This window comes from Lygodium microphyllum, chromosome 28 (genome assembly GCF_053477565.2).
Source record: "Lygodium microphyllum isolate KBCC chromosome 28, Lygodium_microphyllum_v1.1.10, whole genome shotgun sequence".
NCBI lineage: Eukaryota > Viridiplantae > Streptophyta > Polypodiopsida > Schizaeales > Lygodiaceae > Lygodium > Lygodium microphyllum.
The window spans coordinates 51987757-52276114 of NC_141162.1; the positions used below are offsets into that span (position 1 = coordinate 51987757).

The 288358-nt window shown below is 41.8% G+C and overlaps 1 protein-coding gene and 1 pseudogene across 7 annotated transcripts; one reads left to right on the forward strand and one right to left on the reverse strand.

Annotated features, from left to right (window-relative positions):
* The first annotated feature begins 123891 nt into the window (after positions 1-123891).
* Positions 123892-241685, forward strand: LOC148011436 (ATP-dependent DNA helicase Q-like SIM). 7 transcript variants are annotated; one of them, XM_087670504.1, is made up of 19 exons: positions 123978-124040; positions 124336-124412; positions 131763-132038; positions 132270-132512; positions 132632-132851; positions 132944-133054; positions 133477-133666; positions 134088-134411; positions 134507-134615; positions 135321-135511; positions 190062-190118; positions 202987-203067; positions 203277-203340; positions 203510-203609; positions 203697-203780; positions 211588-211675; positions 211808-211924; positions 212139-212231; positions 240794-241685. In XM_087670504.1, exons 3-19 carry the CDS (start codon positions 131768-131770, stop codon positions 241160-241162), a joined length of 2712 nt encoding a protein of 903 aa, XP_087526630.1. In that variant the 5' UTR covers positions 123978-124040; positions 124336-124412; positions 131763-131767; the 3' UTR covers positions 241163-241685. The 7 variants fall into 7 exon arrangements, with proteins under 7 accessions (XP_087526629.1, XP_087526631.1, XP_087526632.1 ...); XM_087670503.1 differs by lacking the exon at positions 124336-124412 and having other exon boundaries at positions 123892-124040; XM_087670505.1 differs by lacking the exon at positions 124336-124412 and having other exon boundaries at positions 123892-124040; positions 135324-135511.
* On the reverse strand, positions 218797-219737 carry LOC148011437 (uncharacterized; annotated as a pseudogene).
* Positions 241686-288358: the final 46673 nt, after the last annotated feature.

Below are 288358 nucleotides of genomic sequence, written 5' to 3' on the forward strand. Positions count from 1 at the left end.
AGGCACATCACAGATTCATCACTGGGCTAAAATTTAGAGCACGTAGTTCAAAAACGGTCCTCCAAATTGTGCATGGCTTTTACCGTAACGGCCCTACGGGCCGGGGGGGACTGCCCCCCCTCGGACCCCCGCAGAGGGGGCTCTGCCCCTCCGCACCTCCCCCAAGTAGGTTGGAGAGAAAACACGCACCGTGACAAGTCCTCCAAATTGGACCCAAGTGTAGTAATGGCTCTACATGAGCATGGATTTTCACTTGCAAAAGAGAACCAAAAGCCCATACCCGAATAGAGAGAAACAGAGACCCTAGAACCTCAACGGGCCAATCTAGCCATCAAGGGCAAAAAGGCCACACCACGAGAACACAAAGACATTGTGTTCAGACCATGTCTAATCAGAGCGGAAGGCAACATCAACAAGCTACAAATGCCAGGATGACTAGACATGACACTCTTGACGAGAGATGTACCTTGAGCAACACTACACAGACAACCCAAGACATTGGTGGAGAATCCACATCTGGTCATGCAAGTAGGGACTCAAGAGCATTTGTCAGAAGGCTTAAGTTTACGAGCCAAGACCCGAAAGATGAAGACATAGTACCACCTGCTTATCTTAGGGTCAAACTCACTGCGAAAAGAGAGCATACTATTGATGCTCTGATTGATGAAGGAGCAGATTTTAACATCTTGACCTATGAATCATGGACCCTACTAGGCCAACCAGAGCTCACTCCGACTAGTGCAACTCTTAGCCCTTATGGGGGACACCCACAAGCACTCATAGGGAAGTGCAAAATCCTTGTGACAATTGAAACGGAAAGCTTGCCTATCCTATTTCATGTTTCTCCAAATAGTGCTAGCTACGGGAAAGAAACCCTCCTAGGAAGACCCTTCAAAAGGGCGACCAAGTGTGAGGCTGACTATGTGGCACAGAGGATACACCTGACACTACCGGGTGTGAGGATAGTCACAACCTTTAGCAAGGGTGACCTCATCAAACCTCAAGGGAAAGGCAAGGAAGGTGCTGACGTAATAGTCAAGCCTACTAACGAGAGCAAGGACTTGTTGGAAAAACTGATACAAGCACAGGTCGAACAACAAGAACCAGTGTGAGTGAGGCCATGCTTGAAACAAAAAGTTCAGGAGACAAGGCCAAGGATGGAGTTGGGACTTACAGATATCATAGAAGACCACGAAAGAAGTCCAACCCTTATAGATGCAGGCATCGATGGAGGGTCAGCACAACACCGCGATGGATATCCAAAGCGTTGCTACGTGCTCAAGGGTACTACGCAGGCAACCACTAGATTTGGGTACCAAAACCCCCTCTTAAACCTTCTTTGTCGATTGAAGGCCAGGACGTATCAAGAGCAAAGAAGCGTAGGAGGAGATTGAAACGAAAAACCAAGTCCCAAGTCAAAAACAGTGGAGTGACCAAGCCCCTCATGGTCGAAATCAAGAAACCCAACGGGACCAATTGGAGGGTAGATCCTCAGCCTAGTGTGCTTGACAAGCAGACATCAGATGTAATCGTTGAGGATACGCAGAAGCCACTAGTGCCCAAGGAGCCTTTGATTCCCCAAAAGGATAACAGGAATCATAGGCACAACATTACTCATGACAAGGTTAAATGCTCAATAAAGCAAATAGCAAAATCATTTAGCAGCCATGAGCAAATCTCCAAGCCAGTGTCAAAGCCACTTAGGAGTTCCAAGTCTCCTACACCCTCTTTCCCTAAACGGACTCAGGAAGCACAACACCCGTCAAGTGCGGCTACTCAATCCCAATCTCGACCTACATCAAAGCTTCCAAATGTCCAAGAGGCAAGACACGACACCACCCTTAGCTCTCAACCTAAGGATGTGCCTGTGCAATCCACGGTGGCTAGATCAACGGATACTCGATCTACACAAGTGAATGCTCTAAGGGAAACAAAAGACACGACCACTTCCAATTGCTCTAAGGACTTGACACCGCAATCCACCAATAGTAGCAAGTCCATTGAACTAGCTGCTACTACTTCAAATCAGGGATCACAGCAGTCACAGCCCTTGGCCGTGACAAGACCCCTTGCGGAACGTGTCCTTAGTAGTTTACCTATGGAGGAGGTGTCGCAACCAACTTTCTCGGAAACTCTAGCACTCTCAAAGTGCCTAAAGCCTAGGTTGGAGGAGTTAAACACAAGGGAGTTGGCTGAAGAGCTAGACTCTCCGAAAAGGGAGGTAGTTGTGCTCTCACAACCTAGCGAGGCTATTCAGCAGGCCACGGCTAGGTCCCAAAAGGACCCTCTAGAGAAGGAAAATACTTAGGCCCGACCAAGCACATCAATGGTCGATGTAGCCCAGGGTCCTGAGACGTTAGATGCACCTGCATTGACCAAGAAAAAGAGGAGAAAACATCGAAAACAACGGTAGCTACAGGTGGTTGTGGACCCCAAGAGCATTGAGACCAAAAGCGAGGGAGAGCGGGGGAATAAAGCATCAAGTCCATCCACTAATGAACCCATTGACATCTCTCTTGATAGCAGTGAAACCTCAGACACATCCGTGTGCTCTGAAAAGTCAAAGCAGTCGTTGCCATCAACTGTTGCTTTCAAAACCCAATCCATCGACAATAGAACTCGCATCGACCAATCAAGAGGGTATCCAACGCTGTCACAACAGGGTGACAAACCTATACCAGCCACATCCAAGGAGAACCATGACGAAATAGCAGCAAAACCTCAGGAAAAACGCACAAACCCCAAGGGCATGAGCACTTCCAACGTTGACCAATCTTGCTCATTGAGGCCTGGGCCCCCAGCTATGCTAAAGCCCAGGCAAACTCCTAGAACCTTGCATGAGATGGCAACCGAGCAAGCCCTCGCTGAACATAGAAGTGTCGTGGAATGCTTAACTGAGTTGGATGCTAAGCTCAAAGTGTTCGCACGTATCTACGTCCTTGCAGACATGGGCGCATGCCCTAAGGAGCAGCTTGAAGAATACTTGCCATTCCCCTTATCTTGGGAAGAGCAAGAACATCTTGACGAGCACTATAACAGGCTTTTACATGAATGCATGCAACTCATCCCTGACGAGGAGGCTAACAAACTGCGCTTAACCGTCACGTTCACTGAAGTGCTCTGCTGACCGAATCTCATAGACATAGAGCAACTAAAGTGACTAACAAAGGGCCGAAGTCAATTTGAACAGCGTTGGTGTGAACGCCGCGTTGCAATGGCCGAACTAGGGGCACAGATCATGACAATCTCTGAGGAGCGATTGGCCACATGGCGATCCCAAAGGGACCCAACATATGTGGCACCAACTTCCCTTCGAGTGTGCTGACTGCCATTCAGGGTACGGACTTAGTTGGAACTAGCCAAGAGAATGCTCTGTTTGATAAGGTTCCCATTGAGGAGGAGTTACATATTGCCAGTAGACTCGGACAAAGTTCCATGCTACTCGATGTGGCAAAATATCTATTGGTACTAAGTAAGCTACCACGAGTGCTGGATGCGTGTGCCACGCTTCAGTACAACTCCGAGTTCTACAATTGGTTCTTATCCTCGTGAAGTGACATTATGTATATAAATAAACACTGATTCTTGTGTCACCTTGTATAAACAATATCAACACACACAAGTAATGATAGTCAAGCGCAGGGAGAAGAGTTGGGTCTGACAGGCTAAGCTCCTCAAGTCCTCCTCTCATCACACATTTAAAAGCCGTGTGACCATCCCACCTCCAAGTGAAGGGCATGCAACTCACATTACCGCCATAGGAAGCCTTGACCAACAACATTGATGGTGTAGACAGGGTGCAGCCCCTTTCTATACACCTTCTTCCCTTTTTGGTCTATCCTTCCGAGGATGTGCCCTATCCCACTCCATGACAACCAGTCCACACAACTTAGCATAAGCCAATATCGGCTAATGGCTGGAGGCAAAACGAACATCATCATGGGGGCCATCCCTTTACGACAAACACTGCATGCCTCACCCCTTCCCTTCTTGTCATATGCGCTTGATAAACCACACTAAAATCCCTTCCATGCGAACAGTTGTATCCTGTATCAAGGTCTAACCCTTGGATTGCATCTTGCAGGCTTCTAGATGGAACACATGGAGCACCATGGACATCTGGCATGCAAAGACGCTCTTCACAGACGACGGGAGCATGTGGCATGTGCCCCTCCACCGGAGAGCTATGTGCCCTGGACGAAGGCCGAAGAATCCTGGAGTCAAGAAAGTTGAGACTCAAAGAAACGCGCAGCAGGTGGCAACGCTAATGGCACAAACCCCCAACGTACGCTCGGGCACCAGATGCTCAAGGGCAGAAAAGGTGGCCCGGGACAGGGAAGAATTTAATGAACTGTTTAAGGACATTTTGGAAACAGTCGCGGCCCAGGACTACACCATTCATGTCCTGGCCGACATGTTCCCTGCCCAGCCTCAGGGGAGCCCCGCACTAGCACCACCCTGGTCGCTTAGCCAACCGGACTCACCCCGCCTTGTACCTATCGACTAAATCCCTATGATGTACAAGTAGCTCGACAAGTCAGCATGCCATAACATTTTGTTTTTTGATGAGTAAAGGGGCAAGATCCCCACTTGTACACATTCCCGTTACCTCTTGTTAATGTATGTGACCTTAACAAGCAATGAAATAGGCACCCCAATATACATCATAGCATTCTGAAAAATTATGTCTTAACATGATTGCATTGGTCCGATGTACTTAACGCAAGCGAGCATGTACTCTCACGAAGTGACAAGTTGGTGCAGAATAACACAGGTCAACGTCTAGAAGCGTTTAATATCCAAGTCACCACAAGACCACCAACTCCACAAAGAACCATTATGGAGGAAGTGACATGAATACCAAGAAACAAGAGCCATGACAGAAACGCCACTAGATGAGAACCCAAAGACACCTCTGTAGAAAAGCACATATTGCAACTGAGCATGGCCAAAGCATAATCATCGATTACCTCCTCCTTCTTGGCCAAACTCTATGTTCGGGTAGGTGCCATGCTCTCAACAAGGCAAACGTCTCTTCATCATCCAGAATTCAATTCGCAAGATGCTCTGTCCTTGTCCATGCACAGCTCACTCCAAGTGCTACCTCAATTGTTCGATGTCTCACATGTTACAAAGAGGTTTGCAAAATCTCAAGTGTATCTCTTCATCTCAACAACAGTTCCTCTAGCATCAAGGCTGGTGACACAATCATCTCTGTAATATCCATTCTTCATAGCCTTTGGATCCCAACATTTCTCAAATCCAAATGAAAGGCTAACAGCCTCAAAGTATGGCATTGATTGTATTCATTTTTTCCACCACAAAAAAAAAAGAAGAAGAAGGAAGGGAAAAAGAAAAAGAAAAAGAAAGAAAAAGAAAAAAGAGAAAAGAAAAAGAAAAAGAAAAAGAAAAACAACACACACACACACAATCACAACACTGCGCCTAAGGGTCCTCAAATTAGGTACGTCCAGTGACCTTGGTCGACTAGCTCCGTCCCTAATCCCCTAGCCCTTTGTACATCCCCTACAATTGTTCAGGGCACATTAAGGGCAGGACATACCTAGGGAGCTTGCCTCGCCTATGGTTAGACCTGTCACCCTGAACCACTTGCACAATTCTTTTGCACTCATCTCAATGCCATTACAATCCACAGTGGTAAGCAAGGCATGAAAGACAATGGAAAGTACACCATACTTTTCAAGCACTACAAGTAGTCACTAGCTACCAAGAGCTAGACATCAAGGAGCTCAATTATGCTACGTGGCCTTGACAAGACCATAATGATGTCTCAAGCAATCTTCAAGTGTACTTTTCCCATCTTCATCGACAAATTTTTCCATCAACTTAGCCCCTTGCTACACTAACCCATTGCTATACAAGGAACCGGGTCGACCGTATTCTAACTAAGTAATACCTAAATATTCATGAGCACTCACATACTATTTGCACCGAAGTATATACACGGTTTGGGTCCTCAAGTGCAGGACAATACTCCAAGATTACTTAGAGTTCGACCTGTCTCCCAAACTAATCAAAATATGTCTTGTGCACGATAAGAAGACTAGCACTACCCTTAGGAAGAGATCACAGGAGAGGTTTTCAATTGCAGTGTTGAAGACTCCAACGAAAGTGTCGTTCGCTCTTCATCAACACCCAACTCTGAATGCTTATCCCTTACCATCCGACAAGCCCGCAAAGAATCGTCATGTGCAGAATCCCCAACAAACCAACACTTGTGTTGGCCATTAATGCAATACCCAACACAGAATAGCCCTACCACCAACTCCAACAACCTTCCACCAGCCACCTTGGCCACCAACAGGCCCCTAGGACCTTCTTCCACACCACCACCAACACTCCTCCACGGAAACCACAGGCGTCCTCGTCACCCACGTCTTTGATGCATGCTACAGCCTGCTACCTACGACGGTGAGTGCCATGGGACTGGCACTCATCTAGGAGGGGGGTAATGTTAACCCCAACACGAAGAAAGCAAAAGGAAATAAAAAAGACGCAGGGCAAAGGCGGAAAAAAGGTAGCCCGACTGAAGAAAGAATAGGAGAAAATGCCAAAAGCGCAAGGGCAACCTTAAAAGTCCAAGGCAAAGGCAAAAGGGGAAAGGCACATTTTAAAATAAAAAGGCGCACCCTGAAATCTTGTAAAAGAGCGCCGGGCTCTTACCAGTGCAATTTGTAAATATAGACGGGCGGTGGAAAGGAATCTAGGAAGATAGAAGGACAATGGGAAAAAGGGCCTAGGCTACGGCCGGCCATGTAAAAAGGGGATGACCGCCCAACAGGGATTTAGGGTTTTGTATATAAAGTTGAAAAGTGAATGAGAAGCTCATTCTTGTGTGTGGCCAAAAGTAGCTCTCCTCTTCTTCTTCTTCTTCTTGTTCTTGCTTGCTTGAGCTTGTGCTTGAGAGAGGGAGTGTGAGAGTGTGAGGGAGTGAGTGTGTGAGGGTGAGGGACCAAGGAGGAGAAGCTCTCCATCTTCTCCTCTCTTCTTCTCTTCTCTTCTCTTCTCTTGTCTTGCTCGTGGACATGGAGCTTGGAGTGTGGAGCTTGAGGATGGAGTTTGCTTGAAGCTTGCACTTGGATCGTGGAGCTACCGGAGTGCGCAGGAGAGGAGGTAACTTGAACGGCATCAAGGTAAGCTCACTACACCCATAAGATAGGCATTACACGTCGGCTATGTGAGAGGTATCCATTAGTGCTCGGCTTGGAACGCTTGAAACAATAAGCGGTCCGAGGGTCTCGGCGGTTGAGTGAAAGCCCCCTACAAGGGCCGCTCACTTGTGGTTATTATTCACTTGGCACTGACAGCTTAGATAGTGAGTTTGGTATTCCATCGGTTGTGACTCTTGGTGTGAGACATAGATATGTACCACCTCATGAGAGAGGAGAGTCTCATACTGCACCTTTGTTGAGGAGATCGGAAAGAGTTAGAAAGCCTATGGATAGGCTTATACTATAATGGCTACACAGTGAGGCACTATGCAAATATGGCAAAAGTCACTAGCTTCAAGGAACCCACAAAGTTTTCTGAAGCTATTTTCAATTATCATTGATATAACGCAATGGATGAGGAATATTCAGCATTGGCTAAAAACGACATTTGGGATTTGGTTGATTTTCCTGAAGGAAAAATGCCTATTGGTTGCAAATGGGTATACAAGGTGAAGTGTACATTAGATGGCACATTGGGAAGATACAAGGCAAGACTTGTGGCAAAAGGGTATGCACAACCATTTGGTCTTGATTATGAGGAGACATTCAGCACCGTTGCTAAAATGGAAACTGTGAGAATAATGATTGCATTGGCATCATCTAGAGGATGGAGCATGTATTTAATGGATGTGAAGAATGCTTTTCTCAATGGCGATTTGGTTGAGGAATTATACATGGATCAGCCCAAGGGGATGATGACTTGAGCCCTTTCATAATCTTCTACATCAAGAGGACTAGATGGGTCAATAACTTTGGTCCCTTTTATGAAGGGCCGGTAGCCTCGTTCCATCATTTTATATTTTACCAAGACTTGCCAAGGATGGAAATGTTTTCCATTGAACTTGCAAATTTGAGGCCTTACATCTGCATAGGTCATGGCCATTATAGGAAGGTCTTACCTATTGCCTTGAGCAATGGTAGTGTCTAATCCTTTACAGGTGGCCAAGTACAAACCAAATAGCAGAACTGATAGCCCTACAAATGATAACCAACTTTAAAGCTGTAGAGATAAAAAAGGTTGGAAATCATACATATGTAATATCTTAAGTTATGATTTTGGAGGTCCTCTTCTTTGAACAACCCTTGATTAAAGCTTTATAATTTTTCTAGGTTTCAATGAGGTGAGCTTTGACTAGACTTCAAGCTTCTCTTGATAATGTGGCCTATTAGAGGAGTTCTTGGTGGAGCACGGCTTATCAATCGACTCTATGCTGTGGGATGAATAAGAGGAGAGCACGATAACACTCATTTCTCTAATTTACTAGCAGCAATCAGTAAGGAGCATCAGTTGAATGCATTAGTAGTGCTAAGAAGCACTCTTACCAATATCCATTCTAGTACTCATAATGTAGGTTGATCTTTACACGCTTAGTATTGTGCATGGAATGAGAAGTACTTTGTATTTAAGCTCCGTAGGGCAGGAACAAATCTTGACAAGTGTTTTTCAGTGATTAAAATCACTATTGATAATGCCCATGTTGAGAAAAAATGAAAATGAGTGAGCTTGAAGCTCCTTGACTATGGCTGCCAGAAACCCATAGTTAGGGTTTGACTAATTGCAACCACCATAGGAGGAATTTCTCCAAACCCTCTTAGAGGGAGATAGCTCACTGGGGGGGCTTTGAAATCCCTATGGTGGCCCCCATGATTGTGCCTTCCACAGGAGGATATTCATAGGTCATTGTCAGAAACTACGTTGAATTTGCACTTTCTGCAATGTCGTCCTTCTGCGTGGCCAATGTGGGTGTTTGAGGTGCTGGGATGCTGTGCCTTAAGTTGGGGAAGAGTTCCTTAGAAGAACCCTTGAGCTAAAACCTCCTCCTTTGTTCTCCCCAAGTCCTCCATCAGAGGTGGATCTGGCTGTAGATATGGTGGCCAAGAGGTACAAAATGAAGGCTCATGTGCACTTAATGATGTAGGGAAGCCGAGGGAAGTTGAAGGATCAGAGATGGCTTTGATACCATGTTGCAAATCAGAGTTGGAAGCATGAGAGAGTGTGCACAAGAGGGGGAGAGAGAGCTCAAGTACAAGAACAAGATCTTTTTTAGTCAGTTGTTCAAGGTATTAGTACACTCTCCTCAATTGTGAGTGCGTATTTTGGGCTGTTTATATAGCCTCTGGAGAAGTTAGGGTTAGGGTTTCCCATTGCTCCCCTATCCTCCAGTCCATTTACACCTAGCTACCCTTATCCTCTCCAATGTAAGGATATTTCCCATGCTTACTTCTCAACAAGCATCCCCCAGCTTATTGTTGTGGCCCCATTATTATAGCTCTCTTACAACCTAGGGATTAGCCCTAAGACACATCCTTTCAATATAAAGCAAATACATAACATAGTCCTCTCTTTTAATGAAGCATTCTAGGAGATAATTTAATCCTTACCCCATTAGTCCATAACACTAAACCTACGGTTTAGGGAACCTTGCACTCAACATGGGTCAATCGTTCAAAAACAAGTGTTATGCATCCAAGAGATAAGTCTCTTGATACCACATATGAAAATGGGATGTAAAGTGGATGACATAGAGTGCACAGACAAGTAAATTTACAGATCAAATAGTATAGATGTGCACAAACAATTATTTTCATGACCACTCTAACGCAATGCATCGTTGTTAAAGCAACATTGAAATAATTCGTGTCGTTGCCCTTTACTTAAAGACTTAAAATAATCAAATCCTATACATCAAAATATGCACAAAATCAGCATTCCAATTATATTTAACTCCACAATCCCTTTCCCCCTATTGTATATGATTTTGCCTTCGATGATATAAGTATTTTTATTATGTGAAAAGCAATAAATATGCACTATAACATAAAGAATAGACATAAGCTAGGGCTAAAACTCATGCCCTAACCTCACTTTATATTCACAAAGATATTCATATTTTTTTGTAAAATTTTCATACATAAAAGCTATTTTTCTTTTACAAAAACGGTAAATTTCGAGCATTTTTCTTTATTTTGTATGTTTATTACTGTATTTTTTGATTTTTTGTTGAGTCAAGAAATTGATTTACACTCTAATCTATCTTCACATTTAACTTTATCCCACATGAACAAGATTTGATTGCTTGAAATAACGAAAAATGTAATTTTCCCTTTAAAAACACATTTTTCGAGTTTTTGGAAATTAATAACTCATAATTACAATCATGGGTTCTAAATTTTATGAGACAAAGCCCTCAAACATATTGCAAGCAAGCCTCAAACAAAATTTTATCACATATAAACAAGATTTGCATCATGAAATGTCAAAAAAGATTTGAATTTCCATTAAAAAGAGGCTTACTACAATTTTTTGGGTTTGGGATTTCAAGATTCAAATTTTTGGACTACCACCGAACCTTCCATTGATCTTCAAACTAATCTAATCATCATCACTCCTCAATGTTGACATAATTCCATAGCAATCCTATTCAAGTTAGACAACCGGTCTTCATTTCAATCTATTTCCATTCACTTGCACATGAATCACCTTCAAGAGGAGAGAGAGAGGAGAGAGAAAGACTGATTTTGGTTCTCTCTCTTTAGGCCACCATTTTCTAATCAGAGACCAATGAAATAGAGCAAAAAATTATTGGGTAGTTTGGCATCTTCGAACCATGGTAGTCTCTGTTAGCCCCATAGGCCCTCCATAGCCCAAAATCACGTCGCATGCAGTAGGCAGCCCTCCATTTTTTCTCATTGGAAAAAAAAATGGCCCCCCATCTCATTGACTTTGACTTTGGTCCTCCTCTTTCTTGGCTTTAGCTTCTTTTGCATTGAGTGCACCCGATTCAACTTCTTCTTGCCTGAAGTTACCTTTACACTCAATTTGGTCCTCCTCTTGCCCAGCTTCGGCTTCTTCTGCATCCAACACCCGATTCATAGTCTGAAATTTTTTTACTATCTATCTCACAGTCTCAAACTGCCTAGAACTCATTCCACTTCATTTTTACATTCAAAAAAAGTATGAAAATTTTGCAACCATTTTGCAAAGTCTGTCATTAGAGGTGATTTGAATTCTTGTATTCCATAGCCACTTAAAATTGTCAAATCCATATTTATCGCTTCCTTCAAAATTTAATTTCTACATTAAATCAACATCATTTGGCACTTTTCTATCATTTTCTTAATCGTAAAATTTGCTCTCATTGGCAACCAACGGTATAGGGCACCTCAACCCATCGAATCCACAAAGTGACCCGCACATTCAAAAACCATAAAGAGCATCAAGTTGCTTTAAAGAATATACATAGCAAAATAAAAATATAGCTCTCATCCTACCCCTTGATAAAATCAAGGCATGAAGATCCATAAGGGATAGGCCAAGTATAGTCTGATAGAGATCCAGAGCTAGTTGTTAATAACCAATTGCTCCAACACATACCACTAAAAAGAACTATCAAAGAAGTCATCCTAAAAGTGGTAGTCTAACCTACCTACTACTAAACCTAGGACAACTAGACCAAGAACTCCTACTAGGCAAGGTCATGTTTTATACTTCAAGACTTGATACTCAATCATGTAAAAAGAAGAGAGCTGAGCATATTGTGACCTAAGGAGAATAGGGCATCAGTCTCCAGTCCAGTCTCGGCACCCAAAAACCTACCAAGCTTTCACAAGGCAACACTAAATCCTTTTCTTGTACTCACTTTTATTTTTGCTCTAACCATCCTTATTGATTTTGCTAGCTAAATGTCACCCCTAGGAAGACAAGGCATCAGGACTTGTCCCTAGGAACCTACTAGGCCTTCGCAAGGCAATGATAATTTTATTTTAGTATTTTTCTTTCTTGATTTTTTATATTCGAGGTTAGAACCCCTTTTTGCACAACTCTATATACTAGATTCTTTTCCTTGTTCGGAACAGATACTCTTTCCTAACGAACTCTTACAAACCAGAAATTTTGTGACTTTTGCCATTTTTTAAGATATATTTATCATTTTTTGTCTTTATTTTTGGTAGGCTTCTCTATTTGCCTCACAACTAATAGAAGCTCCCAGAAATAGCTACTTAGTAGGCCAGCAAGATAGGGTCAATAAGGAGTACTCACAAAATAGATCTTTAAATGCCTGACAATGCCTTTACACGAGGCAAACAACTACTCACAACTCCCCCAAATATACCTACCCAAATCCTGGGACTTCATGCCTTGACTTGCCCATGCCAAAAAGGAGACAATTTTTCACATACACATACACATATATAGCACAAAGGGAAATAATGCATAAAGGAAGAATAACACCTAGACTTGTCCACAAGAAGCTTTTGTGTAGCAAGAGGCCTACTCCATGTACTCTGTTGAATCTGTTTAGAACAGCACTAAGACAAGAAAACATTAGCCATACCCGCACCAAACAAATACATGGCCCTCTTGGCCTTATGAAATCAATCAATACAGTGCAAAAGAAATGGCCCTCTTCACCTAACAAAAACAAAACAAAAAGCACACCATACAACATTCAACTTTTGCTGAAAACAAACCCCTTGTCCCCACATAAATCATACTGAAATATACCATTAGACCAAGGGATGGGCCACTCATGCCCTACACTAAATACATTAAATTATTAGCTACCCCCTATTTAAATGGCAAGGGGTGCTCAGTGAATATATCATTTAACGATCCTATGCATCCATGAGAGAATAAGAAGATGGTTAGTCAATCACTACCCTGGCTCATCACCCACGCTAAACACTAGTGGCCATAACAAGACATGTTAGCAAAAGTAGTCTCCATAATAGTCATGGGCTAATAAGATCGAGCAATTCTAATAATAACCCCTTAGGACCACAATTGAGAAATACATCCTCATCAAAGGCATAATTTTCCAACAAATCCGCAAAGTGATTCCACAGAGCTGACAAGTCACCATCTCAAAAATCTGAAGTATGTCCAAAGCTGCACAATGATATATCTATGTAGAATGGGATCCCTCACACTATAGGTCCCATTCAATTGATTGATCACTAATTGCAAGTTGTCTTTCACTAATGATAAACAATGGATACTACCATGTCGGGCTATATTCAGTCCCATGATTAAGGCTTTGTATTCTGCCATGTTATTAGTAAAATTGGTGCCTAAATAAACTCCCATTTCATAATGACTCTATGTCGTCGAGGGTCTTTAATAACCATACTAGCAGTCACATGCTTAGCAGACCCTTGAGAAGCTCCATCAAAATACAAATTAGACCCATTCTTCATTGATAGGCCATGCCATGCCAATTAGCCTACTCATGATAGTCAATGTTGAGTTGAGAGAGAGTATGTATAACACGTACAATCCCTCCTTCCTCACTAAACTTAATAGGGACACTAGTAAGAACCATATGACAATAGTGGCAGTAGAGCTTAGTATCCCAAGTAAAAGAACCATCTTGCCACTCAGTAATATGATAGCCCTTACTCCATCAGATCACTCAATCTTGGTGGTAATGCTCTATTTCGAACAACTCATGATTATTAAACCCTTTTTGGCTACCTTTCAAAATATGCAAATTACCCGATGCGAGGTATGATTTTCTCCCTAATGATGCTTATGCTTAAATATTCAATTTCAATTTTGTAGACACGGTAGCAATACCTGGTTTTGGAGAGTCGAGTTAGTGTTTTCGCTTGATAAACCGTTCGTGTTGATAATGGCATCTTTGCCTGATCCTTCTCCCATAGTCGCAGCTTTTCTAATTACTTGGGAGAGCTTACGCTTTGGGCCTATTTCGAAGCTGGAAAGTGACCTTCACCTCTCTCGATAGACTCATTGGTACCAGAGTCCCCTATGCTTTGTCTTGAATTTTGCGATCTCTTGTCCACTTTAAAGGCAATCAATGGAGTGGTTACGGGACTCACGATGGGAAGAGAGGGTACCTGAGCCTTCGCCCTCAAGAGGAGTTTTCCTTGTCCTCTTCTCTCTCTCTCTCTCTCTCTCTCTCTCTCCCTCTCTTACTCTAGGTTCTCCTTCCCTCTCTTTCCTTCTCTCTTCCTCTCCTTTGCTACCTCTCCCTCTCCTTCTCTCTTTCTCAAATTGGCAGCAAGGGGAAAATAAGAATAATGTTTCTACTTGTTGCAAGGAAAAAGGGAGTGGGGGATTAAGGGGAAGGGTGACAAAAGCAAGGGAAAAGAAGAGGGTTTCCTCCCACCCATTTAAGGGGGGGGTTATAAGGGTGAGGTGGTAATAATTGGGGGGGAGAGAAGGCATCATAGTAAGGAGGTCTGAACTCCTCTCTATGGTCCTTGTGCTTGTCGCCATGCAGTGCTACAAAAGGTTTAGTTGTCATTATCTTGACCTATGTCCGCATTCTGTTTAACTTCAGTTTATCTGTTGTGTTCTCCTCCTCCACTCCCATTGAAGGCCCATCATCATTTCCCTTTCCTATGTCTTCTCCTAGTTCAACTCCCCCTCCCTCCGCCATTCGATGATGTCAATAGGGGGGAGGAGAGGCATAATTAGCAAAAATAATAATTCATTTTTATTTTTTCGGAGTTAAAAAAGGGGGAAAGTTGATGACGACAATGGCCGGATAAAAAGGGGGGACGATGTTATACGGTGGTGGCATGTTACATCCTTCCTCGCTTAAGGAATCGAGATGTCCTCATCTCGAAAGGAATTGGGGGTATTGTTGGTTGAGAGTACTCTCGTCAACCCATGTGGCATCTTCTTCCAGATAGTCCTTCCACTAGATGAGGTACTCTTTGAGGGTTCTACTCCTCAGTCTCTTTTCCTGAGTGTCTAGGACTCTATGTGGCTAGAGCTCAAGGACTCCATGGCTTGGCATTACAACTTGTTGATCATTGAGTACCTTGCTAGGATTGGTTACATATTTCTTTAGTAGGCTAACATGGAATACATTGTGAACCTTTATGTTCTCAGGGAGTTGGATTTTGTAAGCATTGGGCCCTAGACACTTTAGGATCTTGTAGGGTCCGCAATACCTTGGACTTAGTTTCTTGAATTCTCCCAACGATAAGAAACTCTTCTTGGGTCGTACACGAATAAAAACCATATCTCCTTCTTTGAAGATTCGCTCTTGTCTATTTAGATCCGCATAGACTTTCTGCCTATCCTTGGCAGCTCTAATATCTTGTTTGATGGCCTTGACCTGCTCATCCATCTCCTCAAGCATTTTCTTGGAAGCTTCTACCCTCAATGTAGGATTTGAAAAATTCAATGGAATACGGAAATCATACCCATATAATGCTTGAAAAGGTGTCATTTGAATGCTTTGTTGGTAAGAAGCATTGTAGGCGAACTCTACCAATGGTAGATATTGGATCCATTTCTTGGGTTTGCGATATCAATATGCCCTAAGAATGTCTTCAATGACTTGGTTGACTCTCTTCGTTTGCCCATTAGTTTGAGGGTGATAGGCTATACTGAAGTAAAGTTGAGTCCCATTGGCCTCGAATATCCCTCTCCAAAAGTGAGATGTGAAGAGGGAATCATGGTCACTAACGATCCTTTTAGGTAACCCATGGAGTCTGAATATCTCCTTGTTGAATAATCTGGCAATATCTGAAGCTTTGTAGTTTGTCTTGACTTGAATGAGGTGTGCAACCTTAGTGAGCATGTCAACTATGACCGGACTAATGGTAATCCAACAACAAAGTCCATGCTGATAAATTCCCACTTCATCCGCGGAAGGTCGAGGTTGCAACTTTCTAGGCATTTTGATATGTTTCGCCTTAATGCGCTTGCAAGACAAACATTCCATGACATATTTGAGCACATCTCCCTTAAGCCTTTCCCAATGGTAGCTTTTCCTGACCGTGTTGAGGGTCTTGACATATCCAGGATGGCGTGAAAAGGGGGAATCATGTGCTTAACAAAGTATTCTTTGTTTGAGTTTCTTGCTTGAGGGTATGCACAATCTTGTCCTAAAGTAGACAAGCCTCTCATTGACAAAAAAATCTTGTTACTTGACCTTAAGTTTGGGGTTTCGGTCCTTTTTCAAAATCTCCTCCATCGTCTTCAAATATTTTGGGTCATGTCTAGCTTCCTCCTTTGCTAATTCAAGGATAGGGTTGCTAGGCATTGACAACATAGTTGCCAATGATTCTACCATCGAGGGTTCCTCCATAATAAGAGAGTTGAGGAACGCCTTGCGACTTAAGGAATCAGTGACTACATTCTCTTTGCCATGCCGATACCTAATTTCAAAGTAATATTCTTGCAAAACCTCAATCCAACGATGTTGCCTCATATTGAGCTCGGTCTGGGTGAAGATCCATTTAAGGATCTTATAGTCTGTGACCAAAGAGAATTTGTTGCCAAGCAAATAGTGTCACCAAAGCTTGAGAGCATGAATAACTGCTAATAGCTCTAGGTCATGGGTAGTATAATTCCTTTCATGGGTCTTTAACTTCCTTGAAGAATATGCTATAGGATGACCTCCTTGCATTAGTACACAGCCTAGTGCAAGTGAACTAGCATCCGTGACAACTTCAAATTCCTTACTCAAGTCAAGGAGCTTTAGAATCGGTGATGTCACTAGGCTATGCTTGAACTGATCAAAACTTGATTGTTCAGTGAGCGTCCATGCTATGGCAACCTGCTTCTTCAACAAATTTGTAAGGGCTGTTGCGATTAAGGCATAGTCCTTAATGAAGATCATGTACCAACCTGTTAATCCAAGAAAGCTACGTACTTCTTTAACAGTAGTTGGTGGAGGCCACTCTTGGACATCCTTGATCTTTGTAGGATCTACAGAGATCCCCTCATTTGACACAATAAATCCAAGGTGTTCAATCTGCCTCTTGAGGAAGGCACACTTTTTCTTCTTAGTATAGAGCTTATGAATTCTCATGGTCTCAAGGATGATGCGAACTTGGGATTCATGATCCTCCTCTTCCTTGGAATAAACCAAGGTATCATCAAAGAAGACAAGCACAAAATCGTCAAGATATGGTCTAAATATGTCTTGAATTAGCCTATTAAAGGTGGCAGGGGCATTAGATCCGAAAGACATTACTGTGAATTTGAAATGACCATATCTTGTGTTGAATGCCGTCTTAGGAATATCTTCTTCTTTGACGTGGATTTGGTAGTATCTTGACCTTAAATCGATCTTGGAGAAGATTTTTGCTTCCTGCAATCGATCAAGTAACTTGTCTATCCTTGGGATAGGATATTTATTTTTGATGGTTACTTAATTCGGGTCTCTATAATTGATACAAAGGCAAAGTGTACCATCCTTCTGTTGAGATATCGAGCTCCACTCGTGATACGCCAGGGTGACCGTTGTGTATTTATGTCACCGACTTGTCAGTTGCAGATGCGGTTGGTACACCGCCCATGAATAATAGCTACATGATAGCTATCCTTATCTACTCTAGTTCGTGGCTCAGTTAGTATGCCACCTTAGTTAGTTGAGTTTGGTTTGAGACCCATATATAGGGTTCTTCTATTTCTTTGTATGAGAGTTCTTTTGGCTTCCACAACTAAGAAGAGGAAAACTGTTTTCAGCCTCCACCCTTGTGTGTATTCTCCCATTGTGCAAGCAAGAAAGATACAAGTGAGACTCCTTCCTTCTCTCCCACAATCTTGACATGGTATCAGAGCCTTGTTCGTGGTAAGGAGCTCAAGAAAGCAAGCCAAGCTCACGGTGTTCTGGTAAGAGGAGCAGTGTTGCTTTCATTTTCTGTTTTGGGAGCAGATCTCTGCAGGTAGCACAGCCGGAAAGTGCAGGAGTGCATTGTCTCAGGTTGAGACGCCCTTTGCGGTGAAGCAAGAGGGCAGTATATGCTACGGGCTAGGGCTTTAGCCCTTGGCGACCTTGTTTTTTTTATTTGAGGCCATTTCGGGGCCTGTTTTGGAGGCGGAATTTTTCTGCACGCACTCAGGAAAAGGCCCAGTTTTATGCTGTGCAGCCACTGTTCTACAGGTCGGTGAATAGTTACTGTAAAAATTGCATTGTATGCTTGTGCGCAGAGACATTGGGAGTTAGAGAATCATCCCTGTTGCCTGTTGATGCAAAATCGTCACTAGGAAGTGACTGTGTGGTCAAATACCACTTTCGCCAGTTTTGCAGATTTTCCCTTGTGAGGGTGAAACTGTGTTTTCTGCAGTGACAGAATTTTTTGCAGTGTCCTGTAATGGCATCTGATTCTCTTTCACAGATTGTAATTGAAAAGCTTGACAAGAACAACTTCCAGGCATGGAAGTTTAGAATGACAAATTTCCTTATGGGAAAAGGATATTGGGAATTTGTTGCAGGAAATGAAGAAGAACCAGTTCTTCCTGATGTTCCCAATCAACAGCAAATGCAGGCATTCAAAACATGGCATGAGACAGCCAGGAAAGTTATGTATTGGCTGTCTATCAGTATTTCAGACTCTATGATTGTGCATATTCAGGATGCAAGTACGCCAAAGGAGGCATGGGATACTTTGTCAAAAATGTACAGCACAAATACGCAAGCCAGGAAAATGCAGCTCAAGCAAGAGTTGCATAATGTGCAAAGAGAAACTATGAGCATCAACGACTACCACATGAAGGTGAAGAAGATTGCAGATGCACTTGCTTCCATTGGGTCGCCAGTGGAAGATGATGATTTAGTTTCCGTGACCTTGAATGGTCTAGGAAAGGATTATGCACAGTTTCGGACATCCATTTCAGTTCGTGAAAGATTTCCTGATTTTGAGGAGTTGATTGCTCTTCTAATTTCTGAGGAACAGAGAAATGGTGGTGCATCTTCTTCAGGAGGAACTTCAAAAGAAGCTGTCTTCTACTCAAATGCTGGAAGAGGTAGAGGCAGAGGTAGAGGAGGCCGATTTGGAGGCCGTGGTAGAAATCAGAATATGCAGCAAACTCAAGAAAATCAGTCCTATGGAGGAGGACGTGGTAACTCTAGAGGCAGGGGGAGCCAAAGAGGTCGTGGTGGATGGCAAAGAGGCCAAAATGCAAATAGCAATGTTGAATGCTATTACTGTGGTAAAATGGGTCATATGGCTAAAGACTGCTATAAAAAGCAGAATGACATCATGAATGGAAAACTGCAACAAGGAAATTATGCATCCTCTAGTAGACAGGGTGATGACAGAAATGAGCATCTGTTTATGGTGCAGCACATGAACAATTCTGTGACAAGTGCAGAAGAAAGCAACAATGTATGGTATGTTGACTCAGGTGCATCAAACCACATGACAGGTCATGCAGAATGGATGGAGGATGCAAGGAAAATGGAAAAACCAGGATTTGTGGAGACTGGTGATGATACTGCACATCCTATTGTGCAGATTGGAAAAATTCCCTTGTCTATGCAGGATGGGAAAAAGAAATACCTGTCTGATGTATTTCATGTCCCGAATATCACCAAGAATCTGGTTTCTGTTGGTCAAATGGTTGAACAGGGCTTGCAGGTCAGATTTAATCCTCATGGATGCTTTGTTGAGGATATGAAAAATAAAGGTCGCTTGATAGCAAAAGGAAAGAAGAAGGGCAGAATGTTTACATTGGATGCAGACATGTCTGAATTGAGTGCAGCAATGTTTGCACATGGGACCGGTGTAGTTGCAGATATTGATATCTGGCATAAACGCATTGGTCATGTTAATGTACAGCGACTTAAATCAATGCAGGCCCAAAATATTGTTGCAGGATTGCCCAAATTCAAGGTTGCAGAAATGCATAAGGTATGTGAAGCCTGTCAGTTTGGAAAACAAGCAAGGAAACCATTTCCTAGACATGTTCAAGAGAGTGAGAAGCCATTGGAATTAATCCACTCTGATGTGTGGACTACTAAAGCTGCATCTCTTGGAGGCTGTCATTATTTTGTCACTTTTATTGATGACTATAGCAGAAAAGTTTGGGTGTATTTTATGAAAAAGAAAAGTGAAGTTTTTGGGCATTTCAAAACCCTTAAAGCTATGGCTGAAAAAGAAACAGGTCTACAAATAAAATGCCTAAGGTCAGATGGAGGGGGAGAGTACCTCTCAAATGAGTTTGCAAAGTTCTTGCAGGAGCATGGCATAAAGCAGCAATATTCATGCAGTTATACCCCACAACAAAATGGAATTGCAGAAAGGAAAAACATGCATATTGGAGAGGTATCTCGTGCCATGCTCAATGAAAAAGACTTGCCAGATTTTTATTGGGCTGAAGCAGTTGCTACAGCAGTCTACATAATGAACAGGACTCCCACTGCAGCAATACATGGAATGACTCCAAAGGAGAGGTATACTGGTAGGAAACCAGATATTTCTCATTTGAAAATTTTTGGTTGCATTGCCTATGTACATGTGCCAGATGAGCTGAGATCCAAGTTGGATCCAAAAGCTGAGAAGTGCATCTTTATTGGTTACTCTCTGCAGCAAAAAGGGTATAGATGCTATAACCCTTCTACTCGTAAGTTTACAGTGAGCAGAGATGTTGTTTTTGATGAGATGAGTAGCTGGTATAAACCAGTAAATGTGATTGATGATGTAGATGCACAAAATGGTAATGCTGCACAGAATTCACAGCAACAGTCACAAAATATTAGTGGACCTGGAGCGTCCTCTAGCAGTGGTTCACATTCTTCGCCATGGACAGGCAGATTGAGATCAGGAGAATCTTCTCAAAGTAATGCAGATAGTGGTATGCAGGTATAATGAAAAGGAAAAGAGAAGGTTGATCAGCCCATGTTTGATGTGAATGCAGGTCACTCTTATGTGGATGGTGAATCCAGTGGCTTAGAACAGAGCATTGATGATGAGTTGGGTATTCCTTCTATTGTTACACCTGGAGTAAGGAAGACCAGGGATGTTTTGAGAGCACTTGGGAGTGAACCTACTTTGCGCAGGTCTACGAGAGCTAGGTATCCTGTGGATAGGCTGAAATATGATGGATTTACAGCCATTCACTATGCATATATGGTTAAAGTGATACATGAACCAGAACCCACTTCTTTTGAGGAAGCCATGGGAAAAGAAAAATGGGAGAAAGCCATGGATGAAGAAATGGATGCCTTGGAAGCAAATGCTACATGGGAATTGGTACCTTTGCCTAAAGGTAAAAATGCAATTGGTTGTAAGTGGGTTTATAAGGTGAAGCACAATGCAGATGGTTCTGTGAATAGATACAAGGCAAGATTAGTAGTCAAGGGGTATGCACAAACATATGGCATTGAATATGAAGAAACATTCAGTTCGGTTGCAAGGATGGCAACCGTAAGAGCAGTCATTGCTATGGCTGCATCAAAGGGATGGTCTTTACATCAGATGGATGTAAAGAATGCCTTCTTGCATGGTGATTTGCAAGAAGAGGTCTATATGGAGCAGCCACCAGGTTATGTGCATGCTGTTCATCCTGAGTTTGTTTGCAGGTTGAAGAAAACCTTGTATGGCTTGAAGCAAGCACCTAGAGCATGGTCTGACAAGATAGGGCAGTATCTTGTCACTATTGGCTTTCAAATTTCCAAGGCAGATTTCTCACTTTATGTGAGAAAGACAGAGAAAGGTATTATGCTGCTTGTCATTTATGTTGATGATTTGATTATGACAGGTGACAGTGATGAAGATATCCTTCATGTGAAAATGCTATTGAAGCAAAAGTTTGAGATGAAGGATTTGGGAGAGCTGCGTTATTTCTTGGGCATTGAGGTGATTAGATCACCAAGTGGGATACAACTCTTGCAGAGGCAGTATGGATTGGACATGCTGTCCAAATATGGGATGACAGGCTGTAAGCCTATTTCGGTTCCTTTGGAGCAGAATGTGAAGCTGAGCACAGATGCAGGTGAGCTTCTGGAAGACCCTACTATGTACAGACGCATAGTAGGAAGTTTGATTTATATGACTATTACCAGGCCAGATTTGAGCTATGCTGTTGGATTGGTAAGTCAGTTTGTGCAGGCTCCAAGGAAACCGCATTTAGATGCGGTTAGACGCATACTCAGGTATGTGAAGTCCACATTGCAGTATGGACTATTTTATGAGACTGGGTTCCAGATACAGTTGCATGGATACACTGATGCTCATTGGGCTGGTAGCATTTCTGATAGATGATCTACCAGTGGATATGTGTTCTCTTTTGGGAGTGCTGCAGTCACTTGGAGCAGCAAGAAACAGCCTACAGTTGCCTTGTCGAGCACAGAGGCCGAGTACAGGGGTGCAGCAATGGCTGCATGTGAGGTAGCTTGGTTGCATAAGCTACTTTATGATATGCATCAGTCTACAGATGGGCCAATTGTCATTTATTGTGACAACATGAGTAGTATACACTTGGCAAATAACCCAGTCTATCATGCTAGAACAAAGCACATTGAGGTGCATTATCACTATGTGCGGGAGAGGGTTTTACTAGGTCTTATTGATCTAGTTTATGTCAGCACAGAGGATCAGGTAGCTGACATATTCACGAAGGCATTGGGCGCAGAGAAGCTGCGCAAGTTCAGAGACCTGCTTGGTGTGCAGGAATTGGGATTGAGCTCGAGGGGGAGTGTTGAGATATCGAGCTCCACTCGTGATACGCCAGGGTGACCGTTGTGTATTTATGTCACCGACTTGTCAGTTGCAGATGCGGTTGGTACACCGCCCATGAATAATAGCTACATGATAGCTATCCTTATCTACTCTAGTTCGTGGCTCAGTTAGTATGCCACCTTAGTTAGTTGAGTTTGGTTTGAGACCCATATATAGGGTTCTTCTATTTCTTTGTATGAGAGTTCTTTTGGCTTCCACAACTAAGAAGAGGAAAACTGTTTTCAGCCTCCACCCTTGTGTGTATTCTCCCATTGTGCAAGCAAGAAAGATACAAGTGAGACTCCTTCCTTCTCTCCCACAATCTTGACACCTTCTTCTTTTGGAACAAGACTGGAGCTCCCCAAGGAGAACTGCTGGGCCATATGTACCCTTGGTTCAATAGCTATTTGAGTTGTTCCTTTAACTCAATAGCTTTAGGAATGGACATTTTGTAAGGCCTTTTTGAGATTGATGCAACTCCTGGTGTTAGCTTAATCTCATGATCCATTTCCCTAGGTGGTGGTAATTCAATCAACTCTTCTAGGAACACATCCACATACTCTTTTAGCCAAGATGATTCTTCATTGGTGTCCTCTACCTATTCTAGTTTGTTTAGCTTGATCAGGTAGATGGGAAATCCCTTTCTTATCCCTTGAACTATTCGCATTGCCTTAGCTAGCTGGCTTTTTGGTTTACTTGCTTCTCCTTCTATTGTCACTTGCTCACCTTTAGGATTACAAAAGGAGACTTGTCCTTTCTCACAATGAATGTGAGTATCATTGGGGATTAGCCAATCCATCCCGAGTAGGCACTCATGGACTCCTGGACTCATTACCCTAAATTTAATACATGTGGGCTCGTTTCTGAGTAGGAATTCCACCTTAGCAGTTTGTCTAGTGCAAGTGATTTCTCGCCCATTTGCTGGTTCAACAAGCAAGGTAGGTGCAGCTACAGTGGCTATTCCTAACCTTCTTACACAAGTTGGTGAAATGAAGGAATGAGTGCTGCCATAGTCAATCAGGGTTTTGAATTTCTTACTTGGTAATTTGATGGTGTTTGGATTACTGAGAACTGGCGGTTTGGTCCCTTTTTATGGAGAGCGGCATGAATGGATGCCCTCTCAATCTCAACTTCCATGGATGGGTCTTCTTCTTCGTTGATTCCCTTAGTGGAGATATTGAAAGTTTTTGCCCTTCCCATTGCTGCACGACCACGGCCACTAGTAGCTCTGGCTTGGCCACTAAATTTTCCTTGGTGACGCTCTTCGCCAAGTTTGGGACATTCCCTTTTGAAGTGTCCAGGTTCATTACAGTGGAAATATCGCATGCTTTGATCACTTCTTTGAGTGGGAACAAAGTCACTGATTGCATTTACCCTTGGCTTCTTCTGTTGACCTAGACTTTGTCCTTGAGGCCTCTTGAATTGAGCTTTCAACATTTCTGGATTTTGGTTCTTGTAAGACCATGGTCTATTATTCCCGGGCTTTGGTTGGTGGGCTTTAGTTGGACTTCTTGGGCAATAGGTCCCGCTCTTATCAATGCGTCTTGCAAATCTGAAGGACACATTGATTCCAACCGAATGTTCAATGGTGGGTTCAGCCCATCACAAAACTTCAAAACTTGTTGGGGAATGCTCATGGTTGGGGTGTATTTCAACAAGGAGACAAATCTCGAGTGGTACGCCTCTAGTGACAAGCCCAATTGTTTCAATTTGAGGAACTCATTCATCTTCTGAGTTTTGTATGCAGGTGGCATGTATCTTCCATGCACGACTTCCTTTAGCTTGTCCCAAGTTATTGTGCTTTTAGAGACTACTTGGTCCTTACACCATTGCTTCCACCAGAGCCTAACTTCTCTGGTAAGTTTGAGCTTGGCAATCATGGCCTGGTTCACAGGTGCTGTTCTTGCTGCACTGAAGTAATCTTGTTTAACAGTCTTCCCCTTTCCATCAAATTCTGGTGGTTTAATTTGTTTGAGAAGAAACTTCTTCTATTGTGCCTCCACTGGGACACAAGACTATGGTTCTGCGCTTGGGGTTGTATCTGGTTTTACATTAAAACCTTTGTGTTAAGATAGCATTTACATTTCTCTACACCTCTTGAACCAATGCGCAAAATTATTTTTTCATCGATACTATACAACAATTCAAATGAACATAAAATTCTTATTTATTCATAAAGAAGCATAAGCCTCGAGTACAATTATTCGGGAATAGATAGACATTGGCTAGGATGATTTTTCTTTTCAATAGATACATCAACGCCAAGTTAATAATTCCCTATTGGATTCAGCTACAAGGACAAAATAGTAATATGGGTTGGGATAATGGATTCTTAGAAAGGGGTAAGTCATGGGAAGCTCGGGAAGTCCCCATTTTTGATAGCCATGATGTTCGTTTCATCCCATTACTTTAATTCTATCAGCTAGCAAGACTTTGACGACCTTGTCATAAATATAGTGATTTTGTTCTATTTGCCGACATTCAATGTGTAGGATCAAATTTACATGAGCCTCATGGAACATGAACAACTTGATGACCTTCAAGTTCTCCAACAATTTTAGCCTCTTCAGATTGTTTTGAAGATAGGTGAGTCGGTTGGCATCTATATAGCAGTATCCTGTGCTCCAAGTCCAACACCTTTCCACATACAGCGGTGAAGGGTTGTAGAGTCAATCTAGGAGCCCCATCATGTCAGATCTTAAATGATAACTTGAAGAGTTCATAGCAATCTTGAACATGATGTGGAATACGAGAAACCTGCTCCATGCCTCGTATCGAATGTAGCTTGACGAATAGTCATTTTCCTTGTAGGCACTACATTCAAGCTTCCTTGTGTTAGCTTTGGGATGTTTCACATTCTGAAAATGATATACCTAAGCATGTTTTGGGTTCATCATGGTTGACTATTGGGGTAGAGACCAAAGAGAGTGTTGATTCCAAGTCAAAATATGGTCATAAGGACAAACGATTTATTTGTAACTAAGGTCCTAGCTAGGTCGAATCTTGGCTTTGCTTATCGGCTAGGACTTCATTTACCAAACCATTCCTTTCAAATAAGCTCAACATTTCACATGTGCATCTTCATCTACCTTTTTAGATGCATATCCCATAATGTGGTTGCTTTGTCTCAGCCATCGATTCGAGATAAGGGTGCAATTAAGGCTATTCATGATGCCATGCAAGTCCCAATGCAAGTCTTCCCTAAGTTGTCGATGCGATGCGAGGTCCCTATTCATAGAAATCCCTTCTAGTATGTTTATGCAACTCAAAAGGCATGACCTAATTACTCAAATGCGAGTGTACATGCATTCATTGTAAATGCAAGTTAATTCTCTATGATGGTCTATGGAGTACAATTGACCTATACGAAATATTTATGTACTCGACAATCTATGATGCATCTAGTGAAGTTAGATCCTAATACTTGACTTGTTTCTGCTATAATTGTAGATACTCAATCTATTTCCAACAATTGATGATTATTAAACTCTTTTTGGATACCTTTCAAAATATGCAAATTACCTGATGTGAGGTATGATTTTTCCCTAATGATGCCTATGCTTAAATATTCGATTTTAGTTTTGTAGACATGGTAGCAATACCTGGTTTTGGAGAGTCGAGTTAGTCTTTCCACCTGATAAACCATTCGTGTTAATAGTGGTGTCTTTGCCTGATCCTTCTCCCGTAGTTGCAGCTTTTGTAGTTACTTGGGAGAGCTTATGCTTTGGGCCCATTTCGGATCTGGAAAGCGACCTTCACCTCTCTCGACAGACTCCTTGGTACCAGAGTCCCCTATGATTTGTCTTGAATTTTACGATCTCTTGTCTACTTTAAAGGCAATGGAGGGTACCCAAGCCTTTGCCCTCAAGAGGAGTCGTCATTGGCCTCTTTTATATATCTCTCTCTCTCTCCCTCTCTTACTCTAGGTTCTCCTTCCCTCTCTTTCCTTCTCTCTTCCTCTCCTTCGCTACCTCTCCCTCTCCTTCTCTCTTTCTCAAATTGGCAGCAAGGAGAAAAGAAGAATAACATTTCTGCTTGCTACAAGGAAAAAGAGGGGGGGGGGGAAGAGAAGGCATTGTAGTAAGGAGGTCTTAACTCCTCTCTATGGTCCTCGTGCTCCTCACCATGGAGCATTACAGAAGGTTTAGTTGTCGTTATGTTGACCTACATCCGCATTCCGTTTAACTCCAGTTTATTTGTCGCGTTCTCCTCCTCCACTCCCGTCGAATGCCCATCATCATTTCCCTTTTCTCTTTCTTCTACTAGTTCAATTCCCCCTCCCTCTGCCATCCGTCTGTGTTGACAAGGGGGAGGAGAGGCATAATTAGCAAAAATAATAAATTGTTTTTCTTTTTTTAGAGTTAAAAAAGGGGAAAAGTTGACAGCGATAGCGGTAGGATAAAGGGGGGGACGACTTTATACGGCGGCAGCCTGTTACAGGAGTGGTTTTATTATGCTTAATTTTCAAAGCTTTAGTCAAGGATTCAACAATCTTTTTCAGAAAATGTATCCCATGATCGGACACCAATTCTTTAGATGAACTGAAACATCAAACTATTTGTTTCATAATAAAACTAGATATTTCTTTGGCATTGTGTTTCATCGTAGCTCGAGCTTTAGACCATTTTGTAAATAGTCCATAACCACAATGATATAATGCTTCCATGTAGTAGACAAAGGATGCACACCTCCAACAAATTTGATGCCCCACTTCTCAAAGGGCAAAGTCACAAGAATATAATTTTCCCTAGCATCATGTCTCTAACAAACATCACAATGCTTAACATTTGCAAAAGCATCTTGGAAAACCATCAGCCACTAATAGCCAGCACGTAAATCTTTCTAAGTGATGAGCCATCCAACAAAATAACCTCCACATGCTGACTCATGACATTCCTCTAGAATAAAGGGCACCTCATCATGCACCACACAATGACGATAAATCTCATCCACACCTTTTCTATATAAGACGCCAATTATTATTGAAAAGTGAAGTGCTTGCTACTTAATCTTCCTCTTCTCCAATTTAAAAAGAGTTTATGTTGGGTTCCTTGTGATACCATGATGGAATAGAGGCTGCATCAATTTTACATAAATTCTCACAATCACTTATATCAGCCCACTCTTCCTTAGGCTCACCAAAATCTACAAGGCACTCTACAATACATTGTAGCTTTGGTGGCTTGCTCCTAATCTCATAATCAAACTCATGTAAAGAAATCAATCACTTGGCTAGGCAATTAAGGGGTTGAATCTTTTTTAGTAAAATAAGTGCAATCCCTCCGCCCTAGTGAAAAACGCCACATTCTCATGAAGAATATAATGATTAAACTTCTTTGTGGTGAATACTATAGCCAAGGAAACCTTCTCCAAACAGCTATAACAAAGCTCTAAAATTCCCAACTTTTAGCTTGCAAATGCAATATGATGATAAAGATGTGCATTCCAGATTTGGGATAGGCAATAACTAATACTACACCTTATTGTTGCAACCATGGATATATAGAAAACCTCACCCCTTTTTGGAGCTTTTCTTGTGTGATGGTTTGGTCTTGTAGCTTAGTTGATGTACTGCTTTCTACTTGTGGAGTAGTTGGAACAGTATAAATGTCAAGTTGAGTCAGTTATGATGCATTAGGGCTGCGATTTTAGTCGATAGACCTATTGAGGCTCAATGGGTTTGGTCCCTTTTAGGTCAAATTTTCTCTTATACCGAGCTAGCTTATAGTCTCTTGGAGATGGACTAGAAGGCAATAGCAGCAGCTGAGGGACATGTGTGTCACCCGTGGTCTTGGGAAACCAAATCCAATTGTTACCCTTGTAGTAGCCTTAAGTGTGTAATAGGGCTTTGGGCACCCATCCCAGCTTGACCATTTGTCAATTTCTGTATTGCCAACTTGGTCTCCTAGGCCTAGGGTGTGAGGTTTTGGGATTATGAGTTTGTGGGGATTGACTTCTTCTAGGTGATTGTCATTACTGTTTGGGTACTCATTTGAGCTACTGCTCAGTGGCCTTGGGTGCATTTGCTGGTGGTTGTGGTTAGTTTGTTGTGGTGGGTCGGGATAAGTCACGACCCCCTTTTGATAGGATTGACACTAACTTGCTCTATTGGTGGTGCTATGGCCTTAAATGGAGCCACACTACCCTTGTTGAAAGCTGTTACTATCCAAACATTGCCGATGGTAAGATGAATACATTGTGAGGCATAGTCAATATTGCAATGTGCATATTTCTTAAATGCACATCCTAGCAGTGATTTCCTACTAGCGGTCTTGGTGCTAGGCAACACATAGAAAATCATTGGTAGGCTTTTAGTCTCAATAGAGATTGCTACCTTGCAATTTTCCGGCAGTGAATAAGACTGTTCCCCAAACAGGCTGAGTTTATTAGCATTAGTAGGTTGCTACTAGCGGTCTTGGTGCTAGGCAACACATAGAAAATCATTGGTAGGCTTTTAGTCTCAATAGAGACCACTACCTTGCAATTTTTTGGCAGTGAATAAGATTGTTCCCAAAACAGGCTAAGTTTATTATCATTAGTAGGTTGCAACTAAGGTTGACCAATGAGGGTCTAATGATCATGTGTAGGGATATTAAAGTTGGATCCCTCATAATGAGTGCATCAAAGGCATGTGTTATGTGGCCAGTGATCGATACCCACAAGTATGTAGGTGCCAGTGCTTCCTCATCCTTGTCCTCTATCTTAGTGATGGTGGCTACTCTTACATTCATAGGCAAGTCCAGTGTTAGAGGCTCATGTATTCGGTGCATTGGAGGGTAGTTCTTCTTGAGGCGATTGCCTTTTAAGAGGCCTATGCTCTCTCCCTCTAGTATCCTGAGCTCTATGTTGCCAGTTTGACTAATGTTGCAAACCTTGAAACGTCCCAATCCCTTTAACTTCATCTTTTGCTTATGGCCTTTCATAGAGTATAGGAGCACGTGGTCACCTTGCTCGAAGTTGCATTGCTTAACATGTTTGTCAAACCAGCTCTTGCATCTTGCCTTTTTGTAGATTAGTGCATGTATTGCTAGGAGTCAAGCTTCAGAGAGGCATTCTAACTCTACCACCAGGAATTCTCACGTGCTTCCTTTCCATCCCATCTCTCTTGTACAACCACTCTCAAGCTTGGAATGAAAACTCCACTGCCAGGATTGCTTCGGTCCCATAGGTTAGCTTGAATGGTGTCTACCCTATGGCCATCTTATAGACCCATAACACTGCCATGAGCTTATTGTCCCAGTCAATGTGCAAGAAGGTGGAGACTACCTTAGTCAAGACATTTACTAGGATCTTATTTGTAGATTTTGCTTGACTATTAGCTTGAGGGTAATATGGTGAAGATATTCTATGGATGATCAAGAAAGTGGATAGCGAACGGGCAATCACTTCATTAATAAAGTGTCTGCGTTGATCACTAACTAGTTCAATGGGGCAACCAAATCGTGAGATCACTTACTCCAAAGGGAACTTAGTTGTGGTTCTAGCATCATTCTTTCTAGTGGCTTGAGCTTTAGCCCATTTCATGAAATAATCCATCACCACAATTATGTACTTTGCTCGAGAGTACTACATTGCGGGACTGATCAACCCAATGAAGTTGATTCTCCACTTTTCAAAGGGTTGTCATACTATTACCGAGGTCAACTCCATACTGTCCTTACATATGGGGACTTTGGTTCTTTGGAACTCATTGCAATGCTTCACAAACTTAGGTACATCACAGAATAGGGTGGGCCACCACATTTGAGATTGCAACACCTTGTGTGTATAGTGTCTCCACTGAAGTGTCCTCTAGCAAATCCACAATGCGCTTCAGCAAGTACATCATGCATCTCGTGCTCACACATGCATCTTCGTAATAACCCATCCTATCCTAGTCTATAGAGTTGGTTGTCTATTAAATTGCTAATAGGGCTGAAGCTTGAGGATAAGGAACTTTAGGTTAGCCTTCTCTATAGGTCTCTCAAGAAATCCATGCTCTAGAATTTTGATTATGTCATCTGACCAACACATTATATCAACCCTAAGCAGGTCTCTCTCATTGGACATGCTAAAAGGTGTGCCTCACGGGGGATTCACTAGTAGTAATAAGGAGACGTTACCTGTGTGCAAGAAATATATGAAAATACCCCTTATCTACCCCTTATTTATGGGACCTTGCCTTATAAAATGTACCTTCCTTCCCTTAAACAACCCCCTCCCTTACACTCACGTGGTACCATATGATAAACCCTAGTGGACCCCCCCCGAGGTGTGCATTTGGCAAGTCATCTACGATGCCTTGGTCAACATCTTCTCCTATGGGTATGAGAGACATATGGTTTGCCATGTTAGCGCTTCTTACCCTTGCTACAACAATAGAAGAAGTTAAACTCTAGAAGCAAAAGTAACCATCTAGCTATGCATGTAGCGCAAGGTCTATTTACTAAATAAAGCAAAGCCTAATGGTCGATGAAGAAGGTGAAGGGTGTAGCTAAAATATAATCACTAAACTTTTTCACAACAAACACCATAGCTAGGCCTTCCCTCTCCATTGTGGAGTAATTCATCTCCGTATCTGTGAGCCATCTACTAGCAAAGCTCACAGGATAATCAAGATTATGTTTTCTAGGTTGGCACAAAATAGCTCCCACGATGAACTTTGATGCATCAATATGCACGTGGAAGGTTATGTTCCAATCTGGGGCTTGTAAGATCGGTGCAGTCGAAGAGCCTTATTTAGTTCCTTGTAAGCACACTAGTGTTCCTTAGTCCACTCAAATACAATCAGCAATTTGTAAGAGGGGTCTAGCAATCAATGCATAATTTATATTGAATCACCAATAGTACCATGTCTGCCTCAAGAAGCATTTAACTCCCTTATAGTTTGTGGGTGGTGGTAAATCGACAATGACCCTAACTTTGGAGAAGTCAGTTGCAATGCCATTCTTAGGGACCACATACCCTAGGACACATCCATGTTTTACCCAAAACTGGCAGTTCAAGGGGTTAAAGGAGAGATTATATAACCTACACTACTCAAAGACTGCATGAAGTTTATCTTGGTATTCCCAACTGGAGTGGGCACATAGATTGTCAACGAATACCTCCAATTCTCACCTAAGCATGTCTTTGAAGATGGCATACATGAGGCACTGGAAGGTAGCTAGTGTGCTCATAAGTCAAAATGACATGTCTATGTAGGAAAATACGCCCCATTCGATTGCAAATGATGTCCTATGTCTATCTCAGGGTGTATTTGCACCTGGTTGTAGCCTAAGAAGTCGTCCAAGAAACTGTCAGCTTCCTTCCCTGCTACTCTTTTGAGCATGTGCTTTGTGTAGGATAGTGGATATTTGTCCCTCTTAGTTGCAGCATTGACCTTTTTATAATTCACACACACTCGAATCTTCCCGCTCTTCTTTAGCACAATCACTATAGGTGACACCCATTCTGTATGCTCAATTTTGTAGATGAATGCGGCCTTCAACAACTTATTTATCTCTTCCTTAACGACGTGTGTATGCTTTGGATTTATCAGGTATGGTCGCTACTTAATTAGCATTGCATCAGGAGTCATAGGGATGTTATGAGTCACAACCCTAGGATCTACTCCTTTTAGTTCAATCAAACACATCTATGTGCTCTTGTAAGAGAGCGATGGAATCAATCTCCTCTTTTTTAGTTAGGTCATTGGCTATGAATATGGATTGAGGCTTTTCACCTTCCCTTTCTAAGTTGACCTCCTTGACCTTAGTGGGTCTTTCTATCGGTTTTCTTGCTTGTCCTTGCCTCTTAACTCCCACAAGAAACCTTCTCACCCTTTTTGAACTTTGTGAAGTGCTTTGGTAGATCTTAGGGCTTCCTTTGCTTTTCAGCTTCTGATCCCTTTGACTGCCTCCTCTTTTCCTCCTTCAACCGCATACACCTTAGGTGGACTAGTAGGTCCCCTTTGGTGTGTTTGGTCTTAGGTGATCAAGGTATATGTGGATCACTCTCCAAGATCACTTACAATTCAGAGTTAAACTCACAACCCTCGCTAGAAGAAGGAGTTTATATTCTAAGGTCCATAGCCTTTATAGCTTGTTAGGCCAAGTACAAATGAGATTTACATGTCCAAAAGACCCTATAGTCTACACTACATTTGACAATACATAGCATTGATTTTTAACAAATTTTGCACTTAAATAAGGGTTCATCATTCTCCCACACTAGAGAGGTGAGCTCCTGCGAACCAAGCTTGGTGAAGACCCCGCAACTCTTCAACATCACTTTATCAAAAGGCCTCTTTGACCTTGAGACGCTCCCACACTTATTCTTCAAACTCCCACTTGAACACTGCAAGGATCTCCCATCCACCTTTGGTCCACAAAATAACAACTCTCAACATGGTAAGAATAACTTTTCCACAATGAAGCTTTGTGCAAGAAAGGCCCCATATAATAATTTTTCACTCCAGCATACCCTCACTGATGATGTTGTCACTGTAGTTCTCCTTGCATGGCCTATTTGTTTTGGACATTGCCTTTAGTGTAGTTTTGACTCAGTTTTGACTTATGATTAGTTTATGTGAAGTACAAGAGGTTAAAGACTACGTGTGAAATAAACTTTAGAGTAGCGTTTCCTTGATAGATTTTTTAATGAAGGAGAGAAAGAAGAAATTTGTCACTCTGAATCCATCTTTTGAAGAACAACAAATCTGCCGTTGTGAATCCTCGTTCCTCTTCTTCCACTAACAAGTGATCTTGATGGAGGCTCTATTCCAACTATTATGATAGCTTTGATCCAGGACTCATCATTTTTATTCTCCATGGCAATCTTGATGACAAATTGATCTAAATGCATTGTTCTTATTGATTTGCTGCTGCTGCAAGAGTTGTCTCAATTGCTAATCTTGATGTTGTGTCTTCATGTCATGCTGCACCTAAATTTAATCTTCACTCATCTTTCTTTCCCCAATTCATGCACTGCTATAATTCTGCACTGGTCTTTATGGTGTGCAAATTGGATGTTGTATGTGTATGTAGTGTGCCGGAAGGTCCCCAAGAATAAAAAACTCTACTTTAAGCTCAAAACTCAATAGAATAGACTTGCACGACATGAGGAAAAAAGATCAATTGGGTACAATCTCCCCCATGCCTTGTGTGAGCACTCCACAAAGCATGTATTTAATATTTTATTCATCTCCAAGCTAAAAAATAGCCCAATTTTACAATTAGCATGCTTTAGCTTTTGTGTTTGCTTTTGTCCAAATAAAGAATAAAGCGGTTGGGTGGCCAAAGAGTCAGGTAGTGCCCAAATACAATTTCCAATAATGAATATTTAAATTGTGCATCCATGCGCATACAAAATAATAAATATATGTCAAGCGCTTCGATAAATAAGCACGCCTAAATAAATATTAGTGCCACGCCTAAGACACGCGCCCATCAAAAATGATAATTTCTTCTAAATAACTTGAATACATGCTATCACCCAGTGCTTCCCAGTGCCACCGCCGCCTACTCTACACATCAACTAAAGCATTCACAATTGTTAGAAAATAATAAAATTAAACCAACAAAAGTAAGTACCTAGTAGTCTTCAGCTACAAAATAAATAAATAGGTTGGAACTTTGTCCTAACCTTAATTTAATACGAGTGCGCACTCTAAACTCATAAACGTCCATTAATTTAAATATGTATTTTGCAGAATCACCCGCTATGGAATCACCCACTTGCACATTAAATTAATGTGATGCCTGAAAAGGATAGGCGTCCCCGTCAACTTTTCGCACAAGGAATCCACCTTGTGTATGAGCCCCTGAAAATAAATATAATTTTATGGAATCCACCACAAAACCTCACGGAATCCTCCATGGAATATGCCTCCTGGCATCATACCCCCGGGGTGGGATAACAGTTTTCCTCAATTGCTATTAGCTCAATGTGGAGTGAACAATGAGGGGTAAGCACTTAGGTCACAAGCGTGCATCCATTGGGCCTCTTCAACAGGATGATTTTTAGACTTAGAATATCTACGACCAATTCTAGTGGTCATATAATCAGTGTCTAAAATAGTTTCGGGTTCAAGGATTTCAGTTTCTTCTTTTAATAAAGGAGGATTTTCATAGACAGGGTGGATAGGTAGTTGGCCTTTGAAAGGCCGTAACAAACTGATCTGAAAAGTATTGTGGATTTTCCAGAGTTGGTGTAGTTCTAATTTAAAGGCATTGTCATTGATTTTGTGAATGCTTTTGAAAGGTCCATAAAATCTAGGAGCTAACTTTACAACAGGGTGTTTCTCTACACTTTGTAGTCTTCACTTTTCAATGAGTAAGCAAACATAATCATCACCTATGAAATTCATAGCTTTACTTTTCTTGTTAGCTTGTTTTGTGTATGATTGCTAGGCTTTCGCAATCATGTCTTTGACTTCAGCAAAAATAGTAGCATCCATATTGACAATATCATCAGCAACTTTAACTTTGTTTGACAATGAAGTAATAGATGTAGGCAATCTATATCCATAAATGAATTCAAAAGGTGTTTTTCATGTAGCTGTATGTGGGGTATTATTGTATGCAAACTAAAGTAGATGCAAGTGTGTATCCCATGTTTGTGGTTTTGAAATTGTGTATGTACGTAAAAGATCCAAGATTGTACTGTTTGTAGCTTCTATTTGCCCATTTGTTTCAGGATGAAATGCATATAAAAATTTAATCATTGTCCCTAAATTAGCAAACAAAGTTGTCTAAAAATTATTGCAAAATCTAGAATCACGATTAGAAATAATAACTTTTGGCAAACCATGGTTAGTGAAAACAATTATCACAAACAATTGAGCATCTTGAGATGCAGTTAACGTTTTCTTGCATGGAATGAAATATGCTTGTTTGCTAAACCAATCTACAATAGTCCAAATCATATCGTGATTAGCTTAAGTGTTAAGCAAACCAGTAATAAAATCCATTGAAATATGTTCCCATGATCGTTCTGGAATTGGTAAAGGCATTAACAAACCATATTGCTTACCATGGTGTCGCTTAACTCTTTGACAAATTAAACATTCAGATACAAGTTAGAAAAATCAGATTCCATTTGTGGCCAGTAAAAATCTTCGACCAATGTACATAAAGTGAAAATAATACCTCTATGGCCTTGATATGGGGGTTAATGAATTTTGTGCAATACAAATGATCTAAATGGAACAGTTACAGGTAACCTTTTCTCATAAAACATAGATTCATCAGCATAAGACAATGAGTCAATTGGAATCCAATTATTTGCAATTAATTTATTCCAATCAACTTGAAAACTAGGGTCTTGATCATAGGTACTTTCATAGGAATAAGGGAATCAAAAGCTATCACAGAAATATTATGAATAGTTGGTCTTCTACTCAAGGCATCGACAATAACATTTTCTTTTCCGGGTTGATATTGGATAAGTGGATGAAAACTTTGAATAAAAGCAGTCCATTTAATATGATGGTCAGAGATTTGTGGCTGGCTAAGGAGATGCTTGATACTTTGTTTGCCAGTTTTGATCATGAATTCAGATCCTATTAAATAACATTTTCATTGTTGTAAAGCTTGTACTACTACTAGCAATTCCTTATCATAGGTAAAATACTTAAGTTTAGAGGGTCTAAGTTCGTAACTAGAGTAGGCTATGGGATGTGAATCTTACATAAGGACAGCTCCTATTCTAGATCCACTAGTGTCAGTGACTACTAGGAAGAATGGTCTATTAAAGTTAGGGAGTTGCAATATAGGAGCATGTGTTAGGATATGTTTCAGTAAATCAAAAGACTTTTGCTGATTTTCAGACCAATGATACACAATGCATTTCTTTAATAATTTTGTCAAAGGTAATGCAAGCAATGAAAAATTTCTCACAATTTTTTTGTAAAAGCTAGCAAGAACTAAGAAAGAACGTAATTCATGCACATTTTTAGGTATCGACCAATTCAAAATTGCTTCTATCTTTTTAGGATCAACTTTAATACCTTTAGATGAAACAATATGTCCTAAGTATTCAATTTGGGTTTGGAAAAATTCACTCTTTTCAAGATTAGCATATAATTGATTTTCTTTTAATAATTTGAAAACCAAGGATAAATGTTCATAATGCTCGTTCTCATTTTTACTGAAAACCAAGATGTCATCAAAGAAAACAATGGCACAATGCTGATGCTTCAAAAATATGCGATTCATCATATGACTAAATGTGGCTGGTGCATTAGTTAAACCAAAAGGCATAATAAGGAATTCATAATGTCCAAATTGAGTCCTAAATGTAGTTTTGAAAATATCGAATGTGTCCAGTTGTACTTGATGGTATCCATATTTCGATTTTGCTAAATATTGCAGCCCCTTGTAGTTTATCCATGAGGTCGCCTACCCTAGGGATCAGATATCTATTCTTGACAGTGATCTTATTTAGGGCATGATAATCAATGCACATCCTATAGGTGTTATTTTTCTGTTTAACTAATAGGGCATGTGCACTAAAAGGAAAACTACTGGGTCTAATGAGTCCTCGGGTTAGCAATTCTTCAACTAGATTTTGAATTTCTTTCTGTTCAATTTGATTATGTTGATAAGGTGCTTTTCATGGTGGTTGAGAACCTGGAATTAAGTCTATTTTATGATCTTCAGGACGTGTAGGTGGTAAGTCAGGTGCTAAGTCAGCAGCAAAAAAATCTTTAAATTGCAAAAGAAATTATGCCTACCTAGGATACATATGATCTTCTTTAACTTCAATTTCATTCACCCATATTAAGTAGGATTTGCTACATTTTCTTAATGCGCGTTTAGCCTGTGTATGACTAAGCAATGGAAAATTATCGAAAGTGTGTGCATATCATGCAATGTGATTTGTTTTTCATTAAAAGGAATCTTCATCGAATGCGTAGAATAATCTATATCGAGATTATATTGATGATGCCAAGACATTCCTAAGATCATGTCACTAGATTGCAAAGGCACAACTAAGAAATTTCTGTGCTCGACATAATCACAAATTTTAATTTCTAAGTCATGCACTTCTTGTGTTCCATTGTATCTAGCACCTAAGAATGCAGCCTTGATGCGATAATGAGTGAAAACAGAATGTAAATTCAATTCTTTGACCAATTTTACAGAAATAAAATCGTGTGTGCTTCCATCATCATGTAAAACAGTCATTTCTTTACCATGCACAAGGCATTTCATTATTAATAAAGAATGGGGATTTGGCATACTTGGTAAAGTATCTAAAGTAGTACTGATATCGTCATCGTCTTCTGTGAAATCTGGCATTTCTTTATGGTCTTCATCTTCAATCGCTCCCAAGTAGTTGATGTGAACAGTTGACTTTTTGGATTGACAATTCACCGCTAGATATACAAGTTGATGGCACTTATAGCAGACTATGGATTTGGCTTTAGAAACATTATTGGTAATAGCGAAAAGTTTAGGAATGTTGGATTTGGCTGGAAAGATGGCTTAGAATTTGGATTTGTTTGATGGTAAAGCAGGGGGTTGTGTCCAAGATTTACGGAATGAATATGGAACAAAGCGGTTTTGATTGAATCTTCGAAAGTTAGAATTGAATTGCTTTGTACCGAAGTTATCGTTATTTGAGAATTGTTATGGTTGCTTCTCTCGTCCTCGAATTTTGTCTTCAATATCATGGACCAAGGAAATCGCATCCTCGAGAGTCGTTGGCTTGAACATCATTCACTTCCGCATAGAGGTGACCAAGCAAATCAAACATAAACTTGCACTTATGAGTCACCTGAGGTACATCTTCGAGCATTCAAAGTTGCAATAAGGCATTCCAAAAATGCTCGGTATATTGTGAAATAGGCTCGCGATCTCTTTGTTGCAGAAGATCCCACTATTTGATTGCTTTTTCGTGGAATTGAGGTGGAAGAAAATTCTACAAAATTTTCTTTTGAAAGTCTCCCAAGTAGTAGGACAATCAATGCTTTTGTGGACAACAGTCCACCATAGCAATGCTCTGTCCACTAAATGATTAGTGACACACTTGAGTTTGTCTTTTTTGGCATACTGTTCTTCATGGAAATAGTCATCAAACTGATTGATAAAAGTGAGAACATTCTTTCCATCGCGTAACCCATTAAAAGTACGAAATTAAAAATTTCTTTTACTTATCTTGGCTTCTTTCCGGATAGATTGTGCTTCAAGTGTTGCATCGATTGTGCATTGTATAACATCTTCAAGTTGCGATCCATCTTAATCAGCAGTAGATCATTGAAGAGTGGCCAATTGGGCTTGCAAAGTTTGACGTGCTCTTCGTTCCTCTTGAAGCTGCATCATAATTAGGTCCAATTTTTGCTCCATTGTTGGTTCCGGTAAATCACCTTCGGCCATAAAATCTTCCATATTTCGATCAAACATCTGCAAAATTTCAAACAATCTCACACACTCGAAATCTTGTTAGTGGGATAAGCGTAGCTTAAAGTTGGGTTTACAAGGCTTGCTCTTTTTTTTTTAAATGGCTTTTAGCAATCTTTCTTCTTGGCGGATACAGAAGTTGTTGAAATCCTTCTTTGACGAATTCTTTGCCAGTGAAGACTACATATAGCAATCTACTCACTGGAAATTATCTCTGTCACAGCACGGGTGTGAACAGAGGCTTACAAGAAGGAGGTCAAAAACTGGTTCGAAATTGGTTGTGTGTGAACTGCTACTATGGAAGAGATTAAGAATTAAATTTTAAGCCTTAGTAAGACTTAAAGGCTTTAGGCTTTAAGTTTTAAAGCTTAAAGTCAATCATTTTCTATCGCCAGGATGTTAGGACGTCGTTGCCTGAATTGGCACCGTCAAAGACATCCTGATGCCGCAAATCATTGAAATTTAAAACTTAAGATTTGTTATAAAACTTATTAAGCTTTTAACTCCAGGCTTAATCTTCTCTATTCTCTGTTAACCAAAGAGAATTACAAAGAATCTTCAGAAGTGGTCCTCTGCTTCTTGGGAGAGATCCTTCGCAATATGATAGCACAGTAGGGGGTTCTTCATCGCCAGGAACACACTTGTATTGATGGATTGTTGCGAGACTGACTGTGGAGCCCATTCGTTCCAAGAGCTTTGCCTTTGCACGAGATGGTAAGCGATTGGAAGCCCTTAATCTCAACTTCGCTCTGATATCACTGATGTGCAAATTGGATGCCGTATGCGTACATAGTGAGCGTCGAAAGGTCCCCAAGAACAAATAACTCTACTTTAAGCTCAAAATTCAAGAGAATAGACTTGCACGACATGAGGCAAAAAGACCAATTGGGTACAATGTCCCCCTAAACCTTGTGTGAGCGCTCCACAAAGCATGTATTTAATATTTTATTCATCTCCAAGCTCAAAAATAGTCCAATTTTACAATTAGCATGCTTTAGCTTTTGTGTTTGCTTTTTTCCAAATAAAGAATAAAGTGGTTGGGCGACCCAAGAGTCAGGCAGTACCCAAATATAGTGTCCAATAATGAATATTTAAACCATGTGCCCATGCACATACAAAATAATAAGTATATGTCAAGTGCTTCAATAAATAAGCACGCCTAAATAAATATTTGCGTCACGCCTAAGATGCGTGCCCATAAAAAATGATAATTTCTTCTAAATAACTTGAATAAACACTATCGCTCAGTGCTTCTCAACACCATCGCCGGCTGCTCTACACATCAATTAAAGCATTCATAATTGTTAGAAAATAATAAAATTAAACTGACAAAAGTAAATACCTAACAGTCTTCAACTACAAAATAAATAAATAGGTTGGAACTCTGTCCTAACCTTAATTTAATAAGAGTGCACACTGTAAACTCATAAACTTTCATTAATTTAAATATATATTTTGCAGAATCACCCACTTGCACATTAAATTAACGTGACACCCAAAAAAAATAGGCGTCCATGTCAACTTTTTGCACAAGGAATCCATGTGTACGAGCCCCGGAAAATAAATATAATCTTACGAAATCCACCACAAAACCTCACGAAATCCATCGTGGAATATGTCTCTTTAATCTTATGATGCTGCTAACCATGTGTATTGATTCCCCTTTCTTTCGGTTTTGGTGGCAATGCAAGTAAGGCACATCACTAGAATTGAAAGGACTACATCCTCCATTATTTCTTGAAGTCGGCTTCTTTGTTGATGTCTTTTCTTACCTCCCTCCCTGCAAATACACCAATGAGTCTCGCCCCCTCCAAGCATAGAGAATCCCAAGAAAGGGAGGATGCGAGTACTCTCACAGACCCCTAGAAACCATCAAAGAAGCATTTCAAACCTCTCTTATTACACACAAAAACCATGAACTACTATGCACAAGAGAGTTTATTAGAAATTCCTTCCTCACTCCCTCTCTCAAGAGATCGGACATGAAGCAGAAGAGAAGGAAACGAGAGTTGTGCAAAATGTGTGTGTGTGTGTGTGTGTGTGTGTGTGTGTGTGTGTGTGTGTGTGTGTGTGTGTGTGTGAGAGAGAGAGAGAGAGAGAGAGAGAGAGAGAGAGAGAGAGAGAGAGAGAGAGAGAGAGAGAGAGAGGGAGGGAGGGAGGGAGGGAGGGAGGGAGGGAGGGAGGGAATCGTGAGATTAGAAGATAAAGAAAATCACATTTTCCAACCTCCTCTCCCACGACCTTTGAAACCTCCTTTTTTTAAAATTCATTTTATGGAAGCATAAAATATAAAATTATTCTAAGGTTCATAGTATTTTATAGTTTGTTAGGCCAAGTACAAATGAGATTTACATGTCCAAAAGACCCTGTAGTCTACACTACATTTGACAATACGTAGCATTGATTTTTGACAAATTTTGTAATGAAATAAGGGTTCATCACTCCAACCAAGTATGATTGCATTTCATCCTGATGACTTCTCTTTCAATTCTCAAGATGTTGGCTTTTCGTGTGGCTTGGAGTCTACTCGTATCTGTTCAATCACTCGGTTGTACATATCATACTCTATTGTATCAACCTTTTCCTCACTTTCCTCATTCGTAGAGTAGTAGCCTTTGTACTCTTGTCCAAATTGTCATATTTTGAATGCTCATCATCTCTTAGGTTTCTATTCTTAGCCTTCTTTTGTCGATGCTTAGTGCTCAATTGTACAATAGGTTCAAGTCATGCACTTTGGTCCATTGCCACTTCGACTCTTTCATGAGGTCCTTAAGGGGTTTGAGATTAGCAACTAGGTTAGTAGCTAGCTCTCTTGTCAAGTATTCAAGAATCCCTTGGATTTTGAGTCTATTAGATGGGATGTGAAAGGGAATAGGTGTTGGTCGATTGCTAGAGCTCCTATCCATCATGTAGGGTGGTATTGATGGTGGAGTCCTACTCTTTAGCAACTGAGATGGTGTGACTTTGTGGGACTCACAGACTGCTCTAGCAACCTCCTCATAATCCTCCTCGTTATCTGAGAATGGCATATCAATGGTGGCTAGCATGTGCATCCAATCCACTCATCCTCGGGGCAAGGAATATACTTTGTTAGTGGCCCATAGGAATTGCTAACCTGTGAGATTCCTTTCAAGATAGCGGAGATGGCATCGAGGTTGACTGATATGGTCTTCCAGGTATCCATCTCGACTCATATAACATCCAATCTATTGCCTAAGAATATTAGACCATTGCCCCAATCTTCTATTCACTGCAGATAACCTCATTTCCTTGAGTCCTCTTGGAATACACACATAATCATTTCCCCAATCGTGCTTGAGTTTAGCCAATCTAAACCATGGCCTCCCCAAAAGCATTGTATAAGAATCTCCAATTTTTTACATTCTCAAGACCACAAAACTAACCCTAAACTTTAGGTCAGCTACTCAAATTTGTTGGTTTCTAAGAATAGCCAAAGGCTATAACCTCCTTTGGTCTACCATCCGAACCTGAAATGGGACTGGCAAGAACTCTTCTTGCTTATTTGCCAAATATGTATGTTCAGGAAATATATTAACTCTTGAACCTCCATCTAATAGAATGTCATCATACTTACTACCTGCATACTCAACCTCAATGGTAGGTACTTGATAATCCACCAATTCCTATTGGGTTGGTATCACTACTTGACAATCATGAACTATTTGATCTTGAACTGCTATACTTTCAAGGACTTCTTGTTACTTGTACCTGATCTTTAGGAGTAACTTCTCCTTAAATCCCAGCAAAGCTTGGAATAGCTCTTCCGAGTCTCCTTGCTGTAATTTTTTAGCAACAATACTATCAGGAAACTATTCCTGATCTTCAGGAGACTAGTTCTATTGTTCAGGAGCATACTCCTGAAATTCAAGAAACCGTTCCTGCAATTCAGGTCTTTGTAGACCTGAATTCCCTACATCATCAAGTTGATTAGCTTCACATTTTTCAGCAAGTTTTTGCACCTTTCTCACCTGCTTTGTTGCCTTTTTCTTTATCTTCTCTTGTTCCTGTCAATAAAGCTTGGCAGGTGGATGCTGTTGATGAGATTCTCATGTAGGTCTTCCGTTGTCAGAGGGGTTTTTGTCGAAAGGTCAAATCCACCGGGGATCAAAAGTAGAAGGAAGTAGAGATAGGAGATGGAAGAGAAGATAGAGAATACCCAAGTGGTAAACACTACAAAGACAAAGTACAATGAATTGAATCAATATGCATTGAAAGAACCTGGAATCTTCGCACTACTCAGAAGCAATCTCCAGGCATTAGATCTCCTGGAGCTTCTTCGTAGAACAAAACATGCATCAAAATTATAGCTCCTTTGCTATTGCTTGGAACCCAAATCTGATGGCTCCATTGGCTCCAAAAGGGGGGTAAAACTCAAGGACACTTGATTCCGGATCTCCCAGATCACTCTTTCTTCTTCTTTCAATTCAATCTGCAGTTTTCAGTCTGTTTATAGCGATCGAGATGCGCGTGATTTCATCAATCTGTCCCTCTTGTGAAAATCCCATAATTGGGTGAAAAAGCAACTAGCTTTTTGCATACCATCCTAATCTAGAAGCTTTTTCTAACTTTTTCAGATTTTTTACAATAAATAATATCAAAATAAGGCTAAAATTATCCAAAAATCTAGTATTTTTGGATAATCCATGCAACTCAAACTAGTACTAATGGCTCAGATTACATTGACTCTCTAGATCAATAAAGAAGTCGGATGATGATGCATTCCATACTTTTTCACATTGTGTCCTCATAACATCACGACATGCACCCCCCTCTGAACTTGCACATCCTCTAGTATGTGCCAAAATCCTAGTTGTCACAAGATTCTGAGTCCTCCTCGTCCTCTACAACCATATCCTTTGCTTCTTCATCTTCCATATCTTCTTGGCTAGCCCCTGTATCATGACCACTATTTTCTTCCAATTCTGGCAACTCATAGGTAGTAGATTCCCACCTTTTAAATAATTTGATTCTTTTCCCTGCTACCCAGAAGTTTGATGGCTATTCCATCCAGCTCATTTAATGCATAAGTAGCATTATCAAACACTTGTCTTACCACATAGGGTCCAAACCATCTTTTGGAAACTTTACGCATGGCACTATGTTGGTTGTCTAAACTGCTATCATAAACCAATACCCAATCCCCATCTTGTATGGTTCTTGGTCTCTCAGTCTATGTCTTTTGTCAAACCGTTTCTTGTTCTGTATCCTTGCTACCCTTAACTTCGCAATTGATGCCTCTATGTCTTCTGACTTTCTTTCCAACTGCCTAATGCGTAAGGCCAATAACTCCTCTCGATTCAACTCCTCCTCCCAAGGTAACACACTCCATGTGACTATCATCTCTTCTATCAGCATGATAGGTTTTTGACCATACATAAATTCTGCAGGCATATATCCTGGAACAGCACTATGAATTGTTTTGTCGGCCCACAAAGCATAAGGGAGCAATTGTGGCCACTCTTTTACCTTCTCTCCACATGCTTTTGCTAATGCCTTCACAATAGGTGGATGACCTCTTTCACTTTTTTCATTTCCTTCAAGGTTATAGACTAAAGTTAAAGCAAGCTTTATCCCCAACTGTGCAAAGAAATCATGAGCTTCATCTGCATCCAACTCACCCCTATCTGTTGTAATTTTTCCCACACAACCATACCGACAAAAGATCTCTTCTAAGAGAAAAGTACACACATCATTTGTTGTCTTAGTACGTTAAAATTTTCCTTCCACTTGATTAGTCAAGTCTTCACAAGCAACCACAAGATACCTCATTTGCCAAAGACCTATTGGCATTGTGACCAAATCCACCACCCTTTTAAAATGAAGAGACAATGGATATGTGGGTTGCAATCCATCCCGATGTCTCACATATGAATACATTTGACATGTCATACATGTTTCCACAAAGTGAGCAACATCCTTATACATACCCTGCCACCAATATCTTTCTTTGATCTTTGTAAAAGTACTCCAAACACCTCTATGACCAGCCCACAAGCTTTCATGAAATTCTTGCATTACTTTTACTTGTGAAGCTCTGTCACCCAAAACTCGCAATGGCATACCCTGTTTCTTTTTAGCATGTTTCCATAAGTATCCATCATTTAAGAAAAACCCATACACTTTCCTCTTGATTTTCTTAAACTCCTCATCTGACCATTCATCTCTCTTTCTTAATGTATTGATGTATTGACCAATTCTCAACCACTCTCGTGCATATTTGTGTTCCAGAAACACTTCTACATAAGATACAAAACATCTAAAGTGTCTCCTCTTTGTTGTCCTAGCTTTTGTTAATGTTGTAGCAACACCTTGCATTGCTAAATTCACTCTTGCAACATCATTTTCAGCCATAAGAAAGTCATCTTCTTCCTCCTCATCCATCATCCCATCTTCATTCTCATAACATGCTTGAGATAACATGTATGCCACTGGGTTATCTCTTCCTGCAATATACTAAAATTTAGGGTTTAAAGATTTGATGTATGCAATCCACCGGAGCATAGCAATGTCCAGAGTAGCACAACTAGTAATCATACCCAATACCGGCAAACAATTGGTCTCAGTGACTACATGAGCACCCATAAAATACTCCTTATCACATTTAAGGGCTGTCACATTTTCCCATCATTCTCTTTTAACCTATGGATAACTTCTCTGTCGTTCAGTCAATACTTTAGCACCAAAGCGAATTTCATATATTTGCCCTTCCTCATCATCTTGCCCAATTGCCCATCCAATCCCGATTGGGCTTGTATCAACAGTAATAATGATAGGCTTTCCATGTGAATAGTCAAACTTTCTCAATGTAGGAGCAAATTTTAAGAGTTGCTTCAATTTCTTCATTGCTTTCTGATGCTTCCTTTCCCAATGAAATTTCTGACCTTTCCTTAGAAGCTGATAAAGAGCATCGGCTACATGTGCAAAGTGAGGAATCCATATCAAATAGAACACACATGCACCCAAGAATCTACGCACCTCTAATACATTCGTGCATACTTCTTGCATTCTATCAATCCCATCTATTTTTGGTGGTGATGGCCTTCGCCCATAAGGCCCACACATATGCCCAACAATCAAAACCTCTTCAACTCCAAAGATAGACTTTTGTCTAGAAAGAGTTAAATGCACCTCTTCTAGATGTGTCAAAATCCTCTTACAATCCACAATATGGTCTGCAACAAATTGTCTGCATCCATGTGCATCCATCTCTTCATTCTTTTCATCCAATGCACACCCATTGATTGGAACATCATCCAAGAAGGGCATAGTCAATTGTGGTATAAAATCCCCGAGTACCCTATTCATAGCATTTGTCATGTGTGCCAATGAGTTTGTTGCTCCCTGTGGGAGAGTACACATTCGTACTAACCCCAAGGGAGTCTCCATGGTTGTGATATCCTTGCTTTCAATTGCAAGCTGAAATTGATCATAACCCGAGTAAAGATCACCCAAAGAATAGATCGCTCTACCTGCAAAAGCCTCTACAAATTCATCAACCACAAGACTTGCACCCACATTTCTTATGGTTACTTTATTGACCGGTTGCATATTTTGAATAAATCTCAAAGCCCCATTCTTTTTGGGCACAGTAAACCAACGATTTGAGTATGGGGCTAAAGAAGGCTCCAAGATCTTCATGGGAATCTTTTCATTTAGCAAATCCATCAGCTTTGGCAAGTAAGCTTTAGGCACTGGAATAGGCCTCAAGTTCCATGGTACATGTGGCACCGTAAATATGACCATAGGAGAGACAACATTTGGATCCACACAACCTATTTCACTTGGATGAAATGCAAATGCATTTCCATGTCTAGCCAACATCCGCATAAAAAAGTCTCTCTCAACAGGCAAAAGAAACCCTTATGCACCAAATTTCAATTCCTGTAATGTTTCAGATGTAAATTGATGACCCATATCATTAGGATCCCGTAAGCTTGGCTGCCTTGACACTTTTTCATACATACCCTCAATCTCTGGTGGAAGTGGCAAAGCAATTGGTTTCATCTTTTTGTCAACTGTCTTATACTTTGTCTCCACAAGTGCTTCAACCCATTGTAATCCTTCCTGTTGAGCAAACAATGCTATAGCATCATACATGTCCAAAGAACATATTGACAACACTCTGTTTTCAACCTCATTTTTTGTATGTATAGTTGCGGAAATTTTAGTCATAGTGTCTTTAATATTCAGCCCATAAAACATGCCTAAAATACCTTCATTTTGAGCTAACAATCCCAATACTCTCAGTTTCTTAGTAGCCCATTTCATAGATATGCATTCAGCCCTACACATAGCTTCCATAGGCTTAAACCAACATGAACTGTTTGCTGTAAACCGAGAATTACCAATAGTAAATACATGCTTCATTTCATCAAGAGGCGAGTACACCCTCTGAATAGGACTACTGTAGCCCCGCATTACAACAGTGCTTACTGAAAATCTAGGTCTTTGAATTCCCTTGCATTTGGAACCAAATGAGACTCTCGAAGCATATCCCGATTTCTAGGATGATTAACGCAAACAATAAGAAATTGGACTGCTTTTCTCCCATCCTTGCTTCTGGCTCTTGCATAAGCAGAACCATCATCAAGCACCTTTGTTTCCATACGCACACTTGTAATATAAGACTGTCCCAAAATCACTACATATGAGGAATTATCTTGCACAAAAAAGTGTTGCTCTTCCTGTACGTCACCAATCATCACTTTTACATTAGGACATGCAGCATAGAGCTCCCCTGAAGAATTATTCGCAGCCGTCATTTGCTAACCATGATTAGTGTCTACAGGCCATGCACCATTTTCATACAATCCACGCTCAATGACATTTATCTTAAACCCATGGTCAAGTAAAGCAACACAAGGAGTTTCATGCTCCCCTATTTTCACTACCATTTTAGTGGTAGCTCTAGCCCAATGATTTCTTGTGTAGTGACTTCGAGGAATAAATCCTAGAGTCTCTTCTCCATATTGTTGCATTTGCCTTACTCCACCATGCATATTGCTACAAGACAATGGATTTTCAGCCACTTTCTTCTCTTTTCCACATCCTGTCCACTGATTAGTAGCATCCTGTATAGACAATCCTATACTTACTTCATGCTCATATTCAGCCGGAATACACAACAAACTAGTTTCCTCTTCAAATTGCAGCAATGCACTAGTGGTATCACCAAGAAATTGACGCTTCCTTTTAATTATGTCAACGATCTCATCCTGAAATTCTTGCTTGGCAATGCCAAGCACCTCTCCCAAGGTAAATCCACCCGACTATTTAAGATCCGTTCTTCAAGAACCTTCTTAAGATATGTGGTTGTCTCAATGTCATATTGCAACTTATATCTTGGCTGCTTGCCCTTCTTTTTGCCCTCTTGTTTGTTATCCTGTTTTTGCTCCTAACTAACCTCTTCCATAACATGTTCGGGAGGTGGTTGGTTTGCAGCTTTAGGTTGATCCACACTTCTTCTTGTCATTCTTTTAGATGTTCCTGCAATATTTTCATCTCTTTTTCATTTTTCTTCCACAAGTACATCCGTGTTTTGTACCTTTGCTAAATATACATACATTGAATATGCATCTACCAGTGATTTCCAACCAGTTATGCCATGAATGTCTTGCCCTACATGAGACATTTCACTATCAGTGACCTTTCTCTTTTCAGCTACATGTAAACCATGTGCCCATATTTCAGCCTTTGGACCATCACTTGGCCATGCATTCTATCCAAATGTAGATCAAAAGTAGAAGCATGTACTACCGCATAAGCATTTCGAACAGCCAAGTCTTCCAACAACTTCTGCTACCTCCCTTTCCAAAATTCAAAGCAAGAGGCAATCTCGTTTCTTGTGCATGGATCTTTCCATCTTTTGAAAAGATAAGTTATCATGCCAAGGCCTCCTGAGAGGCAGCACGATCCTTTCTCTTATGCTGCAAATTGTCACACCACATACATATTTTTCTAGGCTTAGGGGCTGTTGCCCATCCCCTTTCCTCTTGTCCTTTTTCATCCAATTTTGCAACCTTCAATTGAAGATCCTGCATGCCTTTGACCAATTCATCTAAGACATCTTCCCTAACAAAGGGAACAATAGCAGATATGGCCATAGGGTTAGCCACAGAAGAAGGTGGCTTACTGGATACATCAACTGTCTTGCATGTAACAGTGGGCAAGCTAGAGACATGCAATCTTTCTCTTCTTCTATGCTTCTTCACAAGTGCAGTAACAACTTCCTTGACATGTCTCCACTCTGTTTTCAAATTTGTCTCTGTAGTCTGATTCTCTAGCAAATCATCAAGCTTCTCTTGAAGTTCAGGATCAGTTGCTTGTAGAAACAATTCAATTTTCTGACTTGCAAGAGCTTGCTGTTCTACAAGATCCAACTGCTCAAATCAACTTTCAAATTTTCTTAACAATTCTATAGCCACAAGACCCTTATTGGGTTGTAAAACCCACTCTTGAAAAGTCTTCCACGTAATCAAACTGGTGTCCTCAATGTAAAATTCTTCCTTGAGTGTCTTCTTGAAGATTACAAGTCAACATTCTGCAAGTATAATTTAGTAATCCGTGCTTTCAGTTCATGAACAGTAACACGTACAAAATACAGGCTCCATGTAGATTGAGCCACCCCAAAGAATTCCATCTTTTGAGCATAGGTATGTACATATGCAGATACATTTTTGCCATTGAATAACTTCACCTCACACTCAACTACTTGCAAAGCATTCATCACAACACTTTCTGTTTGAGCTGAAGCTTGCATCACCTATTGTTGTTGTTGTACATGCATAAGCATATTCATATTTTGCACCAATTGTTGCAAAACATTTGGAGAATGTATTCGAATATTCTCCCATCTTATATTTCCTTCTTCTGACGACCTTTCACGTTGGGCTCACCAATGTCGGAGGGGTTTTTGTCGAAAGGTCGAATCCACCGGGGATCAGAAGTAGAAGGAAGTAGAGATAGGAGATGGAAGAGAAGATAGAGAATACCCAAGTGGTAAACACTACAAAGACAAAACACAATGAATTGAATCAATATGTATTGAAATAACCTGGAATCTTCTCACTACTCAGAAGCAATCTCCAGGCATTAGATCTCCTGGAGCTTCGTCCTAGAACAAAACATGCATCAAAATTACAGCTCCTTCTCTGGAACCCAAATCTAATGGCTCCGTTGGCTCTGAAAGGGGGGTAAAACTCCAAGACACATAATTCCGGATCTCTCAGATCACTCCTTCTTCTTCTTTCAGTTCAATCTGCAGTTTTCAGCCTGTTTACAGCGATCGCGATACGTGCAATTTCGTCAATCTATCCCTCTTGTGAAAATCCCATAATTGGGTGAAAAAGCAACTAGCTTTTTGCATGCCATCCTAATCTAGAAGCTTTTTCTAGCTTTTTTAGATTTTTTAACAATAAATAATATAAAAAATAGGCTAAAATTATCCAAAAATATAGTATTTTTGCATAATCTATGCAACTCACACTAGTACTAATAGCTCAAATCACATTGACTCTCTAGATCAATAAAGAAGTTAGATGATGATGCATTCCATACTTTTTTACACTGTGTCCTCATAACATCACGACACTGTCATTGCAGGACCTTGCTTACTGGCATTCCTCTCTTAGTCCTATGCCTTGCCCAAACATAGTTTAGTCCAACAAAGTGTCCTTGACCTCCACAATAGTGGCATGCTCCCGTTTGGGTAGTTTACTACTGTGCCTAAAAATTTCCCCAAGGCTATCTAGCCTACATTCTTCTAGGTCCTCTGAAGAGTCTCTGTGACATGGTGTCAGGAATAATCTGATTTACTACAGCTGCTTGAATAGGTCTTGGCCAAGCCTGCATTACTGGCATCTACTGTGCCATCTTGACATTAGGATTATACCAGCAAGTCCTAGTTTGTGAGGTGCCTCCTCCAACAAACCCGGAGGAGTCCTCTAGTAGTAGATTGAAATTCATATCCATGCACATCACCATCTCGTCTCCCCATGGGAAACCTTGGACTTAGTTGAACATGGGAATCTCAGTTCTACTTCATAGGGGAAGCATGGACAAGTCACCCCTAACAGTAGTCTAATGCCCACCTAAGAAAGACCACTTTGTAATCAATCAAAGGCAAGAGTGAGGTTAACACTGCACTTGGTTCAAAGAGAGTGAGAGACGGGGGAGAGTGTAACTCGATCCCCCTACCCATAAAGTAAAATCTCAGCTCCGAACCCCTAAAACATTGTTAAACCTGGTAACTAATCCTATCGATATTGAGAGGGTCATGATTTAATCAACTCTATCTAGTGTTGGAAAGTTACCCGACTTATCGAGTCCACCTAGCCACAGACGTCCAATCATCAGGATCAAAACCTCCCACTTTCCTTGATGGCTTTGTTTAGTTTTCTAATTAGCAAAGCATACTACCACACTGTTTGGGACATATAAAATCAGCTTCCTTTTATTACTATGTTGAACTGGGTTTGTTAAACTCGATCTTTAGCACATAACAAACAATTCGAAAATCAGATACTTTATTTCACCATCACTCCCTAGAGTGATACAAAACCATCTTTCCACAGAAAGACACCGTCCCCAGCCTAGGATAGGACCTTCCAATCCCTCCGGATTGGGCTATATGTGATCACACTCCATCCGTGGTCAATAGGGAATTTACTAGCTCAGAGCCCCTCTAAGCTTCCCTGAGCCTCCGAAGATGTTCTACATAACAAGGGCACTTACCACTCGGCCCTTTGCCCTCTCAAGTGCTCTAGTGAAACACCTACCTCCCTCGGGAGTGTAGGACCCCCACCCACATGTGAGTTTTTCCATACTCCGCAGAGTGTAAGGGAGCATTGGGTTGGGGACCCCAATGTTCCCAACCACCACAATCCACAACTCATGCGGCTATGCAAGCTCGGAATCATAAGAGCCATAACTCATCATTCACAAATCCAAAAGTAGTCATAACCATAAAACATTTTAACACAATTGTCAATGCGATGCATAGAATCTATCCCCTTCTTCAATTTCTGTGTTCATTCCTAAAAAGCATTTGATAATACTAACATGCTTTTACAAGTCTAAGTAAGTTCTAAATAATTGTGATCCTTTTCTTATGTACTAACCTAATTATCTCCGTTTGGCCATCCATCATGATTACGGGTTATAATCGCAACCTCGATTTGTTGTGGGATGGCTAATTTCTTGGTTTGAATGGGTTCGGAGTTAACTTCTACTTGTGCTTCAGCATCATGTTGAGTTTCATCAGCAGTGGCGACCACTTCCTCGTGTTGGGGAGCTCTTTGAGTGTGACTTGGCTCAGCATCTCGACATCTCTTGGGAGCCATGGAAGAAGCTTGATGGGTTCGGGCAGTGCTTCCACGTAGGGGTGGAGAGAGAGAGAGAAAGAGAGCCTTGGTTGATTGCAACAGAGCTTCGTCACGTCAATAGCAACAGAGAGACATCTGCATGGATCGTTGTGTCTGTGTGTATTCCTCACATGACGCTCTACCCCTGTTTATATAGTAATCCGAGGGGGGATAAAAAGAGGATGTTTACTTTTTAGTATTTTTTATGACATCATGGATGACAAAGAGAGAATACTTTCTTTTAGCGCTTAGCTTTAAATCTTATGCTTTTTTTTCACTATTTTTGTTTTTTTTCTACCTTGCAACTTTTTTGGATCATAACTTTGTCATATGAACTGCAAATATAGTCGTTTGGGTACTCAAAACGATCGGAATACATTTGATCGACAAGGTAACGCATGTGAAAATTGTGAAAATCCATAAAAAATAGGCAAAAATGATAATTTTTGTAAATCGCGTTATTTTTATACATCTTTTGTCTTGGACGACTTATTCCCTTCAAACTAAGTCACAGTATATATTTGGATCCATCTAAAGTAGGAATTAAGTCATCTAAACATGATACTAGTAGAGATTTCAGACTATTCTAGTAAACCATTCCTGCTTCCTGTAAATCTTGTAGAGATTCTGTAGTTTTTTTTTTCATGTGTAGATGTGCAACATAAATCAATTTTCTTTGGAATGTATATGCACATTGTTTATTAAAATAAACTAAGTAATGGGGACATTACATAGTCTCATGCCCCTTTCTTTGGCATATCTCACAATGCTTTTCCTTCTTTTTACTTTCAAAAATATCCAAATATTTTAACTTCTATTTTATCATTTTATCTAACTTGATGTCCTCTGACTTCCTCTTATATTTGTCATTTGCTTTCTTCTTTTTAGTCTTGGCTGATCCTGATTTCTTCTTTTTCTTCTTATGCCTCCTCCTGTTAGAGTTATCCTCATTAGAGTCACTTGAATCATCATTTGAATCCGAGCTCTAATCACTATCATCATCATCACTATTTGTGTCTCAATCTGACCCTGAATCTGCATTAGAATCTGAGTTTGAAGAGTCCTCATCTTTACTGTTCTTAGATCTAGAGGTACTAAGTCTTTTTTCCACTCTCATAGCTGCCCTTATCAATGTGTCCAATGTATCATTCTGACCCATCTCTACATTGGCAATAGGATTCCAAATCTTACCTCTCAGGCCCTTCATAAAATAGGTAATCTACATTTCCACTAAAGGTATATCATCAGCATTCAGCCTATTCAATAGGTTCCTGAATTTCTGGGGACAGTCCTCCACCAACATAGTCTTTTGTTTGATCTTCTTAATCTTCCTTAGAATATCTCTCGAAGTTGTCCTTACGAAACCTGCCTAAAAATGCTATTTTTAAAGCATCATATGAATTGAAGACTACCATACTATAAATGCCAAACCAGTCCATAGCTTTCCCTTGAAAGGTGGCAGCAAACTGTTGCTTTTTGATCTGGTCCCCATACATTTGGTTGAACCCACTGGCTGTCCATCCTGTCTCAAACTGGGCCACATGACAATCAGGGTCTTCTTTTTTCTTTCCTAAAAACTTAGAGGCTCTAACTTTTGGATTAACAATCTAATTTGGATTCATTATGTTCGGCTCATGAGGCCTCCACAATGGAGATAGAGGATTAAATTTTAAAGACCCTAGATTGAAGAGTTGTACCTCTCAATAAAAATGATCTCCCAAGCACTATATGTTGCAATATTTCAAGCGCCTGCTTATTAGGAGAAATTTCTTGATCTTTAAGTGGTAATGATGGTTTCTCATCTTCCAAAACATTAGGTGAAACTTTAGGAGTCGGAGGGGTTGGAAAATATTCTTCAGAACCAAAGGAGAATTATAAACAATTGTTGTACCCCCAGAGGGACCCACATCCTAATCACCCTGACTATCAGGTACATCCCAACCTACCTTATGCTGCAACAACATCTGCATCATCAAGAAAAACTTATTGTTGTTGATGTCTTACCAATGCCTCCCTTAATTCCTATGATCTGCTCTTGGTAAGAATAGAGTTTGAATGATAAGGGTAATTTCCTGACATAAATGCTGCCCATAAAAGGCACCTGGTACATGATCAATGCCATCAGCATTCTTGTCGCGTAAATCTCTCAAGAATTGGTTCCAAATCTGCTCCTAAATCAAGAAACTATTTTCCTAAAACTAGCAGGGATCACCAAAGTGTTTTGGCCTCATAGAATACCATAACAATTCAAACACATTATTCTACTTGAGAAAAAACACCACAATACTGCAGAGAACTTCGTGAATAGATTTACAACCATCAGCACTACATAACATTCAAGAAATACATTCAAACACAAAGCACACATCATACTCAGCAACATCGAATTGTGGATCATCAAATACTACATTATTTCCTATCACCATAGCCATCGTTGATTGAACAACTTGAAAGTGAATAACACTAACATTCAAGAGACAATCAAAAGATAATGGGATCAAACATTAGCCACCTTTTCTGGGTGTTGTACTCAGTCATATTTCATTCATGATCAAAAAGCAACTACTCGAATACAACTACTTGACGTTTCTTACCTGCGCCCTAGCTTTCAGGTGAAACATCATATGAAGTATAAGGACTGCTTTACATATGCTAATCCAAAAGACTACATGCATACTAATACTAAGGTGTAAAATAATACTAAATATATGGTGAAGTTCAAGTCCTAACAAGCAGAATGTCATAGTCCACTCCCTTTATGACTATGAAGTTCATTGAGAACTGGACTCTAGCTATCTTCAACGGTTAGTCTTTTAGGAATCCAAATGATCTAACCTTCATTCCATTAACGAACATGACATTAAACCTAGCTATCTCCATAGGTAGGTTACCCCAAGCCTATAGGACTATATGGCTGAGCACAATGACTCCCAGTCATGTATCTACTATTTCCTTCCTTGTGGCATCTCCTAATGTATTGACAAGTAAGACCGTGTGCATCTCTATGCCTTCCCAAAAAGCATTTACATGCAAAGAATTAGGCACTGAGTTTAGGATTAAGCTCGGTATGTGCATTACTACGTCGTGGTTAGGCAAGTCAGTGGCTCTAAGTTTGTCAGGTACTTCTACCCACCGCTTCAATACTTGCCTTAGTGTTAGGTTCCGCCTAAAAAGCTTTCCTAGAGGTAGAGTCATAGGTGCTAATATCAATATTGTGAGTGTTGAGATATCGAGCTCCACTCGTGATATGCCAAGGTGACCGTTGTGCATTTATGTCACCGACTTGTTAGCTGCAGATGCGGTTGGTACACCGCCCATGAATAATAGCTAGATGATAGCTATCCTTATCTACTCTAGTTCGTGGCTCAGTTAGTATGCCACCTTAGTTAGTTGAGTTTGGTTTGAGACCCATATATAGGGTTCTTCTATTTCTTTGTACTAGAGTTCTTTTTGGCTTATACAACTAAGAAGAGGAAAACTGTTTTCAGCCTCCACCTTTGTGTGTATTCCCCCATTGTGCAAGCGAGAAAGCTACAAGTGAGACTCCTTCCTTCTCTCCCACAATCTTGGCATGGTATCAGAGCCTTGTTCGTGGTAAGGAGCTCAAGAAAGCAAACCAAGTTCGCGGTGTTCTGGTAAGAGGACCAGTGTTGCTTTCATTTTTCTGTTTTGGGAGCAAGTCTCTGCAGGTAGCACAGCCAGAAAGTGCAAGAGTGTATTGTCTCAGATTGAGATGTCCTTCGTTGTGTAGCAAGAGAGCAGTATATGCTACGGGATAAGGGCTTTAGCCCTTGGTTGCCCTATTTTTTTGATTCAAGGCCATTTCGGGGCCTGTTTTGGAGGCGGAAGTTTTCTGCACGCACTTAGGAAAAGACCCAGTTTTTTGCTGTGTGACCACTGTTCTACAGGTCAGTGAAAAGTTACCATAGAAATTGCATTGTATGCCTGTGCACAGAGACATTGGGAGTTACAGAATCATCCTTGTTGCCTGTTGATGCGAAACCGTCACTAGGAAGTGACTGTGTGGTCAAATACCACTTTCGTCAATTTTGCAGATTTGCCCTTGTGAGGCTGAAGCTGTGTTTTTTGCAGTGACAGAATTTTTTGCAGTGTTCTGTAATGGCGTTTGATTCTCTTTCATAAATTGTCACTGAAAAGCTTGACAAGAACAACTTCCAAGCATGGAAGTTTAGAATGACAAATTTCCTTATGGGAAAAGGATATTGGGAATTCGTTGCAAGAAACGAAGAAGAACCAGTTCTTCCTGATGTTCCCAATCAACAACAAATGCAGGCATTTAAAGGATGGCATGAGAGAGCCAGAAAAGTTATGTACTGGCTGTCTATCAGTATTTCAGACTCTATGATTGTGCATATTCAGGATGCAAGTACACCAAAGGAGGCATGGGATACTTTGTCAAAAATGTATAGCACAAATACGCAAGCGTGGAAAATGCAGCTCAAGCAAGAGTTGCACAATGTGCAAAGAGAAAGTATGAGCATCAATGACTACCACATGAAGGTAAAGAAGATTGCAGATACACTTGCTTCCATTGGGTCGCCAGTGGAAGATGATGATTTAGTTTCTGTGACCTTGAATGGTCTAGGAAAGGATTATGCACAGTTCCGAATATCCATTTCCGTCCGTGAAAGATTTCCTGATTTTGAGGAGTTGATTGCTCTTCTAATTTCTGAGGAGCAGAGAAATGGTGGTGCATCTTCTTCAGGAGGAACTTCAAAAGAAGCTGTCTTCTACTCAAATGCTGGAAGAGGTAGAGGCAGAGGTAGAGGAGGCCGATTTGGAGGCCGTGGTAGAAATCAGAATATGTAGCAAACTCAAGAAAACCAGTCCTATGGAGGAGGACATGGTAACTGTAGAGGCAGGGGGAGCCAAAGAGGTTGTGGTGGATGGCAAAGAGGCCAAAATGCAAACAGCAATGTTAAATGCTACTACTGTGGTAAAATGGGTCATATGGCTAAAGACTGCTATAAAAAGCAGAATGACATCATGAATGGAAAATTACAACAAGGGAATTATGCATCTTCTAGTAGACAGGGTGATGACAGAAATGAGCATTTGTTTATGGTGCAGCACATGACCAATTCTGTGACAAGTGCAGAAGAAAGCAACGATGTGTGGTATGTTGACTCAGGTGCATCAGACTACATAACAGGTCATGTAGAATGGATGCAGGATGCAAGGAAAATGGAAAAACCAGGATTTGTGGAGACTGGTGATGATACTGCAGATCCTATTGTGCAGATTGGAAAAATTTCTTTGTCTATGCAGGATGGGAAAAAGAAATACCTGTCGGATGTATTTCATGTCCTGAATATCACCAAGAACCTGGTTTCTGTTGATCAAATGGTTGAGCAGGGCTTGCAGGTCAGATTTAATTCTCATGGATGCTTTGTTGAGGATATGAAAAATAAAGGTCGCTTGATAGCAAAAGGAAAGAAGAAGGGCAGAATGTTTACGTTGGATGCAGACATGCCTGAATTGAGTGCAGCAATGTTTGCATATGGGACCAGTGTAGTTGCAGATTTTGATATCTGGCATAAACACATTGGTCATGTTAATATACAGCGACTTAAATCAATGCAAGCCCAAAATATTGTTGCAGGATTGCCTAAATTCAAGGTTGCAGAAATGCATAAGGTATGTGAAGCCTATCAATTTGGGAAATAGGCAAGGAAACCATTTCCTAAACATGTTCAAGAGAGTAAGAAGCCATTGGAATTAATCCACTCTGATGTGTGGACTACTAAAGCTGCATCTATTGGAGGCTATCATTATTTTGTCACTTTTATTGATGACTATAGCAGAAAAGTTTGGGTGTATTTTATGAAAAAGAAAAGTGAAGTGTTTGGGCATTTCAAAACTCTTAAAGCTATGGTTGAAAAAGAAACATGCCTGCAAATAAAATACCTAAGGTCAGATGGAGGGGGAGAGTACCTCTCAAATGAGTTTGCAAGGTTCCTGTAGGAGCATGGCATAAAGCAACAATATTCATGCAGTCATACCCCACAACAAAATGGAATTGCAAAAAGGAAAAACGAGCATATTGGAGAGGTATCTCGTGCCATGCTCAATGAAAAAGACTTGCCAGATTTTTACTAGACTGAAGCAGTTGCTACAGCAGTCTACATAATGAATAGGACTCCCACTGCAGCAATACATGGGATGACTCTAGAGGAGAGGTATACTAATAGGAAACTAGATATTTCTCATTTGAATATTTTTGGTTGCATTGCCTATGTTCATGTGCCAAATGAGTTGAGATCCAAGTTGGATCCAAAAGCTGAGAAGTGCATCTTTATTGGTTACTCTCTGCAAAGCAGAAAGGGTATAGATGCTATAACCCTTCTACTCGTAAGTTTACAGTGAGCAGAGATGTTGTTTTTGATGAGATGAGTAGCTGGTATAAACCAATAAATGTGATTGATAATGTAGATGCACAGAATTCACAGTAGCAGTCACAAAATATTAATGGACCTGGAGTGTCCTCTAGCAGTGGTTCACATTCTTCGCCATGGACAGGAAAATTGAGATCAGGAGAATCTCCTCAAAACAATGCAGATAGTGGTATGCAAGTTTCATGAAAAGGAAAAGAGAAGGTAGATCAGCCCATGTTTGATGTGAATGCAGGTCACTCTTATGTGGATGGTGAATCCAGTGGCTCAGAACAGACCATTGATGATGAGTTGGGTATTCCTTCTATTGTTACACCTGGAGTAAGGAAGACCTGGGAGTGAATCTACTTTGCGCAGGTCTACCAGAGATAGGTATCTTGTGGATAGTTTGAAATATTATGGATTTACAGCCATTCACTATGCCTATATGGTCAAAGTGATACAGAAACCAGAACCCACTTCTTTTGAGCAAGCCATGGGAAAAGAAAAATGGGAGAAAGCCATGGATGAAGAAATGGATGCCTTGGAAGCAAATGCTACATGGGAATTGGTACCTTTGTCTAAAGATAAGAATGCAATTGGTTGTAAGTGGGTTTATAAGGTGAAACACAATGCAGATGGTTCTGTGAATAGATACAAGGCAAGATTAGTAGTCAAGGGATATGCACAAACATATGGCATTGATTATGAAGAAACATTCAGTCCGATTGCAAGGATGGCAACCGTAAGAGCAGTCATTGCTATGGCTGCATCAAAGGGATGGTCTTTACATCAGATGGATGTAAAGAATGCCTTCTTGCATGGTGATTTGCTAGAAGAGGTCTATATGGAGCAGCCACCAGGTTATGTGCATGCTGTTCATCCTAAGTTTGTTTGTAGGTTGAAGAAAGCCTTGTATGGCTTGAAGCAAGCACCTAGAGCATGGTCTGACAAGATACGACAGTATCTTGTCACTATTGGCTTTCAGATTTCTAGGGCAGATTTCTCACTTTATGTGAGAAAAACAGAGAAAGGTATTATGCTACTTGTCATTTATGTTGATGATTTGATTATGACAGGTGATAGTGATGAAGATATCCTTCATGTAAAAATGCTATTGAAGCAGAAGTTTGAGATGAAGGATTTGGGAGAGCTGCGTTATTTCTTGGGTATTGAGGTGATTAGATCACCAAGTGGGATACGGCCCTTGCAGAGGCAGTATGGATTGGACATGCTGTCCAAATATGGGATGACAGGCTGTAAGCCTATTTCAGTTCCTTTGGAGCAGAATGTGAAGCTGAGCACAGATGCAGGTGAGCTTCTCGAAGACCGTACTATGTACAGACGCATAGTAGGAAGTTTGATTTATATGACTATTACCAGGCCAGATTTGAGCTATGTTGTTGGATCGATAAGTCAATTTATGCAGGCTCCAAGGAAACCGCATTTGGATGCGACTAGACGCATACTCGGGTATGTGAAGTCCACATTGCAGTATGGACTATTTTATGAGACTGGGTTCAGATACAGTTGCATGGATACACTGATGCTAATTGGGCTGGTAGTATTTCTGATAGACGATCTACCAGTGGATATGTGTTCTCTTTTGGGAGTGCTGCAATCACTTGGAGCAGCAAGAAATAGCCTATAGTTGCCTTGTCGAGCACAGAGGCTGAGTACAAAGGTGCATCAATGGCTGCATGTGAGGTAGCTTGGTTGCATAAGCTACTTTATGATATGCATCAGCCTACAGATGGGCCAGTTGTCATTTATTGTGACAACATGAGCAGTATACACTTGGCAAATAACCCAGTCTATCATGCTAGAACAAAGCACATTGAGGTGCATTATCACTATGTGCGAGAGAGGGTTTTACTAGGTCTTATTGATCTAGTTTATGTCAGTATAGAGGATCAGGTAGATGACATATTCACGAAGGCATTGGGCACAGAGAAGCTGCGCAAGTTCAGAGACCTGCTTGGTGTGCAGGAATTGGGATTGAGCTCGAGGGGGAATGTTGAGATATAAAGCTCCACTCGTGATATGCCAGGGTGACCGTTGTGCATTCATGTCACCGACTTGTTAGCTGCAGATGCGGTTGGTACACCGCCCATGAATAATAGCTAGATGACAGCTATCCTTATCTACTCTAGTTCGTGGCTCAGTTAGTATGCCACCTTAGTTAGTTGAGTTTAGTTTGAGACCCACAGATAGGGTTCTTCTATTTCTTTGCACTAGAGTTCTTTTTGGCTTACACAACTAAGAAGAGGAAAACTATTTTCAGCCTCCACCTTTGTGTGTATTCCCCCATTGTGCAAGCGAGAAAGCTACAAGTGAGACTCCTTCCTTCTCTCCCACAATCTTGACAGTGAGCAAGTTGCCAACCGCTTGCTTTTTGTTAGGCTCTATACTCTTTTTCCAGTGATCTTGGCAGGTCTGCCTGCTTGTGGAGTCTAGGCTTCATCTCTACAGTGCCATATTGGGTGCAAATGCGTCTCTTGATCTTAACCACATTGGGGATATTGGTGTGCTCACGCTAGAGAGCTCATCGATCTTGTCTTCTATGATAGGTTTAGTATCTTTGAGATGCTCTTGGGCTTAACCACATTGGGGATATTGGTGTGCTCACGCTAGAGAGCTCATTGATCTTGTCTTCTATGATAGGTTTAGTATCTTTGAGATGCTCTTAGGCTTCTCTCACCCACTCCTTGACCTTATGCACTACTTCCAATTGGTGCCTCGGGTCAGGATACTCCCCAATCTTTGCGCTCCCCTATTCTGCCATCTTGGGAGCAAATGTTTTTGCTTCTATGTCTATGACTTGCTTCCCCTTGCGTAATGTGCTTTGGATAATTCCATTATAACGTCTGCAAACACCACTTTGCATGCTTCTATCCATTTAAAAATATGGATGTGAGATAAAAGATTCATCAAGGGTAATAACTGTTTAGCCAATGTGTTAATGAATCGGCAATAATACCCCAGAGATGAAACAAAACTGTGAACTTCCCTAGGGCAAGTGGGTAGGCTTAGATCCACAATAACAACCACCTTTTTAGGGTTGGTGGCAATACCAGCCGCACTCACAACATTACCCAATAGCAAACCATAAGGCACCCCGAATACACACTTCCGAGGATTCAACACTATACAATACTCGTGACATCCCTCAAAGCATACGCGTAGAACAATCAATTGTCAATTGTCTATGAGAGATCATGGTAGCTACCCCCAAATCATCTTTGAAAACTCTCAGCCTTTTAAGGGATATATCGGTAAACGTCTTGTTAGTCGTTATTTGCCAAGATCCACGAGCATTACATAGGCCAAAAGCTGTCACATGGTATGCAAAAGTACCAAAATTGTAATGAACATCATATTTAACTTATCCTCTTCAACTATGGCCATCTAATTATAATCCACGAAACAATCCATGAAAGAGTATATCTCTTGCCCTGCCAACTAATCTAAAATTTGATCGATAAAGGGCAGAGGATAATAGTTCTGCACCGTCTACTTATTCAAATTCTCAAAATCAACACACAGGTAGCTTTGATTGTTCATTTTCTTTATAATTACCACTGATGAGCACCATTCTGTATGTTCAATAGGAAAGATCAAATCGGCCTTTCTTAAATGCATCAATTCCTCAAAAAGAGGTCTCTTAGCTCAAAAGGCATGCATCTAACCATCTGCCTCACTAGCTTACTACCTTCTTTTAATGGGATCGTATGCATAGCAATTGATGGGGAAATCCTTTTTAGTTCATCATAACTCCATGCAAATTTATCATTGAACTCCTATAGGAGTGCCACATAATCTACACACTCATCACTACATAACATAGTACCTAGTTTAATGGGGCAGGGACTATTGGGAGTCGCAAGATCCAACTCTATCACATCACCATCATGAATCCTATCCTTTGCCTCTATTGGCTCATTTAGACATACTTGGTGAACTTCCTCAGTTAATAGAACCCTCTTCAAAATTATTGGAACTTCAGGTTCCAATAGTTGAAGTTGCCTCGAGTGCATCCCATTTTGTAGTGGGAGGTAATGCCCTTTCATTTGATGGGTGCTTAGGGTATGCATCCAAAATTATTCTCTTTAATCTACACCCAAAAATCAATCAACTAGCTGGGATATCCAACCAAACAATCTAAATGTAATATTCATGGATGTCCAAGCAATAATTGATAGCTTGGTCTTCTAGCAAATTGGATAACACAAAAGTTGACACACTCAGTGTTAGCAACCATCACATGTACTTGTGCTACCATTCCTTCTAGTTGTCTTAGGCCATCATCAGCCATTTTTTAAAACTATTGTGACATCCTTTTGGATTGGTAGACCCAACCTCTCCAATAAACCCATACTCATAATATTTACAGATGAGCCAAGGTCCCTCACTACATTATCTATCAAGATTCCATCGACATAAGCATGCACCGTAGTGCAGTACTTCTCTACATGATCCCACCATTCACTACCCACTCGATGGACACCAAAAGGTTCTGCAATATAATCCATTTGTAGGATTTTCTTAAACTATAAACATTCGGTGATAGTTGGACTAATTGTAGCAGATTCACATCTGATTCAACTTTACATAGCATGTTTGCTAGGTCAAACTCACGGAAATTTTCCACTACTCTTTTCTCTTTCCACACTAGCCACTCTTTTGGCTTCTTCATAATCTTAGTACCCTCCTTTTCTTTTGTTTTTTGATTTCTTTTTACCACACGCTTCTCTAAAAACACCATCATTTATAACAGGAGTGACTTGAGCATCCAACACCTTCTTGTCATCCCTGATAGGTTTAGGGTTAGCTTTGCTTGTACTAGGGTCATCTTTTTGAGTATCTTTCAATTTAACCTTATATTGGGGAATTTGGGAATTCCCATATAGTTTAGGAATTCCTAATGTAGTTAATATTTGGCCACATGATCAAATCTTATCCCCTTACTTGAAAGTGGAGCCTACCCTAATTACTATATAGGTTATCTTTCCAAGTTCCACTTTGAAGCATGGGTTAAGATTTAGCCACATGGCCAAATCTTTACCCCTTATTTGAAAGTGGGACTTGGGAGGTTTCCAAAATCTCCAATATAGTGTTGTTTATGACCCCTAATTACTGCCCTAACATTATTAGGAGATAAACTCTCACTAATTGGCAAAGTTTCAACAAGACTTAACCCACTGGGCCTTTTCTTGAGTGTGGCTTTATCCCATTGCAAAATTTTCTTAGGGCCCTCTCCTTTAATATTCTCATTATTTGCATGATGGTTCACATGCCCAAACTACTGACTACCGTGTTGGAGAGTAAACTAACCCTACTGCAACAAGTAGTGGCTAAGTAACCAGACTTCCCAAAGATATCACATTTGACATTAGAACAATTATGAGGGAAATGCTACCCATCACACCACTTACAACAATTGAATTGTGATGGGCCCCCATCATCGATCTTTCTAGTACCCAACCATCAGATTTTGTTAATGCTTTAAGAAATTAACATCCACGATGATTTGGTAGTAATGCTCAATAATCATATTCATATAATGTTTCGTCATATCCTTTACTTCCTCAACAATATTTGATGTTGAGGACTCATAAGAAGTGCCTTTAGGAGCTACCCTCTCACTAGGTTGCACAACTTGCAAAGGAGTTTCTACTTATGCTGACCCTTGGTTTACAAAAGGAGCTGGCTCACTTCTGGCTTAATGACATTTGGAGGAGTTAAGTTGGCAACAAACGCACATTCTACATCATGCTTCTCTACCATTCGGGTTGGTCACAGGGGTACTAATCGCACCTTGATCTCCACCAACCAATCCCAAATTGCTACCAAGAGTGAGGCTTGATTTTAGATTTGCTGTCAACACATAGGCCACTTGTAAGTGGGACTCTAGTTCCTCTGCTTGAGTTACAATAGTATCTATATCCACTAAAGGGACACTATTCAACTACACTTGGATGTTGAAGTCCAATCCATGCAAGAAAAATTGCAATTGGGCAACAAGTGGAATAGGAATAGAGGCTTGCAACTTGCGAAGACCTCTTTTATCTTCTTAGCATATGCTCGGGCATTTTCATGGGGCTCTTGACATGTCACATTTAGAACACTTAGCTAATATTATCCACCTCTCTCAAGGGAAAATTCTCTATGAAAGGTGGCAAATAATAAATCAATTGTGGTTATGGTACCGCCTTTTAAGCCATGATACCACGTTGCAACCCTCTCTTTTAGGGTTATATTAAAAAACATCATTAGATGTCCCTTATCTTGAATTCGACCAATTAAACATGAGTTTCTAAAACTCACTTATGTAAAGCTCTACATCCTCCTCCACTAACCCATTAAGGATGGATAAAGGGTAACCTAAAGCTAACAAATTCAATGTTACTATATGATTTGCAATAGATCAATCTTGGTGCTCTTTGGCATAAATTAACTAACTAGTCCCTAATTAATTGAGATTCAAAAACTGCCACTTTTATTAGTGGCTCTCGACAAATACACCACTTGTTAGGACCAAAAATGGGCCCGACATTGACTCTAGGGCTCTAGCCGAGCCTCCTAACCTCATCTAAACAACCCCATAGCTTTGCGGCCACGAGTGTATAGACATTATGAACTGATTTAACCAAAGAATGTGTTTATAGATAAAATCTCTAAATTGTAGTCCAACAAGATGTCGTTCCCAACTCCAAGCATTGGAATACCCAAACATAATGTTGTTTAACACCTCATAATGCAAACAAAGGGAGCACCCCCCAACTTATTGCTGTGGCCCCACTATGACTCTCTTACACCCCAGGGATTAGCCCTAGGATGTGACGTTTCAATATAAAGCACATACGTAACATAGTCCTCTCTTTTAATGAAACATTTCAGGAGATAATCCAATCCTTACCATATTAGTCCCCAAAGAAAACTATAACACTAGACCTACAGGTTATGGAACCTCACACTCAACGTGGGTCAATCACTCAAAAATAAGTGCTATGCATCCAAGAGATAACTCTCTTGATATGAGATATGAAAATGGGAATGCAAAGTGAGTACAATAGAGTCACAGGGGATTCACTAGTAGTAATAAGGAGACATCACCTGCATGCAAGAAATATATGAAAATACCCCTTATCTACCCCCTAATTATGGGACCTTACCTTATAAAATGTACCTTCCTTCCCTTAAATAACCCCCTCCCTTACACTCACGTGGTACCATACGGTCAACCCTAGTGGACCCCCCGGGCATAGAGTGCACAAACAAGTAAACTTATAGATCAAACAGTATGGATGTGCACAAACAATTATTTTCATGGCTTCACTCTAATGCAATGCATCCTTGCTAAGGCAACATTGAAATAATTTGTGTTATTGCCACACTTAAAATAATCAGATCCTATATATCAAGATATGCACAAAATCCACATTCCAATTATATTTAGCTTCCACAATTCCTTTCCCCCTATTGTTTATCATTTTGCCTTTGATAGTAAGTGTAACAAGTATTTTTAATGTATTTTTCTTATGTGGAAAGCAATAAATACGCACTATAACATAAAGAATGGGAATATGTTGAGGATAAACCTTGTGCCCTAGCCCCACCATATATTCACGGACGTATTCATAATTTTTTTTAAATTTTCTATGCATAAAATCTATTTGTTTCTATTTTTCTTTGATCAAAATTGTATTTTTAAAAGTATTTTTCTTTATTTTATCTATATAAATTTTTGTATTTTTTGATTTTTCTAAGTCAAGAAATTTATTCACACTCTAATCCATCTCTACATTTAATTTTATCCCACATGAACAAGATTTGATTGCCTAAAATAACGAAAAACATCATTTTTTCTTTTAAAATACGCTTTTTGGATTTTTTTAAATTAATAACTCATAACTATGAACACATGTTCTGAACTTTATGAAATAGCTATCAAATATTTTGCAACTCATAATTATGAACACACGTTCTAAATTTTATGACACGGCTTTCAAATACATTGCAACCAAGCCTTAAACAATTTTTCATCACATATGAACAAGATTTACATCATGAAATATAAAAAAAGATTCGACTTTCCATTAAAAAGAGGCTTATTGCCATTTTTCGAGTTTTGGGTTTTAATATTCTAATTTTTGGATTGCCACCAGACCCACCATTGATCTTCAAACTGTGCTAGTCATCACTCCTCCAACATTGCCATGATCCCATAGCAATCCAATTCAAGCCGAACAACTGGCCTTCATTCCAATCTATTCTCATTCACTTGCACATGAATCACCTTCAAGAGGAGAGAGAGGGATGAGAGAGAAAGATTGATTCTTGTTCTCTCTCTTCAGGCCACCATTTTCTGATCAAAGACCGACGAAATAGGGTGAAGAAATCATGGAGCAGGCTGCCATCTTTGAATCATGGCAGTCTTTGTCAACTCCATAGGCCCCCCATAGCCCAAAATCACATCACGTGCAGTAGGCAACCCTCTATTTTTTTCATTGAAAAGAAATTTGTGGTCCCCCCATTCAAGTTTTGGGGGGTTGGGAGGCCTCTAAGGGTCGCACCCTTTCTCAATCTCCCCCCCCCCCAAAGTTACCTTTACACTCAATTTGGTCCTCCTCTTGCCCGACTTCAGCTTCTTCTGCGTTCAGTGCCCGATTTGCAATCCGAAAAACTTGGCACTTCCATCGTCTTGCACTCTTAAACTACTTGGAACTCATTCTACTTCTTTCTGGCACCCTAAAAATTTATGAAAAATCTACAACCATTGTAAAGGCCATCGTTAAAAGTGATTTGAATTCCCATCTTCCACAACCACTTAAAATTATCAAATCTGCATCTGATGCTTCCTTCAAAGTTTAATTTCTACCTTAAATTCATATCATTTGGCACTTTTCTAGCATTTTCTTGGTCGTAAGATTTGCTCTCAAGAAACCCCCTACCTAGACTATTATCACCTCCTCCCAATTCATGTGCTCGGCAAAACAACATCCTCTTCCCTTTTTAATTGTTGACACACCCTCTTGTTTTTATCATCCTTCTAAAAAAAAATAGTGTTCTCTCCAAAGCACACTTTTCCATAGCCTTATGTTAACTAAATAGGCTATGCTTTTTCTTTCCTTTAAATGTCCTCAAAGTAGTGGTCTTTTGCAATGTTTTGTCCATCCAAGAGCCTAGGAGGAGTTGCCTCGTTCCTTCTTTCACCTCTTCTACTCTTTGTTGAACAAAGAGGGGTAGGCTTAATGAGTTTACTCAAGATTATTGTAGTCTAATCCATCCATGCCCTAGATTAGGACCCTAAGTTTACCCATTTTAGCCAACTGGTGTCCATCTTAGTTTTTTCATGAAAAATATATAGGGAGTCCAATGTTTCCCAATGGATTTTTGAAAGTTGATGTTGTTTTTCTATGCGACTAGTTACAATGTGTGATATCCCTCCCCATGTAGCTTGACTATTCCTCTAATGGAAGAATTTGTGTAAGTATTTTAATAATCTCTCCTATATTAAGTATGTGTCACAGTATTAGTAGTTGGTTGTATGTTGAAAAAACTTGATTTTTAGCCATTCTTTGTTGGTCTTTTAGATTTAAATGGACGGCTTAATGCATGATTGGATAGATTTGGTTGTTTTTTAGAGTGTTAGATTAGTTTGATTACGTTGGGAAATCTCATTGAAGTCTTGGTTTGGTTTGAAGAGTTCTGATGGGTTCTATTGTGAGTGAGTGTTTTGTTCTAATGTGCTTTGTTAGTGTCTATAAAGCTATATTTTGGTTCCATTGAAACGTTGTGGTTGTGAATAATTATTTGAGATATGTTTGAAGATATATAGGATGGTTTTTGATAGGTTAGAATGGGTCTGGTTTGATCTATAATGTTAATAGCTTTCGTAAGCTTTTGCACATTTTTTGTAAGCCTTTGTATACTTTTATATATGTTCTATTTGATAGATTTGTAGTTTGAGGATGTTTTCCTTACTTGGAAAGATGTTGATCCCAATGCAAAGAAATCAAAATAAAATAAAAAAGATGCATGACAAAGCGCAAAAAAGTGGCCCAACAAAAAAACAGGAAAAAAGGGCCAAAAGTGCAAGAAGTAAATTTGAAAGTCTAGAACAAGTACAAAAGGGGAAAGGTGTATCTTAGATATAAAAGCACACCCTAAATCCTTGTAAAAGAGCTCCAGGCTCCCTTTTATGCAATTTGTAAATGTAGATGGGCATGGGTGAAGAAACAATGTAAATAGAAAGGAAATAGAAAAAGAGGACCTAGGCTAAAATGACCAGTCATGTAAAAAAGGGATGGGTGCCCAAAAAGGAGTAGGGCATGTATAAAAAGGCAAAAAGGGAATGAAGAAGCTCGTTCTTATGTCTGGCTAAAACTAGCTCTCCTCTTCTTCCTCTTTATCTTCTTCTTACTAGTGCTTGTGCTCAAGAGAGGGAGTGTGAGGAAGTGAGGAAGTGAGTGTGTGAGGGTGAGGGACCATGGCGGTGGAGAAGCTCTCCATCTTCTCCTCTCTTTTGCTTCTCTTCTCTTATCTCACACATGGCAATGGAGCTTGGAGCTTAGGGCTTGAGGATTGAGCTTACTTGAGTTAGCAACTTGGATCATGGGGCTACCAAAGAGCTCATGGGAGAAGTAACTCAATCAGGCATAAAAGTAAGGCCACTACACTCATTGGTGTGAGAGTGTGCATGGCTATGTGAGAGATAGCCATTGCACTTGGATTGAAACGCTTGAAACAATAAGTGGTCTATGGGTCTTGTTGGTTGAGTGAGAGCTCCCACATTTTGGTTCCATTTTTGGGACACACAGATTCAAGCTTTGAGTGCTTGTATGCTCCAAATCAAGCATTGGAGTAGGGTTTGCCTTGAACTAGTGCTTGAGATAGGTAGAGAGAGAGAGAGAGAGAGAGAGAGAGAGAGAGAGAGAGAGAGAGAGAGAGAGAGAGATTTGTTGCAAGGGAGCAAAGACGCAAGGAGAATTTTGATTCATGCAACAAGCACATTTGCAAGATACAAGTGAGTTATTGTGATTGCTAACACCTTGTTGGTTGATTCTGAGCTTGCCAAGGACTAGGAGGATGCATTAAGAGTGTTGCGCTGGAATTGCATCGAGTCTATGCATGTTTTTGCTATTGTAGTTAGATAGTCTAATTCCCAGATCCAACTGTCAAAAGTCCTCCAATTTTCATATTCAAACTCAGTAGATCATCCAATTGGACAACACTTGGCCAACCAAAAATTGAACAGCTTTGATCCTCTGATTTGGACAAATCAGACTTGAATAGTCCAAAATCAGACAACCTAGAATCAAATGTCTGATTTTTGGAATTGTACAAGATAATAAAGCATTAGTTTTGGTAGTTTCTTCCATTCCTAGACCCTGTAGGGGCCAAAGTCCTAGCTATAGGAACCCCAGTAGATCCCTATGCGAGTAGATAGGGAAATAGAGCCGACTGACTTGAAGGTTGGGACTCGATAGTCTAGGAGCGATTGCGGTCACTGACCATGCTCCAATAGAGGTCCGAACAGACAACCTAAACCTGCTACCCTCCAGACAATGCATCAAGTATGCAACAGGGACCTAGAGTGGACCATACAATTGGTCGCCACTTGTATGGGAGAGACATGTGAGTGGTCTACAACAAGATTAAAGAGCTGTCTTGGAATGTTGGTAGCCATAACTCAAGATTTAGGTATGTTTATGTGGTCTATCTACCAAACATTGATCGAAGCTTATTGATGCTTGTTTGCAAGGGTTATTGGCAAGCATTGGAGCTCTTGACAATGAGCATTGGTACTCAACAAGTGTAGGAGCATAAAAAACGTAGGTAGGATAGGTTGTGCATGTTTTTGGATAGACAAGAATAGGGCAGCATACATCTACTTGGTTGTAGCTCATTAGGAGCTATATTGAGCTCCATTATTGTCTACTAATGCTTGGCAATGTATATGCCTTTACTATCATGCATTTGGGGATGGCCTTGAAGAATTTAAAATTCAAATCTGAAAGGCAATAGTAGACTAATATATATATGTGAATGTATGACAGATTGTGCTTGAAAATTGAAGCACTATGATGCTTGCTTGGTATCTGTCATGCCTAAGTTTTGCCACATGGGATGTGGATGTCTTGTGAGATGTTGTGGGCTATAAATACTCCAAATCTCAACTAATTTTATTGCTAGTTACACAATGGGCTGACTATTTGTAGCTTGTAAAAAGCTTGTCTAGCATTGCTATTGGTCATATACACCATGGTTGATGCTTGTATGTACCTGCATTGAACCCCCATGGTCATGGTACATGTCAAAGTTTTTTTAAGGCTATTTTGAGCTAAAAATACTTTAGATTACATAGAGAATTCATTGTTGGTTATAACATTGAATTGGTTGAAAACTATCTATTACAGTTATGAAAATTGAGCAAGCATTATGCCTATGTGATCGTGTATTGTTCCGTATGAATCATAACACATGTCTAATGTGATTTGAGGATGTTTGTGGTCTAGAATTGCTTCAATTTTGAATAGATAATTGTTGCTAGAAATCACAGACTGTGATCTATAAATGGTTTTGGGAACATCCATATATGTCTTGCATGCAGTGAATGAGACCTACTTAGCATGCTACTGTGAACATGATTGTTATGACATATGTCTGGAGATGTTTGCCATGTTTTGGAGCTAAGAAATCATTGATTTTTTTAGTCAACTTATTGTCATAAATGAAATTGTCCTATGTAAAGTGAGACGTTGTCTAATTTAGACTACATTAAATACATAGAGTTGTAATGGAAAATGCTAAAAGGACTAATAACATAACTCAAATAGTGGGCGAAAAATTAGACAACAACAACTATGCTATCTGAAAGTTCAAGATGGGGAATTTTCTCATTGGCAAGGGCTACTAGGACTTGCTTTATAGGTGTGGAGGCTAAGCCCAAAATCCTCAACAAGAATGCAACTCATGATCAACTTAGGGCACATCGAGCATGGACTCAAAGAGCAAGTAGGGTATTGCATTGTCTATCCCTATGTATTTCTGATGCTATGCTTCTACAAATAATGAATTGCAACTCACCGAAGGATGCATGGGATATTCTGATGAGATACTATGGTACTACCAATAGTACTAGAAAAATACAATTGAAGCAGTAGTTTAACACAATGGGCCGGAAAGGACAGTTGTAATACCCCTTGGGTATCCCATAGGACCCCCCCTAAATAATTAAAATTATTTGAAATTTTTTTAACTCCCCTCCCTCGATTGACATCGCCAGCACTGGCGGGAGGGAGGGGAAGTAGGAGATGTCGACGTCGAAGCTGGAGACGAGTAGGAGATGACAAAGATGATGATGAAAACGAAGACAATGATGATGTTGATGGGGAGGAGGGCACACATGTGCCACCTCTCTCCCCCCTACTATCTCTTCCCCCACCCCCCAAAATGTAGACTACATGGTAGCGGGCCAATCTGGTCACCCAGGTGGAGGAGAGGGGCTCTGTCACGCCCCCTCCCCATAATAACCCTCCTCCTCTCTATAAAACCCCCCCTCCTTGGAACGATACCACATGCCCCTTGTCAGGCTGCGCAAGGTAAGAGAGAGAGAGAGAGAGAGAGAGAAGAAGAAGAAGAAGAAGAAGAAGATTCTAGGAGTTTCCTCCCTTCCTCCTCTTAGAAGGGGGTAATACCCTCCCTCCCTCACTATTCTTGTGATTTTCCTATTACCTACCCCTTTATTTGGGCAAGAGGTTGCTGGATTCAAAGCAGAGTGTAGGGAATTCCTGCAACAAAGAGTGCATCAAGAAAAGAGAAGGCGGTGGTCAAGCCCCGCATTCCACGTTCAAGAATGGACTTGAAACGCAGATTCTCCCAAGTGGCCAAGAAGGCCGCAACCACAGAAGGGGGTTCGGGCAAAGATGCCACTGCAAACACAAATGGGCTATTGGGATAAATACCAACTCATCTCTCCAAACCCAGGTACCACTGCAATGCCTTGTCCTATGAATGGAACGGTAGATCATAATTATCATGGAAAAGAATCATACTTTTGCATCATATAATTTGTATAACTTGAAAGGTAGATGCACAAGTTTGAATGTGATTCATGATGGTCATGATAATTACTAGTTGATTATTATTTATGGGTTGTCCACAATACTAACCTGATTAGTAAGAACAAATTTTGTGAATGCATCTTAGGGTACTAATATTTAAATATACAAAGCTCTTTGCAAAGGATTGCATAAACCATTAAAGAGAGTTAGCTTGCATTTACATAAAGTATGATGAATTCATGTACTTCACACTTAAAAATATAAGTCACAATTTATGATTGTGCATAAATTCATTGAAATGAATTTTCAAGGAATGAAAGCCTCACATTGTATCATGAAATCAAGAAAAACTTGCATCCTAATTTGCAAGGCATCGTAGGTAGATTCGGTTGCACTACACGATAGAAATTCATCTTAAAATATAGATTCAAGATGCGCATACAAATTATTAAACTCACTCGCAAGAAGCAATTCGTTAAGTGAATCCCTAGATGGTATTAAAGTTAAGGTTTAATTGTGAATGAACCAATTAATGCTATGATCATAAATTGACTTAGAATCAAATCAATACAGTCATAGATCTCTACCCTAGCAACTAGCTCGTGATAAGTCCAATAACACTCTTAGAGGTATCATTTTAGTCCATGACATAACTCGATGTTGATGTGAAAAATTTCAAATGTTGTATCCACATGAAAGAAAGGCAATTCTCAATGTGTCGATCGATGCTCGCAATTACTCAAGGATTGTGAAGGATTTAGGTTACTCTTAACTTGAAGGAGAGATGAATGATTGATTTCTGTCATGAAATCTTGAGGGAATGAAACCCTAGGGAAAACTTAGAAACCTTGATAGGGTTCTAAGAAGGAAAATGGTTACCAAATGATCAATTTGGATCTTAGATTGAATCATCTAGATCTTGTGATCTTGAAATAAGAAACCCTAATCTAAAGGTTGAAAATTTAGGGCAATTACCATCCAAGAATTATGGGATATAAATCCAACTATGAGGATTCTCATTCCAGAGAAAAGGGATATATCAAGGGTATTATCTACCCCAAAGCATGGGTCTTCTAAATGATATCAAGGCAAGTAATAAGAGGATTGTGCGAAAGATTTCCATCATGGAACCCTAGAGGGAAAAAACTCTTAACGAAAAATGGAGCGGAATTGAAATTCTTAATAGATTCTGAAGAGAGTGGAGCCACCCTCAAGCAGTCCTTGAGGATCTTAGATTGGATTATCTAAGATCTTGCCAGAAACCCAACCCATGAGCTATAGAACCTAGGAAAATTTTGCCAACCGAAAACTAATGGGTGTTACTGTTTCGATGTAATACAAATTGTGTAAATTCTTGTTCATATCGCATAAGAATGAGGGATGGAACAAGGGTATTCCCTACCCCCACAAAGGGCCATTGTAGTTGACACCAAGGCAAAAAAAAAAAGAAGGTTGATTGCTAAGTGTTCAAAAAGGAACTCCACCTTAGCATGTGTTCTAAGCACTCACCCACATTATTGTTTGTGTTTGTAATTTTAGGAGCACTATTCGTGAAAGGATTGTTTGACCTAAGCTCTCATATAGCACTAGTATAATGAATCAAGGTAAATTCCTGGAGGGCATGCCAAACCACCCCCAGCTGGCCGCCAACCCTATCGAAGGGGGTTCTAAATAACCGTGATGGGAACATGGACCGAACTTGCCATGAGAGGTCTCTCCGTGGATTAGTTTGAATGTAGGAGGATGCTTGGATGCCAAGGGGCTCTGGCTATAAATCCTCTGTCTCTGGGTCCTACTCAAACGGTCTACATGACTCGAGATGGATTCTCGAGGCCCTATTACTAGTGCAAGGGTGAAAACTTGGAGGAAAATAAGTCGCATCCTCGTGGATTGTAAAAATCGTCCTTTTGGGCAGGACTTGTATCTCACCTGGAATGTTAATATAAAGTTTACTTCAAAGGAACTTGTCTAAACTATTTTTGTGTCAGTGCATAAAATTGTGTAAAGGAACATGTGGCTAACGAGTTAGTTAAGGAAGCTGCTTGTATGTGTTACCACTAATGTGCCTTAGATAAGTAGAAAACTAAAGCTATCAAGGGAAGTGGGTGGGTGGTACCCCCGACAGGTCTGTCCTACAATAGGGTGGTCCCAGAGAACTCGGAACCCATAGAACTGGGAGGCTTCTCAACATTCAAATCGCAATGACGTATTGACCTTAGATAATGTAGGGTAGAACCCTAGCTCATATTGTTTTAGGGGACCGAAATGGGACTTTACCCTATGAGTAGAGAGGTCAAGCGATACATCCCTCTCGTTTCCCATTCTCTTTGAACCAAGTGCGATATGAGTCTGCCTCAATTTAGATGTTGTGCACAAAAAAGTAGATCTCGCTTGAAGACCGACGCTAGAAGCCTGTAGAATGACTTAACCATTAGAAACTGAAGAGAATTCAAGTCGATCCTAACAGGGTTTGGTTGATACGCTTTGTTGCGGAGTAGCCTTGAGATTCGCTATCCGAAAAACCCTATGACATTCTGTGGGAGTGCCAAGCAGCATCTTTTAGATCAAACCCCCAATGGACTACTAAAACGTGTCGCGACCCAAGCATGTTACAACAATCCATTCGCGACTATGTGAGTGAGATAAAGACTATTGTGGATCAATTAGCATCTATTGGGACTGAGGTAGATGATGAGGATTTGGTGGTTGTGACTTTGAATGGTCTAGGGCCTAAATACAAGTCCTTTGATACATCAATTTTAGTCAGAGCTGAAATGCCTCACTTTAATGAATTGGTATCCTTGCTTATCCATGAAAAAGTGAAATTGGGGTTGACTACTACGAGCTCGAGTAGCTCTAAAAACAAAGATGCAACTTTTTACTCTAATAAAAAAGGTTGTGGTCATCCTAGCCGAGGTTTGAGCCATGGCAAGGGAACCCAATAATAGCATGCATCTTATTATGGGCAAAGTCAGCAAGGATTTGCTGTGACTAGTGGTGGATACTCTCATGCAAGGGGGATATCTCAATCTAGGGGCGTAGGATCTTGGCATACTCAGTCTACTCATGCTAATAAGGATAAAGATTTCCATTACTGTTGTAAGCATGGCCACATTGCAAAAAAGTGTTAGAAAAAGCAAGCTGATCAGAAGGGTGGACAGTAGGGACATTATGCATCTTCTAGTCATGCAAAGCATGAGACTAGTGAGAGACTATCCACTATGACTTATATATGCAACAAAGGCAAGCAACAAGGAAAGCCTAGTGATGTCTAGTATATAGATTTTGGTGCCTCAAATTGCATGATATCTCATGGTGAGTGGTTTGATGAGCTAAAAATGGTGCTAATGGCTGTGTATGTATTGGAGATTATTCTCAGCATGACATAGCACACACAGGGATTGTTCTCTTAGTTATGTTTAATGGCAAGAAAAAGCAGCAACATGATCTATTGCATGTTCCATCGATCACCAAGAATCTACTATATCTTGGTCAGATGGTTGAGTAGAACTTGCGGGTATGATTCAATAGAGATGGATGCTTCATAGAGGAATATGGTAGAGAATGTAGATTGGTTGCTAAAGGCCAAAGACATGGTAGGATGTTTAACATTGGATGCAAACATACCTAAATTACATACTACTATGTTTGCTCATGATGGGGCAAGTATCCGAGACATTGATACGTGGCATAAATGGATGGGACATATAAATGTTTAAAAACTAAAAAATATGTAGCATAATGAGCTTGTTACAGGGCTACCAAGGTCTAACTATGATAATTTGGGACAAGAATACTCAACATGTCAATTTGGAAAACAAACCAAATTTCCATTTGCTAAGAATACACAAAATAGTAGTAGACCTTTACAACTTGTGCACTCAAATGTTTGGGGACCTACTCATAATGTATCACTTGGTGGGTCTAGATACTATGTGACTTTTGTGGATGATTATAGCATGTACACATGGATATACATCTTAAAGCATAAACATGAGGTGTTGGTGGACAGCTTTATGGATTTTAAAGCTCATGCTGAAAAAGAGCTTAACTGTTATGTCTTATTCTTATGGTCTAATGGTGGTGGACAGTATGTCTCAAAGGAGTTTGATAGATACTTAACAATGCATGAGATCAAGATGCAATTGACTTGCACTTACACTCCACAGCAAAATGGAGTTACTGAGAGAAAGAACAAGGTGATTAAGGAGGCAACCAGGGGTATGTTGAATGAGAAGGACGTCCCTTTGTCTTATTGGGCTGGAAGCAGCACTTATGGTTGCTTATGTTATGAATAGAGCACCTACATCAGGACTACATGAAAAGACACCTTGAGAAGGTTATCTAATTCTTCTTATATAAGATGCATGTACTTGGGGTTCATTAGGTAGGGTCCTTGTTTCATGGGCTTAACATTAGGATCCATTGGTATTGTATAAGTATATGATGGTACCCCCTTAAGGTTGATATATTTCTAGGGAAAACATATCTTGGAACTTAGCAGGCATCTTGATGATCTTTGTCTCATCCACTTTTGACAGGTCATCAAATGAATGTATATGGGCTTGGGGGCTTTCCCTCCTTAACCTTCATGAGTCTCTCCATGAGCTCATTAGATTTTCCTTCATGAGTCTCTCCATGAGCTCACTAGATTTTCCTTCCCTTTTGATGCCAATCATCACAAAAATGTGATCTTCCTTCTTGAATTAGTGAACCTTCTAGGGAGATCTTGCCATTTATTTTAATTATCATTGTTAGAATCTCAACTTTCATTGGAGCACCCTTTAGCTTTTGTCTCCTTAAATGTATAGGTAGATTTTTCTTAGATTGTTTTTCCATGTTAGGTTATAGGATATCAAAATTGGTGTCTACGCTAATGTTCAACTTTGATACATGATCTTGACTCTTATATAGATTTTTTGTCATTGTCCTCACTTCTTGCTATCTCATTAAGATTCATCTCTTAGATAAAAGCACGTGTGTTGGGTGTCACCCATAATAGTGGTGCTAAAAAGGAATGGGAAAATCCGAGTATCCATCAACCATAAATAGTTCTATGCAACCACCAAAAGAGACCACTACCTACTAAAATTTACCAAGCACATGATTGAGTGAATGGTAGGCAAGGAGGCTTATAGATTCCTTGATAGATTCTCACATTATAGGTGCACATCCACCCAAACAACTGCACAAGAACACCTTTGCTATAAAATGGGGAGTCTTCGTGTACATAGTCATGCCCTTTCAATTGACAATGTGCCTACAACATTTTAATGCTTGATGTGCACAATATTTAAGGACATATTGCATACAAATCTCAAATTATTCGTGGTGGACAACCTTTGTGTTAGCTCTTCTTGGAAAGAGAACCTAGACAATAGTCTCTCAATACTATAGGTAGTACTAGCTTTTCTAAAATTTGCTTACATGTCAAAAGCATGGCATCATCCTAGACCATGTGTATCCAAGAATTGTATTGCCATGTATAAATAGAGAATTTGAGTCAACTTGGAGTCTCTAACCCCAGAAAACACCAATAGCATGCAATGCTTCCTCGAAGACACATGTTACTACACTTTGTGCTTAACTATGTGGAAATTGCAAGGCCTTTATAAAATCTCTTGGTAAACTAGGAGTGGATGCAAGAGTGCCAGTAAGCCTTGAAGAGGGCTCTCATCATTGCACTTGCCTTATGAACCCAAAACTAGAGAATTACATTCCATGTGCATATCGATGTATCTAAGATCGCAATTTGATTAGTCCTCTGCAAGCTTGTGAGCATATCAACTTTCCAATGAGTTTTGCTAGCTGACAACTCACAGAAACTAAGATGAACTATTCAACAATGGTGTGTAAAGGTCTTGGAGTGATATCTGTAGTAAAAAAAAGTTTGTCATTATTTATTAGTCATTGCCTTTACCTTCTTCATAGTTTATCAAGTCTTACTATATTTAGTAAAGAAGCCATGTACCACATGCCACATCACTGGATCCCTACTACTATTCTTGGAATTTGATTGAAATATAATTGTGAAAAAAGGAAAACAACATTAGAAAGCTTACCACATGTCTAGAAATTTAGGAGACATGACCAGAGGTCCAAGAGATAGAAGAGATGGATGTGACTCCAATGATATAAGAAGTGATGATGAAGCAGTTGTTTGAAGATAAAGGAAAAATAAAAGTAGGCATTACCCCATTTGCTAACCGGTTGGAGAAGCCAATGGATCCCTTAAAAACGTATGACTTGGTCAAGGACTTGGATATCTTCCACCCTAATTTAACATTCTGAAAATTATTGATGGTATCTCCCAATTGTAAAATAGGTTCAAAAGCATTTTGATATAAAGAGGAGGCTTCAGGCTTGCCAATCAAGCACCTATATTAAAAGCCAAAAAAGTTATAGATTCTATGAAAGAAGTGGACAAGGCTAATACCTTCCTAGATCCTGGCACTCCAAAGACTAGCATCTTGATAGAATGCTATTTTATTGAAAGTGCATTAATAGATGGAGGTTCTTCAATGAATATCATGATGGACGTGGCAATGAAATATCTGGGCCTACAAGGCATGTAGTCTACTTAGTGGCTTATCAAACTAGCATATCAAAGAGCAAAATCAAGCCCTTAGGCATCCTCTCATATTTCAAGACCACCTTGGCAAGATGAGATTATTGGCTCACTTACCTGATGGTGAAGCCAAACTATTATGGGACATCTCACCCTCTATTACTAGGAAGACCATGATTGTTTAAAGCAAGAGCAAGGATTGATTGGTTCAAAGGAACCCTAACTCTAGGCAAGGGACCCAACAAAGTAATGTTGAAGCTCTCTGGTTTGTAGAAAGGACATGGATCGACCTCCATAGAAGTATCCTCTGTTGAGAGTCAAGCTCATGTACCTTTGCTTTTGGTTTGGTTACCTTAGTTGAATAAGGTTTGGGTCACACTGACTCAACTATGGTTACATCTAGGTTACCTTACTTCTATAGGTTGGGTTGTATGCACACAAGAGTGTGGAAGATAATGGAAGATGAATAGAGAGCATGGTTGCTCTCCTTCTTGTGCCTGACCTTTGTCCCTCTCTCTCTCTGATTTCTTTCATGGTATCAGAGCTTCCTAGAGCTAATTGTTGTGAACAACTAGTTTCAATCCATCATCAAACTATACCCTAAGTATCATAGGTGCATGAAAAATGGCTTCCAAAATACTTTCACAAACTGTGTTTTTTGTCATTGGCTGATATTTTCTCAACTGAATCAATGGGAGACCAGTGCCTTGCAATAAGGTTCTTAAATTGTATACTTGCAACTTGACATATAGAAATGTCTATGCTTGGTGTCACAACAAGTTGGATCAAACCCATGAGGTGACCAGGTACATGGCGATACTGAGTGAGCCGAGCTTCACCACATTTGCGCTCCTCTAGATTAGGACTAAGGACTAGCTAAAGCATGGAAGCAAGAGCATGCAAATACATGGTTGCAGTACCAATATGTCTTCATATGCATCAAAATTAATACCACTATTCTTCTACTCAAAAATTTGCTCTTCAACTCCATCTTCATTGGCAAATGGACTTGCTTCAGGGTCCTTATAACCTCCACCCCAACCAGATCTTCCAAACCAGCTAGCACTGAGACTAGGCTTCTCCTCTCGTGGCCTTGTCTTCTTCTACTTCCTATCTCTCATTGTTGGCCGTCTTATAGAGATCAATGCTTCTTCCTAAAACCTTTTCTCCTAAGTTTTACAATTCCTCTAACAAATGCAGAAACGTGGAAATTTTTACAGAGAAAAAGATTCAAAAAAGGCATCATGTTATTTTGAGCCAGGATGTTCCACTGCTTGGAAAAACAGGGCAGCTTGTGAAAGTAAAGCTTGGATATTATCAAAACTATCTTTTTCCTTATGGCAAGCTAAGATTGCAACTCCAGAGTATCTAAAAGAGAATAGACTTGAAGAAGAAAAAAAGGAAGTTGAGAAGAGAAGGATCAAAGAAGCAACAAAGGCTGATGTTCTAATGTTTAAAACTATAGGTGGGTTTAGCTGTAGCTGAAAGGTTTGCAAGGGAAAATAGATTTTTGGATAGGTGACAACACAAGAGCAGCTATTTTAAGAATGGTAGCACACAAGGCTGTTGCATAGGTAGTGTTCTCTTTCTTGCAAACCACAAAAAGAGAGGCAGTTGTTTCTTTGCCAAGGCTTGCAATCACCACATCACATTGGAATGTAGGTTTGTTGGAGGCATTGTAACTAGGGTTGAAGGGAAACAAATCACATGTATTGTCTAAGAATGCAATAGTATTTATTGCTACAAATTTTCAGTAAAAATTGGTTGCACTACAAGTCATTGAATTGCATTGCCTGGCTGCTGGCATTTTGGGGTGATTGACTCTACACATCAAATCTTGTTTTGCAAAGCTGAAGAATTTGGAATGGCAAAAGTAGGAGACAAGGATACTATCACCCAGATAGTAGGTGAGAAGCTAGGCTACAACAACTTTGTTTTATGGAAGTTTGGGATGTCAAAATTCTTAATTGAAAGAGGCTATTGGGATCTAGTCATAGGTCTTGAACTTGAGCTCAAGCTACCTGCGGAGCACAGACCTCCAACACACAAGATCAATTGAAGACACATAAGACATGGTTGGAAAAGACTAGCAAGGTCTTGCATTGACTATCCTTATATGTGTCTGACACAAAAGCTATGCAAACTTCAAATTGTATATCACCAAAAGCCGCTTGGGAGTTGTTGATGAAGAATTATGGTCATGTCACTCATGCAAGAAAGACACAATGGAAGCAAAAATTCAACCACATATCCAAGGATGGAAGTTCTATTGAAGACTATATGAGTGAGATTAGAACCATTGCAGAGCAACTAGGCTCAATTGGAGTTGAAGTTGAGGATGATGATTTGGTGGCCACTACCCTTTATGGTCTTGGAGAGGAATACAAGCAGTTTGAGACTTCCATATCAGTGCGTCAAGAGCAGCCTGACTTTGATGAACTTGTGGCACTTCTTTTGCATAAAGAAGTGAAGCTTGGACTCAATACAAGTTCCAGTGGGTCTAAGAACAATACGGACAATGTCTTCTACTCAAATCAAAGGAGTAGAGTTGGAAGAGGAAGGTCAAACTTTAGAGGAAGAGGGGTTGGAAATGCATATGCAACCCATGGACAGCAAGGTAGTGGATGGAAAAATAGGCAACCTCAAGCAAATAGAGGTGCCTCTAATGCTCATAGAAGAGGGGGTTACTCATCTAGAGGAAGAGGTACTTGGTAGCAGCCCTAAATGAGCCATGGATAGTAATCAAATGCAGAAAAGGATTGTCATTATTGTGGCAAATATGGGCATATAACTAGATATTGCTACAAGAAGCAGAATGATCATAGAGCAAGAAGAAGGCGACATGATAATTATGCCTCTTCTAGTGGTATGCAGGAGGATGACAGGTTGTTTGCAATGCAATATGTGAAGAAGGGGTTGCCTACACAAGGCAAAGCAAATGATGTATGGTATATAGACTCAAGGGCATCTAACCACATGACTCCTCATGGAGAGTGGTTTGACATATTGATAGGAGGTGCTTGTGGATATGTTTACACAGGGGATGATACGTAGCATGACATATAGGTACCGTTCCCTTGATGATGCATGGTGACAATAAAAAGAGTCTATATGGTGTGTTACATGTACCCTCCATTACCAAAAACTTGTTGTCTGTGGGACAAATGGTTGAACAAAATCTACAAGTTAGATTCAATATAGATGGATGCTACATTGAAGAGTATAGTCAAGGATGCAAACTCATTGCTAAAGGCAAAAGAAATGGCAGGATGTTTACATTGGATACAAAAACTCTAGCCTTGAATGTTGCTATGTATTCACATGACAATGTTACAATAAGAGACATTAAGGTATGGCATAAAAGGATTAGTAATGTAAATGTTCAAAAGCTCAAAAATGTGCAGCATAAGAAAGTTTTACTTGGACTCCCTAAGTTCAAGCATGTGGAACTGGGACATGTATGTCAATCGTATCAATTTGGAAAGCAATCAAGGCGTCCATTTATGAGGTATGTAAGCATCACTACTAGACCATTACAACTTGTACATTTTGATGTATGGGGACCCTCACACAATGCATCTCTTGGGGGATCATGCTACTATGTGTCATTCTTGGATAGTTTTTCTGCACATGGATGCTTTTCTGCACATAGCCATTACAATTCACTTTGTCTAAGGACATGGCCGCAAGGCTCTCTAGCAATGGCACTCCAATCCTGCTCACTAAAGCATTGTATCTCTAATTGGAGAGCATAGCATGGATTGTCTTCACCCCTATGCAACCTGATCTTAGGGTTTGGGATATCGCCTAGGCTGACTCATTGGTGCAACAAACTAGGGCCTTGTCCATTCCTAGCATGTTGTAGACATCCATTTTAGGCCACCTCTCAATTTTGTTGATTAAGCCCAATGCTCTTTCCACTTCTTTGGGGCTCAATTCAACTTTGACCCTATGGGTTTCTTCTCCTTGTCTCACCATTACAGTGTCGTAGTCCACGTCCAAAGTTCATAGGAATTGTGTGCACTTGCTATAATCCATAGCTTGTTTGACCTTCTCTGTGTACTTTCTCAAGTTGTGTTGGTTGACAATCTGCTTCACATCCTGTTCTTCCATGACCACGTCTTCCAAGTTCATGATGTTCTTGAACTTGAACTAGTTGAAGGCCCTTATTTCAACCTTTAGGCCATACTTCACGTGCTCTTCTTTGGTGAACAAAAGCTTGTTGCATTTGTCTTGACCTACCATGTCAAATTCCTATGTCATGACATTATAGCTCATCATTAGTTTTCTTGAAACAACTCTTTGCGACTTGATAAGTAGATGATGAATGCAAGCTATAGAAAGGCGAAATGCTTAAGTCTAGAATGAAAACTTTTTCTTCAAGCAATCCACACATTCCAACAAACATTCCTAAATTTTTCCTTGATCATAAGTTGACCTTCATCCATCTTTTTAGCTTTTAAAATTGGGTTAAGATTTTAAGGCATGTCTTCTTTTCCACCTTACCCTCTCCCCCTGGGAATGATGTGAATCCTTCCTAGGATTTGGAGGATGAAGAGTTAAGGGCATTAAGCACATGTTGTAGTGTTTCACTTTTTCATGAGCCAAGCATAAAAGTGTGGGTTATATCCCAAGTGAGCATGTCGATCCATGTCATGAGGTCAAATGCCTACATGGGTAATGTAGGTCAGGACATCACTTAGGAAGTCACCGAAGTTGATCCTGGTGGTGATGTGTAGCTCTTCCTTGGTAAGGATTTGGTCTAAATAAGGGGTGGGCCATGTCATGATCTTCTAAGTGTCAATTGCTAGTGATGGCCAATATTCTAAAGGAGGTAGGAGCTATATAAGTGGGGTCATACTCAAAGGTTTTGATGGCACATCTTTGCTCGACATTGTTCATAATTGGGCAGCCCTCTTGTTCCCATTAGAGATAGAGAGCATACCATTTATGTAGAAAGGAAGAGTCAATGAATGGCCAGTTTTTTAAGTTCTTCTAGCTCTTAGCTTGTGATAATAGAGACTTTGCTCTTGCTATAGAAGGTGATTAGCCTCCATTTTTACAAGCTTGCTTGTTGCAAGACTTCTCATTGGTGATTAGTTCCTTGGCTACCATGGGGACTTTAATGAATATGAATTTATATTCTTTCCATGTGCATGGGAGCGTGCATACATCGGTTGCTAAAGGCTCTTCTAGAAGATCTAAGTCCAACTGCTCGTAGCTTTTAGCAAGCATAGTGAAGGTGGCATCCAAACATCTAATGCAAGTGACCAAGTTATCCCCCGTGTTTTCGGCTAAACCCGAGGCTAAAGTGAGAGTAGGTTGATGCTCATAAGAGGGTCTAAGACCTCCAGGAGGGTTGTGTTTGTGACTAGGCTAAATAACTCTACAACTGTTGGTGCTTGGTGTGTGGATTGGTCAATAGAGCGCTCATCAGCGACTTGTGTGAGGGGCTTGTCTTGGGACTTCGAGGTTGCACTGCTTCCTATTTGTGGAACAGTAGGGACACGGGGAGTGTCAAGCTGTGTCAGTTTAGGAACATCAGGTTGTGGTTTTGGTCAATAGACTTGCGGAGGCTCTATGGATTTGGTGGCTTTTTAATTTACGCATCTTGGCAGTTCTAAGCAGCTTAGAAGGTTTTCGAGATGGGCTAGGAGTTTGTGGCTGGGGGGGCACACATGCCACTCATGATCACACTCAGCTTAGCCTCTTTGTATGGAGCAGTGTAGGCTCAGGATACAGAATTCCATATGCACAGTGGTGGAAAGTGTAGCCTAGTCTATTCCTATAAAGCATTGTACTCGCTCTCATTTTGAATACAATGTCATAGTACTTTTGTACGCCTAGCAAAGTGTATGTATCATTATCAGTCCACTATACAAGATTATGTTTATGGATCCAATCTTCCATCTTGAAACCTAATTCACTTGTGTGACATTTGGTCTTGATGTTTGTTACCTCATGAGCTCACTCTTCCCCTTTCAACCTCCATATCCATGCTCTAGATCTGACATTTTAACATGGTATCAGAGCCCAGTTGGGTATGGCCTAAGCTCAACTCAACTCCTCTCTTTACTCTCTTAGTCTCTCTTAACCTCATTTCAACTCAGTGGCAGTTCATAAATTCATCTTCAACTTTCCACCTTGTGGCAGCCATAGCCACAGCCTGTACCTACCCTGCTTGGAGCTTTCATATCTCACTCTACAGGCCATATCTCACTTAGCTTCCTTCTAGAAAATTGTTTCTCTGCTTCCAAAGCTTCTTTATGGCACTTCAATTGCTAACATTGGTGAAATATATGCCCAACATTGCTAAAAAACGTGATTGATGTCTAGATTGCGCCCCTCCTATTCATACTGACTATTCCACCTGCGCACACAACAATGCTAACAATTTTCATAGGGCAATGAAATCCCACCACCTAAGGCAACCCGTAGCTTAAATCTTGTCCAAAATGGTTCATTATGTGAGCCACATAAAGAGAAAAACCAGGCCCCTGTCCCGCAAACCCTAAAACTCCATAGCCAACTTACTTAAAACTTTATATGTCCTTCATTTTCTCTCTCCTAGCACTCACACCAAACCTCTGCCACTCTGATCCACTAAATATTGAAGTTTCTAGCAAGCATTTCCCATCAAATCAACAACAAGGAAGGGAGAAATCCAAGCATCAAAGCATCAAACTCAAGTGCCTAAAAGCATAGTATCTATTGATACTTATCAAGTGTTATTTGACACCACATTCCTTGAGTCTCTTGACACAATTAAATCTTTTACTACTCAAAACTAAGAGTTTTGGTACTAATTTGCTGCTCCAGCATGAGCAAAGACTCTCCAATTGTTTGGTTCAAAGGGGCAGGGTTTCACACCTTTAGCAGACCCGCATCAAGCTCATTCTGTGATGAAAAAGGGTCTTTGGGCCATTACCAATGGCAAGGAGACAAAGCCTCGGGATGTGGACCTTATAGTTACTTGGCAAAAGAATGATGACAAAGCACAAGCTATCATTAAGCTAGAATTGGATGACATCTATATCCACCATATGGATACTTGTGAAACCTCTAATGATACATGGAAGAGATTAGATACTTTGTTTGGTGCACAGTCAAAGTCATCTAAGCATGGATTACTTATTGAAATTTTAAGGCGAGATATGAAATCAAACACATCTCTTGCAACTCACTTAAACTACATGGAATGTCTCTTAACTCAGCTTGTAGGAATTGATCTCAAGATGGATGAAGATATTTGTATTGGTGTGTTGTTTAAAAGGCTTGCCTCCTGACTATAATAATGTGTCAACTACATTGATCAACATGCCTAGTCCTAAACTGGTTGACATTAAGGCCTTTCTACTAGAAGAAGAAAATAAGGTAAAATCCAAAGAAGAACCAAGCACCTCTAAAGATGAACAAATGCTATATGTAGGTACCATGTGCAAGGGCAAGAAAGATCAACTGATATGTGACTTCTACAAAAGGATCGAGCATACGAAGAAATTCTATCATGCCAGGAAGGGTTCTCAAAAGGCCTATCTAGTTGCTGTTAAAGAAGAAGAAAACCATGGAGCAAACGAAGAAGAAGAAGAAGAAGAAGAAGAAGACCACTAGGAGAATGACAAACCTCATCAGTCCTTCTATTTTGATAAACTTTTTAAAGCCTTGTATTGCCTAGCTCTAAGAAGAAGAAGACCACTAGGAGAATGACAAACCTCATCAGTCCTTCTATTTTGATAAACTTTTTTAAGCCTTGTATTGCCTAGCTCTAATGCTTCTAACATAAGCTGGTTGCTCACTAAAGCCTCTACACACTTTGTACTTTTCTGGTTGTGATTGAGGAGAGGTGTTGAGATATTGGCAAACACACTCAGCTTCTCCTCTTTGTATGGAGCAATGTGGGCTCAAGATATAGAATTCCATATACAAAGTGGTGGAAAGTGCAGCCTAGTCTATTCCTATAAAGCATTGTACTTGCTCTCATTTTGAATACAATATCATAGTACTTTTGTACCCCCAGCAAAGTGTCTATGTCATTGTAAGTCCACTATACAAGATTGTGTTTATGAGTCCAAGCTTCCATCTTGGAACCTAATTCACTTGTGTGGCATTTGGTCTTGATGTTTATTACCTCATGAGCTCACTCTTCCTCTTTCAACCTCCATAGGCATGCTCTAGATCCGACATTTTAACAATTGTTGCCTTCATAATAGCCTTAAGCATGTAACGGGACTTTAGGCACCCATCGTGGCTTGGCTATTCGTTTGGTTCTATATAGGCGACCTTGTCTCCTAGGCTTAGGCGTGATGTTCAAGAATTGTGGGCCCATGTCAATTGGTTTTTAGGTGGCCCCGTGATTTCCATTTAGGTATCCATTTGAGCCCTAGCTTAGTGGTTTGGGTCATCTCTTCTTTGGATTGCAGTCGGTTTGTCTTGATGGGGTGGGACAAGTCACGATCCCCCTCCTTAGACTTTGCACTAGGTTCCCCTACTAGTGGCTCTACGGCTTAGATGGAGCCATGATGCCCTTGTTAAAAGCTGTCACTATGCGAACACTACCAACAACAACAACAAGATGAATGAGCTTGCGATTCTTAGTCAACATTGCAATGGGCTTGCTTCCTAAAGGTGCAACCCAACAACGATTCCCTACCAATAGCCTTAGTGTTAGGTAATGCATAGAACATCATAGATAGGCTTTCAGTCTCGATAGAGACCACCACTTTACATTTTCCTAGCATTGGATAGGCCGGTCCCCCAAAGGGGTTGAGCTTTGCATTAGTGGGTTGTAAGTAGGGACCAATGAGACTCCAATGCTCATGGCTAAGAATGTTAAAGTCAGCTCCCTCATCGATGAGCATATCAAAGGTGTGCACTTTTTGAGCAGTGACTTTGACTCACAAATAAGAAGATTCCACAGCTTCCTCATCTGTATACTCAATTTCAATGATGGTGGCTACTCTCACGTTGACAAGTTGTTGCAGCATTGGCGGCTCATGCAATGGATGGGCTGGGGGGTAGTACTTCTTGAGTCAACTACCATTGAACAAGCCTATGCCCTTGCCCTCCAAGGTCTCAAGCTTGACATTGCTGGTTCATCGACTAATGTTGTGGACCTTGAAAGGCCCTAATCCTTTGAACTTCATTTTTTGCTTATGGCCCTTCATAGAGTATAGCAACATGAGGTCACCTTGCTCGAAGTAACGTTGTTTGACATGCTTGTCAAACCAACTCTTGTGGTGTGCTTTTTCCCAGATTAGCACATGGGTAGCTAAGAGTTGGGTCTCAAATAGACATTCTAGTTTGATTAGGCATTCCATCCATGCCTCCTTTCCATCCCATCTCTCTTGTATTGCTACTCTCAAGCTTGGAACAAAAAACTCTACTGGCAGGATCGCTTTGGTCCCAAAGGTTAGCTTGAAGGGTGTTTGTCCCACTATCGTCTTATAGATGTCCTATAGGCCATAGTGCTACCATGACCTTGTGAGGCAAAGACCACTTTAGTCAGGAAATTCACTAGGATTTTGTTTGTGGATTCCACCTGACCATTGGCTTAAGGATAGTAAACAAGTCTTTTTTGTTGGACATGCTAAATAGGTGTGCATCAAGTAGGTCATCTACAATCCCCTATCTAGCTACTTCTCTTGTGGCTATATGGGACATGTGATCAGCCATGTAATGTTGCTTGCCCTTGTGTACAACCATGAATAAGTCAAACTCTAAAAGTAGAAGCAGTCATCTAGCTATGCATCCTGTAGAGTAGAGTTTATTTACAAGATAAAGCAAAGCTTAATGGTCCACAAAGAAGGTGAAAGGCATAGCCAAAAGATAATGCCAAAACTTCTTTACAATAAATACCATGGCTAGGCCTTCCCTCTCCATCGTGGAGTAGTTCATCTCTATATTCGTGAGTTGTCTGCTAGCAAAGCTCACTAGATAGTCAAGATTGTGTTCACCAAGTTGGCACAAAATAGCTCCCATGGCAAACTTTGACGCATCAATGTGCACGTGGAATGTCATGCTCCAACCTAGGACTTGTAGAATTAGAGCGGTAGTGTGATCTTTTTCCTATTCCTCATAAGCACGTTGGCACTCCTCAATGCACTCAAATATGATCACGAACTTGTAAAGTGGTCTAATAATCAATGCATAGTTCAAGACAAAGCGCTTATAGTACCTTGTGTATCCTAGGGAAGCACTGAACTCCCTTATAGTTCATTGGTGGTGGCAACTCGACAATAACCTTGATTTTGGAGAAGTCAGTGGAAATGCCCTTTTTGGACACCAACCATCCTAGAATATATCCAGGTTTCACCTAGAACTAGCACTTTAATGGGTTTAAAGAGAGACTATACAATCTACACCATTCAAAGACCGTGCCGATGTTGTGATGCTATGCGGACACAGTGTGAAAAATCATGAAATGCATCATCATTCGACTTCTTTATTGATCTAGAGAGTCAATGTGATCTGAGTAATAAGTACTAGTGTGAGTTGCATGGATTATCCAAAAATACTAGATTTTGGATCATTTAAGCCTATTTTTTACATTATTGTAAAAAATCTAAAAAAGCTTCTAGATTAGGATGGCACGCAAAAAGCAAGTTGCTTTTTTAGCCAGTTATGGGATTTTCATAAAAAAGACAGATTGACAAAATCACATGCGTCGCGATCGCTGTTGACAGGCTGAAAACTGCAGTTTGAACTAGAAGAGGAAGAAGAAGTGATCTAGGAGATCCGTGACCAGGTGTCATGGAGGTGTCTTGGGGTTTTACCCCCCTTTTGGAGCCAACGGAGCCATCAAATTTGAGTTTCGAGCAGCAGAGAAGGAGCTATAATTTTGATGCACGTTTTGTTCTACAAAGAAGCTCCAGGAGATCTAATGCCTAGAGATTGCTTCTGAGTAGTGCAAGGATTCTAGTTTCTTTCAATACATATTGATTCAATTCATTGTGCTTTGTCTTTGTCGTGTTTACCACTTGTGTATTCTCTTTCTTCCCTTCCATCTCCTACCTCTACTTCCTTCTACCTCTAATCCCCGGTGGATTCGACCTTTCGACAAAAACCCCTCCAACACCGCGAAGCATATTTAGGTGTCCCACCCAACTAGAGTATACACATAGGTCATCAATGAATACTTCTAGTTATCGCCTAGGCATGTCCTTGAAGATGGTGCACATTAGATATTGAAAGGTGGCAGGTGCATTAGTTAGCCCAAATGGCATGACTATGTAAGCAAATACACCCCATTCCATGGTGAATGTCATCTTGTGCCTATTGTCACGATGCACCTGAACTTGATTATAGCCTAGTAAGCTATCCAAGAAACTATAGGCTTCTTTTTGTACTACTCTCTCGAGCATGTGCTCCGTGTAGGGCAATGGATAATTGTCTCTCTTAGTTGCAGTATTGACTTTTTGTTAGTTCACACACACACGGATATTTCTTTTCTTTTTCAGGACAATCACAATGGGTTATACCCAGTCTATGTGCTCAATCTCATAGATGAATCCGACCTTCAATAGTTTATATCTCTTCCTTGACGGCGTGAGTATGCTTTGGATTCATCAAGTAAGGTTGCTACTTTACTGATGTTGCATCCGGAGTCATTAGAATGTTATGTTCTATGACTCTCAAATCGACTCCTTTGAGTTCATCTAAGGACCAAGCAAACATGTCTATGTACTCTCACAACAAGAGAGCAACGAGATTAACCTCCTCTCACTTGGTCAGGTTGTCAGCTCTATAAACATTGCTCAAGGCTTCTCCCCTTCCCCTACTAAGTTGACTTCCTTGACTTTGGCAGGTCCTTCCATTGGTTTGCTTGCATGTCCCCACCTCTTTACTCCCAACATGATCACTACCCTATCTCCCTTCTTGAATTTGGTAAAGTTCTTTGGTAGGTCCTAGGGCTTCCTTTGTTGTTGGCCTTCGACCCCTTTGGTTGTCTTCTCTTTTCCTCCTTCAACTACATGCATCTTAGGTGGACCAGCAAGTCCCCTTGGTGTATATGGATTTAGGTGGTTGGGGTATCTTTGGATCACTCTCAAAGCTTACCTTCGATTATGAGTTAAAATCACAATCCTTGCTAGAGGAGAGAGTCTCCCCTAGTGGTCAAAGCTCTGAGGCTGATTCCATTCTAAAGAGAGGTGCAGCACTAGGCTAAATTAGCCCTCCTTGCTCATAGTCTTGGAGCCCCAAGAAATACACCAAGGAAAATGGGTTTCTACTGCAAGAAAATCTATCTTGTAACATCAACAAGCTTTTATTTCATTCTTTTGAGAACCACAACAAGGAAAAGAACAAATCTTCACACAGCATCATAGTAGATATCTTCCACGGATTTGATAGAATCAACCACAATCTTCAACATCTTCATAGAATCCATTAATAGAACAAGAAATACAAAAGAATACACCATTTTTGAATGGAAATAATCACATAGTATTCATTTTCATTGTCTTCATAGTTCTCTCTCTCAATCTCTCATAGATTGATACATTGTTTTGATAGAATTAGTTATCTCTGACTCTCTCTTTCTCCCTCTATCAATAGTACATCATCTCCTCACTACAATAATCAATAATGACTCTCAATAATCCTTCTTAGGTCGTGGATGCACCTCCCAAGAGGCATGGGAAGTATGAAAGGGCACTAGAGCCACTACAGTGTCTCTTCATAGCTCACTATTGTCACATCACTTCAGTCTTCTCTTCAGTCTTCAGCAGCTATTTCTTCCATTTGTTTTAGCTCTTTTGAACTTAGATTCATCCTTTCCAAAAGTTAGAAACTTTCCCAAATTCACACATACATTCCACAAAACACTTACAGAAGATCTACATAGGATTTACAAAACACAAACAGAGTAAGAACAGAGGCTCTAAAGAGGGTTACATAAAGTCAACAGAAAACATTAAAACCTCATAACTCATACTAAAACCATTCCAAAATATCCAAAACTATTCAATAATCTTTCAAAATATCTCAACCTTCATCAATCATCAATCCATGCTTCATACAGAAGAAAATCCGAACAAAACAGAAGCTAAACAGAAGGTATCAGAACCAATCAGAACCTCAATAGAACCTATCAGAACATCACAAAGCCTCATATTTCTACTAAGAATCATCATGAGCTTCCAAAACATAATCAATATCATCGAAAACACTTTCAAAAACTTCCAAAACAACCAAACATCACTCAAAATCCATCAAAAATCAACCATTTAGGCCTCAAAAACAACAAAAATCAACCAAAAAATCTAGTCATTTCACCATTCAACAAGTATATCACACCTAAGTGATCTAACCAAGTGTGATCACATTTAATTCTAAAGTCTCCTATTTCAATTCTAAAAGCATTGGCTCTCTATGGCTTGGATTCTGCTCTTATTCATCTATATCACATTCTATTGTCTCGGCCTCTTCTTTACTTTTCTCATTCAAGGAGTAGCAGTCCTCATACTCATCATCTAAATCACTACATTCTGACTGCTCGTCATTGTCTAGGTCTCTATTCTTAGTTTTTTTTTCATCACTGAGGGATCAGTGCCCAATCTTACATAAGGTTTAGACCATGCACCTTGGTCCATGGCCATTTCGACCATCCATGAGGTCTTGGAGTGGCTTGAGATTGGCGACTGGATTACTAGCTAGCTCCATCATCAAGTACTCAAGAATCCCTTGGAGTTCAATTTTATTAAAAGGAATATGAAAAGGAGCAAGAGTCTGTCATCTGCTAGGGTTTCTAGCCATCATGCAAAGTGGCACTAAAGGTGGAGTCTTCCCTTTGATAGTTGGGATGTGGTGGCTTTGTAGGACTCACATGTTGTCCTTGTAGCCTTCTTATAATCCTCTTCTTTGTTCAAAAATGCCAAGTCGATGGTGGCTAGCACATGCATCCAATCCCGTTCATCTTTAGGATAGGGAATATACTTTGTTAATGGATCATACAAATTCTTGGCCGATGAGTCTCCCGTCAAGATAGAGGATATGGCATCTAAGTTAATCGACGTGGTCTTCCATGTGTCCATCTCGACTCTTACTACCTTCGACCTATTGCCTAGGAATATAAGACTATTACCCTAGTCTTTGATTACCATTGCATTCCACATCCAGGGTTGGCCTAGCAGAATATCATAGTCCACTCCCTTCATAACTCTGAAGTTCACTAAGAACTAGACACCCATTATTTTCAAGGGCCAATCCTTCATCACTTTGAATGGCCTAACTTTCATGCCATTAGCTAGTGTAATGTTAAACCTTGTTATGTCCAATGGCAGGTTACCCCATGCGTGTAGGACCACATGGCTAAGCATATTGACTCCCTCTCCTGTGTCTACAATCCCCTTTCTTATGATGTCTCCTAATGCTACCACTAGTAGGACTGCATACATCTCTATACCCTCCAATAAAAATTTTATTGCATCAAGGTTGTGCAAATCGGATGCTCATGGCTCGTTAGATCCCTCTACCCATCACTTTAACTCTAGCTCATAATGAGTAACTCTACCTAAGCAAATCCCCCATTGGCAAAGTCATAAGGGAGGATATCACTATTGTAAGCACGCTACTAGCCGCTTGCCTTTAATTATGCTCTACACTCTTTTGCCACTACTCTTGGAAATTTTCCCACCTGTGGTGCCTAGGCTTCGTCTTTAAGGTGCTACATGGGGTGTAGATGCTTCTCTAGATTATATGCAAGTAGGCAGCAAGATAGGCATGCTCACACTAGAGAGCTCATCAATCTCATCTTCTAGGATCCTTTAGGTGCTCTTGGGCCTCTCTCACCCACTCCTTGACCTTGTCAACCACTTCCAATTGGTGCCTCAGATTGGGATATTCCCCAACCTTGGTACTTCTCTTCTTCATTGTGTTGGGAGCAAATGTTTCCGCTTCTGCATCTCTAACTTGCTTACCTTTTGGTAGTGTGGTGGCACTATCAGATTTAAGTGCAACTTTCATCTTAGCTCTCTTCCTTCTCCTCATGACTCCTCTTTCCTATAGAGGCTGCATCAAGCTTGCTAGGTCCAGGTAAAAAGATACCAACTTGCCTCATCTGTGCCCTAGTCATGGCATTTAATGAGATGGGAGTGGCCTCGCCATTAATAAGTGTCTTGACTCCAAATAGCCCCAAAGGTACAAATGGCACAATAGCTAAACTAGTGGATGATTTTTTCCCTAGGGCACTTGGCATACAAATGAGTAATTCCATACTCAAGGCATCTCAATTCGGTGGCCTTTTCTTGATTATCTTCCTCTAGTTCAAGGCAATGAGATGAGATGTGTCCTGGGTGGCTGCAAGTCCACCAGCATGTGAGCGATAGGTTCTTGGTTTTGACCTCCTAGGCCTCTACCCCTTCCCCAACCTAATGCCCTCACTAGTAGTACTGGATAGTCCTTTCAAGTACAAACAAAGGCCCCAACCCCCCAACTTCAGAGGCCCCATCATCTATGCAATGTGCTCTTGGTCTCCACCACCTTAACCAAGTGATCCGTTTCTTCCCAAGACCAATTCCCTAGAGACCCCATCATCATCAACTCACACGTTCGCCCTTTTAAATCATCAAATATTCATCAACTCAAAACCGCAAGTGTCTTGGAACTAGCATCCATCTAAGAGAGGGGTCTTGGTCATCAAATCTCCTAATAGAAGTTGTCATGATGGTTTTTGAGGATTCTATGACACTTGACACCATGTTCTTATCTTATATGTATATTACAAGTGATCTATTGATTTTAAATGATGAGGATCTCTCAACGTATGTAGCGGATGTAGTCCTTTAGGTAGTTGTATATGTTCATTTCCTTGTGATTAAGATGGATGAAGCTTTTCAGGAATATCCCTCTAAAGTGACCAAATGTTTTAAGACTTCTTGGCATTCTACAATGGACTATGTTGTCTTGAATCAAAAACAATTGAAAGCCCCTACTTTGGTATAGAATACTAACAAATTGAGGTCATATCTTATTTCTCACATTGCCCAAAATCTACCTTTCAAAACTTCCTTCTTTGATGCTTATTCTCGTCATTTAGCTTTGGGACCTTTTGTTCCTTTCTTAATGTACTATCAACAATTCTCCCATAGATTCAACCTCCATTATTCCAACCCTCTTTTGATCCTCATATTCCTATCTTTACCCATTGTCTACACATTACTAATCGTATGTTTTGGCTTACTCCTTTTCAATCATCTCCTACATCTATCCTTTCTACCTTTCCAACTTATGCTCTTACTCCATTTTTGTCAGATTCTATTTGTTGCCCTGAAACACTGTCTTTATCACTTCCTTCCTTCTATGACTTTGCTTATCCTCTCCTTCATCTATTGACTCTTGTTCCCATTCCTTCCCCTACTTCTCTTGTTTTTTATCCACCTCAGTTGGTTAGTGGATATACCAAGTTTGATTCACAAGTGCCTAGAAGAAGACACTAGAGTCCAAAAGATTGTTTAACCGGTCCTCAGATAAATTGGCATATGACTCTAGGAGAATGGAACGTTTCTTCCAAAGTATTTCATAATTATGTTCAATTTGCCAAGACCTACTGCCAATCGACAGATTCTTCAGTTTCACGTCAACTGCTCATTTTTCACGGTATTTGACTTTTATGCATAAACACTCTGATAATGATCTAAAGCTAGTGCCAAAGCTCTACCTTAGTTCCAATGTTGATATTGACCTTCAAAAATGGGATATTTTGTATTTCCATGCTCATTATTTTTCTAGCCATTAGATTGTACATATGGAGAGGATGTGTTGTTTGCAATTTTCGAAAAACCCTCTTAGGACATTTGTTGATGAGGCATATTCCTTGGATAGGTTCAGGAATCATCATGCATTTAAAAGAGAACATCTTCATTGATGGTTTCTTCTTGCATGTATTTGATGAATGATCTTTACTAGAATCTATTCCCTTATTGGGGTGTCATTCATATTTATATAATATGTGTTTATGCATGGGTGTTTTTTATTTGTATCCCTATGGAGACATGGTTCAAGAGAGCTAATGAGATTTGAAGACACTGAATTTTTTATGAGGGAAAAGTTTTGAAAAATTGCGATGGAATTGAAGAACCTCTTATGTCCTTTACTAGTTTGTTTGATTACTTTTTGTAAGATAAGAATTGGTCCATGCTTCAAGGTGTTTCCCTTTCATCAATCTTTTTGATAGACCTAGATTATTTTAGAGCCTAATGGGGTCAAGGTTGGCTTGCGGATGTTGATTGATCAATGTTGAAGATAGAAGTGTTTAGCTAGTTTTTTAGCTTAGTATTATTTCTTTTCCAAGGTCGTAAAGGCACCCCCTATTTAAGTGTGGGGATATGTTGAGGGCTAAACTAACTTATTTTTTGGGTTGTTTCTTATTGGTTTTTTGGTGCTAAATGGTTCATTGATTGGTTTTTGAGGATTTTGGAAGTGTTTTGGATGGGTTGAGTAGATTTGAGAAGCTTGTGATGGCTTTTGGTTGAGTTGTGATACTGAGGAAGAGGAAGCAAGTCTCATTGCTCTCTTACGAGAGTATATAGACATCTTTGCTTGGTCTCTAAAAGAGCTCAAAGGGGTAGACCCGAGTGTGGTGACTCACAACATACCCATGATACCTGACGCAACACTGGTCAAGCAACAACCGTATCCCATGAATCCAAGGCATGCCCACACCGTCAAGGAAGAAATTGACAAGCTAATAATAGTAAGATTCATCTACAAAATTGAGCACACAGACTGGGTTTCACCCATAATCATCGTATTGAAGAAGAATGGAAAGATTAGAGTGTGCACCAATTACAAGAAGGTAAACACTGCTACGAAGAGAGATAACTATCCATTGTCATACACCAAGCACATGCTCAAGAGAGTGGCTGGCAAAGAGGCCTACAGTTTCTTGGATGGCTTCTTTGGATACAATCAGGTACAAGTGCATCCTAATGATAGGGATAAGACCGCATTTGCCACTGAGTGGGGCGTGTTTACCTACATAGTCATGCCTTTCGGGTTGACTAATGCACCGTCTACTTTCCAACAACTTATGTGCACTATATTCAAAGGCATGCTTAGAAAGGAGTTAGAGGTCTTCATAGATAACCTATGTGTTCACTCTACTTGGATGGAACACTTGGACAAGTGGTCTTTGCACAGTGTCAACTATATTGTCTCTCGTTGAACCCCTTGAAGCACCAGTTTTGGGTAAAGCATGGATGCATCTTATGGCATGTAGTGCCAAAGAACAGCATTGCCACAGACTTCTCAAAGGTCAGGGTCATTGTCGCGATCTTCCAACTCCCAACTGATTACAAGGGCATTCAGTGCTTCTTAGGCCATATAGGGTATTATTGGCTATTTGTGTTGAACTACGCATCAATTGCTAGACCTCTATACAAGCTACTGATCATATTCGAATGGACCGAGGAATGTGAATGCGCGTATGAGGAATTGAAAAAGGCTCTAACCATGGCACCAATTCTATGAGCCCCAAATTGGACACTTACGTTCCATGTGCACATTGACGCTTCAAAATTAGCCGTAGGAGCTGTGTTGTGCCAACCTGGTGAACACAACCTAGATTACCTAGTGAGCTTTGCTAGCGACAACTCACTGAGACCGAAGTAAATTACTCAACAACGGAGAGAGAGGGCTTGGCCATGGTATTTGCTGTAAAGAAATTTCGGCATTATCTTTTGGCTATGCCTTTTACCTTCTTTGTTGACCATCAGGCCCTATTATATCTTGTTAATAAACCTTGTGCTACAGGATGCATCGCTCGACGGCTACTTCTGCTTTTAGAATTTGACTTCTCCGTGGTGGTACGTAAAGGAAAGCAACACTATATGGCTGACCATATGTCTTGCATCCCGCACCGGAGAAGCTATTGGACAAGGCATTGTAGACAAACTGCTAGATGCACATCTATTTCACTTATCCAATGAAAGAGATTTGTTTAGAGCTGACAAGATGCCGTATTGGGTAGATGACATAGTCCACATGCTTGATCACAGACTACTAAAATGACTAATAGAAAAGGCCCGACTTAGGCGACTCATCTTGAAGATCCAACCCTATTAGTTGATAGCAGGCCAACTTTATAGATTGGGGCAAGGCAGGTTGCTGCACAAATGCGTGTGTAAGCATGAGATGCATGACGTACTCATGGAGGCACACGGCGGAATCGTAGGAGGATACTTCAACCAACGGAGACACGATAGCCCACAAGGTGCTGCAGTCCTAGATGTGGTGGCCTATCCTTTTTCGATATACAACATGATTTGCAAAGCATTGTGATGAGTGCCCAATGGACTAAGGTCCCTATTCGTAAGGATCACATGGATTTAACCCCAATCATTGCATGACAACCGTTTGAGAAATGGGATATTGACTTCATCGGACGCGACCCATTAGTCTCACGGCACATTATTCACAAGCCAAATACATCATTGTCGCCACTGATTATCTGAGGAAATGGGTAGAAGCACGAGCTACAAGAAAAAATGATGCTAGAACTATTGCCAAGTTCTTATGGGAGCAAGTGATCTCACGATTTAGCTACCCCATCGAACTTGTTAGCAACCAAGGCACACACTTCATCAAGGAAGTGATAGCTCATCTCTTATCCACCTTCCTAATCATCCATTGAAAATATTTGCCTTATTACCCTCAGGCAAATGGCCAAGCTAAATCCACGAATAAAATCTTGGTAAACGTCCTAACCAAGGTAGTCTCTACTTCGTGCAGTGACTGGGATAACAAGTTGATGGCACCCTTGTGGGCCTACTGCATGGCTTATAAAATGGCTATGGGTCAAACTTCCTTTAGGTTGACCTATGGAACTGAGGCAATTCTACCCTTAGAGTTCTTCATCCCCCTAGCCTGAGGATAGACCTTCAAAAGAGATGGGATGGAAAGGAGGCATGGGCAGAACGCCTAATTGAACACTTATTGAAAACTTGGCTTCTAGCCACCCATGTGCTTATATGCGAGAAGGCAAGACGCAAAAGTTGGTTTGACGAGCATGTCAAGCAGCAAGACTTTGAACGAGGCTACTTAATACTGTTGTACTCAGTCAAGGGACCATAAACAAAAATGAAATTTTGGGGGCTAGGTCCTTTCAGAGTTCGAACCATCAATCGAATTGGCAACATAGAACTCAAATCCCTAGAAGGTGAGGGCATAGGCTTCTTCAATGGCAATCGCATAAAAAAGTATTTCCTTCCCACGCACCCACTGCATGAACCTCCAATGCTAGCATCCCCTATCAAGATACGAGTAGCCACTATCACTAAGATGGACGATGAGGATGAGGAAGCTGTAGAACTAGCTTACCTAAGCATAACAATCATTGCATCAATGCATTGATCGATGAGGCAGCTGACTTTAATGTCTTGACTCATGATCATTGGACCCAAATTGGCAAACCACAATTACAGCCCCCTAACACTATGCTCAGCCCGTATGGGGGTGATCGTACACACTCTTGGAAAAGTGCAAGGCTGCAATCTCTATCGAGATTGAAAGAATGCCGATGATTTTCTATGTGTTGCCCAACACTAAAGATGCAGGCACAAAGTCATTGTTAGGATGAATCTTTAAGAAGCAAGCTCATTGTAATGTTGACTATGAGTCGTAGTGTATCCATCTAGCCATGGTGAATGTCCACATAGTTATACCTTTCAGCACGGGCTGCATGGCTCCTTCCAAGTTTGCAAAGCCACCAATGGAGAAACCTACCGCCAAATCTAAGGAGGGGGGGTGCTTTGTCACAACCCACCAAGCCTCAAGACCATCAAATCACTAAAGTCAAAGCTAAAGCCCATGAGCCAAAGCTTCAATGGATGCCTAAACGGCAACAACAACCACCTAAGGGCAGACACCCTATAAGGCTAAGAACCCCACCTCGCATCCTACCAAATCAAGATGCAACCATAGACATCGATGTACGGTCAAGCCATGATGGGTCCCCAAGACCCTATTGTTGCGACTGTAAGGCTATTATGAGGGTAATGTATGTGTATGGATTCCTAAGGCCAAAATGGCCCAAGGCACTAATCAAATGCCACTCCTCAAACTTGATCACACAAACACACATGCTACAACCAAGGCCAAGGCCACAAAAGCATCTAAATTCAAAGCCTTCAGAATCACCAACACACAAACTAGTGAAAACTTAGTAATTCTATTGACCCAAACCATAGCCTGCCACCCACACACATGCCATGACTAGTCCTATAGCTCATGGAACCTCACTCGAATGTAGCAATGTATCGTTAGAAGCCACAACCTAGCCTACTATACAAAAGTTCCAACCGCAAGCCTAGGAACAACCAACCCGGCAACCATTATCTGTGCTGCTGAACCCTCTATTTCACAGTCAAACCCCAACCACCTGCCGACATTACACCCTCCTAAGAGCGGCGATCAATTTTGATTGTGGCCGTGGATCCTAGCGGAGAACACAGGGGATGACTTGGTTGCATGTCTTAGACACTTAGATGCCACCTTCATGTCGCTTGCTAAAAGCTATGATCGCTTAGACTTGGGACTCTTAGACGAGCCTATAGCGACGGAAGTATGGACACTCCCTTGTTCTTGGGAAGAATCAGAATTTGTATTTGTCAAGGCTTCTGAGGCAGTTGAGGAGCTGATTCCTACCGAGGTTTCCCGCGAACACGTGCAGAAACAATGCCTCATCACCTCGTATGACAAGCGCATAGCTTATGCCAATGATCAAGAGATAAAAGACTTAAAATAGCTTGCAGCTAGCAACTCCCCTTTCTTGAAAAAATGGTACACTCTTCGCCTTGAATGGGAGGTTGAGGGATGTCAAATCATGATAAATGCCAAGCAACAACGTGCAATCAAAACATCCAAGTACGACCCAACTTATGTCACTCCAACCTCTTATAGGTATTAACGACCACCTTTCGTGGAACGACCCATGGAAGAACATATTCAAGGACCCCTACTTAGATCGCATCCTCATCAAGGAGGAACTACACATTGCTACTCGCATAGACTCCAGTGACTTCTTGCTCGATGTCCTTACTTACATCACCCAGTTCGACATCCAGGTCGACATCCGACCTTTCGACATGGACCGGTACGCTCATATGGAATATAATCAAACTTTTATGCTTGGCTCATGCGAAAGTAAAGCACCATATCCATGTACAGAATGCCCTCTACACTCTAGCCTTCAATCCTAGGAAGGCTTCTTCTCAATTCCGAGGAGGCAGGGGTAAAGGGGGTAAGGTGAATCATAAGGAGAATCAAAATCAAATCAAACACATAAGGAAAAAATAAAAGGAAAAGCATATCTTCAAAGCCTCAATCCACATCTAAGAATAAAAAAGGAAGGAAAACATTAAATAGTGATTGAGGAAAATGTCGCAACCTTTGAAATAAACCTTGAAAGGGAAGTCTATTTTTGTGCTAAAAACATTTCAATTCAGCAAGCATAAAGTTTTTATCTTCCAACAGTGGACTGTTTTGAAAAGCACTAATGACAAACCATGACTAATGACGAAACTGAAGATGTCGCAACAAGACCGAGCCCATTGCTTTCCCTTCATGGAAGAGGAAAGAGCAAAGTATGGCCTCTCCCTTGAAAATCGAGTGTACAGCTAGCTCAGATTTAGGAGCATTCACAACATCGAAGAGGTGGTGACCAGTGAGGAGGCCGTCAGGAGGATTGTATACCAGTGCAACCTCGCCAAGTACATCAAAAAGTTTGGATAAGAGCCTCACCACACTAAGTGTGTGGAATTCTTGAGGACATATAACCCCGACAAGGAGTGTGGGACAGTATCCGTGGGAAGCATAGAAGGAATCAAGGAGGTGCAGGTCCCACTCAGTAAGGCCTTGGTGAAGAAGGCATTGGGATTGGAATCGAAAGTGGAAAAGAGGCAGAAAAGAGATGTATATGCCATGCTGAGGATGAAAAAGGTTAGTGTCTTAACGAATGATGGCATAAGCATCCAGGACATCCCGGATACAGAAGTTAGATTGTAGGCCAAGGTGATCCACTCCCTCTTCTCTAGTAGCCAAAGGTACAACTCGCTCATGCATGCCTGTGGTGGAGAGCATGGTGGCTCACTCATGCTGGAGGAGGTGGATTGGAATGGCTATGTGCAGAAGACCATAGACCAATCTGCTAAAGCACTAGCCCTTGGAAGCAGACCAGTGGGTGGAGAGTCCCCAGCATCAAAAGGAAACAACAGGAAGAAGCCTCCAACCAAAGCTTCATTCATTGGGTATGGAGGAATCTTAACCGCCCTTATCCAAAAGGTAATAAAAGAGACACATGACAGTGAAGAAGGAGCGGAAGAAATGCCAAACACGTCATCTCCTTGTCATGACAAAGAACAATCAAGTGGGAGGATGGTTAGTGAAGAGGAGGGAGAACAAGAAGCTCAATCCAGCAAAAGGAAAGCAAAGACAACCAAGAAATAAACTACACGAGAGAGGCAAGAAGAGAGAATGACAAAAAAGGAGAAGGAAGAGTTAATAAAAGTGCAAAGAAAATCCAAGAAAGCAGAGGAAGAGAGAAAAAAACAAGGAGAAGGCTGAACTGCAAAAAATAACAGAAGAATAAAAAAGGATAGAGGAAAAACAACGAAAGAAGAAGAAGAGTTGAGAAGAAAAGAAGAAGAGGACTTGGCACGAGCCGTGCACTTGTCCATTGAGTAGTAGTGCAAGCATGAGGAGTTAGTAGCAACAATGAGCCCGCCAAGGTAGGACAGGCTGAGAACCAGCGGCCAAGCATAAGAAGACATGTCTCCACCCATCCCAGAGGGAAAGGACAAGGCTGCACTCCACCTATTCCCACCTATCTTCTTGACAGACACCGTGACCATCGCAACAATGCCAGGTACTCCAACCACAATAGACGCTAGTAACCTCATGGAATGGGTGCAATTCTTGGTCGATAAGGCACATACCCCAATGTCCACCTCCAGTGTAGGAACTCCAACAACAAAAATGAAGAGAACCAAGAGTTGGTTAGAATGCAAAGGGAGTACAAACTCCTGGTTCTATAGCAAGTGGAGCTCGAAACACAGATGAGAAAACTCCAAGAGGACATGGAAGAGCTCGCCGCACTGGAAATAGAGAGAGCACAAGAACAAGAACGACGAAAAAAAGAGAGGGAAGAAAGAGTGTGGAATGCAAAGACAAAGAGAGAAACAAGCAAGATTAGAAAATGAGATTGAGCACCTAACAGAAGAAAAAGAAGAACTTGTGCAGAAATGGAAAAGGCAAGAGTCAATGATAGTGTCCCTATCAGAAAGGCAAAGTGAGGGCTTGGAAGAGATGAAAACAAAGGCAAGGGAATGGGAGGCCAAGAGTGAGAAGAAAGTGAAGGACCTAGCAAGCTACTTGGCCCTTGCAGAAGAAAGCAGAATACTAGCATAAAGCAGGGCAGGCACCACTCAAGCTAGTGTAGAAGTCCAACAACATGCCTTCCTCTGCATGATCTTAGACATCACACTCTCTGAGGAGGAGGAGGTAGTTGAGGTGCTTAAAAGAAATTTGGAAATAGCCCACAAGGCGATTAAACAAGGGCTATGCTCCCAAATCCAGGACACAAGTCTCAACCCAATTAGGCAAGATCAACAGAATCTGTTGAGAGCACGCTTGACACCATAGGAGGTTGATGCATTGGGACTCCAAGAAGAACAAACACATGAAGTACGAGCAGGGTCAAGCCATGACGGGCACAACAAGATGAAGAATGGATTCTTGCCACAGCAGAAGCGAAAAAGAAGAGGTCCAGAATGCTTGATCAAGCACAAAAAGGGAAAAACCGCAACCCCCCTGCAGTTCTAGAGCCTCCCATCCCACCAAAGAGAGATTGCTCATCCATGAACTAGAACACAAAGCTATCAGTTTGGGAGCAGTGGAAAAATTGACGCTAGCCCTTCGATTTCACCTTCTGATACCCAGTGGCCCTAAGCAAAGTATTATCCACCAAGCGATAACATCGCCATGGGAAGAAGGCTTGGTGACCGATGGCTCGGTGAAAGAGAGAAGAATCCAACGGCTTGGGGGACAGAATCCCCAAATTACTAGGAAAACAAGGTTGAGAAGGTGCCCCACACGGTGAAAGGCTACGAATCCCAACCTAAGTGGAGAGAAGAATCTGGAACAATAATGTGGATGTGTGGATGTCGTATTGCGACTCCTTGCCCTTCGAATAAAATGATCCAACCTATCTACTATATCCTCAGAGGGTGGGAGTAGATTTTGACCCTGACATCCATGGTCAATATGACTTCCCAAATATCTATAACATCAACGCTGCAAAATTGGAGGAAGCACTCGCCTTCTCAGAGCAAGATCTATGAGTCTTCATGCCTCATTTCCTGATGGAATTCTCCTCTTGCCTAGACCCCGCCTTTTTAACAACATATAATTATATTAGATTACTTAGGACTCTTCATAGGCAACCCCCTGCACTAGTAGAGCACCATCTCCCGCTGCTCTTTTTTGACATTAATCCGGGAATAGATGTATGTGCCATAACTCAACTAATGGTGCGCGCTACTTTACTCCCATCATTTTGCATGGCCCTCCTTGAGGACGTGAATGACAGCCATTTTACCAGCTGTAGCCATCCATTTTTGTCCATTACTCCTCTCCATGTTAGAATAGGCCAAAAAGGGAACATGCTAAGTAGGCACTTCCTTAGTAAATCATTAAAGTCCCCCTACCTCCCCATCTCACACTCAAGAGCCCAAGGAATAAATCCTCTATTTTGTACTACCCCAACAAAGTCAAGGCAAAAAAAAAAGGAGAGAATGGAAATGGGAAGAGATAGCATGCAAGACACAGCGAGTTGTACATCGATCATAGTCATTGCACCTAGGGGTTCTCAAGTTAGGCACGTCCGGTGGCCTCGGCTGTGGTCAGCTCCATAACCCCCTAGTCTCATTTTGATCCCCCACTACACACGCGCAGGGCACCGCAAGGGCAGGACATACCTAGGGAGGTGACACTCACCTATGGTTAGTCCTGTCACCCTAAGCTACATGCACCGCATCCCCCTTCTGTAAAACTATGTTTAAAAGTGTTTAAGGGTTCCCACCGCTTAGACAAGTATGCAACTTAAGCAATTGCAGAACATGTCGCATAAGCTGCCATTTGATTTGGAATTGATTCTCGATTCCCATCGCTTAGACAAGTATGCAGCTTAAGCAATTGTGAAACATGTCGCATAAGCTGCCATTTGATTTGGAATTGATTCTCGGTCCAAGTATGAATCAAGGGAATTGGTCTTGCAAAAAATGGATTCTTGCCGAAAGGTTCAAAAGATGGAGGTCTTATTATTACCAAAATTCGCGATGTAACCCTAGTGCAATATGATGGATGCTAACCCCCTAAAAAACACTGTGTCTAAATATTAACATCAATTCATCCATTCTCAATGGCTGGACAATGCATAATGTAACCTTAATGAAATTTTGACAGTGTTTGATTAACAAAAACATGGAATTCAGAGAGGTCCTCAAGTGGGGGACAACGCCCAGCCTTTGACCCAACTCCCAGTTCCACTAGCACAAGCACAATGCACCACACGAGCAGACACACCCCCAGGTAGTGCACCTTCTTTTCTTTTCAGGTACAAACAAAGGCTCCAACCCCCCAAACTTTAGAGGCCCCATCATCCATGCAATATGCTCCCGACCTCCACCACATTAACCGTCGACCAATCTCTTCCTAAGACCAATTCCCCCGTGACCCCATTGCCCATTGACTCACACAACCACCCCTTTAAAGCACCGAACCTTCACCAACTTGAAACTACAAGATTATTGGAACTAGCACCCATCTAGGAGGGAGGCCATTTTATGCGACAATATCACCATGCAGGTGAAACAGAACAAAGACAGATCGAGGCAGCCCTAATCAAAAAGTGAATGAAGAAGCTCATTTGGAACAGTGTAGGAGAAGGCAACCGCAGAGAACCAAAAGATGGATCTGTCTAAAACCATCTTCAACTTCAAAAATGGATCTGCCCATCAGCCTCTCTCCACGTAGGGATCCGTCCAACACGATATTCAATTTCAAAGGACAAATCCCCTCAACACCAACAACACAAAAGGACCCAATATTCAATTTCAAGGGAAGGTCCACCCAGCACCAACCCTCGCATGGGCTTGTATACCAACTCAAAAAAGCCACCTAGCTACACGCATCCCTCCTACCAAGCACTCCACATCAATGTCATGGGACTGGCACTAAACTAGGAGGGGGTTAATGTTAGCCCTAGCTTGAGATGGAAGAAAAATAAGTAAAATACGAAGGCAATGGAAGAAGCAGGATGGAGAACAAGCAAAGGCGCAAGGATAGCCTCTAAAATCAAGCTAAAGGAAAAATCACATTTTGAAGTCAAAGACGCCCCAAAATTTTTGTAAAAGAGCACCATGCTCCCTTTTGTGCAAATTGTAAAAGGGTAGACGGACATAAACTAAAGAAATAGGTCAAGTAGAAGGGAATGGGAAAAATGACCTTGTCACAATGGCCGGTCATGTAAAAAAGGGGATGGATGCCCATGGAATTTTAGGGCATGCATACAAAGTTCAAAAAGTGAATGAAAGCTCATTCTTTGGTGTGTGGCAATAAGAAATTCTTCTTCTTCTCTTCTTCTCTCCTCTTTCTTGCTTGTGTGTGCTTGAGAAAGGGAGTGTGAGAGCATGAGGGAGTGAGTGTGTAAGGGTGAGGGATCAAGGAGGTGAAGCTCTCCACCACCTCCTCTCTTCTTCTCTTCTCTTCTCTTCTCTTGTCTCGCGTGCAGCTATGGAGGATGGAGCTTAGAGGTGGAGGCTTGAGGATGTTTGAGCTCACATCAAGAATCATGGAGCTATCGGTGTGCTTGAGGGAGGAGGCAACTCATTCGGGCATTGAGGTAAGCTCACTGCACTTGTAGAGAGGGATAGCACATCGGCTATGTGAGAGATAGCCATTAGTGCTCGATTTGAAATGCTTGAAAGAATAAGCGGTATGTGAGTCTTGGCAGTTGAGCTTGACCTCACCTCTATACATCTCTATTTCTATAACACTCTCTCTCCTCTTCTCTCTAGACTCCTCCTCTTCTCTCAACTCCTCTTTAGACTTTCTCTTGCTAGTCCTCTTCATAGTAGCAATTCTAAAGTTTGTTTTTTTGAGTGTCTAGAACACCATTTGGTTGTCTTATAACCCCCATTGAAGCACCATTAAGGTATCGAAAGGTGTTTGTGATGATTGTCAAAGGAAGCATACGAGGAACCTCTCGCACCTTGTGCACATAGCAAAAACCCCTTTAATTTGGCAATCATAGTGGACAAATGCTTTGCAAGATGCTAATAATTGGAAGTCTCCAACTATATGCCTATAACCCACTCTAGAAAACTATTCGTGATAACTGCCATTTCCACTCTTGAAATTCCTCTTTGAGTCTTTAATAAGTGTCAAGTCCTTGGAAGCTCTCCCCTGTGGCAAAACATAAGTAGGATAGAAACGACTAACATGGGTACAAAAGTTGCTAGTAGCTCAAGGGTAGGCATTGGTGCCCTTGAGCCTCTTCACAAGGCATTGGGTTGAATAAAAGATTAAATTGCCCACCTTCAAGGGGCTAGCCACTAAAAGTCACAAAGAACATGTCCATCAATTCCACATTTTATGTGAGAGTAAAGAGGTAGATACAGAGAATGCCTTTCTTATACTCTTCCCCTCTACCCTAGAGGACATTATGGACAAATGGTACATCCAATTTTCATAGAACCACTTTGCAACTTTGGTGTGCCTCAAGGATGAGTTTCTCAAGGTTTAGCATCTGAGGAATCGATAAGTTTTCATCATTTGAGAGCTCAACTCACTCATGAACATTAATGAAGACACAATCCATGATCTCCTTGCATGAGCAAAACTATTAGTGGCACACCTTCCAATGTACCCTAAAGACTTTATGGTAGAAAAATGGATTGCAAGAGTGCTTATGCTAAGTACTGAATAGAGACTTTGCAAACCTCTACTAGTCTCAATGGATTTCAATAGTTGGCAATGAAGATTGAGAATGCATGCAAGCTCTTTTTACAAATATGTACTCCTTGCACTCACCATATAATGATGTTATTGCACAATTAGCATGTGAATTGCAAGCTTTGAGAATGGAAAAAGCACAAACAAGGGAGAAACATGTAATAGAACTCTTAAGGAGATCGAGGAACTCAAGAGTGCAACTACTTGTGGTGCAACAAATACCACCCCTTGATGTGGATATTTTCAACAACAAGAGCATGTGCCAAATGAGTGTCGTTGAAGTAAAATTTCGAATTTTTGCCATAAGATGGGCCATGAAGTCCACAAATGTTACTATTTAAGGGACTTAAACCACTTCCCAAAGTGAGCCCACTTGCAACCCCATGTTTTCCTCATTGAGTTACCACTCAAGTTTCTCATTTGCAACAAGGCAATGATTCTCATTACTTATCATCTTACCCCACCTTTCCACCCTTTACTAACCGTTCTTTGATATCCTCTTCCACTTACATATGTCACCTCTTTTGAACCACCCTCCACGAGGCTTAGGGTCCCTCTCAATCCCATTGACCGCCCCATACTATGATATAGGTGTGGGGAATATGAACATTATCAAAGTAGGTGCACTCACATTAGGTGCACCCTCCCTTAAGGAAAATCCCTATGCAAATTTTGCCAAAGTTCTCATGACCACTGCACTCAAGACTGTCCCAAGACCAAAAATTCACAAGCACCTCAAACCATGAACTTGATTGATATCACTTCAACTAGCTCAAGTGCACTCACCCCCTTGGTGGTTGTTCTCACATGAGTACAAGCATATGTAGTGGCCCTTAAAAATTCTTCCAATCCTGTAGAGATCCCCTCCAATAATCCTTCTACTACCTCTTTAGAAAACTCATACATTTTGCTAGGAAATTCTACAAAAAACTGTAAACTCCCTCCAAGGAACTCTCAACTACCAACATTAGTGAATGAATTTTTAGCAAGAGAAAAGTGCTCACTATCTTTCATAGGAAAGGCTCTTAATTGTATTACCCAAGAATGTACTCCATTGGTGCCAAGATAGCAAGAAGGCTATAATGTCATAGAAGAGGCTTTTTGGCAAACCCATGAGCAATTATGCCATCCACCCTCAACAAATACGATAGCCCAAGGCTTTTGCCACCAAGTGAAGCTTTGCTCCAAGAAATTTGCAATGGTAAGTGGCTTCACCTTTCCCTTCCTTGAGCTTGTATTCTAAGTCCTATGGTTCAAGAGTATGTGCAAAAACATTCCATATTAAGTTAGAGGCTTGTAATCCACCACAACTCTCCAAACAAAAACTCCAATACTTACTAGTGTCAATTGTCACTTAGTATTGGACATTCCTATCATTGCTGACTTTGATAGCCCGCCACTCTCAAGAGATTTTAAAGGGCATACCATTAAGGATAACATAATGCCTAAGACTACACTCTTAACATTAGGACTTACAATTGCTCAACCCACTCCCTTTGCCATTTGGGTAGTAGATATTCAAGAAGTACAACCAATGGGTTTGGTTTGTAGGGGTTCTAGTACACATACAAGACCTCCCTTTATGGGGCCATTATGTATGTCATTCCTCATTGTAGATATTCATGCTATGGAAGGATCATACCATTGCTAGGGTATGCCAAGATTGGGACACAAATGAGCTAAGGATCAAACATGCAAATGGGCTAATACCACTACAATTGGAGAAGGGTCTAGACTCTTCTTCTATCATGGTACCTATAGTGAAAGCTAGCACACCCACTCAACCCACTAGCCCCTAGTCCTTATATGAATCTGCCCTCTTAGATTGGCTTGGGGCATTCTTATGCCATATGGTGCAAATAAATGAGCTCCCCCTACCATTCTACCAAAGGGAAAAGAGAAACCACCTCAAATCTCTGGCAAATTCAACCAAGTGAGTCTTAGTTACAAAACACCTTAAGTCCTCAAATTCAACAAATCCTTCTTTCAAATTAGGGACTTCTATAGATGTCTCTTATAAAAAATAGAGGTCCAAAGAAAAGCAAAATGTGCTCATTTGAGCTTTCATGCATTATGCATCTTGTCTTGAGAAACTAATAAGATCGGTACTACTTGAGATGCCGGGTTGACCAACTCAACATTGGTAGATGGAGCATTACTGATAATGGGCAAGAGTGGCTCCACACCTACATTGTCGTAGATGTAATGCCTAATCACAATAGCCAACATGTCACAATCTTGATTACAGTCTAGCCCCTTCCACTGTAGCTTGCAAATTTGCTAGTCTTCTTAGCTTCGCAAACATTCAAATATTTGGAAGAGGAAGAGTACAAAAGAATATGCAAGTTGATGAGTCAAGTAGGTGGAGAAGAGCTCTCTATACATAGGATTGAGCCCATCACAATTGAGTTAACAATACCTATATTGATTATGAATCTAGGACCATCTTGACCTAATGTCTTGGGGTTCAATATTTCAACCATTCAAAGAGGAAGGGGCAAAACCACAAGAACCAATGCAATATGTCCATGAATTTCTATTGACACCTCTCTCTCTCTCTCTCTCTCTCTCTCTCTCTCTCTCTCTCTCTCTCTCTCTCTCTCTCTCTCTCTCTCTCTCTCTCTCTCTCTCTCTCTCTCTCTCTCTCTCTCTCTCTCTCTCTCTCTCTCTCTCTCTCTCTCTCTCTCTCTCTCTCTCTCTCAAAAGGGAGAAGAAGGAAAAATTAGCAAAAGAAATTGAGAGAGAGAGAGAAGAGGAAGATAACAATTTTTAAAAAGAAGAAAAAGAAAAAGAACTTAAAAAACCACCCTCGAACCTACCCCTCTACCTCGACCCACACCCACACCCTTAGCGTACCTACCCATCCTATCCCTTGTGGACTTGACCCCCCAACTTGCCTTGCATTCTTATCCATCTCGCTCTTGCCCTACCTCGACTCCACCAACCCTCAACCTGCCTACCCATCCTATCCCTTTTGGACCTGACCCCCCCGACTTGCCTTGCATTCTTATCCATCTCGCCCTTGCCCTACCCCAACCCCACCAACCCTAGCCCACCCTACCCAAAACCCCACCTTGCTAACTCACCCCGCCTCACCTCTACACACTGCACCCTCTTGACATCGCACCCCCACACCACCTTTACACTATTTGCCCTGCCCACCTTGACCTAACCAATGTGTGCTCCCCTCTGCATAGGCCACCCTAAACTATAGCGCACCCACCCCCCAAATTTATTCACACGTCCTTCACATTCCTCCAACCTCGTCTTGCCCGCCCAGCATAGAACCTATTGGTCACTTTCTTGCAAACCTTGCCTTGTCTCTTAGAGCACTCTAGTTCCTCGTTTTGTCAAGATGATGACAAGGTTTGCTTCAGCAATGCAAATGACGAGACATATAGAACGTCTCTTCAATCAACTTCAATAGACTCCAAAAAAAAATCCCCTTTACAAGTATGTCGAACATCCTCTTCCTAGCCAAATTCCACTTGCACATTTGTAAATCATTCTCATCTTCTTCTCTCATCCATCCATCCCCACTATGCTTCTCCTTTTTCTCTCACACATCTCAACTTCCTCACCTTTAAGCTCCCCCCTCCCAAACAAATGTCTTCATAAAAGCTATACACACAAACATGTTGAACTCCTTAAAGGTAAAACTCGATTTTGACACCATTGTCACCATCCTCACCCTTTCAAAGGAGCCATTAGCTACTACCAACCACCTTCACCATATCAATCTCATCAACCCAACTATTCATCTCCATGTGAAAAATCTCCTAAACAATCCCACCTCTTCCACTCTTAAGCTTTACCACTTCTTCCACTACTAGCTTTATCTTCATCCCCCACCTTCTCCCCCACATCCTTCAAAGTTGTTTAAGCTTAAGAAGCCAACAATCATTATTTACAAATAATCTATTTGAATGACTTGTGTGTGTTTGAAAATAATAACAAGATAGCACGACTATAATTGGTAGATTAGTTATACTAGATGTAGATTAGTGTACCAATAACCAAATAAGCTTGCCCATAATCAAATGTTGACCTCAAAAATAAAACAACAAAATATTGGATAGAACTATTTTTTTCAAGATCTTTAGCCTCCCTTGGATCAATTGTTTCTCACCTAGTAGTCTCATACTCCAACTTCAAACCAACCATGTTTCCTTTCTCTTTACCTCAAGAAAGCAAAGAACAGATGTTGAATTTCTAGTGAACTCATCAACTTACCTTTTTGCATAATAGTCAACATTTTGAGTTCTTGCATGGTCACTCCAAGATAGCCTTAAGGGCTAGACAAAATGACTTAGATACCACATGGGAATACCACATGTGAGCTATATTGTAAAGCATGAGAACAAGCTTTGAGTTGCATTTCACACTTATATACAACAACTGTTTGAATTGTACTCACTTTTGAATGTAGCATGGCAACAAACTTTTTATCATCCATAAGGAAATTTACTAGTTTACTTTTCACTATTGTCACTTGGGTGACTTAGGATTTTTTAGAGGCTTTTGTAGACTAGATATTTCTTGGACTTCTTTGGAGACTTTTTTACCCCTAAACTTTTTTGGTTGAGGTAAGGTGGAGTTAACCTTGGACTTTCTTCTGAAATTTTTGTTTTGAGACTTCATGGACCTGGATTAGTCCAAAGTCAAAGGTGCAGCCTAGAATCTATGTGCCAAGGTCAACCTGACCCACAGATTTTTCGGGTGACATGCCTAGAGAATATCTCCGTCCATCACCGCAAGTGTCTCCAAACATTTCATGTAAATCTTTTTCCTTCCCCTCTTTGATTATAAAAAGAGAGAGGAGGTAACCATTGTAACAAGAATCTCTGAGTTAATAAAATAGTGTTTTTTTTTGTAGTGTTGTGTACTCCTTCTCTCCCCACGTTGTTGCATTGTGTGTAGATGCAACACCCCACTCTCCACCTTACTCTAGCTCACCACCTCACTCCAACCTTCTCTTTCTCTAGGCTTCTCCTTCTCTCCTCTTCCTTCGAGACTTCCTATATTTGGCCAAGATTTATCTCTCTCTCTTTGTCTCCCTTCTCTCTCTAGACCTCTCTCTCTCCTCTTCTCTCAACTTCTTATTAGACTTTCTCCCTCTCGCCCTCTTCACAGCAAGTCCATTTTGAGTAAGTAGTTTGCCTTATAGTCCCCCTTGAAGCACCATTGAGGTATTCAGAGGCATTTTCATTGATTGTTGCAAAGCAAGCATATTGCTTAAAGGAAACTCTTCCACCCTATACATGCATTGACAACCCTCACAAATTGAAACAACCCATGAGCCAACATGAGTAGGAAGGACAATTAGTAGCTATATGAGGAGGATAGATTGCACTAGAATTGTGCCATGGAAGGAGCTACACAAACATAAGGCTCAAGTCATCAAAGGAAGGCATGAGCTCCAAGTGCAACTAGACAAGACTAAAGGGGTCTACATGTGATTCTTGTTGCAATCTATCTAGGGACTCCAAGAGCTACAAGTCTAGGTGGAAGAGAGGGACAAGGAATTGGAAAAGAAGGGCAAGGAATTAGAATGAAAAAGTAAAGAATTAGAAAAGAAAGGTAAAGAGTTACAAGATAAATATAAAGAACTAGAAGGAAAAATTACGTGAAGGAAAAAAATAAGGATTTCCAAGAGAAAAAATGGAGAATTAGAAGAGAAGAATAAGGAAGCAAAAGGGAAAAGTAAGGAATGGAAAGGGAAAAATAGGGAGTTGGAAAACAAGTGCAAGGAATTAGAACAGCAGGGCAAATAATTAGAAGAGAAAGATCAATAATTAGAGGATGAAATTAAAGAATTAGAAGAGAGGAATAGAGAGTTAAAAGAGAAAAATAGAGAGGTGGAAGAAAATAATAAGGAATTGGAGGAATTGATAAAACAATATGAGGAGACTAAAGCCCGACTGAAGCCCAATTTCCAAATCCATAGCCTCGTTGAAATAAGAGAGATCAAAGGTAGCTCTTCTAACAATGGAACTCTAAGAAAACTAGCAGGTTTATATTGTGCTAGAGGCAAACGAGCTTGCATGGTTTACTTCTACTATTCACAACCACAAGAATAAGCACATTCACACATATACACTGGAGGTGGCAAGTGCCCATCACTTCACTTTATTTTTTGTTCTTTCAGTGACTATTGAATAAGGGAAGGCCAATCACACATTGTGATTGTTAGAGTTCCCATATACTATGTCTCTCTCTCTTACTCTCTTGCTCCATCCACCATAGATGTTGCTTTGCTCTTGCTTTTGCTTCTGTGCTTCCATTCGAGCTCTACCTTTCAATTAGTATTAGAGGTTGACTTGAGGAACTTCACTGATGAGCATTGCTTCAGCCCATGACAAAGCTTCATTCACTGTTTTACGGCAACCATGGCTTTAGCCCTTCAAGATATGCATTGTGCTTCCGCTTCTTCTAGCTTGCTCCTACTTGTTGAGGCTTCCTCTAGGGTTCAAGGAACTTTATTGATCATTGTCAAAGGCTCTAAAGTGAGTATCAAGATCAATAGAGTGACTAGCATGATTAGTGTGATTTACACTTGAATTTTAGGCCCTCTTCCTAACATGTAGCACCCACTCAATCACTCCTTGATCCTCCCTAGCACTTGACCACCACTCCAGATTGCTTCCCAACACTAGTGTTTGCATTTGAACATCATTTTGGAGCTCTTTAATTTCTCTCAATGTTGTTATATACAACAAACTTGTTGTATATAAGACTCAAATAGTGTTTACTCAATGCTTGGAGCTTCTATTTATATGGATGTAATCATGCTTATTTGGTACACAAATGCTTGAAGGATGTTATGGTGATGCATTGAAGAGCTATTGGATTGGCTTGAGCTAAAATAGCTCGATGGTTATAGGTTTTTCTTGTTGTGATACTATTTATATAGTAAGTCTTTAATTGGGAAGGTTGTGCTTATTGATGTTTGATACCATTCAAATATATACCACTTGGATATATTGATGCTTAGACTTGGATATGATTATGGAATGCTTTGGCACTTGAATTTGAGTTACATTTGATGTCTTGGAGCTTTGGCTATATGCTTCGTTTGCTTCAATGATTGTCACTTGTTATGGATTTGAAGACTCCTTGGGTTTTATATTCACTTTGAATATGCTTTAGTGGATGCGCTTTGAGATATTTTCATTTACTTGGATACTTTGCACAAGAGCTCTAGATCTTCTATGTAGTTGACCTTGGTTTATTGAGACTATGGTACACTTAACTTATGTACATGCTCTCTGGGATGCTCTTGGATACAATTACACTTGCTAGTGGGCTAATTTGATTTTACATGCTTTGGACATTGACACTTACCTTTGTCAAGTGGATGTTAGTGATGTATACATGTTTCTTGGTTATCCATTAAGCTTCATTACTCTTTGTTTAGTCAATTGCATATTCAATGGATCCCTACATTTGATCTTGAGATTGCTTACATACATAATGCCTATGTCTATGGGATATATTGTTTACTATTCATAGCTAGTTTCTTTTATATATCCCAGTTGCTACTCAAATATTCCTAGCAACGAGAGCTTAGTATTTTTTAATTATTTTCCCATAGTGGACTTGTTCATACTAGTGCATTTATTATAACAATGCTATAATTACGGAGAGCATATAGTTGATTTTGGTACTCTTTTGATTGCAATTTCTAGACAACTCTAATCTCATTTGTTCTCGTCCTTTTGCTCACTTGAGCTTTTTTAAAATTAGTTTTGCATCTATTTTTCTAAATTTACAATAGCCAATACTTTTATCATTTGTAGACATTTGTAGTCATTATGGCATGTTCATCCGCCGATAGTGCTATTTTCAATATTGAAAACCTTGATGGCAATAGCTTCAAATACTAGAAGTTGTAGATATGGCAAGTCGGTGTGCAGAAGAGATAGGTTAAACCATTAAAGTTAGACAGCATAAAACCCGAGCCTTATGATGTAGAGGATTAGATAGAACTTGATTTTGCCATTATCAAAGCATATATATTTTAATTTCATTAACACTAAGGGTGGTGCTTATGCATTATGGAAAAATAGTGTGATTCTTTTGACAAAAAAAGTCATGCATCTTTTGAAGAAACTCATGGATCTTCACATGAAGGAGGGTACAACTATGTCTACTCATTTGAATGAGTTTCATTCCATTTTTAACTAGCTTGTATTGCAGGGCATTTAGTTTGAAGATAATATCAAGCCTTTGTTCTTGATTGTGACATTGTGTGAGTCATGGGACACCTTTTGTACTACTATGAGTGCTCATCCCCCTAAGGGTGAATTTAAATGTAGTGATATAGAGAGTGCTCTACTAATAGAAGAATTCAATAGAAAGAACATTGATGTAGCATGTACTTCTCATGCATTGACTGTTAGAGGCAGAAATGGTGGTAATGGAAATAATGATTGTGGGGGATAGCAACTCCTAGCCCAACAAGGGCAAGTCTCAATCTTGTGGGCAATCTCATAGTAAGTCCCATGAACATAAGTCCTATTTGATATGTCAATTGTTGTGGGTAGTAGCGTCATATTAGGCCTTGATGCCATAAAGTATGCAACAATAGGTGCAATGAGAAAGGCAAGGGAAAAGCATAGGATAATCCAAAGTCTATGATCATAGTATTGCCCTTAGTAAGTCTTGCGTGAAGATTGAAGAGATAAATGTAGTGTTGATTGAGTTTGATGATGACTATATCTTAGATACTTTTTCTCTTGATGCTACTTAGTTGCCCAATGCTTCATCTACTTACTTTCACTATTGGCAGCTTGATTCAATGCCTTATTTCCATGTTACATCGCATCAAGATTGGTTTCAACTTATCATGACATTAAAGGATTAGTGAGATTGGAAAATGATACTGCATTGGATATCATTGGCATTGGGAATGTGAGACTATAGTTTGCTTCATGTAGCTCTTTTGTTTTGCATAATGTATATCATGTACCAACTTTGACCAAAAGCCTACTCTTTGCTAGACAATTAGATGATGTAGGTTGTCATATCTCTTTTGGTCATTCTACATGGAAGATTACCCATGGTCACCTTGTTTTACTTGAGGTGCCAAGGATGGTAGCCTTTATCCTTTATTTATATTTGGGTCTATCAACCATGTATTGAATGTGATCGATTTACTACATGTATCTTTATGGCATCGTCATCTTTGGCACGTCTTTGAAAGGAATGAAAGTATTGACTCATTTATTGTATCTTTTCCTCTTGATTACTCGTATTTTGATTCATGAGATCATTATCTTTATGGCTGGCTAACTTGTTACTTGCATAAGAAGTCAAGTTCTACGTGCATAGGTGAGTCTCTAGCTCTTGTGCATTGTGATATATGTGAACCTATACCTTGTCAATAATTGGGTAGTGCAAAGTACTTTGTGACATCTATTGATGATTATTCGTGTAAGGTCTAAGCTTATCCTATTAAGCAGAAATATTATTACTACATTTTAGCACTTTGTTGCTCTATTGAGAGCTATTTGGGTATAGGTTGAAATGCATAAGGCTTGAGAATGGGGATGAATACTCGGTGAATATGTCTCTAAGGAATTTGAGTAGTTTTATGATGAATGGGGTATTAAGCACCACTTAACCAGCCCATACACCCCACTCTAGAATGGTATTGCAGAGCACATGAATATGACCATTCAAGAAAGAGTCCATAGTTAGCTTAGTTAGGCAAGCTTACCATATTATTTTTGGGCTGAGGCAATTACTATTATTGTGCATCTCATTAATGGATCCATGTGCACTACTCTTAACTATCAAGTTGCAAAGAATGTATGGTTTGGAAAACTTGCATTGTATGCTCGTTTGAGAGTCTTGAGATGTGAGGCTTTTTGCCATATTACCAAAGACAAGCACAATGCATTAGATCCAAAGTCTGTCAAATGCTGTTTATTGGATATGGGGATATAGGTGAGATGGGCTATTGCCTTTGGGATCTATAGGCTCAAAAGGCTATCTGTAGCCATGATGTGATTTTCCATTAGGAGAAGATGCACAATCGGGTTAAGTAAATAGTTGAGGTATGTAGGGCAATCTTTCAGGAGGAGCCTCTTGTTATAGTGCAGCCTGTTAAACAGCCAGTAGTTGATGATGTAGTGGTGTGAGCTCCGCTTGTTGTGTAGGATCATGTTGTTAGACACAGAGGATATGGTGTATAGGCCCCATAGCCAACTCTGAGGCGCTCTGCCAGAGCTTCATATAATCTTGATCACTATGAGCCCTTTGTGGATTATGTCATGGTTCTTGGGAGAGGGATATGTAGTCTAGAGTTTGATTCGTTGTAGAAGAACCATACATGGGACTTAGTTTCCTTGCCTGATGGGAAATGTGCATTGCCATGCAAGTGGGTTTACAAGTTAAAGAGTGCCCCCGGCCCAAAGCTAGCATATAAGAGTAGATTGGTTGCAAAGGGTTTTAAGCATGAGTATAGTGTTGACTTTGACAAACTCTTTTCACTTGTAGTCAAATGACTACCCTACACTTGGTTTTGGCCTTAGTTACTTAGTTGGATTTGGATCTTTATCAAATAGATGTTAAGATGGATTTCTTACATAGGGACTTGCATGATGAGATTTATATGTAGTAGCCTAAGGGCTTTGGGGAGAAAGACAGAGAAAACCTAGTGTGCAAATTGAAGAAGAGTCTCTATGGACTTAAGTAGGCACCTAGGGAGTGGTACCATAAGTTTGATTATGTTATGCATTCACAGGCGTATTCCCATAGAGATATGGGTTCGTGTTTATACATGAAGAAGGCCCATGATGGTAGTTATTATCTTAGCTCTTTACATTGATGTACGCTTATAGTTGGGGAGTGCTCATGTTGAGTTGGATGCTTTAAAGACTCAACTTAAGAATAGCTTTGAGATGAGGGACATGGGATGGCCTTACATATACTTGGTATGTGCATTATGCACAATCACACTAAGGGACTCCTCTACTTGTTCCAGAAGGAGTATATATCCATAGTACTTGAGCAATTACATATGCAAGATAGTAAGCCTATCGGTTGTCCTTTACCTTCTCATGTGAGGGTTAGTTAGGCCAATTTTGCATAGTCAAATGATGAGAGAGCCAAGATGGCCAAGGTATTGTATGCATCTACAATGGGTAGTTTGATGTATGCCATGATAGCCACTCACCTTGACATAGCATTTGTAGTGGGAGTTGTGGCACTTTATATAATGACACCTAGCCGGTGACATTGGGATGTCGTGAAGGGTATCATGAGATACTTGAAAGGCACTGCAGCTATGTACATTTGCTATGGTGGCCCAAGATGCTACAATCATGGGTTACATTGACTCCAACTATGTAAGACATGTAGATATAGTAGGAAGTCCACCTTTGGGTATGTCTTCACTTTTGTGGAGGTATTGTTCCAGGGTATAGAAATGTATAGCCTTATCTTGCTTTGCTCTTGATTCTACTTGTGTGCTTCCCCTTGAGCTGTACCTTTCACAAGTTTTTCAAGAATTTACTAATCGTCCAAACCCCTCTTTTATCACATTTGTAATTGTCTTTGCCTTCTAGTGAAGCCATTGTAGCAAGCATCTTCATTGTAAAGGACAATCTACCATTGTTATTATTTGACTTAAATATTAGAATAGCTAGAGTCTCCATGATTGGGATCCACCTATGTGTAACACTTCTCACATCCTATTATATAGCACTACTAGAAGATATGGTGGATAACCACTTTGCTTATTGCATACATCCATTCTATCTAGAGCCATCCTTTTAGCTATGGGAATTAGTGAAAGAATACCTACTCATCAGTTATGGGGTGTCTACATAAGGTACTAATTACTTTGTGACCCAAATAACCGTTACATTGGGGCAAATTAGAATTCCAAAAAATATCCACTGAATTTGGGGTGTTTGGGGGTCTTTCTTTCTTGCTCTTCTTCTTCCATTGCTACTGAGGGTTAAAATTACCCCCCTCTTAAATGACCGATAGTCCCATTGGTGCTCAATCAGTCGATTGGTAGTAAGAATGCGGCCACAAGTACTAATACTTGTATGAGGAGAGGCCATGGTTGCAGTTGGTGGTGCGGGGCATTTGTTGGAGGCTTGGACATTAAGGGTGATTATGGTGCTTACAATGGCAAAGTGGAGTATGGCCATTGATGTTGTGGGATGGATCCTTTAGGTACACGTGGATTTAGTGCACTTCCAAGGGGCGTGGCTACCTTACTATGTAGTGTGAAGTGCTCATGTTATCTTACAATTGAGGATCTAGTTGGTATAGTGTCTTATTGTGCTATAGTGCAATTGCCAAGGTGAGAGATCGTCCAAGCAAGCATGGGGTGTCTTGCCCTTAATATGCCTTGAGGTCATATTGTGGGGAAAAAGTAGGCTAGGGGATTAAAAATGAGTCCGGTTAGCCAAAGGTACTAGGTGTGTCTAACTTGAGCATCCCTGGGAGTTGTGAATGTGTGGATACGCCTACCTAGATTGAGCTTTTGCTCTCTTTTATGTTTTCTTTTTTTGCTTCTCTCTCCTTGTTTTATCTTCTTCATTGTCCATAAATTGTGTGAAATGGCCATTTACTAGTCTCTACCCATTGCTTATACCCCACTGTCCTCATCCTCTTTATCCCCACCAATGCATGTATAAACTCCTTTCTTACCTATTGCACATTAACATTTACACCTCACTATCCTCAACTATACCCCTCTACCTCCTTGCTCCACCCCTATCCGCCCTTATCTTCCCCTACGACCCTTTGTTGTCAATGTCTATCATCACCTATCATCATGAACAAACTTCCACCCCCTTCAATCCCACATATCCTTACCTATCTTTATCTACCCTAACCACTCCCACCTGATCCACTATTCTCATATGTCTTCTTATATCTACCACCCACACCCTCTACTCCATCACTTGACTACCCCCCATCACCACATATCTCCCTTACCCTTGTCTACTTGTCTATCTTATTAATACCCTTGTCTACCTTCTAGTATCCTTGTTTCACCTCTTGTCTACTACTCTTGTCTACTATGTAGAGTGGATCATTCTCTAGCTCAACACTCTATCCTCTCCTATACCCTTCTCTGCCAACTTTCACCCTATCTAGCATCACTTACCCATGCCTGCCCATGCACCTCACCTACATTTCACCATCCCTATCTATCCCCTCTACTCTCATCCACCCCACATGTATTTCACTATCCTTGTCTATCCCCCTCCTCTACCCCCATCCAACCCATTATTCCTCCTTCTTTCCTAGCCTACCTAGCCTACATTACCCTCGCCCATCCCTGTTTATACGATTGGCCACCTTTCATTACCCATACATTACCCTCTAACTCCCTCCACCTTCACCTACCACCCATACTACCTATATTCCACTACCCTCATCTACCCCCTTTATATTGCGCCCACCCCTCCCCTCTACCCCCCTCCATCCCTTGCCAACCCACTCTTTATGCTCACTTGTCCCCTACAACCCTTGCTCACCATTCATTACTCATCTCTACCCTCCGCTATCCACCTCTATCCCCTACTTGCCCACTATCTACCCTCATGTATTCTTCCCTACCCCCTTTAATCCCATTTACCCCAACCTATATCCCTCCATTCCCACCCACCTTAGGCACAATCCTCCAACCCCGTCCTCCATAGACCACAAACTACCCTCCATTCTATTATGACAACAATAGGATGACCTATCAAAGTTAACACTAGTCTTGTAATTTGCCACAAAAGTGGCTATAAGCCATTTTAGTGGCTTAGGTCCTATTTCACTATATTTGAAATAACATGTGCATATGATACCAAAATTGAATGAGACTTTACCAACATTAAAGACAGTAGAGTAAATGATTTAGAACAACTTTCAAGTGGAAATACATTCTCTATAGAATTTGGTTTTTCAAAAAAGTGCATAAAAATTGGTCAAAATAGCACTCAACAATGCAATTTGGAACTCATAAAAAAGTTGATAGTCTTTGTCTAATTCTAAATCTTTTTATGGGAATTCATACTATACATATTAAAGTATTTTTCATGAAATTTTTAGCATGATTAAAATTTTTGAGATGGTTTTGATAAAAATTACTAAAATCTTTGATTTTTCTAAGAAAATGATCTTAAAGATATAAAAATGATCGTCAATTTTCTAGGAAAATGATCTTAAAGATAGATATAAAAATATACATTTCCTATCTTGTTTTGACCATTTCTATATTTTTAACCTACTATCTTGTGTTGATCACATTTTCCTAAAATAGTTTTTTCTTAATCTTTCTCATTGATGAGAAATGGCATTTTTTGTAGAGGGTCCAGATTGCCACAAAGTGACTTTTTTTACTACAAGACTACTGTTAAACACAATAGTTGTGTTTCATTGAGGGGAATAATTCATTATTATGAGGGTGTACTCCTAACCTGTTTAATGTGGCTCATTGGATGGTGATGATAGACAAATTGCATAGAAAGCAGATTATGAAGATGATGGGAATATCTCCAATGTGCCTTCTTTGCAATAGAAACAAAGAGTTGATTAAGTATCTAATTTGGGAAGGGGGAGATAAAGAGGCTATGGAAAGGCATAAGGGAATGGATAATGTGACAAGAAATAAGTCCTCATTTGAGATAGGAGTAATATGAACAAAGAGTCTCAACACTTTTGGGGAGTAGTTAGGGCCATAGTGTCGCAAGATATCTAGTCTATGAGGAATGGTTGCTTACATGTTAGAAGTTAGGCAAGATCTCAAAATATATTGAAAAATGTAGGAGGTTCTATGTTGCTTTAAGAAGATGTGAAGGAAGCATAAACATTTTCTTCCTATTTCATAAGTTGTCAGCCAATGCTTGATTGACTCAATATAGTTGAAGTTACATAAACAATATTTTTACACATAAGAGGATATGACAATATATTGCTTTTGGATTAAAATAATTTCAAGTGCATAATATCATAACTAGTTTATATACAATGCTTTGAGCACTTCAACATTAAGAATTGGGAAAAATTACTAAAATGCTCCTAGATTTGGTGAAACTTTGCAATTACTCTTGAAACTTTCCAAAGTACCCTAAAATTACTTTAGGATCCAATTGCCCAAAACTTGATACTCCATTCTTTCTACATCGAGGCACTTGGGTGCAATAAACAAAATAACCTCAAATGAGGTAACGAATTGTGGCATTCCTATCCATGACACACAAGGTATTTTTGCTCAATATGACATAACATCATCATGAAAAATCCTCATTCTATATAATAGGCCTCAAATTCAAAGGTTTAGTTTTGGAAGGCCCTAGAGCAACTCCCCTTTGCTTTCAAAAAAATTGGAAGAGCATAGAATTGTTTAAAAAAATTACCACCATTCATTTGAACGATAGTTTGTTTTTAAGCCTTCAAAATACAAATTTACAAAATATGAGGGTATTTTAGGAATACAGGGTGCTTTAGGAATTTCTCCAAAAAGTAGGATATTTTGGTAATTTCTTGGATAAATTCTGTGTTTACATTTTCCCCGCAAGACGAATAAGGCAAGGCTAGCGCGTCGAGGTTCAAACCAGTCATCCTGCCTCACTGCAGACGGTATTGTCGCTTTCATACTTTGTGTGTCGAGCAACTGTTACTGATTTCTTAGTCATAAGAAGGCAAAGTTGCAATGCGTGTAGTAGACCTGCTATGCAAAGGCTCAAAACACAAATAAAGGAGTGATCCATCCTATGAGCACAGATCGGAAATAACATGATTTGATGCATTATGTTTGAGAGAGAGAGAGATTGATTTACGAAAAGAAGAGAGAGAGATTGATTGATTTTGGGGTTGCTGGCATATTGGAGTCACTTGCAATGCATTCATTTTTGATGCCGCCTTGGGCATTCAGCATTATGTTGCGAAGCTTTTCGGATTGAGGGACTTCTCCAATGGCAGCTTGACCTTCTACAGCACGCTGATATCTTGGTCAGAGATGATTTAGTTCCTTGGCATATGGAAATCTTCTTTGTTCCTTTGCCATGACTTTGTATCTTTTATGCACGATGAACTAGAGCCATCCTGCATCTTGTAATCTTGAAATCTTGTACTTGTATTTGTAATTAATATAATTATCTATTGAGAGAGAGAGAGAGAGAGAGAGAGAGAGAGAGAGAGAGAGAGAGAGAGAGAGAGAGAGAGAGAGAGATTTATTTCAACTTCTACTAGAGGTAGAATATGACCTTTGAGAGATTACATTGCTCGATGGTATGTCTTAGAAAGGATGACCCACCCCCCTGCCCTCCCCCCCACCCCCCCAAAAAAAGTATTATAAAATATTATGGTATTAATGCACACAAGAGCTCCTAAAATCTACCATCCTATTGGATCCATCCTAGGGTTATGTTGAAGGGATCTTTACTCCTCTATAATAAATTCTATTGAACTCAAGTTTGTTGGGAATATCCAATGTTGAAGTGAATTTCCTTCAAATATTTGGTAGGGGTGAGAGATGATAGGATCCAATGATAGTATGGATCCTCAAATAATCTTGTGGATTTGTCTTTAGTCACCATGGACTCTACTAGATGGAGCTAGTATTAGGGGTTAAGCTTGTTGTGTTGGTGTTACGAATCTAAAGGAGTCTATGGTTATTCATTGTCCTACATAGCCTACTACTGCTTCTTGGGGCTAGGCCTATGAAGTGTGAAACATGCATCTTAGGTTAATGAATGCCATAACTTAATGTATGGGACCAAATCCCTCTTAGAAAAGACCATGGTAGCACCTTGTATTTCATCATAGGCAAGGCATTTGATCTAAGCCCAATTCTCTTTGCCATTTCTTGCTCAATAATGAGTGGCCAATCATGATGGTCACCTGCACTTCAAGGCCAGACCATATATTTTGGTTAGTGAGTGCTAATCTTAATGGTCATGTAGGTGTGTGGTTCCATTAGATCTCCTACCTTCAAGACATGAATAATGTTGTTGGCTTCTCAAGTAATAGGAAGGCCTAACATGGCCGGATTATACATGCGTGCCAATAAGGTGCGAAGATAACAAGCACAAGGAAAAGTACTTTGCTACCAAACCATCATGATCCTATGCTCTCTCGTTTTGGAGTTTGCCTATGGCATTTCATACCAACTCTATTATGAAGACAGATGAGTGGGTGTGGTTTGGGTCCATGATAAATGAGGGGCTGCATAGGGGCATGGTAGCATGATGCATGGATATGTGAGCTCTAGGTAATTGGGGTTGGATAGAAAAGTGTTGTTGGAGCACAACATGGATATGCTGTTGGCAAGCAGTACCTTGTACACATTCATCTTAATGTTGCAATATAACACATAGGCATTGTTTCTGTCTTTGGGTTCTCTAATAGTTTCTAGAGTTGTGCAATTAGGATCTAATGTCTTACATTGAGAGATTGTTGATATTGAATAATTTATTTGGCTTGTAGGAGTGAGTTCTTAGTTGCTCCATGCGTGTTGCTTGCATTGGTAACATGAGCTCTTCCTACAACACATTTCTAATGTGATCGAAACTCTTGCTTACATTAGTGACTGTATACATTGTATTGAAATTGAACCACCGCAACCCCCCGCCCGAAACCCCAAAAAAAAAGACACACATAGAGAATATCCTGCCCCACGCGAGATGAAACATGCGTTTTGTGAGTCAAATACAAATTGTTGAGTGAGCCAAAATTGAGTAGAACAAGACTTCACCTCGAGTGAGTGGATCAAATGAGGCTTATAGCAAAACACCTCTTACTAAATTTCCATCTTCAAAATGGGCTACTCCAAAGCTCCTACAAGTTGTTTAACCACACGAAGGTTTTGAAAAATGGTTCAAAACATGTGTATGAAGTCTTCAACGTATTCTTGATTTTCACTTTTCATCTTCTTGTTATTCATTTATACTTTGGGTATTGCATCTTTAGTGATCACATCGCATTGTTTTTTATGCATCAAAAGGAAGGTTAACTTTGATAGTTCAAGGGCGAAGACTGTATCCATTGAACTCTCTATTTGAACATCCAAAGTTGAGCTAGCCATTGGAGAGGTCTACCTAGTGTCTAACTCCTTACAAAGAATTAGAAAAATACTTTTGGTTGAAAACAACATACACAAAACTTGCTTAGCACATTGACCCTAATTTTACATTGTCATGAATGATTATAAGAGATTAATGGATGGCTAAAAGTCTAGTTGATGGTTGGCCATACAAATCTAAAATGTCCAAATAACTCTCAGGCTTCTTTCTCTAATTTTTGGATATTTACAAGAGATAATATCTAAAATATCAGAAATTGGCTAAACTTGTCCAAAAATCTAATATTTTTAGATCATCTACACTATAGACACTGACATTAATGACTAATATGGCATTGGCTCTCTAGATCAATAAGAAAGCCGCACTCATGAGTTTTTCACACTGTGAGCGCGTAGCGGCACGACATCAAGCATCCTTTGGCATGTGCCAAAGTTTTATGGATCTGCGTGTCAGGAGAAGTATCCTTTGCCATGTCAATGTCTTCATCTTCCACTTCTTTTTCTTCCATATTCTCACGTTCATGCTCAACAAACTCTTGAATGGCTTTATACATCTCTAAGTGTCAACATAAATAATCTCTTTTTTTGCCTTGTTTTCAATATTAATTGTTGCAAAAATTTCAGCCAGTATCAACATCAACCAGCCCTGAAAATAGCCCTGAAATACCTTCATTTGCAGCCATCAACCATATGTTTTTAGTTCTTTCTCAGCCCATTGTACATATTTCTTTTCAGCCTTGCACATGATTGAAATATTCTTAAAACTGCCAAGACTACATGCTGTCCATTCTTGCAATCCAGACATAAACACAGTTTCCCCCTTTCTTGGAGGCATAATTATCTTCCTAGAGGCACTGCCATAGCCTCCACTTATAGCAGTGCTGTCTAAAAACCCTTAAAACTCTCGTGCATTAGGTGGCATAGGATTATCCTGTAGCCTATCCTGATTGCGGGGATGATTCACACAAATAGTGAGAAATTGTACTGCCTTTGTATTGTCTTTACTCCGAACTTGGGCATATGAAGAACCATCATCCAAGGTTTTTGTTTCCAGCTTTGATTCTGAAATATAGGGCTGTCCCAAAACCACTGGATAACTACATGAATCCTGCACAAAAAAATGATATTCATCCCTAACATCTCCAATAGTCACGGGTACGTTCGGACAAGTCGCATAAAGATCCCCTAATGAATTGTTTATTGCTCGCATGTGCCATCCCGGATCTACATCAATCGGCCAACCTCCATTCTTATACAAGCTGCGTGCTATAACATTGGTTTCGGAACCATGATGGAAGAGAGCTATGCAAGGCGTCTCTTATTTTTCCACTTTAATAATTGTCTCTGTTGTAGCATGAGCCCAATGCGTTCGTGAATAATGACTGCTTGGAATAAAATGACTTCTTCTTCATGTGCTTGCTGATGGACATCCCTATCATACATAGCCTTCTCTCTATGCTTAGTGCTGCCCATAATACCATTTTCAGCCACAAGCTTGCTATCTATACTTTCATTTAACCCATTTTTAGCATCAATATGTTCCAAAACAGCATTACATACATCATTATATTCCCTCCGAAGATGTTTCTCTATGTCTTTGTCAACGTGCATCAATGCTTGCAAAACTTCACCATCAAATTGTCTTTTTCGTTTCAGCATATCAATGATTGCATCATGAAATTCATGCTTTGCGATTCCAAGAACTTCGCAAAGTGTGAATTCCACTCTACTGCCAAGTATACGATCTTCCAAGACTTTTTAAAGGTTTGTGGCAGTCTCAAGATTTGATTGTAACCTGTAACCGGGCTGCTTGTCCCTTTTCTTCCCTTCTTGTTTCTTCTCTTGAGATACATCCTCCAAAACATACTCAGGTATGGCTTTTTCAGCCTCTTTTTGCTGCTCCATTTTACTTCGTGTTATGCGTTTAGATGGACCTGAAGAGAAAGAACTAGCAGTGCCCTCATCTCTTCTTCTCTTTTCTTCCACAAGAGCTTCTTGATTATGAATCTTAGCCAAATAAGCATAGGCTGAAAATGAATCCACTTGTGCACTCCATCCTGTTCTCCCTTGTATACTTTGATTTGCATCAACCAATTTAGACTTTGTTGTTTTGCCCTTTTTCATGTAATCTAATACTTGCATCCAAACACGAGATTTTGCTTCAGTCATGCCTCCTTTACGAGCTTCATCAGTCCTTTCAATTCTCAATCCATATGTGCCTGCATCTATGGCAGCAAATGCTGTCCTTACAACCATCTCTTCCAATCTCTTTTGCATGCCACCATTTCCAAAATTTGGCTCTATTGGAAGACCGGTTTCTGTTGCATGTATTTTTCCATCTTTCCAAAAGACTAACCTTTTTACTTCTGCTTCGCGGTAGACTGTACAATCTCGATTTTCATGCTGTAAACTATCACACCAAATGCATCTTCTCTTGTATCCTTCTTTGTATAGTCCTTGGGATGTTGTCCGAGCCTTCTTTTCTACCTTAGCATCCAACATTTTAATCTTTGCATAGATTTCTGTCAAATTCAGTATCAAATCACGCATGCGTTTGATTAATTTATCCACAACATCACCTTTAAGAGCCGGACCAATATGTATAGCCGGCTGTTCCGCCATAGCTATAGGTGCCTTGGCTGCAGTTTCAGCCCCCTTGAGCACTGGCAGGTGTGGTGCGTGTACCCCATCTTAATTTCATCCGCTCTCTCTTTACCAACATATGCACTGCTTCATTTACATTAGCCCAATCTGATTTTATTCCTTTTCAGAAGAGGCATCTTCTAAACAATCAGTTAGCTTCTCCTGCAAAACAGGATCTGAAGCCTTCAAAAACAAATCAATTTTCTGACTCTCCAATGATTGCTGGTCATGGGTATTCAATTGCGCATACTGACTTTCAAATTCACGGAGCAAAGCTGTAGCAGCCAATCCTTTATTGGGCTTTTCAATCAAATCTATAAATGTCTTTTTAGTTACCAATCCTGCATCTTCCAAGAAAAACTCTTCTCTCAAAGCTTTCTTAAAAGCTGCCCAATCAACATCTCTTCTATGTAACTCATCAATCCGATCATGCAATGTATACATGGCCAAACGGGAGAAATACCGACTCCATGCATACTGCGGTACCCCACGAAACATATTTTTTTCATACAACCGAATGAAGGCCGAAATATTTTGACCCTTAAATTGCTTCAATTCTTGTCCCACTGCTTGCAATGCATTCACATCTAAGGAATGAATTCTTTCTGCTTCCTACCGAGTTTGCATTTGCTGTTGTAACAACAGTTGCTGCTGTTGTTGCTGCAACAAAGCAAGCATTTATTGTAAAGCATCACCACCACTTGATCCAGCAAAATTTCCCATTTTTACACACCTTTGCTACCAACTTTCATGTCGGGTTCACCACTGTCAGAGCGTTTGGGGTCGAAAGTTTACCACACAGGTAAGAGACAGTAGGGTGAAGGGAGATTTAGGGAGAGGAGTAGACGGAAGAGAAGGGGATTTGAAGAAATAAAAGATGTAAAATAATACTCACAGAAAGAAATAGAAGATGTAGAAGAATACTCACAGAGGTGAAGCCTGTCAATTTATTTCTGCATTATGAGAAGATAAATCTCTTGTAGACAAAAACGTGCATAAAATAATACCTTCCTTTTTGCTGCTTAGATCGCCAATCTAATGCTTCCATTGGCTTCGAAAGGGGGGGTAAAATACCAGTACACCTGGCCAGAATTTTGCCAGACCACTCCTTTATCTCCCAATTTAGAGTGCTATTTACTATGATCGCAACGATTTTGCCAATCCTTCTTTTTACATAAAATCCTCCCAAAATGGTTGAAAGTTACATGTTTTCTTTTACATGTCATCCTACTCTAGAAGTTGTCTACAATTTTTGGATATTTACAAGAGATAATATCTAAAATATCAAAAATTGGCTAAACTTGTTCAAAAATCTAATATTTTTGGACCATCCACACTACGGACACTGACATTGATGACTAATATGGCATTGGCTCTCTAGATCAATAAGAAAGCCGCACTCTAGAGTTTTTCACACTGTGAGTGCGTAGCGGCACGACAACGTTATGGCATGGTAGGCAGGTGTGAATAGCAATGATGTTGTTCAAGGGTTGCATCCAGGTAGGTGTGGTGGGAGTTAGTGAGGTGTGACAGAGGGCATGCAGGGAAGGCATTCAATTGTGTGATGGGAGTCAGATGTCACAAAGTGGCAGGCAGTCGTCTTCAGCAGTTGTCAGGTCAGCATGCACGGTAATACCAGAGTCTTTCCTACTCTCCTACTTGATTACTTCCTTGCACAAGATACTTCACACAGCTCACTGCTTGTGTAACACAAAGCTTCGCTGTAGATAAGATTGATACAAAGTAATTCTGTGAAATGAGGTTGCTTGTAGATGCTGGAATTATAGTGTTAAGGACCAAGGTATCTATGTGAAGTCTTGCTTATGGAAAACAAAACTACGTCATAAATCAAGGCCAATACAGAGAAGGGTGTGCTTGTTTTATAGTTCGTGACATGGGCTATCACATAGGAAGACAAACTCGTGCATCATCTATAACCTGAACTTGGTTGGTTAAACTTGGTTGGTTACTTATTCACAAAGTCAATCTACTCTCTAATACAGTAAAACAATGTACCTATAATTTGATTTATCAAGGAAAGGTAATGCCTTCGATTGCATGTTTGAGGTCCTGGATATGTTTCGATTTGGAAAAAAGAACTTAAAATCCTGAAGGGGAGTAGATAGTTGCTACAAAGCAAGTGGTTAGAGTTGTAGATCTAGCACTATTGTGTAGTTTTACTGAAAAAAGGTATATATGTGAAGTCTTGCTAATATATGGAAAACAAAACCATGTCATAAATCAAGGCTAATACAGAGAAGGGCGTGCTTGTTTTACAGTTTGTGACATGTGCTATCACATAGGAAGACAAACACATGCATCATTTATAACCTGAACTTGGTTGATTACTTAATCACAAAGTGAATCTACTCTCAAATACAGTAAGACAATGTACCTATAGTCTGATGATTTATCAAGGAAATATAATGCCTTTGATGATGTTTGAGTGCCTGGATATGTTTGGATTTGGTAAAAAGAACTTGAAATCTTGAAAGGGAGCAGATAGTTGCTACAAAGCAAGCGGTTAGAGTTGTAGATCTAGCACTGTTGTGTCGTTTTACTGAAAAATGTAATTTTCTTGATATCTTGGAACTAGCCCGTCAGACTAAGTATATTCTGGGTGTGCTGTGATGCAGGTTTGATGGCTTCGCAATTTGGAAGAATTGGTAATTTATCAACAAGCAGCTCAAAGGATGGTATGTTAGCAGAACTCCTGTCAATGGGCTTTGAGACAGCTGCTGTCGTGGAGGCTTTGCAAATAGAGGAAGTTGTCTCTTTAGCTGATGCTGTAGAGATTCTGCTCGCTGGAAGTGTTTCTGCACAGCACCATTCAAAGCAAATCAATGAAAGAAAAGCCACTGCCTTGGCTTCAAAGGCTGACGGAAAGCTGGGAGCCCCCACAGATATGCCAGGTTTGATTGAGGTCAAACAGAATGCTCATACAACTGAGTTGGGCACGCAACATTAGAACTTCTAAGTAAACAAAGAATTTGCATGCCTAGCTCAGAAGTATGCACCCCCTTAAATGGACTATGCATGCCTGATTCTGTTCTTTTAAATAAACAAAGAATTTGTATGTCTAGTATCTACCCCCTTAAATGGACTATGAATGCCTGATTCTTCTGAGTGTGTACTTTTGCCAGATTATGTGGATTTACTTTCATGCACAACTTTCAATGCTTCTGAAAGAAGTGAAGACAGTTCACTTGGTAGCAGAAAAACCAGTTACAATGGGAAGGTGAGGCTGATTTCCGACATTGAATTGCAAGCCCAAGAAGCCTTGAGCAAGTATTTTGGTTATCACTCTCTGAAAAGCTTTCAGCTAGAGGCCCTGAAAGCCTGGGCGGCTAATGAAGATTGTCTTATTCTAGCAGCAACAGGTTCAGGTGTGTGAATAATGCATATGCATCACATGTGTAACACCCATGATATAAGAACGGTGAATGTTAAAATTATTTTGTACTCTGACATGCTCAATTATGTTGAATTTTTTGTCATACTACAGGAAAATCGTTATGCTTTCAACTGCCAGCATTGTTGACAGGAAAAGTTGTGGTAGTTGTTTCCCCACTTATCAGCCTCATGCATGATCAGTGCCTTCAGCTTTCAAGGAAAGGAATAGCTGCTTGCTTTCTGGGTTCTGGACAGTCTGACAAAAATGTTGAGAAGCAGGCCATTGCAGGAATGTATAGTATTGTTTATGTCTGTCCAGAGACTCTGCCACGGTACATAATTGTTTGGTGTCTTATTTTGCCAGCTCCTCCAATTAGATGCCACCTGATCTATGATTCTAGTTAGTTGCCTCTCTCTTGTTCAGATTAATCTGTTCCTTCAAGCAGCTAGCCTGCAGCCGTGGCATCACACTTTTTGCAATTGATGAGGCTCATTGTATCTCAAAGTGGGGGCATGATTTTCGCATGGACTACAGGTCTGCTATTTCTCATCTGTTTTGTCAGTCAGAAATTTCAGATGCATGCATTTCTCTGAAGAATTTGGTGGAAAGCTTGCATGTTTATCATCCAGTGTCATTCAGATGCATGCATCTCTCCACAGAATTTTGTGGAAATCATGCATGCTTGTCATCCATTGTCAGATTCAGTCTTCAGATATGTGCACCTTTTTTTAAAATTTGGTACAAAGCTTGTCATTGCCCTTCTTATCCAAACTAATTGGCACTTTCTTTTGTGACATGAGAGGTGTCTTAAGCTGGCAGTCTGCTCGTAGGATTCATCTATCTTACATCTGGAAATAGTTTACTGTAACATTTCTTCCTTATGAAGAGCTTGTGATCATTCGCACTTGGCTTTATGAGGGCCCTTACTGATGTATATTCTCTTGTTACTTCACCAGGCGGTTGTCTATTTTGAGGGAAACATTTCGAGCCCGGGCATTAGAAGGGTTGGAACACGATATACCTATCATGGCTCTTACAGCTACAGCCACAAATAGTGTTCAAAGAGATATATTGGATTCTCTTAAATTTGGCAGTACTTCAAGAATCGTGCAAACAACACTTTTTAGGCAAAATCTCAGGTTTTCAGTAAGTTCTTTCAACTTTGTCCATTGGGCGTCTCACATGAATTGGTAATTTATTTATTTTGGAGTAGGCTATTTTGGATACTATAGACCCCTGGGTATCTCTCTCACATTGTACAGCTATAAGCATCAAGTTGAGATGTTTTACACCAGCAATTTGTGGGTCCAATATTAACTGAGAAGCGTTATACTAGATATTTTGGTTAAATTTCCATAAAAAGGAGACAAACGTGATGGCAATCTGGATATGCCAAAAGTTGCAATGTAAATGAATTATATGCAATCAGGAGAAGCAACCCAAGTCTGTAGGTCTGGCCCTAACATTTTCTAGATTAGGCAATTCCAGCACAATGACACTGCAAAGTTCTGGCATAAAAAATAATTGAGAGCAATGGATGGTCATGTAACTAATTTCTGTCAAATAGGTCAAACACAGCAAGACAAGCAGGCCTTCTTCTTTTGCTAAAGACTTTAAAGATTTGATCCAGTTCTATGGACTAGATAGTGGACAAGAAACTCAAAAAACGGTTGACAATAGTAGATTTTGTGCCGGCAAGGCCACCTGTAATGGAGTTCAACAGACTGAGGCGGCTCCAGATAGTATGGATGACAATGCAGTCACTTATAAATGTTCCGAGGCTTCTGACTCTATGGACGACCTAGATGAGTCAATGGATCTTGAAAATTTGGATTCTGAGGAAGAAAGAGAGTTTCTTGGAGTAAGAATGGGGTCTGCAGATGGCTCAGAGGTCTGTGTTGTTGTTGTTCCAAGAGAATGAAAATGCTCTAAATGTACTGGTACAATCAAAATAAACAAAAGTTTCTACATTCCATTTTGTGCCAGAATCTTACAGAAAGCAATATGCAAGGAGAAGAGTACCAGGAACTCACGGTTGAATATCTGGAAGATGATAACGAGGAAGAAGTGGAGCGATTGGGAGGTGACTTTGATGGTAATTACCATTTTTCTTGTGTTTCCAGATACAAGCAACTGTTTTATAGATATACCTCTTTCTGTTTTTGGACTCTATAAAGCTGTGGTTTTAAATTGTCTGAAGTACATTGGCATCTAAGTTACTCCTGGTAACAGAGATTTGGAAAGGTTTGTGGTCATAATGAGCAGCAGTTCTCCTTTTTAGCCCTGATGAAGAACTACGCTAGCTGTTGATGTCCATAAAAGTTTGATCGTGGCCCTTTTGACATTCTGGTATGTGTGAAGGGTCATTGGACATTATAGAGTGTTATGTGGATGCCTTACGTGCTGTGTATACGTTTAAAGAAAGGAAAGGGCAAATCGTGCATGGTCTGGTAAACTCTATGTTTGCCTGTATTGCTTCTAGCATCCTGCAAAGTTGCTTATCTTTAGTTTGTGCATTTAAAAAACAAGATAGCATTCTTTAACACTTAGCTTCTCTTCAGGATGGCTTATGTTAATTTATTGAGTAAGCCATAAGTAAACCTAAATTAAGGGACTTTTTGATTAAAGACTTCACATATGGCTTGGCAAAGGAAGTTCTCTATATATCACAAATTTCAGGGAACCTTTATTTGAATAAGTTTTCTGTTATTAAGGCTCATGGGAGATATTTTGCAATGTATGGCTTCTAGAAACTCAAGGTCTGAAATTCGAAATATATTTTCTTATCTTTGTGCAATAGTAGCATGGAATGAGGCTCCAAGCGAGGGGTTTAGCGACAGCATTCTACATGGTCCTGGTGCAATTGAAACCAAGATCATTGAAATGGGAAAAGGTCCTACCATTGTTTATGTCCCAACAAGGAAAGAGACGGAGACCTTGGCAAAGTTCTTTTGTAACCATGGGCTTAAAGCTGCAGCTTATCATGCAAAGGTATATGAGTCCAAAACATACAGTTGTCACCAAGGTCATGGAAAAGAGTGCCCCTCTCTTGAAAAGGCATTTCACTTTGTCAGTTTTCAAAACAAAGCATTGTATCATAAACAGCTTACTTATTGCATTTGCTGGCTTTCAGTAGGCTGGAGTTGACAAACCAATTGTTGTAAATATGCGCCCCCCCCCCCCCCCCCACCCCCCCGCCCTTTTTTGTCTCTGTCTTTGTACTTGATAAGTAATTGCAGGTTGCTTTTATTGCTCCATGTGATAGTATCACTCCCCAAGTGAGAAGATAAAACCATTGGTAGATCTCCTCTTTGACACATCACTAACCCAATTAGGACGAGTATGACCATGCAGTTGCACATGGTTCTTATATCTTGATGTTAGTCTTCAGATGATCCATGAGTCATGATTCATGATTCATCTTGTTGTTTTGAAAATTGAAGTTTTAACATTTTACTGTTTTGAGTTTTAACTTGTAAGTCAGTAATAAGTATTTTATGTTTGATATAAGTTGTAATATGTTCAACTTGAAACTTCATAAATTCACATTGATATGTTTAGATACCTATGTATTTATTTTAGGGTAAAATCCAAAACTCCTCTCCTTGTTTCCAAAGTTGGCCGAAACTCTGAACGATTTTTGCTGTTAAACTCCCCTGTACTATGGTTTGAAGTCTTTTTGTGCTTCAAGCAGTCTATTAGCATGGCTGAAAATTTGTCAGCATATAGAGTGGGCTCTCTTCATTCCGATGGAGGGGAGAAGTATATGTCTAAGAAATTTGATGTATATTTGGCTGAATGTGGGATAAAATACCAATATATAGTGCCATATATACTATAACAAAATGGTGTGGTTGAGACGAAAATGTGTGCGAGTCTAACCCTGATATGCGCAAGTTCTGGTCACAGGCGCCCAATCGGGCCATATAGATGGAAGTGTGAACTATCTTTTCTCTAACCCACCGCGTGGGTCCACCATAACCTGTGACCACTCATCAGTGGCCAGCTCCAATGCACTTTTCTTTATATCTAATTAGTGCGAAGGAAACAAATTTAATAAATAATTATATAGACAAATTTATGAAAAAGGATACAAATTCTGTTTCTATAGAGTTGTGACATCCAAATACAAGATGACGAAAACAAATCTATCATCCATAACCTTATAATAAAGGTTGCGGTCATGATTTGATCAATGGAAGCCACTTTGTAAGAAGAATTGATCAATCCTTTGGTACCAAGCCCTAGGAGCTTGCTTCAGGTAGTAGAGGGCCTTTTGCAATCTGTAGACATGATCCTACTTTCCTTGCATAAGAAAACACAGAGTTTTTGAAATATAAATCTCCTCCTCAAGGATGTTGTTCAATAATGCATGCTTCATATCCATTTGGAAGACAGGCTAACGGTGTTGGACTGCTAGAGCCAAAATAGCCCAAATAGGATACATATGCGGTATGGGTACGAAAGTCTTTGAATAATCCAAACCTGCATGTTGTGCAAAGCCTTGGCAACAAGCTGAGCTTTATGTTTGTCCAAGGTGCCATCAGCCAGATACTTGATCTTAAAGACCCACTTCACATCAATCACCTTCGGCTTTTGTGGATGTGGAATCAACTTCCAAGTTTGATTACGCTCAATCGCATCGAGCTCCTCTTGCATAGCATGGCGCCAAACATTCTGTGTAGGAGTCTCATCAATTATAGTAGGCACGTGATCTTGAAGAATCTGTGACATAAGAGTGTAGTTCACACAATGTATCTTGGCTGATCTACATGGGTGTGAAGGGGTCGGAGGAAAGCGAGTAACACCTGCATCCTCTATGAGCTGTTAATACTACCAAGGAATGGTGGTAGACTTATCCTATTGGGAGGGAGACCGAGAGACTTCTAGTACCTATAATGCACTTGTCTGGGAAATGGACTTCCCCTCACTTGGTAAAGGTATATTCCCCTCATCAAAAGAAGAGGGCTCCTTCTCAAACGGCTCAAGTCTCCTAGAAGACACTTGAGCGGGTGCAAAAGGAGTAGAAATACTCTATCAAGAGGGAATAGAAGGAGCCATCAAGGGCGAAAGAGGAGCAGAAGGGGGAGATGGAGGGAAAGGAGTTGAAGATGAAGAAGAGATGTCAATTGGTAACCAAGAAGGAAGGGATGAAGCTGATGGTGGGGGTGTCAATTGATGACAAAGAACCACTTGCACAAGAAGCACCATCAGTGGGATCGTGAGAGGCTAAAGCCTCCTCAAAGATCACATTCGTGCTCACATCAATCTTTTGTGTAGATGGGTCATAGAGCCTATAGCCTTTAATGGTAATATTTGTAGCCCATAAAGATAACCTTCTTTGTCTTTGAGTGAAATTTACTATCTTGTTTCTTCTTGTCCACATAGATATAAGCATCGCACCCAAAGATGCGAAAGTGGGACACAAAAGGCTTCTTTCCAAAGAAAGCCGTGTGGGGAGTCATGTCGTGCAATGTGGAAGTTGGAGACCTGCTGCAGATATGTACCGTTGTAGCAATGGCCTTGTGAAGAAACTGCTAGGGTTTGCATTGGGGAAATACACAGTGAACGACCATGACGGAAACACAAAGACAAAGATAGTGACATGCAAAACTCAAACCCTAAACGAAAAACGCAAAATGCAGAACTCAAAAACGCAAAAACACAAACACAAACAAAGAGAGAAGGAGAACTCTAAAGTGAATGAAATCAATACAATAAATGAATGCGAGAGTACACAGAATGCTTTGAGGGTAGAGTCGTGAGTGTTAGAGTGTGATGTCCATCGAAGATGGATCCCGAGTGCTGTAACCACTTGGTGAAGTGTGTCGGAGGGTGTAGAAGACTAAAACACAGACCATCGGAAACAATAGGATGCTTCTCCACAACCATGGAGATGCATAAGGATGCCAGTGATGGCTGCAACTGCCAAATGCAGCAAAAGAGGTGTCGATTGGGGCTGGTGATGGCTGTCTTGGGCCAAATGCAGTAGTGGAAGAAGTGCCAGGTAGTAGGCAACAGCTAGAAGGGTAGTCACCAATGGTTGGAGCAGTAGACAGAGTGGTGGCAGCAGTCATAAAGACCAGACAGCCATGTGGAGGAAGGTGTTGGATTTTCTCACTTACGCCTACGCTCACATAGGAGTGTCGGTGATTAGTAGGACATTGGGGTGCTTTTTACTCTTTTCCCCAGACTTATGGTATTATTTCGTATGTGCTTATGACACACACTTAACGGGCACTTATCGTGTTCGGGTGTGAACACCCCCTACAACCCTAAGGTTTAAGGGTTATACCTTGTACTTTCAGCTTACACTCTTTAGTGTTGAGAATCAGAGTTTGCAGCATTGGAATGTGTGCACAAGAGGGAGAAGAGAGCTCAAAGTACAAGAATGAAATCTTGCTTACTAAGTTGCTTAGAGTACAACTTGGGTACACTCTCTCACCCATGATAGTGACCCATAGGCTGTTTATATAGCCCTTGCCAGCTAGGGTTAGGGTTTCCCCTGCCCCTAGGGCTATTCACACTCATCTGCCCTTATACTCCCTTGCTTACAGTGGGTTTCTATGCCTGTCTTCTAACACCCCCCCTCAATGCCAGGGTGGCATTGGATTACAAGGCATGTAAGAGATTCCCCCCCTTTTTGGGATGCCTTTATAAATCAGGCTTACAAGGTTGTTTTAGGTAGATGATTTAAATAGTCAAAACAATTGATCTTCAGATGAATTGGAGACATAGTTGGCCACCAATTCTTTGGGTATTTCAGGAGTGTTGGGGCATTTACTAGTAATATGCCCTGTCTTCTTGCATTTGTTACATTTCATCTTCTCGGGATACTTCTTCCAGCAGTTGTTTACAAGATGTCCTTTTTTCTTACAGAAAGAACATCTAGTGAGAAGTGTATGAACCAATACTTGTTCACGGGAATTTGAAGTTGCCTGACTGTTGCTGCTTTCTTTGCGGTTCCTCTTTTCTTCATCCAAACAGGATTGAATGGTACTTGCCAAAGTAGGATCTGGAATGTTGGTGAGAGTGGTTACAAGAGTAGGAAACACCTGTTTTATAGCTTTCAGGAGAATAGCAATAGCATCTTCTTCATGTATTGGAGCTTGTACAGAAGCAAGCTGTGCCATAAGTCCCTTCATATGAGAAATGAATTTTCCCAAATCTTCTCCTGAACGATATTCCAAGCTAAAGAATTCAATTTTAAGGAAGATTTTAGTATTTTTGCCAGTGGCTCCATAGAGCTTTTCAAGCTCATCCCATTTTTCTTTAGCAGTGTTTAGTTGATCAACATGATGAATCAGGGATTCATCTAAGTGTAGCATTATGATTGCTTGAGCACGTTGGTCATCCTCTATATCAATCATATTTGCAGAGTTTACAGCTCTACTGCCTTGAATGAGAGGCCAATACCCTCTCTCCATCATTTTGTATTTTATAAGTACCTGCCATGGGTGGAAATCCTTACTATCAAACTTTCGAATTTGAGGACGGACATCAGCATATGTTGTGGTCATTGGGAAGGTCTTACCACTTGTTAGGACAAGGGCAGTGTCTAGTCCCTTACAAACTTTTCACTGAATGCGGAAGCAAATTAGACAATGTGAAGTCAAAGTTGCAATGAAGAGAAAGGCTGAAAATCATATAAGTGTAATATTTCAAAGTAAGACTTTGGTGGTCCTTTTTTTATGTGAAAGCTTCTTCTGAGGTTTAATAGTCTTTTTAGGTTTTAATGAAGTAAACCTAGACTGGACTTCAGGCTCCTCCTTGTGGTATGGCTTAGTGGATGAAGCTTGTGTTGGACACGGTTTGTCTATGATCTCAATGCTTGTTGCTGGACAAAGGAGACCATATCAGCCTGTGCTTTCTTCTGGAGATCTCTTCCCCACATCAGGGCGCAGCTCCTCGCCAGGTCTACCCCTGACATTGTCCACGTGTGAGGCCAGCATTGCGAAAATCCCAGAAACGGCGCAGTTTTCTGACAGCGCAGAATTCGGGCTGCTGTACACGCAGCAGGCGGCGCAATCCGTACAGCTATCTTGGGGCTTTGATAGCCCCCCAAGTGGGCTATCCTCAGCTAAAAGGGTTCCTGGAAATTCCTCTCACAGAGAGAGATCTCTGCCAAACCCTAACTGTGTTTTTTTGGGCAGCCATAGCCAACAAGCTTCAAGCTTGACATTTTGTCATGTTTTCACTCTGAGCTTCATTAACAGTGATTCTAATCACTGAAGCAGAGTCTCTGAAGCCTATTCCAAATTCTAAAGCTCTTGGGCATGCTCAATGGACATCACCAAGCATTGGGAAGCCAACTTCCAACCGGGTTCCATTCAAGCACTTCACTAAGCTTGACAATAGTGTTTTATTAACACTAATCATGAATCATCAGGTTAATTGCTTGCTGGGCATTCACTAAAACCCAGTGAGTTTTTTATTCCTCTTCATATATTGTTGTAAGGTTATGTGTAAAATTAACACATAGACCATCATGCACTAGAAGTGTTTTGCATACCGTGAGTGACTTTGTCTCAAGTATATTGGTCAGTGAAATCTATAGCATGAGTGTCATCGTACTCTCCTCGGACAAGTCCTCCAATGGAGGTAGGTTGCAGGCAGCTATGGAGGAAAGAAGGATAAGATGAAGGAAATGATAGCTCATGTGCACTTAGTGATAGCTGATGCTGAGGGAAATTGAGGAGATCAGAGATGGCTCTGATACCATGTTGAGAATCAGAGTTTGCAGCATTGGAATGTGTGCACAAGAGGAAGAAGAGAGCTCAAAGTACAAGAATGAAATCTTGCTTACTAAGTTGCTTAGAGTACAACTTGGGTACACTCTCTCACCCATGATAGTGACCCATAGGCTGTTTATATAGCCCTTGCCAGCTAGGGTTAGGGTTTCCCCTGCCCCTAGGGCTATTCACACTCATCTGCCCTTATACTCCCTTGCTTACAGTGGGTTTCTATGCCTGTCTTCTAACATTTAGTCTATTGCATTGGGTGTCGTGCTTCACTCTCACACTGTCTACTAATTTTCTGCACTGAGCTTCGATCCTGCCTTCTTCTCACATTTGGTATTAGAGTAGCATTGGCTCTGTTCAGCGGAAGCTCAGGTTCTCCTCACCTCAACTCTGCCCCACCGTCAGATTCGCCAACTACAACCTGCAGCAGCTCGATTGCTCCTTGTGCCACACCCCGGTGTACTGGCCACGTCCTAACAACACGCCTGCCAGTCCGGTCTGCCCCCCCATCCGTCAGATGTACGTCAGCTGCTGCCCTGCCAGTCCCTGCCAGTCCAGAATGCACACGCCCTGCCAGTGCCGCCCGTCAACAGCTGCCATGCCCACCTGTGCCCGCCTGGACCAGCTCCCGCCTTTTGTGTTGCGCTTGCCTGGACTAGCGCCTGCTGCCCTTGCGTGCTGCGCAGTTCCTGTTTGACCATGCCAGCTCGCAACAGTTCTGACACCCACTAGCCTGCGACGTCCAGCCCGCCTGACTGTCCTCACGTCAGCCACGTCACCCCCCCGACACCCGCCTATCGTCAGCGACCACCCGCCATCACATAGGTATTTTTTAAAAACTTTTTTTAAAATCCTTTTATTCCAGAACAAAAATCTGGAAGAGGGGGTTCCTACACAGCAGGCACAGCATATAGGATATGTGTCTGGGACAAATTGGATGCAAATTTCTGGACACATTCATAAAATTTTTTGGGCCTTTTATGTTTTCTGAGGACATTGGCATATGTACTGCAATTACAGTCATTGATGGACTGCTTTGAACAAATCTGGAGCAAGAAATTTTGGGGATTTTGCTGATATAGTGTTGTTGAACACTGATTGCACCTTGGATTGTATGCATTACAGACAATTTTGACAGAGTGCACCTCTGTATACTAATTGCAGAAAGTTATTTCCTGCAATTTCTGGGAATTTTCAGATTTCCAATTTGGTCCCGCTTTGACATTGCTCTTTTGCCTCTTTTGGTAATTGATTATCATGGCAAATCAGGGAGGAGATGTCTTCACCTATGTATCCAAGGAGGACAGATTGGATGGAAATAACTATTCACTTTGGTCCTTCATGATGAAGAATGTACTTGTGACGAAAAATCTTTGGGATTATGTCAGTGGAGAAGAAGCTAGACCTAGAGTTGTGGCTCTAGCTACTCCTCCTCTAGGAGGACGTGCACAACGGGCACCTCAACCTGCTTCACTTCAGCCACTTCCCCAAAGAACAGCAGCTCAAAAAGCATGGGATACACGGGATGCACAGTCTTTGTCACTGATTGCATTGGCAGTTGAGCAGTCAATTATCCCCAAATAGTGGTGTGGATGCCATAGTCTCTGAGTAAGCTTTTATGGCTAGACAGAAAGGCAAAGGCAGCCAAGTAAATAATGCTCCGCAGAGTTCTTGGACTTCTGGCACATCACAGGCAAGTAAAAAACAAGGGGGCACGCAAGCCAAAAATGGCAAATGCCATTATTGCAAGAAGCCAGGCCACTACATCATTGAGTGTAGAAAGCGCTTCGCCAAGGAGGAGTCAAGAATGTCTGTTTCTGATGCTGTTTCCATTGCTACTGAGTCTGCATCGTTTGTTGCAGATAGGGACTATTGCTTTTACACATGCAGTTATGACACTTCTTGGGCTGATCGAGCATTTAGCTCTACTGATGATACACGCACTTGGTTTTTTGACAGTGGTGCTTCTAGACATATTACATCTCACAGAGATTTATTTTCTTTTGTTGGTGCAGCTCTAGTTGGCAAGTCTGTATAGTGTGCCAACAATGCATCATACCCTGTTAGAGGTATTAGGGAGATTGTGCTCACAGCCATTGATGGCTCTATTCTCCGCCTACAAGATGCTTTATTTGTGCCAGGCATGAATAAAAATTTGCTCTCTATTTCTTCTTTGGCATGTTGTGGACTGCAGGTCACATTTGATGATGATAGATGCATGGTGAGAGACAAAGAATATATGACTTTGGTCTTGACAGGCACTTTATGCCATGGGTTATACGAGTTGGATGCTCTTTCAGTTGATCAGACAACATACTTGGCATCCACTCTTACTCCAGCTATGATACTCGCAGAGTTATGGCATGCTAGGATGGGGCATGTGAACTTTGGCAGCTTGATGCTCTTATAGCGTACAGAGATGCTAGATGGATTACCTCTACTGGAGAGACCTCCTGAGCACTTGTGCGAAGGATGTATTTTGGGGAAAATGCATCGTTTTTTGTTTCCCCGTGATTGTGGGCCTATGCACACAAAGTCATTGGGAGGATGTTACTATTTTGTGACTTTTATTGATGACTTTACTCGCTTTTGTTGGGTCTACTCTTTGGTCAAAAAGTCAGAAGTGCATGATGTATTCTTGGCTTTTATTGCACTTGTTGAAAACCAATCAAGCAATGTGAAGGAGGGCAATTTACTTGCAAATGCAAGTGGTGTTAACATACTTGGGATGTAGGCCCCTCTCGCATAAGAGCCCACTTTCTTGGGCTTAAATCTCGCAACCACCTTCACATGTGAAGGATACATGTTGATGATTTCGTTTAGAAGCAGGATTTGGTGATATTTTTGCAGCTATTGATGAGTTTGTGGCTGATTTGGGAGAGGGTTCACATGTGGAGGCAAGCGTTGCGGGTGCAAATGTTCCTAATGTTTCAACTGCAGGTGCAAGTGGTTTCGCTTCGTATAGTGTTCAGCCACCAAGCTCAAAGAAGCAAAAAGTGGGTAGATCATAGGGAGCTTTGGAGAAGTCTTGGAATATGCAAGAAAGGCATAATGGTGATGTTGCCCTTCACATGTTTTTTTATGTTGAGGACATTCCTCATTGGAAAGTGAGAAGTCCATATTTCTTAGACATGGTGAAAGCAATAGGGGAAGTTGGGCAAAGCTACAAGCCCCTCTCATCACACGCTTCGCACAAAGCAACTTAATGATAAAGTCAAATGCATTGATAGAGAGTTGCTTGACATTTGAGATACGTGGAAGAAATATGGATGCAATGTTTTATGAGATGGATGGTACGACACTTATGATAGACAATCATTAATGTCATGGTGTCTTCCATAGATGGTTCTGTGTTCATGAAGGGAGTAGACATAAGTGGATAATATAAGTAAGGAGAGTATATCTATGAGATTTTAAAATATGTAATCTTGGATTTTAGGCTGGAAAATGTGATGCAAGTGTGTATGGATAATGCAGCAAATTATGTGCGAGTTGGGCAATTGATAGAGGCACAATGGCCTAACATTTTCTAATACTAGGTGTGCTTGTCATTACTTGGATCTCCTTTTTGAGGATATTGATCTATTGTCTTGGTTTATTCTTGTATTGGCTGATGCCACAAAAATTGTCGCTTTCACAAGAAACATACAATCTTGGCTTTATATTGCAAATTCAGCATAAAGGAGCTAGTAAAGCTAGCTCAAACACAGTTTGCTTACATGTTTATCATGTTGGCAAACTTACTAGATGAAAGATGCTATAATCGCCTGCAATGTATGGTTGTGAGTGAGGATTGGACTAGGAGGAAGAGAGTTTGCTGCACTGATAAAGCAATGCCAATGGCTAGTATAATTTTGGGGCTTACTTTTTATCAGGATGCAAGGATTATTTTGAAGATATATGCACCTATCTTAAAGATCCTTCGCCTTGCAGATAGGAAAGGTGCAACAATGGGACCAATGTATGAGCTAATAGATCGTCTGATTGAAAATATACAAGGCATTGAGGATGTGGATGCTAGTAAATTACAGTAGTTTAAGGATCTCTATGTTGATAGATGGGATATGGTGCACTCACATGCAACTTACGTTTTGCATCCGATATGGAAATCAAAGAATCTAGATGGTGATGGTGAAGTGAATGAAGATTGGATGAATGTGATTGAGAGGTACTCTTCATGATGTAGCAAAGTGGTGTTTTATGCGATGAATTAGACATGTATAAGTCAGAGGTAGGTGGATATGCACACCCTCTTGCAACAGATGTGGCACGGATGCACCAAGAGGTGAAGTATTGGGAAACATTTGCGGCTTGCACACCTCATTTGCAGTAGCTAGCTATTAAGGTGCTTTCTCAAGGTACTTATGCATCTCCTTGCGAAAGGAATTAGATTACCCTTTCTTTGATACATACGAAGAGAAGAAACAAGTTACTTCCAAAGCATAGAGAGAAACTTGTTTATATCCTCACTAACCTTCGCCTTGTCTCTAAGATCAACGAAAGAGGATAGGAAAAAAATGAGGTTACTAATTGTAAGAGGAAGAGTTGGATAATACCAATGTTATTGTTGAGTCTGGAGAGGATGATCATGATAATGATGATGTTGAAGATGAGGAGGAGAAGAATGATGAGGATGAGGACATTGATGAGGAGGAGGATGAGGAGGGTGCATCTTGCCCATGATTGTCATGTATAATCTTTTTTACATATAGTTTGTTTCAGCCTTCTACTATAGTCTAGAGTCTAGACTACTATTATGCTATGATCTATCCTTTGCCTTTTATAGCAATCTTTTATAAACTTTTAACTATCTATCCTTTTTTGGATTACTCCCACTTGTAGGTTATAGCCATCAGTGCTTCAATTGTGTCGTGGCTCAAATGATTGGAAATAAAAATCTACAATCTTTTTGGCAAATCAATGTTGTGAACTTTAAGTTGCGTCTTCAGCCTCGATACTCATTGGCTTATAGCCATCAGTGCTTCAATTGTGTCGTGGCCCAAATGATTGGAAATAAAAATCTACAATCTTTTTGGCAGATCAATGTTGTGAACTTTAAGTTGCGTCTGCAGCCTCGATACTCATTGGCTTATTGGTAGATTGCAATGTCTATTTTGTAGAATCTAAAGTTGTTGAAACAATGGAATTTTAGTTTTTACTCAGTTTGTTAGCTAAATACTAGATTATATATATTTTAACTATTTTTTAATATTAAAATCAGGGCAACGTATGATTGAGCTTAAAAGGCTTGAATTATACTCCAATCATACTTTCATCTTGTTTGCATATGAGGTATGATTGCTATATGAAAAACTATGCTTCGAATCATTCTTTGGCTTCAAATAGGAGTGTTTCTACTAATACTTTTTTTCAGGATGAGTGCCCTTCCCATAGTGTGGGCATTTGGGCTGAGACTTTGTCTCATCCTTCTTCTCATCTTGTTTCTTGTTGTTATTTACCTTCTTGTTTCCCTTTTTGTTTCCTTCTCTTATACATGTAGTGAAAGGTTTAATAGAGTCGGATCCACTAGCTCCTATCTCTTTAAGATGCTCTTCATGCTGCAAGACAAGTGAGGCTAACTCCTCCCAAAGAAGAGTCTCATGTACTCTCGATGTTAGAATATTGGTGTAGAATGTTAAGAAATACCCTAACACAGAAACATAAATAGAAACCGTACGACAAAGAACAGACTAATAAAGAACACAGTTAGGGTTAGGGTAACTCAGAGACAATGAACACAGTGAATAAATGAAGTGATATAACTACTGAATAATATGATGCTCATGCAACAAACACACTATGAAATGAATGGATATTGAACCTCGAACTCCTGTATCTCAAGGATCAGGGCAGGGGTAATGAGCTGGAGAGTGTGTCGTACTCCGAACGAATTCCGAATCGCAGCAAGGCAGCCTTCGGATGCCGAACACGAGCAAACGAAACAGTGAGAAGCCGGATCTGATGTAGATAGCAATGAGGAGAGAGAAAGACTAAAAATGTAGGCAGCAGGTGAGAGAAAGGCTAAAAATGCAGGCAGGACAGCCTGTAGGAGAAAGACTAAAAACGTAGGCAATAGGTGAGAGAAAGACTAAAAACAGGTAGGACAGTCTGTAGGAGAGAGTAAGACTAAAAACATAGGCAGCAGGATTGTGATGACGTGGCAGACTGTACGGCAGCATGTCTGCACAGGAACAATAGTCGCCTGATTGAAATCAGCTCCAAACTGCGTGAAGAGGGTTGGAAATCAGGCGCCAACTGATGGAGACAGCAATGGACAGCTTCGGCTGAGATGTCCTCCACGAATGGGGTGCGGGCAGCAAGTTGAAACACCTGAAATCTGCAAAAACGAGATTGAGGGAAGAGTGGAGGGCTGGCTGTTAATTTATAGAAAATTAGGGTTCTAGATCCTCTCCCAGTTAACTCTCTCGATCTGCTCCCCATTTTAGGTTTTTGGCTAAAATAAGCCTAAAATAAGCATGTTTTGGGGTTGTTTAAGTGGCTAAGTGCATTTCTTAGTACAACACCCCCTCTTAGGCCCAAAATAGGGCTAGAAAAGTAGGCCAACCTAAATTTATTTACCCCAAGGCGTCCCACCCCAAAGTAGCCACGGCATCGGACAAAGGATGCGCGGTGGCTGCCCAGTGGCCGGCCTACCAAGACTACAGAGGCGATGGTTATCTTACCAAGGGAGCCCAAGTGATCACCCCGGAGAGGCCAGGGCATTGGACCAAGGGTGCACGTCGGTTGCCCAAGGGCCTACCAAGTCCTACAAAGGCAGATGGATACAACAATGGATTGTGTTGGTTGTGTTTTTTTTTTGTTTTGTTTGTTTTTTTTTTTGTTGGAAAAGTGTTTTGAAAATACATAAGGAATATAGGGGAAGCGGCCGATTAAGTGACAGATAGGAAAGGATAAAGAGAGTTTTAAACCCAAGTCATTCGCAAAACTAGCAAGCCAATCCCTCACACTGACTAGGATAAGTGCTTAAGGAGGATAAAAGTGTGTGTGCGCGCCGATCATCTGGTGAATATATGTAGAGGCAAAAAAGATGATGGTGGGCTTAGCAAGAGAAGCAAAGCAAGCAAGCAAGCAAGGGTAGGGAAAGTGCCTTTTAGGAGAACTGCTATGTGTTATGCCATGAATATGGTGGATCCTAGAGTCGACCACTCCAAAAGACTGAAGAGGAATAAATGTGCACAAATGCATGTTTATATGAACAGAATGCCAATGCATGGGGTAATGCAAAGGGAGATGCAAGATGACATGCTCATGCAATATGCTATGCAATGGTGCCACTTGGACAGTGCCCTCGCAGGGGAATTGTTCACTTGTCCAAGTGTCCTTTTACAATCATGTCATCTTGACAGTGCAGATGAAGTTACAAACGTCCATAATACAATACAAAAGAATAAATGAATGTAATGTCTAAAAAATGTTAGCATCATCACTGTCACAATCAAGAGTAGAAGCCGCCCCCTCTCAAACTGGAAGGGAAAGCAAGAGGGAACACCCTCTCCTTGTCAAGTTGAAGAAGTAGGGGAGGGTGTACCCAAGCCGATCCTTGGTAGCAGGTACTGAAGAACCGGCCGGTTGACCGCTTTGGTCCAAATGCCTGCAAATTATTTGATGAAGGTACAAACTCTAGGCGAATAGTGCCTAGCTCAACCTGCTCTCTGGAAAAGTGAAAGTGGACTCCTACATGCCGTGTCCGTGGTGTGATGATCGGATTGCCTGCAAGGGCAATGGCACTCTGGTTGTCGTAGTAGATAACCATATGTCACGCCATAAGAAAAAGTACACCACAATTAACGCAATATACGAAGACATGCAGTCTAATGTGACATCCTAGGTGCTGTGAAATACTGACTGAGTATACTAGCTAAGTATGCTAAATATGGCCTAGTGTGAATTAACCAAATAAGTTTTTCTACAATAGAGCGATAGATATGGTCATTGAAGGGCTGTCCTAGGGTATCCTTCGACAAGTGGACAGTAGGATCAAGAGGCGTGGCCACTGGCCGTGTTTGATCTGTAGTGTACTGGTCCACGAGCTGAAGTGCGTACTTCCGCCGTGACACAAAAATACAGCCCCCAGAACGAACTACCTGCATCCCCAAAAAATAGGACAACAAACCAAGGTCTGTCATTTCAAATGTAGCTTGAAGCTTAGCCTTAATTTCTGCTATGGTAGCAGAATCTGAACTTGTGATGAGTAAGCCATAAACGTATAGCAGGATATAGCTAATCCCCTCAGCAATAGATCGAACATATAAGTTCGGGTCATAAGGGATAGAATAGTATCCATGAGTCTATAAGAACTCATCCATCCTATGGAACCAAGACCGCAGTACTTGCTTTAGCCCATAAAGAGCTTTATGCAAGGGGAATACCTTATTCCTCGGGTTGCCAGAAGGAAAGCCGGGTGGCTGCTCCACATAGACCTCCTCCTCGAGAAAACCATTTAGGAAGGCACTCTTGACATCCATCTGATGTATCGGCCAATTGTGGTGAGCGCCTAGCGCGAGTAGCAAGCCTAAACACTCTCAGACATTGTTTCAGTCTGCTGTTTACAGCACAATCTGCACAGTTTCCAGCCTCCGATCAGTGGTACACTGCTGCATTTACCAGTTCCCAGCCTCCAGACTGCTGCATTTTGGTGACCAGCCTGCTGCCAATCACTATTCAGTACTCCTACACTCCGATTGGTGGTCACAGACTTGGGATCCGTCTTCGGTGGACGTCACACTCTGACATTGCTCTGCCCTTGAGCACACTGTACACTCTTACATTCATTTACAGCGTTCATTCACTTTAGAGTTGTGTTCTCTCTCTCCCACCTTCTATTTGTGTTTGAGTTTTTGTGTTTGAGTTTTGAGTTTTGCATTTAGGGTTTGAGTTTTGCCCTCTGTGTCTGTGTCTGTCTTTGTGTTTCTATCGTGGTCGTACACTCTGTGTGTCCTCACTGCAAATTCTAGCAATTTCCTTCACAACTGCCATTGCACAGCCATCTCAGACGACAACGTTCTCAACTCCAGAGGGCTTGACTGACTGGTCTGTAGAGGCCCACATCGTCTCCATAGAGACATCAGATGGGAGTCTCGTCCATATCCGTGAGTTGCCTCCCAACGCGGTTACCGCAGAGGCCCACTCGACACAGCCAAGCACTTCAACTCCTGTTTGGATTATGGACAGTGGAGCTACACATCACATGACTCCTATAGAGGACATCTTTTGTACTCGAGCCCCTACAGCCGGGCAGGTCCGCGTAGGAAACAACTCCTTGGTCAAGATTCAGGCACAAGGTTGCATCAGTTTTGCCACTGATAAGGGTCTAGATCTGGCTACGCTAGACAATGTATATCATGTCCCTTAGCCTGGGATGCACTTGTTATCTGTTCAGCAACTTTGCTGGTTGGGGCGAGCGGTTTTCTTTATAGCGACCATAGTCGAGATACTTGACTCTCTGATTGGTTTAGTGATTGCTCGCGGTGAGGCATGGCCTAATGGCCTATACCACATGACACACTTTCTGACCGAGCCGACAGCCGAGGGCTCCGTGTTCCATAGCTTCCAGGCCTTAGCCATCTCTCGGGAGTCTACGAACAATGAGCGTCTTTGGCATTTTTGCTTAGGGCATCTTGGTTATGACTCACTTTATGAGTTGTCACGCTGTGAGCTGGTTGAGGGCCTTCCACGCCTGAAGCTCGCTTGAGATGTCTCTAAAGCTTGTCAGCTTGGGAAGCAGTACCATACCCCATTTCCTCAGCAGTCCTCTCATAGAGCTGAGGTGCCTCTTAGATTGATTCATGTTGATCTTTGTGGGCCGACATTCACTCCTGCCTTGAATGGCACACTGTATTTCTTTTTGATAGTGGATGATCATTTTAGATACTTGTGGGTATACTTCCTCAAGTATAAATCTGATGCTTTCACATACTTTTCTGCTTGGGTGCTGCTGGTTCATAGCCAAACTGGTCGTCGTGTCGGTTGCATGAGGAGTAATAGCGGTGGTGAGTTTATCTCCCACGAGTTCTCCGAGTTTCTACAACAGCATGGCATTTCTCGCCAGCTCACCTCTACAAACTCCCCTTCTCAGAATGGAGTTGTTGAGCGTAGGAACCGGACAATCATGGAAATGGCACACTCTATGTTGTTCTCAACAGAGCTTCCTAAGCGCCTTTGGGTCGAGGCTGTTAACACTTTGGTATACATCCTTAACCGGTGCCCAACTGCGGCTCTTTCTCAAAAGACCCCGTATGAGGCACTCTTTGGCTCTCGGCCTGTTATTTCCCACTTCAGACTCTTCGGGTGTCGTGCATACGCACACACCTGACGACAAGATAGGAAAGCTCACTCCTCGAGCTAATCTTCTTATTTTTGTGGGATATTCCTCTGAGGCGAAAGCCTATCGTTTATTCGATCCTCGGACAAACAAGGTGATTGTTAGGCGGGATGTCGTCTTTGACGAGAGGAATATTGTGCAATGTTCTACAACGGATTCTGATCCGATTCCTTCTTCCACATCATCGGAGATTGTGCCTACTAAGCTTGGTCTACTTCCCGATCCTGACCTTCCCACAAATTCTTCAGTTCCTAGGCCCCCTTCGCGAGACCCGTTAACTCGCTGGTACCAGCAGACCTTGCAGGATTCGGGGATCCTACCACCAGATTCCACTACGGAGGGACCTAGAAGATCTGCCCGGCTTGCTCCTCAAGCATAATTTACGTCGCTGTTTATAGCTGATTACATTGCGCATTCTGAGCCGGATACATGGCAAGAGACTCTTCAGCACCCTCAATGGCGAGCGGCCTTGGAGAAGGAGCTTAAGAGTATTGACCGAAATGCGACTTGGATATTGGAAGGTCGTCCGAGCCACAAGAAAGTCATCTGAACAAAGTGGATTTTTAGGACTAAGCTAAAAGCTGATGGGACTTTAGACAACTACAAGGCTCGCCTTGTAGTGCAAGGATTTCGACAAAAGCATGGCATTGATTATGAAGAGACCTTTGCCCCTACTGCACGGTTGACTTTCTTTTGGTTGCAATGCTGAAAACACAGGCTGGCTGACCCTGGAGATGATGGACAGCAGGCTGAACAACAGTGTGGGATAGTCTGGAGCAGATGCCAGCAGCTGAGAGCAGTCGCCTATAGCAACGGACAGGCTGAAGATAATGTGGCCGCAGTCGATGATGACTGGACAGCAGATGGAGGCGGGTTGCATGCTGGAAGCTGGGCGCCAACAGCAGCAGAGGGTGTGTGGGCTGGTGAAACCTGCAAACAAGGATGATTGCTGAATGGGGGCAGACTGTCTATTTATAGATGTGGAAGGGTGCCCCAAAAATTAGGGTTTCCACTAAACTCTCTCGAACTGCTCCGTGTTTTAGGGTTTCCACTGAACTCTCTCGAACCGCTTCCCGTTTTAGGGTTTTACTCTAAAAGAGCATTTTTGGCGTGTTTTGGGGATGTTTAAGAGGCTAATCAGCAAAGTAATGCATATTTTAGCTCAACACCCCCTCTCAAGCCCAAAACTGAGCTGAAAGGTTAGGCCAGTCATTGTGATGTTTATGTACCCCAAGGCGTCCCACCCCAAAGGAGCCAAGGCATCGGACAAAGGGTGCATGTCGGCTACCCAGTGGCCTACCAAGACTACAGAGGCGATGGTTATCTTACCAAGGGAATCCAAGTAGTCACCCCAAAGAGGACAGGGCATCGGATAAAGGGTGCACGTCGGCTGCCCAATGGCTTACCAAGCCCTACAAAGGCGGATGGAACTACATGGATTTTTTTTTTTTTTGAATAAGTAAAGTAAATTTGATGGGATGCAACGGATTGAGTAAAAGTGACCCAGAAGACGGGAGTAGGGAGGGTACACCCAACACATTACAAAACAGTACAAGCTAACCTATCCACTCAGGGTGTCGATGACGAGGAAAAATAGGTGATGAGGTATCCATATGATGAAGAAGGATGGTGGTGTGGTAACAACAGTCGCTGGTGGAAACAGCTTAGGATCCGCGCAAGTGGTGCTCTGCACAATGAGATGCAAAGTATGCTACATACTGAAGAATGCTCATGCTGCAGGTGCCACTTGGACAGTGTCCCTCGTAGGAAAATTGTTCAATTGCCCAAACGCCCTAGTGCAAGGATGATGTAATCATGCAATGCAAAGGGAAAGGTACAACAAGGGGAAGAAGCCGATGTTGAAGACAAAGTGCTGAAGCCTCTAGAATACCAAGAAGGGTAGGAACCCCCTCTCAACTTGGATGTAGATGCCGAAGAAGGAAGAGGAGCTTGATGTCGGTCTTCATATGGTGTTGGGAACCATAAGGAATGAAAGAAGATGAAGTGGATGAAGCACCCCGCTAGAAGAGCAAGGTAGAAGTCACTGCCATGATAGCATCGATAGAGATGTTGCATGATCCGCCTCGGGAGGGAAAACCGCTATGCTAGAAGAAGAGCAAGCACTCCTAGAATGATGAAACCATGAAAGAAACGGTGCACATCCCCACGTCTCTAGCCGAGGGAAGACCAAAGAAATCTGCAAGTTAGCCCTACACTAAAAGACAAAATCCTGCAAAAGAGATGAGAATCTGCAAACACAAAGGTTAGTGGTGAGATGCTCCAAAGCAAAACAGAACAGAAAGAAAATCTAACTCAAAATAAATGCAATGAATGTATATGTGTGTGAGTAAATGCAACGGAAGATTAAAAAATGGAAAAACTAAGGATAATGAATCCTATGGGCCTGACTCTAAGAGTGCGAAAAATGAATGCTAGACTGACCTAGGATATCCAAAAGGACCTAGAGGCATGCGAGTTGAAGAAGGTGGCTACCATCGCGTATGTCTAGTAGCAGGGCTTTGCCAAGGGAACGCCTGACGAGGTGGGGAGGAAGGTGAGATAGATGCATGAAGTGCAACGGGATGGGAACCTACAGACCAATCAGCCAGTTCCTCAGGGATAGTGAAAGAGATAGGTTGTTGAGGTTGTACTCGAGCCACATGTCCAACAGCAGCAACAATGGGTGCTGAAGGAGTAGATGAAGTAGGAGCGGAGGACGTAGCCCCCTGGACTGTGTAATCACAGCGGTCTGCTGAGGCTTTTTAAGTGAAAGACCTTGCACCTTGGAGCGACACTCCTTGTCCACATGGCCTGCTCTTTGGCAATGTGTGCAAAACCGGTTTTTCTTAGGGAGTTGCTGCCAGATAGGTCTAGATTCTTTGGTTCCATCTAAGGAAGAGGAGTCACCCTTTGATTGGCTTGCCTTCGCATCTAGCGAGTTCTTGCCACTAGTGGTTGTCCCTCCCGAAGAAGAGGCAACCAACCCCCTTTGCTCTGAATAAGGCTATGATGAGGATTTTTTGTGGACTTGATCATACAGCCGCGTGTAACGCAAGAACTGGCACTTAAACTCGTAGAAGGTTGGCAATCTAGGTTGGGAGATGATGTGTTGAATGAAATTGAAGTACTTGTTGAGCAACTTATTCAAGAAGAATGTAACCTGATTGCCATCTGACTTTGGAGAGCCAGTAGTGGCGAACTCGGCCTCTGCCAGCTTGACTTTGAGATCATCCCCTTTCAATAGAGAACTCTTGAAGCTCAAAGTCGAGATTGATGCGCCGAGTATGATCACGAGCCGCATAGCGGTCGAGAAGGTGACTCCAATGCTCTGACGCAAGCGGGGAGTGCTGCAATTAAGAGTGAAACTCAGGAAGCAATCCCTGCATCAGCTCAACATTGGCTGTGGCATTGCGGGCTCTCCATTGACGGATGTAATCAGGGTGAGCTAGTCGAGGGTCCGGCATAGGCTCTAGACTAATGACGAGGTCCCAAACACCCTGAGACTCAAGCACTTGTTGCATGAAATTAGACCAAGTGGTGAAATTTGACCCGTTAAAACGTGTCTTATCCGTGAAGGCATTCTTGGCCGTTGCAATAGGAGTGGTAGTGCTCGGAGATGGAAAGTGTGAAAAAGTGTAGTGTGGGTAGGATGGGGGAGTGGAGTACACTTGTTCAGCGTGCTGTCCATCATCTCCAGGGTCAGCCAGCCTGTGTTTTCAGCATTGCAGGCCCTAACACTCTCACACAGTGTTTCAACCTGCTGTTTACAGCACATTGTGCACAGTTTCTAGCCTCCGATCGGTGGCATACTGCTGCATTTACCAGTTTCCAGCCTTCACACTGCTGTGTTTTGGTGACCAGCCTGCTGCCATTCACTATTCAGCACTCCTACATTGCGACTGGTGGTCACAGACTTGGGATCCGTCTTCGGTGGACGTCACACTCCGACATTGCTTTGCCCTTGAGCACACTGTGCACTCTTACATTCATTTACAGCATTCATTCACTTCAGAGTTGTGTTCTCTCTCTCCCTTCTTCTGTTTGAGTTTGAGTTTTTGTGTTTGAGTTTTGAGTTTTGCGTTTAGAGTTTGAGTTTTGCCCTCTGTATCTGTGTCTGTCTCTTTGTGTTTCTATCGTGGTCATACACTCTGTGTGTCCTCCATGCAAACCCTAGCAATTTCCTTCACATGGTATCAGAGCCGGTGCTCTTGTAAAGAGTATCCTGCAGATATTGTGGAGAGCTAGTCTTTGTGCAAGGCACACAATACGACTCGTAACCGAATCACAATGTTCCAAACACCTTCTTCTCCAGTTCTTATGATGTCTTATCAAGCTTCTCCATCATTGGAGGCCTTGAGACGGCATTATGGACTCGATGAGGAGAACGACACTCCACCTTCACCAGATTTCACTAACACGACAGAGGACTTTGAGGAGTACTATCGCAACAAGTATGGTGATGTTTACACCCCTCCTACCAGTTTTGCTACCACATCCGGACCGGTTGGTGAGGCTGGCCACCTCTCTGGTCATGGAGGACATACGACATTCGAAAATTCTGGCGATCCATCTTCATCATCTCAGCCAGGTCCAATGTTAGGTTTGTACAATTCTTTTGTGTTGCATGAATCAAAACCCTCACCTGTTTCTAATTTTGAGGTACAGGATCCGGATGGCTTTGCGTACGTGAACTTCAATAGAGGGGGCTCACGAAGCAGACGAAATTCAGGTACATCTATAGCTTCTGTTTCATTTGAGCATATCACACACACTTCTCCTCCCATCCCACCCTCTTCTATATCACATTTCTCATCATCATCTTTCCAAAACCTTGGATTACACTCCACATCTACATCACACACCCTGTGGCTACAGTCGATGATGGCTGGACAATAGACGGAGGCGGGCTGCAAGCTGGAAATTGGGTGCCAACAATAGTAGAGGGTGTGTGGGCTCCGTGTTTTAGGGTTTCCATTGAACTCTCTTGAACCGCTCCCCGTTTTAGGGTTTTACTCTAAAAGAGCATTTTTAGTGTGTTTTGGGGATATTTAAGAGGCTAATCAGCAAGTAATGCATATTTTAGCTCAACAGCAGTGTGAGTTTGACCTTTAAATTGCCCCTTGTCATCACCTCGCCTCCCCTGTAGGGGGTTGTCCGACTGAGGGACGGGGGTCTGAGACTTAGGTTTTGGTGCTGTGTCTTTTGCCTTTGATCGACACTGGTCGTCAAAATGGCTAGCCTTTTGACAATGTTAACAATACCTATTCTTTTTAGGCCCATTCTGCTACCCAGGTTTGAGAGATTGGGATGTTCCTTGTGATTCCCCAGATTGATTTTGCTTTTGATTTTGATTTTGATTTTGATTTTGAGTTTGAGTGGAGGTTTGATTTTGTTTTTCCTTCCCTTGTTGCCCTTTCTGAGAATGAGTAACAAGAGCCCCCTTTGAAGAGGAATTCATATGAAACTGATCGACCAACCGTGCGTAATGCAATAGCTGACATTCAAATTCATAGAATGTAGGCATGGTAGGTTTTGAAATTATGCCTTTCACAAAATTGAAGTATTTTCTAGGGAGTTTGTTTAGGAACAATGTGACCTGATCGTCAGAGGACTTAGGAGTCCCGGTAGTGGAGAATTCAGCGAGGAGATGCCGAAACTCAGCCAACTTGGCTTTCAAGTCATCTTGGTCAGTGATTTTGAAAAGCTGAAGCTCATGGTCAAGATTAATACGATGGGTCCTATCCTGAGCTGCATAGCGGTCAGTCAAGTGTACCCATTGCTCTGATGCTAAGTCAAAATTCTGAAGTTGAGAGTGAAACTTAGGCATTAAGCCCTGCATCAGCTCGACAATAGCGGAGGCATTCCTAGCCTTCCATGAGCAGACAACCTCATATGGAACAAGTGTTGGATCGGGTTGGGGTTCCAACCCCTACACAAGATCCCATAGGTTCTGGGAGTCAACGATATGTCTCATCAAGTTCGACCAAGTAGTAAAGTTTGACCCGTTAAAATGAGTCTTGTTATTAAATGCATGCTTGGCAGAAGACGAGCTAGAACCATGAGGTGTTGAGTAGGTAGGGTAAGATGGATGTGGGGGATAAGATTGTGAAGGGTAAGATGGTAGAGGTAGATGTGTCTGATAAGAAGGAGGAGCAGGGGGAAAAGATGGGTAGGCAGAAGTAGGTTGTGAGTGTCCAATGAGTGCCGATTGAGGTGGAGGCACTGGAGCATGAATGTTTCCATAAGGTGCCAGTGTATGTGAAGGCACTGGGACATGGAAGCCTGGTCCAAAGTGAGGGTGGGGCACAATAGTATGACCAGAAGGTCCACTAGGGAAAGCCATGGAGGCAAACTGTGGAGTCAACTGATCCACACTTAGGAGAGACTGGGGGGGATACCCAGGCTGCAACGATCCCGAAAGTGTGTGTGAAGTAGGTGGAACACCACTTGACAGAGGTAAGGATGAGGTCCTAAAGGATGTGCCTATGTTTCCATAACCCCCCGGTATGATGTGCGGTGCGACATAAGGTGTGTGAAATGGAAAAGTGAATGGTGTGAATGGAAGTGGAGAAGTAACGGATGAATGTGGTGGGATGGGTGGGTTTTGAAAATGAGGTGTATGAAGTGCATATGCATTTTGTTCATTTTTATCATTTAATGATTAGAAATGAAAATGTGAAGATGATGATGCACCATGCAATGAAAAAAAAGAAACACCAAATTCATTCTGATTTTCTGAAGTAGACTGAAAAGAAGGAAGGTTAGAAGAAGAGGTACCTGGCTTTTTCTTATAATCCCCACAACATGTGTTAACATACAAGAATTGGTCCCGAAGAGGATCTTTTCTGTAGTCAATAGACTGTACTCTTTCTTCCACGTGATCTTTACCAGAATATTGTAAAGCAGAAGAAGTAAAAGAAGAAGGCACAAAATATGAATTTAACGTATCTTGCAATTGGAGTGCATGAAATAAATGAATATACTCTGGGTCTTGTTTTCCAAGAGGGGGACCCATCCCTGATGGAGGTCTCGACGACCCTGCAACATCATCAGACTTACGCGCAAAATTTGAAGAGAGAAATTCATGCATACCTTCATTTAGGAGATTTTCTTGAAGGGCAATCCTTTGATCGAGCTTCTCAATCTTCTTTCATCTTTAAGCTATGATCAATTTATATTCTTCAGAGGTCAGCTTGCCTAGCTGTTCTTCCACGTAATTAGAAGTGTCATCCACAATGTCGAAACGTTGTGGAGCAAGTTGATCGGCCCACTCTCGCTCGGTTCTCGGCATAGTTGGTTTTGGAGACTCAATCGGTGTTGTTGTGTTCGAAGTCATTTGAACCTACTGTTCTTGCTTATTGTGTAGAACTTTCAGATCAAAGGCCTAGGTTTCTTAGAGAATACCAGGCTCTGATACCATGTGAAGAAATACCCTAACACAGAAACATAAATAGAAACCGTATGACAAAGCACAGACTGATAAAAGAACACAGTTAGGGTTAGGGTAACTCAGAGACAATGAACACAGTGAATAAATGAAGTGATATAACTACTGAATAATACGATGCTCATGTAGCAAACACACTATGCAATGAATGAATACTGAATCTCGAACTCCTGTATCTCAAGGATCAGGGCAGGGGTAATGAGCTGGAGAGTGTGTCGTACTCCGAACGGATTCCGAATTGCAGCAAGGCAGCCTCCAGATGTCGAACACTAGCAAACGCAACAGTGAGAAGTTGGATCTGATGCAAACAACAATGAGGAGAGAGAAAGACTAAAAATGTAGGCAACAGGCGAGAGAAAGACTAAAAACGCAAGCAGGACAGCGTGTAAGAGAGAAATACTAAAAACGTAGGCAGCAGGTGAGAGAAAGACTAAAAACGTAGTAGGACAGCTTGCAAGAGAGAGAAAGACTGAAAAATGTAGGCAGGTTGTATGGCAGCAAGTCTGCACAGGAACGTCAGTCGCTTGACTGAAATCAGCTCCAAACTGCGTGAAGAGGGCTGGAAATCAGGCGCCAACTGATGGAGACAGCAATGGACAGCTTCGGCTAAGATGTCCTCCGCAAACAGGGTGTGGGTAGCAAGCTGAAATACCTGAAATCTGCAAAAACGAGATTAAGGGAAGAGTGGAGCACTGGTTGTCAATTTATAGAAAATTAGGGTTCTAGATCCTCTCCCACTTAACTCTCTCAATCCGCTCTCCGTTTTAGGGGTTTGGCTAAAATAAGCCTAAAATAAGCATGTTTTGGGGCTGTTTAAGTGACTAAAACCGTACGATAAAGCATAGACTGATAAAAGAACACAGTTAGGGTTAGGGTAACTCAAAGACAATGAACACAGTGAATAAATGAAGTGATATAACTACTGAATAATACAATGCTCATGCAGCAAACACACTATGCAGTGAATGAATACTGAACCTCTGACTCCTGTATCTCAAGGATAAGGGCAGGGGTAATGAGCTGGAGAGTGTGTCGTACTCTAAACGGATCCCAAATCGCAGCAAGGCAGCCTCCGGATGTCGAACATCAGCAAACGCAGTAGTGAGAAGTTGGATCTGATGCAGATAGCAGTGAGGAGAGAGAAAGACTAAAAACGCAGGCAAGACAGTTTGCACGAGAGAGAAAGACTAAAAACGTAGGCAGGACAGCCTGCAGGAGAGAGAAAGACTGAAAACGTAGGTAACAGGACTGTGATGACGTGGCAGGCTGTATGGCAGTTGGTCTGCACAGGAACAGCAGTCACTTGACTGAAATCAGCTCCAAATTGCGTGAAGAGGGTTGGAAATCAGGCTCTAACTGATGGAGACAGCAATGGACAGCTTCGGCTGAGATGTCCTCTGCGAACAGGGTGCGGGAAGCCTTGGGGTAAATCAAAATTTATGCTGGCCTACTTTTCTAAGAAATGCACTTAGCCACTTCAACAACCCCAAAACATGCTTATTTTAGGCTTATTTTAGCCAAAATCCTAAAATGGGGAGTGGATCAAGAGAGTTAAGTGGGAGAGGATCTAGAACCCTAATTTTCTATAAATAGGCAGCCAACCCTCTACTCTTGTTCAATCTCATTTTTGCAGATTTCAGGTGTTTCAGCTTGTTGCCCATACCCCATTCGCGGAGAACATCTCAGTCGAAGCTATCCATTGTTCTGTCACGGCATCACAGTCTTGTTGTCTGCGTTTTTAGTCTTTCTATCACTTACTGCCTATGTTTTTAGTCTTTCTCTCTTGCAAGTTGTCCTGCCTGTGTTTTTAGTCTTTCTCTCACCTGTTGCTTGCGTTTTTAGTCTTTCTCTCTTCTCACTGTTGTGTGTATCAAATCCAGCTTCTCATTGCTGCGTTTGTTGGTGTTCAACATTTGGAGGCTGCCTTGCTGCTATTCAGGATCCGTTCGGAGTACGACACACTCTCCAACTCATTACCCCTGCCTGATCCTTGTGATACAGGAGTTCGAGGTTCAGTATTCATTCACTGCATAGTGTGTTTGCTGCATGAGCATTGTATTATTCAGTAGTTATATCACTTCATTTATTCACTGTGTTCATTATCTCTGAGTTACCCTAATCCTAACTGTGTTCTTTTTTTAGTCTGTGCTTTGTTGTACGGTTTTTGTTAGACATCCTACTTAGGAGACAGTAGTTAGGTAAGAAGAATCATCGCCATATACTTCAAAGATATTGTCTATCCAAGGGATGGAGGCTCATTCCTTATATCCTCAATTTTGCTAATGTGCTTTTGCATACATGTGAACATGTGTATATCTGCTCGGTAAACAAATAAAAAAATTTCCCTTGTAAATTTACTTTTAGGGAAAAACAAGTATTCATTTATTTACATACATGTGAATACGTGCGGAAAGGCTAATTTTGGCAAGCCTGATAAAATTGAACTCCTATTGCATATGTGTAAATTAGTCAACTCATGAACACCTCTTTTATCATAAGAGCATGCACAAGAATTTCATGGCATGCATACAAATAAAAAAATCAATGATTTAATTTATTTAAATCTAAAAAGAAAAGAAGAAGCAAAGACCAACAAAACTCTTCTTTGTAGAAAAAAAGTCCAATTTAAATTGAAAAGAAGAGTCCGATTGAAACTAAAATTCTACATGGGGATGACACATGTGCCCTCTCTCATAATATCTAAAAATATCTCCCTCTCCTCATGCCACCTTTTTACACCTCAAATTCCATGAGGTAAGCAAGCAACTTCCCCTCCTCTCCCATTCCTATAAATAGAGGCCAAGGGAGAAGAAGGGAGCATGAATAAAAGAGAGCAGCCATGAGCCCAAGTAAGAGTGGCATGCAAAGTGTTATATATATATATATATATGTATATATATATGTATATATATGTATATATATACATATATATACATATATATATACATATATATACATATATATATACATATATATATATATATATATATATATATATATATATATATATAGAGAGAGAGAGAGAGAGAGAGAGAGAGAGAGAGAGAGAGAGAGAGAGAGAGAGAGAGAGAGAGAGAGAGAGAGAGAGAGAGAGAGAGAGAGAGAGAGAGAGAGAGACTTCTTTGAAGATAGCCACGTGGAATGTGCGAGGCATTTGCTCTCGCCATAAGCAACATGCCATGTGGACCGTCTTGCATGAGAACCAGTGGGATGTATTGTGTGCAGTTGAGCACAAAAGTCACGGTGAAGCAGGAAAAGTTGTGGATTGTCATGGATTCCGTATGTTTTATGCAGGCACCCATGCTACGCACTATTCGGGCGTGCTGATGATTGTCCATGAGAAATATCAGCCTGTCCTTATTAAAAATGATGTGCAGGGCCGCTTTCTGGTAATCGAAGTCTTGTTTGAAGGAGAGATTTTATGGTTATTGGGCCTCTATGCTCCGAATGATCCCGCATCCCGGCGGGATCTTTGGTCCACTTTGCAAGCCTCCATGTCACTTGGCCGAAGGGGGTTTTTGATGGGAGATTTCTATATGTGTGTTCACTCCTCTCAGTCCACTTCAGGGCATTCGGTAATGGATGCGCCGGAAAGCCGGGTGTGGAATTCCTTTGCTTTGCACGTACTTAAGCAGGATCTTTGGTCGTGGCTTCACCCTTCTTTTTTAGGGTTTACTTTTCATTCCGCACAATATGCAACTACTTGGTCGCGGCTGGACAAAATGTATATCATGCCGGGGGATGATTTTCTTCCTGAGATGCTGGAAATGAAGGTCTTGCAGCAGTATGCGTTGTCGGATCATTTCCCCCTCCAGCTGGAGATGCGGGCACAATCTATTGCACCTTTTATGCAGTTGTTGGATAGGCTCCCTCTACGTTTCAACTCCTCTTATTTGAAGCATTCAATTTTTCAGGGCTATATCCAGCAATTGATTGAGAGGTTCTTACTGGACTTCGCCTCTGAGGGCTTGCCTTCCTTTGCAAGGTTGCTCTCTAATGTACAGCGGGTTGCTCGGCAGTATGGGATCCATCATGCCTCGCTTTGTCGCCGTCGTCGATCTGCAGCAGAGGAGTTACTGGCTTTGGTCCGTTCCTTGCTCCTGGATTCCCCAGATGATGATTTTCTACTGTCATTGGAGAGGCGTTTGGCCCATCTTCTTCAAGTATTTCAGTTGAAATCTTATTAGCAGGCCAAGCTGCATAACTTGACTGACACATTGCAAGACAGTGCCTGCCAGTCTCATAAGTTCTTTCTCGCCTTGCATGCGTCTCCGGCTCGCGACAATATGACCAGACTCCAGGATTCGGAAGGTCGCATGGTCACTGATCCGCAGACCATTGTCAATATGTGCAGAAATTATTTTATGGAACTTCTTGGTTCTTCTCCCTTGCCTTCTAGCCAGGTCACGCATGCCCGCTCGGTCTTCTATCATTTGGTCCGCCAGCAGGTTCCATTGGATATGCAAGCCACTTTGGAGGCGGACATTTGCGAGGAGGAGGTTATGGATGTTTTGTTGCACCTGCCTACGGATAAAAGTCCTGGCTGGGATGGTCTCACTAATGAATTCTTTCAGAACTCGGCCACGCAGTTGGTGAAGCCATTGGTGGTCATGTTTCAGCAGGTTTGGGAAACAGGGGTCATGCCCTCCTCATGGAAAGAAGGCCTTATCAAACTGATTCCAAAGGTCCCTTCGCCGTCAAAGCTGCAACACTGGAGACCAATCTCTTTGATGGGCTCCATGTATAAAATCTACTCCAAAGTCACAAGCACCTTCCCGCTATTGTGCATCCGCTCCAATATGGTTTCATTAAGGGCCGCAACATTCTGCATAATATCTTGAATGTGCAAATGGCTATTGACTATGCGCGACACTCCGGTCAGGAAGTGGTATTGATTCAATTGGACTTGGAAAAGGCGTTTGATTACGTGGACTGGTCTTTCATTGCAGAGCTCATGTCTGCTATGGGCTTTGGTACCCGCATGTCCCGATTGATCTACACCATTAGTGCTGCGGCTTCCTCCAGAGTTATGCTCAATGGTGGGGTTACAGAGCCATTTGTCCTTGCACGCTCAGTCAGACAGGGTTGTCCTTTGAGTCCTCTCTTCTTTGCCCTGGCGACTCACCCGGTCCTTTCAATGTTATCCTCCATGGCGGCTTCTGCTCAGCTGGCAGGGTTGTCTCTTCCTTTGGGCCAGCACTTCATTAGCCAATCTTTGGCTGATGACACCTTTATGATTTTGCAGGCGGACAGGGACAACATTCGAAAGGCATTAGATGTTTGGACGCTCTTTGGTCAGGCCTCTGGGCTTCGCATCAATGCCTTTAAGTCAGCCATTCTCAGTTGCACGGAGTCTAATTTACAGTCATTAGGCTGGCAAGGCCAGGTGGTTTCCCGTGGCTCTATTGTCAGGCATCTTGGATACCCATTGGGGGTGGATGTACGGCCAAAGGACCTGCTGGAGTGGATTTCACAAAAACTGGCGGCGAAGTTTATGTATTGGAAGTCGCAAGCGTGGCCCTTTCATGTCCGCCTCAAAGTGGCTCAGACAATTATGCTCCCAATGCTAACGTATTTCCTGCCATTGTTGCCATGGACGCCTACTACTTTGAAGGCTCTCACTCATCCCATCCGGTTCATGCTATGGAAGAAGGATTCACTGCAGGCTGGCATTTCGTGGATTTCATGGTCACATACATGTACCCCTAAGCGCATGGGTGGTGGAGCTATTTTGGATGCAGAAACTCATATGCTAGCTCTCCGTTGGTCCCTTTTTTGTGCCGTGTGTGTGGATCATCACCCGTAGACCATCATTGCCCGTTATTTTCTTGAGGACAGCGGGCTCCGCCATGGTAACACCCGGCTTCGGGCCTCCTGGTGGCATGTCCTTAATGCTGACTCCCGTTTTTCCAGTCCCTCTTCCTCTTTGTTATTGCACTTGGTCGGCTCTTGGAAAGTGGTGCTCCAAAAGGCCCGTTGGCACCCGGTAGGGGACCACTTGCAGACTAACTCCTTTCAGCTGGAATTGTTGGCAGTATCGAGACTACTCTCATGGGAAGATAAACATCAGCTCAGACTGAGATTTAACCGCCTGGCCCGTTTAGGTGTGACGTTGGTTGCGGATGCTACCCTTGCCACTCGCAATGTTCTCGTATCGTTTCGGACTGCTAGGCGACTATTCAAGATCCCGAGCGGATACCGTGATTTATGGGAAAAGCTTTTGTCGGAGCTTCAGGGTAGGCAACCCTTTCCTGCCCTGGCTGTGGATCGCCCTTGGCAGGACTGGGACCTTGCAGGCCGGTTGAGTTTGGAAAAGGCCTCTACTAATCAGGTGTATCATCTTCTCATTCAGGATCACCAATGGCTGGGGGAGAAAGCTAATACTGTTTGGGGACTGCGGAAATCGCTGTCATGGTGGCAGACAACGCTGATGGAGGGCTGGCTGAATAAGGCACCTTTCAAATGCAAGGTCTTTATTTGGCGGGTAATGATTAGTGGTCTTCCTCTTGCCTCGGCCCTTGCTAAGCGTCGTATCTCAAATGGCAATTGTTTCTTCTGTACCACAACGGCGGAATCGGCCCGACATCGTTTTCTTTCTTGCCCGCTCGCCAAGAATATCTCGTCACTCTTGTCGCACATTTGGTGCACTGTGGTGGGGTCCTCACTAACTCCTTTCGACTGGGTTTTTGTGCGCCCGAAGTATCCCACACCGCCACAGTTGCATATGAAGATCTTATTTCACTTTTTCAGATACTGGGGATGCTGGCATATTTGGACACTGGCATATTTGGACCACGCGCAATGCTTTTCTTTTTGATTCGGCCTCTAATGTACCGCGCCATATTGCCAGGCTTAAAGGGCTCTTGCATTGGCAGCTAGATCTTATCCGACACTCCGACTTGCTCCCTCGGGAGGATTTGCATCCTTGGCATATGGCAATTGCCTCTGGGTCGTTGCCATGATTGGTGTAACTTTTTTAGTGCATTACCACGGGGATTTCCCACACGTTGGCCTACGGCCCTCATGTCTCTTGTAATCAGAAAGAGAGCGAAAGAGAGAGAGAGAGAGCTTCTTCACCTGATGGCTTAGTGTCATCAACTATCTTGTAATCAAGTAATCTTGTATTTTTTTCGTAATTAATATAATTACCTTTTACGAAAAAAAGAAAAAGAGAAAGAGAGAGAGAGAGAGAGAGAGAGAGAGAGAAGAGAGAGAGAGAGAGAGAGAGAGAGAGAGAAAGAGAGAGAGAGAGAGAGTATTGCATGAGAACCAGTGGGATGTATTGTGTGCAGTTGAGCACAAAAGTCACGGTGAAGTAGGAAAAGTTGTGGATTGTCATGGATTCCCTCTGTTTTATGCAGGGACCCATGCTACGCACTATTCGGGCGTGCTGATGATTGTCCATGAGAAATACCAGCCTGTCCTTGTTAAAAATGATGTGCAGGGCCGCTTTCTGGTAATCGAAGTCTTATTTGAAGGAGAGATTTTATGGTTGTTGGGCCTCTATGCTCCGAATGATCCCGCATCCCGACGGGATCTTTGGTCCACTTTGCAGGGCTCCATGTCACTTGGCCGAAGGGGGTTTTTGATGGGAGATTTCAATATGTGTGTTGACTCTTCTCAGTCCACTTCAGAGCATTCGGTAATGGATACGCCGGAAAGCCGGGTGTGGAATTCCTTTGCTTTGCACGTACTTAAGCAAGATCTTTGGTCGTGGCTTCACCCTTCTTTTTCAGGGTTTACTTTTCATTCCGCACAATATGCAACTACTTGGTTGCGGCTGGACAGAATGTATATCATGCAGGGGGATGATTTTCTTCCCGAGATGCTGGAAATGAAGGTCTTGCAGCAATATGCGTTGTCGGACCATTTCCCCCTCCAGCTTGAGATGCGGGCACAATCTATTGCACCTTTTATGCAGTTGCTGGATAGGCTCCCTTTACGTTTCAACTCCTCTTATTTGAAGCATTCAATTTTTCAGGGCTATATCCAGCAATTGATTGAGAGGTTCTTACTGGACTTCGCCTCTGAGGGCTTGCCTTCATTTGCACGGCTGCTCTCTAATGTGCAGCGGGTTGCTCGGCAGTATGGGATCCATCATGCCTCGCTTTGTCACCGACGTCGACATGCAGTAGAGGACTTACTGGCTTTGGTCCGTTCCTTGCTCCTGGATTCCCCAGATGATGATTTTCTGCTGTCACTGGAGAGGCGTTTGGCCCATCTTATTCAAGTGTTTCAGTTGAAATCTTATCAGCAGGCCAAGCTGCATAACTTGACTGCAAGATAGTGCCTGCCAGTCTCATAAGTTCTTTCGCGCCTTGCATGCATCTCCGGCTCGCGAAAATATGGCCAGACTCCAGGATTCGGAAGGTCGCATGGTCACTGATCCGTAGACCATTGTCAATATGTGCAGAAATTATTTTATGGAACTTCTTGGTTCTTCTCCCTCGCCTTCTAGCCAGGTCACGCATGCCCGCTCGGTCTTCTATCATCTGGTCCGCCAGCAGGTTCCATTTGATATGCGAGCCACTTTGGAGGCGGATATTTGCGAGGAGGAGGTTATGGATGTTTTGTTGCACCTGCCTAAGGATAAAAGTCCTGGCTGGGATGGTCTCACTAATGAATTCTTTCAGAACTCGGCCACGCAGTTGGTGAAGCCATTGGTGGTCATGTTTCAGCAGGTTTGGGAAACAGGGGTCATGCCCTCCTCATGGAAAGAAGGCCTTATCAAACTGATTCCAAAGGTCCCTTCGCCGTCAAAGCTGCAACACTGGAGACCAATCTCTTTGATGGGCTCCATGTATAAAATCTACTCCAAAGTGTTGGCGAATCGGCTTCACAAGCACCTTCCCGCTATTGTGCATCCGCTCCAATATGGTTTCATTAAGGGCCGCAACATTCTGCATAATATCTTGAATGTGCAAATGGCTATTGACTATGCGCGACACTCCGGTCAGGAAGTGGTATTGATTCAATTGGACTTGGAAAAGGCGTTTGATTACGTGGACTGGTCTTTCATTGCAGAGCTCATGTCTGCTATGGGCTTTGGTACCCGCATGTCCCGATTGATCTACACCATTAGTGCTGCGGCTTCCTCCAGAGTTATGCTCAATGGTGGGGTTACAGAGCCATTTGTCCTTGCACGCTCAGTCAGACAGGGTTGTCCTTTGAGTCCTCTCTTCTTTGCCCTGGCGACTCACCCGGTCCTTTCAATGTTATCCTCCATGGCGGCTTCTGCTCAGCTGGCAGGGTTGTCTCTTCCTTTGGGCCAGCACTTCATTAGCCAATCTTTGGCTGATGACACCTTTATGATTTTGCAGGCGGACAGGGACAACATTCGAAAGGCATTAGATGTTTGGACGCTCTTTGGTCAGGCCTCTGGGCTTCGCATCAATGCCTTTAAGTCAGCCATTCTCAGTTGCACGGAGCCTGATTTACAGTCATTAGGCTGGGAAGGCCAGGTGGTTTCCCGTGGCTCCATTGTCAGGCATCTTGGATACCCATTGGGGGTGGATGTGCGGCCAAAGGACCTGCTGGAGTGGATTTCACACAAACTGGCGGCGAAGTTTATGTATTGGAAGTCGCAAGCGTGGCCATTCCATGTCCGCCTGAAAGTGGCTCAGACAATTATGCTACCAATGCTAACGTATTTCCCGCCATTGTTGCCCTGGACGCCTACTACTTTGAAGGCTCTCACTCATCCCATTCGTTTCATGCTATGGAAGAAGGATTCACTGCAGGCAGGCATTTCGTGGATTTCATGGTCACATACATGTACCCCTAAGCGTATGGGTGGTGGAGCTATTTTGGATGCAGAAACTCATATGCTAGCTCTCCGTTGGTCCCTTTTTCGTGCCATGTGTGTGGATCATCACCCGTGGACCATCATAGCCCGTTATTTTCTTGAGGACAGGGGGCTCCGCCATGGTAACACACGGCTTCGGGCCTCCTGGTGGCATGTCCTTAATGCTGACTCTCGTTTTTCCAGTCCCTCTTCCTCTTTGTTACTGCACTTGGTCGGCTCTTGGAAAGTGATGCTCCAAAAGGCCCGTTGGCACCCAGTAGGGGACCGCTTGCAGACTAACTCCTTTCAGCTGGAATTGTTGGCAGTATCGAGACTACTTTCATGGGAAGATAAACATCAGCTCAGACTGAGATTTAACCGCATGGCCCGTTTAGGTGTGACGTCGGTTGCGGATGCTACCCTTGCCACTCGCAATGTCCTCGTATCGTTTCGGACTGCTAGGAGACTTTTCAAGATCCCGTGCGGATACCGTGATTTATGAGGAAAGCTTTCGTCGGAGCTTCAGGGTAGGCAACCCTTTCCTGCCCTGGCTGTGGATCGCCCTTGGCAGGACTGGGACCTTGCAGGCCGGTTGAGTCTGGAAAAGGCCTCTACTAATCAGGTGTATCATCTTCTCATTCAAGATCACCAATGGCTGGGGGAGAAAGCTAATACTGTTTGGGGACTGCGGAAATCGCTGTCATGGTGGCAGACAACGCTGATGGAGGGCTGGCTGAATAAGGCACCTTTCAAATGCAAGGTCTTTCTTTGGCGGGTAATGATTGGTGGTCTTCCTCTTGCCTCGGCCCTTGCCAAGCGTCGCATCTCGAATGGCAATTGTTTCTTCTGTACCACAACGGCGGAATCGGCCCGACTTCATTTTCTTTCTTGCCCGCTCGGCAAGAACATCTGGTCACTCTTGTCGCAAATTTGGCGCGCTGTGGTGGGGTCCTTACTAACTCCTTTCGACTGGGTTTTTGTGCGCCCGAAGTATCCCACACCGCCACAGTTGCATATGAAGATCTTATTTCACTTTTTCAGATACTAGGGATGCTGGCACATTTGGACCACGCGCAATGCTTTTCTCTTTGATTCGGGCTCTAATGTACCGCGACATATTGCCAGGCTTAAAGGGCTCTTGCATTGGCAGCTAGATCTCATCCGACACTCCGACTTGCTCCCTCGGGAGGATTTGCATCCTTGGCATATGGCAATTGCCTCTGGGTCGTTGCCATGATTGGTGTAACCTTTTTAGTGCATTACTACTGGGATTTCCCACACGTTGGCCTAGGGCCCTCGTGTCTCTTGTAATCAGAGAGAGAGAGAGAGAGAGAGAGAGAGAGAGAGAGAGAGAGAACCTCTTCACATGATGGCTTAGTGTCATCATGTATCTTGTAATCAAGTAATCTTGTATTTTTTTCGTAATTAATACAATTACCTTTTACGAAAAAAAAAGAGAGAGAGAGAAAGAAATTTATATTAACGTCTACAACAGGCCAAGTTGGCCTATGAGACCAAAATGTTGCATACAAAATGTTTGGGAGGTTTCAAAAGTCCCAGTGAAGCTAACGTTTATGCTATGTTGAACTAAATTGAGTAGGTATAAAATGATATCTAGACTAGATACAATCTAGAGGTACTCCCAGTGCGGTGTGGAATTGCTCCTGGGGTGTTCATCCTAGGATGTCCCGCATGGGTCGGTCTAGCATGGAGAGACTAAAGTGGCGGGGCAGGGCCCTCCGATGGCGGCGTAGTATCCCTTGTATCTTTGACATGCGTCTTCTGCGGGGGCGGGGGCCGGCGGGGCGTGGGCGCCGGGCTTTGCCTCTCGCTATGGCTATTTCTAAGGTGGTCCCCCAGGGTCGGGAGGCCGGTTGGGCTGGTGGGGGCTCGGTGGTGGGGAGGGTAGCTGGTATTTGGTAGAATTCATTGAGTGTGCGTTAGTTGGTGGCTCCTTGTCTTTGCTCCGTGGTTAGTAGGAGGTGGTCTCTGTGGCGTCGTATTTCCGGTAGAAAGAGCCCCAGGCATCTCTGGTCTTTGAATTCCATCACCTTGGAGAGTGGTCCAAATCCTTCGCTGAATAGGCAGTGGAAGCGTCCTCGGATTTCGTAGTACCCTGGGCATCTACAGATATAGTGTTCCTCTGTCTGTGGCGAGAGAGAGAGAGAGAGAGAGAGAGAGAGAGAGAGAGAGAGAGAGAGAGACACGGTTATGTATGTTATGGGACACTGCAAGGAAAAGGCCTACTTGGTTACGTCTCAATTGCTCTGGCATGCATCCGTTACACTTTCGTTTGAAATGGGGCAATTTTGCAGGACATTGCTTTTCCTATGGACAATTGGGGCATTTTATGGCCGAATGCCCGGAGCAGCAACACACTTCAGATGCTGGCCATGTTGCGCTGTCCATGGAAGATATGGTGTGTGATGCTCCGTCGCTGGATGCTATCCACCTACCTAAAGTTCTAGACAAAGGTAAACAACATGTTTCGGGTCTGGATTCCCGTGCCACTAACTGGGTTGAAGTACGTGCAAAGAAAGGCAATAGGGTTATTGCTGGCATGGAGAATACTGTGCCTACTACCTCACAAGATTCCATGCGTACCTATATGCGTAGGAAGGAAATGTTGTCTTCAGAGCACTCTGCTCCTGCTATGGTTTCCTCTGCCCCCCGTCCTCAGCCCACCAGGAGAATGTATTCGGATCGTCCAAAGGGTCCACCAGTTAAGCTGGCTTTTGATACCAGAGGCAATGCCATTACCCCGTGGGATCGTCGTTATTCCCGTTCCATCCCCAAGCCAGCAGATATGCCGTCTACCTCCAAATCTGGTCCTCAGAACTCTTTTGCTGTGTTGGCGGATTTCTTGGATGAGGGAGTCCTGGACATTCTCGCAGAAAAAGTCAAATTGAGGCAAGCTGTGCCTCATACTTGATTTTGTTTTGAATTCACATGAAAATAGCCACGTGGAATGTGCGAGGAATTTGTTCTCGCCACAAGCAACATGCCATGCGGATTGTATTGCATGAGAATCAGTGGGATGTCCTGTGTTCTGTTGAGCACAAGAGTCACGGAGAAGCCGGAAAAGTTGTGGATTGCCATGGCTTTCGTTTGTTCTATGCAGGGACACAGGCCATGCATTATTCGGGTGTGCTCATGATTGTACATGACAAATATCAGCCTGTTCTTATTAAAAATGATGTGTATGGCCGCTTTCTGGTGATTGAAATTTTATTCGAAGGGGAGATCTTATGGTTACTTGGCCTCTATGCTCCGAATGGTCCTTTATCTCGCCGGGAGCTTTGGCAGACTTTGCAGACCTCCTTGTCACTTGGCAGACGGGGCTTCTTGATGGGGGATTTCAATATGTGTGTTGATTCTTCCCAGTCCACATTGGAGCATTCGGTAATGGACGCGCCGAAAAGTCGTATGTGGCATGAGTTGGCTCTTGCTGTTCTTAAGCAAGATCTTTGGTCCTGGCTACACCTGTCTTCTACAGGGTTTACTTTCCATTCTGCCCAGTATGCAACAACATGGTCGCGGTTGGACTGCATATACATCATGCAGAATGATGATTTTCTTCCTGAGATGCTCGAAATGAAAGTGTTGCAGCAATATGCCTTGTCGGACCATTTCCCTCTGCAGCTTGAGCTGCTTGCACAACCCATTGCACCTTTCAAGCAATTTCTGGAGAGACTCCCTTTGCGTTTCAACTCGTCTTACTTAAAGCATGCAATCTTTCAGGGCTATATGCAGCAATTGATTGATAGATTCTTATTAGACTTCTCCTCTCAGGGCACTGCTTCATTTGAAAGATTGCTTTCTAATGTGCAGCGGATTGCTCGGCAGTATGGGATCCATCATGCCTCTCTTTGTTGGCGGCGTCGACAAGCAGCAGAGGACCTGCTGGCTTTGGTTCGTTCTCTGTTGGTGGACACTCCGGATGATGCATTTCTGCTAGCACTGGCAATGCGGGTGGCTGATCTTATTAAAGAGTTTCAGTTGAAATCGTATCAGCAGGCCAAATTACAACATCTGACGGAGACTTCGCAAGATAGTGCGTGTCAGACTCATAAGTTCTTTCAAGCTCTCCATGCCTCTCCTACTCAGGAGAATATAACCAGACTCGAGGATGCAGAAGGCCACCTGATCCTTGATCCGCAAACTATTGTGCATATGTGTAGGAATTATTTCCGTGACCTTCTTGGTTCCACTTCTCCACCTTCAGCCCAAACTACTCAGGCCTGTTCGGTTTTTTATGACCTGGTCCGCAATCATGTTCCGTAGGACATGCAAGCTACTATGGAGTCAGATATTTATGAGGCAGAGGTTATGGACGTTTTGTTACACTTGCCCAAGGATAAAAGTCTGGGTTGGGATGGTCTCACCAATGAGTTCTTTGAGGCTTTTGCTACCCAACTGGCGAAACCATTGAAGGCTTTGTTTCAGCAGGTGTGGGAAACGGGGATCATGCCTTCCTCATGGAAAAAAGGACTTATTAAACAGCTTCCAAAGGTTCCTTCGCCGTCTACGTTGAAACATTGGCGCCCAATTTCTTTGATGGGTTCTATGTATAAAATCTTTTCCAAAGTAATGGCGAATCAGCTCCATAAGCATCTCCCTGCCATTGTACACCCTCTCCAGTATGGTTTCATTAAGGGCCGAAACATTCTGCATAATGTATTAAATGCGCAACTGGCGATTGATTATGCAAGGCATTCTAATCAGGAGGTCGTACTGATTCAATTGGATCTGGAAAAGGCTTTTGACTATCTGGACTGGTCTTTCGTTGCTGAACTTATGTTTGCTATGGGCTTTGGTGCTCGGATGTCTCGTGCTGCGCCGTCTTCGGGAGTCATGCTGAATGGAGGTGTTACTGAGCCATTTGTCCTTGCCCACTCTGTTAGACAGGGGTGCCCTTTGAGCCCTCTCTTTTTTGCACTTGCGACTCATCCAGTTCTTTCGATCTTATCTCATATGGCAGCTTCTACTCAGTTGGTTGGATTGTCGCTTCCTTCTGGACAGTGCTTCATTAGTCAATCCTTGGCTGATGACAGCTTTATGATTTTGCGTGCGGACAAGGATAACCTTTGAAAAGCATTGGATGTTTGGGCTCTCTTTGGTCAGGCGTCCGGCCTTTGCATCAATGTGTTCAAATCAGCCATTCTCAGCTGCACGGAGTCGGATTTGCAGTCCTTGGACTGGCAGGGTATGGTACCCTTTGGGTGTTGATGTTCCCCCAAAGCAGCTTCTGCAGTGGATTTCTCAGAAAATGGCGGCTAAGTTTCTGTATTGGAAGTCTCAGGCCTGGCCCTTCCATGTTCGCCTCAAAGTAGCCCAGACAATTATGTTGCCAATGCTCACATATTTCTTGCCATTGCTGCCCTGGACTACTACGACTCTGAATGCTCTTACTCAGTCTATTCGTTTCATGCTATGAAAGAAGGATTCATTGCATGCAGGTATTTCCTGGATTTCTTGGTTGCATGCGTGCACCCCCAAACACATGGGTGGAGGGGCTATTTTAGATGCCCAAACTCACATGCTGGCACTCCCTTGGTCTCTTTTCCGCGCCATGTGCTCGGATCATCATCCGTGGGTCGTTATAGCCCGTTATTTCCTTGAGGATCATGGGCTTCTGCATGGCAATACCCAAATCCGGAGTTCTTGGTGGCATGTTCTTAATGCTGATTCGCGGTTCTCCAGTTCTTCTTCATCGCTGCTTACTCATTTGGTATCTTCCTGGAAACTGGTCCTCCAGAAGGCTCAGTGGCATCCAGCGGAGGATCGCGTAGCTACTAATTCTTTTCAATTGGAATTGCTGGCAGTCTCGCGATTACTTTCATGGGAAGGTAAACACGAGCTTAGATCACAATTCAACCGGATGGCACGCTTGGGCTTATTTTCAGTCGCGGATGCCACCCTTGCCAATCGCAATGTGCTAATATCGTTTCGTACAGCTAGGAGGCTTTTCAGGATCCCTCGTGGATATAGGCATTTATGGGAACAGCTTTTGATGGTGCTCCAGAGCAGACAACCCTTTCCTGCCCTTGCTTCGGATCATCCCTGGCATGATTGGGACTTCGAAGGCTGGCTGAATTTAAGCAAAGCTTCTGCTAACCAGGTGTATCATCTTCTGATTAAAGATCATCAATGGCTGGTTACTAAAGCGAATACTCTATGGGGATTGCGTAAATCCCGGTCATGGTGGAGGGCAACTGTGATGGAGGGCTGGTTGAACAAGACACCCTTCAAATATAAGGTCTTTCTTTGGAGAGTGATGATTGGTGGTCTTCCGCTTGCTTCAGCTTTTTCCAAGCGACGAATCTCCAATGGCAACGGTTTCTTTTGCACCACTACTGTGGAATCCGCCCGGCACCGATTTATTTCTTGCCCCATCGCTAAGAAAGTCTGGTTATTCTTGTCAGCTGTTTGGCGAGTGGTGGTTGGTTTCACACTATGCCCCTTTGGTTGGGTTTTTGGGCAGCCCAAATACCCCACTCCGGCACAGCCACATATGAAGCTCATGTATCACTTTCTTCGATATTGGGGCTGTTGGCATAACTGGACCATTCGGAATGCTTTTCTTTTTGATTCCGCCTATAATGTTTAGCGGCATATTGCTAGGCTTAAGGGCCTCTTGTATTGGCAGCTAGATCTTCTTCAGCATTCTGACATGCTCTCTAGGGAGGACTTACGTCCGTGGCATATGGCAATTTCCTCCGCGTCTTTGCCATGACTTTGTAACTCGTAGTACTGGAATCTCTTCACATGATGGCTTAGGGTCATCATGTATCTTGTAATCAAGTAATCTTGTATTTTTTTCGTAAATACAATTACCTTTTACGAGAGAGAGAGAGAGAGAGAGAGAGAGAGAGAGAGAGAGAGAGAGAGAGAGAGAGAGAGAGAGAGAGAGAGAGAGAGAGAACGAACAGGGGGAGCAACTTTGCTGGATGTTAATTTGCATATGAAAGCCTTGAGGCTGACCCTTTTGCAAGCGCTATGTGTACAGAGTCATCCTTGGTCAGACATTGCAAAATTTTTCATTGAAAAGACTGGCATCTCCATGGTAACAGGGTCATTTGTGCCTCCTGGTGGCATGTGCTTAATTCCTCGAGGCCTGTTAAGATCACCTAGTCTTTTCTCCTTTCTCGTTTGATTGCATCCTAGCAGGAGATCTTATGTTTTTCAGTTTGGCGCCCTCCTGAGATTCGCAAGGACGCGAATTCGTTGCAAGGAGAATTCTTGGCCTCCTCCAAGTTGTTAGATTGGCCGTACAAAGATTTGCATTCAAGTTTAATCGGATGGCTTGTTTGGGGTTGCAGACAGTTTTTGACGGTGTTATTCTTGGGCAGTCCCGGCTTTACTCTTTTCGGCATATTTGTCAATACTTTCGGGTACCCTGAGGATATTGTGACATTTGGTCATCCATACAGGTCAAACTTCAGAGGTTCTCTCCTTTACCTGTGCTACAGCCATTGTATCCATGGCGTGACTAAAAGTTTGTGATACCGGATGATTTTGAGAAGAGGTTTGCTAACGAGATATACCATCAGATGGTGGAGGCCAAGAGATGTGTCACTACAAAGGTGAATAAATTATGGCATATTAGGGATGACAAAAAGAAGTGGCAGGAAAGATTCCTTCAGCTTTGAAAGTCTAAGATTCCCTATTAGGGGAAAGTTTTCTTGTGGAGATTGCTGATTGGTGGTCTTCTAACTGGAGAGGTGTTGTGTGCTCGAAAGATCTCTGCTGGTCGTTGTGTATTCTGCACTACATGTGATGAAACATTGCTTCATCTTTTAGTCTCTTGTCCAGTTGCGCGCGACAGATCTGATGTTTTATTCCTCGCATGTGGCTTTCGGTGACTCAGCTACGGATAACGGCCCGTTCATGGATTATGGGAAAGCTGCCCTCCATGCCTTCTTTGCATTCTGATCATTCCTGCCTGTTCCAGTTCTTGAGATGGACCGCCTTGTGGTATATTTGGCATACTCGGAATGCCTTTATTTTTGATTCGGTCTCGGGCATCCATGGTCATGTGGCCCGTATTTGAGGTTTAGTGCTATGGCAGATTTCTTCTATGATATCAGCTGACCTGGTTCTTCCTGACATTGCTGCCCCCTGGCTGGCTATTGTTCGCTCTACACTTGCAGTGTGATTTTCTCTTTCTATTAAAGTTCTGGGTCTAATGTAAAATATTCACTACTTAATTCAATTATCTTCACGTAAAAGAGAGAGAGAGAGAGAGAGAGAGAGAGAGAGAGAGAGAGAGGACATAAAGTTATAGAGAAGGATAGGAATAACAGGTGAGATGAAGGACAAGAGCCCATGTGTGCGGCATTCACCTACCCCTCCTTTTCTCTACCTTCTATCTTTCACTCTCGTAACACTACGAAGATGCGAGGACAACATAGGACCATCAATGAGTGCATGAACATGTGACTGTCTTCATAAAATTCTAGGTTCTTTTTCTTTCGATTGTTTTGTAGCAATATCATTATTAAAAAGAATGGACTTAAAAAACAGGCCAGGGTTAGGGCCTAGACTTTAAATATGTCATGTTATTTTGATACACGAGAAAAAAATATAGAAATGCGCAGTAGGTTGCAAGTACACATGTAGTAAAAATGTAATTGAAGAGGGTTTAAGAGATGTGTTTAATCCTTCCCTTTTTCAATGGAAATATTAGAATGAAGAAAATAAATAGGGGTGAGTAAATAATGTGGCTGCGTCTTTTGTTGTACATTGTGGGGCAATGCAAGTACATACACTTCATGGAACCTAGGGTAAATTATTGATCTGTTTAGAGTAGGCTTTATCAAGATAAAGTAGAAATGTGAGTGTAGTGTCATAGGACACCCTAAGAAAATCACATTGTTAAAGTAATACTTGTTAGAATGGAGAAGATACTCGTATAAGTGGAAGCAATGGCTTAGGTAATGCACTAGTCCCATGTTGATGGGACAATGGGGCAATTCCAAGATGTAGCACCTAGGACCGCCGGAATTTGGAGTGTATATGCAAGATGGGTTCCTTAAGTGTGACACCCGGTATTTTATATTGCTTGGAGATTATAATAGGCTATAGGGTAGCAAAATAGCACACTGTTTTCTTCACCCATACTTTTAATAGAAGAGAAGCATTGGAGTACACGATAGGAAATATGCTATATTCATGCTTGGAAGGTTATGATAGGATGATGAGCTGGTTACTTGAAATGCCTTCTGTGGTTGGATGGGTATGTTGTCTTTAAGGATCATACAATGCCGTATGAAATTGGATACATTATTTGTGAAATAATGATCATTCTATAAGATTGATGTTGGGTTAAGTGGTAAGAGGTAATATGGAACCATACCTATGTTGCTTATGTGTGTTGCTATCTAAGATAGGGATCATATGATGGCAATGTGGTGTGCACAAAGATGAGATATTATAAGGATCTTTTTTTTTTTGGGATTTTTGTATCTTGTGATAAAATAAACGTACACAGTGTTGTTGAAGATAGCAATCATGCAATGACAATATTGGTAGCGAAGATTGCGAAGGTAGAGAGAGAAGGCACAAAGTAACTAACCTCTAGAATAGCACCTGTTATCCTCACAAAAGAGTGAAGTAGTGATGTATTAATGAAGTACTATTTCCCAAATTGCCCTTGCACTTACATGGCTATCTAAGTTAGGGATCGTACAATGATCTCGTTAGGATATTGAGATAAGAGGATGTGGTGCCTTCTTATAGCATACCTTGTGTTTGACTAGTCTTGTTGCCCTTTGGATATAGGGATCATGCGATACTATGAGTGCAGAGATGTGATGTAGATACCATGGTATATTGTGCATGCATGGAAAGTCTTGTCATTTAAAGATAAGGACATGCTATAATAATAAAGTTGGGATTCCTAAGTTAGGGATCATACAATGATTTAGTCAGGATATTGAGATAAGAGGATATGATGATTTCTTATAGCATACCTTGTGTTTGACTAGTCTTGTTGCCTTTTGGAGATAGGGATCATGCGATACTATGAGTGCATGTATGTGATGTACATACCATGGTATAGTGTACTTGCATGGAAAGTCTTGTCATTTGAAGATGAGGACCATGCTATAATAATAAAGTTGGGATAACTATAAGATGATTTTTTTGGAGTTGTATCTTGTTTCAATAGTTGTGATGTAGTTGAAAATAATGGTCAAGTAGTAGTATCATGTTTGAGGTGTTGTGGTTGAATGGTGGATGTTGAGATGGAATTGTTGCTTGGAAAATATGTTTGTGCTTGGAGATGGTTGAGTGAGGTTGTGACCAAAGAGATGAATCATAAACATGGATGAGATGGTTTTATTGCTGGCTTGTACTCTCCCCCTAGTCTTGATGTCACCTTTTCCACTCGTTTGATTTAATATTCGTCTAGAGTATAGACCGCCACCTAGACAAAAGGTCAAACATGTGAGGAAGGTTTGACCCTTATGGTAGTATGAGAATCAGTGGGGCTTTGGTCACTTAATACTTGTGACCGGTCCTCTGATAGGAAAATAAATCCTTGGCGAGCATGATGCATGGTGATGGGCACTAGAGGGACTCCGATTAGAAGAAAAGGGTGAAGGGTGTGATCGGCCTAGATTAGGGTTGGGATATCCAATGGTGGGATATCAGAGGAAGGAGCACTTAAGGATGGGGCTGAAGTATCTCGATAGTCTCGGTTGGAGCAAAGCGTCAGTGAGGGCACCAGATCAGGTTGGAAATTGATGATAGCATTGGAGATGGTGACGTGGTCCAAAGTAGGCACCTCAGGCTTGTTATGTGAAGATATACGTATACTTGATTGTATGTGGTTTTCAGAATAGTCCCATAGAGAACACAGTATATGTCAGACATGAAGGTGATGTGCCTTTGATGATTGTGGTTTATGTTGATGACATTTTGCTCACTGGTCCTAATGAGACACGTATTATTGATTTTAAAGCTGAGTTGAATTCAGCTTGTGACTTGCTGGATTTGGGCCTATTGCATCATTATTTGGGCATTTAGTTTAAGTAGTGTGATGGAGTTACCGCTTTGTGTCAAACTAAGTATATTTAGACATTATTACAGAGATTTGGTCTTGAGACTACAAGCTTATTGCTACTCCTATGGAGACAAGTTTGAAGTTGAGCCTTTATGATGGCCAAGATTACTTTGATGTCTTTCTCTATCAACAGACTGTTGGATGCTTGATTTATGTATACATTATGAGACTTGACATTGAATTTGCAATGTCACAAATGAGCAGGTTAATGTATAACCTAGGCACTAAGCATTGGCAGGCAGTGAAGTGGATCTTTCGCTACTTGGAATGGTTCTCAATATCTTGGGCTGTTTTATCCTAAGGGGAGATCATTATTGCTAGATTTACATGCTTTTTTGGATTCTGGTTGGGCTAGTTGTTATGACACTAATGTATCCACATGTGGTTTTTGCTTCATGCTTGGCCGCTTATGCATATCATGGTTGAGCAAGAAGCAACCCAATGTGGCTACTTCTAGTTGTGAATTTTAGTACATGGCAAATTTTTTAGCTATGATTGAGTTTGTTTGACTCAAATGGCTTTGGTTGATGAAACCAGCCTTCTTTCTTGGAGAGGGTGGTGAAAATCTGATTAAGTACTCAACTACAGCAATTAACAAATTCACAAAACTGAAATGTACACTTTACCATACAATCTTGGACTTTGGACACCTTGTTGGTTTCCAAATTGGTACCCCTTTCGGTATTTCTTTACCTTATATTGCAATTGGATGGAGTATAATTGAGATTCCTTAATCTCCTTTGCTGATCCAAATGCCCCTTGTTGTCGCAAACGATCAACAAGCCTTTTGAGCCATTTGCCCCTTGATCTTCACGAGGAGTTGTCCAAAACAGAACCTTGACTGACCAAATGTTGCCCCGAATCAATTATGGGGTGATATATAAAATCTTTGGCAATTCCTTGAATTCCAGCTGCTGATTTCAGTCTTCAATGCCTCTAATTGTTGGCATGGGTCCCAATGTGGCTGCTAAATCCTAATTTTTGCTGTAAATTCGGGTTTATAGCAGAAATTCGGGTTTATAGCAGAAATTCCTTTGCTGTCCACCAATTTTGGCTGAGATCTGCTACAAATGGCTGAGATTTGTTGAGATTATCAAGGAATAGCCTAGAGAAGGTGAGAGAATGCTATAGAGAGAGAGATTTTTGAATTTCCACGTAGGAAACCCCTGAGAATGGCTGCTGCCTTGCCTTGATCAATCTAGAAGTTGTCCTTGCTGCCTAGGAGTGCCAAAACTGCTGTCACCTGTTTCTCCTAGTCTCCTGTTGCAGTTTGCAGCCTCAGATGGTTTCCATAGGATCACAAATTGATTAGTAACCTATCTTCTCTCTCTTCCACAGCTTGGATGCATTGAACCAGCGTCTCCAGCCCCCAAATAACCTTCTCCCCCATTGCATTGGAATTTTTGCCAAGTGGTAGCCTTCCAATCTCATTTTCAGCAATTTTCAGCCGTTTCATCAATTTTCAGAATTAATGAATTCTGAAAATGAATTTCAGCCCTTAGGTGGGCTACTTCTAGGGATAAGATCTATGCCATGCTCTTCAAGCGTTCAAGTGATAGCTTTTTTGGAAGTGATTAAGAAAAGCAATTAGCATATATTTTCAGAAATGAAATGTGATCCCTCTCTAACATTGACATGTTTCCAACATTTTCATTGTCAACCTTATCCTTAGTAAAACTAAGTATGTTAAAAGGTGATTTTCCATTACTTTGAAAATGGCTACAATTGATACAATAGGCACAGATTTCCCTTTAACGTTATATCCAAAGTATGGGTCTTGCCCTTATGTTGAATAGTGATCACTTTACCGTGTGAACCAATCATTGCATGCATACGATGGCATCAAGGCATACATACTAAGGCATCACAACTCTCAAGTGGAGCAATGAAGAACTCTTTGCTGTCCACATATCCTTGAATGTGCAAACGAAGCTTTCCAATGAGAAGTATGATAGGCTTTGCATGGCCCTTGCATGCCATACTAACTTCTTGCATGGGTCCCATCTCATCCTCTCATGGCTAGACAAGTTGACATGTCTGTAGAGATGAAGTTAGCTCGTGCTTCATTATCAAAGAAGACCAAAGCATCTGATCTTTGATTTTGTCCCATGCTCTGCATAACCTAGTAGCATCATCATTGGGCTAACTACTAACAATATGCGACACCAAACCAACTGATGTTTTAGGCTTCTTACTAATGGGATCTCCTTGATTTTCTAATTTTCTAGCTTGCTGCCTATTGGGGCAGTCCTTAGCTATGTGACCCTCCTGTTCATAAACAAGCATTTATTTGCAACTATTAATTCCTTGCGTTGTGTAAGTGATTTCCAGCCCTTTCTTTGCTGTTTTGACCTCTTTTCAGATCTTCCCCTTTTTTCAACCTTTGACAACTTCTTATTCGTCTTCTCCCCACTCTCTTGAAAGCCCAAATCTTTCCCATATAGTAATGCATCAACTGTAGTAGGAGTCTCTATAAGTTAAGACGTGCTAGACACAGTGGATTTAATGCAAAAATCTTTGATTCCTTTAGGTAGCATACATATATACTTTTCCACTTGCTCATGAAGAGAAACTGGACAATAGGAAGTTATTGGCAACAAAGCATCCCAAACTTCTTATTGTATTACTTCAAATTCTTGCATTCTTTTGTATCTAACTTATTCCAAGTTGTTATGATGCCCACCTCAAATGTACTAGTCAGCCAATTTGATGTAAACATTTTCTTGAATTGCACCCATATCGAGGGTGCTCTACCTTGCATTAAGAGTGTGGACCACCACTACAATGCATTTCCCTTCAATCATCACTACAATGCATTTCCCTTGAATAAAGTGGTTGCTTTTTGAATCTTAGAGGATTTGGTGAAGTTTCCCCTCGAATAGGTTGCATCAAATTGCTGAATAAAAGTCCAAATTTTTAGCCAATCTTGTGCACCATTGAAGGACTCAAACTTCACCCTTTTTCCACCCGCGTCATAGTCTTTTGTTGCCCCTTTGGGAGTCAAGTTGTCATACACAGACTGCTGCAAAACGAGTCCACATGCTGTGTTTGCATAATGACCAACACCAAATATAGAATTTGCATGACGAACACTCATTCCTTGAGCCCCATAAGCAGTTGGAGGTACAAATGCATTACCAAACATGCCACTTTGTGCTCGAGGCATCAAATCAATGTTGCCATATATAGGGTTATGTATATTATCGGTTATTCTTGAGTATATGGGGCCTTGCACACCATGCATAAGTTGTTGCATACCATAAGGAGTTGTGCCATACATTCTTGTATGCAGTCCTTGACCAACCATTGTATGAAAAATAGTGCTACTACCAAAGTATCCTGGCTGCTCTATCATTGCATGCATACCCGATTGTCCAAAATCCATTGGATTGACACTTCCATGATGGCCTTGCATTTGTATACCTTGCTCTATTAATACCAACTACTTTTCTTCATTAGCAGCATTAGGAGCTTCTTGAGAAGGCTTTGGCATCTTCTTTGGTGCTTTATGCTATCTTGAAGTCATAGAAGATGATTTCTTCTTCTTGCCCTTGTTCTTCTTCATTGGAGTATTCAAAAATCAAGTGAATTGAGGATCTTTCGTCAATTCAATTCAAAGATTTGCTGCTGTCTTCATTCGATTTTTAAGTTGATAATCAAATTCCTCTTCCGCTTGCTAGTCATCAATATCTTTTTACCTTGAAGGCTCTGTATCTTGACCAACAGCAACCGTTTTAGCTTGTTGTCCATGTTGTGAGCCTTGTCCAAGATCAGGCATTGCATTTCCTTCTTCCCTATGTGAATATTGAAAGGGAGATCCTAGCCAACAGAAATCCTTTGGCATCTTAAAATACCTTTAGACCCATGTACATATACTCCAATTGCTAGAATTTTCTCAGCCTTTCTTTCTAAGAGTGAGATTGATGCTAGTGGTTTAGGCATAGCCATGGTTTCAATGTAAAATATCATCTTGTTTATTGCTTATGAAAGCCGAAAACTTGAAATTCTCAAAACAGAGCTACAGTACATATGACAAAGAACTACTTGCCATAGTGCATGCATTGGATATTTGGAAATATAGTCTTATGGGATTTGAAACTCTTATCAAAATAGATTGATAAGCTATCAAACACGTCTTGAATGAATTTCTTATCACTTTTTATCCAATAGTACAATATCAACTTGGATATGCTTTATGTGGTTGTAGATGCATTGAGTCATAGGTCTAGCGAAAATGTTTCTTGACATCATTTGCTTGGTTTTCATAAAATTAAAGACGTGTACTTGAATTCTATTTTTATTATTAAGTTCAAACTTTAGGGTGCTATGATTTCTATGTATGTGATAGATTTTGATTTTTCAATTGTTTGGCAAAGATTTCAAAATACTAACACCATAGGTTTTTTATCATTATATATATGTCAATGGATTCTTGTATTATGAAAGAAAGTTGTGTATTACTACATCTTTTAGTATTGTAATGAATAAAATGCACATACCAACTTATATAGGTTGTAGAGGTCTTTAGCCTACTGTAGTTGCATGTAAAGAATATTTTTATTGGCTTTCAATGAAGCATGATATTGCAAAATGTGTCTAAATGCATTATGTGCCAACGCATAAAATGTCACCATAGTAAATCCTATGGATTATTTATGCCTTTACTTGTATCTAGTGAACCATGGAAGTGAATTTCGATAGATTTTGGTACCAGTTTCTCCATGATGTCCGCACAACACAATGACATGATATGGACTATAGAGGATGGATTCAATAAACAAGCTTACTTTGTCCCTTGTAAAAAGATAGTAACCATACTACAAGCTGCTAAGCTATTCATCACTACTTTTCTCATCACGGATTTTCAAAGGTAACACTTTCTGATCGTGATGGTAGATTTTGTAATCACTTTTGGGTAGCATTATTTAAAAATCTAGGCTCTAAGATGGATTTTACCTCAGCTTTCCACCTCGAAAGCAATGGCTAGACTGAAATAGGAAATAGTACTATCGTTGACCTTCTTAGATCCTACACAATTGACCGACCAAACAATTGGAACCAACATTTGCTATAGTACAATTTGCCTATAGTAATATTCCGTACTTTGCTACTGATAGAGCATCTTTCTAAGTTATCTATGGAAAGAAATCACCTATCTGTATGACCACTATAGCTATTGATGTTCCAATTGTTGATACTTTAGCTAGTAACGATAGGAAAGTCCTAGAAAAAGTGATTGAACAGATTAAGCAGTCACAATTGAGATATGCACTTTAAGAAAACTAGAAATGCAAGGTCATTACATTCCAAGAAAATGAATTAGTTTAGTTATGTATTGGAAAGAGGAGATCGAAATCCATTGAAAGGCATCCTAAAATTAAGTCAGCTCTAAGATAGTATGGGCCATTCCGTATTATTCATAAGATTTATGATAATACATTTAGATTGGGTATTCCTCCTCATTGGCAGATTCATAACTCATTTCATATTAGTTTGTTGAAACTTCTTAAGGAAAACCCACTAGTTACTCAAGTTGTAGATGACTCTTTGTTGTTAAAGAAAGACACATAAATAACTTAATACTTGGAAGTTAGATTGTTAAATACAAAAATCATTGTGTTGAGAAATCCTAGTGCATTCACAAATCGGTGCTAACTCGACTTGTGATTACCTAATAACTGTCTACCACTTGTAGTCACATTAATGCCCGATAGGTATAGATTCACCTCATGAGGTAGTGTACTGTGAAAATCCATGGTTGCCTTATTTTTATAGAGATATATATATAGATGCACCACATTGAGACAGTACATAGATGTTTTGGATTAATATAGTATAGATTTGTCATATGAGGCAGCACTAGTATGTGTGGTTGTTCACCTGTGCAGTTTTATTTGTTCTATCAATTGGGGACACTTGTTTTTTAATCACTGCGCAATATGGATTCACAAATTGATGCTAACTCAACTTATGATTACCTAATTGCATACTACTCGTAGTCACATTAATGCTTGCAGGTATAGATTTGCCACATAAGGAAGTGTATCCAGAAAATCCATGGTTGCCTTATTTTCATAGGGATATCCACAGATTCACCACATTGAGGTAGTACATAGATGTTTTGGTTTAATGTAGTGCAGATTTGCCATATGAGGTAGTGCTAATACGTGGTTGTCTACTCGTGCAGCTTTTTTTGTTTTATCAATTGGAGACAATTGCTTTTTAATCCCCATGCAATGTTATGGAAATTGCTATGAAAATAAGATGATTTCAGATTTACTTATTTTTATGTTTTGTTTTTCTATTTGCCACATGATCGGTGACTTATTATGTGTGGGTCCATGTGTGACACTGGTTGCATTGTGCTTGTATTTTGAGCATAAAAGCTAATGAGAAACCCATAAATACATGCATGGGGGAGATGCTCACTCATACATGAGGCAGAGATTGTACCCAATCTTGTGTCATGCGTACTTTTTCTATTTCTTTTCTCTTGCAATTTGTGTACATTTTGTTTTTTAATTATTCTTTGCTATTGTATAATAGACCACAATAATTGCATCCAAGAATGTTGATGAGGGATTGTCACATCCAAGGAGGTGGACATTATATGTGGGATATTTGTTGTCTCATTAGAGGGTATGGACTAGGGATGCTACCATCTTTTATTTAGCTAGCTTCCCACCCTAAGGATATTGCCGCCTTTTCTCAGGGTAAGGCGTGTTATGGCAGAGAATTGTTTTCTTTTCTCTCATAATAAAATTTTCAAATTTTTGTTTTTTTTGGGCCCTTCCTGAGGATGTTTCTATCTTTGCTCTAGGAACATGTTGTTATGGTAGGAACTAAAGTCCTTTATTCTCATAATGGAATTTTTTTTCAGAGAAGGATAGTAGCAATATTTGTTAAAACCAACCATGCTACATTTGCAAGATTGAAGGAGACGGCAGTAGAGGAGTGGCGGGTATTGGAGAAGAGGATATATGACTGTATCGCCCCATTAAGATTATCATGAGGATTATCATCAGTAGCATTGAAAGGATCAATGCGATTCGTGCCAAGAGAGAAAAGGTACAAGTTGTTGTGAGTATAAAGATTCTTGGGAAGGAAAAGCCCTTGATGAGAAAGGGATCTTCAAAGGTGTCAACAACTTGGACATGGATTGAACCATTAGGATTGATTGCAAGTGCCTTATAGGAATCAAGTCAAAGCTATTGAAGCTTTCTAGGAATTTTTCCAAATCGCAAATGATGGGCTAGAACTAAATCACTCTCTTTAAATTCCTTTAGCTTGATCAAACCGTCGTAGTACACTCTGTGCCATGCATCGGTGGCTTCTATGCATTGTAACGCCATTTGATGAATCTCATCCAAGCACTCTCAATGTAGTAGCAGCATTTAAGGGAGTCTTCATTTCCTAGGTGTTCTTTGATAGCCACTCGCAAAGAGGTTAGCTTTGAGTTCAATAGGAAAGATTGCTTTTATACCATACACAAATTTAAAGGGCATCAATTGTGTGATGACCTTATAGGAGGTTCTATACGCCTAGAGGGCCTTTGTAAGTCAATCATTCCAATCATGTGTGTGCGCTATAATTCTTGTTAGAATCAAACAAAGAATTCAATTGGTGACCTTGACTTGGTTGTTGGCTTTGGGGTAATACGAGGTTAACTTTCAATACCTAATCTTATACACTTCAACAACCTCTTCCATGATTTTGTTGAGAAAGTGGGTAGCTCTGTTTCATTGATGAGATCAAGTGGATTGCCAAAGCAAGTGATGATGTTTTCGTACAAGAAAAGGGCCACGTTGTTGCTATAATCTCTCTTTAGAGCTTTGGCTTTGCACCACATTATCACATAGTTCGTATATACCAAGATATACATGGTTTGCTTCCTTTTGCTAGGAGGATTAATGGGGTCCTACAAAGTCGATGCCCTATTTTTTGAATGGCTTTAGTGAAAGGATGGGTTGTCGTGGCATGGCACTAGTTTTAGTTAGTTTTCCTATTTGTTTACACATGTCACAACACTTGCAATAACCATAGGTGTCTTTATGTAGTGTGGGCCACCAATGATAGGTAAGAAGAGCTTTCCAAGCAGTCACTTCTCCTGCAAAGTGTCTTCCATAGGGCTCATTATGGTAGACCTCAATATAATATAAACTTCATCTCTTGCAACGCATTTGCAAAGCACTTTGTTCTTGCCTTTCTTATACAAAGCACTGCCTAGCATAGTGTAGGAGGCTGACTCCAATAGTAATCTCTTCTTCTCTCTGCAAGAAAGACCAAGGGAGGTACTATTGAGTAGCCAATAGGTTGTTAGTGTTTGCATACCATGGAGTAACAATCTCAACTAAAAATAGAAAAGCATATGGAAGATCTAGATCATCATGTTTTTTTTCTTTATATTCCTTAAGGGATAGATACAAAAAGCCATCTAAATAGACCTCAATGAACTCATGTAAAGAATTCATGAAAGTGGAAGTCATCACACATTAAAAGGTGGTTGAGGCATTGCATAGTCTGAACGACATTACTATGTATATATAGGTCTCTGATTTTGCGGTAAAAGTTATCTTTGATCAATCTTCCTCTACAATATGCACTTGATTGTAGCTACTAAATTCATCCAATAAGGAGAGTACAACTCATGGCTTGCAATGGTATCCAACAATAGATCAATGAGTGGAATAGGGAAGTGATTCTTCTTTGTATTGGAATTGAGTTCCCGAAAGTCCATGCAGATGTGAAGCTGTCCATTCTACTTTGAAACTCTCACAATGAGCGAAACCCATTCACTGTTATAGCCATTGGGTGTTTTATGTATAAAATCATTGTCTAAGAGCTTCAACAACCCAGTCTTCCCTAGAGTAGAGTAGTTTGGGTTTATTTTGCATTGGTACTCTCTTGGAATTGTTAGTTCTTTCTTCTTAGCATGTATAATTGCGATTACTTCCAACTCCGCTAAGTTGGATGGATATTCTTGAACCTTTGGTTGGTTGTTAGTAGTAGTGGTATTTTTAGGGGCTAGACAAGGACAATCTTTTCCAGTGTGGCCTTCACCCTGACCTTCTAGGGTTAGGGCGATTTGGGAAAATTTTACATTTTTCTATATACCTTTGGTTGTCACTTTGATTCTAGCAAGTTGAACCTTGCTTCCTCTTCTTACTTTCTCCTTTAATGGTCTCTTTCAAAGAGAAGATTTCTTCTATATGGTTCTTTCTTAAACAATAGGAATAGAAGGCTCTTGGTATTGTTGGTTTTTGTGTACATTCAGTGGCTAGGTGTCTTGCTTGGTGGCATTTTCTACACCATGTATTTGATCTAATGGCATTTGCTAGTGGTATTTACTTGCAAAGTCCTCAATTGCTCTGTTATCACATCCATACTCTCCTTTTCAATACTACAACCCAATTGGATAGTCCTTTTGACTTTCTTCTAGTGCACTTAGGATTGGAGGTTTGTGAGGTCAATGGGATCCTCATAGCATGGCCTATTTGGAAGGTCCAGTGTTTTCAGTGGTGGTGCATGCTGCTCCGTGTGCACCTTTCTTGTTGAGCTATTTTCTTCTAGAATTCTCTCCCTTTGTTTGTGTTGGGAGCAGCTCCAGGGAGACTCACTACATTTCTATTGGGCCATGCTGTTGATCATTTGTATTGCCATGTTTGACTTTGAGTAATATCATTAGACACATCTTTGTAAAAAGAAAAGAAAGCACTGTATTTTTATCTGATATTTTCAGAAGATATGGGTAAATAAAAGTGGTGTTTGCTATATATGCATTGAGTGGAGACCAATTTGTATAAATGATATTTAGTCTCTAATCAGTGAGAACATATAAGGTCTAGATTCTTGGGAAAGGAAAGAATGGAGGTCTAGAGGGAATTTTAGATGGGAAGTGAGTTGTAGAAATGAAAGAGCTCCATGTAGGTGCAGTTAGGCCAACTTATATCAGCCCATGAAACAAGGTACTGTTTAGGATGGACTGAGTTACAGTCACAAAAGTGATAAAACAAAGTGCAGAGCCAGAGTGTAAGTGCAGTGTTAGAATGTTTGAATTCATTGGAGAAATGGTTTTTCCCTTGTCAATATGTGGGGATATATTGAAGTTTCAAGTGCATTTTGGAAAAGTTAGCGACACTCATGGAGTTTTTGTATGCAGCTGCCAAAAACATTGTTACGAACTGTTCATCAGCAATTTCACAATGGCAGCTTGCAGGTATCATAATGCAAACTCTTATTGTTTTGTTAATTTTTCAGTAAGCCCATAAGCTGTAGGCAATAAGGCTCATGTATTATTGAGAGTGAGCCCTTGGTTTTACAGATATTCTGTCAGCAGAATTTGTGAATAGACAAGTTGGTGATTTATGCACTCTTTCATTTGTTTTTCTACTTGAAGCATGCCACCAAAGCAGCTCATGGCCAGCTTTCACAAATCTCTTGGTCATCCTAGCTAGCACAACATAAGATGAGGTATCTTGTGACCTGAGTTGAAAAATGGTTCACAAGATATGCTATGGCATGGAAAGCTACCTTTCTTCCCAGCACGATCTTCACTGCACTTATCTGAGCCTTCTAACACAAGATATGGTATAGCATGGAAAGCTTATCCTTCCTTCCTTCCAGCATGATCTTCACTGCACTTATCTGAACCTTTAAACACACATTCTTCAAATGATCAGATGGGCTTTCCTGCAACAGAAAGATGCCTGAGTGATACTCATGTCACATGCCAGCTGGACAACAATGAGAAACAGGACAGATTAGGTAAATGGGACATGATAAGTACCTTGCCAACAAATTTATATGGAAATCCGCCTTGACTTCAACAGCAGAGTGAGGCATGAATCTATCTGGACTAGAAAAGGACATTTCAAAGTATCAAGAATGCATGTGACAATCATTAAAATCATCGAGTGGTTTAATTCACCACCCTCCACCGAGTCTACTCCTACCTGCAAGTACACAAGGTACATAACATGACAAAGTGGTCCAAGCTGCAAGACAGAAGTAAAAGAAGCATAAGGGTATGCTAGTTCAAGGGGAGGCTTGTTGAGTATCCTGCCCTAAACCTACCTTGTGAATGCAAGGCTTAAAAGCAGACATATAGTCAAAATATAGTTGACAAATTCTGCGAGTACCCTTAGCTCTATCCCAAACCTAGTCCTGTAAACACAATAATGTCTCAAACATGAGATTTAACAGACTGCCTTCTGCAAGGAGCAAGATATAAGAGTCCATTGAAACTGTATGAAGGAAACCAAAGCTGAGCACAACAGTGCCAAAATTAAGTTTTTCTGCTTGTAGGATTTTTGTCTTTCAAGTTTATTCTCTCTTTCTCGTTCTCTCTTCCTCTTCCTTTCTTCTTCTCCCTCTCTTATTTCCTATCTTTTTTTTCTCTCTCTCTCTCTCTCTCTTTCTTTGTTGCCCCTCTCTTTGTTTCTCTCCACCCCCTTATGTTTTCTCACTCATTCTCCTCTATCCCTCCCTCTCTATCTCTCTCTTTCCCCATTTCTTTGTTATCTTTCATGTTTATTCTCTCTCTCTCTCTCTCTTCCTTTTTTTTTTTTCGTAAAAGGTAATTGTATTAATTACGAAAAAAAGTACAAGATAACTTGATTACAAGATACATGACGCCAATCCAGGCCATCATGTGAAGAGGGGCTAAGTGCTACAAGTTACAAAGTTATGGCAAGGGGGCAGATGAAATTGCCATAAGCCAGGGACGGAAGTTCTCCCTAGAGAGCAAATCAAAATGCCGGAGAAGATCCAACTGCCAATACAAAAGGCCCTTAAGCCTCGCAATATGTCGCTGAACATTATAGGCGGAGTCAAAAAGAAAAGCATTCCTAATGGTCCAGTTATGCCAACAGCCCCAATATCGAAGAAAATGATACATGAGTTTCATATGTGGCTGTGCAGGAGTGGGGTATTTGGGCTGCCCGAAAACCCAATCAAATGGGCGCAGGGTGAATCCAACCGCTCCTTGCCAAATAGCCGACAAAAAGAACCAGATTTTTTTTGCGACAGGGCAAGAAATAAATCTGTGACGGGCCGATTCCACCGCAATGGTGCAAAAGAAACAGTTGCCATTAGAGATTCGTCGCTTGGAAAGAGCCGACGCAAGCGGGAGACCACCAATCATCACTCTCCAAAGAAATACTTTACATTTGAAGGGGGTCTTGTTCAACCAGCCCTCCATCACAGTTGCCCTCCACCAGGACCGGGATTTTCGTAAGCCCCATAAAGCATTGGCTTTGGTAACTAACCATTGTTGATCTTTGATCAGAATATGATAAACTTGATTAGCAGAAGCTTTGCTTAAAGGCAGCCGGCCTTGTAGGTTCCAATCCTGCCAGGGATGATCTGAAGCAAGGGCAGGAAAGGGTTGTCTGTTCTGGAGCATCCGCAAAAGCTGTTCCCATAAAGGCCTATATCCCCGCGGAATCCTGTAAAGTCTCCTGGCTGTACGAAAAGATATAAGCACATTACGACTAGCAAGGGTGGCATCCGCGACCGAAGACAAGCCCAAACGAGCCATCCGGTTGAATTGTGGTCTAAGCTCATTTTTGCCTTCCCATACAAGTAAACGCGAGACTGCCAATAATTCCAATTGAAAAGAATTCGTAGTCAAGCGATCCTCCGCTGGATGCCACTGAGCCTTTAGAAGGACCCGTTTCCAGGAACATACCAAATGATTGAGCAGCGACGAGGAAGAACTGGAGAACTTTGAATCAGCATTAAGAACATGCCACCAAGAAGTCCGGATTTTCGCCATTATTTTGGAAAAGATTTTGTACATTGAACCCATCAAGGAAATGGGGCGCCACTGTGTCAATGTAGATGGCGAAGGAACTTTTGGAAGCAGTTTAATAAGGCCTTCTTTCCATGAGGCAGGCATGATCCCGGTTTGCCATACTTGCTGAAACAAGGCCTGCAATGGTTTCGCCAGTTGGGTAGCAAAAGCTTCAAAGAACTCATTGGTGAGACCATCCCAACCCGGGCTTTTATCCTTGGGCAAATGTAACAAGACGTCCATAACCTCTGCCTCACAAATATCGGACTCCATAACAGCTTGCATGTCCTGCGGTAGCTGATTACGGACCAGGTCATAAAAATCCGAACGGGCCTGAGTGGTTTGATCTGAAGGTGGAGAAGTGGTGCCGAGAAGATCACGGAAATAAGTCCTGCACATCTGCACAATAGTCTGCGGATCCATGATAAGGTGACCTTCTGCATCCTCGAGTCTGGTCATATTCTCCCTGGCAGGAGAGGCGTGAAGAGCTCGAAAGAATTTATGGGTTTGACATGCATTATCTTGCAACGTCTCTGTCAGATGTTGCAGTTTGGCCTGCTGATATGATTTCAATTGGAATTCTTTAAGGAGATCCGCCACTCGCATGGCCAGTGCGAGCAGAAATGCATTATCCGGAGTGTCCACCAGCAGAGAACGAACCAAAGCCAGCATGTCCTCGGCTGCCTTGCGACGCTGCTGACAAAGAGAGGCATGGTGGATCCCATACTGCCGAGCAACCCGCTGCACATTAGAGAGCAATCGTTCGAATGACGCAGTGCCCTGAGAAGAGAAGTCGAAGAGAAATCTGTCAATCAATTGCTGCATATAGCCCTGAAAGATGGCATGCTTCAGGTAAGACGAATTGAAACGCAAAGGGAGTCTCTCCAGAAATTGCTTGAACGGGGCAATGGGTTGTGCAAGCAGCTCAAGCTGCAGAGGGAAATGGTCCGACAGGGCATATTGCTGCAATACTTTTATTTCGAGCAGCTCAGGAAGGAAATCATCATTCTGCATGATATATATACGATCCAATCTCGACCATGTTGTTGCATACTGGGCAGAATGGAAAGTAAACCCTGTAGCGGACGGGTGTACCCAGGACCAGAGATCTTGCTTGAGGACGTCAAGAGCCAACGCCTGCCACATACGACTTTCCGGCGTATCCATCACCGAATGCTCTGATGTGGACTGGGAGGAATCCACACACATATTGAAATCCCCCATGAAGAAGCCCCGTCTACCAAGTGACAAGGAGGCCTGCAAAGTTTGCCAAAGCGCCCGACGAGATAAGGAATCATTCGGAGCATAGAGGCCAAGTAGCCATAAGATTTCCCCTTCAAATATAATTTCAATCACCAAAAAACGGCCATGAACATCATTTTTAATCAGAACAGGCTGATATTTGTCATGGACAATCATGAGCACACCCGAATAATGCATGGCCTGTGACCCAGCATAAAACAATCTAAAGCCATGGCAATCTACCACTTTTCCGGCTTCATCATGACTCTTGTGCTCAACAGCGCACAGGACATCCCACTGATTTTCATGCAACACAGTCCACATAGCATGTTGCTTGTGTCGAGAACAAATTCCACGCACATTCCACGTGACGATTTTCATGTATACTCAAAACAAAATCAGGTACGAGGCACTGCTTGCCTCGATTTGACTTTGTCAGCGAGAATGTCCAGGACTCCCTCGTCCAAGAAATCTGCCAACACTGCAAAAGAGTTCTGCGGACCAGATTTGGAAGTAGACGGCATATCTGCTGGCTTTTGGATGGAACGGGGATAACGACGGTCCCACGGGGTAATGACATTACCTCTGGTATCAAATGCCAGCTTAGCAGAAGGACCCTTTGAACGATCCGAGGACATTTTCTTGGCGGGCTGATGACGGGGGGCAGAGGAAACCATAGCAGGAGCCGAGCGCTCAGAAGACTGCATTTCCTTCCTTCGCATGTATGTACGCATGGAATCTTGTGATGTAATAGGCACATTGTTCTCCATGGCCGCAACAACCCTGTTGCCTTTTTTTGCACGGACTTCCACCCAATTAGTGGCGCTAGAATCCAGACCCGCAACCTGTTGTTTACCTTTGGCCAAAGCTTGAGGCTGATGGGTAGCATCCAGCGATGGGGCATCGCACACCATCTCTTCCATGGGCGGCACAGCATGGCCATCATGGGAAGTGTGTTGCTGTTCCGGGCACTCGGCCATAAAGTGCCCCAACTGTCCACAGGAGAAGCAGTGCCCTGCAAAATTGCCCCATTTCAAACGAAAGTGTAATGGGTGCATGCCAGGGCAATTGAGGCGTAACCAGGCAGGCCTTTTTCTTGTAGTGTCCCATAGCATACACAAGCGGTTGCGATTCACAGCCCGGAGACTGGGAGGGACCAGAACAGTGCCCACAACGGCCATGGCATCCTTCAATAGTGGCCAATAAACAGCCGGACAGTTTTCCACCTCGACCCAGACCGGGCATTCACGTTGCAGCAGACGCTGAAAATCTGCCATTGGACGCCAGGGAACCACATGAACCAACCGGCGTTCAAAAAACAAAGGCAGTTTAGACAGGAGAGCAGCACGGTGCGTCTCTGATTTCAACAGGACCTCAAAAAAACCCCGGGAGCCAACAAAAATCTCTTCAACACAGTCCCCTTGTAGCAGATGTTGCAACCACTGGCGAATACGGGAAAGCAACGGGATTCGACCAGTGAAGAAAAGTATCACTGCGCGATCATAAAATACCGAAAAAGAGCGTAGGACAGTTTTTGGATCCACGGTGGCGTCCAGCACATCGTCAGGTGCAGAGTCAGAAAATGCTTCCTGATTATGTTGAACATAATCGCCAAGCAAAGTGTTTGCAAATTCCAGCAAGTGTTCCCAGTCCACTTCCTGAGAGTCCACCGAATCCGAGGCAACCTGGGCATAGGACCGATCCTGAGAAACGTCTATCTCTTCCGAAGCATGCTTGGTACGTTTACCCGCAGGCTGGATGCCAGGACCAGAGGGCATCTCTTCGTTGCACGGAACCATATCCTCAGGGTCCTCCGCATCGGAATCCGGGCCCAGTGCTGCCACTGTTTGATCTATGAAGTCCAGATCCAAACCAGCCATCGTATATGATGATTTGATCTCGAAGGAGGACTGACCCTCTGTTTTGCCGGCTCACTCGCTTTCCCTTTTTTCTGCCTCCGTGCAGGGGCAGACAGGCGAGGCACAGGCCGGGCGGTCTCCACAGCAAGACGGGACAGGCTGGGCTGCCGGGCAGGGGTCCGTCAGTAGTGTCCGGGAACAGGGCACGCTGGCGGCGCCAGGCGCAGGGCGACTGTTGAACTTAGGGTTTTTGGTGGAATAGACAAGGGCGTGAAACCTGATGCAGAGCCTACCAGAGCGACGCGCACTGCTGCCGCAGAGAGAAAGCGGCGGACGGATGCCAGCGGCCGATTCCAGCCGCAGACGGAACCTGCGTGATGGCAGGACAGGACCTGCGGGACAGGACCTACGGGACGGGACGGGACGGGGACGGGGCCTGCGGGACGGCACCTGCGTGGCGGAATCTGTGACGACGGGACGGGACGGAACCTGCGACCTGCAGGCGAGGGCGACGGGCGGGACGTGCAGGCGGGCGTCAGGCGGGACCTGCAGGCGAGCGCGTCAGGCGAGGGCGACGGGCGGGACGTGCAGACAAGCGTCAGGCGGGACCTGCAGGCGAGGGCGACGGGCAGGACCTGCAGGCGATGGCGTCAGGCGGCAGCGACGCATCACGACTTTCTCTCTCTCTCTCTCTCTCTCTCTCTCTCTGAACTCTCTCTCTCTCACTCTCTCTCTCTCTTCCTCTTTCTCTCCCTCTCTCATTTCCTATCTTTCTTTCTCTCTTTGTCTTTCTTTGTTGCCCCTCTCTTGGTTTCTCTCTCTCTCGTTCTCTCTTCCTTTTTCTCTCCCTCTCTCATTACCTATCAGCCTGCCACACTGCTACAAGCCACCAAAATACAGACTTTCCTACTCCAAAAGCCAGATTTTTCTGCCCTGTACTGCTGCTTTTTCCAACAATCAGATTTTCTCTGTCATCAGCATCCAAAACACAGACCTCCTTCACATCTTGGTATCCCCACCTTCAAGTACTGGTTTGCTGTTCTCAGGTTCAGGATTTTTATGAGATGGCACACTCCATCCTACCATTTGTGGCATCTTTGGCTCTACCTTCAGCAACATACAGTCTGGACTGCCTCTTTGACACCCTTGACCCTCGTCCATCACACAGCCCAGACTTGAGTCCCTGACCCTTGTGTGAGCCCTCTGCTGCATTTTGCATTGAGCCTTCACTCTTTGCTTCAGCTTCTTTTGCAGTTGCCTCCCATTGTATCATATTGTATCTCACTTAGATTATTGCATCAATACATGCATTTCGTCACCATTGTACATTTCCTTTCTCATCATTTTCTTTCATTTGTTGTTGGAGTTTGTTCATTCTTTATGCAGTGGACTACAGCCCACTTGTTGCATGTATGGTGTCTGATCCTCATTGTGGTAAGTGGTGGTGAATTTTGATCAGCAATGTCTACATGACGAGTTGTCCACTATATGCATTTCAGCAGCAATGTGAAGAAAAGAAAAGAAAGTACAATCTGTGATCTTCAGAATGTTGGACTTAGCAGTTAAAGGAAAAATGAAGTAGCCTTGGTCTCAATTTCGAGAAACCAGGCATACCTACTAAGGACATTGTGTGCCATGTAACATGTGGCGTAAGCATTCCTTTTAGGATTCAGTGAGCTCAAGCCAATCTTACAAGGTCTCAAGGGAGCTAGGGCTATGATTGAGATTGTGACACAGCAAGTACCTCCTCAATGGTGGGCAGATACAAACAAACACTTCTTAGACTTGGGTTGTTCTCTTTCAGGGGTTATATCTTTCTAGCAGTCATTGCAACTAGGAGAGACATGACTTGTTTGTAAAGGAGAATGGAGGCAATGAGAGGACTTGGACCTCCTAGAGTTCATAGGACGCTCTAGACAACAGACAAGAGTAGTGACATGTTAGAAGAGAAAGTGGTATACATTCCAGTCACTTGCCTTATAGATGGATGGAGATATTGGTCTTATCAGAGGCCTCCGTAGAGATTATAGTGGGATCTAGGAGAGTGGGTTTGGAGGGATCTGCTTCCTTGATAGGCCATGTGATGTAGCCTTCTTTGGCTACACTATTAGGATGAGGAGAAGGATTTAGATGAATAGGATCAGAACACATCTAGCAGCCACCTCCCATTGGCATAGACAGGGTATCGTAGATTATTTCTTATCAAAATTTTGGAGGAGGCTAGATGAAAGCCTTAGGTCTAGGAAGATATTCTCTCTCCTATGGCTATTAGCTCACATGAGCTTAGTAGTTGGCACTTGGCTTGGATATGGCAAGGACCTAGTGGCATGCACAAGATGTGGTGAGCTAGAGGAGATGTAGAGACATTGCCTAGGGGATTGTCGAGAGTTTAGGAGGTATGATGAGAGCCCTTAGGATGGTATTCCATGGCACAACAAAGGCCACGGTTGTGACCTGGAGGTTGTAGCTCGGATCATAGAGAGGGGCCTAGCTGGTAGCTATGAGGATGTTCATGGGAGCCTATCTTTTGAAACTAGCCTTCCTTCTTGGAAGGGTGGTTGATAGCCTAATTTAACACTTACTGTAGCAAGCAAATGAATTCACAAATGTGAAATATAACTTTATCACAAAAATCTTAGATAGTAGACTTTGGATTGGCCCCAAAATTTGAAGTCCCTTGTGGTATTTCGTTAGCCTCTATTAATGTTGGATAAAGTACATTGAGATTTGGTGCCAACCTCCAATACCTCTTACTGTCAAAAATGACCAGCAAGCCTTTAATTTGATTTGCCCCTTTATCTAATAGGGGATAGTTGACCCTTGACAAGTCAAAATGAGCCTCAAATTCAATCGGGATGTCTGGCTTCTTGAAATATTTGGTGATTCATTGAAGTCCAGCTGTTGATTCCAAGTACTAAGCCTTTAGTTTCTTGGCAAGCACCCGAGGTGGCTGCTAAACCCTAATCTTTGTTGTAAATTAGGGGTTGCTTAAGCAAAAACACAACTGCTCTTCACTAGGGCCCTGAAAATGGCTGAAATCTGCCGAGGATTTCTTGTAGAGGAGAGAGAAAGCTGAGGAGAGAGAAATTCATGATTTCAGTGGCAAGAAGGTGCCAGAAGAGCTCTGAGCTGACTGTGCTGTGGATCTTTTGGTCATGGACCTTGTGGTTGAGGTCATCGTGGCTGGAAAAGTGCAATGGCCTTGTCTAGTGTGACTCCACAGTGTAGGCAGGTGTAGTCTGGTGGGGTGGCTCTCCCTCTTTTGAATTAGCGGTACATTAGAATCAGATTTGTGGGAAAAATCTTCACTGCTTTCTGCATGGGTCCATCTAGGTTGACTGGGTCTTCTATCTTGTAGAAGCATTATGAGACACCTCTGAAGCTCTAGGAAGAAGATCTCTTGACATCTCTGGTCCTCATTGTACTGCTGCAAATGCATCATGTCTGAGGTTGGACTGCATGTGATTGTCCCTATGCTTGGACAATGTTCGAATGTTGGGATAATATTGGTAAACTGAGCTGGATCGCGACACACTTAGGACTACTGAAAAGCAACCTTGTGATGTGGTGAATACTATCTTACATACACAAACAATGATCATTTAAGGGAAACTGTGAACAGTGAACTATGTTGTACCCCAGTTGAATTTTGAATCTGGATGTATGAAGACTAAATGCATTAATGAACATCAAAAGTAGATTAAACAGTGAATGCAGTTGTGATGATTGATACATAAACACTAAATGCAGTAGGACTAAGTAATACACACTTTTGGAGTGTACAGTGAATAGGAGTATTATTGAGAATGCTTTGACAGTAGGGGATCATACAAGTGCAAGTGAAAATATGGATGCGTTCAGGACACAACCACTTTCACTAGGAAAACAAGGTAACACTTTGGGGAACAACAATCCTTTCGAACCCCAAAGAAGCTCTATCAGAGATGAAGACATGATGCTCCCACCCCTACAAGCATCAAAAGATGCTTGAATGTTTGCAAAAATACTAAAGACAACATATAGGGGAGGAGTGGATAATATGAAGGTTCTCATGAGCTTTAAGGGATTTATAATTAACAACTATCCATTGCGCTTAGAGATGAAGTCAAAGAAATGTTGGTAAGTTAATGCTAGAAGTGAAAATAAACATGAAAACATGCACAAGTGAGTGGGAAAATGGGAAGTACAGTGAGATTAAGACTGAATTGCAGGCTAGGGGTGGGCGGATGGAGCACTAAAGATACAGCCATGTGGAGCAATCATGTCGAACTGGTTCTAGTCAGGATTGGTGGGTATCATATACCATATATCTCTAATGAGATGTTGTATGGATAACATTTGGATTGGTCTCTGAGCACTCTCAGGTGTTGCTTGTGTGGCTGGCAGATCTCCATCATCTCTCTTTGGTGTAATGTATGTGTTTGATATCCTTGCACCCTCAGTCAGCATGTGACTTTGATCTTCTACACTCTCTGGAGTGTCACCCCTCTTTGTATGGAGGCAATGTGTGTGGTCAATGTTCACAGAACCTTCTCTAATGCTATAGCTAGAGGACCTTTTCGAGAAAATTCCGCATTAAAGAAAGAGGCCAATGTTTACTCTTTGTCAAGGTTAAGGGAACTTGAAAGAAAGTTCCTCAGTGGGAGCACCATTTAATGATCAATATAATGAAAATAACAATGATCTGGAGCACACAAACCCCTAGGGACCACCATAATGTCTGATGTGATTGCAGTGATTTGCTAGAAGATGTAACATCATAAGACAAACAAACAATGACAATCAGATAGTACCATGGATACACAAGTGGTGGGTGATTAATTCACCACCAAGGTGCCTTGAAAGACATTGATGTAGATCCCTAATCACAAAATGTGGAAATAGTCGAAACTCGATGCCTTGCAGAAGCATGTCATGACCATGGATTCCCCTCGTTCAACCACATTGCCAAAGCATCCCTCAATGTGAGAATAGAGTAGGATTAAGCACAACTTGCTGTCCAAACCTCCCATCATGAACCTAGACCACATCAACTAATTTGATGCATGTGGCAAGCGTCTCTCAGGGTCCAACACATCAAGAAATCAGTGAGGCCAGCAAGCCTCACCACCACCCTCTCACAGTCCCTCTTTGTGGAACTTAAAAGGGATGCCAATATCACTAGAAATAGATGCCTTAGTCATTGTAGCTGTAGCTGCATGATGGGAATGGGAGTTGGAGTCCAAGGATGATAAAGAGCTTGCATCGCCCTTGGCCTTCTTCCCCTTCTTCCACAAAGCCGCTAGCTTCTTGCAATCCTTCTAGAGATGCCCCTTCTTGCCACATAGCACTTCACCTTTCTTTCTTGCCACCCCTCTCTGCAGCTGTAAAAGCTCAAACCTTTGGAGCTTTGGCAGGAGACAACAACCTCCCTTGTAGCCTCAGGCTAGACTCATGCTTGATCAACATAGATTGCATGTGAACAAAATTGATTGGAGTCATTGAGTTCTGGGTCCTCAAGGCAGTGTTCACACCATCACCCGGATGGGAGCTTGCAAAGCACAAGCCCCATAAGAAGTGCTCTAGGAGGAATTGCTTGCGTGCTATGGAATTGAACTTGGATAGCTGTCACTCGGATAGCATCCATCAACTCGAACTTGAGGGTCTCAAGGTGTCCATAGGGAATGACAGCCTGCATAGGTGATGGATCCTTGTACATCAAGTGAAGCTTGATCCATACCTAGGGAGAAGTCCCATAGGAGGTATTGGTAAGACTTCCTTGGAGTAGCACCAGAGAAGAGCCATCAAGGACTGCCTCCTTGAAGTTGTCCTTGTCCCAATCTGATGGAAGTGGAGATGGTCATTGAGGATGCAGAGTCCCACAACCGCTTCTGCAGAAACCAAGCCTTCATAACAACACTCCAAGTAGAGCAGTCAAGCCCTTTGAGTTTATCATCAGTAGAAGAACACAGAGGTGCCATGAAAATGAATGAAGAGAGGAGTTTGAGAGAGAGATCTTGGGCACTTTGGGTCAAAATCAGCACAATCGAAAAAGAGTTCAGCAGTTACAACAGTTCATACAGACGTGTGCAAGAGTAGACAGTGAGTGGAGCAGCAGTAGAGTGAATGTAGTGAATAATCATTACGACCAAAACATGAGACCTCTCTAAAAGTGAAAATGCACAAAACACAAAATTCCAGGGTGCAGATCAGTGACATGTAGGTTTTACCAGTCATTGGATGAAGTCGGCCCCTAAATGCAGGATATGTGAGTCTTAAGCACAGTAGGCGACAGCAAACCCGGCTTGGGTGAAGCAGTTCTGGCCCCAGACAACCAATCAACAGGAAAAAAGGCAGGGGACACAGCTCAGGAGACTGAGAAAACAGGTCATCCAGACCAAGAGTAGTCATTTCAGATCTGAAACTGTGAGTGACAACACAGAAAACTAACAAACTAGCAACATTGGTTGTCTGATACCATGTGAGAGTGTGCAAATGATCAGAAGTGTGAAAGAGAAAGCATAACACTAAGACAAGGATTGTTATTCTGATTCTTCTATCATCGAACACGTTGATTGAGGTTATTTTGGCAAAAAAATTCAGCAGTAAGATGCCAAGACATAAGCACACTGAAAAGGTAACATTGTATGCATTCTATGATGCTTGTCCTAATGTTTGGAATGACTGCTCACAATTAGCAGATATTGAACAGCGAAATACTATTTGGATATGATTCCGTTTGCGGGATTATCAGGTTTTATTTGGGTATTCATTGATGGAAGCACCATTTGATATTCGAGATAACAAGGATGCTCAAATCGTACAGTTATTTTAATATTGGTATTCCAAGAAAAGTCACCATCGGATGTGGAAAATGTTTCAGATTGTTGATCTTTGAATGGCTGTCTAGTAATACCATAATATGATGATAGCAAGGTCACTTTTGTGGCAATCTCAAGTAGTAGCCATGCTGGCAAGTTCAAGCTGAATTAGGTTTGTGTCAAATTGAGAGAAAGTTATTCAATGTCATGATAAGACATGAAAGGATTGAAAATTCCTTGAATTTTGTGTTTCTTTGCAATGTAAAACAAGAGTTCCTATACTGAAGTTCTTGTTTCTTTGCAATGTAAAACAAGATTTCCTATACTGAAGTTCATGAGATCTGTCTTCAATTGGCTTAGTAAAATTTGATGAAACTAACATACTGTCAGGTAGTAGTTGCCACCATAGCTTTTGGAATGGGAATAGACAAGCCAAATGTGAGATATATCATCCACTATGGTTGGCCTCAGGTATGCTTCTCTCCTAATTGCCTTTTTATTTTCCATCCTGCATGAGCATTGAACTTCTTGTCTCAATCAATAAGCACTTTGTTTGTTCTAGTGTTAACTTTGTTGTGGAAGTCCTTTAGGGAGGTGGCCTGGGTCTTTCAGTTCACACAAAGGCCATGTAGTCTTTGGTAGAATGTCTCATATATAAGGTCGGGTGTTGACCTTTCCAGAGTTTGGAAGCATATTATCAGGAGGCAGGTCGAGCTGGAAGAGATGGGCTTCACTCTGAGTGCAGTAAGGTCTTCGACTCTCGAATTTTTGTGCTGCTGACTGTGAATAAACTTGAACTCCAAAGTCAAGACTAGCAGACTGAATTGAAAACATTGTCTTGTTCTCCTTGCGTAACTCAGGGTTTGGTTGTGAGAACACAATATGCATCTAACATTTCTCTGGCTTGACTTAGTGCTATATTGTGACATGACTGTCCTTCCATCTCTGTTACCTAGTCGACGTGACTTAGAGCAGACAAGGCATGCTGTGCATATGCTGGAGCAATGCTTCAGGTATGAATCTGATGGTCTTTGAAAGAATGCTATGTGTAGCTTCTTTGTCTGATTAATATATCAAGAATTATCATTCTTCCTTTGTAGATATGGCTTGTCAACTACCAAATGCAGAGCAAGTATTTTACTCAGATATTTTGGTGAGGACATTGCAAATGCTCGCTGTAACACGTAAGCTACATCTATGATGCCTTTGGTTTTAGAGAGGATGAAAATAAGATTGTTGTTCAAAGAGAATTGATGTGGGTTGTGAGTTGTGGTAAGATCCTTAGGACATTCTTAGGACCAAGTCTGACTGCAAAACAACCTCTGAGTGCAACTTGCAGGATTTATCAGTTGCATAAAACATTTGTCTACTGGCTTGGCCTTTCTAAAACCAGTAATGATGGTTTTTATTTCAAAAACAGTGATAATGGTTTTTATCTCAAAAAGAGACTTTCATGGAGCTTGAAGGGGAAATAAAACTTGATTGGAAAGTTTTGAAACACACACACGTCATGTGACGTCCTCATCACAGGAGGTAAGGTATTGACAATTTGATCCAGTGCATAATGTATTCGGCAGGCTCTAGATGCTGATGTAGATAAATGAAGAAACATCGCAGTTCTAATGTCTTTGCAAGGGCTGTCAGGTTTTTGAGACCAGAAATTAGTACAACTGAGCAAGTGTATGTTGTGATCAGTGCTCGTAAAACTAATGATGATTCCCACAAAGTTTATCAACCCAACACACAAGATGGAGATGTTCAAGCAACTACTGTGAACATATCACCAAAATAACTGAAATAACCACAATCACAATTTAAACCTCTTACAAATTGAGAAGAACTCTGCAATGGGTGCTGGGGAACAGAATGGGGCTTCCTCCATGTGTGTAGTTCTGGATACAAGATTCTTCTTGATTTGAGGTGCACATGACAAAAACAGAATCTTCTTACCTATATTTAGAATTGAAATAGTACATGTTGCTTTGACTATGCATTGTTTTGGACTGTCATGGTGATGGGTTCTCTTTGAGGCTTTAAAAAACTGTGCTTGTGTGACAAGAAGCGCCATCATCTAATACCCTAGAATAATCTGTCTTTGAGATGTGAGTTGAGCAATAAACCTTCTCAAGTGCCACCAAAAATGACCTCAATCCAGCTTTAGAAGTGATCAGGAATGATTGCCTTTGGAAAAATATATTTTAGTGCTGCTCTATTCATTATGCTTTATCTTTTTTAGTTCTTGATATTGTGACACTTTGTTTAAATCTCTTTCTCCTATGGTTGCAACAAATGAGTCCTTAGCCATATCTCTTTCTCCACCACCATGGAATTGAACTTCTCTCAAAATTGAGACAAGGGAATCTAACTTTTGGATCAATGCGATGACCAAGCAACCATATTTTGGGGCAAAATGCTGATCAATCTCCTATCCAACTTTTCACTAGTCTGTGCTATTTGGATCTTTGCCTTTTGATTGTGTAGATCAGTTGATCCACTCAACAGGAGTCTCCATTTCTTGTTCTTCCACAAGCTTCCATAATGTTGATTTTCTAAGTTTTGCATGTTGGTCTTGTGAGCTATGGAGAATTGAAGCTCAGCTAAGAGTACATAGTTGACAGTGAAGAGAGTGAAGACATAGTACGATTCCCAATGCAATTATAAAAAAAAGAGCATACTGATAGTACAAAGTACAATCCTTAAACCTTAGGGTTGTTAATGTACGTTCACACCCGAAAGGTGTAAAACACGATAAGTGTCCAAACTGTGTAACATAAGCATTGAGGGAGAGAATGAGCACTTGTGGCCTTTACACAAATGGGATCAATCTCCTTACATTAAGGAATGCAAAAGGGACACTACCTAGCCAAATTGAAAGTTGACTAGGATACTTTGCACACATGAATAGAGAGATGATGATGTAAAAGAGAAAGAGAGGAGAATGTGTGGTACAATATGAAGCAAATAATTGAAGATGCTAATATTTAGAGTTGACTAGGGTAATTTTGCACACATGAGTAGAGAGATGATGATGCAAAAGAGAAAGCGAGGAGAATGTGTGGTACAACATGAAGCAAATAATTGAAGACGCTAATATTTAGAGTTGCATCCCAAGCCAAAATGGTGGGGGAGATAGACATACATAAATGGAGGGATAATGGTGGTGATAATGTAGAAAGAGAAAAAAGAAAAAGGGGTAGAGAGGATGATGGTGCGGAGAGGTTTGGGATAGTGAAATGGAGAGGAAGGGGATAATGGAGGGATAGAGAATGAGAGAGATTGAAGGCAAGAGTAGGAGAGGTTGAGGGTATGATGAAGTGGGGGATAAGAAGGGTGATGAAGTTGGAAGATGGGTGGGGGGCGAGGGAGAGAAAGATGGTGTGTGTGATGAAGTGAGGAAGGGTAGTGGAGTGGAGAGTGATGCGGGAGTAGTGAAGGAAAGGAAGAGAATAGAGATAGTAAAAATGGTGGTAGTGTGGAGTATATGTGTCCCCTTTTATAGGCACTTGATTGGATTATATTATTTACTAATCCTAATTTATCAAGCATAATCTTGATTGATTAGAGCCTAAAATTAGATGATGGACTAGGTGATGCAAGATAGTGCATGAAGTTTTCCTTCATAATACATTTTCTTGTCTTGTGTGCATAAGTTTTCACAGTCCAACTTCCCAAAGTAATGAGAAAAGAGAAAGTAAATTACAAAAGGTTGAAAAATATGAGAGAGAGTTGTGCATATATATTACTAATATAATGTGATGCTTAAATATAGGATGGATAGTTTTACAAGGTTTTGAGTAGAGAGAATGTGAAAATGTATATATACTTCTTACAATATGTTCCATCTTTCATAAGGAGAGGAAGCTTGCCTTGGAAAGAGATTCATGGAGAAAAAGGCTTTGATTAATAATTGAGAAGAGTCTTAAATCTCTACCATTATAGATGTGGCCTTTGTTACGAATACCTTTGTGCACAAATATACTATTGCATTTTCTTCCTTTGGTGGTTCAAAGCTTTTTCTATGTATGTATTATTTATAAAGCTTTAAATATTAAAAAGGAGGAAGTGTCATAGTTAATTTAATAATATGCTAGGAAAAGTGAGATACATGAAGTTAAAAAAGATAAGAGAGAGAGAAAAAAATCGGATGTATGTGGAGAGCTATTCGAGTATTTCCTTAAAATACTCAAAGACATATGTGTTCAAGCTTGGTTTCACCTCCTCCTTTCATTTTCAAAGATCTTGGCTCCAAGTGATTGACACCTTTGAATTTTTTGTAAGTAACTTAATATCCCCTCGTCCTTATGTTGACTTTTTTATATTCTTGGCACCATTTTCTTAAATGTGAGGAGACTCTTATGTATCACTCAAAGGTTTTTTAATGTCATGTGGCTTGCATTTGAATCCATTCAAGCCCAATGCTAGAATTATTGTAGATAAATATTCTAAAGATAATTACTTTTAGAAAGAAAATTTTCAAGAAAAAAGTAAATCACTCTTATTCGGTAGAAATGTACAAGTCTTTATAAACATTGGTTTTTATATAAGGCTTAAACCACACACCCAAAATTTATGTACACCTTGTGTGATTTTAAGAGGAGGTTCACATGGAAAAATAAAAGGTTGTGAAATACACCCATCGGCATATAAAATAGAAGATAGTATAATTGAGAAAAAAAATTTCTCATAAGAAGAGTAAAAAGTATCCGAGTGTTGTACTGCGGATCATCAACACTCTTCTGTGAGCATAGCCGTGAGTCAAATCTAACGATCCCCCTAGAGTGAAAAAGTGATTAGTATACAAGGATTATCCACCAAAGGAGATTAAATTTAAAGCATTGCAAAATGCCTCAAATTTGTCATGAGAAAGAGTTTTGGTGAAGATGTTTGTCTCATTACTGGTGGTAGGACAGTAGACAAGGCTAATATCTCTTGCATGTAGCATCTCTCTGACAAAGTGATAATGGATTTCTATGTGTTTCGTGCGTGTATGAAACATTGGGTTTCGTGCCACTGCAATGGCACTCTGATTGTCAGTAAACAAAGAAGTAGCCTCCGTGATAAATATATCAAGATCAACCAACAAACGTCTTAGCTATACACATTCAATTGTGGTAGTGAAAGGTTTCTTGTATTCAGCTTTACAAGATGATGTGGCAACAGTGGATTATTTCTTGCTAAGCCAAGAGATACAAGATAAGCCAAGAAAGAAACAGTTTCCACTCATAGAGTGACGTGAATCAAAATCACCATCTCCATTTGAATCACTATAAGCATGTAGTTGTAGTGGTCCCTCCTTGGCATAAAGCAATCCAAGAGTCCTAGTACCCTGTAAGTAACGAAAAACACGCTTCATAGCTTGCCAATGTGACATGTGTGGGCTGTGCATATATCTGCTCAGGGCTGAAACTGCAAATTGAATATATAACCTTGTGTTGCATAAATAAATGAGATATCCAACTATTGGGGCATATGTATGGACATCAAACAAATTACTGCCATCATGCAAGAATAGCTTGAGTCCAGTGTCCATCGGTGTGCTAACTAACTTGCAATCTTGTAAGCCAAATCTCTCAATTAGTCTATCAATATATCTAGACTGTGACAATCTAATGCCTCTAGCATCATGAATGAACTGAATGTCCAAATAGTGGTGCAAAGGCCCCAAATTTGACATTTCAAAAGTTTGTTGCAAATTTTTCTTGAATGCTAAAATCAGATTAACATGTGCCCTTGTGAGCACAAGAGTAGACTTTGATGAGCTGTTAATGAACCCTTGGATGAGTAAAAAGGCATCAATTTTTGCATACCAAGCTCGGGGAGCTTGCTTTAAACCATACAAAGCCTTTTTCAGCCTCAACTGCCTGAAGTTTCCCATGTAAAAATGCAGTCTTAATATCAAGTTGGTGCAACCATGATGGGCAGCCAAGCAACCATAGATCGAATGGTACTCATACAGGATGTAGGAGCAAATGTCTCTTAAAAATGCATTTAATAGCCTTGTTGTCCAACTTTTTTCTTAGTACTTTGGGAATACGAGCATACATAAGATACCTGAAAGTACAAAAATGGCCAACTGAAGCTTTCCAGTTGTTCCAAGTCTGAAAAGGCGTAACATTTTTTAATACCTTGGTAGAGCACTTGTTCAAAACATGACAAGCACATATAATTGCTTGCATCCAAAAGCCATGTCACAAACTCTTAGCTTTCAGTATACATTTGGCCATCTCCATGAGTGACCGATTCTTTCTTTCTACAATCCCATTCTGTTGTGGTGTATATGTAGCAGTATATTGAGGGACAATACCTTTCTGTTTCAAAAAAATATTCAGCAAGGAAGACATATATTCTCCCTCTCGGATTGAATGGAGAGTTTTAATCTTGCAGCCAAATTAATTTTCAGCAAATGCAACAAAAGCCAAAAATTCATCATACACCTCAAACTTTTTTACCAATGAGTAGACCCAACAAAAACGAGTAAAGTCATCAATGAAGGCGATGAAATAATAACATCCACATAATGACTTCATTTACATATGTCCACATACATATAAATGCCAATCTGTAATTTGGTAGTTGCCTTAAAATCAACATCACGAGGAAACGAGAATCCATGCATTTTTTCCAAAACGCATCTCTCAGAAATCTGCTTAGGAGGTCTCTCCAAGAGAGGTAAGGCATCTAGCATCTAAGTACGCTGCATAAACATCTGTAAACAGAGAGTAGAGCCATCAATGGCTTTCAAGACAATCTCTCGAGCACACTACACAAACTTGCCAACAGGAGCTGTAATAATAGAGGAAAACAAATCCATGTGGGATGTAATGTGCTTGGAAGCACCACTCTCAAGAACCAAGTTATAGCATCCTCAATAGAGCTAAATGCTCTATTAGTCCAAGAAGAGTCATAACTGCAAGTGTTAAAACAGTAGTCACAGTCTACAACAAAAGACACAGACTTTGTAGTAGTAGAAGATGTACAAAAAACAGACATCCTTGACTTCTTTTTCTTCTCCTTAGCAATGCGCTTCTTACATTCCGTGATGAAATGACTTGGCTTCTTGCAATAGTGGCACTTGTGCCCTCCCTGTCTCTTGTTGCTCTATGAAGTACTTGAACTTCCAAAACTTTGCGGAGCATTTTTTGATTGGCTGCCCTTGTTCTTCTAGAAACCTTGCCATAAAAGCCTATTCAGAGGCTATACATCCACCCCACTGTTTTTTCTTGTTTGCTATTCTTCTAGTAGCAAACTAACCAACCGAAGAAATGTAAGTGGCTGTAGAAAAATTCTCATGGTGAGATTTAGGGGCGTATTATGAAAAGCCAAATAAGAGGGAGGCAAGAAATTCATAGTAGTAGAGATCAACTATGCATTCGAATAATACTCATCTACATCCATTAATTGCTTATGCGAGTCCTAAATTTTGTTAAGATGATCGTGCATGGTATTACCTTTATCCATATTCACATTCTCAAGCTCTTTCTTCAAGAAAGAGATGCATGTCTCATTTTTTCCAGCAAACATCTGCTCAAGTGTAAGCCATGCTTCTCGTGAAGAAGCTGCAAACTATATGTGCATGATTATAGACTGCTGAACTGCCAATGCAATCAATGACAATGCTTAAGCATCCCATGTGTCCCAAGCCTTTTGCGCTGCTGATCTTTGGGGAAGTGGCTGAGCTAAAGCGGGCCTTTGATCACGTCCTCTTGTAGGAGGTGTTGCAGGAGCCACAACTCCACGATAAACTTCTTCACCACTAACATAATCCCAGAGATTTTTTGCAATCAGCACATTCTTCATCATGAAAGACCATGGAGACATACAGTGGGTTTACCAGCCTACCTGGATCCTGCAGCTAGGGATCCCTGTTAATGCTTGCTACCCACTGTAAGGTGTTGCAAATGTCTACTCCACTGCTGTGATGACGCTTTTTCACTCGACCCAATGGTTGAAGGCCTCATAGGCCATGTAACCATTTCTTCTATTGGTTAGACCCTTCTATTGTCTAAATTGGGAACCTTATAACATCCATTTGTCTATTTGCTTCTTATTATAACCTTGGCACTTGGACCATAGATGCCAGATTATGGCCTAACATTGCCAATGAGCTGAGAAACTCACCACACACCAGCTCTTAGCACAAACTCTGCACAACAGGCCCCTCGCTTTCTCTCTAGAGCCTTAGAAGAAAAGCCAGCTATGAAAGGCTGAGATTAACATGATCAAGATGCAACACAACTGACAGTTGCATTCATGAGATGAAAGGCTGAGATAAACACAATCAAGATGCAACACGACTGACAGTTGCCTTCATGGATAAGAGGAGGATATGAAGACGAATGATACAAGCCACAAACAGGCTGCCTATAAGGGTTGTCATCATTACAAAGAAATGTCAGTAAGCTACAAATCTGGCCAACTTAAGGAAACAGGCCGCCCCAGAAACTAGCTAATTGGCAATCTAGTTGGATCAATTTTCTCACACAGCCCAATGCAGTGTCACATGCATTGACCAGCCAATCAACATCTATCATTGCCATCCACAGTTGGCATTTGCTGTTTCTCTTCTATGGAGCTCCAGAACTTTGCTGCCCGTGCACCTTTTCAATGACAGGTCATGTACAACCTCCATATGAATTAGAAGGGGGACTGAGAACCTACAAAGCATTGTGCTTGGATTTCTGAAAGACGAGAGCAGGAGCATGTGGCTCATCCAATGTTTGCCAGATGAACTTAAAATCTTGAACATACCATAAGTAACAAGCACGACACTGTATAGGTTCTGAACCCTTTTATTTAGTATGGAACTTGTTCATAAACTATCACGGACATTCTATATGCGACATTTACCACCACATAGATCTCCTTGATTGAGTTGTAATCTTCTTCCTGTGCTGTTGTGAAATGTCATTGATGATCATTGTGCTTTTCATTCTTCATCTGGTTTCATTTTAGAAATGACTCCTTAGTTGAAGTGTGCTGTGTGCCTTGTAGTTGTGATGTTTGCACTTCTGGGCCTCCCCCCATGGAGGATTTAACCAAGGAAGCAGAATTACTGCTCACAGCACTTCTTGAATCTCAGGTATTACATACTGGCGAAATCCTGACTTGCATCTATACTTGAATAATGTTTACCAGGCTTTTATTTGGTTTATGTTTATGTTCCTTTAGAATAATCATAGAGTACTTCTATTCCATTTCTCTTCTCCTGTAGGAAGCTTCAGTCATTCCTTGCAAACAGAAACCTCTCATCTCAGCTCCAAGGAAGAAGCATGCTAATACAAATAAGAGACAGCATTTATTTTGTGATGCAGTTGATAAAATCTCTACAGTAAGTTTGCATCCTTTTCTAATGCAGCAAGTGAATGGCATGTAGGAAAATTCAGGCCCTTAGGGGATAATTCATTAGCATGATGCTTAGTCACAATTTGATTAAGAATTTTGTTTATCTGTTTGTGCAGTGTAATTTTGTCACCCTTTTCCCTTGAACTAAAAAGCTTACAGCAGCTGCTTGCTCTCACATGTTGAGTTTTCCCTTATTTCAGAGCAGTGGAATCAGCTTCAGAAATCAACTTTGGTGGAGGGGATTTGGAAGAATTCTTGCAGATATTGGTTTTCTAAGGGAACCTGATCATCTTGTAAGTCCAATAAGATTCTCAACTTCAAAGATTTGCATTCAGTCAGGGTAGACGTATCTAAGTGCTGTTTCATTCTACTCAATCCATGAAAAAGGTATGATCTGAGATGCCCGTAGACTCCAGTTTGATTAGATTACCCGGTCTCAGGTTTAGTTATTGTATTCAGTATGTTTGTTGCGATTGTACAGCTGGAGATACTATAACATGATTGTTGATCTGAAAACTGATATGCTTAGGAGGAACAACTGTGAGGCAAGTGTTTGCAGAGAAAACAGGGGCATGGGTTCAAGTGTGCAAAGGGTGTTATCCACTTGTATAGGTGTAGCTGCATAGATACTAGACAAAGGGAGGGTGAGTAGGTTACATACTGTGGTGGCATGTGCCCATTGGTGTGGCCTATGATGAAAATGTGTAAGTCGATACAGTTTAGGACAATCCCAACTTCCATGACTCGTAAATAATCTGATTAAGCACTATTTACATCAATTATCTAATTCACAAAACTGAAATGCACACTTTACCATATAATCTTGGACATTGGACACCTTGGCCCCAAAATTGGTGCCCCTTTCGATATTTATTTAACTTAATTGAAGAAGAAGTTGATGTACAATGGGATTCTCCCAATCCCTTTCGGTATTTTAACTCCTCTTGCTGTCCAAAATGTCCAGTAAGTCTTCAATCTGATTTGCCTCTTGTTTCGGGTAATCAATTTGCCTTCACCCACTTTGATGGAGATGGAAAATGCCCCAAATTCAATGATTTGCTGGTCCCTCCACTTGAATAGGCTAAAAACAGCCTTGTTGAATCCAAGTCTTGGAACTTTCAATTTCTGGCATGCTTCCCAAGCTGCTGGTAAACCCTAATTTCTGATACAGATTAGGGTTTACAGCAAAGAAATCTGAAATTTCTTAGTCTCTGGTGATCTCAATGTTGTAATCTTCAAAGCAACTCTGTAGAAAGGCTAGCAGATGAGAGAGAATGTTGAGGAGAGAGAAAAAGAATTGAAGAAAATCTGTCATTTACTGTTGCTGCTCTATCTCAACAGCTTGTAAATGCAAAGAATTGAAGAAAATCAGTCATTTATTGTTGTTGCCCTGTCTCAACAATGTGTAGATGCTGTCACCTGTTGTTGATTGGTCTTCTTCTACCCTTGGTTGCCACAGAAGGTCCTCCAATGGCTGCAAATCCGTCCAACAATATCTCCTCTTCCTCTCTTGTAGGCTGAAACCACTAAAATGCCTCTCTCCAGCCTCTAAAGACGTTTTTCAGTCTTGCATGGGCAATTTTGACAACTGGCAGCCTTCCCAAATGGTTTTTTCAGTATTATCCATAATTAAATATTAATTTTCAGTCTTTAAATACTAAAAATTAATTTAATAATTATTTTGGTGTCTTGAAAAATAATTTGACTGACCAATAATTAAATTGGCTAGGCAACTTCCATTCTGAAGTGCCTTTGTGGCATCTTTGACCATCAGATTGATGTTAGGTATCATTGAACGCAACTTCCTTAGTGTCACCAACTGACACTTATAGCCAAATAAATGACCTAGGCCAACAATTGGCACCAGATACCACCAAGTACCTGTGCGATATAACTTATAGCAACTTTTGCCTTTGACATCCCGTGATTTTCTGGAGTCTCGGGCTTGTAAATTTACTCTAACCCTAGTTACACCTCACATTTGCAATATTTACTTAATCATGTAATTAATAATATAAACCACATGTTAAGTGAGGTTTCAAAAATACATGTCCTCATGATAGCACTCCCTTAAAATCCTTACAATCGTCCTTGATTGCACTGCAAGATGCATCAAAAGCAAAATCGTGAATTGAAATTTTCACAAGGCATCATAGTTAACACAACATTACATACTATTGCTCAACGATTCCATATGCCAACACATGCTGAACATTACCAGCCAATCATAAAATAACATAAGACTCACAAAGAATCTTAAAAATATTGCCAATTATCATGTGACATGTCTATTTCTCATGAGTTGAACTCATCTGGCAAAACCAAACCACAGCATAGTATAACCAATTTAAACTATGGCTAAAATATCAATGGCAACACGACATATCCTATTGTCCATGGAACCAGATGTAAACCATTGAAAACTGAGCTTAAGCTGATTATAAACTGATCACTTTGCTGATCTGAGAACTGATCATAAACTATTGCAAATGTGACACCAGACTGATCATAAACTCATTTCAATTACTGACAAGCAATCAATGCAAAAATTGATATGAAATTGATACAACAAATGACCATAAACGGTTCTCAAGTTGATAAAAAACTGAGCTGAAATTGATCAGAATTTGTCTAAAAATTGAGGCAAAATTCATGCTAAATTGATCATAAGTTGATGCAAAAGTATAGTTTCAATGCTTGGGTGAAACTCATATTCATATGCATACATCTCATAGTGACTTGTACACTTAGTAGTGACCTCATGGCAGACATACTGTCAGTGTAGTACCGTGGATGCATGCTAAATACATCTGAGATCCACTATATACAAGAGCTGTCCATAATTGAAGGAGTGGAAGTGCTATCTCCCCCTTGAGCATCAGTCAGTCTTGGCTTGTGGGCCTATGGAGGCTGCATGGGTGTTTGTCCCGATACATCATACAAGTGTTTCTCATAATGGTGCCAAGCATAAGGCGATGTAATATGTATAGGGGATTACCTCTCATGAAACATTTTGTATGCTCTTTTTCTATCTTGTTCCAAAAATAGCTGATATATCTTTATCTCAGTCATTGCTAGGTAGCATTGCTTCTTCTTTTGCACAAGATATCTGAAAAGCATCTTTGCCAATGTGTCCAAGTGCCTAAATCAATCTCTTTGTAGGTGTTTGTGAGTGTCCTTGTACTCATCATCATACTAGCCATTTTGAGGGGCGGCAAAGTGTGGGGCTTTGTATGGGGGAAAGATGTGGAAATGCATATATACTTGAAGCATGCAAGGCCTTTGCATTCTTTTAGTGGTTGTTCAAATCTAGCATCTGTAATCTATCATGTACAAAGCCACTATATATATGTGAAGTCTCCTATATGAAGTGATATCTTGTGGGGCTTTACAAGAGATTGCAAAGGTCAAGATGACACGATTCGCTGCTATCATGATTGATCTCCTAGAGATCTCAAAGGTCCTGATGTTTGATATTAATGATGGTGATCCTATTAGGTAGTCCACTGTACTTGCCCCTCACTTGTGGTTCTAGCTTGTCAAGGCATCTGATCTTGGCTAGCATGATAGACCATTGAAAATGGCTAGCCTATGTGCACTTTTGAGAGCTAGTAAGTATGTGTCTTGTAGGTGCTCACTTCTTTGTTTTGGGCCATCCTGTGTAGACCCACCTCATCTATATCAATCTCTTTGAACATATCATCCTCTTGTATGTAAAAGTCACTCTGTTCGTGGACCCAATTGGTACATTGAAATCCCCTACCAAGAGTGCATCTCCTAAACTAGTTATGTATGCCTCCCAATGCAATATAGCCTCTGGTCAACCTATCCTCTCTTACTCTTCTCATGGTGAATCTCACCCTTGCAAAAGTAACCTTGAGATATACATATGTCTAGACCTACTCTGCTATCTCTCCACCACATGTAAGGCAGAGATATACAATGTGTTATGTGCCACTACAATGCGGAGTATTTGAAATGAGTATACTATCATCAACATATACTAGTAAAGGTGTCAATACTCCCTTAAGACCAAATGCATCTCCTTCCAACCTATCAAGATTCAACATTGTCTAATATCTCATCAATATATAGCTCAAATAAAGTGGGTGAGAGTGTGTATTGTTGCTTTACCCCAATGGTGTTGGTAATCTCCTTTGATGTTCCTCTTGGGGCTCAGACTTGTGACTCATGTAGTGTCAATGCACCCCACAACATCTCAATGGGCACCCCAAGATCATAAAGTCTGTGCTAGCCTGGCTTGTTGCACCATATCAAAGGCTTTGGGAAGATCCATAAAGCAGCAACAGATCCTCCCATGTGTTATGGCCTCCTCGATGATAGCTCGGGATGTGACAATGTGGTTGAGAGTAGGATTCTCCTAAAACTTGCTTTTCCAAATACTTGAGGTTTGTGCACCTTTTCCCATTTTCTTAGCTCATTCTCTGGTACGGGTCCATAAGCTTGGCTGGACCAATGGGCAAGGAAGTCTTCTAAGAGGGCTATTGAACAAGCAGGCTATGACTAGTAACAATACGTTCGTTGCATGTGAGAGGTGCTTTGCTACTACTAGTCCATCATGGTCATGTGCTTGGCCATTTTGTAGATTGTTAGTGGTGTCTTAGAGTATGCCTATCGTGAAGGTGGAGAAAGTGGATTTGTTCTCTAGTAGTTGAGCAAGAGGGGGTCTCTAGGTACTTGGTTGAGTGAGGTAGCATAAAGTGTGTCACTTCTCAAGCATAGTTGTCAGGTACAAAATGTACGATACGGTACGGTATAATAAATACGGTACTAATTGGTACCTTATGATTTTATAAGGTACGGTACGATATTAGTAGGGAAAAAAATTATGATGATTTTTTAAATAACAAAAACCATAAATCATTAAATGATAGATCATAGAATACATGTTTAAAGTGGAAATAGCCATTTCATTACAGATTAAGATGAATACATGAGAGTGTCTATTGCGGTTGCATGGGCTACACAAAACATGCGATACAATTACAGTCTAGTATATCTGATACAAAAAAAAAGAGAGACCTATGTCATATGAATGATGAATCTATGATGAGGCATCACTATCATGACTATCATCATCATCATCATCATCATCATCATCAGAACCATCTGAGTGCTCATCAAGAGAGTTTAAAGATGACTTCTCGGCATTCGATGATGAGACACACTCATACTTATCCTCACTGATGAGGTTACCATCATCATCAAATGATGGCTCCCTATGTGGCGACTGTGTAGGCAAGGGGGAGATGTCATCATAAGGCACAGGATGTGAGCTACTAGAGCCCTGCCTTACATATGTCTACAAGCCACTCGAACCACCTCTCCTTGATGATGGAGGGCGTTGAATGACCATGCCCCTGCTACCAACTACTCGAACTCCTCGGCCACAAGCATGCTGACTGCAAGTGTCACAAGTATCTGCTTCTATAAGCTCTCTATAGAGCTTTGCAAAAATCATCTTCTTCTCCTCGTCCATCTTCTTATGTATACTTGAAAGAGTGCTGCCCGTCAACTTGAATGTATCAACATTTACCTACACAATGCAGTGATGCACGTAAGATTAATCATTGTAAATGCTAAGTCTAAATTGTAAAGTATAAAGTTTAAACTTCAAAGTTCAAAGTTTAAAAGTTAAAACAACAAATTTTAAATATTATGGTTAAGTGTCTAAACTTTACCTGCTTCAGACTGCCCATGCTCATCATAGCCCTCATCATGCGTAAGTTAGTGCGGTAATAGACTAGCCGCTCTAACTATCGTGTGCTAAGCCGATTGCGAATCTTTGTGTGAATGAGAGAATAGACACTCCAGTTTCTCTCACATGCACCTGAAGAGCAATCCTGGGCAAGGACCCTCATGGCTAAGGGCTGAAGGGTCTTGAGTGCATATCCAAAGTTTTGCCACCAAAATAAAGGCTTCATAAGTGACTCTCTCCTCCAAAGTGGGAGAAGCAAAAGCCACATGTCCTCTCTGATTTGCATAGCATTCTAGCTCCTCTAGCACTGCATTGTGGTCATCCACAGGGACCACATGAGTCAAATAAGCAAGCTGGTCTGAACGGAACTCTCTATCATCCATGACCGCCGGTGATTTGTAGGCCGGATGTACCAATGCGGCAAAACCATGGATGGGCTTATGCATTCACGCCTATCTCCTCTCTGCTATCTCTAAAACATGTGCACGCTGTGTCTCTGTGATCACTGTACAAGCACGTGCCTCCGTCAATGCTGCTCTAAAGAAGTGAATGAGAAGGCCCATGGTGGACCCCTCGCAATCACTCATACGTAACACCCTATAAAAGGGAGTCACGACAATAACAATGGCACTGACTTTTTGCCAAAACTGCTCATTAAGGCACAAGCACTGCATGTCTTTGGCCTCCTTTGTCTCATGCTCATCCCACTCATTCCATAGAGTGGATACCACTGTCTGATGCAAGGCGACTGCACCTCATAAAGGCGCTCCAGTAATAACCACATGTAAGCAAAGCGAGTTGAAGAAGACTTCTTCAACTCCAGTGTGCTATGCTCACAATACATCGCAAGCACCTTGACCTTTATCGTGAAGAATGTGACAATTGATGTAGCTTTGCGGACCACCCTCTTCACTTACTTGAGCTTTTCAATGTCCTCTATGAGCAAGTCCAAACAATGACTTACACATGGAGTCCACACAATCGTAGGGAACTCGGCCTCAAGCAAACGGCCCATGCGTCGATAATTTGATGTATTGTCGGTAACAACTTGCACCACATTTGAGGGGCCCACCTATAACCACAATTTACAAATTACAAGTTATGTATAAATCACATTTCAATTATGAATCATGATATTATCATAATGAAAGAAAGTGAAACAAATTTAAAACACAAATTGCAGTGTATACCTCAATGATAGCTTGTCGAATGTGGCGGTAGATGAATGTGCCCGTCGTTTTTCTCCCCCTCTTGCCGGTATCTACGGCCCGCAAAAAGTAAGTGTCGAGTGGACATTAGACGAGTATGTTGATGATGCCCCATTTCTTAGGAGCACTCCATCCGTCAGTGAGAATGGAGCAACCATATTTTATCCATGCGGCCCGAATGGGATCAAGGGCTCCATCAATCCTCTACTTCTCTTCATCAATCTTTCTCGTCCTCATGTTGTTGTATGTGACACCGGTCCATTCTTCACATGGACCCACATTGGCAATGGCTTTTACCATCTACTTCCATTGCTCTTGCTTTAGGACATTGAATGCAAGATTACACTCAATCACCGTGCATGCAATTTCAATGTCCGCAAGTCGTTGCCTTTCTCTAAGAAAGGCAACCGATCCACACACATGGCTGGGAGCTTGAGAGAGAGAGGATTGTCTCTTTGGCACTGCATGGGCCTCCACTCTTTGTCTTTTACCGGAGCCAGATGCGGATGTGGAGCCCCCACCACCAATGGTAGAGGCCTCTCCGGCATCGGTTGAAGATATGCCCACATTGGATGCTTCCTCCTTAGTAGGCATAGGAGTTGGTGCCGATAAGCCACTTGCTCCTCCTCTTGTGGATCCCCCTCTCATCTTGGCGAGGATCTCCTCCGTAATGTTTTGAGGGATCTCCTTGCATGGAGCAACTTGCCCCCCCGTCTTGGAAAGATGTTGGAGAAGCCGAGTTGCACCACTTGTATAGCACTTCCCACAATACTTGCATGTCCAATGGTGGAAGTTGGACTTCTTTGTGCCCCTCTCCACATGGATCGCATGCAAATTGAAGGCCTCGTGCTTCTCACGAGTCATGGTGCCGATGACAGATAAAGAGGCCCGAGAGAGAGAGAGAGAGAGAGAGAGAGAGAGAGAGAGAGAGAGAGAGAGGAGGAGGAGGTTTTTTGTGAGAGAGGAGAGGTGACGCGATGGAGATGGGGTCGTCGCCTGTGCGTCGTGCCCTGCTGCCGCCGTTTTGACCTATCGACAGGGGCCCCTGACGTCGCCCTGTCCTGCGCGACCTGTTGCCGTTGCCCGCGTGACCTTTGCCTCGCGCCCCCTGCCGTCGCCCTAACCTGCGTCCCATCGCCCCGTTTCGCCTGCGTCTCGCGCCTCCTGCCGTCGCCCTAACCTGCGCCCTCTATCGCAAGGCCCTGTGGACGCCCGCCATCTGCCCGCCACTTCCGCCGCTGGTCGCTGGTTCTGTGCCAGCGAGCAGCGCCCTTCGCATCTACCCCTCGCCGTCTGCCTTGTGCCTGACCCCGTGACGCCTGCCCTGTCCACGATTGACCGGTGCAAAGCATTCCGTCCGTGGTTGACTGCTCTGCGTCAACGAACAGGGCTGCTGCAGCCGCGTTGACGCCTCACCCGTGCCTGACCCGTTACCTCGGGTGGTTCCCTGATTTTGCAGGTCTGCGGGACTTGCACAGGGGGGGGGAGAGAGAGAGAGAGAGAGAGAGAGAGAGAGAGAGAGAGAGAGAGAGAGAAAACGAGGAGAGAGCAGTATGGCTGGCCTGGATATGGATTTTCTCGACCGGACGGTGGCAGCCCTTGGCCCTGATTCCGATGCAGAGGAGCCGGAGGATATGGTGCCATGCACGGAGGAGCTGCCTCCGGGTTCTGAACTGCCGTCTGTCGGCAAACGTTCCAAGCATATTTCTGATGAGCCAATGGGTCCTCAGGAACGTTCCTATGCGCAAGTGGCCTCTGATCCTGTGGATTCGCAGGAAATTGACTGGGAGCATTTGCTAGACTTTGTCAATACTCTGCTTGGCGATTATGTCCAGCATAATAATGAATCTTTTTCTGAAGCGGGAACGGATGATGTGCTGGAAGCCACGGTGGACCCCAAATCAATCTTGCGATCCTTCTCGGTATTTTATGATCGTGCAGTTATACTTTTTTTCACTGGCAGGATCCCAGTGCTGTCGCATATTCGCCAGTGGATGCACCATTTATTGCAAGGGGAGTGTGTTGAGGAGATCTTCCTTGGACCTCGCGGCTTTTATGAGGTGCTGTTGAAATCGGAAACGCATCGAGCTGAGCTCCTGTCCAAGTTGCCACTATTCTTTGATCGCCGCTTGGTCCATGTTGTACCATGGCACCCCATGGCCGACTTCCAGCGTCTGCTTCAAGGAGAATGCCCGGTGTGGGTGGAAGTGGAAAATTGTCCGGCGGTCTATTGGCCAATGTTGAAGGATGCGATGGCGGTTGTGGGAACAGTGCTGGTTCCCCCAAGCCTCAGGGCAATGAATCGCAACCGTTTATGCATGTTATGGGACACGGCCAGGAAAAGGCCCGCATGGCTTCGCCTCAATTGTTCCGGCATGCATCCTTTGCATTTTCGCTTGAAATGGGGCAACTTTGCGGGACACTGCTTTTCATGTGGTAAATTGGGGCATTTCATGGCTGAATGCCCTGAAAGGCAACCGTCTTCGGAGGATGCGCAGGTTGTGCTGCCCAAGGATGACATGGTGCTTGATGCCCCGCCCCAGGAAGCCCTTCAGTCACCTCATGTCATGGATAAAGGCAAACAACAGGTCCTGGGTTTGGATTCCCGTCGCACTGACTGGATTGAGGCACGTCCCAAAAAAGATAAAAAGTTGGATGCAGGCCTGGCGGATCCTGGGCCTACTGCTTCCCAGGATTCCGTGCGCACGTATACGCGCAGAAAAGAAATGGTCACTTCATAGCAGGCTGCGCGTACTACGGCCCCGTCTACCCCCCGTAATCAGTCTCCAAGGAAAGTCTATACCGACGGCCCCAAAGGCCCTCCTGCTAAGCTGGCATTTGATACCAAAGGTAATGTGATTACACCCTGGGATCCGCGTTATCCCCGCCCCACTCCCAAGGCAGTGGATTTCCCTTCTACCTCTAAAGCAGGTCGCCAGAATTCGTTTGCAGTATTGGCTGATTTTCTGGATGAGGGCGTCCTGGATGCTCTCGCGGAAAAGGTGAAATCGAGGCAACAGGCGCCTCGTTCCTGACTTCCTTTTTTGAAGATATATGAAGATAGCCACGTGGAATGTGCGAGGCATTTGCTCTCGCCATAAGCAACATGCCATGTGGACCGTCTTGCATGAGAACCAGTGGGATGTATTGTGTGCAGTTGAGCACAAAAGTCACGGTGAAGCAGGAAAAGTTGTGGATTGTCATGGATTCCGTCTGTTTTATGCAGGCACCCATGCTACGCACTATTCGGGCGTGCTGATGATTGTCCATGAGAAATATCAGCCTGTCCTTATTAAAAATGATGTGCAGGGCCGCTTTCTGGTAATCGAAGTCTTATTTGAAGGAGAGATTTTATGGTTATTGGGCCTCTATGCTCCGAATGATCCCGCATCCCGACGGGATCTTTGGTCCACTTTGCAGGCCTCCATGCCACTTGGCCGAAGGGGGTTTTTGATGGGAGATTTCAATATGTGTATTCACTCTTCTCAGTCCACTTCAAGGCATTCGGTAATGGATGCGCCGGAAAGCCGGGTGTGGAATTCCTTTGCTTTGCACGTACTTAAGCAGGATCTTTGGTCGTGGCTTCACCCTTCTTTTTCAGGGTTTACTTTTCATTCCGCACAATATGCAACTACTTGGTCGCGGCTGGACAGAATGTATATCATGCAGGGGGACGATTTTCTTCCCGAGATGCTGGAAATGAAGGTCTTGCAGCAGTATGCGTTGTCGGATCATTTCCCCCTCCAGCTTGAGATGCGGGCACAATCTATTGCACCTTTTATGCAGTTGCTGGATAGGCTCCCTTTACGTTTCAACTCCTCTTATTTGAAGCATTCAATTTTTCAGGGCTATATGCAGCAATTGATTGAGAGGTTCTTATTGGACTTCGCCTCTGAGGGCTTGCCTTCATTTGCACGGTTGCTTTCTAATGTACAGCGGGTTGCTTGGCAGTATGGGATCCATCATGCCTCGCTTTGTCGCCGTCGTCGATCTGCAACAGAGGAGTTACTGGCTTTGGTCAGTTCCTTGCTCCTGGATTCCCCAGATGATGATTTTCTGCTGTCATTGGAGAGGCGTTTGGTCCATCTTCTTCAAGTATTTCAGTTGAAATCTTATCAGCAGGCCAAGGTGCATAACTTGACTGACACATTGCAAGATAGTGCCTGCCAGTCTCATAAGTTCTTTCGTGCCTTGCATGCGTCTCCGGCTCGCGACAATATGACCAGACTCCAGGATTCGGAAGGTCGCATGGTCACTCATCCGCAGACCATTGTCAATATGTGCAGAAATTATTTTATGGAACTTCTTGGTTCTTCTCCCTTGCCTTCTAGCCAGGTTACGCATGCCCGCTCGGTCTTCTATCATCTGGTCCGCCAGCAGGTTCCATTGGATATGCAAGCCACTTTGGAGGCGGATATTTGCGAGGAGGAGGTTATGGATGTTTTGTTGCACCTGCCTACGGATAGAAGTCCTGGCTGGGATGGTCTCATTAATGAATTCTTTCAGAACTCGGCCACGCAGTTGGTGAAGCCATTGGTGGTCATGTTTCAGCAGGTTTGGGAAACAGGGATCATGCCCTCCTCATGGAAAGAAGGCCTTATCAAACTGATTCCAAAGGTCCCTTCGCCGTCAAAGCTGCAACACTGGAGACCAATCTCTTTGATGGGCTCCATGTATAAAATCTACTCCAAAGTGCTGGCGAATCGGCTTCACAAGCACCTTCCCGCTATTGTGCATCCTCTCCAATATGGTTTCATTAAGGGCCGCAACATTCTGCATAATATCTTCAATGTGCAAATGGCTATTGACTATGCGCGACACTCCGGTCAGGAAGTGGTATTGATTCAATTGGACTTGGAAAAGGCGTTTGATTATGTGGACTCGTCTTTCATTGCAGATCTCATGTCTGCTATGGGCTTTGGTACCCGGATGTCCCGATTGATCTACACCATTAGTGCTGCGGCTTCCTCCAGAGTTATGCTCAATGGTGGGGTTACAGAGCCATTTGTCCTTGCACGCTCAGTCAGACAGGGTTGTCCTTTGAGTCCTCTCTTCTTTGCCCTGGCGACTCACCGGGTCCTTTCAATGTTATCCTCCATGGCAGATTCTGCTCAGCTGGCAGGGTTGTCTCTTCCTTTGGGCCAGCACTTCATTAGCCAATCTTTGGCTGATGACACCTTTATGATTTTGCAGGCGGACAGGGACAACATTCGCAAGGCATTAGATGTTTGGACGCTTTTTGGTCAGGCCTCTGGGCTTCGCATCAATGCCTTTAAGTCAGCCATTCTCAGTTGCACGGAGCCTGATTTACAGTCATTAGGCTGGCAAGGCCAGGTGGTTTCCCGTGGCTCTATTGTCAGGCATCTTGGATACCCATTGGGGGTGGATGTACGGCCAAAGGACCTGCTGGAGTGGATTTCACAAAAACTGGCGGCGAAGTTTATGTATTGGAAGTCGCAAGCGTGGCCCTTCCATGTCCGCCTCAAAGCGGCTCAGTCAATTATGCTCCCAATGCTAACGTATTTCCTGCCATTGTTGCCATGGACGCCTACTACTTTGAAGGCTCTCACTCATCCCATCCGTTTCATGCTATGGAAGAAGGATTCACTGCAGGCAGGCATTTCGTGGATTTCATGGTCACATACATGTACTCCTAAGCGCATGGGTGGTGGAGCTATTTTGGATGCAGAAACTCATATGCTAGCTCTCCGTTGGTCCCTTTTTCGTGCCATGTGTGTGGATCATCACCCGTGGACCATCATAGCCCGTTATTTTCTTGAGGACAGCGGGCTCCGCCATGGTAACACCCGGCTTCGGGCCTCCTGGTGGCATGTCCTTAATGCTGACTCCCGTTTTTCCAGTCCCTCTTCCACTTTGTTACTGCACTTGGTCGGCTCTTGGAAAGTGGTGCTCCAAAAGGCCCGTTGGCACCCAGTAGGGGACCGCTTGCAGACTAACTCCTTTCAGCTGGAATTGTTGGCAGTATCGAGACTACTCTCATGGAAAAATAAACATCAGCTCAGACTGAGATTTAACCGCATGGCCCGTTTAGGTGTGACGTCGGTTGCGGATGCTACCCTTGCCACTCGCAATGTCCTCGTATCGTTTCGGACTGCTAGGCGACTTTTCAAGATCCCGCGCGGATACCGTGATTTATGGGGAAAGCTTTCGTCGGAGCTTCAGGGTAGGCAACCCTTTCCTGCCCTGGCTGTGGATCGCCCTTGGCAGGACTGGGACCTTGCAGGCCGGTTGAGTCTGGAAAAGGCCTCTACTAATCAGGTGTATCATCTTCTCATTCAGGATCATGGCTGGGTGAGAAAGCTAATACTGTTTGGGGACTGCGGAAATCGCTGACATGGTGGCAGATAACGCTGATGGAGGGCTGGCTGAATAAGGCACCTTTCAAATGCAAGGTCTTTCTTTGGCGGGTAATGATTGGTGGTCTTCCTCTTGCCTCCGCCCTTGCCAAGCGTCGCATCTCAAATGGCAATTGTTTCTTCTGTACCACAACGGCGGAATCGGCCCGACATCGTTTTCTTTCTTGCCCGCTCGCCAAGAATATCTGGTCACTCTTGTCGCACATTTGGTGCACTGTGGTGGGGTCCTCATTAACTCCTTTCGACTGGGTTTTTGTGCGTCCGAAGTATCCCACACCGCCACAGTTGCATATGAAGATCTTATTTCACTTTCTCAGATACTGGGGATGCTGGCACATTTGGACCACGCGCAATGCTTTTCTCTTTGATTCGGCCTCTAATGTACCGCGCCATATTGCCAGGCTTAAAGGGCTCTTGCATTGGCAGCTAGATCTCATCCGACACTCCGACACTCCGACTTGCTCCCTCGAGAGGATTTGCATCCTTGGCATATGGCAATTGCCTCTGGGTCGTTGCCATGATTGGTGTAACTTTTTTAGTGCATTACTACGGGGATTTCCCACACGTTGGCCAAGGGCCCTCGTGTCTCTTGTAATCAGAAAGAGAGAGAGAGAGAGCGAGAGAACTTTTTCACCTGATGGCTTAGTGTCATTAACTATCTTGTATTCAAGTAATCTTGTATTTTTTTCGTGATTAATACAATTACCTTTTACGAAAAAAAAAAAGAGAGGAGGAGGAGGAGGAGGAGGAGGAGAGGGGGTGGAGGTGGAGGGGGAAGAGGGGGAGGAAGGTGGTGGTGGAAGAAGAGGAGGTGGAGGAAGAAGATGAGGGTGGTGGTTGCTGGCGGTAGGCGACGTCGACGGGGAGGCGGGGCAGCAGACGGCGGGCGTCACGTCCAGCGGCGGTGGGAGGTTCTGTGGCGGGCGTCATGTCTAGCGGCGGCGGGAGGCTCTGTGGCGTGGTGGTCGGGGGCTGGAGCCGCTGGCGGGGGCGAAGGGCGGCCGAACGGTAGAGGACGACGGGAGGGGGAGAAGAGAAGGAGGAGGAAGAAGAGGAGGGAGAGGAGGAAAGAAGAGGAAGGAGAAGAGGAGGAGGAAGGAGGAGAGAGAAAGGAAGGAGGAAGGAGCAGGGAGGGAAGGACGCGACACGCAACGGAATAGATAGGTTTTTTTTTTGTTTTTAAAATAATTCGTTTTCTTTAGTTATTTTTTCTTTCTTGTCTTTTTTTTTTCTTCTTTTTTTCGTTTCTTTTTTCTTCGTGCTTTGTTTTCTTTCTGTTCTTGTGTTTTCTTAAAAAAAAATTATTTTAAATTATTTTGGTGTTTTTTTGGTTTTTTTTTTCTTTTGCTGGGTTTTTGCTTTGTTTTGTTTTTTTAAAAAAATAGAAAAATGAAAATAAAATAAATAATAAAATGGAAAATGGAGGGGCAAGAAACACACCCTCGGCCCGTGCGCATGCACAGGCAAGGATAAAAAAATTTGCAGTGATGGGGTCAAACGTGCAGGGACGGTGACGCACAAGCCACGAACGCCACGGGGGCATCTCGAGGCACGTAAAACCAAAAACAAGCGCGTTCATGCGCGAGGCGAGAAACGCAGTTAAGGGAAAAAAGGAAAGAAAAATTAATAAAATCCAAACCGTTCGTCGGATCAAAAATCAGTAAAAAGGAAAAATATGCGGGGAGACGAGGGTAAAATGATGGAAACATGCAACATTGGGTCCGGGGCAAAATCAGGGTGTTCACATGGAAAAAATGCAAAAAGAAAGCTCGAAAACACATACGGATATTAATATTGGAAAATCCGTGCATCGGAACGAAGTGGGGGAAGAAGGAAAATTGTGCAGAACAATGTGTCCAACAACTCTATTATGGCAAACTATAGTTTCGATCGAGATAGGACGCGTTCACATGGGACCCAAAAACAGACCCGAAAATGGACTCGGAAATTAATACAGGAAGAACCATGCACAGGAATAGAGGGCAGTAAAAAGAAAAAATATCCAAAAGAAAGGGATTCACAAGGCTGGTGCATCAAAACTTAGTTTGGGGGAAATTAGGAGGGGTTTACGTGAAAAAAACACGAAAAATGCATCCGAAAACACTCGGAAAAATTAATAACTAAAAATCCGGCAGTCGGAAGAAGGAGAAGGAAAAAGGAAAAAGTGGGGGAAAGGCTGGCACGACATGATTGTCAAATCAAACTGGAATTCCGGTGAAAATAGGGCAGGTTCACATGGAAAAATGTGAAAAATAGGCACGAAAAGGACTCAAAACCTGAAAAAATTAATAATGGATGAACGGTGCATCGAAAGGACATGGAATAAAAAGGAAAAGTGTCAGGGGGAATGGGTGGGACAGGCCTGATATATCAGATCAGGGTTCTGAAGCAATAAAGACGCGTTCACATAGAAAACCATCCCATTTACGGAAATTGCTGCAAAAATTGATAACTTTAGAACCGTCTGTCGGAACAGGGGTTGGTAATAAGGAAAAATAGGCAATTCAAAGGGACAAACAAGGCTGTAAGGTTGGATTGGTATTCCGGTGAACGTAGGGTCTATTCGTATAAAAGAAACGTAAAACCAAGAATAAGGGCAAACGGTCAAGGAACAATCCCGAGGACAGGGTGAAATAGAACGGAAGGGTAGGGAAAGAACCCCATCAAGGTAAAATGAAGTCATGGCATAGATGCATGATCAGAACAGGGTATATGCATGGGGGTATGCATCATAGATGGGTAGGGATGCGTCCCCATGCTTAAGTCCTTAGCAGAAAGGGTAAACTGAACATCAAGGACTGAGTATCTTACATCAGATCAACCACCACATTCCTACACTTAAAACATGACCGGTACTGAAAAACAGAAGGTGTAGGGTTAGAAAAACTTGGCCCATATTAGCGAGGAGGAATGTCGACTATCGAGGTTACGTCTGGTGTTGTTGTCGGCTCCGGGAGATAATAAGGTATCTTCACAGCACTCGTCCCATATCGTTTGTGGCAGGGACCACGCGGCAGCACCCAGGGAGATAGCTGGTTGAAGGAATCACAGGAAATTTGTCGATGGCGAGGGATATTGCACTCAGCTCACGATCACTCAAATGGATTGAAAGAGCAGTCACTCGCCCCATTACTAATATCACTCGAGGAAATAGTGATGAAAACCTAAAGCTCACATCCGGTTTAGAAATCGACAAAGGAATGGTGCGAAGAGAGTATGCCAGGGTGCACAATTGATGGTGCATCAGTACGTCCAACCCGTCTGGCATAGGTGCAAGGAGAAAGTCTAGGGAGCCTTGCATTGCAGTGTATAGAGCAGAGTGATGTGTCCTGTGCTGATGGTAGAGACCCTTCCTGTGGGTGTATAGGGAAACGGGAACGTACCTGACTCTATAGGCCGTAACGTCCCTCAATCCTCACCTCTCGGTAATTGATTGAAGAAACACCAGTCACACTCAGTCCACCCTCTGTCTCACGCTCTGTTGAAAGATACAGAGGGCAGTCCATTCCTGAAACCCATTGATGTAATCCTTACTGTCACTTGTGTAGAGGTTGTATACCTTGTACGCATTTGATGGTGCAATTGTGCATCCCACCCTGCGTTGGCATACAGTGCAAGAAGAAAGGCTAGGAAGCCTTATGGTGCAGTGCACAGGAACAGATCGTGCTTTGTGCATTGAGAGGCCCATCCCATGCGTGCAACACTCCGTTCACACATCTCACCTCTCATTTGATTTAAAGGGATAGACTGGTCACTCTTCCCACCCTCTGTCTCACTCGCGGATAGATACAGAGGGCAGCCCATTCTCACGTCCCCATGCTGTTAGGATGAAAGCTCACATCACGCAAGGGGTTGGTGATGAAGATCATGTCGGCTGTTGTTGTCATCAGGATCTTGAAGACGAGGCGTACCCAGGGAGGCAGCCTACAAATCTCATACTTCAATGATTGTAAGAAGAGTCGTCTATTAAAAAGGGCAGACGGACTGATATTGCAAAGACAGCGCACCAAGGGAGGTGGCTTCAAATTACTTGTTGAAGAGGTTCTGCTGGTGAATCCTGTTATGACAGGGAATTTCTTCCTTTTTTCCCATAACAGTTTGTTTATTTTGTTTTATTTTGTTTTTTTTTTCTTGTTTCTATTTGTTTGTTTTTTTTTTTCCTTTTTTTTTGGTTTTTTTTTCTTTCGATGAAAAAGAGAATGGTAGAAATACCATATATCAGGACCAATCTCGCCACCGTTGTTGGATCAAATGAGAAGAGAACAATGTCGGATTGAGATGTTTCTGCGAGGGGGTAGTAGAACGAGACCGCCTCATGAGGAGAATCATAATGGCTATCAGAAGCACGACAAGAAGGACAGTGCGATGCCCAAAAGGGAAGGGTAGGTCGACTGTGATTGTCAAGATCCCCAGGGGGGGAAGTACATCTTCAGGCGATAGCCATTGATGAGGAAAGGATCATCAGAGGCATCAACGGTCTGTACCTGAACAGAGCCGTTAGGATTGACAGCAAGTACCTTGTACGGGCCCATCCACCGTTGTTGAAGCTTGCCAGGAAACTTTCGTAGGCTAGAATAAGATCATCTTCTTTGAACTCCTTGTGCTTGATGAAGCTGTCATGATAGGCCTTGCGTCGCGCTCGAGTAGTTTCTATGCACTGTAGGGCCCTCCGCCGTATCTCATCCAAGCATTCCAAGTGCAGGAGACGGCGTTGTAGTGACTTACTATCTTCCAAGTGTTCTTTAACTGCCACTCGCAAAGAGGGCAATTCCAGCTCAACAAGGAAGATGGCTTCTGTACCATATACTAGCTGGAAAGGGGTCTGTCCTATAGCTGCCTTATGGGAGGTTCTGTACGCCCAGAGGGTCTCTGTAAGTCGATCATTCCAGTCGCGACTGTGTGCGGCAATCGTTCTTGTCAGAATTGAGCAAAGGATGCAATTGGTGACTTCAACTTGGCCATTGACTTTGGGGTAATAGGGAGTGGACTTGCGATGGCGGATCTTATACAGCTCTGTCAGCTCTTCCATGATTTTGTTAAGGAAATGAGTACCCCTGTCACTTACCAGCTGGAGGGGACTGCCAAAACTGGTGATAATATTATCGTACATGAACAGGGCTACGCTGCTACCATCGTCCCACTTCAGGGCTTTAGCTTCACACCACTTTGTGACATAATCCGTACATACTAGGATGTATCTGTTCTGCTTCCGTCTAGTAGGTGGATCAATGGGACCCACGAAATCAATCCCCCACTTCTCGAACGGCTTTAGGGGAAGAATGGGTTGCAGTGGCATGGCACTTGTTTTGGTGGGTTTTCCCATTCGCTGACAAGCATCATATCTTTTACAGTAATCATATGCATCCTTGTGGAGGGTCGGCCACCAGTATCTTGCTAACAGAGCCTTCCTGGCTGTCACTTCTCTTGCGAAGTGTCCACCACATAGTTCGTCATGGCATGCTTTCAATACTATGCCGATTTCGTCCCCTGCAGCACATCTTCGTAGCACTTCATCTTTGCCTTTCTTGTATAGTGCACCGCCTAGCAAAGTGTAGGGGGCTGATTCTAACAGAAGCTTCTTCTTCTCACGACTTGAGATGCGAGGAGGATACTGTTGAGTTGCTAGGAGATTGGCTATGTTTGCATACCAGGGAGTAACTGTTTCAACTAGAAACAAAGAAGCATCAGGAAGGTCTGGATCATCCTGTTCCTCTTTTTCTGTTTGAGGGATCCGTGATAGATGATCGGCTAGGATATGGGAACGGCAAGGCTTAGTTACCACTTCGAAGTCGAACTCCTGGAATAGGAGTAACCATCTCATCAGTCGTCCTTTAATATCTGCTTTGTTCATCAGGAATGACAGGGCTTCATGATCCACGTAGAACTTGAAATGCGTTGACAATAGATAGTGTCGAAACTTCTCCAGTGCAAACACCATTGCCAAGCACTCAAGTTCTGTCACTGTATAGTTCCGTTCCCTATCAATGACCTTTTGGCTTGCATAATATATCGGTTGATTTAATTTAGAGGGGCTTTTGACATAGGACAACACCTAGCCCTTCAACTGATGCGTCGGTGTGCACATGGAACTCCTTTGTCCAATCAGGAGGCTGCAAAATAGATACTTGGATAAGGCACTGTTTTAGGGTATTAAAGGCTTCTTCACAGCCATCAGTCCAAAGGAAATCAGCTTCTTTCCTTAGGAGCTTGTGCAGAGGGGCTGCCTTGGTTGCAAAATGTGCAATAAATCTTCTGTAGTAGCCCACATGTCCAAGAAATCCTCTTAATTGCTTGAGGTTTGTTGGTGCTATTAAAGGGGCAATCTTGTCAATTGCAATCCCTTGTGCCGAGATAATATGACCCAATAGAACTCCTGGAGACGCCAAAGACACATTTGTCGGGGTTGAGAGAAATCCCATACTCTCGGCATCTATCAAAACATTGCTCTAGGTGTCCCCAGTGCTCACGGATCAAACTATAGACACAAAAGTCATCAAGATACACTTCAATGAGATCATGCAGATGATTCTGGAAGGCAGCCATCATTACTCGCTGGAAGGTGGCAGGAGCATTACAGAGCCCGAATGGCATCACTCTGTAGGCATAGGTCCCCCATTCCGTAGTGAAGGTTGTTTTGGATTGGTCCTCTTCTGCAATTTGGACTTGGTTATATCCGCTGAATCCATCCAAGAGGGAATACAGCTCATGGCCTGCCACTGTGTCCAACAGTTGGTCTGTAAAAGGGATGGGGAAATGATCATTCTTTGTCTTCGAATTGAGTTTCCGAAAGTCGACACATATTCAAAGTTTCCCGTTCTTTTTAGGTACTACCACAATGGGCGAAACCCATTCACTGTTAGCCACGAGATAAATGAACTCTGCTTCAAGAAGTTTCAATAATTCAGCCTTCACCAAAGCAGGGTAATTAGGATTCATACATCTTTGTCTTTGCCTTACAGGTTTGGCATCGGGCTCTAGGTCAATGCTGGCATACTGTGGGATCAATCCCTTTTAGATCTTTATATGACCAAGCAAACACGTCTAAGTTCTCTTTGAGTAGGTCTCGCAGGACTACTAGTTCTTCTTCTGGAAGATTGAGACTCACTTTGAGGTGACGTTCAGTACCGTCAGTATCCAGGAACGTTACTTGTCTTTCACCTTCCACTTCACGGATAAACGTCCCATGGATTGCTTCTGGATAGAGGTCTGACTCTTTCAAGAGAGTAGTATCATTGTGTGATGTTCCGCTAGAACCAGTGTCCTCCTTCTGAATGACTCATTCGTTTGTTTAGGTTTCCGGAAGGGGATCAGAGCTTTGTTTGCTTCTGTGTGAGTGGTAATTCCTTCTGGACTTAGGGATTCATCTTCAGAAGATGCGTCCAGGAATGTCACATAGCACGGACCTGCTAGAGGCCGGGGCTTTGATGGCTTTGGCTTCTGTTGACAAGGGGTATCATCATTTGGATTGAACGGTCAGGGCGACAGGAGCCACTGGCGAACTTAATTTTTATGCCTTTAATCCATTGCTTGTACAGATTCTGCATACTTTGTGGTCCATTGATCAACCCAAACAGCACCATGGTCATTCCATCTAGTATCCTGAGATATTCGGCCTTTGAGGTCTTTGTAGGGATATCAACAAGATCATTCTCTATCAGAGGGAATTCTTCATTTGCACTTTTATAACTTGCTTCATTTTCTTCCTCATCATTTTCATTCTCTTCTTCTGGAGGCTCTGCCTCTGTTTCTGTAGAGACTCTGTAGGAGAAGAACAGATCTTCTGCCTCTGCATCTGCTTTTGCTTCTATCACCGCTTCTGACTCTGCCTCTGCCTTTGTATGTGTTACTGTCTCTGTGATTCTCTCTGTATCCACTCTGTCTCTGTTCTGTGGCCATTCTGTATCTGCTCTGCCTCTGTACTATCTCTGTACTGTAACTGTACTGTCTTTGTACTGTCTCTGCTCTGTCTGTGCGATTGCCATGTAACAGGGAGAACAGTACATCCATGCTTCTATTTCACTGTCAGAGGTGATTTCAAAAGTTAATTGTAGTTGAGGCAGGAGGTATTCTCCCATGGACAAGGATTTTGCTTCCCTTGGCAGTTGGCTTACAGTGCCCACTATTAGGGACTGTGCTGTTGTTTTCTTAGGAAAGATCTGCTTAACAGTCTTTTCATCTCCTGATGTACCATCTGTTACCTCGTTAGAGGAGTCAGTTATGACTTCAATGGATGTGGATCCATTGCCTTTTTGCGATCCATACAACTTGAACACCGCTTTGTTGGGTCCTTTGCCTAGGGTTAGGGTTCCTTTGAACCAATCCGTCCTGGCTCTTGCTTCAAATAGCCAAGGTCTTCCCAACAGCAAAGGGTATGAGGTCCCATAAGAATTTGGTTTGACCACCAGATATGTCAGTCAATAATCTCTTCCTGCAATGGTTGTTTTTACGTATGGGAGGATGCCCAACGGTTTGACTCTGCTTTGGTCTGCCAATCTGATAAGCCACTACGTAGGTTGAATTCCTTGCAACCCCAAGTCTTTCATTGTCACATCCGTCATTATGTTTACTGATGAACCTCCATCAATCAATGCATCTGAAATAAAGCATCATTCTATCCATACACTAATCTCTGGGGTTCCAAGATTTAGGAAGACATTAGTCACATCTACTTCCTTTACAGGGTCCGGGGCCTTTTTGGTCTTGGTCGTTGTTGAAGGAGCAATCCTTAGTCCACGTCTTCTTGTCAATATGCATTTGAATCTCTTTCGGCAGTTGGGAGACAGCATCAGCAACTGTCGGAATGTTAAGTTTGGTTTAAAAGTGTCTAGGTCTTTGACTAAGTCATAATCTTTGATAGGATCCACAGGCTTTTCCAGTCGGCTGGGGAATGGGACTTCACCCATTTTCATATTTCCTTTTTCCTCTAACAATTGCAGTATCGGCACTTCCTCTGTTTCTGGAAGTGCTTCTGTATCATCCATCTCCTGGGCCTCTGGTCCGGTCTCTGGGACTGTCTCTATAGCTCTCTGTGGCATTATAGTTGCTCTGTACTGCACTCTTCTGTTCTGTACTGCTCTGTCCCTCTGTAGGTAGGTTGAACTTCACAGTTTTGGCAGGAGAGTTATTTTCATTCTGAACCACTGGTTCCTTCTTCTTGGTGCGCGTAACAGCGGCAACTTCCAACTCTACCAAATTGGAAGCATGCTCTTGTACCTTCTGTTGGCTATCAGTGGCATTGGCCTTTACAGGGGCTTGACTGGGACAGTCCTTTGCAGTGTGGCCTTTTCCTTTGCATAGGCTGCATAAGGGCTTGTAATCCACAGATCGTCTAGGGTTTGGACAATTCGGGGAGATACGTCCCTTTTCTCGACACCTATAACATTCCACCTTTGATCTCTGATCACCGCCAGATTGTCGTCCTCTGTAACTTTGAGAGGGAAACCTCCTCGGACCGAAATTAGAACCAAATTCTCTAGGCTTTGGTCAAATATCCTGTGTTGTCATTTTGGATTCTAGCCAGTTGAATCTTGTATTTTCATCCTTCTGTCTTCGTTCATGCATCTCTTTTAGATAGCAAATATCCTTTGTATAGTTTTTTCGTAAACAGTAGGAATAGAAGGCTCCAGGAATGGTTGGTTTTCAAGTACATTCAGTGGCTAAATGTCCCGCTTGATGACACTTTCCGCACCATGTATTAGATGCATTACATCTCTTCCAGCTCTCACAGGAGTGGATATATTGGCGGTATTCACCTTTAGCGTCTGTAACTGCTCTGTAATCACATTCAGAAGCTCTTTCTTGATACTTGCAACTGAGTTGGATAAGTAATCCTTCAGATTTTCACCTCCTAAAGTACTGGTAGTGGGATTTTGGAAAGCGTCTGTAATTATTGCATATACTGGTTGGGTCGATCTAGAAGGTCCTCTGTTCTGGTTTTGATTCAGAGCCCCTGTTGAGACGTGGGGTTGTTGATTCTAGTTGGTAGGGTTTCATTGTTGTTGAGTCGTCATTGGAGGAAGTGTTTGAGGCCACTGTTGTTGTGGTTGAACCATCATTTGAGGCACTGTCGTCTGCGGTGACCACACTGGATTAGGTACATTATACTGCGGCACTGTTTGCATCTGGGGATACGGGTAGGGAACTGTTCCTGGGACTGCATTTGGTGGGTATACACTTCTCTTCTTGGAGTCATTGACAGCCTTGCTTCAACTTCGTCATACAATCTTGCACCTTCCACTGCAGCTTGCAGATTGACTGGTCTTCTCAATTCTACGAACTTGCGAACTTCTGGTCACTGTTTTTTGGATATCTTCGTCCAAATGATGGTTGGTTCATCTCTTCAGGATGGATTCCATTCGCGAGACATAAGCTTCTACTCTTTCTCCAGAGGACTGACTTAGGTTCATGAACTCCTCTCGCATCCGCTCTTCAAAACCTTCACGCTTGAATTTAGTGAGGAATGTCAACTTCAGGTCGTCCCATGTGCTAAAAGTTCCTGCTGCTTGTCTCTCATACCACTGAAACGCCGCACCCTTGAAAGTGGCAGTGAATATTGCTAACCAATGCTCAAGGGTTCTGGCATTGTTTGCCACACATGCTACCATGAACTCTGCTACATGAAGATCAGGGTCTTCATTGTACTCTCCCTTAAAAATTGGCAATGGGACTACATTTGCTGGCCTGTCATCAATATTTCCAGGACGAATCTGACTAGGAAGGGGACCTTGAGTTGCCATGGGGACTTTTGTAAAGAGTGTTTTTAGGGCGTCAAAGGAGGCTTCTGCTGCGAGCTCGTTCTCAGCTTTGATTTTTGCATTCTCTCTTCTCACGTACCTTTGGACTCGTTCTAACACTTGCATAGAAACAGGGAACGGCCGTTCCGGCCTATAGGAACGGTTTAACGCGTTCCAGATCCTTGGAGGAGGTGAAACGGCCAGGGAACGTTTCCTGCCGTTCCCTACCGTTCCCTGCCGTTCCCTGTTTGGAACGGCCATTCCAGGCCTGTTGACCAAAAATTTACATTTTTTCACGTTTTTTCTTTTTGCCTATATCACACTCCTACTACATGTTCACCTATCTCCATTGCCTAATGTGCACATACTAATCTCTCTCTCTCTCTCTCTCTCTCTCTCAAATTAGGAGTCCATGCAAAGCTCAAATTTGATGCATTATGAACTCTTGCAAATCACAATCAAATTTCAGCCTATTTTCAATTCCAAGGTAATCATCCATTTATATTGTCTAATTTCAAGGGAAACTAGAATAATTGGGGCAATTCATGAGCAATTTGGAGCTGTGGGGATAATCGAGTTAATTTTGGGACATTTGGGTCAATTTGGAGCATTGAGGGGTATTGGGGCAATTAGAGGGACATTCTTTGGGGCAACTTGATCATGCAGGGCATATTTGGGGCATGTAAGATATGTGCCATTCCCCCCCGTTCCCGTTTTCCCACCTTAGACGTTCCCCCCGTTCCAGGGGGTCCTGCTCCCGTTTCTGTTCCCCGTTCCAGGTAACTATGAACACTTGCCTTTTTATTGCCTCATTCATGAGGCGTTGGCTCCAACCAGTTGGTCTGGACTCAACAGGATAGTATCAGAGTGGGCTTCAGTCTCTGAGGGATTCTCTGGCCAACATCTCTTCTATTTCCTTCTTTTCAACATCTCTGAATTCAGCTTTCAAACCACTACAGAGGGGAAGATATTCTGTTCTGAAAGTATCAAAACTCAATCTTCTTAGGATCGTTGTTGCGTCATTATAATAATGCCAGCTTCTGAGGGTTTCAACAGTGTATGTTGTGAAAAACACTCTGTCTACCAACTTCCAATGGGTTGCTAATTGGACAAACAGAAGATTGTCAGTGCACCAAGCATCCCACGTACCTTGCTGTTGAGCATGCGCGAACAAATTCCAACTCTTTTCCTTTTTGTTTTCGTGAACCTCTATAGACCAAGACTTCTGAAGCTTCTTCACAATCTCCCACTTGATGATGTTTGGAAACTTCTCAATGAATGCCAAATCTTCCATGGATGGTTATTCTCTCTTTTTCTGCTCTTCAGTTTGTTCCCAAACAGTTTGCCACCAAGATGCAAGTTTTTGCTGCTTCAATAGGAAGAGAAAACAGTCCACCACATAGAGCATGCATCATAATGGTGATATGTTTCCGCCATTGTGGGATGAAATTTTTGTGGAAAGTGGCTTTGATAATGAAAATTTTCAACTCTTCAGTGGAAGAAGGAACTTTGCAAGGATCCATTGAATTGTCCTCTTCTTGGCAATGCCATTTGCTTCATTTTTAGTCTCTTTTGATACTTGTTGATGGCAAGTTTCCCCGGCGGCGCACCAAAAACATGGAGCCCCAAGAGAAACACCAAGGAAAGGGGAATTCTCTTGCAGGAAAACCTATCTTGTAACACCAATAAGCTTTTATTTCATTCTTTTAATCATCAAAACAGAGAAAACAACAATTCTTCACGCAACATCATAGTAGATATCTCCCACGGATTTGATAGAATCAACCATAATCTTCAACATCTTCATAGAATCCATCAATATAACAAAGGACATAAAACAATACACCATCTTTTGAATGGAAATCAATCACATAGTATTCATCTTCAATGTCTTCATAGTTCTCTCTCTCAATCTCTTATGTACAGTTACAGTGTTTTGATAGAATTGACTATCTCTGGCTCTCTCTCTCTCTCTCTATCAATAGTACATCATCTCCTCACTACAATACTCTCATAATAACTCTCAATAATCCTTCTTAGGTCGTGGATGCACCTCCCAATAGGTATGTCTGATACGAAGAGTCACCAGAGCCACTACAGTGTCTTTTCACAACTCACTACTGTCACTGTCACTTAGTCTTCTCTTCAGTCTTCCAGCTGATTCTTCCACTTGTTTTAGCTCTTTTGAACTTAGATTCATCCTTTCCAAAGGTTAGAAAACTTTTCCAAAATCACACATACATTCTACAGAACACTTACAGAAGTTCTACAGAACAGTTACAGTACAATACCAGAACAGCTATAGTACAGTTACAGTACAGAGACAGAGGCTCTACAGAGGGTTACAGAAGGTCATCAGAACCTCATAACTCGTACTCAAATCATTCCATACTATAAAAAACTATTCAATAGGCTTCCAAAAGATCTCAATCTTCATCAATCATCAATCTATGCTTCATATAGAAGAAAATCAGAACAAAACAGAAGCTATACAGAACCAATCAGAACCTCACAAAACATCATAGAACTTCATGTCTCTACTGAGAATCATCATGAACTTCCAAAACATAATCAATATAATCCAAAACACTCTCAAATACTTCCATTAACAACCATATATCACTCTAAATCCATCAAAAATCAATCATTCAGACCTCAAAAACAACAAAAATCAGTCAAAAATTCAGTCTTTTTCCACTCTCAACAAGATGATTTTTGCAGAGCTCTATAGAGAGCTTATAGCAGCAGATACTCGTGACACTCGCAGTCAGCGTGCTCGTGGGCGAGGAGTTCGAGTAGGTGAGTAGTAGGGGCATGGTCATTCGACACCCTCCATCATTGAGGAGGGGTGGTTCGAGTGGCTTGTAGACATATGTAAGGCGGGGATCTAGTAGCTCACATCCTGTGCCTCATGATGACATCCCCCCCTTGCCTACACAGCCGCCACCTAGGGAGCCATCATTTGATGATGATGGTAACCTCATCAGTGAGGATGAGTATGAGTCTGTCTTATCATCGGATGCCGAGGAGTCATCTTTAGACTCTCTTGATGAGTACTCAGATGGTTCTGATGATGATGATGATGATGATGATAGTGATGCCTCATGATTCATCATAGATTCATCATTCATATGACATGTCACATAGGTCTCTCTTTTTTTTTTGGTATCAGATATACTAGACTGTACTTGTATCGCATGTTTTGCGTAGCCCATGCGACTGCGATGGTCACCCTCATGTATTCATCTTATTCTGTAATGAAATGGCTATTTCCACTTTAAACATGTATTTTATGATCTATCATTTAATGATTTATGGTTTTTGTTATTTAAAAAATCATCTTAATTTTTTTTCGTACTAATATCGTACCGTACCATATTGTACCTTTCGTACCTGACAACTATGATCTAGATCTATGTAAAGTAAGCCTCCTCATCTATCATGATCTGCACAATATGCTGTGGTTCCTATAGAGAACAGCTGCTTCTAACCCTGTGGTCTCTGCATGATCAAGCTTGAGTAGGGCAAGTTTTCTCCCATTGATAGCATCTCACCTTGATATGACTGATTGGCCTCTAGGGAGTCTTGATGTATAGTATGATATCCTTCAATCTAAAGGTCTCCTCAAATGTGCCCACATCGGTCCTCCTTTCTCTATTGCAGTTCCACACTGTGGATCTCAAATGTGTCTCATCAGCTGTACTCCATCATGGGCACCTCTATGATTATGCCATGCACTCTCATCAGTGGCTACTTGTGCTGGTGTAAGGTCACTCAAGCTAGGTTTTCTCCCGCTTGAGAGCTTTCCTTTTGGAGAAAGAATCTCTCTCTCTCTCCAAATCACCATTCTTTAGGATTAGAGGCCAATCCTTGGTCAAGTTCTTGCTGACTCGCCATGCCCTTTCAAGAATAGAATTATTGGTTACCTCTAGCTTCCCACATAGACTTTTGGCATCATCTAGTGGACCACATGAGGGCTAATTTCCTTCTCTTTTCGTTTTCTAATGCAGCATTCACAAAAGTATATTTGTTTGATGGAGCTGTCTTTGCTACTTTGATCCATTTTAAATTTTCTGCCACATCCTCTTGGGCCTCCTAGCTGCCCATGTACTGAGTTCCTTCTCCATGTGTTTTGAGCTCATTAATTGCAATTTACACCTTGTTAGGCAGTCTCCATGAACTTCCCTTCTTTTTTCATGAGGAGCTCAAGATGAATTTTGGAGTTAGCTATTTCATTTTGTAATTCTTGTGTTTCTCTCCCAAAGGCACCCTTCAATGTCATTCAGCAAGGTGAAATGTGCTCGTATCTTGTGATGTACCTCCTCCTTCCACATTTGCATTTTTGCATGTATTTCCTTTCTGATTTGCTGCATTGCTTCAAGACATAGAACATTCATTATTTCTTTCAGATTCTCCATATCACGGTCTTGGATTTTGCACATATCCCGAATTGGTTCCACACTTTTTTGTGTGTGGTGTACTTGGTCTTGTTGAGGATGCTGCACATGATGCAATATTTCTGAATTTTCTCTCCCCGTGTCCAACCTACATGTGATGTCTTGTGATTTGTCAGGGTTCTTTCCTTTAAGAGAGAAATGGGAAGAGTTGCTGTAATAACAGTAGTCCATGTTTTACAGTCTTAAATTTGTAGGTTTGCAGGTTTAATTGCAGGTATGGTGGGATGAGAATCTGATTGCAGTTGGGCTGTGGAGGGGGCCTGGGGCCCAGGGCCCAGGGTGAGAGAGAGAGAGAGAGAGAGAGAGAGAGAGAGAGAGAGAGATGGTTTCTTATTTGCCACCTTGTTCTCTTGTTTTACAGGATCGAGATTCCCGAAAGAAACTAACGGTTCGTTGTCTCAGAAATCCAGAAGTGACAGTGCAAGGTTGCACTTTTCTACAAATTTGCAAGAGTTCGAATTGGAGGGTTAATGATTACTCAGTATCTGACAAAAGGAAGCCAGTGACTTTGCCACCCTTACACCTTTTCCTGGAAGGTGATATGGTACAGGCAATGGTTGAGCCAACTGGGGGTAGAGAGAGTACTGCATGGGGCAGGGGCTGGGCAGACCCCAATATTAGAAGGCAGCGCCTTGCAAATTTCAAGAGGTTGGGACGTAAACGGCGCCAGAAAAGGTGCCCAAGAAACAGATCAGGTTCTCGGAGGCAAAGATTTTCTGGGTATTCATAAATGATCCAACTATCTGTAATTGGGGATGTTCCTGGTTGGCACTCTCAGCAAGTCATGCATGCTGAGAGAACCTCCAAATACACCCACGCACCCACCCACCCACCCACCAAACATTCAATTTCATTGTGAGCTGTAGGGGATAGTTCAATGTCCAGCCCAGTTACTTCCTGTCTTTTTTTCGGGCCATGATTCCTCTCCTTGCAAATTGAATCCTCAGTGTATTAATTATTTGAGGAGTTTGAGCAGCCCGTCTTAGCAACCCAAGAAGAAAACAAAGCAATGTAACCCTCCTGAAAACAGACTGAAGCAAAATGTATCAGCACAGCAGGTTGCCTTCAATTTTGTATGCCAAATGCCATTGTAATGTTAAGGGTTTGGCTTCCATTTGGCATCAAATATGACATGCAACTTCAGCCTCATAAGTCTGTTTGGCCTTTTTGTAGACCTTAGTATGACATCATGTAATCTCATCTCTCTCCCTCTCTCTCTGGTAATATTATATGAAATCACATGGAATACAAAAGTTATGGCAAAAAAGCATAATAAACTTTTTTTTTTTTCGTGAAGATAATTGAATTAAGTAGTAAATATTTACATGAGACCATCAGGTCAACATTCTCTCTTATCTCTTACATTCTAATACATCAGACCATCAGGTCAGCATACTCAATCTCTCTCACGCTATCGCTGTAGAACTTTACAAGATGCAAGCAGGCTCTCAAGACAACCTATTACATAACCAATTCTAATAAATCAGACAGAAAGAACAGCTGGAGTAGAGCGAACAATCGCCAGCCAGGGAGCGTCAATGTCCGGAAGGACTAGGTCAATTGACATCATAGAAATGATTTGCCATAACACCAATCCACGCACATGGGCCACATGCCCATGGATGCCCGATGTCGAACCAAAAATAAAGGCATTGTGAGTACGCCAAATGTGCCACAGGGCTGTCCATCTAAGAAAATGGAATAGTCAGGAACAATCTGAAGACAAAGATGGCATAGAGGACATGTTTTCCATAATCCACGAACGAACTGGTATGTGGTGTTGGGTCATCGAGAACAACACATAGGAAATGAAATTCTAGATCTGTTGCGTAACAGGGCAAGAGACAAAGAGGTGGAGCAATGTCTCATCGCGTGTGGTACAAAAAACACAGAGCCGTGTAGAGATCTTTCGGGCACGGAGCACTTCTCCTGTTGGAAGATCCCCAATGAGCAGCCTCCACATGATCACTTTACCTTGATATGGAACCTTACTTCCAAAGCTGGAAAAATCTCTTGTCACTTTTTTTTGCTATCCTTGAGATGCGAGAACTTATTAACCTTCCCCGTGGCCCATCTTTTAGATTCCACCATCTAATGCTATATATGATTCGTTGACCTTTTTTGAAAGTTATCAGGAAGCAGAAACTTCCAATCACGCCATGGATGCAATGGTTGTAACGTAAGCAAAGGAGAGAACCTTTGAAGATAGTCTTGTATTGATGACCAAATGTCCCTGTATCCACGAGGCACCCTAAAGTATTGACGAATACGCCTAAAAGTATAAAGGTGGGGTTGTCCAGGAATAACCCCATCGCAGGTTGTCTTCAACCCTAACCTAGCTATCCGATTAAACTTATCTCGTTGCAAATCTGTGCGTGGCCAATGTAACAACCTTTAGGAAGCCAATATTTCTCCTTACGAATATACGAAGGACGTCAGATAGCAAAATAAAGCACCTCTAGCCAGGAAGCACTTAAATGAGAAAGGAGAAAAGATTGGGAGACCTTTATGGGCCTCGTAGAATTAAGCGCATGCCATCAGGAAGCATGAATAACCGTGTTTCCATGAGAGATGCTAGTCTTTTCTATGAAGAATTTGGCAATATTTGACCAAGGATGACACTGAATACATAGACTTTGTAAAAGGGATAGCCTCAAAGCAGTCATATGCAAATTAACATCCCAACAAAGCTGCACCTCCCATCCTTTTCGGAGTGGTGACATGCTGCTAGGAGATCCACACCTACCCCAAACGATTGCCTTTCTTTTTCTACAGCATAAGTTTGATAGGCTGGACCAAATCCAAAAGGGACTTCTTAGTCCAGGGCAGCAATGGCAAAAAGAAGGAAATCATACTGATCATAATGCATTGAGCCACTTTTAGCCTAACGTGAAGAGGCCAACTCTGGGATTTCCAATACATGAACTTGTCATGAATCCGTGAGGCCATCCAATCCAACAAAGCACGGGGAGCAACCCCCACACCAATAGGATATCTTAGGTATCTAGTTATATTGCTCCTCAGGATCACCATTCCATTCCATCCCAAGGTCTACAGATCATTCTCCGTACAGGAGAGAATGATGGATTTCTGGGTATTAATGTGAAGACTCGATGCCAAAGAAAAAAGGTTCCATGCCACCATTGCTCGATTGACATTAACAGGATCCGCCTTGAGGAACATAAAACAATCATCTGCCAAAGATTGGCCCACCAGCTGATCACTGCCAGGAAGAGATAATCCAACTATCTCACCTTGAGTTGTCAACTTATCCAATAATGAGAGCATCGGGTGAGTTACCAAAGCAAATAGCAAGGGGCTGAGTGGACAACCTTGCCAAAGAGATCGAGATACGGCAATTTCCTCCGTAATCCCTCCATTAAGAGCAATATGGGCCACAACACCCTGACTGATGGTATCAACTAGAGAAATCATACGGGGGCCAAAACCCATTGTAGACATTAATTGTCGCAAAAATGACCAACTAATATGATCAAAAGCCTTCTCAATATCTAGTTGAAGCATAACAACTTGCTGGCTAGAAGCTTTGACATAATCGATTCCTAGCTGGACATTCAAAACGTTGTGCATTATATTTTGACCTTTAATGAAACCGTATTGACGTGGATGAATGAGGTGGAGAAATACTTTCTACAATCTGTTGGTAATAATCTTGAAGATTTAGTATAACGATCCCATAACTGAAAAGGGTCTCCATTGTTGGAAAGAGGTTGGAGAGGAAACTTTGGGCAACAATCTGATGACTACAATCTTCCAATCTGAAGGCATCATATCTGAGTTCCACACCTGCTGACACAATCGAGTTAAAGGGTCCTTAAGCAGTTGCACATTGGGTGAAAACAGCTCATTAGGAAGCCCATCCCAACCTGGACTTTTCCTTCGAGGCAAGTGAGACATCACTTATTCCACTTCCTCTTCAGAAATATCGGCCTCCATTAAATTCACCCATTCTGGTTTGACCTGATTACTAACCAGGTCACAAATGTATGTTCGAGTAGAGAGAATAGCATCTGAGAGATATCTTGCGGACCCAACAAGGCCGTATAAAAGTCAATAGTCATCTGAATAATGGAGACATGATCAGTCACCATATCACCTTGCCCATCCTTTAAGCACACAATATTTTCTCGGGCATATTTCTGATGCAGATGAGCAAAAAATTGTTGAGTTTGACTGTTGTTATCATGTAAAGCTTCGGCTCTGGCTAACCGTTTGTATTTTGCATACTCCTCTTCTTGAAGAGATTGGACCCTGCCTTTCAGCCATTCAATGCAAGTGAGCAAGTCATCATCGGAATCCCCAGTCTAACACATAGCCAAGGAATGAGCTAATAAAGCTTGAGCATGTTGCAATTCAGCTCGAAACAAGGAAGCATGCTGAATACCATATTGTCGGGATAAGGCTCGTGCATTATCCCCAAAAACCGCCCATGCTTCCATCCCTCTAGATAAAACCTTCAAACTAAAAGAAGCTATCAGGTGCTGAACATCTTTCAAAAATTGATTTAAGCATAAGAAACTCTCTCTCTCTCCAAGGATTATTTGTTTAGGGCAATGCTCGAGTGCACTTAGTTATGATAGATTAGGAACCGAGCCCACACCTTCCAATGCTTATTGTAAACACCACATATATGGTATTACTCAGCAAGTATGATTCATACTACATCATCGATGCACTTTCATGAAAAAAATGTAGACATTGCAAATTGAAAGATTTCAAGGCTAGATTGCAACAAATAGCAAGTTGAAGATTGAGATGGGTTTGGCTTGAGTGAAGTCTCCGTAGTCAATCCATGGAAAATCGATTCAATACATAATGCTATTTGTAGTTGCTCCTAGGAAGAGCCGAGGATACTTAGAGCCCTGTCGCACCCAGCGTAGACAGGGTTAATGGGATTTTGACGGACAGCTAGCGGGTGTCGATGGCTTTGAGGTTGCACCAGCTTGCTTCAGGGGAGCACTGAGCAAAAATGATAAGAGGAGGAGCGTTAGCTTTGTCAGATAGCGATGCACAATTGGTTGACATGGCCCGGGAGCTTTTCATTGGCATTTGTTAACCCTGTAAGCGCTCCACTAAAATGTTGATTTTCCCCAGGGGTTGTGGGGTTTTTTGCAGGGGTACCGACGCCCCCTCACCCCATAGTCGTTGGGTGCGACTTGACCAGATAGTGGGGGGAGCAGGCTCAGGCTGGTTACACACCAAGTAATGGACGACCAACCCCCGCCCAAAGTGTGGGCATGCACTTTTTGAAATTGGGCACAAACATGGGCGTCATACCTTTACACACCAAAGGAACATAGTTTGTAAAAAAATAAAAAAGAATAAACTTATAAATCTTTTGATTGGTTGCAAATGCAAAAAGTGCACCCTTGTCCGCCACTTTACAAAGTGGGCAGAGGAGACTTCCTGTCCAAAAGTGGGCGAGGGGAGTTCACCTGTTTAGCAGGTAAACAACAGGTCATGTCCTCTCCAGTGTGTAAAGGATTGCGGACGCCAACCTTTAAATAAGTGTTTTGATTGGTCAAAGCTTACAAAGTGGGTGTCCCTTTTTTGGTGTGTAACCAGCCTCAGTAAGGTTCGCCTCACCCTACTAATACCGGGCGTGACCAGGCTCTCTTATCAATATGCGCCCCCTGCTTTGATCGACGTGGAAGGAGGGTCCCATTGCAAAAAGAAGTGCTCGTGGGGAAAAATTTCAAGAAATTTTATACCTGCGTTTAGCCCCACCATCGCCGTTCCATTGAGTCAAATACCTCAGCCTGTAGTTAGTGAGCCATACTCTCTCTCTCTCGCCCAGGTTCAGTCAATGTCTTTTCATCACTCATATCAGTTTCTTGGGCAACGACAAGGATGGAAGACAAGGATGTGATTGTAAATTTGTAAATAAAGCTTAGTCAACAAAACCTTGATCATCTAAAATGTTGCACTTTGAGGTAATCATCCAATGGCATCCATACCATTAGAACTTGGAATCAAAGATGATGATCATTTGTAATTAAATTAAAAGTAATACTATTTTAAGGATGTGGTTGGATGGAGAATTAAAGGAATGAAAAAATGATTTTCATTCTACATTAAAAATATGTTATATATGTAATGGTCTCAGATGTTGAGTCGATTGTGAGTACATTTTCATTACCATGCTTGAAATTACACATCTCCTTTGCCATGAAATTTGCACACTCAAGATACTCCTCTTTAGGGTATTTCTTTGTTCTTTTTTCATCATTATTATATTTTGGACTCTTTCTTGACTCGATTCTTCATATAGAATCTTTTCATAGTCGTTGTGTCATGTGTTTAGTTTCAAATATATATACATATGCTTGCAAACTTACTATAAATATTCAATATATCTCAAAGACTTATGGAGTCATCTCTTTCCATTGGAGTATTGGGATCTCTAGTTTGCCATGTATGCATGTACTAAAGATGGCTATTGAGAGCACTTGTTAAGGTTAAAGCCTCTAATAGAGTAGGTTAGAAACCCATAGTAAAAGAAAGTAATGAGCATTATGTTTGCTGCATATGATTAATGTCTTAAATTATCTTGTAGGGCCCATCAAAGGCTTCATAAGAATTTCATCAACATGACCTCATGTGCTTCAAGGCATGACTACATTTCTATCTATCTTCGTACCTTGAATACGTCAACTGTTAGAGCTAAGGTTAGGAGTAGTAGCATCATTATCACTTGGTTCTACATCAACCATTGATTGCCAACTCAAAACCTGTATGCATTATACAAGGTGTACAATTGATTATAAAAGGCAAATCCTAACACTATTCTATCACCTTCCTTATCATTGGTAAATGATAAGATCTACCTTTTGATTATGTCTTGAGATGTGACTATCATCATCTTACTTATTTTGTGGACTAGAATATATGCATTACTTTAAGAATACTAGTGGGTTATTTTGTTATATGGTGAAGATAATAATTGACATGTACTAGTATAATATGGGAGTAGTTTGTTATCCATATTTGTGCCTAAATACAAATATTGATGTTTTAAGTACAACCTTCTAGGTGTTCATAATAACAATCATGTAAGAAAATGATAATGAATGCATTTGAAGGAGAAATATTAAATCAAAGCTATAAACACAAAAGAGAATATTGAAACAAGATGTGTCCAAGAGATGGATAACACAATATTAATACTACTAAACATAACTTCTTCTTTTGGCATCCATGTGTGTCCCAATGATTGTGTCCTTTTCACGACTAAGTTGTCAATGACGGACAAGTGTAATAACATAGCCTCACATATATCATGGCATTCCAAGTATCAATCGACAAGCATATCATGGCATACATGTATGTATTTGAAAGCTTTGCATCAATGAGTAATTTAGAGTGGTAAATGATTAAAAATGAGTTTGCAATTTGTGTATATTATGAAAAACAAGGGCTATTAACTTTAATGAGTTTAGTAATCTTCTTTCATTCCACTACAATCTTTTTTAAGTATCTCAAAATATGGATGCACTTTTCAAAATGCAATGTTAGACTTTAGGACCATTTAATGCATCACATCTAACATGGACAATCAAATTAGATCCAATGAGAAAATACCATGTTTAGACATATACATACATTTATTGAAATCAAGTTAAGTGACTTCATTTCTAGGGAGAATAGTTTGGAAAGCACACCCAAAAACTTCAAGATACAAATTTCTTAGAAGCAAGAACAAGGAAGCTTAGCATAACCCAATGAATTCTAATGGCTAGAGCAAATATGATATGTATAAAATTTTTAACAATTTTTTTGATTTTTGGAGGTTTAAATATTTATGTGTACAAAGTGATCCTTATAGCTTTCATTTGCTTCTTATATTTAGTTTTTGGTGTGCTTGGGGCAAAATACTTGCATGATAAACAACAAGTGACCCCTCATGAAAGACGACCAAATGTTGGTGGCAAACATTTAGTTGGTTACACATGTCATTTCTATGTGTGCATGCTTTATTTATGGCCAAATATTGCTCAAATAAAGCATGTGGAGCACACTTGTGTGAATTCAGAAGGCCATATTTGCCATGAGATACATTGTGATGGTGTGTCTAATTCAAGATTGCTTGTTGCACCTTGGCTATTTGAAGAGAAGGGGGCCTGGGTTAGAAACCTACTCTATAGAGGATTTACCCCACAACAAATATTTCAACATCACATTACATTGGTGAAGAGCCATGCAATACAAAACATTAATATAAGGTTGGGAAGGGATGCATTTATGACAATATGAGATGTTTTGAACATCCCAACAAAACTAGAATCAATCCTTACATTTGAGTCCAATAAGGATGATGCATATAGTGAGTATAATTGGGTGATGGAAAACAATGGTATAACTTTTTGCTTAAAATATATGGAAATGATAGTTTACTTGGCATGGATGCTATATTCAACATCAATAAATATAACACAAGTTATTTATATCTCTTCCACTTTTGTATTTTTCAAAATTTTGTAGAAAATTTTACATTCTATGAGATTTTTTTAAATGTATTTTATTTTCATCACACTAGCTTTTTGCTTAGCTACATATTTGAACATAGTACTCTCTACTTTATACTTATCTTTGATGCACATCAAATGGAGTACTCGTAGTGTGGATTTTCACTTCCTCAATGGACTCTATTTGCCTGATCAATTCAGCAAAAGCATTTTGAAATTGCATTTTGGATTTTTATTCCTCTTGGGAGGCAAGTGCACGGATGGTTCAAGGACGCATAAGTGAAAATTAATGCCATATAATATACATCTTTTTTTTTCAATTACATGTCTCATTATTTTTAATGATTTCTCTTTAAGTTACAATTTGCGTTTGATAAATTTTCATGCTTTTTCGATAAGTGATATTTGAATCGCACTCACTTAGTCATTGAAATTCTAGGATTGTCTTTGGATCTCCTATGTATCTTTACATATGGCACATTAGAAGATGTTGGCTCAAGAACCTTATAAAGTTTCAAATCCTCAAGTAAGAGCTAATATGTTTCCAGCCCTTGGTTATATTATGAATATAAAGTGTAGATGTTAATCTCAATACAAGAAAAAATGAAAAAAGTGGAAAAGCAGAAGTCGGGATCTAAAAGAGACGGCCCAGAAGGAAATTAGACCTGGAAGAGCCCAAAAGTGCAGGCATGGCTACAAGAAGTCAAAGACACAGCCACCGGAGCCCAAAAAGTACTAAAAAAGAGAAGTCACACCTTTGAATGTAAAGATGTAGCTAAAATCCTTGTAAAAGAGTGCTAAGCTCCCTCCTGTGCAAATTGTAAGGATAGACAGGCAGTAGAAAGGAAGCTAGGGAGATAGGAGGACAATAGGAAATAGGGCTTAGGCCACGACCCGCCATGTAAAAAAGGGGATGACTACCCAAAAGGGATAAGGGTTTTGTATATCAACTCAAAAAGTGAATGAGAAGCTCATTCTTTGGTATATGGCTAAAGTGGACTCTGCTTCTTCCATTCTTCTCTCCTTCTGGCTTGCTTGTGTCTGCTTGAGAGAGAGAGAGTGTGAGAGTGAGTGTATGAGGGGAGGGATCTTGGAGAAGAAGCTCTCTATTATCTCCTCTCTTTTTCTCTTCTCTTCTCTTCTCTTGTCTTGCGTGTGGCTATGGAGGATGGAGCTTGGAGGTGAAGGCTTGAGGATGCTTGAGCATCATCACAAATCGTGGAGCTACTGGCTTGCTTGAAAGAGGAGGCTACTCATTCAGGCATCAAGGTAAGTTTACTACACCCCGGTAGGATCGAAGACACCTCAACTAGGTGAGAGATGGCAATTTTTGTGCTTGCTTGAAATGCTTGAAACAATAAACAGTTCGTGGGTCTTGGCGGTTGAGTGCGAGCTTCCTCAACATGTTGGTTCCATTGCTAGGACCAACGGATTCAAGCTTAAGCACTTGCGCGCGCCTCAAATCGAGCATTGAAGTAGGGTTGCATGCCTGAACCGGTGCTTGAGAATGGTAGGAGATTTGGGCTTTTAATCTTCAGAACAAGTAAGTATTTTGGGTTTTTGATGAGTAGACGAGTAGGAGGATTCATTTCACTATCTGTGTTTTGATTCTTGTTGCACTTAGAGTAGGATAGGAGCAATAAATCAAAGAAAAAAGCTTTAGGGTTTCTACTATAAAACATACCAAAACAGGGCAAAATGAATGGAAAAATAGGCTTGCACTCCATTAACAAGGCTTGAGCACTAACATGACATCACTTGGATACTAGGACAAGGGCTTAGGACCCAAAGAAGGGGGATGGGAGGCTCATTTTCATCTTTTGTAGGGGGGAGAGAGAGAGAGAGAGAGAGAGAGAGAGTGCTTGAGAGCTTGAGAGAGACTTGGAGCTTAGGGTGAATCGTTTAGCTACCACAGGAGTTTTCCGTGTGCATCAGGTACATAAAACCCTTCATGTGTATGCATTCTTGCATTCTAAAGTTTCTTACGTGTGGGCGTGGCCAAAATGGTTGCCACGAATCGATTTTTTGTTGTTGCTGTTTGTGTGTCAACGAAAAATCAGACATGGTCCACGGGGCCCAATTCCCATAATTGGACACTCAGACGTCCGATTCCTAGAATTTAGACATTTAGACGGACCACCCTACCCTGTCAATTTTGAGAATCGAACATTGGACTTGACCATCCTGTCCAATTGGACATACCCTATTCTATTTTGACGATCGGACACACCAGTCCGATTTTGAAAATTAGACTTGAAAAAATCGGACACACCATAATTGGGACGCGCAAGAATCAGATCACGAAAATTGGACACCTATCAAAATCAGACATTCGATTCTAGGAATCAAACACTGCATAATTAGACTCTACAAAATCAGACCAACATGGCGGAACATAAAAACAGTGACAAATCACCTAGCCTCTGACTAAAACTACCTGAACTAGGCCTTGGAACCCTCTAGATAAACGCCCCAGCCTACAGAATTCGAGAACACGAGAAATTGTGACCTACGGCTTACTAGAGGCAACCTCTAGTAGCCTAGTCAAGAGTCCAACCCCACTTAGAGCCAAAACCAACTCATAGACCCCAATTCCATCTTGATCGAGTAGAGAAGAGCAGTAAAGACCCTAGACATTTTTTACGAACAACCACCAAAGAACGCGCTTAGAGCCACATTAGACTGCGAACGAAAAGGGGAATATCGTGAGCGGCATTTTCCATTTTGCATTGGCACCCCACATTGATTTTATCACTTGAAGTGCAATGAAACCGTAGCTTTGTATCTTCAATGATGCTGGTTGCAGTCCCTTGTGATGTCTTCAAAGGTCCTAGAATTGGGGCTCTTGGGCACCCGCCTATGTCTTGGATCTTCTCCCACTCATGGGTTCCTTCAGATTATTAAGTCTAGGTGTGTTCCTTCTTATTGGAACCAATTATCAAATTATTTACACTCATTTGTGGTGCTCTTTAGTGCATGGTGCGAAGCTAGGCACGCAGCAGCATAGCGATCTCATTGCTTGCAAGGATAGGAGTCAACTAGGGCTCCAAGAGCCAATCCAAGATCCCTACAATAGCCAAGCCGTTGGATAAGTACCAATCTAGCAATAGCCCATATAGTTTTGTAGGGCAATTCAAGCAGGTTTGCGAGGCCAACGATCTCATAGACCTTGCTCAATGCTTCCAAGCATTCGGGGTTTGCTAAGGTGAAAAGGGTAGGACCTAGTACATGAGCTTAGGTGCCGCAAAAAGTGATAATTTCAACTACCTCAAGGACCTCTTTATCAAGAGATTCTCTGAGGTAGGGTATTCAGACAATCTCATAGTCCGACTGATGAACATCAATCAAAAGGACAAAGAGGACATAAGGGACTACGTTACCCATGTCGTGCTGAGTCTCTTTAAGAGAATCCCATCTAACGAACAACCTAATGAATAAGCTGTCTCCACGGTGTTCATCAATGGGATCTGCAACAAAGAGCTTTACAAGGCCTTAGCGAGCAACTCCAGCCTACAGAGAGATATCCTAGCTAGGGTTTTTGATGAAGCCATAAGAGTGGATGACCAGCTCAAGGAGAGGAGCTATAAGATCTTAACTAGAGATAGCACTAGTTCTAGATGCTCGAAGAGAGCTGCTATATCTAGCAAGTGATCAACCCCTAGCTCCCAAGTTAAGGGAAAGAGTGTAGATTAAAGCCAAGAGCTAACTGAGATGAAGATGGAGATAGAAAGGCTACAAGAAATAGTGAGGAGACCAATGTGTCCACACGTCCAATGCATGTATTGTGGTGGCAACCACCTCCCAATGGAGGGTCAAGATCCGAGATCCATGCCCTGTACTAATTGTGGTAGGTTCGGCCATGATGCCATGCATTGCAGGCTATGAAGGATATTTTCGTATGCCCAACAGTATAACTAGCCTTACCTAGGGAATAGGTTGCCAAATTTCTTCAAGAAGGGAGTCCCATTGGCTCTTTCGGCACCTAATGATGGTAAACCAACCATTCCTAGGATGGAGATAAATCCCACAGGCATATCCTAGCCATCTAGACATTTCGTAACCCATCCATCAAGCAACACTCCAGTCCATTATGTGGAGGAGTGGAATGACGATGAGCCCTATGTGAATCCTTATGTCTTGTACGACAAGGAGGGAAATCCACTCCTCTTGGATTATCGACCAGTACCGATGATGGTGCTAGGTAGAGGTAGAGGTAGAGGTTTAGGAGGGTAGACCCAAGAGCCGTGATCTCATGTTGGACTTGTGGTCACCCAGGACACATCTCCTCATGTTGCCCTGAAAGGGAACAAGTGAATCGACATAAGGTTAATCTTAGATATGTTGAGTGTGGAATCACTCATCTATTTGTCGATTGCTCTAGATGGAAGCCATCCACTATCTTGGCAATTGTGCCATCAGTCCCATTAGGGTTGTTTGGTGTCAAAACACTCAACCGTGAGGCCACGCCCATCCAGTTGCATGCCATGACTCGAGCGCAAAGACAAAGCAGGCCGACATATCACTACCAGGGCCTAGCAACTTAGATGCAGCCTCAATCGAAAAGAAGAGCTGTAGGCGAAGAAAAAAGAAAACAGATGCAAAGGTCACACTCAAAATTGAGAGTGCCACAACATTGCATATTGGAAAGAAGGTCGCAGACACAGAGGCAGAGACATCTGCCCCAAAGACTGCTATGAAGGGGAGTACTAAGGTAGGGGAGTATCTCAACCCGAAGTGCCAACTAGAAGCCATAGAAAAAGTGAAGCAGTGGGTGAAAGAAGCCCAAGAACACCTAAAGGACGCTGAGCCCATCTTGGAGGACAAGATCGATGATCTCTCAAGCATAAGCACACCGATTTTGCCTCCAAGACTAGAGTCAAGAGACATATCTCCACCTCAAGCAATACCACTTAGATAGAGCTTGAATGCTACGGGCCAACAATGGTCAAGACCAATGACCAAGGAGTACTGAATTATGAGAGATGTAGGTAGTTGATAACCTCCTTGTCGCTACATTAGTGACAACCTTTGTGACTTTTCCTTTCGAAGATCTGCTTAGGCAGTACCCAACACTGTGGTGAGGGTTGAAGCAGTGGGTTGAAGGACCAATGGAGCAAGGGGCAACTGACCTACATGATCATGATGCAGTAACTCAAATACCCAGTCTAACACTACACTCAGTGCCCAAGTAATTACACGTGAATGCTTTTTGGGAGAGCATAGAGATGCATGCAGTCCTACCGGTCCTAGCATTAGGAGATGCCACACAAAAAGGGCTCGTGGACACGGGGGCATGAGTCAGTGTGCTTAGCCGTGCAATAATCCAGGCTTAGGGGATAACCCACCTATCAAGAATGCTAGGTTTAATGTTACACTGGCCAATGTAATGAAGGTTAGGCCATTCGTAGTGTTGAAGAACTAGCCGTTGAAGATCGCAAGTGTCCAGTTTTTTGTGAACCTCATTGTCATGAAGGGAGTGGACTATGACATCTTGCTAGGCCGACCCTAGATGAGGAATGCGCGAGTCATAGAGGACTGGGGCAACGGTATGATCTTCTTGGCAATCAAATGGAAGCGGTAAGGGTAGAGATGGATACTTGGAAGACTACACCATTCGACTTAGATGCCAACTCAGCCATGCTAAAGAGCAAGCGTAAGTTAGAAAATCGTATGGGCCACTCACCTAGTATATCGTTATCCTGTGAGGAAGAGGGAGATTGGATGTACATTCTAGCCATGATCGATCTGCCATTCTTGGATAGTGAGGAGTACGAGCAAGCCGCTAAGGCAATTGGTAAGCCTAGTGACACCCTCAGTACCAGTCTATATGATGGCTAGGAGCTCGCATAGACAACTCAACCCTGTCAATGTATGCGTGGCCACTATCACAGAAATTGAAGATAAAGATGAGAAAGCCATAGGTACGGCTCACCTACGCATGATTGTCATTGCCAAGGAAACATATACATTTGATGCATTGACCAATGAGGGTGCTGATTTTAATATCTTGACTCATGATCATTGGGTTCACATTGGCAGACCACAGTTACAACCCACTAATGCCAAACTTAGCCCATTTGGGGGTCGATCATATGCACTTCTGGGCAAGTGCAAGGTTGCAGTATCTATTGAGTCTGAAAGCATACCAATGATCTTTAATGTGTTGACGAATGTGAAGGATGCAGGTACAGAATCATTGTTAGGACGTACATTTAAGAAGCAGGTGTTGCGCAATGTCGACTACTAGTCACAATGCATTTATCTAGCCATCGACATATAATCATGGCTTTCAGCAAGGGGGAAGCATGGCTCCATCAAAGTTTGCAAAACCACCATTAGAGAAACCCACCATAAAGCCTAAGGAGGGGGATCACAACTCATCACGACCCGCCAAACCTCAAAGCTAGAAATCAAAGCTAAGGCCCATGCACCACAATTCAAATGGGTGCCTATGCACAAAGGCCCACCTCCTAGAAGCAAGCACACACAACCTCGCAACGCTAGAAGCTCACATCCAAGCTACGAGGTCGTAGAATAGGCGATACTAGCGAAGACGAACAGTCAAGCTGCAATGGGTTCCCAAAACCTTATTGCAGGGCTACTACAAGAGCAATGCTTGGATATGGGTGCCTAAAGCCAAAACTGTCAAGGGCACTAGTCAAGTGCTACCCTCAAACCCATCTACGCAAGATGGAACAACAGTTAAGGAAGCAAGGCCCCAAGAGACCCTCATACCCAAGCCTACAGAGCCTAGAGCTACTAAACCCGTAGAGCCCAAGATTACTAAGCCCCCAGCACTATAGCAAGTCCATCGACCAAAACTACAGCCGACTCCCATTGACTCGACCACCCCCAAGGAGCCTAGTGACCCAACTACTTCTCAAGCTGAGTGTAGCACATCCTCTGAGACTCACAAGCCCAACCTATGGTCCCTAAGAATGCTAGTACTCCTAAGGACCCACCTAAGGATCAGCCACCACTAGAAGCTCCTTTGTCTAGCTCATTTTGACCCTACCCACCACCAGTAGGTCTTAAGCCATCCTACGAACAACGATCGATCCTAACATTAGCTAAAGACCTAGCTGAAAACATAGGAGATGACCTAGTCACCTGCATCAAGCACTTAGATGCCACTTTCATCCTACTTGCTAAGAGTTATGAGCGCTTAGACTTAGGTCTACTTGATGCATCCTTAGAGTCAAATGGCCACTCCTTGCCATGCACTTGGGAGGAATACGATTTCGTGTGATGATAAAAACCCCCATGGTTGAGAAGGAATTGATCGCCAATGCCGAGATATCTCGAGACCAAGCCCTTAAACAATGGCTGATCACCTCCTATAGCAAGAGCAGAGCCATTGCCATGAGCCAAGAGTTAGAAGAACTTTTCAAGCTAGCCGATAATGAATCATCCTTGTTACACAAGTGGTATGCTCTCGGAATCCAATGGGAACAAGAAGGCTGCCAAATCATGACCAATGCTGAGCAGCGATGCACCATTAAGACCTCTAAGTATGATCCCACTTACGTAGCTCCTACCTCTTTTAGGGTATTGGTCATCACTCACAATCGATCATTGGAAGATCATGTCATGATCCACCCTTACCTAGATCGAGTCCTGTAAGAGCTTCACATTGTTAGTAGGTTCAACTTTGGTGATCTTATCACTGATGTCCTCACCTATATCACATGTGTAGGCATCAGACCTCACGATATGGACTGCCATGCTCAGTTGGAATATAACCCACAATTCTATGCATGGCTTCTACAAGGTAATGTCCTACCCACACACACTTAAATGCCCTTAACCCTTGGCTCTCCAATCCTAGGAAGGATTCAAATCATTCCCCGGGGAAACAAGCATAAAAAGAAAATTGGAAAAAAAGAAAACAAAAAAGCCTTAAACGTCAATCAATGTTTAAAGGGCAAGACTCAGAATGTGGGAAAAATTATCATGGATATTTTTGAATCGTGTGGATTTCACATTCTTAATAGCTTTCATCTATGTTTATCTACCCCCTTGTGGAAGTTGACTCAATAAAACTAATGGTTAGCTATGATATATGACATGAACATAAAATGGCAGGGCAAGATAAAGGTGGAAAACTCCCATTCACGCAGGAAGAGCAAGAAAAGTACAGCTTGACAGTAGAAATGAGGGGTTTCAGCTAGTTCACGCTCAAGCATACCCTAAACCTAGAAGACACCATCATGGAGGAGCCAATCGTAAAACAATTCGTGGACCAACATAGTCTAAAAAAGTATGTAGCGAAGGTTGGGTAGGATATTGATTACAGCAAGTGCGCTAAATTTTTGAGGAGCTTCAATGCCAAAAGAAACTTTGCCATGCTGATGGTAATAAGAGGAGAAGAAGCCCGCTAAGTAGTAGTGGAGTTGAGCCCTACGATGGTGGAGAAGGCCTTGGGTTTAGCCAATAGTAGGATGACTGAGAAACGCCCAATGAGGGATGTGTATAGCATGCTGGGAGTGAGCAAGGCTACCGTGCACCCAATTGATGGGATAAGCTTGGTAGATATCCCAAGCCCTGGAATTAAAATGCAGGCATAGATGGTTCATGCCTTCTTCTCTAGTCAAAGATACATCACCCTTATGAACAAAATTGGGGTACCATTGCTAGAAAGCATTGCAATTGGATCCCTAGATGAGGTGGACTAGAACGCCTTCATGCGCAAGTCCATCAAAAACTCATTGAAAGCCTTGGCCACAGACATAGTAGTAGTAGCAGGTGTGGGGAGTCCTCGACCTCCAAAGAAAAGTTAGCTAGGAAAAAGTCATTCTCCAAGGCATCCACCATTAGGTTCGGTGGAGTATTGCTAATGGCCATCATCCAAGAGGCCCTAAAGGACACAGAAGGAGGTGAAGAGGAAGTAGGGGAGACCCTTGACCGATTGCCACACCCTGAGCAGGACCAGTCAAGTGAGAGGACTATAAGTGATAGGGAAGAGCAAGAGACAAAGTCTCGCCAAAGAGACCCCAGGGCACCAAAGAAGAAAACCCCATCTAAGCCATAGAAGAAAACAAAAGAAAGAATGACCAAGGAGGAATGGGCCAAGCTAAAGAGGGCCCAAAGAGAGTCCAAGAGGGCCAAAGAGGAGAGGAGGGAGAAGAAAGTAGCTGAGCTGAAGAGAGTGGAAGAGGAGTTGAGAAGGGCTAAAGAAGAGAGAAAAAGAAAACCAGAGGAAGAAGCAAAAGATTTGAGGAGAAAGGAAGATGAAGACATGGCCAAGACCATGCACAGGTCAGTGATGGAGACTTTTGGCATGCAGAAGAGCTAGCCACCATGAGCCCCTAGAGGGAAGGAGAGCCAAACAATAGTTCTAGGGCCTCAAAGTTTGAAGAAATCTTGATAGTATCAGGCAAGTCAAGGCCCCAATATACCCCTTCCCATCAATCTTCATGTCCCACGCTACGACAACCTCGAGTGCCCAGGACATTGCAGCTGCCATGGATACTAGCAAGTTAATGTCCATGATGCAGTTTTTGGAAACGAAGATGCAGGATATGGCTCCAGATTCAGGATGAGGGGTCCCCACCATAGGAGCTAAAAGACCATCCATAGCCAACATTGATATGAGGCAGGATCCCAAGAAGCAGAAGCTAGAGGCCTCTACGACTACAACACCTCCCATGAAACCCACGGCCACAACATATAATGAGTACATCAAAGAGCTTCTAGCACAGCTAGAAAAGGCCAAGGAAGAGAAGAGAGCGGTAGTAGAGCCGAGTTGGAGACTGAAAGAGAAGTCTCAACAGCACTCAAGTTGGAAACAACCCGCTAGGCATCAAAGCATCAATGAGAAATTCGAGAGTTAAAAGAGTAGATCATAGCTAAGGAAGAGACAAAAGCAAGTTGGAAAGCAAAAATAGATGAAGAGACACAAGAGCGGGTGAGGATGCAGCAATGTATCAAGGAGCTAGCCAAGTTGTATAAAGAGTTGCAAGGAGATATGAAAAACGTCCTAGACACGGAGGAGCTAGAGGCAGCAAAAGAGAAGAGAGGGCACAAAGACATCAAGAAGAAATAGAAAACTTGAAGAAGAGGACTGCCCTAGACTTGGAGGAATAGGAGAGATTGGAAAGGAAAATCAAATGCTTGGAGAAAGAGAAAGAAGAAGCCATCGAAGAAGCAAGCCAAGGGCTATAGGAAGAGCTAGAGAGCCTAAAGTAGGAGATGGAAGAGATAAAAACCATGGTTGAATCTAAAAGATAGTGGCATGAAGGAAGGCAAAAAGCCCACATAAAAAAGAATGAAGATTTGTCTAAAAGGCTGTTAGAAACTTCCATGCAACTCACCAAGGCGCAACAAGCCAAGAAGATAGCCGAGAAGCAATTGAACAACAATAGATGGTAATGATGTTGTCTCAAAGCATGGAGAAGGGCAAGGAGGAATTGGAAGAGAGAGCCAAACAGTGGGAAGAGCACAACTTCGAACGGGTACGAGGACTTGTCGAGCACTTGGCCATAACAGAATGCAAGTGGGTGTTGGCAGAGGCTAGAATCAAAGTCATAGAAGCAAGTTCACCCCACTAGAGCCTTGAAGTACGGCCTGCAAGAACGTGCTCTTCCAATCGGCATTGGCCTAATGAGAAAATAACAATGCTAGTATTTGAGGCAAGTCGGTCTCTCCACCGATGAGCTAAAGGAGCTAGGTTTTGAAGAGCAAGAGTAGCCACATCCACCCTTAGCTCCAACCCCACGAGAGCAACCACTAGAGGAAGGGCCGGACTTCGAGCAAGAGCTAGAAGAAGAGCAAAATGCCCGAGAGCTTAGCCCACCATTTCCAAATGTGCCTCAGGAAGATCCAGAAGGCAGCCAAGAACCCGAGCACATAATTTCAACTAAGAGAAGAAGATGGGAATTGGTGGAGCAAGTGTAGCAGAGAGCTAGAGCACAATCCTAAAAGTTTCCTAGAGAGCCCGTGCCACAACGCGAGGATTTATATCCCATCAAACTAGCCCCAAGAATTGAGTATTTGGGAGCAAGGTGAACTTTAAACTTGGCCCGTTTGAGCTATCATTCCTCTACCCATGAGCCGTGGATCGAGTCCTACTAGTGAAAGTAGTGGATATCATAATTCAAAGGGCCAACAACTTGGCGAATCAATGGGTCAAGGAGCAAAGCATAGCTATCGATTGATGGAGGTGCGAGGTCCCAGACTACTAGTGGTAGGACAAGGTGTACCATATTCCCAAGATGATCCAAGGCTACAAAGCACAACCCAAGTGGTGGAGAAGGATCTGGGATACAAACCTTGATGCATGGATGGCATTCTACGGCACACTCCCTGAAGAAAGGAATGATCCTATCTATATGCCCTACCTTTGCAGAGGCACGGAGTGGATTACAATAGGGAGGAGCATGGTAGGTATGGCTTTCCCAAGATCTACAATGCCAATGCAAAGAATCCCGAGGATTACCTAACCTTCAAGGCAAGAGACATCCGTCTGTTAATCACGTACTTCCTCGAGGATTTCTCATCCTGTTGAGACCCCGCTTTCATCACAACTTGTAATTAGCTTAGGACTATTAGGATTCTACTAAAGCAAAAGGCAGCCGCCGAGGAGGCCCACCTCCCTCCACTCTTTTTTTATCTCAACCTAGGAATAGTTAGTTGTGCCGCCGACTAATGATAGGGAGGGACTATGTTGTTACCCTCTTTTTGTATGAAGGCACTTGAAGACATGAATGATAACCGGTTTACGAGGTGTATACACCCTTTTTTTCAACACACCTCTAAACGTTAGGGCTAATCTCAAGAGCTACATGCAAAGCCATGCCTTTTTTTAGCAAACCCATTAGGCCACCCCATAATGCATCATTAGAAGAGGATTGGGGTACAACCTATGAGCACCCCTCTATCTATGATGTTGATTGTGTATATCTATTTAAAAAAAAGAAAAAAAAAGAAAAAGAAAATAAAATAAAAAGAAAAGAAAAGAAGAAAAGAAAGAAAAAGAAAGAAAAGGAAAAGGCAAAGTCCCTGAAATCATTCAAGTGCCACAATCATTACACCTAAGATTTTTTACCTAGCTCCATCCCCCACTTCACGCTTAGGGCACTTCAAGAGCAAGACTTCCAGACCTATCTCCCTAAGCCGCACACTGCATCTACAATGATACATAAACTATGTCCTCAAGTGTGGGACAACATCGCAGGCTTGAGACCCAACTCCCAATTCCATTGGCACTTGCACCATGCACTACACGGAGAGGTAGATACACCCCTTAAGAAGTACACAACTTTGTCTTACAAGTTAAGATCGCGTCGTATCAATCTCAGAGGGCACGAGGAGGGATCCATCCAACACCATTGTTAGTTTCAAGGACACATCCTTCCATCTGCCATTCTCCAAGAAGGATGCATCCAACACCATCTTCAATTTTGTAATGTGCCGCCCGAGCTTTTCTTGGTGGTACGTTCTTAGTAGCCCATTAACAGATGTCCTAGGAAGCACCATTCGGGATTTTGATAAAACCCTTTGTGGTACATTCTTAGTAGCCCATCAAGAGATGTCTTAGGAAGCGTCGTGTGAGATTTTGATAAAACCCTCGGAATTTTCTGGCTATGCTTGCTTGATTCTACCCAGCAATGGAATTTCTGGCAGCTCTCGTGTGGATCGACCTGAGTTTTTCTGGTTAAATCTATTACTAGTGGCTAATTAGTATTAGCGGATTCTAAAATGATGCGAATCAAGGTTTCTGGTTTCTAATGGTCCATCAAGTGCGATTTTTATTCCTTCTTAGGAAAGCTCTCAGCTTACCGAGACTACCCAGCCATAGGTCTGGATCTCGTCGAGGGTCCATCCTCCCACTTCCCTCGAGAGAGTAGTTTTAGTTATCTAATTACTTGCCACTTTAGGTTGAACATATAAAGACAACTTCTTTGAATTATTTCCTAATACAAATTCATTACATGTCGTTAATTCACGACACAAAAACAGAGTAAAGCAATTCCTTCTTAATAGTTTCTTTCAGAAAAATAACATTTTATAAATATTTTCTTGTTCGAACGTATTATTGTCTCCAAGTTCCGTTCACCAACTAGTTACTGAACTTCACAGTCTCAAAATCAAAGAATAGTTGGCAGTTTGTAAGAGCCTAAGGAGTTTATGACCAGAGCCCCTTGGTATCCTCACCTCCTCTTGTTGTGACTAGAGCTCCCTACAACAATACCTTTCGCATCATGATTGGTCTAAACTCACTAACATGAAAAAAAAAAACCCTTGGAGTAGGTTTTATTCATGCTGGCCTTGGGGAGGTCTAATGCCATCAAGAACAGTGCTTCCGTTGTGTCAATGTTTTGTGTTCATCGGAATATTGCCTCAGTCGTGGCGATCTATACTCAGTCATTCATCTTTTAGCCTGAAGATTTTAGGAAAGATCAGTATTAGCTTGCAATCACAAACATCTTATTTAGAATGCATTATACATAAACTTTTTAACAAGTTTATTTCCAATACAAATCTTTTATTTCTAAAAATAATAACATCAAGGAAAATTAGCCTAAGTGGAAAAATAACTTTAAGACAAATTAGTATAAGTGCAAGATAACTTCGAGACAATTCAACATAAGTGGCAAAATAACTTTGGGATAAATCAACATAAGTGGCAATGCCTTCCAATAGTCTTCATGGACTTCCTCTTCCTTGGAGATTAGTTTGGACTGAATTTAAGCAAGAATTTCATACTTGAGGATAACTTCCTTAGAGTTTCGTGGATCTTTGCATGCAACAAAAGAAAACCTTGGTTAGTTTAATTACGAACAGTATCATTTGGCAATTGCATCTCAAGGTCTTTTATATATCGAGGATTAGCGTCCGTTATTACCCATTAGAGATTTCATTTGATTAACAAAAAAATCAAAATATTAAATCTTTTAGGGACATAATACCTTCCTTCTACTTGCTTAGGTTTATCTTGTATAGACCCAAGTTACCCCATTGAAATTCACGGTTAAGAATTCCTCAAAGAAATTATATGTAGGAACTAAATAAAATCTTATTTTACGCATGTAGCTTCTGTTGCCTATTGATGGGATAAAGGCATGCTAGCTATTTTTATTTAAGAAAAATAGTACATGAGGATCCATGATGGGTGCTTGGTTGATGGTATTTACGGATTCGTTTGTAATCCCCGTACTTGCCATTCCATTTGTAGTAATTGTGTCCACAGCATTATTGGCAGTTCCTGCCTCCGTGACCTTTGTAGCTTTCTTCTTTGGAGCCATGATATTTAATGAGATCACAAGAAAGGGGAATTTGGCGAAGGAGCTTGGGGGTAATTAGATTGGTATAATTTTTGATTGATGGGGGGGGGGGGGGGAGAAGGGAGAAGCAATCACCAAGAATTTCGAGAAATTGAGAAGAGTCTTGATTCCATAGGGGAGTATGATAGAAGGGATGGAGAAATTGAATTTGAGAGCTCGCGAAGTATCCTCCTTGTTTTCTTGACGAGAAATTCATGTGCTCACGCTTCTCTTGCCCCACTCCCTCTTGCTCTATACTCGTAAGAAGGGCCTCTCCTCTCTTGCTCCGACTATCCTCAATGGCTCCCCATGCCTCGTATTTATAGCTAAATTGGAAAAGAAGGGTTGTGGCTAAGAAGAAGAGCTCTTTATGGAAGGAATCTTGGAAAAGTCAGCAATTTGAAGCTTCCAAGATGCAATCTGATGGTTCTGTTGACTCCAAAAGGGTGGTAAAACCTCAAGACACTTGATCAAAATTTTTCTAGATCACTCCTTCTCCCGTTTGGAGTGCTGTTTGCTGCTTATAAACTATGATCACGACACGCATGATTTTTCCAATCCTTCTTTTTGCATGAAATCTCTAAAACTGGCTAAAAAAGTCACTTGCTTTTTTGTATGATACCCTATTCTAAAAGTTTCCATAGATTTGGGATATTTACAATAAATAATATCCAAAATATAAAAAATATGCTAGTTTCGTCCAAATATCTAGTATTTTTGGACTATCTATACCATAGACATTGACACTAATGACTAATATGACTCATAACTCTCATTCACACGGTAAAATTCGTGATGAGTGGCTACAATCCTTGTCAATCCAAGAAAATATTGTAGGTTATAATCCTCGAGTCTTTTTGCTTAAGATATTCTCTATTTAATGATTTTAGAGTTGTTCAAGTCCATTCTACAAGAAGTTGGGAAGATTTTAAATCAAAGTTAGGATATCACAAATTTGAAAGGACAGATCCACCCACCGTTAGTGTCAGGGAGGGACCCACTCCAACACCATCTTGAATTTCAAGGGTAGATCCATTCACCACCATCCTCAATAAGGGATTTTATACAAACTCAAAAAGCCATGTGGCTACACCCACCTCACCTTCCAGCTACTACCCATTAGTACCATGGGACTGGTCCTCGGCTAGGAGGGGTAATGTTAACCTCATCATAAGAAAAAGGGGAGAAAGTGGAACAAGAGCTGAAAGAGGCAGCCCAGAAGAAAATCAAACTTGGAAGAGCCAAAAAGCGCAAGCATGGCCACAAGAAGTCAAAGGTGCAGCCACCAAAGCCCAAAAAGTGCTAAAAAAGAGAAGGTGCATCTTTGAATAAAAAGGCACACCCAAAATCCTTGTAAAAGAGCACTAGGTTCCATCCTGTGCAAATTGTAAGGGTAGACAGGCGGTAGAAAGGAAGCTAGGAAGATAGGAGGACAATAGAAAAGAGGTCCTAGGCCACGGCCTACGGCCATGTAAAAAATGAGATAACCGCCCAAAAGGGATAAGGATTTTGTATATAAACTCAAAAAGTGAATGAGAAGCTCATTCTTTGATGTGTGGCTAAAGTGGACTCTTCTTCTTCCCTTCTTCTCTTCTTCTTGCTTGCTTGTGTGTGCTTGAGAGAGGGAGTGAGTGTGTGAGGGTGAGGGATCTTGGAGAAGAAGCTCTCCATCATCTCCTCTCTTTTTCTTCTCTTCTTTTCTCTTCTCTTGTCTCGCATGTGGCTATGGAGGATGGAGCTTGGAGGTGGAGGCTTGAGGATGCTTGAGCTCACATCACAAATCATTGAGCTATCAGCTTGCTTGAAGGAGGAGGCTACTCATTCGGGCATTAAGGTAAGCTCACTACACCCTTATAGGGTCAAAGGCGTGTCAACTAGGTGAGAGATAGCCATTTGTGCTTGCTTGAAATGCTTGAAACAATAAACGGTCTGTGGGTCTTGGCGGTTGAGCGTGAGCTCCCTTAACAGTAGAGGTTTGAGCAATGAGTCTAAAAGAAAGGAGGATCCTATATCTCTTCTTCAAAGTTCTTACAAACTTATTCTTTGGAGAAAAAATTTTGTGCATACTTCAAGGAAAATTAGGTTTTCCACAACTAGGCAAAACTTTGTCACTTCTAAATTCTTTGTTCTTTGAATTTGTGGTAGCACATATAATGTGAGCTATTCTACATTATAGGAATGTGGATTAAAGCCACATGAATACTTCCACATGCCAACCAAGATACCAATAGGTCTATTGAATTGTACCATGGACTACTTCAGTCTTGAATCTTGATTGGAAGGCATAAAATTCATGGGTGTAGAGTGGACTGACTAATTCATAAGCTCTTAATGTCTTGCCATCCATACTATTGGTACCTTGAGGCAATGAAGGTGGCAGGTTTTAGACAAAACTTTAATGTTTAAAGAATTGTGCTATCATCTCTTGTGCGCACGAGAGACATACCAAATCTCTTTGTCAAATCGATTAGAGATGATAATAGTCTTGCAAAGGTGAAGGCTTTGATATATAGTGCATAACACACATTGTGAGTGGGCATACTACAATTGTGATTGGGCCATGTGAGAAAATATTTGCAAACATTAAATGAAGGCCATCATTTCAAGTTTTCGTGTTGACACCATTGTTTTGAAGAGCATGGATATATACTCTAGAAATTTTGAAGATAAATGGACTTATTTCTTTGGTTTCTTTTGAGAATATGCTAATTTGATCCTAATATTGTTTCTTGTGAAATAGGTATTTCTAAAAATATGCCTATAGAAAAACTACCAACATTGTTGTGAATAATCATACACCAATACAAAATGATGCAAAACTATTAGATGACACCAATTATATCATAAAAGATCATGGTAGGTCAATCATACATTTAGTAAGTATGGTATTGTTATTTGTTGGATATATATGTGCATCATACTTATATTTGTTGGATATGTTTGTGCGTCATATCTATCTAAATTTGTAGGGCAATCATTTCAAGTTGCAAAAGAAAAGGCTTTGTGAAGCAATGGCTCTTTGGCAGGTAAAATATGGTTGTAGTGTACACTTCCATATAGTACATTTTAATTTATTAAGACATATATTAAATTTCTTTTCTTTATGATAGAGGAAGATCCTAGATTATTGGTGCATCTTGAGTGCTTGAATAGTCATTTTTTCTCACATCTTTTAAACAAATTAAGTCTAGCTTGCAATGACAAGGATCTTATCCCTCAGCTCCCTTCCAAAGTAGCAATGATGGATTTGGTAATTCTATCCAATGTGCCAAGTCATTCATTGAGAGATGGCTCTTTAAGAGATCATGACAATTGCAAACCATAGATGTGACTCCATTTCCAATTCCTCCAAAGCATAAGAGGGTATCAATGCAAGCATGCCTTGATTTAGATGTAATATCCTAGGTAGATGTTATGCCTAATACAAAGTGAAAAATGCCTTGGAGATACTATCCATTGTGTCATTCATGTTATACTTTTCTTTTCAAGAATTCTTTTAGCCACTTGTGGGATGGAGGATTTTGTACAACATTGCAAAATTTCTTTTTGGAAATGCTTGATCAACACCTTGGTTTTAGGCTAGGTATTTTCCTATTGACTTTAATATACATGTGGCAATTAGATACATGGTTTATTTGAACAAGAGAAAAAAAAATGCCCACAAAAAGAGCATTGCTACAATTGGGTGGCAGTGATTATTATATTGTCCCAACTTTGAGAATGTATTGGCAATATATTACGAGAGATCTAGACTCACTTTTGGGCCTTTTAAGCTCTTTGTGATTCTAGGGATTAAAAGGCCCAAAATGAATAAGTTGGCAATGTATTATGGGAGATCAGAATCCTAAATAATGAGTAATCAAACCATGTGCCTATTGCAAGGCATGGATGAGCTTGAGGCTCCCTTTACTAAACTTTTGAGGTTACTTTTGGGTTGGGAGGAAATAACTTGAGCATATAAACTTCGAAATTGTTGAAGGTTGGTGCACTAGAATCCTCTCATCAAGATCTTTCCAATTATTTGTTACATTATATAGGTTTTGAGGTACAATGGATATAGTTATTTGTGGGCCTCCTTTTTTAAATAGGACAATGTCATAATAGTTCTTACAAGGCTCAAAAGTGAGTGCAAATCTCCCTAATGCACATACATGCGTGGAATATGCACATGGTTTGATTACTCATTAGGATTCAGGGAGTGGCTACTACTAGTTCATGGTGGTCCATAGAAAGGAACCACTCACATGATAGGATAAATTGTGTGCTTGAATTCTCATATTGTAGTTTTATTTAAAACCCTAATGTATTTTGCATTGTTAAACCACCTCAACTTGATGAGTCATTCCAAATGTAGCAATGGGGCTTACTAATCATGTTTCCAAAACAATGGGATTCATCTCAAATTTGTCTATATTCCTCTTTTGGCTTCTATGTATCCATGGCAAGCAAGAGGGCCATGGTCATACATAATGACAATCATTATAATGGCCATGGTCATGATTATATCCATAGTGAATTGAATGTGTTCTTGAAATTATGTACACTTACAATTTTGTACACAATTGTACCTTAGCTCAAGTTGCCCTAATGTCAAAGTGTAGGATTTGTGCTAGCAAGTGCAAATCTTGTCAATGCAAATCCATGCCTTGCGATAATCACATGGTTTGTTTACTCATTGAGATTCAAGGAGTGGCTAATACTAGTTCATAGTGGTCAATAAAAAGGAACCACTTGCAACATGATATGCTGCTATTTTTCTTTGCAATTAGTTAACATCAAAATGTAAAGGACCTTGACTAACTTGGGGTATGCTAATTTTGTGATTGGGGTTGGTATCCTTTGTGCCTTGCAAGACTGAAACATTTTTACACTTTGTAATCTGTCACCAAGTTAAAATAACAAAATAATTGATAACCATTTAAAGATTGCACTTTTGTGTGTAGGCCTATGGATGTGAAATCATTTGCCTTGAATTTAAGCTCATTGTCTAATTGTAATTCTGTGTTCTATCCTTATATGATAGATTATATATTTGTATTACATTACTTTTTTTAAATAGATTAAAATGTGTGTAGGGGGGGCAAGGGTTGTTAAGTTCCAAGCAATCTCTCTAAATAAGTAAGGGGTGGGGTTGTGGGCATGCCCGATTTGGAGAGATGGGTTGTGGGGTTGGGTGTAGAGGTGAAAACCAAACAAGCATCACACCTTCCACATCAATTAGTAAGGGCTCCCCCATTTCCATGTTGAATACAATACACTAATATTTATCCTGAGCTCCCATGTAGCAATGGTTAGTTCTTGAAAGAGGACAAGAGCTTATGTTAGAATGGTTTTATAAAGGAATTAACCTTTAGCTTTTGTTGCAATAATATATAAATAATATCAATAGAGCTTAAGGGTGTGGGCATTGGAGTGCAACCTAAAGGGATTACTTGGGTTATAGAGAGGACTTATAATTAAAAAATCAAGTAAAATAAGATAAGACCAAGCTAGAGGCTTTGATTGGTAGCTATGGCATGGACTCAAGTGGGAGTGTAAAACGAGATGAAAATAGGCTTGTAGTTAGAAGGGAGGGGACTTTAACAAGTAATAGAAAATAAAGTTTCAATGGATAATAATGGATTGATTCAAAGGGGATTTCTATTCATCCTTATATTCTTTGTTTTGTGGTTGAGGTTAATGCTCCTTGGTATGAACACTCAATGTATGTAAGCATTATGTAATTCATTGTGGGTCTAGGTTGCCTTAATATGGTTGATCCAAGGCCTTTGCTAGGGTGATAGGAAAGCTTCTCAAACATGCAACTAGTTTGAGGTATCCACACTTTTCAAACCTTTTCTCACCCATGAACATAAAGTGTGCTCTTGAATTACTTTTGTCAGTAGCACAAGCACCTAGTTTGAGGTATCTACACTTTCCAAACCTTTTCTCACCCATAAACATAAAGTGCAGTCTTGAATTTCTTTTTTCAGCTAGAGTCTTAATCACAATGAGAACTATTCAACAATTCAGAAATAATTACTTTTTGGAGTTAGGATTTTCATAAATTTCATCAATGTGTTTATGGTGGATAAGTGGTGATTGACACAAATCATCAATTCCTTCTATCTTTGACTCAAAAGGAGAAGCATCCTTCAGGCTGATTATTGCAGTGGATTTTTTGCTTGCAAGAGTACTAGTTTGTGAAAGCAATGCTAATGATATCACACACACACACACGTACGCATGCATGCGCGTGCACGCGCACACGCATGCAAAGTCAATGTGGCTTATGAGAAAACCAAAATAGATCCATGTTTGATGTCATATGAACATGAAACTAGAAAAATAGCATGCTAGTATAAGACTAGTAACTAAAAATCTCTAAGTCAAAGAAACATGCATAGAAGATATCTAGACATTGCATTAATGTCTCTCGATCTCAAGGTCAACACATGATCTTAGTCATAATGTAGTTCATGGTTTCTCTCTTGATGTGCCTAGGGGTGAAAGCCAGTGTGGCCTATGAGAAAACCAAACTAAATCCATGTCTGATGTCATATGATCATGAAAATAGAAAAATAGTAGACTAGTATAAGACTAGTAACCAAAGCTCTCTAAGTCAAAGAATCATGTGTACAAGATATCTAGAAATTGCATTAATGTCTCTAGATCTCAAGATCAGCACATGATCTTTGTCATTATGTAGGACATAACTTCTCTATTCATGTGCCTAGGGGTGAATCGTTTGTGTCTCATAATGATGGCTTTGATTTGATATGGTAGGGACCTCTCAATCGTGGCTTCAGTGGTGGTTGGGGTCATCATACATAGCAAAGTGCAATGGCACTATCTAGTGTAACTCCACATCATCCAGTAGGTGCAGTCTTGTGGGATGTCTTTGTCTCTATTGAAATGCATTGAGAGTCAAATCTATGGAAATAATCTTTGACTACACTATATATGTCCCTCTAGGCAAGCTGTTGTCCTATGCCAGATTAGTGGTATGTGGTGTAGATGAATCTTGAGGAAAAAAATCCCTAAACATCTTTGCAATATAACAAGAGGTCCAAAGCTCTCATTGAAGAGCTAGTGATACCTCCCTTGTATGCCATTGTACATTGTGGGAGCTCTCACTCGATTGCCAAGACCCATGGATTGCTTATTGCTTCAAGCATTTCAAGCCAAGTGTAATGGATACCTCTCACACCTATGAGTGTAGTGAGCTTACCTCAATGCTCGATTGAGTTGTCTCCTCCCTCAAGCACTCTGGTAGCTCCACAATCCAAGGTGCAAGCCCAAGCAAACTCGATCCTCAACCTCCAAGCTCCATTGTCACGCATGAGACAAGAGAAGAGAAGAGAAGAAGAAGAAAGGGAGGAGAAGATGTAGAACTGCTCCACCATGGTCCCTCACCCTCACACACTCACTCCCTCACACTCCCTCTCTCAAGCACAAGTACAAGCAAGCAAGAAGAAGAGAACTAGTTTTGGCCACACATAAGAATGAGCTTCTTCATTTACTTTTTTCCTTTATACAAGCCGCCCTTATCCCCTTTGGGCACTCATCCCCTTTTTTTACATGACCGGCCATTTTAGCCTAGGTCCTCTTTTCCTATTCTCTTCCTATTTACATTGTGCCTTCACCCATGCCCATCTACATTTACAAATTGCATAGGAGGGAGCCTAACACTCTCTTACAAAAATTTAGGGTGTGTCTTTGCATTTAAAATGTGCATTTTCTCTTTTGCACATGCCCTGAACTTTTAAGGTTGTCCTTGCAATTTTTGACTTTTTTCCTCTTATTTCTTTAGTCGGAGCCACCTTTTCCGCTTTGCCCGACGTCTTTTTAATTTTCTTTGCAATGGGGTTAACATTACCCCCCTTCTAGCTGAGCACTAGTCCCATGGCACTTGTTAGTGAGGGTTTGGGTAGCCATGTGGGTCGATGATGGGGCTTTGGGGAGATTGTACGTGGAGAAGAAGCATCACTAAATGGATGTGAGTTTGTGGAGGCTGAGAGTAGATTGAGTGGGTGATGGGGGCCTCCAAAGTTGATGGTCGGTTGTTGTGGATTGTGAAATATACATGCAAAAGAACATGAAGTACACTATCTAGCGGGTGTGCCTACCTCACCATGCAGTGTGGGGTGTCCGTGCCAATGAAATTGGGGATTGGGTCAACCTCAAGGAAGCTTGGGTATTGTTCCACACTTGAGGACCTAGTTTGTGTATTAGGGGAGGTGTTGTGGGTGTGACTTAGGGCAGCACAAACTCCCTAGGTGTGTCCTACCCTTGATGTGGCCTAAGTGTGAAGTGGGGGGATAGGGAGGTCTAGGGGTTAGGCATGGAGCCGATCAACTGAGGCCACTAGCAAGGACACACCTAACTTGAGAACCCCTAGGTGTAGTGTTTGTGGAACTTTGATATTACATGGAAAAGCTCTTTTTTCCTTCCCTTTTGCTTCATGTGGGTCTTTTTTTAATTTTCTCAAATTTTTTTGGAGATAAATTGGGAGGGAGCATGCTAGACATCATTCGAGTGCTCTTCTCAGTAATTACATTTTGAGGGGGGCTAAGAGATTTTCTAAGGAATACATGGCTTTGCATGTAGCCCTTTTGGTTAATTCTTACATTGAGAGGGATAGTAGATAAGAAAGGGAGGTTACACTTTGAGAACCTGCTGTCACTCATGTCTTCCAAAGGCTCATGCAAAAAGCTAGCAAGCCCTTAATATCAGACACGTCATTGCACATCTATCTATCCCTGCATTGATATCAAAATAGAGGGATGGGAGGCACTCTTCGTGGGCTGAAAGTTTTTGTTCTAGTAGGATTCGCAAGAGGTGGAGGTAATTACAAGTGGTAGAGAAAGTAGGGTTGGGGCATGCCATGAACTCATCCAAGAAGTGGGTGATGGAGGGTCGGAGGTCTTGTGCCCCAAAGGTCAGTAGGAGTGGTGGCATTGACATTGTAGATCAAAGGGAAGTCGTACTTGCCATGCTTTTCCTAGTCAAAATCCACACCATGGCACCTCGGCGAAGCCATGTAGGTGGGTTCATCCTTTCATATGGTAGCATGTTGCGAAAAGCCATCCACACCTCAAAATTTTTGTCCCAGATCTTTCGGCATCATTTAGGTTGGGATTCATAACCCTTTGACTTTACTTGGCTTTTCCATGACCTTATCCTCCTAGTACTTTTTGCAGGTTCTCTTCTCCATAACCTGGGATTTCTAATGTAGAGGGATATCATGCTCAACCACCAAGACTCACATACCACTTATTGCTTCAAGCATTTCAAGTGAGCACAAATGGCTATCTCTCACCTAGCCGATGCGCCTTCAATTCTAGCGGGGTGTAGTGAGCTTACCTTGATGCCCAAACGAATAGCCTCCTCCTTCAAGCAAGTCGGTATCTCCACGATTTGTGATGTGAGATCAAGCATCCTCAAGTCTCCGCCTCCAAGATCAATCCTCCATAGCCACGCACAAGAGAAGAAGAAGAAGAAGAAGAAGAAGAAGAAGAAGAAGAAGAAGAAGAAGAAGAAGAAGAAGAAGAAGAAGAAGAATAATAATAATAATAATAAGAAGAAGAAGAAGAAGAAGAAGAAGAAGAAGAGAGGAGATGATGTAGAGGTTGTATCGATTTTGAATAGACCCTTGCAGTTACTTCCTTCAACCAAGACTTCCCTTCGGCTCCTCGAAATCCATGAGACATTCAATGATGCCTTGCAACTTGGGCGGCTTACTTCTAACTTCATAGTTAAACTCTTGCAAAGTGGTAAATCACTTTGCTAGGAAGTCATGCAGCTGCAACTTATTCAAAAATAGCCGTAGTCCCTCTATCTATATATAAAATACTATCTTTTTATACAAGATGTAGTGCCCAAATTTCTTTGTTGCAAATACCATCCTAAGGCACAGTTTCTCCATGTAGGTATAATAAATCTCAGATACCCCAAATTTGTGACTTGTAAACACAATCAGATGGTACCACTTCTCCTCCCAAATTTGGCTTTAAAAAACATGATACTGTACATCGTAGTTGTTAAGAATATGTAAAATATCTCACCCCTTTTAGGTGCTTTTAGGACTGATGCTTTTGCCAATTCCTGCTCCACATCCTTGAAGGGTAGTTCACATGGATCACTCTAAACAAATAGATAGTTAAAAGACAATAGATTCGTCAATGGCAATGTCCTCTTAGCTAGTGCATTAATAAATCATTGGATAATGTCCAACTGATGATGATGACAAAAAGCTATGCACTTCTTTAGCAGTACATGACAGACTCATAACGATGATAACCTTTATCTTTTTAGGATCAGCCACAATACTAGTTGAGCTAACCACATGTCCCAACAACAATCCATAGGGCTTCAAAGATGCATTTCCTTTGGTTGAGAGCAATGTAGAACTACCTACATCACTTGAAACATTTTCTTAGAATAATCAATTATCTCTCCCTTATAGTGGCTGCCCCCCCAGGTTATCAATAAAGACTTTCAGCTCCTTTGGGAAAATATCACCGAAAGTTTTATCAGTAGTACGTTGCCAAGAAATTGGGACATTGCATAATCCACAAGCCATACCATGATACACAAATGTACCAAATACCATAATAAATGTCATTTTTAACTTATCTTCCTTTGCAATAGCCATTTGGTTATAACCAGCAAAGCAATCCATAAACTAATAGATATCCCTACCTGCTAACTAATCTAGAATTTGATCAATGAATGGCAAAAACTGATAGTGATCTTTGACTGTCTATTTATTGAGCTTCCTAAAATCTATGCAACACTAGATTTGACTATTTTTCTTTTTCTTGATAACTTCTAGTGATGAACACCACTCTGTGCGTTGTATAGGAAAAATCAGGCCACCCTTCTCAAATTTTTGTAGCTCCTCAATTAATCATTTCCTTAGCTCAAAAAGGCATACACCTCACTTTTTGTCAAATAGGATGGCTACCTTCCTTCAAGACCTTGTTGGAGAGAACTAACCCTACTCCAATAAGTAGTGGCTAAGCGACCAGACTCCCCACATTCCTCGGGTAGGTGTAGTCGGGCTATGAATCATGGGATAATAGTGCAAATTTTGTGCCATCCATCCAACTTTTGAATGCCTAAAATATTACGGAGCTTCATCTCATTAGGATTCTAAGTGGAATGGAGGTGGATGCAAGGGTTGAGATCACATGGGGTTCTATATCTTGATAATGAAATATGTGTTACTCTATGTTGTACAAATTTATGGTCTCTTTTTCATGTGATTGTTGGCCAAAATAGAGTGGATCAATTGTGGAATCTCCAAGGTTTGGGGCCTGCGCCCATAAAGACTTTATGTGTAGACTTAAAGGCTAGGAAACCTGGTGCTTTCCATGGTTGCCTCCAATGGTAGTACTTTTTGTGCTACTTCCACCAATTCCTTGGCCTTATCAATCATGGCCAAGTGTTGCTTAGGATCAAGATATTCTCCTATCTTCTCTATTGCAATTTTGTCCATTTGTGTTGTTGTTGTTGCACTGTTGCACTTGATACACGTGTTGTGTCCTATTGAATGGTTAAACCTTCACTTTTAAACTTGAATTCAACATCCTTTTGTCTCCTTTTGTCATTATTTTTACCTATTGTTGACCTATCTATTGTGGTTGGTCCCTCAATGGCTATTCCACCATCCTTGCTTTGCACTCAAGTAATAACATCAACTAGAATGTGAAGTACATCTTCATCCTTTATCATCTCAACAATGAAGAGAGCTATAAGGGCATCAACCATATGATTTCCTTGCTACTACTAAGTTTTTGTATTGGGTAATCCTAATACATGTGGATTATTCCACATTCAAGGAACCACTAGACTACTTCGTTCTCTTTATGTTGTTCTTGCCTCTATGGACAATGCAAGGATATGTGGTTAGTTGTCTATAGTTCTAGTAAACTACTATTTTTGTGGGTTGGGGTCCTCTTTCTTGTCCTAATATCATAATATACATGGGTATGTAATCTATCAAGGTCATCCAACCTTGTTCATCATAGCAAACAAACGGGTTAGTGTACTTGCCATCTACCAGTTTCTCGATATAATGGATGGGTGCAACACTTGGGGGAAAGGTAATGATTGTACTTGGTGGTCTTGGAATTACAAAGAGTTAATTTCAACTCTTTGTACGATTTTCTTTGCTTCTTGGGAGTTGGCAAGGAGCTCTACAATAGATGGCTTGATGCCCAAAGTGTCCACAATTAGTGTAGGTGCATGCTAGCCTCACATACTCTAAAGGGAGGTAGACTCTATTGCAATGTATACATTACACATTTTATTAGTAAGGCTGGGATATCTTCAAGTTCTTTACCATTTTCAAGAGCTCTTGTTGGCTATTTCTTCACATTAGCCATAAGGTCTTATGTGTCATTCACCTTAGTTAGTTGAGGTTCAGCAGTTACATATAGATGACTTCTCTCTACTTCTTTCACAATGTAGGCCATCAATGTGGATTGCTTTATCAAGAACATCATTGACATTAGAGAAATTGAGACACAAGTTGATTGCCATGGTTTTGTAAATCTTTTTCATCATAGATTTTTTCGATAAATGCTTTAGTTATAAACTTGGTAATGGTCACCCAGCAATCGCTATGCATTTAAAGAGACTTTTACTTTAGAGACATATTCTCACATACTCTCAACCTCTTGTTGCTCAATGTTCATTAAGCAATGATGAAATCGTCACTATAACTAGCTCCTATGAAACACTTGAAAAAGAGGTCCTTGAGTAGGATGAATGAGGATTTCTCAGTACCATCCCATCCCATGAACTAGGTTTGTCCCTTCTCTCTAAGTCACAATCCAAAGGTTTGTGCCTTTTTCATGTTGCCTGTGAGGTTATTCACCTACAATCTTGCTCAAACTATTCAAAGAAGCTATAAGGATCATCCCCAACTTGATATTTATCTAGTTATTTAGCCACTAACAAAATTTTAGCTTGGTCTAACCTTTAAGGAATATTCTATGTTCATATTAAGAGTGTTTGAGCTATGTGCAAGCCTACTTATAGCATATTAGTATTATCAAATGAGTGTCATTACAGTAGACCCAATAGCAAACCTTGTGAGCATCATATAGCTTCAACATTCATGAGCATTATTTAAATGTTATCCATTTTCATTTGCATGGTTGTAAGCTATGCTTAGTATCATTGGTAATTTCAAGCACTTGGTTTAGAGTATCGGTTTGTTGCCTTAGAGTTTTGTAAGTTTCTATCCCAATAGCATGAATTGATGATTGATGAAGATTGAGATCTTTTGGAAGCTTATTGAATAGTTTTTGATAGTTTCTGCTCTGTCTCTGTACTGTAGCTGCTCTAGTACTGTACTGTACAGTTCTATAGACCTTCTGTAAGTGTTCTGTAGAATGTATATGTGACTTTGGGAAAGTTTTCTAACTTTTGGAAAGGATGAATCTAAGTTCAAAAGAGCTAAAACAAGTGGAAGAAGCAGCTGCTGAAGACTGAAGAGAAGACTAAAGTGACAGTGATAGTAGTGAGCTGTGAAGAGACACTATAGTGGCTCTAGTGACTCTTCATATCAGACATACCTCTTGGGAGGTGCATCCATGATCTAAGAAGGATTATTGAGAGTTATTATGAGAGTATTGTAGTGAGGAGATGATGTACTATTGATATATAGAGAGAGAGAGAGCCAGAGATAGTCAATTCTATCAAAACAGTGTAACTGTATATGAGAGAGTGAGAGAGAGAACTATGAAGACATTGAAGATGAATATTATGTGATTGTTATTTTTTTTTTCTATTGATGGATTCTATGAAGATGTTGAAGATTATGGTTGATTCTATCAAATCCGTGGGAGATATCTACTATGATGCTGCATGAAGATTTGTTGTTTTCTTTGTTTTGATGATCAAAAGAATTAAATAAAATCTTGTTGATGTTAAAAGATAGATTTTCTTGTAGTAGAATCCCTTTTTCCTTAATGTTCCTCTTGGGGCTCCATGTTTTTGGTGCACAGCTAGGGAAACATGCCATCAACAAGCATTAGAAGAGGCTGAAAATGAGGAAATGGCATTGCCAAGAAGAGGAGAATTCAATGGAAGTTTGCAAAGTTCCTTCTTCCACTGAAGAGTTAGAAATTCTCATTATCAAAGCCATTTTCCACAGGAAGTTTATCCCACAATGGCGGAAACATATTGCCATCATGATGCATGCTCTATGTGGTGGACTGTTTCCTCTTCTTGTTGAAGCAGCAGAAAATTGCATCTTAGTGGCAAACTATTTGGAAACAAATTGAAGAGCAGAAACAGAGAGAATGACCTCCCATGGAAGATTTGGCATTTATTGAGAAGTTTCCAGACATCATCAAGTGGGAGATTGTGAAGAAGCTTTAGGAGTCGTGGTCAGTGGAGGTTCACGAAAAAAAGAAGGAAAAGAGTTGGAATTTGTTCATGGATGCTCAACAGCAAGATACATGGGATGCTTGGTGCACTGACAATCTTCTGTTTGTCCAATTAGCAACCCACTGGAAGTTGGTAGACACAGTGTTTTTCACAACATACACTATTGAAACCCTTAGAAGCTGGCATTATTATAATGGCACAACAACGATCCTAAGACGAATGAGTTTTGATACTTTCAGAATGGAATATCTTCCCCTCTGTAGTGGTTTGAAAGCCGAATTTAGAGATGTTGAAAAGAAGGAAGTAGAGGAGATATTGGCCAGAGAATCCTCCAGAGACTGAGCCCTCTCTGATACTATCCTGTTGAGTACAGATCAACTGGTTGAAGCCAACCCTGTAACAAATGATGCAATAAAGAGGCAAGCGTTAGAACAAGTCTAGAGGTACGTGAGAAGAGAGAAGGCAAAAATCAAAGCTGAGAACGAGCTCGCAGCAAAAGCCTCCTTTGACGCCCTAAAAGCACTCTTTACGAAAGTCCCCATGGCGACTCAAGGTCCCCTTCCTAGTTAGATTCATCCTGGAAATATTGATGACAAGCCAACAAATGTAGTCCCATTGCCAGTTTTTAAGGGAGAGTACAATGAAGACCCTGATCTTCATGTAGCAGAGTTCATGGTAGCATGTGTGGCTAACAACGCCAGAACCCCTGAGCATTGGTTAGCAATATTCCCCGCCACTTTCAAGGGCGCGGTGTTTTAGTGGTATGAGAGACAAGCAGTAGGAACTTTTGGCACATGGGACAACCTGAAGTTGGCCTTCCTCACTAAATTCAAGCGTGAAGGTTTTGAAGACCAGATGCGAGAGGAGTTTATGAACCTAAGTCAGTCCTCTGGAGAAAGAGTAGAAGCTTATGTCTCACGAATGGAATCCATCCTGAAGAGATGGACTAACCATCATTTGGATGAAGGAATCCAGAAAGGAGTGTTCCTTAGGGGTTTACAACCAGAAGTTCGCAAGTTCGTGGAATTGAGAAGACCAGTCAATCTGCAAGCTGCAGTGGAAGGTGCAAGATTGTATGACAAAGTTGAAGCAAGGCTGTTAATGACTCCAAGAAAAGGAGTCTTACCTCCTCCCATTCCTAGAATGGTATACCCATCAAATGTAGTCCTAGGGACAGCTCCCTATCCCTATCGATAGATGCAAACAGTGCCGCAGTATAATGCACCTAATCCATTGTGGTCACCACAGATGACAGTGCCTCAAATGATGGTTCAACCACAACAACAGTGGCCTCAAACAGTTGCTCCAATGGCAACTCAACAACAGTGGAACCCTACCAACTGGAATCAACAACCTCAAGTCTCAATAGGAGCTTTGAATCAAAACCAGAACAGAGGACCCTCTGGATCAACCCAACCAGTGTATGCAGTAATTAGAGAAGCTTCCCAAAACCCTACCACAAGTACTTCAGAAGGTGAAAATTTGAAGGACTACTTATGCAACTCAGTTGCAAGTATCAAGAAAGAGCTTCTAGATGTGATTACAGAGAAGCTACAGGCGCTGAAGGTGAATACCACCAATATATCCACTCATGTGGGAGCTGGAAGAGATGTGATGGGCTCTAATACATGGTACAGAAAGTGTCACAAAGAGGGACATTTAGCCACTAAATGTACCCGAAAACCAATCATTCTTGGAGCCTTCTGTTCCTACTGTTTGCGAAAGAATCATACAGAGGATATTTGCTCTCTAAAAGAGATGCATGAACGAAGACAGAAGGATGAAAATGCACTTGCTGGAATCCAAAATGACAACACAGGATATTGGACCAAAGCCTAGGGAGTTTGGTCCTAATTTCGGTCCAAGGAGGTTTTCCTCTCAAAGTTACAAAGGACGATAGTTTGGCGGTGGTCAGAGATCAGAGGTGGAATGTTATATGTGTGGAGAAAAGGGACATATCTCCCCAAATTGTCCAAACCCTAGACGATCTGTGGATTACAAGCCCTTATACAGCCGATGCAAAGAAGAAGGCCACACTGCAAAGGACTGTCCAAGCCCAACCCCCCTGTAAAGGCCAATGGCACTGATAGCCAATAGAAGGTACAAGAGCTTACCTCCAATTTGGTAGAGTTGGAAGTTGCTGCTGTTACGCGCACCAAGAAGAAGGAACTAGTTGTTCAGAAAAAAAATAATTCTCCTACGAAGACTGTGAAGTTCAACCTGCCCACACAGAGGGATAGAGCAGTACAGGACAGAACAGTGCAGTACAGAGCACTGTAGTGCCACAGAGAGTTACAGAGATAGGACCAGAGGTCCAGGAGATAGATGAGATAGAAGCACTTCCAGAAATAGAAAAAGTGCCGATGTTGCAATTATTAGAAGAAAAAGAAAAGATGAAAATGGGTGTAGCCCCATTCCCCAGCAGGCTGGAGAAGCCTGTGGATCCTATTAAAGATTATGACTTGGTCAAAAACCTAGACACTTTTAAACCTAACCTAACATTCCGACAGTTACTGATGATGTCTCCCAGCTACTGAAAGAAATTCAAAAGCATCTTGACAAGAAGACGTGGACTAAGGATTGCTCCTTCAATAGTGACCAAGACCAATAAGGCCCCAGAGCGTGTAAAGGAAGTAGATATGGCTAATGCCTTCCTAGATCCTGGAACCCCAGAGATTAGTGTATGGATAGAAGGATGATTTATTTTAGATGAATTTATTAATGGAGGCTCATCAGTAAACATAATGATGCATATGAAAATGAAGGACTTAGGGTTACAAGGAATTCAACCTACACAGTGGCTTATTAGATTGGCGGACCAAAGCAGAATTAAGCCATTGGGTATCCTCCCATATGTAAAAACAACCCTTGCAGGAAGAGACTATTGGCTGACATATCTGGTGGTCAAACCAAATTCTAATGGGACCTCATACCCTCTGCTGTTGGGAAGACCTTGGCTTTTTGAAGTGAGAGCTAGGATGGACTCGTTCAAAGGAACCCTAACCCTAGGCAGAGGACCCAACAAAGTGGTGTTAAGGCTGTATGGATCGCAAAAGGGCAATGGATCCACATCCATTGAAGTCATAATTGACTCCTCCAACGAGGTAACAGATGGTACATCAAGAGATGAAGAGGCTGTTAAGCAAATCTTTCCTAAGAAAACAGAGGCACAGTCCCTAACAGTGGGCACTGTAAGCCAACTGCCAAGGAAAGTAAAATCCTTGTCCATGGGTGAATACCTCCTGCCTCAACTAGAATTAACCTCTGAAATCACCTCGGACAGTGAAATAGAAGCATGGATGTACTGTTCTCCCTATTACATGACAGTCGCAGAGATAGAGCAGAGGCAGAACAAATACAGAGCAAATACAGAGACAGAGTAGAGATAGTATAGTTACAGAGCAGAGACAGAACAGAGGCAGAACAGAGACAGAGCGGATACAGAGACAGTAACAGACACAGAGCCAGAGCCAGAGCCAGAGGCAGAAGCAGAGTCAGAAGCTGTGACAGAGGCAGAAGTAGAGTCAGAAGCTATGACAGAAGCAGAAGCAGATGCAGAGGCAGAAGATGTGTTCTTCTCTTATAGAGCATCTCTACAGAAGCAGAGACAGAGCCTCCAGAGGAAGAGGATGAAAATGATGAGGAAGAAAACCAAGTAGGTTATGAAAGTGCAAATGAAGAATTTCCTCTGATAGTAGATGATCTTGTTGATGTCCCTACAGAGACCTCAGAGGTTGAAGATCTCAGGCTGCTGGATGGAATGACCATGGTTCCATTTGGGTTGATCAATGGACCACAAAGTATGCAGAATCTGTACAAGCAATGGATTAAACGTATAAAAATTAAGTTCACCAGTGGCTCCTGTCGCCCTAACTGTTTAGTCCAGAGAAAAGATGATGATGATGCCCCTTGCCAACAGAAGCCAAAGCCCTCAGAGCCATGACCTCTAGAAGGTCCGTGCTATGTGACATTCCTGGATGCATCCTCTGAAGATGAACCTCTAAGTCCAGAAGAAATTACCACTCACATTGAAGCAAACAGAGCTCTGATACCCTTCCAGCAACCTCAATAGACAAAGGAGTCATCTGTTCAGAAGGAGGACACTGGTTCTAGTGGAACATCAGACGAGGATACTACTCTCTTGAAAGAGTCAGATCTCTATCCAGAAGCAATCCGTGGGACATTTATCCGTGAAGTGGAAGGTGAAAGGTAAGTAACGTTCTTGGATACTGAAGGTACCGAACGTCACCTGAAAGTGGGTCTCAATCTTCCAGAAGAAGAATTAGTGGTCCTGCGAGACCTACTCAAAGAGAACTTAGACGTGTTTTCTTGGTTGTACAAAGACCTAAAGGGGATTGATCCCACAGTATGCCAACATCACATTGACCTAGAGCCCGATGCCAAACCTGTAAGGCAAAGACAATGGCGTATGAATCCTAATTATTCTGCTCTGGTGAAGGTTGAATTATTGAAACTTCTTGAACTAGAGTTCATTTATCCCGTGGCTAACAGTGAATCGGTTTCACCCATTGTGGTAGTATCCAAGAAGAACGGGAAACTTCGAATATGTGTCGACTTTCGGAAGCTGAATTCGAAGACGAAGAAGGATCATTTCCCTATCCCTTTTACAGACCAATTGTTGGACACAGTGGTAGGTCATGAGCTGTATTCCCTCTTGGATGGATTTAGCGGATATAACCAAGTCCAAATTGCAGAAGAGGACCAATCCAAAACAACCTTCACCATAGAATGGGGGACCTATGTCTACAGAGTGATGCCATTTGGGCTCTGTAATGCTCCTGCCACCTTCCAACGAGTAATGATGGTTGCCTTCCAGAATCATTTGCATGATTTCATTGAGGTGTATCTTGACGACTTCTATGTCTATAGTTTGATCCGAGAGCACTGGGGACACCTAGAGCAATGTTCTGACAGATGCCGAGAGTATGGGATTTCTCTCAACCTCAACAAATGTGCCTTTGGCGTCTCCTCAGGAGTTCTTTTGGGCCATATTGTCTTGGCACAGGGGATTGCAGCAGACCGATGAAGATTGAGAAGATTTCCGCCTTAACATCACTAACAAACCTCAAGCAATTGAGAGGATTTCTTGGCCATGTGGGCTACTACAGAAGATTTATTGCACATTTTGCAACCAAGATAGGCCCTCTGCACAAGCTTCTAAGGAAAGATGCGGATTTCCTTTGGACTGATGACTGTGAAGAAGCCTTTAATACCCTAAAACAATGCCTTATCCAAGCACCTATTTTACAATCTCCTGACTGGATGAAGGAATTCCATGTGCACACAGATGCATCAATTGAAGGACTAGGTGCTATCCTATGTCAAAAGGGCCCCTCTAAATTAGATCAACCGATTTATTATGCAAGCTGAAAGCTCACTGATAGGGAACAAAACTACACAGTGACAGAGCTTGAGTACTTGGCAATGGTGTTTGCACTAGAGAAGTTTAGACACTATCTACTGTCAAGGCATTTCAAGTTCTATGTGGATCATGAAGCCATGTCCTTCCTGATGAACAAATCAGATGTCAAAGGATGACTGATGAGATGGTTAGTCCTATTCCAGGAGTTTGATTTTGAAGTGGTCACTAAGCCTGGCCATTCCCATGTCCTAGTCGATCATCTATCACGGATCCCTCAAACAGAAGAAGAGGAACAGGATGATCCAGACCTTCCTAATGCTTCCTTGTTTCTAGTTGAAACAATCATTCCCTGGTATGCAGACATAGACAACCTCTTGGCAACTCAACAATATCCTCCTGGCATCTCAAGCCGTGAGAAGAAGAAGCTTCTGTTAGAATCAGCCCCCTACACCTTGCTAGGCGGTGCATTGTACAAGAGAGGCAAAGATGAAGTGCTGCAAAGATGTGTTGCAGGGGATGAAATCAGCATAGTATTGAAAGCATGCCATGATGAACCATGTGGTGGACACTTCGCAGGAGAAGCGACAGCCAGGAAGGCTCTACTAGCAGGATACTGGTGGCCGACCCTCCACAAGGATGCATATGATTACTACAAGAGATGTGATGCTTGTGAGCGAATGGGAAAGCCCACCAAAACAAGTGCCATGCCACTGCAACCTATTCTTCCCCTAAAGCCGTTCGAGAAGTGGGGGATTGATTTTGTGGGTCCCATTGATTCACCCACCAGACGAAAGTAGAATAGATAGATCTTAGTATGTACGGACTATGTCACAAAGTGGTGTGAAGCTAAAGCTCTGAAGTGGGACGATGGTAACAGCATAGCCATGTTCATGTATGAGAATATTATCACTCGTTTTGGCAGTCCCATCGAGCTGGTAAGTGACAAAGATACTCACTTCCTTAACAAAATCATGGAGGAGCTAACAAAGTTGTATAAGATCCACCATCGCAAGTCCACTCCTTATTACCCCAGAGCCAATGGCCAAGTTGAAGTCACTAATCACATACTCTGCTTGATTCTGACAAGAATGATTGCCGCACATTGTTGCGACTGGGACGATCGACTTACAGAGGCCCTCTGGGCATATAGAACCTCTCATAAGGCAGCTACATGACAGACCCCTTTCCAGCTAGTGTATGGTATAGAAGTCGTCTTCCCTATTGAACTGGAATTGCCCTCTTTGCGAGTGGCAGTTAAAGAACGCTTGGGAGATGACGAGTCACTGCCATGCCGTCTCCTGCACTTGGAATGCTTGGACGAGATACGATGGATGGCTCTACAGTGCCCGCATGGAAACCACTCAAGCACGATGCAAGGCCTATCATGACAGTTTCATAAGCACAAGGAGTTCAAAGAAGGTGATCTTGTCCTGGCCTATGATTCGAGATTTGGCAAGTTTCCTGGCAAGCTTCCACAACGGTGGATGGGTCCATACAAGGTACTTACTGTCAATCCTAACGGCTCTGTTCAGGTGCACACCATTGATGCCTTTGATGATCCCTTCTTGATCAATGGCTATTGTCTGAAGATGTACTTCCCTCCCTGGGGATCTTGACAATCACAGTCGACCTACCCTCTCCCTTTTGGGTGGTGCACTATCCTTCTCATCATGCTTCTGATAGCCCTTATGATTCTCCTCATCAGGCGATCTCGTTCTCCTAATCCCTCGCAGATACATCTCAACCCAAATTTGTTCTCTTCTCGTCTGATCCAATAACAGTGGTGGCGAGGATGGTCCTGACACATGGTATTTCTACCATTTTCTTTCTTTTAAAAAAAAAGAAAAAAAAAGAAAAAAAAGAAAGAAAGAAAAAAAAACAAAACAAACAAAACTGTAATGGGAGAAAAGGAAGAAATTCCCTGTTATAACATGCCTCATTCCAAGAAAAGGTGAAACACCCTTGGTGAAAAGCTGAATGTGGAAAAGGTGGCAATGCCCCGCAGTTCAGGATAGTTGACTCACCAGCAGAACCTCTTCAGAAAGTAAATTGAAGCCATCTCCCTTGCTGCAATTCCCTGTAACATCAGTCTGTCTATCCTTCTTAACAGACAACTCTTCTTACAAGTCCTTGAAGTATGAGACTTGTTGGCTGCCTCCCTGGGTATGCCTCGTCTTCAAGATCCTGATGGCAACAATAGCTGACATGATCTTCATCACCAACCCCTTGAGTGATGCGAGCTTTCATTCTAAACAGAATGGGGACGTGAGTAAGGGCTGCCCTCTGTATCTATCAAAGAGTGAGACAAAGGGTGGGCTGAGTGACCAGTCTTTCTCTTTAAATCAAATGAGAGGTGAGATGTGTGAACAGAGTGTTGCACGCACGGGATGGGCCTCTTTATACACAAAGCACGATCTGTTCCTTTGCATTACACTATAAGGCTCCCTGGCCTTCCTTCTTGCACTGTATGCAGACACACGGTGGGATGCACAGTTGCACCATCAATTGCGCACAAGGCATACAACCTCTGCATAAGTGACCATGAGGATTACATCAATGGGTTTCACGAATGGGCTACTCTCTGTATCTTTCAACAGAGTGTGGGACAGAAGATGGGCTGAGTGTGACTGGTGTTCTTCAATTAATTATCGAGAGGTGAGGATTGAGGGACGTTGCGACCATTGGAGTCAAGTACGTTCCCGTTTTCCTATGCACTCACAGGCTGGGTTTTTTGCCAGCAACACAAGACACGTCACTCTGTTCTGTACACTGCACTGCAAGGTTCCCTGGCCTTTCTCCTTGCACCTATGCCAGACGGGGCTGGGCACACTGATGCACCATCAATTGTGCACCCTGGCCTACTCTCTCTGCACCATCCCCTTGTTGATTCCTAAGCCGGGTGTGAGCTCTGGGTTTTCATCATTATTTTCTTTGAGTGACGTTAGTAATGGGACGAGTGAATGCTCTTTCAATCCATTTGAGTGATTGCGAGTTGAGTGCAATATCCCTCGTCATCGACGAATTTCCTACGATTCCTTCAACCAGCTACCTCCCTGGGTGCTGTCACTTGGTCTCTGCCACAGAGGACGATGGACATGTGCTGTGAAGACACCTGGGTACCTCCTACATCCTACAATGATACAAGACGCAACCTCGATAGTCGGCCTTACTCCTCGGCAATATGGGCCAAGTTTTTCTAACCCTACACCTTTTGTTTTTTAGCGACGGTTATGTATTAAGTGTGGGGACGTTCGTGGTTGGTCTAATGTGAGGTACTAGCTCCTTGATATTCGGTTTACCCTTTCTGCTAAGGTCTTAAGTGTGGGGACTCTCCCCTGTGCGTCTATGTTATATACCCCCAGTCATATACTCTGCTATGATCATGCATCTATGCCATGACTTCATTTTACCCTGATGGGGTCCCTTCCCTACTCCTTCGTTATATTTCACCTTGTCCCTGGAGCTGTTCTTTGGCCGTTTGCCTTTATCCTTTGCTTTGTGCTTTTTTTTATACGAACACACCCTATGTTCATTGAGACTCACATCCAACCTTACAGCCCTATTTTTCCCTTTGAACTGTCCATTTTTCCTTTTTATCAACCCCTGTTTCGACAGACGGTTCTCAAGTTATTAATTTTTGAAGCAATTCCCGTAAATTGGACGGATTTCCATGTGAATGTGTCTTTGTTACTTTGAAACCCTGATCTGATATGCTACCCCTATTCTACCCATTCCTCTTGACATTTTTTCTTTTTACTCCATGTCCTTTTGATGCGCGGTTGATATGTTATGAAATTTTACGGGTTTTCGGGGCTTTTCGCGCTTATTTTGTATATTTTTCCATGTGAACTTGCCCTATTTTCACCGAAATTCCAGTTTAATTTGACATCCATGTCCTACTAGCCTTTCCTCCACTTTTTCCTTTTTCCTCCCCTCTCTTTCGACTACCGGATTTTAAGTTATTAATTTTTCAGCGTGTTTTTGGGTGTGTTTTTCATGTTTTTTCCATGTGAACCCCTCTTGATTCCTTTCAAACTGAGTTCTGATGCACCAACCCTGTGAATTCATTTCTTCCAAACATTTTTCCTTTTTACTATCCTCTATTCTGGTGTACGGTTCTTCTCGTATTAATTTTCGAGTCCATTTTTGGGACCGTTTTTGGGGTTTTTTTCATGTGAACGTGTCCTGTCTCAATCAGAACTGTGTTTTGCCATGATAGAGTTTTTGGACACATTGTTCTGCACAATTTTCCTTCTTTTTTCACTTCATTTCGATGCGCGGATTTTCCGTTATTAATACACATAAGTATTTTTGAGCTTGTTGCTTGTGTTTTTTCCATGTGAACAACCTGATTCGCCCCAGAACCCGGTGTTTCATTTTCCATCATTTTCCCCTCGTCTTCCGACACATTTTTCATTTGTACAGATTTTCGATCTGACGTACGGTTTGGGTTTTATTAATTTTTTTTCCTTTTTCCCGTGTGATCGTGTTTCTTATATCGCGCGTGAACGTGCATGTTTTTGGTTTTACGTGGCCACACCTACCCCGTCTGATCCCGTCGCTGGAAAAAAAAACACATAACAAAACAAAACCCAAATTAAACTACCAAAAAAAGAAAACCAAACACAACAAAACAAAAAACAATAACACCAACATAACCACAACGAAGTTCAACCCAAAACAAAACACTTAACATTAAATAAATAAATAAATACATCAATAGGCTGCACCCATTAAATACCATAAACACCACATTTAAAAAAAAAACCACCACCACCTACCATTATCCAATTAATTTAACTATTACGGACACAACATACAATCCTACTCAAACCACTATTAAAAAAAAGACAACAACAAGACTTAAACCCAAAGAAAAAAAAACAAAAAACAAAACACTTAAAATAATAATAATAATAAAATCCAAACCCAACCAACAAACCACCCTGACTTACCTGTTCGTTCCTTTCGCCTCGTATTCCCTCGTTCCCCCTCCTCGTCTGACCTCTTCGTGCCGCCACAACATCGTGAGCAACAGGCACCGATCCTCCTCTCCGCTTGCAGTTGCTACCATCGTCATCATCATCCTTACCTTCCCTGCCGCACATGCAGGGCTCCCAGTCCTTGCATGGGGCGAACGATCGGAATGGTGGCCTCCCATGGCCTGCCCGTGGTGCGACGGCAGCTCTTGTCGTAGCCGCTGCTGCGCCTCCTTGGACTAGCGCCGCCCACCACCTCGATTTCCCCCCCGCCGCTGGCCCCGATGCCGCCATTGCCGCTGAAGATGCCGCTAGCCGCCGCCTCCTCGACGTCGTCCGTCAGCGTTCTTCTTCTCCCTCCTTCTCCTCCTCCTCCTACTCCTCCTCCTCCTTTTCCTTCCTCTTCTCCCTCCTCCCCCTCCTCCTCCT

Coding starts and splice junctions, on each gene's coding strand:
- LOC148011436 (XM_087670503.1), top strand. CDS start 131,768: ATGGCTTCGCAATTTGGAAGAATTGGTAATTTATCAACAAGCAGCTCA. Junction 203,068..203,276: donor TCCACTATGGTTGGCCTCAG/GTATGCTTCTCT, acceptor TGACCTTTCCAG/AGTTTGGAAGCATATTATCA. Junction 203,610..203,696: donor ATGCTGGAGCAATGCTTCAG/GTATGAATCTGA, acceptor CTTCCTTTGTAG/ATATGGCTTGTCAACTACCA.